This window comes from Mobula birostris, chromosome 23 (genome assembly GCF_030028105.1).
Source record: "Mobula birostris isolate sMobBir1 chromosome 23, sMobBir1.hap1, whole genome shotgun sequence".
In the NCBI taxonomy this organism is placed as follows: domain Eukaryota; kingdom Metazoa; phylum Chordata; class Chondrichthyes; order Myliobatiformes; family Myliobatidae; genus Mobula; species Mobula birostris.
Window position 1 is genome coordinate 45,363,556 of NC_092392.1, and position 288,358 is coordinate 45,651,913.

A 288,358-nucleotide genomic window follows, 5' to 3' on the forward strand; every position below is an offset into this window, starting at 1 on the left:
GACGAGGGTCATCGAGCTGCATCTCCAGTTCCCCAACACAGTCCCTAAGGAGCTGCAGCTCAACGCACTTGGTGCAGATGTGGCCATCTGGGAGGCTGGGAGTCTCTAGGTCCTCCCAGACCTGACACTGAGCACAGTAAACCGGCCTCACACACATACTTTCTGTCTGTATTCTGAACCATCTCGCCTCGACCCCTTAGCGCCCAAGCCACATTGAGCCAAAGCCTTCCTACTCTGTCTCCTCCACTCCGGCACCCACTCTGCAAAGCTGTCTTCTTTTTAAACTCCTCCCTCTGTTCTCACTGGCTGACCTCCATGCACTTGTGCAGTCGTGCCCTATTCAACCTGCTGAAGAAATTCCCTTTTTTTTTGATTAATATTTGTTCTTTAAGAGTTGTCTCAAACAAGCAGCTGGCCTAATTAACCGGAATCCCTGTGGTCCACAGTGCAAGTCATTAGAGTGAAAGATCTAAACAGTTTAACAGACCTTTTCTTCTGTCTCTAGCAATAACTTTATTTCAGACAAACAATAATGTATCTGTTTCATTCAAATACTTCACATTAATTAACAAGATGAAATCTTTCCTCCTAAAGTGTGGTGATGGGGTCACCTCCCTACACTGCAGTGATGAGCAAACCGCAAGGTGTTACCGAGAATGCCAGAAACACAGTATGATACTGATGTTAGCATGGCAAGAATGATTGTGATCCTGACTGAAAGTATGCATGTTAGAATATTTGTGGTCATAAATCTCAATGAGGATAACAAAGTTTGAGTGATGGTTCTTTAAATAAGATGGATTTTAATGTAAGGTGAGGAAAGCATTTTCTTTTAATCTGAGATGTGAAAGTCACATGGGAAATGAATTTTCTGAAATTAAAATACTGAAAAAAAAACAAGTCAGGCAGCATCTGTGGAAAGAGAAACAGAGTTAACATTTCAAACTGAAGACTTCATCAGAATTTGCTTTTTGATTTTATTTGGTTTCCAATGTTTATTTTATTTACAATAACCGATTAACACTTCAGAGTTGCAGTTTGGTTGACATCATTTGGGAAGAGGTTTGCAAATAAAATTCCCACTGCAAATAGTGGTTGAATCTCCTGTTGGATGCAGTACCGATTCCCTGTGCTGCCTCCACCACTTATAACTCATCAGTTTTCTGGTTAGTGGTGTTTTAAATTGTTATCATATAATAAACAACACAAATTGAATCTCTGTTATATTAGAATAATAGTTGAAGGTTGGTGGTATTGTGGATATTGTAAATGGTTGCCATAGGTTATAATGGGACATTAACAGGATGCAGAGCTGGGCCTGAGAAGTGGCAGATAAGAGTTCAATTCAGAAAAGCATGAAATGATACATTTTGTAAAGTCAAACCTGATAGTAGAGTCCAATTAATGCAAGATTCTTAACAGCTTGGAGGAACAGAGGGATCATGCAGTCCATTTCTACAGATCCTTCAAAATTGTCACACAAGTTGATAGGCTAGTTAAGGAGGAGTTCAGTGTGTTGGCCTTCATTAGTAGGGATATTGAGTTCAAAAGCCTCCAAGCATTGTCTCAGCTCAATAAAACTCTTATTAGATCTCACTTGGAGTAATGTGTTCAGTTCTGGATGCCTCATTATAGGAAGGATGTGGAAGGTTTAGAGACAGCGCAGAAGCTTACCGGGATGCTGCCTGGATTAGAGAACACGTCTTAGAGAATAGGTTGAACAAGTTAGGGATTTTCTCTTTGGAGCAAAGGAGGATGAGAAACTTGACAGAAATGTGTAAGAGGATAAGCTGAAAAACTGCTATTACTAGAGGGCATATAGTACTGTGCAACCCTTACGCGAACAGAGATATCTAGGGTGCCTAGGACTTTTGCACAATATTGTATTTGTCAATGTGGAGCGGAGAGCCAGTTCGTAAATTTGGCTGTAACAAAAGGTGGTGGGAACAGCGGGAGGGGCGTGGGACAGGTGGCAAAGAACTGCTAGGAGCCTCATCTGATTCCAAACAATTGGTTAATTGATCACTACAGGATGTCTCTTTGGTGCTTCCTGCTCCCCCTCCTCTTCACAATCATGATTCTTCTTTCCCTCCCCCTTCGCACTCTCAGTTTACAACAGAGACCCATATCAGAATCAGGTTCATCATCACTCAGTATGTGTTGAAATGCTTTTTTTTGTGGCAGCAGTACATAAAATTACTACAGTACTGTGCAAGTTTTAGACATTGCAGCTACATACATGTGCCTAAGACTGTACAGTGCTGTGCTTTTAAAGTGTTTGGAGGGAAGTATAGGAGGGTATTGAAGGTAGTTTTTTTTCCCCTTACACATAAAGTGGTGGGTGAATGGAACACACTGTCAGGAGTGATGGTGGTAAAGGCAGATAAGTCAGGGTCAGTGAAGAGACTCTTAGAGAGGCGCATGGATGAAAGAAAAATGGAGGGCTATGTGGGAGGAAAAGGTTAGATTGATCTTGGAGTAGGTTAAGAGGTCAGCACAGTATCTTACACTGGAGGGCCTGTGCTGTGCTCTATTGTTCTCTGTTGTACCGTAAAGAAAAACTTCAATATAAAATATCAGTTCATAAAACCTGAGGATAATACCCTCAACAGTTCTAAAAATATAATTAAAATAGCCATTTGTCCTAGGAGCCTAAATATTACTTGTATTCCAAATGACTGTGAAGTAACTCAATGCATTTTGCTTTTTCTAGTAACGATCTGCCATCTCCTGGTCAGAGCAGGATGTGTCTCAACTATGCTACTTCTCAGAAATAAGCCTCATTTATTTTTAAGTTACACTAGACAACGGGGTGACCCGATGAGGCACCCTTTGAGAGAAGGGTAGTGCAGTCTGATGTGACCAGAGTGAACCATTAAATTTTCCTGAATGCTATTGGTATCGCTTTGCTTTGGAAACTGAAGTAGAAAACCTCAGTTTATTAAAGAAGAACGACACATAGCAAAGCAAATATAGCTCCTCCCCATTTAATGAAGGACACTTTTAATGGCGTCATTTCTGGTTTATCTGTCACCCTTGTGCCTCTCGTTGTCATTCTGGAGACGTACAGTCCTTTCATCCTGGGTCTCTTCATCTCTTCTGCTGTTTGTTCTTTGTCTTTGATCCTGGAGATGTGAATTTCTCAGCTCCTTTGTCTCTTCCTCACTCCTCCTTCTGTGCCTGTTTTTGTCATTCTGGAGATGAGCAGCCCTTTCATCCCGTCTCTTCATCTCTTATGCTGTTTGTTGTTTGTCTCTGATCCTGGAGATGTGCATGCCTCTCCTCCTCTGTCTCTTCTTCTCTCACCTTTATTTTCTCCTGACTCTTTGATCCTGGAGTCGTGCGGCCCCGGCCTCATCCGATTCTTGTTCTCTCCCTCTCCTTGCTGCTTGCCGATGATGTTTGGCGTCATCACAACCATAATGTCCCCCTTCCCTTTCCAGGTGGCATAATTAGGCTGACCATTTTTTAAAACCCTAACGCTGGATAGAAGATGCGAAGCACTAACACCAAAGGAAGCTGATTATTCTTGATGATGTGGATGGCGCTCTCCTAAATGGATGAATATAGTCACTGCTGTCCTTTGACTGCAGCAAAGGATTTTTTTGGGTTACGTCATTACAATAAGATTTAATTATCTCTTATTGATGGGTCTCAGTTTGATCTGTCCCATTCCTGCACATGCTGATGGTGATTAGTAGAATGTGACCCCTCGATATAGAGCTGCCCTGCCCTTTTGCTCTGGTAGGTGCCGCTGCTGAGGCTGGCCATGCGCATGCATCGGGCTGTCGTGTCCCAATTTCCATGACGGCTGATCGGGTTTCGGGTGAAAGCCAGCCTGTTGACCTTTGGCGAATGAGCAATTTTACACGAATATATAACCCTGAACTTTGCCGGCATTCTGTAAATTAGCGCATTTTAATTCAATTTAGCCAAAAAAAGTGCCGCTGTAATGCACCGTTTGTGCTAACTGGAGGTCACAAACAGACAGACAGAACATGAGAGTTTTAGTAGTACATAGATAGATATCTTGTACTTGTATTTCCATTTAAAATTGTCTTTCAAAATAGTATTTTACTTTAAACTGCTTTGGATTTTGTTTCGAATATTTTTCTTTACAGGTACTATCACTTAGTAAATTTTGTAATGCAGAACTGTCACATCATGGATTTTTTTTAAAACTAGCATCAGCATCCTTCTCCTCTGTACTCCAGAACATTTTGCCTAGATAGCATATAGCAATCAGAAAGTATTCAAAGACAACAATGTAAGATGCAGAAATCAGTTTCTTAATAAAGTTAAACATTAATATATTTTGGACTCCAGTATGTCTTACCCCTGTATGTAATTTAAAAACTACTTTTCCAAAAAAATTTGAAAACTGCAGAACTCTCCAGTATGGTACCCCAAAAATTCCTCATTCCATTGGAAATCATCCAGTTGTAATTATCCTGTGAAAAATTTGGGCTCTATAGAGATATGTACAATTCAATTTATGCTAAGTTTTGTGAAAGCTTCAAAATTATTGGATGTGAAAGTAATTATCCATATTCAATAATGCAAAATCTTCTTAAAACACATATTACCGTGGCAATGTAGTGACTTCTACTTGGAGGCAATTTGTACAATTGAATGGGCACATATGTGGCAGGTGAAATATAATTTGATTATATGTTACAATGTGCACTTTTGTAGGACAAACATCAGCAGAATATTTAAGTGATGACAGACTGATAAATCTTGATATGTAAAAAGGTCTGGGCAGCCTTGTATGTTTAAAGCAAACATGCAGTTAAAAAAGCAAATATGTATTGGGCTTTGTTGCAAGAGCAAGATGTCTCACTACAAGTATACAGCACTGTGGTGATACTGCATCTGGAGGGTATGTGAAAGATTGGGTTTCCACACTTGGAAATACATGCAGGGAGCGCAACTAAGGTTCACCAGGCTAATCTCTGGAAAGGCAGATCTCTGGAAAGGCAGATCTCTGGAAAGGCAGATCTCTGGAAAGGCAGATCTCTGGAAAGGCAGATCTCTGGAAAGGCAGATCTCTGGAAAGGCAGATCTCTGGAAAGGCAGATACAAAGTGAGATCTAATTGAAACATACAACATTCTGAAAAGGTTTGACAGGAAGGTTGTTTCACATGGCTGGCAATCTGAAACTAGGATCAAGGTCTCAGGAGCGCAACTAAGGGAGCGCAACTAAGGTTCACCAGGCTAATCTCTGGAAAGGCAGATCTCTGGAAAGGCAGATCTCTGGAAAGGCAGATACAAAGTGAGATCTAATTGAAACATACAACATTCTGAAAGGGTTTGACAGGAAGGTTGTTTCACATGGCTGGCAATCTGAAACTAGGATCAAGGTCTCAGGACAGAGGGCGAGATAATTTGGGAGTGGAAATGAAATGGTTTTATTCCTGGCACCTGGACAATTCTCCATCACAAAGGGCTGCAAAGTTCATGTGGTTGAATATACTTAAGAAGGAAATAGATACACATCCAGATTAAAAAGGCATTAAGATGTGTGGAGAGAGAGTGGGAATGTGGCATTAGAAGGAATCATTGAATTGCTGAACCATCTTGAATGGTCAAACAGTCTTTTTCCATTCCTATCTTACTATGTTTGTCATAAACAAGGAAAAGTAGACATACGGTATATAAAAAGAAAGGCATATGAAAAATCACCAAAAAGATATGGCTACCAGTGGGAAAAATGGAAATTGGTTAGTTTGATCCAAGTATAATTCAAAAATTTGTCGGTCCTCTACCTGAACTCTTGTTAGCCAAGTAATGTCAGAAATGATGTTTATGGAAAAAAAACACAAAGAGAAGGCTGACATAAAATTGCATACTTATATTATCTTTACAAGTAAAATACATTGAAGTCTGTATCAAAAATTGATTTAATTGTAATTACAGGATTTTACCATCATCTGAAAAGGCGTAACAAAATAGTGCACCATGTCTCATATGTCTACTGTTTAAAGAAATGAAAGAGGTCATCCTCCACCAAGTATGGCACAACCTATTTTTAAAATTACTCTTCCTGCTCAGGAAACAAACAGTACTTGCAAAGAAGTCAGAAAATCAAATGTGGGGCTTGGAAGGCAACAGTGAAAATTGACTTCTCATTTGCTACATACACAACAGGACGAGGAATTAACATTCACAGTGACTGAATCTGTACTGCCCTTTCCCTGTTCCTGCATCAAATGCATTCACTTACTTATAAAACTGTGGTAACACTCCTTGTTTGGTATAGATTTCCTCCTGTAGATGAAAGTCTATGGGTTCAAATCCTATATGTACAATCTTCAACGCTATTTTAAGGGTATGCTTGCATTAATGGCGATGCTGAATTTCAGAAGTGAGGTTAAAATACCTGCCCTTTGACGGACTACCTGATCAACGATGGAACCATTCCATGTCATAGGCAATTCTCAAGCCATAACTAGCTGCTTGGGATAGTGTAAGAGACAGTATCTCACAGACTGAAGCATTTTGTTTGGACAAGGGAGCTTGCTGTCTACAGAAAAAAAAATGGTAATTATATTACTGTGGAGAAAAGAAATAGTAGGATTGGTACCATAAAAACACAAGTATTTTCATCAGTTTGTACTTCAGTTCCTGCAGCAGATCAATTAAGCAAACTTCCTCTAAGAACCAAAACGAAAATCAACTTTACTACTCCTGGTACATTCCAAATTCTCAATGTGATAATGTTATCCTCAGCATCCCACACACAGTAACCTATAATTCAGTGAGTGATGCCACAGAGGATCTACTGGGTGCTAATTATTGAAAATAGGTTGAAATTATAGTCTTTGTAGTTCAATGCTGAGGACTTGTATCACAGCAAAAACAATAATACACTTGTGGAAATAAAAATAATAATAATACATAATAATCTCTCACATTGGTCAGATTTTCAACAAATCTTCAAATTCTTTTGGTTTAGTATGATTTTAAGACAACCAGATCTTTTTGGAACTCTGCTGCTGGAATAAAAAAAACTATTGAAAGAAAGCACCATAATTTTAATTTCATCAATAATTTTACATTAAGATTTTGAATATTATTTTTGTACTTCAAAAGGAGTATGAAATATTGTAGCATTAAATATCTCAATAATTCAGAAAAATTGCTAACTTGGCTTACTTTGCAAATACAATTAAAATTATTAGTGTACACATGACTAAAACAAATTCACCACATCAAGCAAATGAAACTACCAAAACGAATAGTTCGGCAAAAAGCAGTAACGATTGGATCACAGCAAATATACAAGTACCAAAGTGAACCACAAAAAGATACACAAAACATTATATACAGCATGCGATTCCCAATTTATTAAGATTACAGAGGTTTAAAATATGTTCAAGGCCCGCTCCCTCTCTACAAAGAAGAAACAAAATTTTACCACATGAATCTTTGAATTTCTTTCTTATCTGGCCACTGGAAGGTTTTATAAAGAAACAAATAAAGAGTTAACACATTTACTAAAGAATACAGAGCCAGCTCTGCAATAACTTTGAAGCTTGAGGGCATTGGGATGTTGAGTCTGTAGATCAAGTAGGGTACTATGAAATAACGAAACTCCAGTAACTTTTGTGGAACTGTGGCAATGACTAAACAGGAAAAATATGCCAAGATCCAGAATATTGATTTGGACTTCAATGCTTCAACAAATGTCCAAGCAGCAAAGATGTACCCTGGGACCAACAGATATTTGATCACTTCATGTCTCTGAAATATATTTTTCCAAATGTAAAATGTGTAGTGTCTGTTGTCCGCAATCAAGAACTTATGGACATAGGTAAATTTCCAAATCAACAACAGGGAGACAATTCCAAAACCAATATAAAATAACGTGTGTTTCTTTACTGAATCCAAGAAAGAAACGATCTTTAGAAAGGAAACTAGATGAAAAAGAGAGAAAACAAGCGTGAAGGAAAAGAAGTAATATAACTGAGGGAAATTCAGAGTGATCTCATGACTGGTTCTGTCACCAACAACTATGCCTCCATTCAGAAATAAAAATAGAAGAAAACCAATAACCAAGGTAATGTATGGCCAGGTCAAAACGGTCAATGCTTTCAGATTCTTCAGTGACAGAACATACCCGAAAAGAAACTGCACAACCTTCTTGATTTCATCAGTTAGATCCACAATACATGCTGTCTTTGCATCCTTTTTCTTGGCCAAATCAGTCTTCCATGCTTCTGTCAACTTCTGTGCAATAATATTTCCCGCACAGAATATAATCCATATGATATTAGTCTGACGGAACATAAAAGCGCAGAAACCAAGGCAGGCAGCAACTTTGTGACTCCCATACAGGCACATTAAGTAAGTAAACAGGATAAAGAATGTTGAGCCTGCATCTGTGTAATACAAGAATGAGAAAAAGTAAAGCAAAGGGAATGAGGCAAGTGCTAATGCAGACGCTATTCTTTGGAATGCAGAGGTAGCCTGGGAAGAAAAAAAAAATAATTACAATATAATATTCATTGGCAAGATAGTTCAATTAAAACAATGAAAAAAAAACTGCATTTATATTTTTACAAAAATGTACAAAGTGCTTTATTCACATGCAAACATTGTTGTGTCAAAAACCTTCATGTTTATTAAATACTCATTTCATGTATACTTACACATGACTTTGTCATCGCCTCAAAGACAGAAAATAGGAAATGGAAGAGGAATATGCTAAATTTCAAGACTATTCCACAAATGAGACCACAGTTAAAAATTTTCCTCAACTTCCACTATTCAATTATCAATATCCCAGAAATATTGATAATATCTGGGATATAGGCAATTTCATATTATTATTAACTCAATATTATCAACTCAATTAAATTGAATCAATGTCCTGAATAAATTCAGATTACAAACCCACTGCCTAATGAAGTCAAGATTTCAATCGCTCACAATACCCTTGAATATATAAAAATCTCATCTCAATCTAAACTGCTTGATATCTTGTCCAGACTCTGAACTTGAGTTCTACTCTATCAAGCCTACTAAGAATTAATATGAATTGAAGAGACTATCTCTTATTCTTCTAAACTTAATGGCCACCATTTTTTTGTTTTCAATAAGTTCTTCATTTTATACTCAAAAATGATATGGATGTTTTGTATGTCATACCATAACATAAAAAGTTTCAACTCCAGTTATATAGATGCAAGTTGGGTTTTCTCACTCCAGTATACTGAGCTCTTACTATAGTTTCCTTCTTTCCTTGCGCCCTTAACTCCTGGTGGAGTCGTCGGGGCGCCATCATGACAAGCTTTGCACCAGTCTGTTCCATCTGTCGCGGTTGTGTGCCAGAGCCTGGGTCACCACAAATGTTTTCCCTGTCCATTCTTTAATGTTGTCCATCCATCTTTGTTGTCTACCTCTCCTTTTTTTCCCCCTCCACTGTTCCTTGTAGAACGGTCTTTGCAAGGCCACTGGATCTTGTTATGTGGCTGCACCATCTCAGCTTTCTTTCCTTTATCGTTGTGAGAAGGTCTTCATGGGGGCCAATGTGGTGCTGGATGGTCTTGCAGACTTGCTCATTTGTGATGTGGTCCAAATATGAGATGCCTAAGATGTTGCGATAGCATCTCATTTCGAATGCCTGTATCTTCCTCTGTAGCTCTGCTGTGAGGGTCCATGTCTCACATGTGTACAGGAAGATGGAGAATACCAATGCATACAGGAGTCTGATCATGCAAGATCAGACTCCAGAGTATATTTTGCAATTACCTAAATAATTAATTTATCTATTCACTGCTTTTCTAAATGCAGGAGTAACAAAAAAGTAACAAAATTGCAGTCAGAGAATAATGCATTAGAGTTTATATTTAGGTTCTGAATTCATACCAAGAATGCAGGTATATTGTGTTTAATGTTAAACAGTAGCAATATTGGGGATTTAACATAATTAGTGCCCTGTATTCGTACCTGTTTCTTTAAGACCATAAGACATAGGAGCAGAATTAGGCCACTTGGCCTATCAAGTCTGCTCCACCATTCCATCATGGCTGATTTATTATCCCTCTCAGGCCTATTCCCCTGCCTTCTCCCTGTTACCTTTGACACCCTAAGAACCTCTGCTTTAAATGTACTCAGTGGCTTAGCCTCTATCGCCGTCCGTGGCAATGAATTCCACAGATTCACTATCCTCTAACTAAAGAAATTACTTCTCATCTCTGTTCTGTCCTTCTATCCTGAGGATGTGCCCTCAGTCCTCGACTCATCCACTATCGGAAACCTCCACACCACATCCACTCTGTTGAAGCCCTTCAACATTCAATAGGTTTCAATGAGATCCTCCCTTATTTTTCTAAACTCCAGCAAGTATAGGCCCAGAGACATCAAATGCTCTTCATATGAAAACACACACAAAATTATGGAGGAACTCAACAGGCCTGACTGATTTCCATTATTCAAATAGTTGACCTATAATGTGAAAAGCAGCAGTCCCAATAACAACCCTGTGCAACACATGTCTGGCAGCCAAGCAGAATAGGCCCCCTTTATTCTGACTCTTTGCCTCCTGCTAGTCAGCCAATCTTCTATCCATGTTCGAATACTGTAATACCATGGGCTACTAACAAGCTTAGCAGCTTCATGCGCGGCACCTTGTCAAAGGCCTTCTATAAACCAAGTAAATAACATCTACTGGCTCTCCTTTGTCTATCCTGCCTGTTATTTCTTCAAATAATTACAACAGATTTGCCAGACAAGATTTTCTCTTCAGGAAACCGTGCTGACTTCGGTCTACTTTATCATGCACCTCGGGTACTCTGAAACCTCATCCTTAATAATGGACTACCAACATCTTCCCAACCACTGAAGTCAGACTGACTGGCCCATAATTTCTATTTTTCTTGCTTCCTCCTTTCTTAAAGAGTGAAATGACATTTGCAAGTTTCTAGTCCTCTGGAACCATTCCAAAATCTAGAGATTCTTGAAAGGTCATTACAAATGCCCCCACAGTCTCCTCAGCTACCTCTTTCAGAAACTTGGGGTGTACATCATCTGGTCCAGGTGACTTACTTACATTCAGACCCTTCAGCTTCTCAAGCACCTTCTCCTTAGATAATTAAAAGCAACTGCACTCACTTCTGTCCCCTGACACTCTCGAATATCTGGTATACTGGCAGAGTCTTCAATGGTGAATACTCATGCAAAATGCTTATTAAATTCATCTGCCATTTCTTTGTCCCATATTACTACTTCTCCATCATTATTTTCCAATGGTCCAATATCCACTCTCGCCTCTCTTTTACTCTTTATATATCTGAAGAAATGTTTGGTATCCTCTTTGGTATTATTGGCTAGCTTACCTTCATATTTCATCTTGACTCTCCTTATAGTCTTTTTGAATGCCATTTGTTGGTTTTTAAAAGCTTCCCAATCCTCTAACTTCCAAATAATTTTTGATTCATTATATGCCCTCTCTTTTGCTTTTATGCTGTCTTTGACTTCCCTTGTCACCAACAGATGCCTCATCCTCCCTTTAGAATACTTTTTCAACTTTGGGATGTATCTAAACTGTGGCTTCTGAATTGTCCCCAGAAACTCCAGCCATTGCTGTTTTCCTGTCATCCCTGCTAGAGTCCCCTTTCAATGAACTTTGGCCTGCTCCTCTCTTATGACTCTATAACTCCCTTTACTCCATTTGTATTCCTGATAGCTCTGATTTTATTGTCTCCCTCTCAAACTGCAGGGTGAATTCTATCACTGCCTCCCAAGGGTTCCTTTACCTTAAGCTCTGTAATCAAATCTGGTTCATTACACAACAGCCAATCCTGAATTTCCTTTCCCCTAGTGGGCTCACCCACAAGCTGCTCTAAAAAGCATCTCTTAGGTATTCCACAAATTCCCTCTACTGGGATCCAGCACTAATCTAATTTCACCAATCAACTTGCATACTGAAATCCCTCATGACTATTGTAACATTGCCCTTTTTACATGCCTTTCCTACTTACCATTAAAATTTATATCCCACAATCTGGTTACTGTTTGGAGAACTTCGTATAACTTCCAATAAGGTCTTTTTATCCTTGCAGTTTCTTAACTCTACCGACAAGTATTCTATATCTTTCATTCCTAGGTCATCTCTTTCTAAGAATTTAATTTAATTTCTTACCAACAAAGCCACCCCAGCCCCTCTGCCTACCCTTTTGATACAAGGTGTATCCTTGGATATTAAGCTCCCAACTATGATCTTGTTTCAGCCACATCTCAGTGATGCCCACATTATACCTGCCTATCTCTTAACTGTACTACAAGATCATCTACCTTACACTGTACATTGCATGCATTCCAATAGAACACTTCCAGTCCTATCTTCATCACCCTGTTCGATTTTGCCCCCATGTTACACTTCATCTCATTCCACAGTCTGCAATTTTGCCCTATCATCTGCCTGTCCTTCCTTACAGTCTCACTAAACAGTGCATCAAATTGTATACCAACTGCCCCAGCCTCAGCCCTATCACTCTGGCTCCCATCCCCCTGCCAACTTAGTTTAAGCCTTTCCCAAATGTGCCCGCAAGAATATTGGTCCCCCTCAGTTCAGGTGTAACCAATCCTTTTCGTACAGGTCATACCTTCCCTAGAAGAGCTCCCAATGATCCAGAAATCTGAAACTGTGCCCTCTGCATCACTTCATCAACCACTCTTTAACTGAAGAGTTTGTACAAATAAACCCCTGAAATAACGGTGAGAACACCTGCACCTGGACCACCAAGTGAGCAAAAGTCAGTTTTCTGCAGTTATTTTTATACATTTCTAAAATTTATCATTGCTGGTGTAGAAGGCTATCTAACAAATGTATGAAAATATAACAACATGAAGCTCTCGAGCCTGGTATGACACTGATCAGATGTCACAAGTAAATTGCAAATTTCTTATAAGCCCCTTTATTAATGCGAGTATATTTTAATATATTAATTTTATTGAAATGAAAATCAATTTCACTTTCTTACTGTTGGAGAGCAACAGTCATAGAGCAGAGCTATAAGATCTTCCACCCAATGAGGCTATCCTGACCACCCATCTAGTCCCAGTTTCCCAAGTTTGGCCCATATCCCTCTAAGCTCTGTTGCACTAAGTACCTCTACAAGTGCTTCTTAAATGAAGCTATTGCTTCAACCACCTCCCCTGACAGTTCTTTCCATATACTCTGCACCCTGTGTGTGAAGAAATTGCCCCTGAGGTCCCTTATGAGTCTTTCTCCTCTCACCCTAAATCTATGTCCCCTAGTTTTGGACTCCCCCCTCCACCCTGGGGAAAAGACTGCGACCATTTACCTTATTATATGCCCCCATGATTTTATAAACCACTTTAAGGTCACCCTTTATTGCCCTACACTCCAAGGAGCAAAGACCCAGTTTGGCCAAGCTCCCCCGGTAACTTAGACACTCTAGTCCTGGCAACGTGCTTGTAAACTGCATTCATTAAAACTTAAACACATCTTTCCTGTAACAGGGTGACCAAAACTGTACACAGTACTCTAAGTGTGGCCTCACTAACTACTTACACAACTCGGACATAATGTCCCAGCTCCTGTGCTCCATGCTCAATCATCAACACCACCTCATTTTGTGTCATCCACAAACTTACTGATCTAACCTTGTGTGTCTGTATCCGAATAATTTCTATAAATAATGAATAACAAGACTGATCTCACTGAATAATCCCCCAAGTATGCCATCTCTTTAGTACTGCAGTTAGGTTCTCCCTATCAAAAAGGCAATATGCAGGCCTGTACCTCTGCCATGCTTGTAGCTTCGGTATCCTGGAATACTGAGCTGCCAGTTCTGCTCTACTTAGTCATGTTTCTGTAATGGCTATAACATCCTAGTCCTCAGAGCCAATTCATACTCCAAATTCATCCGTCTTACCCCTTACACCTTGTGCATTGAAATAAATGCAGTTTAACTAGGTATCCCTTTCCCTGCCTTTACCGTGTCCCTGACTATCCTGATTACTAAACTTGCTCTCACTATTATCCCAAGGTTTGCTCCTACTCATGGTCCGACCCTGCCAAATTAGTTGAAACCCACCCATGTAGCACTAACAAATTTTCCTGCAGGGGTATTAGCGGCATTGAGACTGGGCAAGCTGAAAGGATATGGAAATTCACACACATTGTCCCCACACATGTTCGTAGTCAGTGAAGCCTAAAACAGGTGTACACCACTGGAAATTTACCTGCACATCAAATGGGGACACTTTATTATAGGGAAAGATGTGACTATAAGACCAAGGAACAGAATTAGGATGAACTATTTCATCATAGCTGATCCATTTCTCTCAGTGGTGTGCTAAAACACCATCATTTAGTAAAATTATACAGCAGTATAATGAATGTACGTATTCTGTCAACAAGGGTCATGCTGCTTTAATACAGAACTTCCTATTTTAACCGTACTTCATTATTTTGGCAGTAAAATGAACTAATCAAGCTGGTACCTTGTCCTTCTGATGTATCCTGCACAACAGCAAATAAAGTAAGTAGAGGTTCCCAGTATTGAACAGCAGATTAATGAATCGTAGCATTCCTGTGGAGCACACAACAGTTCCTGTCCAGCTCAGCAGCCATGACACTGGCTTGATTATTCCAGTGGACACCAAGTAGAGACCGGGTAGGGTAGTGATCATCGGATCCCACTGCATAATATCGGGAAGAGAACAGTTTATAACAATTAAAATACTGAAACTGGCAACAACTGTATATTTACAATGTACTTTAACTTTTATATAAAGAAAACAATGAACAAAAGGTAAAAGGTAATCAACCTATATTTGATTAAGTCTACGTGTTTCAAACATGAAAGAAAGCCAAGATCTTAAAATCCAAAATGGGTAGTAGTCCTTGATGTGCTAGTGGTACTTCAGAGAAATACTGCATATATCATTATTTTCCATATTGTTTCCAAAATGTTAACAATGGAAACCTACCTTTAAAATGACTCCCCTCAAAATGTGAAATCACTTCTTTTGTTTAGGGGTAACTCTGAGATCAAGCACATTTTTAATAGATTGCAGTATTGTTTTTCTCATTTTACAAATTCTCTTAATCCCATGTTTAAGATGTTACACACCACTCAATCAGTTAATAATGGCAGTGATTTTTGAGGTTCATAGTAACAATGTCTGATGGCCTATAAAATGAACAAGCTAGGTCATTTATTTCAATTCTGTACAGTATATGGAAATTTTAAAAATAAATCAACAAAGAAATAAAATTTGGAACTAAATTCATCAGAGAAATTTATGACAAAGGAGGCAAATACAATCCATCCATAATTTGGCTATTTCTTGTCCCCTCAGTTCACAACCATGCAGGTTATAGCTCTTTCAGAACTGCTTCAAGCACATTTAGAATGTGATCAATATTTCAGGCTCAACCACCTTGCAGGTTATGATTTCCAGAGCTTCTCAGCTATTTACACAGGAAAAATTCTTGAAAGTCAGTTTAATCTTTAAATCTTCATTCATAATTATTGATTTATTTGCTAAAGAAAATAGTGTAATGCCTGGAATATGTTCACTTCCTATATATTTTTTTTCTAGAAGAGATTAAAGGGGAATGTGGGGGTAATACACACTGGTGTAGCTTATATAATGCAACATTTAGCTATTAAAGACTAAGCTTGGTGAAATTTAACTTGTGTTTTCAGAACACTTTCTTGTCTGTATTTCACTGCTGGAAATAATTAAGCTATAAAACTGTTACTGAAATAATAAGGTTTCAAAGCTTAGAAGGTTTTGCTTTAGCTGACCCAAATGCAGAAAAATGAAATATACTCTGGTTCCAAGAAAAATGATTCATACAAATTAAATCCTGAAAAGAACTGAGTAATTTCTATGCCAGATTTCTTCTCTGTTTACTGCACCTTGAGTTGTCATGTTTTTGTACAGCTCAATGAAATCTTTCCTTAGTCTCTTTTGTTCCAACTCCTGACCTGATTCACCTCATATCTATAAAACTCCAACTTTGCAATCACACTTGAACACCTTTCTTATACCCATTTCATGCTATCATATTAGTTTACATAATATTGCATCTATGGTTTGATGTTTGTTCTTTGGAGTTCTAGTACAGCCAGCCTGCTCTTGTACTCTATACCTTGACTGACAACGTCATGTATCCCAAGTCTTCATAACCACCTCATATATTATCCTCAGGAATCAGAACACAAGGAATAAGGGGAAGCTATTTGACCCCTCTTGCCTACTCCACCAGCCAAAAGACAATCGTTGATCTTTTAACTCAGTATCACGCTCCTGGTAACCTTAAAGCCCTTGTGTTTGAATAAACTTAGTTCTGAGTCTCCACAGTGCTCTTGGTTAAGCCACTACTCAGTGATTGAAGAATATTTCTTCTTAGTTCTGGATGGGCAATCCTTTATTGTGAAACTGTAATGCCTGATTCTGGATGTCACAGCTAGGAGAAACAACATCCCAACAGCTATCACCCTTTTATACTTCTAGTGATCATATTTCAGTAAGATCTCCTCTTAAGGGCAATAAAATAAGAACATTGACCCAATCTGCTTAATCTCTCTTCATAAGACAATTCTTACCACCTTCCCTTGTCCTCACCAATCCCAGGATCCATTTGGTAAACCTCCATTACTCTCCCTCCATGAAGTACATTCAGTATGTAAGAACAGTATAGAATATCCCAGCAAGATCTCACCAGGGCTTTTATGCAACTTGTTTAGGATGTCTTTATTTGGAAATGCATCTATGAATATGCATTTAATCATTCCTTTTCCTCTACCTTTCTACCCTGATTGAATTTCATTTCCCATGTCTCCATTCACCTAATTAGTCCCGTTACCATCATTACCACTAGGGTATCATCAAATTTGGTATAATTTATAAACTTCTCAATTATAGCCCAAACTTCTATGCTCGCTTTGACTATTGGGGGTAAACTTCACAAACTTCCACAGCTCCCAATGACCCTGTGATTCCAGTCTCTGAGGTTGAAGTGAGAGCATCCTTCAGAAGGGTGAACCCATGAAAAGCACCCAGCCCAGATGGGATACCTGGCTGAGTACTAAAGACCTGTGCTGATCAACTGGCTGGAACGTTCACATTGTTAATCTCTCACTTCAGCAGACTGAGGCATCCACCTGCTTCAAACAGGCCTCGATCATACCAGTGCCTAAGAAGAGTGTGGCAACCTGCCTCAATGATGATCGTCCAGCAGCACTTACATCTACGGAGATGAAGTGTTTTGAAACACATCAACTCCTGCCCAAGATGCGACTTGGATCTGCTCCAATTTGCCTACTGGCAGAACAGGTCCATAGCAGATGCCATTTCATTGGCTCTTCACTCAACCCTGGAACATCTGGACAGCAAAGATACATACTTCAGGTTCTCCTATCGTCCACAGCTCAGCATTCAATACTATTATCCCCTCAAAACCAATCAATAAGCTTCAAGACCTTTCCCACAATAACTCCTTGTGCAACTGGATCCTTAATAACCTCACTTGGTCAATTTGGATTGGCAACAACACCTCCTCCATGATCTCCATCAGCACAGGAGCACCACAAGGCTCAGAGCTTAGCCCCCTGCCCTGCGTGCTTTACACTTGTGACTGTGACTAAGCACAGCTCCAGAGCTAAATTTAAGTTTGTTGACAACACCACTGTTGTTGGCTGAATCAAAGGTGGTGACGAATCAGCATATAGGAGGGAGATTGAAAATCTAATTGAGTGGTGCCACAACAGCAACTCCTCACTCAATGTCAGCAAGAACAAGGAGCTGCTCATTGACTTCAGGAGGAGGAAACCGGACTTTAAATTCCACGGTGTTATTACTTCAGAGAATCTGTCCTGGGCCCAGCATGTAAAAGCAATTAGGAAAAAAGCACTGCAGCATCTCTACTTCCTTAGAAGTTTGCAAAGATTCGACATGACATTTAATACTTTGACAAACTTCTATAGATGTGTGGTAGAGAGTATATTGACTGGTTGCATCACAGCCTGGTATGGGAACACCAATATCCTTGAGTGGAAAACCCTACAAAACGTAGTGGAAGCGGCCCAGTCCGTCAGGGGTAAAGCATTCCTCACCTTGAGTACATCTACATGAACTGCTGTTGCAGGAAAGCAGCATCCATCATCAGGCATCCCATCATCCAGTTCATGCTCTTTTGTCACTGCTACCATCAGGAAGAAGGTACAAGAGCCTTGACTCACACCATCAGGTTCAGGAACATTTATTACTCCTCAACCATCAGGCTCTTGAACCAGCAGGGATAATTTAATTTCACTCCCCCCCCCCCATCAGTGAACTGTTCCAACAACCTATGGGCTCACTTTCAAGGACTATTCATCTCATGTTTCAGGATAGACTAACCAAAGAAAAAAAGTAGCATAGACTATAATCTCATTTCTCAATAAAAGATTATTAAAATTTAAACAGGTCACTCATCTATTTAAGTAATGGAAGTATTTAAGAGACTTTTAAAGCACATTGCACGTTAACCTTCCAGAAAAGGTCTGGTCTTTGGACTTGTCCAAATAGACTTAAAGCAAACAAATATATTAATGCTATTCTTAAAGGGAGAAGGTAGGGAACTGCATGCCAATTAGTCTTGATTCAGTCAGAAAAAAAATGCTGGAATTTATTATTCAGGAAGTGGGTCAAGCCCTTTGTCAAATTATCACAATCAGCTTATGGAAAAAAATAAATCTCAGGGGATTAACAATTCAGTGACCACAATGGATGCAAAATAGATTAAAAGACAAAATGCAGAAGGTAGTGATGGACAGCTGTATTTCAGACTGGGGACAGGCGGGGGGGGGGTTGATTTTCAGTATTGATCGTTAACTTGGAAGAACACTGTAGGGTGCAGAATATAAAATAAACAAGGAGGGGCTTGAACTATCATGGCATGAGTTTATCAAGCTGACAGAGAAGATTCAAACACGTTGTCCGTTTCTTTCAAAAAGTCCACGTGCATAGGAATCCCTGCATCACGGCGATAGCAGCAGTACTTGGGATGGGATTGAAAACATCCAGTCCATACATAAGGAATATACAGAAGCCCTGCTTAATAGGTAGCTCCCTGCCCTGTCAAACACTTTCTCCCCACCAGTGGCAGTCTGCAGTTCTGCTACCAGCCACCCCAGAGCTGGAGTGGAAGCTCCTCATCCTTCACCATAGGAAAACCTTGCAGAGATTAGCATCAAAGCTCTGGAGGCCCATAATCTGGTGAAATGGACATGTGGCAGATTAAATTTGACAACTACAGAGTGATGTATTTTGGCTGGAAGAATAACGAAATGTAATGTTACTTAATGGCAGAATCTGAAAGAAGGGTAAAGGTAGAAGGAAAATACACATCAATCTTAGATGGCCTCTCACGTTCGAACAGTGAATGATAAAACAACCGTGATCCTTTGGTACAAAAGCAATATATTGCCATTTCCTTTGTCACATGGTGTGAGCAGAATTATCTGCAGCTTAATGTGAAAAAGACTAAGGAGCTGGTGGTAGACCTGAGGAGAGCTAAGGTACCGGTGACCCCTGTTTCCACCCAGGAGGTCAGTGTGGACATGGTGGAGGATTACAAATACCTGGGGATACGAATTGACAATAAACTGGACTGGTCAAAGAACACTGAGGCTGTCTACAAGAAGGGTCAGAGCCGTCTCTATTTCCTGAGGAGACTGAGGTCCTTTAACATCTGCCGGATGATGCTGAGGATATTCTACGAGTCTGTGGTGGCCAGTGCGATCATGTTTGCTGTTGTGCGCTGGGGCAGCAGGCTGAGGGTAGCAGACACCAACAGAATCAACAAACTCATTCGTAAGGCCAGTGATGTTGTGGGGATGGAACTGGACTCTCTGATGGTGGTGTCTGAAAAGAGGATGTGTCCAAGTTGCATGCCATCTTGGACAATGTCTCCCATCCACTACATAATGTACTGGCTAGGCAGACGAGTACATCCAGCCAGAGACTCATTCCACCGAGATGCAACACAGAGCGTCATAGGAAGTCATTCCTGCCTGTGGCTATCAAACTTTACAACTCCTCCCTTGGAGCGTCAGACATCCTGAGCCAATAGGTTGGTCCTGGACTTATTTCCTGGCATAATTTACATATTACTATTTAACTATTTATGGTTTTATTACTATTTAATTATTTATGGTGCAACTGTAACGAAAACCAATTTCCCCCGGGATCAATAAAGTATGACTATGACTAAAATGCTCGGCCTCAGTTGCTGAATATTTAATTACTGAAATCACCGTTCTAGGAAGAATGCAATGTGATACGGACATGTCAAAGATTTACCTGAACGGTAGAGGAAGAGGTCACGGTTATGTCGAAAGACTGAAGCAAGCCACAGTTCAACCCAAAATTGATCTTAAAGATGTTTAAGCTACAAGATTAAGCTGTTTACAGTGACAATAGAGGTGCCAGCCACAGCAAACGGATGTAAGCCGACTGAGGAAGACGGCATGTTTTTACAAACTTGCTCCTCGCTAGAATGCGCCACCTGAGTGGTTCATGGTAGCAAATTCAGAATGGAAAGGGGAAAAGATGGTGACAAAAACTGCGATTGGGGCTAAATGATTAGTTTATTTTAAAAGTTACCTCCTGCACGGGAATCATTACATGAAATCCAGCATCATAAGGACGAGTTGTGAAACTTTCTCTAAATTAAATATGAAATCAACACTTTAAACATCAGTAAATACAGAAACCTGCAGCTCTAAACTTTGCACGGTTTGTGGTGTGAAGCAGAGGTGATTAGCGAGGCTGCACCTAACTCCGGGTTTTGCAACGACCACAAATCATTCGTACCTCCAGGAATCTCCCCTCGCAGTATTTCTGCGCTTGCGGCACGTGAAAAATCTCGTCCATGTAGGGAGTCCTCTGGGCCCGACTAATCATGGCAAAGAAGACCGAGGCGATGAGGAAGTTGCTGCTCACGACGGCCGAGAACAAGAATTTCTCCACTTTCTCCATGATGGTGCTCCGGCTCCGGCCGGGGCAGCGCCTGAGCTCCGGGACACGACAGCGCGGGGCGAGAGCTCCGGGTCAGCGGACGGCGGGCGCGCCCCTGCGCAACAACACACGCACGCACGCAGGCGGCGCGCGCACTACGGAAGCTTGAGCTCGAGCACGACCAATGGATTTTTTTCAAAAACCTCTGAGCATCAATAGCGGAACCTTCGGTAATCGCTGATGTGCTGGGGGGACGAGTTTTCCCGCTGGATTATGCGGCTTCCGGTTTGTGGCAGTGGAATCGGCTGTTTTCTTTCCTGAGCGAGGACCTGTGAAATGTGGTTAACCTCGCTGTTGAAGGTGGTGGAACATATTCAAAGATTCCTTTAAAGGTAGATGGTCGAGACGTAGTTACAAATCCATTTAGTTTGTGTGTCTCTCCGTCCCTCTGGGACTTCACTCATTGGGGTGAACGTCGATTCTGTTCTCGATTCAAATGTACAACACTCCTAGTGGTTTGTTTTTCCCTCAGTCAATTTGTTCCCTGGCTATTGTCCGCGGTTGAGAGCTTTCAATTGGTACGTGCACCATTTCATGAATTATTTCCTCAATTAGTGCTAAGCCGTTTATTTTGACAAACTTACCGCAAGATGCTGTACTGTGGAGTTGTTTTAAGATGCATATACTAACCTAAAATGCAAAAAAAAAATTAAACCATGATAATCAAAACCAAATCCAAGGAAGCTCTGCTCTCTAATTCCCTCCTCGCCCCCATCCTGCTCCTACTAAAATAATTCGCCTGTGTATTAATTTTGAGAAACATCTTTCTTAATTAATTCTTGAGGTTTATGGTGATTCAGAACTGCTGTGATTCAAATGAGTAATCTTTTGTTTAGCTCTTTTTGCTAACTGGAGGGAGGGGTGGGCTTTGATGTTTCTATTCTATGGGGTTTCTTTGTTCCGTGGATGTCTGTGAAGAGGATGGATTTCAGGTTGTATTCTGTATACATAGACTGATATTAGATGTGCCTTTGAAACACTAGGTTCAGTATCCTGTTGACAGGGCCAGTTCTGTCTTAAATAACAGGGATGTTAGCTATACAATTTCATCCTTAGAAAAATTTTTAAATCTTATTTACAGGTTTCTTTTTTTTACTGGATTAAAGTAAGATTGATAGATCAGTCTTTTGATGAATTAATGAAATTCTAAGTTTCCATCTACGCTTTACCTTGCTTTACAAGTCCACCATGCGCATCAATGACATGAAGCCCTTCCTGATTGGCTTAATGCATTCTAAGCGTGATATTATGCATGGAGCAATGTGTCATTGAGGAAAGTACCCCTCTCTCCCTGAGGAACAGGCACCCTCTCTGGACACAGCCAAGGTGAGGAGGATCCTAGCCAGGGTAAACCAGAACAAAGCTGTGGGGCTGGACAACATAACTGGTCAGGTGCTGAGGGACTGTGTGGATAAGCTAACAGAACTGACATGTCTAACATCTCTTTGAAACAGTCTGCAGGCTTCAAGGCAGCCACCATCATTCTGGTGTCCAAGAGAACAATGGTAACTGGCCCAAGTGATTACTGCCTGGTAGCACTGACTTCAACAATCATGAAGTGTTTTGAGTGGCTGGTAATGGATCATATAAAATGCCACCTTCCAGCTACATTGTCTTACCCCACTTAGAAAACGATGGATCACATGCCAGAATGCTGTTAGTCGACATCAGCTCAGTGTTTAACGCGATCATCCCTCAGAGGCTGGTGGGTAAACTGCCCTTGCTGGGACCCAACACCCTCTCTGTAACTGGATCTTGAACTTCTAAACAGAACAACCATAATCAGTCCGAGTTGGTAGCAACATGTCAAGTTCCAACGTGCTGAGCACTGGTGCCCCCCGCCCCCCCGGTCCATGTGCTCGGCCTGCTGCTGCTCACACTGCTGACTCACGACTGCACTGCCAGATTCGATTCAGATTGCATCATCAAGTTCTCTGATGACACGACAGTGGTTGGCTTCATCAGCAACAATGATGAGTCGACATACAGAGAGGAGGTAGAGAGGCTTGTCAAATGGCGTGAGAACAACAACCTGAGTCTCAACGTAGACAGGACAAAAGAGATGGTTGTGGACTTCAGGAAGGCACAGATGGATGATTTTCTATTCTCCATTACACATCAATGGCTCTGCTGTAAAGAGAGTGAAGAGTGCAAAGTTCCTTTGTGTGCGCATAATGGATAATCTAACCTGGACCCACAACACTTTCTCACTAGTCAAGAAAGCACAGCTGTGTCTACACTTTTGGAGGAGAGTGTGGTGTGCAAGGCTCCCCACCACCATTCTAACAACTGTCTACAGGAGCACCATTGGCAGTGTCCTGTCTGGCTGCATCCTTGTGTGGTATGGAGTCTGCAAGGCATCGTACAGCAAGACCCTACAGAGGATAGTAAAAACTGCTAAGAAGATCACCAGGGCCTCCCTTCCCCATATTTGTGACAGTTACCAGAGCGTTGCAGGTAAAGGACCCAAAGCATTGTTCAGGATCCTCACCCCACACTCACTTTGACCCACTGTCATGAGGAAGGAGATACAGAAGCATCAGGACAAGAATTGCCAGACTGGGTAACAGCTTCTTCCCTCAGGCTGTAAGACTAATGAATACCCTGCCGCCACCAAGATCTTACCTACGCTGCAGGCATTTGACTTGTATTACATTTACTTATTTATGATAGTATTTGGGTTTATGTGTTGTGTGTGTTTTGTTAGTGCATCGTGGTCTGGAGGAACTTTGTTTAGTGACATATGTACAGTCAGAGGACAATAAACTTGAACTAATTGTGTAACTAAGTAATTAACCTTCTGCATCTAATTTACAGTGCACAGACAAATCAATATTAACAGTGATTTTCAGAATGATTAAGCAGGGAATGGCTTAATGCTGGTTCCAAGATGGAATTGGGACAGATTGATTGACCTACTGTCATGATAGACACGAAAAGAATAGGATTGTATAAATTGACATCTTTATTCAAGATTGTTTAATGCAACTTCCAGTACACAACTGTAAAAGAGAACAAACTAATTGTAACTCCTATTCTGATGCAGCACAAAAAAGATAAAGAACTCAATAATAATAAGAAACTATATATGAATACATAGAGGAGGCGGGGCGGGGGGACATCAACTCAGACCATGAGAGGCCTGCGTCGTGCATTTTCATTCCTTACAAGGTGCAGATTGGAAGATAGCTTATATACATAAATTGATGCTAGGCACAGGAGTGTCTATACATAGTGTGACTGACAGGAAATAATAAAGTAATGGTAATTGGGAGTGTGGAGGGGTGGGTTAGTGGGTGGAGGTGTTGATCAGCCTTACTGCTTGGGAAAGTAGCTGTTTTTGAGTTACAAAAACAGGTGATCCTGGCGTGCATGCTATGTAGCCTCCTGCCTGGTGGGAATGGGACAAACAGTCCATGAGCAAGGTGGGTGGGATCCTTCATGATGTTACTGACCCCTTTCCAGCACCTTTCTGTATATGTGTCCTTGATGGTGCTAGTGTTGTGTTAGACTGCCCATTGGCTTTTCTGTCCACTGCAGTGCATTTTCCATATCATGCAGTTATGCAGCTTGTTAGGATATTCTCTTCCACTGTGCATCTGTAGAATGTCATGAGTATTGATGTACATAGTCCAGCTATCTGCAGACTCCTAAGGAAGCAGAGTTATTGGTGAGCTTTCCTGACTGTGTAGAATGTGTTATGGGACTATGAGAGCTTGTGTGAGACGTGCACTCCCAGGAGGTTGAAACTTCCATTGCTGTGCCACTGGCGTAAAGAGGAGTGTGAGAGGTGCAAGTTCTCCTGAAGTTAATAACCATCTGCTTTGTCTTGTTGACATTGGGGAAGAGATTATTTGCCTGGCACCAGGCCTCGAGCTGTTCCACCTCCTGTCTGTAGGTTGTCTTGCTGTTGGTGATGAACCCTGTTAGGGCATTTTTGGGGTTAGCACACATAGCAAATAACTTCAGCAGCTAACTTCAGCCACCTATCATTAAATCTGAATAAAGACTGTATTAAATTTAAAATGCAGCTCTGAACAATGGGTTCCTAAGAGCCATGAATCACAGTTAATGGGAAGACCCGACAATGGTGATTAAAAATTCATGTAGAATTTCCTTGGAGGCAAAGCAGGAGCTGTGTAATTCAAAGGAAGCATTGTGGATGCATTGAAACTATTGAATTGTCCTTTGATCTTTAGCACATGACATTTTATGAAGCATGGGGTTGAGCAGACCTCTTCCCCTGAAGGGGTCTCCATATGATTCCTGCTGTCGCGTAAAGACACTACTTCATATCCACCCGCTAAGTCTCTCCAGTGACTTTTGTTCGGGCAACAATCAACCCCACCACTGTCATGTCACTACCATTGTGTTACCTCTTGTTGATTTCAATTGTTATTGTTGCAGCATATTTATTTTAATTAGATTAGATTAGATTATGAGAACACTCAGTCCTTGTTTATTGTCATTTAGAAATGCATACATGCATTAAGAAATGATACAATGTTCCTCCAGAGTGATATCACAGAAAAACAGGACAAACCAAAGACTAACACTGACAGAACCACATAATTATAACATATAGTTACAGCAGTGCAAAGCAATACCATAATTTGATAAAGAACAGACCATGGGCACAGTAAAAAAAAAAGTCTCAAGTCCCAATCGACTCCCGAGTCCCCGATAGCAGGCAGCAAAAGGGAGAAACTCCCTGCCGATGCATTGGAAGCACCTGACCACAGTCGACACTGAGTCCGTCCATCTGAAAACTTTGAGCCTCTGACCAGCCCCTCTGATACCGCCTCCAGAGCGCCATCCTCTGCCGAGTGCCTTCGACCTCACCCCAGCCACCAAAACAAGCAAAGCCGAGGATTCGGGGCCTTCTGCTCCGGAGATTCCGGTTACCACACAGTAGCAGCGGCAGCAAAGCGGGCATTTCAGAAGTTTCTCCAGATGTTCCTCCGTACTCTCACGTCTGTCTCCATCAAATCAGAATTGTGCACGGTACCCTACTTGACAGATTACAGATATTATTCACCGGAGAGGCCGTGCGCGCTGCGTCGTGCCACCATCTCCTCCTCCTCCTCGCTGCAATTGATTCAAAATTTACAAAAATTTTAAAATCCCAAATGAAGAAATTAAAAAGAAAATTTGAAATGCACAGATGTCTATATTTACACGTTTATGAAAAAATAACTGAACATTAATGACATGTTATTTTGGCCAGCTTGAAAGGAGCTTCCTTACATGCATAGTCATAGTCATACTTTATTAATCCTGGGGGAAATTGGTTTTCGTTACAGTTGCTGCATAAATAATAAATAGTAATAGAACCATAAATAGTTAAATAGTAATATGTAAATTATGCCAGTAAATTATGAAATAAATCCAGGACCAGCCTATTGACTCAGGATGTCTGACCCTCCAAGGGAGGAGTTGTAAAGTTTGATGGCCACAAGCAGGAATGACTTCCTATGACGCTCTGTGTTGCATCTCGGTGGAATGAGTCTCTGGCTGGATGTACTCCTCTGCCCAACCAGTACATTATGTAGTGGATGGGAGACATTGACCAAGATGGCATGCAACTTAGACAGCATCCTCTTTTCAGACACCACCGTGAGAGAGTCCAGTTCCATCCCCATAACATCACTGGCCTTATGAATGAGTTTGTTGATTCTGTTGGTGTCTGCCACCCTCAGCCTGCTGCCCCAGCACACAACAGCAAACATGATAGCACTGGTCACCACAGACTGGTAGAACATCCTCAGCATCGTCTGGCAGATGTTAAAGGACCTCAGTCTCCTCAGGAAATAGAGACGGCTCTGACCCTTCTTGTAGACAGCTTCAGTGTTCCTTGACCAGTCCAGTTTATTGTTAATTCGTATCCCCAGGTATTTGTAATCCTCCACCATGTCCACACTGACCCCCTGGATGGAAACAAGGGTCACCGCAGTACTCATGCTTGGGTGTAATCGATAGGAAATTTTGATATCTGGTAAAACGATGCCATTTTGAGCATAATTTCAAAGTTCATTAGTGTGTGCAGAGTGATTATACTCCATTACCATTTAGCTCAAAAAGTCATTCAAATAAAATAAACTTCTGCTCAGCCACATTACTATCAATCTCAAGCAGAAAAGAATATTTTCCCACTATTTCTTGGTAAGTGTGAAGTCCTAATATAGATCTCTTGGGGAAGAATTATTTTACTGTGTAATTGAAGAACTTTGCATTGCAACATTGAGTCTTCCTGCATTAACACGTTCATATAATTTTTTTTCTTTAGGTATGATTTTATTTTGTGAGTAATCATCAGCCACTTGTTGCTTTTGAAGAAGATGATTATGACACATGAGCTGGAACTCTTTCCAGGATGTACCGTGACACTTCTGTTGTTTAAAGATGTTAAAAATGCAGCAGAACTTCGACAAAAAGCTGTGGAAGGAGCTATCGATGGGGCTTTAATAAATGCCGCAATGGTGAGAAACAATAGCTAATTCTGACTGATTTTATGCAAAGATAAGACATTATGTGAAATCTTTGTTCTTTTGCTATTATCTACTGGAAAGCAGCAGTTATTAAGGAGCTCTGCTGGTACTAGAAGTTTAGATTTTGATGTAATTAGAATCACAAATTTATTTCATATATTAATGTGCAAGACTTTGTCCCTGGAAATTCATATTTTTAGTTATTACATCATCCAAATATCTTCAGCTGATTTAGCCTTGTGTCATGGTCTACTGTTGCTATAATTGCAGTAACTTTTTGGAAACAGAACTTTTTAATTGAATAACGTTGCATCCTGTCTTTGGGTATCCCACGTAATATGGCCCTGAAATGCTTTTAATAATCCCATTTCTCAAAATCTGTACTGTAAATTTATAGCTGATGAGTTCTATGATTATATTGTAGTGTTCTATGACTATATTTAACATAAATTTGGATAGATACATGGACTGGATGGGTATGAGGAGGATGGGTGCAGGTAGATGGGACTGCGCAGATTAATAATTCAGCATGGACTAGATGGGCTGAAGGTCCTGTGTCTGTGCCGTAGTGTTTTATGATTCTAAGAGTTTAATCACTCTCAGTGTCACCGTGGCAGAGAGAGTTACAAAAAGAACTGATGTTATGAAGAGAGTAAGCACTCTAAGGAGACTTAAATGCTTACTTAGCAATCTTAGTGCTGCAGAGTAAGTATAAAAACACAGTTTATGATCAATTACTGGTACTGGAATATGCAAACAGTTTTTACTTCTTTGGGAAAAGTCACAGATCTAAGCATTTTGGTTATTCCGTATTCAACTCCTACAGTAAGTTTTATCTATTCATTTATATTTGGTCGCCCTGTCATATTGTGGTTCAGGAACCTAGTGGTACACGCTCTGTGATTTCTCTATCATTTAATTCATGTATTTTTCACTTAACTTTGCATGTGAACATTTTTTTTCAAATAACAACTGTTAAAAGATTAGCTCCATAGAATGAAATCACTGAGTCGTAATGTTGTCAAATCCAAAACTGAGCGTGAATGTATTTAATGTAGAGTATTTGAAGGACCTTATTTTCTAACAGTAAGCTGAGTGAATCATCAACAAATATCTGCAACCTATGATTTGCATTGTTAGAAAATTTGTCTGAAGATAGGTGCTAGGTTTTATCAGTAGGAAAACATGTATTAATAAATACACGCATCAATGTGATACCTCCTCTCAGGTCAAATGTGGACATAATTCTCTTTATTTTGCAGGTAGTTGACCCATTCCAGATACTCGTGGCAGCCAACAAAGCAGTTCACTTGCACAAACTGGCTAAAATGAAGACACGTAGCCTTTATTCTGAAATCATATTTAATCTCTCGCCAACAAGTAATGTAAGATTTGAATTTGAGTGTTGAATTTTGGAGTTTATTTGTGTTCTAATGCTTTGCAGTTTTTGTCAATGCATTTGTGCTGTTTCTTGTCTTGATGGATCTGAATAGTGCAGTTTCACAGCTTATAGCATTAAACCTCACAATATGGTTTCTGGGTGTAAAATTCACAAGCCACTAACCTGTATCTCAGTGTAATTACATTTTAAAAAATAATGTTTAGTTCTTAGCTCAAGAATACAGGACACAACCTATGAAATTTCTGATTCCTGTTCTCCTTAAGTTTTGTTTGTAGTTCAGCTAATTAAACTTCCACCACCTTTCACAGTGTCCACCCTGTCGATGGCTATGCTGGAGACATGGAATTAGTGATAGGATAATCCCCACCAAAGTAGATCTGGTTGTTAGGTAATTGGGAATGGATAGTGAAGATGGCCTGCTCATTAGACTATCAGAACTTCTATTTCATTGTTCCTTTTATATTTTGTCTTGTTTTAAAGAACAAATCTTAAACATGATTAGTTTATTAATAATTAATATGAATAAATACTCTCAAGATTTCAGATGCTTTCAGAAAATTTGGGATTTCAGATCGTGACTCTGCTCTCCTCATTGTTCTGGTGTATGATGGAGAAAAAAACTCTAAGTTAGAAGACATCATAAGCCAAGTAGATGGACGTCAGATCCCTGTACAGGATTTCTCAACAATCACTGATGTGGCCCAAGTTAAAAAGGTTTGTTCAAAAAAACAAAAAGAGTTGGAGGAAGTTTGAATAAGATATTGGGCCAATATAATACCATCATGGAAAAAGTTTTACTTTTTCAGAGAAACCGTGTCCAAACAAAACATAACTTACCTTGAATTGAAAATTGGATGACAGTTATATTAAAAGGTTATAACTTGTATATATCAGAGGAATTTATTTCATGGTGTTCATATCACAAGTAAATGAAATCATTGCCTCAAAAAGCATTAATATGTTAAGTTGATGATCCAAATTTTATAGAGTTGCAGTCTTGTAGACATAACATTTGAAGGTAACTACTGCTGGTCTGAACATCCTGCAAACAGATTATTTGTCTTTTGTTATATTACTACCCTCCTGTACGTGGTAGGTCATATTGAACCTAGTTATAGAGTTTTTTGAGGAAGTTACCAGGAAAGTGGATGAAGGCAAAGCAGCAGATGTTGTCTACATGGACTTTAGCAAGGTTCCACGTGGGAGGCTGGTCTAGAAGGTTCAGTCACTTGGCATTTGGGATGAGGTAATAAATTGGATTGGACATTGGCTTTGTGAGAGAAGCCAGAGAATGGTAGTACAGGGTTGCCTCTTTGACTGGAGGCCTGTGACTAGTCGTGTGCTGAAAGGATTGGTGCTGGAGCCTTTGTTTGTCATCTAAATCAATGATCTGGATGATAACGTGGTTAACTGGATCAGCAAACTTACAGATGACACCCAGATTGGGGGCACAGTGGACAATGAGGAAGGCTAACATGGCTTGCAGAGTGATCTGCAGCAGCTGGAAAAATGGGCTGACAAATGACAGATGGAAATTAATGCAGACAAGTGCGAGGATTTGCACTTCGGTCGGATCAGCTAACTCAGTGAATGGTAGGGCACTGAGGAGCGTAGTAGAACATGGGGATCTGGACATACAGGTACATAATTCATTGAAATTTGTCATAGTTTGTAAAGAAAGGTTTTGTCACATTGGCCTTCATAAATCAATGTATTGAGTAGAGGATTGGATGTTATGTTGAAATTGTATAAGACACTGGTGAGGCCTTATTTGGAGTGTTATGTGCAGTTTTGGTCTCTTACCAACAGGAAAGGTGTAAATAAGGTTGAAAGAGTGCAGAGTAAATTTACAAGGATGTTGCTGGGTCTGGAGGACCTGAGTTATAATGAACGATTGAATAGATTAGGACTGTATTGTTTAGAACAAAGAAGACAGAGAGGATATTTGATAGAGGTATACAAAATTATGAGGGGTGTAGATAGGGTAAATGCAAAAAGGCTTTTTCCACTAAGGTTGGGTGGAACTACAACCAGCGGTCACGGATTAAGGGTGAAAGGTGAGGTTTAAGGGGAACATTAGGGAGAACTTCTTCACTCAGACGGTCACAAGTGTGTGGAATGGGCTGCCAGCACAAGTGGTGCACGTGTGCTCGATGTCAGCTTTTAAGAGAAGTTTGGATAGGTACATGGATGGTAGGGGTATGGAGGGCTAAGTTGCCGCCACTGCAGGTTGATGGGAGTACGCAGTTTAAATGGTTTCGGCATGGACTAGATGGGCCAAAGGGCCTGTTTCTATGCTGTACTTTATGTCTCTATGACTCCCTTTCCTTGCACCATCATTTGTTCATTCATTATGTGCCATGTTGTATGACATTGGTGATCATGGTCTTTTCATGACCATAATTATTCCTGTACCATCATCTCTTGTGTTATTTAATCCCTTATTTGCTACAATCCAGATAATTTTTAATTCTCTCCTCTCCTATTGTTTTTCACTATGTTAAAACTCTTGGGGATAGTGTTTTGTAGCAATTTGGGTAGATCAAAAGTATTTCCCCACAAATGCCAACAAATTCTGGATTTCCACTAATGCATGTGAATCTTGACATCTGCTGGCAGACAATTTCACAACTGTGTGCTGCCACTAGGCTTTTAGTTGGGTGCAGCTCTGTGGAATTGATCAATTTGCCATCACTAATGCTGGAGAATCCTTTAGCAAGTTCCCAAACTGGTGTCCAGAGACCTCCCGGATAATGGTGGGGGTCATAGCATGAAAAAGGTTGGGAACCCCTGCTTTAAAGCTATTTATGATAGGTTAGTTCAGGTGCTTGGAATTTACCTCATTTCCTTTGTGATAGCTTAGGAAGGAGCAGATTATTGTTTTTGTAATTGCATGTGTTGAAGTGTTTTTTTTCCTAATAATTTCTATTTATTTTGCTGGTTTGGCTGAATCCAGCGTCTCACAGCAATTTATTTCTGGGGCATCCACATAGGTCAGTGGTGAACTAGATTTTCCGACCCTTGTCTCCTAATTCCAGTTCATTTAAGAGGTCATTTTCCTGAAAACAATGCCATGAATTTCTGAGGAAACATGAAGAGTTATCTGTGCTACTGTAATTGTGCAACAGACTTTAGCCCAGAGGTTTCAACAGGAATGTAAAGTCTTGAAGTTGTGTTGTTAGTTTCTGCTGTCTTCTCTGACGTTGGATTCCTGATGATCTAGAGTGCTGAGCTGCTCCAGAGAGTCACTGGCGCTTAGTGCATTGACAGGGTTCCCATTAATTGGCTGGAGGGTATCCTTATAAGTAATTTACATTTTTTTGAAATATTTTAGTTTTCATTTTTTTAATAATTTAGAGTTTAAATAGGTTTGAAATGAACGCAGATGGTATTAAAAACTTTGTTGTTTGATTGTTAATCATGACACGGTGAATGGAGCTTAGCTAGTAGTAATTTATTGTTGTTGATGGGGCTTCCGATCACTCGACATCACAACTTTACAGTGCAGAAATCCTTGCTGCCACATGAGGCTTCATTTTGAGCATTACGAAGCCTTGGGAATACAAATTGCACCTGTTTGAGTCGTACAAGCAATTGGTGCTACAGTTGAGGATTTTCTGTTTTTTTTGGTTTGCAGCGTCTGTAACTTTTTTCTTTTATCAGTGCTTGCCTCATATTAAAGTTTGACGTACCAGCAATTCTGATCAGAAGTGCCAGTTAATTGCCTCATATCAGTGCATTTGGGAACTACTCCAATACTAACTTACATAAATTGAAAGTGATTTAAAAATTGATTTTTCATTGTTTGTAAACGAGTGATTGTTGGAATTCAAAAACAGTGGAAAAGCCATTTTAACAACAAGCTGTCAGAAGGGCACCATGTCGACTTAAGGCGAAACCTTAATTCTTGCTGCCTATGGCTCATCACGGTACTTGGCCCACGTGCCCTCTACAGATGCAGCAACAAGGTTGGCAGGTCGCTCGAAGTTGTGTGGCTGCAAAAGAGAACTGATTGCAGAGGATGTAAGTTCTGGACCTGTAGACATGAATTTTTGATATGCTTGTTGTATCAAAACATCTATTTAAAAAAAACTTAATTATTGATGCCAGACTGTTGCAACATATGTGAGAGATGTGGGTTCAATCTTAGTTCGCCTGCTTTGCCACATTAATTCAACGTGCAATCCTCCACAGACTGGAGGATCTCACTGTACTGCTGTGAGAACTCTGCAGAGGCCAGTTTGTTTCTTCGCTGAAAAGGTGGCTGATTCACTTCGGACCATCTGTGCCTGGTAGGTCTTACACACCATAGGGTATGGCTTTGAAGCATTGTTTCTTCCTCAACTAAAAATTGCTTAAGACAAAAAATAGAAGAAAGACTGAAATTTTTAACAACCTTGCCTGCTCTCAAATTACAATTTGTCTCCTCCACAGTTATACAAAATAACTCCTGCTGAAGAAAAGGTTGGGAATTTATTGGATGCAGTCATTTGTCGGATGAGTGCGAAAGATGTTCTTTGATGGCCAAAATTATGTTGAATTAAGGAGATTCTTTACAAATATCGTATTTTTCTGAAACAGAGAATATTGGCAGTATGTAATTTATATTTTTGTATATTTATGTACTGTATCACTTGTTTTGAGTTTAAATCCAAATGTAGAAATAAATTTGCAGTGGGAAGTTTATTCCAGTAAATCCTGTAACAACATTCATGAACAATATTGCAATAAAGACTTCAGGGTAATGCAGCCTTACTCTAAACAAGTGCATTGCTGCTCTTCATTGTGGCTATTCCCCCATCAGGCAGAAGGGAAAAGAATGGCATTGGAATACCATCACCTTTGCCCCTCTCGCCCTTGGATTTGGATCACGGTTCAATGTTCTGGATCTTCTCACATAACAATACTGCAGGGATAATTATAGATTCAAGCTTCAAGTGTATTTTTTATCACAATGTGTAAATTGTACAACCTTGAACTTGCTTGCTCACAGGTAGCCACAAAGCAAGAAATCCGTAAGAACCCAATTAAAGAAAAAATAGAATAAAACTAAAAATAAACGAACAATACTCTGTGTACAGATGACCTGATTCTTGTTAGTAATTTCCTGAGAATGAATGAAAGGACTTTGCAGATGCCTGTATTTATCATGCCATTTTTCTACATTTGCCAATAAAGCTTGGTTATCATTCTTCATAAAGTACAAGCTACTACTTGTAATGTTGGCCTTCTACAAAAGTAAAGCTTCTGCAATGGTATGTCCCATTCCATCTTTTCTGTCCACAGATTCTGATGTCGATATGACTTTGCTTATCAGACGTTCAAAATCCTGCCATTTGGCTGCATTTATGTGCTTTACACTTTAGTGATGCAGATAGGTTCTTTTAGTTAGCCTTAGGTTTAGCTATCAGTGGTGCCAACCTTTCCAAAAGATAAGTATTTCTGGCATCTCTTCAACCATCCTAGAACCAGCTATATGAAGTCAATTTTCCAGTTATTTACTGTTAATCCGAGGAGAATGGAAAATGGAGGAGTTGGATAGAAATAAAGGGTCTGAAAGGAAACAGATGGGCAGAGGAAAGAGGCTAAGATTGTGGAGGTGGGGATGAAGTCACAGGGAGGGACCACTCTACAAGGATCAATTATGACTGTTGAGAGAATAAAGTTATGCAGAGAGATGGGGGCAATTAAATAATAATCTTGAAGGAAAGTTTCTGAAGAGGAATGAGGGGAAGGAAAGAGTTGCAGATGACTATGGAGCACAATTCAGAATAAGGAGTAGGTCATTTAGAATTAAGATGAAAGAAAGATCTCTGATTCCTTGGGTTACTTTTTCACTGACAGAGTCATTATGTTTATTCCAAATAAGGGACTTGGCAATTTTGGTGATAGTGTTGGTAAATGCTTCTGAGGTGGATGATCAATCATTGAATAGTGGAGCAGCCTAGAAGGACCCTATAGCTTCCTCCTCTGCCAATTTATTACATTCATATGTTCTTCCAAGAAAGGAATGTCTTTCAGAGTGTATTTAATTGAAGTTACTTTCCCCTTTATACCAAAAAGGCGGGAGGAGAGAGAGCAGTGCGCCATGTGCGCGCCGCCTTCCAGTGAAAATGATGTCGTATCCATTAAATAGGGGCCATGGACAATTCTGATTTGACGGAGACAGACGTGAAAGCACAGAAGAACATCTGGAGAAATTTCTGAAATGCCAGTTCGCTGCTGTTGTTGGCTGCGCGATCGTGAATCTTCCAGAGGGAAGGCCTCAAAATCCCCGGCTTTGCCTGCTGCTGGCGATCGAGAATGAGGTCGAATCATTCGGATAGAGATGGCGCTTGGTACTCGGTGTCGGAGGGCTGATCGGAGGCTCAAAGTTTTCGGACGACTCAGAGTCGGACTGTGGTCGGGCATGGCAGGGAGAGTTTTCTTCCTTCTCCCATCTGCGTGAGATGTGGGACATTTGAGAGACTTTGAACTTTTTACTGTGCTCATGGACTGTTCTTCATCAAGTTGTGGTATTGTTGCACTGTTGTAACTATATGTTATAATTATGTGGTTTTGTTAGTTTTTTCAGTCTTGGTCTGTCCTGTGTTTTGTGATATCACACCGGAAGAATATTGTATCATTTCTTAATGCATGCATTACTAAATGACAATAAAAGAGGACTGCGTGTCTTCATAATCTAAAATGAGTAGCACTGAAATGTACATTAATTAAAATATACATTTCAGTGCTGCATTCATTAAAAAAGGCTGCATTAATTAAAAAATAAATAAGTGTGCCTTGGAAACCAAAGTAAATTTTAGAATAAATGTATTTTTAAAATAGAGCATTATAAATTATGCAAAGATTTCAGAACAATTTAAGAATAAACTTTCTAGAGCCACTGTTATGCCATATCTGACAATTTGGTGTTACAAGTTAACTTGCTGTCTGCAGTGTCAGTATTAATATTAAGCTTTTTGTCTTTGTTCATGATATCATAAATGGATGACAACATATTGGATTGTTTAGTGAAGTATTGTATCTTACACTTTGTGAAGTCAGGTGTTGGCTGTTGACTCTTGGGTGCCAGTAGTTTTCAAACCAGTTAGAATGGAAGCTTCTCAGATAGAAATGCATGTATTAAGTTCAACTAGCCTTAGTCCAATGCAGTTCTGTGGGATAAAAATGGGAAGCCAGATTGCCATATAGTAATGCCCTTTGTGGTAGAATTAATTATCAGGTTAAGGATATCACTTGCACAAGAAGAATGCAGCTCAAGCTGTGTCTGGTCCATTGTGCAGAAACGTTCGATGTGTGATAGAGCATTATCATCAAATCAGTCAGATCAATAACAATGTTGGTAAACATTTTCATTAAACATTTTGAAGCTTTCATATACATTACTGCTTAAACTAGCTTTCAATTTCAGATAATTCTCTTCAAAATAAGCTGCATTAGCTCCAGAGTTATGGAGTCAATTGCAGCATCAGTAATAAGAATATGTACAGTTAAAGATTATATCAATAGTTATTCGGCTGCTCCACAGTCTGTGTAATTACAGTTGCTCTACAATTGAAATACGTGCAACAGTCTCCTGGGCCACTTGTCAGCTACTAAATACACCATCAAAATTTACATGTAACCCACTAATTACTAACTATCCTTTCCATGTTTATCGATGTGCAGTATCTTTCCTTCAGAATTCAATGTCTTAGATTTTTTTCCCAATTGTTATTCAAGTAATTTTAAAATTCACCTTGTTCTTTACAATATACTGTAACTGTCCTCTGCCATCTGCTTCACAGCAATAAAATCTTCTAAAAATTAATTTCTCCTATGAAATTTAGTTTCAGTGCTCCAGACACTAACCACCCTGCAAACTGCCTTTTCCAAAAGCTCTCTTCAGGAAAGCACTTAATGGATGTTAAAACAAAGCTTCATGCCATCTTTAAAGTTTCTTTTTCCAGGCAGTTAATCTGATCAACCATTCTAGTTAGTGACCCACCACCCTCATCTATTACCCCAGTCACTGCACTGCTCTGTAATCACTTTAAACCACTTTTCATAATGCTGTTTACATTGTACATACATGCTGGTATTTATGTATTTATGCATTTATGCACGCTTTATTCCATATCTTAACCTCTAACTTTATTCTGTATTCTTTATAATTGTTGAATGTTCTGCCAACACACATCATATTCCTAATACATGTAAATATACACTCAGTGGCTACTTTATTAGGTACACCTGTACACACACCTCATTAATGCAAATATCTAATAAGCCGATCATGTAACAGCAACTCAATGCATAAAAGTATGCAGGCATGGTCAAGAGGTTCAGTTGTTTAGACCAAACATCAGAATAGGGAAGAAATGTGATCTAAGTAACTTTGACCAAGGAATGAACTTTGGTGGCAGACCTGGGATCTTCACGCACAACAGAGTCTAGAGTTTACAGAGAATGATGCAAAAAACAAAAAAAAAATTCAGTGAGCGGCAGTTCTGTGGGTGAAAATGCCTTGCTAAGGAGAGAGGTCAGAGGATAATGGCAGACTGGTTCACGCTGACAGAGAGCTGGCAGTAACTCAAATAACCACGTGTTAGAACAGTGGTGTGCAGAAGAGCATCTCTGAACACGACACTTTGAACCTTGAATTGGAGGGGTTACAGCAACAGAAGACCACAAATATGCACTCAGTGTCTACTTTATTAGGTGCAGGAGGTATGTAATAAATTAGCCACTGAGTGTATATAGGAATGAAGTTAATCCTTGAGCCTTGATGATAGTAAGCCATTATATCAGGATGCAATGTGAACTAAAAGACATAAAATTTGACACAGGAATTAGAAATGGTGCTAATTTCTCAGAATAAGCAAATAAATATTTCTAAATTGTCTTGTTAACAGATACTTTGTGCAAATATGGACAATTTTAACCAAATTTGCTATTCAGCACCTCACTGTCCCCAGCCCAGGAGCCAGAGACTCTGGGGAAATGACAGAGTCTCAGCTAGATACATACCACCAATCCATTTGCCAGTAGTGTTGGAAAATCATGGCTGAGTTGAATGATGGGGGCTGCCTTCCATATGATGCCACCTTATGTGGCAAGAGAGCAGCACTCTAGCAAATGGGTGGTTGGAAAGTGGTTAACTCAAAAACTTGTAAGTCATTCTGTCAATTGTTTCCAATTAGAAATTGTGAGGCACTCTTGTAAATGCTGATGGGTAGGCTGGATAAAAGGCCAGTGATCTTTTTTCTCTCATTTAGTCTGACATTGTTCAATATGGCATTACAAACAAGAGAAAATCTGCAGATGCTGGAAATCAAAGTTAAATGCTGGAGGAACTCTACAGGCCAGGCAGCAGCTATGGAAAAGAGTAAACAGCTGACATTTCAGGCTGAGATGTTCTGATGAATGTCGACTGTTTACTCTTTTCCATAAATGCTGCTGGCCTGCTGAGTTCCTCCAGCATTTTGTGTGTGTCAATATGGCATTACTTGTTTCTGCAGTAGGTGGTGCTACAATCCACATTTCAGAATAGCCTCATCTGCATCCAGTCCTGCTGATCTGGTTGTAACCAACCATAGGCTCAACAAGATCAAAAACCTTTACAAAATGCTAGGAAACTCTATTATCAAAACTTTACATCTTTCTTATCAACTGCTCTCTGCCTATTTCTAACTACCTACAATCCTTGCTACCTCGGGACTAAATCAATCCCCACATTCCCTACCACTAGAATTACAGGATTTTCACCCAAAAGAGTACTGCTTTTGTAAACTCCCACAGTTCTCCTGTTTTTGCACTTGACTGTTCAGGCAAGGGATAGAATCGTTAGGCAGTGATGAGGGATGATCCAGGATGTGAAGGTGGAGTGTTGACTGGAATTAGGCACTGAGATGGAATTGGGCACCTTATTCATCCTGCTTTATACAGACAAGACATGAAATATTAAACAGCCTGCTCTATTCAATCAGCAACACACCCACTTCACTGAAGTCTTGTAAAATTGGAGATTATTGGTTATATGATGAAAATGAATGTTCTAATGTGAGTTTTCCAGGCAGAAGGTATAATAGTATACAGACTTCCTGCTATCACTTTAGCAATTTTACTGTGGAATTAACTTGAGGGAGGCAAGAGGTGGGTTGGTGATCTCTTATGTCACGGTTAGCAGATGTTAATCCATGGTCAATAAAGAATTGTTCTGAGTTACTGGAAACATTTCACCAGGAAATGTAGGAATCAGTGCCCAGATCAGCAAGGCATCTGTGAGCTAAAGAATTTCAGATTGTTAGATTTGGCAGAGTTCTGATATATTTTCTCCTTGGCTTAGTCAGATACATATCTTCTTCTACATTACGAAGGTTCAAACTCCGCTCCAGGAATTCCTAGCAATATTAAATGGCAGCAAGCAAATAGTGCTTTTTTCAGTTCCTTGAAGGGTTGATTAATTCTTACTTCTCTGCTTTTTTCCTGTAGCACTGAGAATGTTTTCTTTTCTCAAGTAAAATTGAAAATTATTACCTGTTGTTTCAGAGCTTAAAAACCTTTTAATATCTTGTTATTGAATTTGATTACTAATTTATCAGTCGGTGGAAACAATGTTTTAGTTTACTCTATTAAACCCCATAACAATTTCAGACTTCTCTTCAAACTAATGTTATTGGCAGAAATAATCCAGCTTCTTTGATTCTTTTGCCCAATTTAAGTCCTTTGTCCCTCATGCCCGTTCTGGTAAGTCTCTGCAATTTTTACTCAGTGTTTAATTAGAATATTGAACTTGTTATAACACCTAATAGTTGAGGCAAATGGAATGGATGTATTAAGCTAGATAGGGATCAGGAGGGGGTATAAAGGAAGTGGGGGGGGGAGATGAAATAGGTGGGAAGAGTACCCAGAGGAACATTAGCACCAGCTTTTTAGACCCACTGCCATATTGCTGGGCTGTAATTACAAATATTACGCAATCTCTCCAAGGACAAAATATCTTTCCCAAAATCTGCTGCCCTGAACTGGATGCAGTACTCCCGCTGTGACCAAAACTGTGATAAAGGTTCTGATGATTTCCTTGCTTTGTCATTTAATTTAAGAGGGAGAAAATCAAGGCCTGGGAATTGTAATTTTCCAGATGTTCTCCAACAATATAAACTTAAGGAACATAATGAACTCCCTCGGTGGCAGTTTAAAAAGGCAGTAATTTAGTGAGTGGAGCACCAGTGAATTGACTAACATTTCACCAACTATTGTAAAGTGAGGCTGGAAGTTGTAGTGTGCATTATGTCAATATGATAGTGCACATCTTTCAGCTGACATTGCATTCCCATACGAGTTTTCCAAATGCTCCTGCTTTTCCTTGTGATTGAACAATGACAATTATCACTCCCCCCACCCCACCAAAGCTTCATTATAGATACTTTGTGATATACACATTGCCAGCTGCAATAAAACAAGGAACGCTGAAAATACTGAGCCAGTCAGGAACTATTTACGGACAGAGAAACAGTTAATAGCTCGAGTTGATGACCTTTCATCTGAACTGGGAAAAAAAAGAAATAAAACAAGTTACAGAGATTTGGGGTTTGTAGGTCTTGTTGAGCAGTGTAAAAATTCCACAGAGATGTCTAACATGAATGAGTTTATCCGAGAGGTTTCCCTGGCTCCCTGTAGAAATTCCAGAAGGCAGTGTGGGAATGTTCGGTGGTGCTTCTGTCAAATTTATCTTCGGAACTGTGTGATGATGTCAGCACAACACAGTATTATAATGTATAGTAAGAAGGATCATCTAACTACAAACCATTAGCACACAATTTTTCTTCGAAGTTATGAAATACTAGATTATGGAAGCTGACAGAAGAAGCATTGACTGTGAAAATAGCTGTTGAAATGCAGGCTTAGTCACTGTTCATATTATATCATTGCTTTCACTTAGAGTTCCAAGTAATTACATTACGAACACAAGTTGCTGGAGATCAACCAAGTTTTACTGGAAGAAGCAATAGAGAGCTCCAGGACAAACAGTGTAATAAGAAATATTACACATATGGACATGTTATTTTCAGTACAAATTTTTGTTCTTGTAGTTGTAAGAAGTCAATGATGTGACCCTCCATTGGTTTTGATGTGTTGAAATTGGCACCATCAAAGTTCACAGCAATCCACATAGCTAGTTCAATCATCCACTTTTCATTACTGGTGCCCCAGGGCTGATGTTGACAGCATACTAAAGGACAAATCTTTATTGCCTGCATCGCTCAAACTCATGACACTGACCACCAAGATTTGCTAAAAGAACCAGAGCTTATCATCACCAGCTCAAGGACACCTGGTGATGGACAACGGATGCCAATCATGGCAGTGATGACTGCTCCCCAACAATGACATCTTAAAAATTATATAAGCCTAGTGCTAGGCTCATAAGATATGCTAGGATAAGGTGAGTGAAGCATCTTTGCACTAGGATACACAAACCCCAAAGAACACCTAATATTAGGACTTAGGTATTATTTACATGAAGCCAAAGATCAGTAGAAAAATTGAAGAGGGTTTCAGTGGTGAGGATTAGTAATGGTTTAGCCAACTGCATGGGGCTGGGGAGGGCTGCTTACATTTTTATGAACACGTCCATCCAGCAGCATCCAGAACAGCCCATTTGTGCAAAATTGTTATTTAAATTTGAAAAAATATATATACAAAGGAAGAAACAGTGTAAAAAACATTTACATTCATGCTTAGTACATTCAGTAGAGTAAACTTTAAGGAGAATTCTGCAAAAACAGAATTGGTTTAAACTGCTTACAGCTCATCTTATTGTACTTCAGAGAATGGCCCGAGTCCTACCTTTTCTACTGGTGTAGCTTTTCTCTATGCATAAGTAAGATAATTCATTCCATTCCAGAATGGTTGCTTTATGGAAGTTTTAAGTTTTCCAAGTAGATTTGTTTGATATGCAAATACATTTCCTTGACTCTCTCTGACTGGATCTTCCAAGTTTTGTTTTTGTGGCAGATATCACTATTGCATATTTATCAAATACAGAGCCTTTACATCTGTATCTTTAGTCTAGGTAGTGCTACAATGGGGCAAAACAATTTTTACACACCAGAGGCCTGTTTTATTTATATTTTGAAATGAATTTGATTAACACGTTTAGGATTTAGTAACGAGCTGCAGACAATAAACTTGGATGTGTTGTCAACCACAAGCTGACGAAGCTCATCAAAAACAAAGTTTGGCCTTGCCCAGTGTTTCTAGCCCAATGGAAAGCTGCATTTCATAGCAGGATTGATCCACTGTGGCCAAGCCTTGGGTGGCAACAGGAACTTGAGGAATGCGACAATGGGGAAAGGATGGGGGGGAGAGGGGGTTGGGCAGGAACCAGTGCTCACTATCCCTATTATTACATTAGTCAAGATGAGTATTATGTGTGCTGGGTATGGGAATCTGGACCTAATTGGACTGTGGTCTTCTTTTAATTTAGGCAAGATTTTCATTATTCTTTAATTCCCTGTGCCTGGAAGGAACAAACATAGAAGGCTTCATTATAAGACCTTATATTTGAGAATGATCCTGGCTAGCTGACTGAAATTTCAGTGGGGGAGCTTTTTGGGAAATGGTGAGCATACGAGGGGTGATTGATAAGTTCGTGGTCCAAGGTACAAGGAGATGAGTTATACTGCTCTCGTTACATGCACGTGCAGTTCAACTCTTTGAGTGATTATGCAGAAAGTTTGAAGTTAATACAGTAACTCATCTCCTTCTACCTTAGGCCACAAACTTGTCAATTACCCCTGCTGTGGACCACTTACTGGAGAAAATGGAAAGTAAGGTAGTGCAAAAAAAAACCAAGAGGCAGGTCCGGATATTTGGAGGGTACGGCCCAGATCCGGGTCAGGATCTGTTCAGCAGTCTTATCACAGTTGGAAAGAAGCTGTTCCCAAATCTGGCCGTACGAGTCTTTGAGCTCCTGAGCCTTCTCCTGGAGGCGAGGGGGATGAAAAGTGTGTTGGCTGGGTAGGTCGTGCCCTTGATTATCCAGGCAGCACTGCTCCGACAGTGTGTGGTGTAAAGTGAGTCCATGGACGGAAGATTGGTTTGTGTGATGTGCTGCACCGTGTTCACGATCTTCTGCAGCTTCTTCCGGTCTTGGACAGGACAACTTAGTTTTCTCAGGAAGTAAAGGCGCTGGTGGGCCTTCCTTGCAGTGGACTTTGCTTGGTTGGTCCAAGTCAGGTCATTCGTGATATTGACCCCGAGGAACTTAAAGCTTTTGACCTGTTCCACTTGCGCACCAGCAATGTTAATTGGGTCGTGTGGTCTGCTACTCCTTCTGAAGTCAACAACCATTCCTTCGTCTTGCTGACGTTGAGGGATAGGTTATTGTCTTCGCACCATGCCACCAGGTTCTTAATTTCCTCTCTGTACTCAAACTCACCATTACCCGAGATACGGCCTACAATTGTTGTGTCATCAGCAAACTTATATATTGAGTTTGATGGAAACTTGGCTACACAATCATGGGTGCACAGTGAGTACAGCAGGGGGCTGAGTACTCAGCCTTGTGGTGCACCGGTGCTCAAAGTGATTGTAGAAGAGAGCTTGTCCCTTATTTTTAACAGCCTGGGTCCTGTCTGTGAGGAAGTTGAAGATCCAGCTGCAGATCTGAGTGTTAAGGCCCAGGTTCTGGAGCTTAGGAATCAGTTTATGTGGCATGATGGTATTAAAGGCAGAGCTGTAGTCAATGAAAAGGAGCCTTACGTATGTGTCTTTATTCTCCAGGTGTACTAAGGAGGAATGTAGGGCCAGAAAGATGGCATCTGCCGTTGACCTGTTGCTCCGGTAGGTGAATTGCAAAGCATCGAGGTTGACCGGTAGGCTGTGGTTGATGTGTGCCATAACCAATCTCTCGAAGCACTTCATAGCAATTGATGTCAGAGCCACAGGTCAATAGTCATTCAGGCATGCCACCTTGCTCTTCTTCGGCACCGGGATTATAGTTGCCTTCTTAAAATACAAGGGGATCTTAGACTGAAGCAAGGAGCAGTTGAAGATGTCAGCAAACACTCCAGCTAGCTCGCTTCCGCAGGCCCGGAGAACCCTTCCTGGGACGCCATCTAGGCCCGTCGTCTTCCTTGGATTTATCTTCAGGAAGGCCCTTCTAACGTCCTCCTCGGTGACAATGAATCTCGATGCCACCAGGTCCGGTTCATCCAGAGGGAGCCGAATGCTCCTCTCCTTTTCGAATCTTGCATAGAATATGTTAAGTTCGCCAGGAAGAGAAGTGCCACAGTTATTGATATTCCCAGCCTTTTCTTTGCGCCCAATGATCTCATTTAGTCCCTGCCATAGTCTACCAGCATCCCTCTAGTTAGCCTGGGCTTCCAACTTGGCTCGATATTGCCTCTTGGTGCCCTTAATGGCTTTCCGGAGTTCACACCTGGATTCCGTGTAGCGACTGGTATCCCCGGACCTAAAACCCACAGCTCTAGCTTTCAAAAGGGGCTTGATCTCATAATTCATCCAAGGTTTCCGGTTAGGGAATACCCAGATCGATTAGAGAGACATAGGTGGGGTAGATAGAGTTTTTAATCCCAGAATGGAAGCATTAAGTACTAGAGGGCAGAGTTTTAAGCTGAGAGGAGGCAAGTTTAAGAGATTTGTGAGGCACGTTTTTTTCCACAGAGCAGTAGGTGCTTGGAATGCATTGCAAGGGTAGGTGGTGGAAACTGGTTTGATAACAATGTTTAAGAGACATTTAGGCAAATACATGTACAGGCAGGGGATGGAGGGATTAGGCAGAAGGGTTTTACTTAAATTAGATTCACAACCATTTTATTGATACGTCAATCCAAAAGGCTGGCATAGCAGGCTTCTCAGGATGCTTTGAACATACCAGCATCATATGGCATCAACCCCAGATGGCCAAGAAAGGATCTGCATGTCTTGTTCCTCGACCTGGCCAGCACCTATGGATCAGTTCCTCATTCCCTACTGTGGACTGCTCTTGAATTCTTTCAGGTGCCTGCAACAATAACAAATCTGGTAAAACACGACTTCCAGACTCTGCAAGTTTGTCTCACAACATCAGACTTCACCACAGCGTGGCAACCACTGGAAGTAGGCATCATGGCGGGGTGCACCATCCCGCCATTGGCCTTTACTATGGCAATGGAGCTCATTATCAGAGCGTCAAAATGGGTTGCAGGAGGAAAAGGGCTACAGTTTGGTCAACGGTTACCTCTGATGCGAGCCTATATGGACAATATAATGATACTGACGACAACTGTCCCCTGCACCAAGAGACTTCTGGAAAAGCTTCATCAAAACATCACATGGGAGAGGATGAAGATCAAGCCCAGCAAGTGCAGAAGCATTTCCATTGTCAAAGGTCAAGTCACGGATCAAAGATTTCATATTGATGGAACACCTGTCCCAACTGTTTCAGAAATGCCAGTGAAGAGCTTGGGCCAATGGTATGATGCTAAGCTCAAGGACACTGAGCAGTTTAAACAACTCAAAAAGGATACCATCATGTACGTAGCTCAAATTAACAAGACCTTGCTGCCAGGAAAACTCAAGCTGTGGTGCTTCCAGTTCGGCATACTCCCAAGACTCATGTGGCCTTTAACAGTCTATGAAATCCCCATCAACAAGGTTGAAAAGCTCGAAAGAGTGATCAGCACACATGTAAAACAGTGGCTTGGAATTCCACGATGCTCAAGTTCTATTGGACTGCACAGGAACGGCAAATTGGAATTACCAATTGCAAGTCTTGTGGAAGAATTCAAATGCACCAAAGCAAGGTTGGTCATGACCCTCACTGAATACGAAGATACTGTTATTCGAACAGTGGCCCCCCGTGTGGCAATGGGGAGGAAGTGGGCCCCATCTGAAGCTGTTCAGAGTGCTAAGTCTGTCTTCGCTTCAGGGATGTGGTTGGCCAAGTCAAACATGGGAAAGCCAGGCTCGGGCCCGTCCCAAAGCCTCCTCAATGGCACAAGGCAACATCAGTGCAGAAGAGATGGCTCATGATGGAGGAGTTAAGAAGACAGGAGGAGGCAAAGCGACACACCAGGGTCGTCTCAGTGGCCAAGCAGTGCCAATGGACTAATTGGGAGAGCCTGGAAAAGAGGAAACTTAGCTGGCGTGACATCTGGGAGATGGAGGGATCTTGGTTAAGTTTTGTCATCAGCGCCACTTATGACCACCTACCCACACCCCAGAACCTGAACCAGTGGTGGAGAGAAGACCCCGCTTGCTCTGTTTGTCAAGCACCTGGATCACTAAGGCACTTTTTAACAGGATGCACCATGAGCCTCACCCAGGGGCGGTACACTTGGCATAACCAAGTTCTCAGACAGCTGGCATCAGTCTTGGAACAGAGGCGAATCACCACAAATGCTCTCCCACAAACATCGGCCGGAAGTATCGACATCACATGATTTGTACCAGCAGGCCAACCTCCAGAGCACCATATAACATCAAAAGGTGTAAGCATTCTGCAGGTTGCTCTGGATTGGAAAATGGACGTGGACTTGGAAAAAAAGCTTGTGTTTCCCCCAGACATTGCGGCTACAACACTCCGGCCAGACATGGTCCTGTGGTCCACAACAGCCAAGCTGGCATATGTTGTGGAATTGACAGAACCGTGGGAAGATTGTGTCGAAGAAGCTTAAGAGAGAAAAAAGACCAAGTACTCTGAACTGGCAATTGAAGCTGCCCAGAATGGCTGGAAGACCAAGATTTTCCCTGTAGAAGTGGGATGCAGGGGATTTGTTGCTACATCTACGACCAGTCTATTGAAGAAGCTGAGGGTGAGGGATCACTCCCTCCAACAAGCAATCAAGTCCTTTTCAAATGCAGAAGAAAGCAGCAACTGGATTTGGATTAAAAGGAAAGACAACAACTGGGCTGCAAGATGAAGACAGGAGGGTATGGAACTGAAGAGGGGGGTGTATCTGGGACGCCAGGTAGCACCGTTGAGCCATCTGGAGATGTCGTGGGCTTATCAACGAAATGTCAAAGAAGGAGGGTGCCCAGCTGATGACCCCGATGACGTACCTACCCTCCCTCCTTGTCACCACTCCAAGCCCACTGCCAACATCGAGAGTGCCGACTTACCATAGGGATTGAAACATCAAGTCCCAGTAGCTCTACAGTCAGCATTGTGGTGGTGAGCGAAGGGTTTTTCCTGTGTTGTACTGTTGTATGTTCTAGGTTCATGAATCCATTGCACCTCCTGATACCCTCGTGTCGCTTCTTTCCTGTGCTTACTGACTACTCCTCCTACTGCAAAATGTGTCAGCACACATCTCACAGAACCGGTCTACTTGGCCCTTCCTCCTCATGTGCACCTGCCTGGTCATGGAGAAAAATCTGGCAAGTTCAAGGCAGTGGAGAGTGTGAAGAGCAATGGTGGTGAGCTTTGTGTGTTCAGTACTTGCATGACTTCTAAGCAAAGAACTACCGCTCTTGGTAACTTGATGGAGATCACTTGGCCTGCCAGATATGCTATAAGTATTCAGCAGTTCAAGCAGCATCTGTGGAGAGAGAAAAACAGAGAGAGAACACTCAAAAACTTCTATAGTTGTACCATGGAGAACATTCTGACAGGCTGCATCACTGTCTGGTATGGTGGGGGGGGTGGGGGTGGCTGCTGCACAGGACTGAAAGAAGCTGCAGAGGGTTGTAAATCTAGTCAGCTCCATCTTGGGTGCTAGCCTACAAAGTACCCAGGACATTTTCAGGGAGCGATGACCCAGAAAGGCAGAGTCCATTATTAAGGACCTCCAGCACCCAGGGCATGCCCTTTTCTCACTGTTACCATCAGGTAGGAGGTACAGAAGCCTGAAGGCACACACTCAGCGATTCAGGAACAGCTTCTTCCCCTCTGCCATTGGATTCCTAAATGGACATTGAACCCTTGGACACTACCTCACTTTTTTAATATGCAGTACTTCTGATGAGAGAGGACCCAAACTGTAAGCTCTGTGGTCAAAAGGGGACACTGGCTCAGATACTGTCTGGGTGTAAGACAGCTCTAACTCAAGGACGGTATAGGTGGCGCCATGATAAGGTGCTTCTGGCTTTTGCTGACACACTAGAGCGGGAGAGATGCAAGAAAAGGAAACGGCTGGCACAGATTTGAGGAAGGTCATCACCTTCATCAAAGAGGAAGCCAGGCCTTTCGTAACCAAACAACCAAAGCCCAATCTGTTGCTAATGGCCAGGTCCTGGGAGATAAGGGTCGATGTGGGACGGAGGTTGCAGTTCCCGGAAGTGGTGCACACAACCCTACACCCGGACATTGTACTGTGGTCAACCGAAGACAAGAAAAAATTCTGGCTGAGCTGACTGTGCCGTGGGAGGAAGGATGGGAAGAGGCCCACGAGAGAAAGGCCTTGAAGTACCAGCCCTTAGTGCAGGAGTGTAAAGACAAGGGATAGCAGGCATGGTTGTTCACTGTGGAGATCGGCTGCAGAGGTTTCCCAGCCAAATCAGCATGGTGGTTATTGTCAGATCTGGGCCTGGACGAAAGGAGCAAAAAACAAGCAGTTCGTAGGATGGAGGAAGAGACAGAACGAGCCTCTTGTTGGATTTGGAGTAGGCAAGAGGAGGGAAGCTGGAAGTCAGGAGCAGATGGGCAGTGATTTGGTCACCACTGCCAACCCACCAACTGGAGAGTGTCGTGGTGAAGGGTCGAAACACTGTGTGAAGGTTGGGAACTACCTGATGACATCTGCTCCTGGCTGAAGGCTACTGTTACCTTATAAGGTAACTGGAGAATGCACCCTGACAGGGGTATGTAACAAGTGATTTTTGCACATTTTAAAAAATCTATTCAATATACGTATACTGTAATTGATTAACTTAATTATTTATTATTATAATTTTTATTTTACTTATTATTTTTCTTCTCTTCTATATTATGTATTACATTGAACTGCTGCTAACTAAGCTAACAAATTTCACTTCACATGCCGGTGATAATAAACCTGATTCTGATTATTAAGATTTAAGGCCGATGATCTTTCACTGGTTCTTACCAAAGGTCATCAACCTGAAATGTTAATTCTGCTTCTTACTACACAGATGCTGCTTTCAGTTTTTATTTCAGATTTCCAGTATCTCATTTTTTATTTGGTTTGAGTGTTTGGGCAAATTGGAATCTAGTTGGATGTAGATTGGAATCTGACACTACAGAAAATGCTGGAAGGGGGATAAGGGTAAAGATTCGTCGGTGTGGTAACGGTGTGAAAAGGAAAGGGAGTAAGTCTGATGACTCTCTAGGTGAGAATGGATCTGGGAGTGTGAGCAAGTGAGATCTTCTAGATCTACAGCTTGAACTTAGCTAAAACTTGACTGCAGATTTGGCATTGCCACATGAATTTGGTTTCGGTCAAGACCTGCACTTATTATCCAAATAAAATTGCCCCAAAGAATGGGAGGTGAACTCGGTGGGTCTGGTTTCAGTACTCTCATAGGCTCATAGACACAGAGAATCATACCAAACAGAATCAGGCCCTTTTGACCAAGCAGGTCCGTACAGGCCATTGTACTTATTCTACACTAATCCTATTTACCTGCCTGTGGTCCACAGCCTTCTATGCCTTGTGAGATTACCTTTCTCCATCTCCTCCTAAACACTGCTCTCAAAGAGTCTGATAATTAATACTTCGCAACACTAAAGGAATGGCAATGTTATTACAAGTCAGGAAAGTTCTGTGACATGCCGAGGATCCTGCAGATGGCAGTATTCATAAGTTCCTGGTTTCCAGATGGTAGGAGGCATGGATCTCCAGAGTGCTGGTGAACAAACCTGGGTACGGAGTGAAATTACACCTTGAAATGATACTAAAGAGTCCTGACCATTGAGTCCAGACACCATGCCTTCTCAAGGTTGCTGATGACGTCCCCATCTGCTCATTCAACATCTGTATGTTGAACTTAATATAAAGGAACCAACGGAAGAACCTGACAATGTAAGATAACTCCTCATTTCTGTCTTTGTATCTTCTCAAAATATTCAGGTCCAAACCTAGTCCCATCCTGCTTCCTTTCTTCTTTTTATCTGCCTTTTTTCTGCCCTCAAACATCTAAACTAATTTAGTGCTCATTGCTATTCACCCCATGAGCAAATCTTTGTGGCTTCTTATTTCCACTTCTGCCATTTACTCATCTAACCTGTGAATTCTACTGGTCTCTTGTCTTCCTTGTTACTGAATCTTTATTCTAGTTCCTAGTTCTTCAGAGCTGAAAATAAGAGATAACAAAGAACAAAGGAGACAGTTGGAAATAATTCATAGACCCACTAAGCAACTGGAGCATTCAGCAGAGTATAAATCTGTAAGTTATAGGTGCACCTAATGAGGAAAATACATTAATCATGGAGAGCTTTTGCCTTTATAGTGTCTAGGGAGATATTCTGCTGTATGGAGATGAGTTCATGGAATTCATTCAGGACAGATTCTTGATTACTATGTCAAGGGAACAAGCAGATATCAGCCTACTTTAGCATTGTGCAATGAAACAGGATTAATTAATGACCTTCTAGCGAAGGATCCTTGGGGGACAGATGTCTATTATATGATAAATTTTTGTATTGAGTTTGAGAGCAATTTAGTTAAGTCTGAAATTCAGGCTCTTAATCCAAATACAACAAAACACACAGGGAGTGAGGTGTATCAGCTAAGGTGCAGTGAGAAACTAGATTGAAACTAGACGGGCAATAACAAGTGGAAAGAGAAACAGGGTTAAGGCTTCAGAGTTTTCTGGGTTTTCTCTCTTTTGTATGAACTACATACAATTTTGTAAGAAGGTGAATCTGAGGACTAACTAATATCAAGGAACAAAAAAGTCAGAAGGAGTGGTGAAAATACTGAAGAATTGTGGAGAAACTGTGTCAAATCCTCTTGCTGTGTCAGAGAAAAGTGGAAAGGGAGGAAATGGAATTCAAGAACTGTTGCATTTAGCAATCTTTGACATCTCAATGCCGCAGCATCAAATGGGGCGAAGGATAAAGTGAAACCGTGTACTACAACATGTGTGAGATGGAGTGAGCCAATCACGTTGCAGACAGAGGTCAAGTGCATACATGTGTTGATGTATGTCATAATGCATGTGTTTTGGGATGTGATGAGATCAGTGCCTCTTAAAAACTCAAGATGCTTTGAATATACCTTTGTTCCTAGGCGGAATTTTGAAGGACAGAATTTCAGTGGGATAATTTGGAGTGGATTTGCTACAGAAAGCAATGTGGCTGCGAAATCAAGTTTTGATCAACACTTTATCAAAGAAAAGAAAGGACCCCAGAAACCACTCAGGACAAATAAAGTGAATACAGAGAAAATCCTTCTGGAAAACAGGGGAGAACTACTTCAGGGCTGGCATTTCTGAGAGTGAGAGTGAATTCAACAGAAAACAGAAATCAAAAGAAAATGCAGATGTTTGAAATCTGAAATAAAAACAGGTCAGGCAGTAGCTATAGAAAATGAAAAAGAGTTAAAGTTTCAGGTTGGGAGACAAAGGCAAGTCAGATATGATTTTCAGAGAAGATAGCAAAGTTAAGATGCAATTTATAGTTTACAAGAAAAATACTTTTCATAAAGAATAAAATCATAAAGGTAAAGATGATAACTGTGGCTGCCAAGGGAATTTATCTGTGTACATAGATCTACTGATGCTTCTGGACACATCTTCAGTGATGTTCCCGGAATTATTGGGTGTTTCGGGTCTTTCAAAATCATACAACCTCCTCCAGGTGACCCAGCCGGGGCTGATCTGACCCCAGCTTGTGTCCAGATGGCTAGCTACTTATGACTCCATGGCTCCCCTCTTTTGAGCCACAGCCATCTTGAGGCCCTCTCTGCCGCATCGGTGGTACTGTGGATGGCTCTCTTCTTCCTCTCTCCCTCGATGCCCAAAATGCTGAAGGCTCTAGCTAAGGAACGGGCTGCGAATCCCCTACAACAAACCTCCACTGGGAGACACCTCGCTCTCCATCCAGCCTGCTGACAGTTGCTGACCAGTTCTGCGTACTTGGAGAGCTTCCTTTCAAAGGCCTCTTCCAAGTGATCTTCCCATGGGACTGTCAGCTCCAGCAGCACCACTTGCTTAGTAGACTCAGACACTAGGACAATGTCTGGTCGCAGGGTGGTGGCTGCGATATGGTTGGGGAGCTTCAGCTGCCGTTTGAGGTCCATCAACAGCTGCCAGTCCCTTGCAGCGGTCAGGATGCCTGCAGATATTCTTTTGGCAGGTATTGGCTGCTCCCCAGCTCTGACAAAGGCAATGGTCTGCTTGGAGGGTCAGGACCGCTTCACCCACTCAACTCCTGCGCTGATGGCTTCAGCGATGGTCTTCAGGACCTGATCATGCCTCCACCTGTACCGTCCCTCACCAAGTTAAGTAGTATTAAATTAGGGAGAAACTTATCTGTCAAATTGCAAAGAAAATCTTCATGAAAAGATAAGCAACAAATAAAATAAAGTAACAATAGAATATGAGAATAATATTGTGATTAATTGTATAGCATCAGGCCTTGCAGTCTGATGACTCAGACTAATGATTTATAGACATGACCTTTGGCAGCTGCAGAATTTAAATTCATTTAATTAAACAAATCTGAATTTAAAATTGTGTCTCAGTCATGGGATGTTATAACTACCCATTTAGTTCATAGTATACATATCCATTCAAGAAGGAATTCTCCCATTCTTACCCTGCTTTGTGTGACAGCAAACTCAAAACAAAGTAACTCTTTTTTAATTGTGCTTTGAAATGACCCAGCAAAGCACATACTTGTATCAAACCACCATGGCAACACACCAGGAAAACCTAATGTGTTGACCAACCTTAATCAAGACATTGGATTTGAAAACAGTGAAGGAAAACCCAGCCAAACCAACCCTATAAAGCTCTCATTAAGAACACCTTGGGATTCTGCCTAAATTGACAAAGCTGTTAATCAAACTGATCATTGAGCATCTTGACACAAAATCATTGCTTTCAGCTGATATCCACAATGGATTCTAGCACAGTCACATTCACATATCAAACAGATCCAATGGAGGTAGCAGAACAATAGAAAGGAGATCCTGAGGGCGTTCAACGCTGACTCCAGACCCTGAAAAATCTTAGAGCAAGGTGTTTCTTCCAGACTACCACTTTTTCCCAGCTGCTGAAAAACTTCCTTTTCAACTTTCATGACTTACTTGTGGCAGCAATGCCTGATAATTCATCATCATCAGTATCCTTTGGGTCAGTGTTGGCCCAGAAACTTAACTGGACGTGCTACGTTACTGCTTTAGTTACAAGAATAGGATCCTGCATTCACCTCTTGGCTCTCAAAACCTTTCAGCTGACTACCAGGCACTTGTCAACTGTGTAACAGAATAATTTCCACTTGTATGGATGAGCTAAGGTGCAACCCATTTGGTTGGCACCCAAGCCACTGTAATGTCCACTCATCCTACTACCAGTGCACAATGCAGTAAGAACCACTTAAATCATGTATTATTGGATGATACCTCCAACAGTGGTGTAAGGAGAAGATTAGTTATTGAAATGTTTGAAATGTTGTAATTTCAAGTGCTATCATTACCAACAACAACACCCCCAATCTCTTCTCGCTCCAAACCCTCCAAGTGACAATTCCTCATCCTCACTCTGAAATGTATTGTGGTTGTTTTATTGTTGTTAAGTCAAAACCCTACAAAATTCCCCACTCAACAGTGCTGTGTGACTGCCTTCACTAAAAAGAATGAACCACTGACAAAGATAAATAAAGATGTGCTTTTAATGCTGACCCTTCCTGCAAATAACTAAAAGCCATAAATAATAATATATGCCAAAAAAAGACTGATATGTCAAAAATGATAGAAGTAACCAAATTAGGGATACCAAATCCTTTCTAACTTCATAATAAAAATTGCCAAAATATTTTGCAAATGATAGGGAGCTGAGGGTCTATTGAGGGAAAAAAACTTAAAGAAATTTGTATTTGCAAGCAAATAGCATTGGGAATAAATAAAATAGGACAAATCCCAACAAATTTGCCATCCTCTTGTTCTTCATGTTTGTTTTTTTTATTTTAAAGATGAGTCTTTGTCATCTATGTTAACAATCTAGATGATAATGTGGTAAAAATGGATCAGCAAATTTGTGAATGACACCAAGACTGGGGGTGTAGTGAACAGCCAGGAAGGGTATCAAAGCTTGGAGCAGGACTTGGCCCAGCTGGAAAAATGCTCTAAAAAGTGACAGATGGAATTTAGTCAGACAAGTGTGAGGTATTGCATTTTCGGAGGACAAACCAAGGTACAGCTTACGTGTTGAGCAGTAGGGCACCAGAACAGAGTTTTGTGAATAAGTGTATAGCACCAGGCCTTGTTGTCTGATGGCTCAGACTAATGATTTACAGACATTAGTCAACAGACCCTACAGAATTAGTTGACAGCTTTTACAGAATACACATCTATGATTCTTTGAAAGTGGTATCACAGTTAGATAGGGCATAAAGAGAGCTTTCCTAAAGAACCCTAGTAAGTACAGGAGTTGGGATGTTATGTTGAAATTGTTTAAGACGTTGGTAAGGCCTATTTGAAGTATCATGTGGTTCTGGTTACCTGCCCACAAGAAAATTATCAATAAGATTGAAAGAGTGCAGATAAAATTTACAAGCATGTTGCCAGGACTTGAGGACCTGCATTATAGGGAAAGATTGATTAGGTTAGGACTTTATTCTCTAGGGCATAGGAGTGTGAGGGGAGCTTTGATAGAAGTATACAAAATTTTGAGGGGTATAGAAAGGGTAAATGCAAGCAGGTTTTTTCCACTGAAATTGGGTGAGACTAGAACTGGAGCTCATGGGTGAAGAGTGAAAGGTGAAATATTTAAGGGGAACATGAGGGGGATCTTTTTCACTCAGAAGGTGTTGAGAAAGTGGAACAAGCTGCCAGCCCAAGTGGTGGATGAAGGTTTGATTTCAATATTTAAAAGAATTTGAATCGGTACATGAATGGGATGGGTATGGAGGGCTATGGTCTCGGTGCAGGTTGATGGGAGTAGGCAAATTAATAGTTTGGCACAGACTAGATGAGCCAAAGGGCCTATTTCTGTGCTGTACTGTTCTATGATTCTACGGAGATAGTAAATAGGTAGGCTTATCCCACTATTTTAAGTTGTTCACAAATAGTAGAAGATATTTGGTCATTCAAGAAGTTAATGAAGAAAGAAAACAGTAAATTATATGCTAGTCAATGGATAGGAAATGTTAGGTTTCTTTAATAGGGGATGAGGTAAAATGGAATCAAATGTAGTGAAATGTTGATGCTAGTGATTATTTCCGCCTGTAGCTGTCATCAGTGTAGGGATTTTCAGCATGCATCTGAGCTTTGATGTTGTGATTAACTGCCTGTGGTTTATTTTCTGTGTTGGAGCTGGCTAAAGTTGTGCTTCAACATTAGATTAACTGGAGCGGTACAGCTGCAAAAATATTCAGGAAGTAGAATTTTGAAATTGCTTGTGTGTTCATAGATGGTTCTCCTTTTGTGTTGTACGTTTTAAAACTTTTTGCTTCTAACTTATTTTTAAAGATATAAAATGCAGTACTTCAATGATCCTGCAAGTTTTTGAATATACAAAACATTCAGCAATATGTGTTATGTTTTATTTCTTTGACAAATTTGCCAGTTCCATTTATAGAGGGATGTAACCTATTGTAAGGACCATGGTGGAACTGTGACTGTGTAATATACAGTATACCAAGGACTTATATGTAGGAACTTTACACAGTTTATCTATATTTGCTGAGGATACAAAACTAGGTGGAAAATCAAGTTGTGAAGAAATACGAAAAGCAATGTAAACAGGTCAGGAGGCCAAAGAGAGGTGATGGGGCAGCTCCTATTATTGTTCAGGGTAGAGAAATAAATGTAGAAAATACCAGCAGTTGGGTAGCATCTGTGGCTGTGAGCTGAGAAGCTGTGATGGTCAGCTGACCCTCAGTGAGGACTAGAGGTCATTAGTCAGAGGGTGGGGTTCTTGAGACAGGGCTGTGCGATTGTAAGTTGAGGGTAGGGTCAGTAACTGGGAGGTGAGGGGTTTTGATTGATGGTTACTGGAGAATGTTAGGCCAATTCTGGAAATAGGAAGGAGACTGGGTTGGAGGATTGGTGAGCAGAGAGGATGAGAGGACATGAGTTTAGTGTGTGAGAGATTAAGAGGAGAGTCACAAGCTCATTCGTGGTGTTCAGTTGCTACCACGTGGGTGTGTAACAGGAAGAATGACCACTGGTCAGGCTGGGTTTCTGACATGTCTTGGGACTGGCGCAGGGAATTTCCCCTAAAGTCCTACAGAAAGAGTTGCACAGGCATGTTGGAAGCCAGCTTTCAAGAAATAGCCTATACATCTCTCCTGCCATTCCAGTGCAATTTAAAACCACAAGGCCACTCCACTTTGTATACGACAGTGCAAATCTGGGGTCTGCTGTGCATTGCAATCATTCAAAACGGAGAACCTTTGTCTGACACCGATGATGTCTCCAATTTGGGTTAATGATTTTTTCCTTGTTACCACGATCCATTTTCTGGGCATCGGTGACCATAATATCCCACGTGTTAAAGCTGTTCAGGTAAGGAAAGACTGAAGTTAAAAGAAATCACAAATGTTGGCATGCAGCTTTAACAGAGGCTGAAAAGGAGAATCAGAAAGGAAAGTAGGCATGAGTGTAAGCAGAAAAAATGATAGATTTACATCATAAAGTAGGACCTGAGGGAATGCTGCAGAATAGAGGAACCTTGGCGTACAACCCCATGGATTCCTAAAGGTGGTGAAGGGATACGGGATTCTGGCCTTCTTTAGCAGAGCCGTAGAGTATAAGAGCATGGAGGTATGGTTGAATTTTATAAAACTTTGTTTGAGCCATAGCTGTTCGCATTTATAGTCGCCACACTGAAGGAAAAATATTTCATTTAAATGCTGTGATGGGAGTCCTCCAAGAATATCTCATGAATATCCTTAAAATTCAAGTCTGCACATTCCAATATCTTCATCTCTAATTATTCTATGAGTTTGACCTTGAGTTTACTGTCATTTGCCATTTTTAATTTCTGTTTCATTATAACCTCTTTGTCTTCAGTTTCCTTTACCATAGTAATGAGGCTCAAAAGCTCAAAGGTCACAATTGATTAGCGTTACACTCACCTTCTGGACTCAGCCAAAATTCTGCAATTTTAGATTGTTGCCACTGCACCCTCCCCTAAAGGTAGCAGATGCAGATAATGATTCTTACAGCTCCCTTTGTTTCTTTTCTCATCTCATTACCACACCCTTTTGCACCATCATTTCCGCTATCATTTACTATTGCAGCTTCCAGTCAGTACAAACAATTCATCATGTTTTTTTTATCTTTGCCCTCCTTACTTTCCCGGTTTCCGAACTTGATTTAAAATATGTATGTAATGCCCTGGGAAAGGTTCCACTGCTAATGTAATGGTTGTTCTGTAGCAGCAGTGTTTGGGTTATGGCTAGAGATAACGGGGGCTTTGGAATGTGCACCATCCAATGAAGGGAGTGTTTTTTTCTTGTTCTGTGCCTGAGTACAAGGCGATCTGGGTCTTTTGTTTGGCGGAAGATGAAGAGAGAAGACGCTAGAAAGGAGAGGTTGTAGACACCAGAAAGGAGTGGACTTGGAGTGGGGTTGGGAGTCAATGAAGCCCAGGGAAATCGATGGAGGACCACCGGAAGGGAAGCCGTGAGCTCCAACTTGTGCACATTAGACTGTTTCATTAAAGTGGGCCCTTTTCTTTTTGTTTAACTTTACTAACCCTTTAGTCAAATTAAGAATTATGAAGCTAAATCATTTAATTGCCTATGGTGACTGTCTGTTATTTCATGGTACTGATTTGTAACAGGGCGACACATCACACAGCATCCACCCAAACAGGAGGTTTTGCACCTCAATCCCACACGTTTGCTGGGGCCAGAGATTGTCTTCCCTAGACTTACACAGCTGGCTGAACTGGAGGGTTACAGTTATATTTTTAACTTGGTGCCTATCTGACAAAATCAATGATCTGATATGTCTCCTCCGCACATATATTGCCCAAACTTTTAAGTATATCTTACATTTTCTGGTTCTGTGAAGCCAAAATGAGCCATGTCTTTGGCATTCCCTTTGACCTGCAGATAAGACCTTTGCTGCACTTTTTACTCCACCAATTTAAACAGAATATGTGGTATCAAAATGGCCATGAGCTGGATTGACTTGTGTTTCAGAGTTGAAGGGCTGGTGCCTCCTCGTGTTTACTTATTATTGGACCCCCAAGGTTACACGTTCATCTTGCAGGCCACAACAGGTGATGCACTTTAGGAAGTATAACCAGGATAGAATTTACACCATAAAGTAGGACCTTAGAGAATACCGAGGAACCGAGGGACCTTGGTGTCCTAGTCTCTAAAGGCAGTGAAGAAGGGATACTGGATTCTGACCTTAATTAGCAGAGGCATAGAATATAAGAGCATGGAGGCTATGGTTCAACCTTATAAAACTTTGTTTAGGCCACAGCTGTTTGCATTTGTGGTCACTACACTGAAGGAAGGGTGTGGGTGCAGTGGAGAGGGTACAGAGGAGATTAACCAGGCTGATGTCTGGAATGGAGTGTTCCAGCTATGAGGAGCAACAGAATAAGATGGGCTTGTTTTCCTTGGAGCAGGGAAAGCTGAAAGGGAACTTGGCAGAAGCACACAAGATTATGAGGTGACACGATACTGTGGATAGTGAAAATCCTTTTTTACCATATCAGAGAATTCCAAACTTAGAGGATACAAGATTTACAAGAGGAGTAAGAGTTAGAAGTGATCTGAGGAATTAATTTTTTTACCAGAAGGTGGTTGTAATCTGGAATGCACTACTTGAGAAGGAGATAGAGACTCCTTTTAAACAAATGTATCTGGATGACCAGTTGAATTGCTAAGGCATAGAGTGCTATGAATGCGATTAGAATAAATGGGTCATTGACAGCATGAAAATAATGGGCCAAAAGGCTTGCTGCTGTGCTATATGATGCAATGGTACAGCTTACAACCTCCTCGAGGTCTTGATGCCATGATTGTTTGGTGAGGAGCCGTGAGTAGGTGCCAGGCAGTGGCAAAAAAGTATGCCACAGGCGGAGTGCAGTGAAGATTCACAAGGTTCTTTCCAGTGATGCTGGCTTTGCCTTTTGAAGAGAGACTGAGTATAAGGAAACTATATTGCTCTGAAGTTTGGAAAAATGAGAGAAAATTTCATTAAAGCCTATGAAATTGTTAAAGAGCCTACCAGTAGACGCAGGGAGGATGTTTGGACACTTCTGGGGTACGCTTTCAGAATAAGGAGTGGGCCATTTACAACTGAAATGAGGAAAAGTTCTCCACTCAGATGTGGACTTGGGGAATCGTCTATCCTGGATGGCTGAAGAGGCTCAGTCACTCAAAGTGAGGTGGATACTAAGGGATGTTTTTATATTGGTCTTTACATTTTTTCTTCTGCATTATCTCTGTATACCTTGTGTTCACTCTGAATATCTGCTCTCATAGTTGAGCTTGCAGCATATCTAGTCTGATCCATAAGCAGGGTTTTATTCTCTCTGTGAAACAGAGCAGGTATAAATATCTGCTACATGGCCCCCTTAAGTCTGTTGTTGTCTTACTATTTAATTCCTTTTCCCTTTCACAGATTGATTTGGGGTTTGGTTGGTTGAGTATTCAGCATTTCCATATGCCTACTTGTGGCCTCCTTTGCTCTGGCTGCACCTATATCCTGTGCTAAGTGAGCTCTTCTTTCCAGTCAAAGCTTTATTCATGTCCCAGGTATGTTGAGTGCCAAAAGAGACGTTCTAATAGACTTCCATCCATTCCCTGAAAATTGCAATTATTGGCAATATATCTGAGCCATGCAAGTAAATCATCAGCAGATTCACTTTTTTCTTGCCTCAGGCCTTAAAATTCAAACTCATTGTTCCAATATTCATATCACAGCTTGATGTTTCTGCTGAATATTTCAAAGGCATCATCAGGATTTTTACTTTCTGCCTCATTTAGTTCCCAACTGCTGAACAGGTCTAATCTTTACTCTCTGCTCTCCTTTTCATCCCTCATGCTGCACTGAATGTTGGTTCAAATTTTATTTAGATTTTCTGAATCTCTTAATGACATCATTCTTGAATAATGACAGTCTATCTTGGGTTGGAATTGTAGAGACATCATAACCACTTTCTAGTCATACAATCACAATAATTTAGAGGTTATGCTTTCTAAATTAGGTGGTCAAAGCCAATACAGACGGTTTACCTTAACACATTTAAACACAGCCGTTGTTTTCTTTCTTCCAAGAGTATTGCTGGCTAGTTAAATTTGAGCCCATTTCCAAGACGCACAATGTGTTTATTCTTCTGGACACCAAAGGATATAATGAATACTTAGTAGATTGAATGTTGTGTACCAATGTATGATTCAATACAACAAGCAAAAATAGTACACATAATCTTACTGAATTTAATATTTCAGTAATATTTGAGTAATGTTGTAAATATATTGTTTGACTAAGCATCCTTTGTTGTTTGCATAATGCCTTGTGGGGTATTTGTAAAAGTACATGAATGGCATATGTCATCACACCACCAAATCATATGTGCACGTCTCACTAAAGTAATTAACTGAAACTGAGACACACATCAACCAGCTTTCAATTAGTTTTATGTTTTGGAGTTAAAAACATAACAATGGTGTCAAGGAAGATTTAAACAAACCTGAGATGACCACCTATCTCCTGAAGCGTTGTGAGACATTTGAGTTTAAAAAAAATGTGCAGCATACTTTCTTCACAAGAGGAGAAGATGGTCAAGTTAAAAAGGGCAGAAAGCAGACTAAATTCACAGGTTCATAAACAGAGCATACTAGGTGATAATACGTTTGTAATTATAAATTTAAGAAAAGCAAAAATGGCTGGTTACATCGGAAGGATAGAAGCATTTGAGTGCCCAAGAGATAACTGGATATTGTATACTGAGCAAATTGAGTAGTATTTTGAAGCAAATGACATTGTCAATGCAAAGCAAGTGCCAATTTTGCTGAGTGCTTTGGGTTTAAAGGGAAACAGTTTGCTTCAACCAAATCAGCCAAAATGAGTTTTGCTGATATCATGAATGTAACGCAGGAACATTTGGAACCAAAACCATTGTTGATTGCTGAGCACTTTGGGTTTCATAAGTGGAATCAGAAGGAAGAGGAGTCCAGTTCACAGTATTTAGCTGAATTGAAGAAGTGGTCTGATCATTGTCAGTTCAATGACGGGCCTAACAATGCACTGAGAGATCATTTAGTTTGAGGAATCATACAAGAAAGCCTTCAAAAATGGCTCCTAACTGAAGCACAACTTACATTTAGACGAGCAGTTGAAATTACCATATCAATGGAAACTGCAGACAGAGACACAACTGAGTTGCAATCAGGAATGAAAGAGAGTGAACAAAATTGCAGCCATGTAGATAGAGGCCTAACCAGCTAACAAATTGTGTTACTATTGTTGCAGGAGATCACATACTCCAGGTTTAAAGGTGAAGCTTGCAGAAAATGCAACAAAACAGGACACATACAAAGCACTTACCAGGCAGACATACAGTGCCTATAAAAAGTATTCACCGCGCCCCCCCCCCACCGCCTAGAAGTTTTCATGTTTTACCATTTTACAACATTGAAACAGTGGATTTAATTTGGCGTTTTTGACACTGATCAACAGAAAAAATAACTCTTTGTGAAAACCAATCTCTACAAAGTGATTTAAGTTAAGTACAGATATAAAACACAAAATAACTGATTGCATAATTATTCACCCCCTTTAATAAGACACACCAAATCATCACCGGTGCAGCCAATTGGTCTTAGAATTCACATATTTCGCTAAATGGAGATCAACTGGTGTGCAGTCAAGGTGCTTCAATTGATCCTGGAAGGTTCAACTGTTGGTGAGTCAGCATCCTGGCAAAAGCTACATCAGGGTGACAAAAGAACACTCCAATCAACTCTGCAGAAAGGTTATTGAAAAGCACAAGTCAGGAGATGGATACAAGAACATTTCCAAGTCGCTGAATATCCCTTGGAATACAGTTAAGTCAATTATCAAGACAAGGAAAGAATATGGCACAGCTGTAAATCTACCTCGAGCAGATCATCCTTGAAAACTAAGTGACCGTCCAAGAAGGGGACTTGATTCACAGTGGACTTAAACACGAGGAATTCTGCAGATGCTGGAAATTCAAGCAACACACATCTGTCATAAGGCGATGGCTGGGAACGGACCCAAGTGCAAGACACAGACACTAAAATACTAGGGACAGGACTAGGATACAGGGCGATGGCAAGGACATGGACAGGAAAACCAGGAACCTGGAACAGGACTGGACAAGAGAGCTAGGAGCCCAGGCTTGGACTCCGAGCCAGAGACTGGACAAGGACCCAGTACCTGGGTCTTGCCTCTGGCTCGGACTCCAGAACTAGGCAAGGATGAGACTTGGCTGGCAGGCAGGACGAGGCAGGAGTCTTCAGGCTTGAGGCTAAAGATAAGGCTTGGCAGGAGGCAGGACGCTGGAATCTTCAGGCTTGAGGCTAGAGACTTGAGGCAAGGCTTGGCAGGAGGCAGGAGGCTGGAATCTTCAGGCTAGAGGCTAGAGGCTAGAGACGAGGCTTGGCAGGAGGCAGGAGACTTCAGGCTTGAGGCTAGAGACAAGGCGAGGCTTGGCAGATGGCAGGAGGCTGGAGTCTTCAGGCTAGAGGCTAGAGACTTGAGGCGAGGCTTGGCAGGAGGCAGGAGGCTCCTCCTGGGCAGGGTGCAGATCACCACCCAACGGAGGCAAGGGACAGGAGGGGACAGAACCAACTGCAGGTAACGGCAAGATGGCCTGGCTTACCCGACGGAGGCAAGGGACAGGAAGGGACAGAACCAACCGCAGGTAACGGCAAGATGGCCTGGCTTACCTGACAGAGGCAAGGGACAGGAAGGGACAGAACCAGCCACAGGTAACGGCAAGACGGCCTGGCTTACCCGACGGAGGCAAGGGACAGGAAGGGAGCTAGGTACGGGGTGGCTCCAGGACAAGACGGCAAGGCAAGGCAAGGCTTCAGGCAATGAAAGGCAAGACAGACCTTCAGGTGAGGCGAGAGTTACCGGCAAGACAACTCAGGGCTTTAGGCATTGCAAGGCGAAACAAGAACTTCAGGTGAGGCGAAAGTTACTGGCAAGGCTTCAGGCGAGGAAACAGAAGGCAGAGGAAAGGATACAAGGAGTAAGAACAAGAACAATCCAGCAGCCACGCCCTGGTCTCTGAAGGTATTTATGCAGCCAGCCCCAATGAGCATCAGCTGCCTCAATTAGAGCTCAACAAGAACAGAAACAGGGTAGACAGGAAAACCTGGAGCAAGGGTCGATGGACCGGACCGTGAACCGGAATACGGACTTTACGGACCGGACCATGACAGTACCCCTCCCCCTGTACTGGAGCCTCCTGGCAACCAAACAGGGAATCCAGACTATGGACGACCCGGGTGGGTGGGAGGGTATTTAACAGAAAGGAAACCCGGATGACAAGAGGAAAACGACAGTGTCTGTGTCACTGGGTCCATGGTTGGCTGGATCGTTCTGTCATAAGGCGGTGGCTGGGAACGGACCCAAGTGCAAGACACAGGCACTGAAGTACTAGGGACAGGACTAGGATACAGGGTGATGGCAAGGACATGGACAGGAAAACCAGGAACCTGGAACAGAACTGGACAAGAGAGCTAGGAGCCCGGACTTGTCCAGAGACTGGATAAGTACTTGGGTCTTGCCTCTGGCTCGGACCCCAGAACTAGGCAAGGATGAGGCTTGGCTGCCAGGCAGGATGAGGCTGGAGTCTTCAGGCTTGAGGCTAGAGACTAGAGGTGAGGCTTGGCAGGAGCCAGGAGGCTGGAGTCTTCAGGCTTGAGGCTAGAGGCTAGAGACTTGGCAGGAGGCAGGAGGCTGGAGTCTTCAGGCTAGAGACTACAGACTTGAAGCGAGGCTTGGCAGGAGGCTGGAGGCTCCTCCTGGGCACGGTGCGGTTCCCCTGGGCAGGGCGCAGTTTCCCCTGGGCAGGGCACAGATCACCACCCGTCGGAGGCAAGGGACAGGAAGGGACAGAACCAACCGCAGGTAACGGCAAGACGGCCCGGCTTACCTGACGGAGGCAAGGGACAGGAAGGGACAGAACCAACCACTGGTAATGGCAAGACGGCCTGGCTTACCGGATGGAGGGAAGGGACAGGAAGGGAGCTAGGTATGGGGTGGCTCCAGGACAAGACAGCAAGACAAGGCAAGGCTTTAGGCAATGCAAGGCAAGACAGAACTTCAGGCGAGGCGAGAGTTACCGGCAAGACAAGGCAGGGCTTCAGGCATTGCAAGGAGAAACGAGAACTTCAGGCAAGGCGAGAGTTACCGGCAAGACAAGGCAGGGCTTCAGGCCAGGAAACAGAAGGCAGTGGAAGGGATACAAGGAGTAAGGACAAGAACAATCCAGCAGCCACGCCCTGGTCTCTGAATGTATTTATGCAGCCAACCCCAACGAGCATCAGCTGTCTCAAATAGAGCTCAACAAGAACAGAAACAGGGTAGACAGGAAACCCTGAAGCAAGGGTCGATGGACCGGACTGTGAACGGAATACGGACTTCATGGACCGGACCATGACAACATCAAAGTTGCTGGTGAACGCAGCAGGCCAGGCAGCATCTCTGGGAAGAGGTACAGTCCATGTTTCAGGCAGAGACCCTTCGTCAGGACCCTGACGAAGGGTCTCGGCCCAAAACGTTGACTGTACCTCTTCCTAGAGATGCTGCCTGGCCCACAGTGGACTTAATTTGGCTTTTTTTGACACTGATCAACAGAAAAAGACTGTTTTGTGTCAAAGTGAAAACAGATCTCTACAAAGTGATCTAAATTAATTACAAATATAAAACGTAAAAAAAAATTAATTACATAAGTATTCACCCCTTCAAATCAGAATTTATTAGATGCATCTTTGGCAGCAATTACAGCCTTAAGTTTATGTGGATAGGTCTCTATCTGCTTTGCACATCTGGACACTGCAAGTTTTCTTCTTTACAAAACTGCTCAATCTCTGTCAGATTGCATGGGGATTGTGAGTGAATGACCTTTTTCAAGTCCGGCCCCAAATTCTCAATTAGGTTGAGGCCTGGACTCTGACTTGGCCACTCCAGGACATTAACTTCAGTGTTTTTAAGCCATTCCCGTGTAGCTTTGGCTTTATGCTTGGGGTGGTTGGGGTCATTGTTTTGCTGGAAAACAAATCTTCTCCCAAGTTGCAGTTCTCTTGCAGTCTTCATTTTACCCTATAGCTTCACAAGCCTTCCAGAGCCTGCTGCAGTGAAGCATCCCCACAGCATGATGTAGACACCACCATGCTTCATGGTAGGGATGGTGTGTTTTTGATGATGTGTGGTGTTTGGCTTACGCCAAATCTAGCATTTAGCCTGATGTCCAAAAAGCTCAATTTTGGTTTCATCAGCTCATAGAACCTTCTTCCAGCTGACTCCTTATTCTATATTACCATAACACAACAATTATAGTAATATAATAGGAAATGTTGTTGGTGTAATCTTGACAACTGGGTAATTATGATTATAATTATGATTATGATTATATAATGGTAAATCTGCAGTCATGGCGAGACTGAATACTTAGGGATGTACCAGGATGTCAACCAAGTGAGCTACTTTGTTCTGGATGGAATAGAGTTTCTGGCAGCTGCACGCATCAAGGCAAACAGAGAACATTCTAGCTAGCTGCTGAATTGTGCCTTACAGTTAATGCACAGGATTTGGCAGTTAGCGACGAGTTTCTTACCACACAGTATCCAACTTCCTCAATTATATATCTGATCCAGTTAAGTTTCCGACTTTTGTTGACTGTCAGGGACTTAGTAATGATAATGCTTTTCAGGGTCTCATGTAATTGAAGTTGATATTGCCCAGCAAATGTTCAGGGTCACATGTCTTTGAAGTTGATATTGCCCAGCAAATGTTACCTGTCATTTGTTAGCCTGCCTGAATGTTGTCTAGGTCTTGCTGCATGCAAGGGCTAATTTATCTTCTGAGCACTTGCAAATAAAGCTGTACATTTTTAAGTAAATATTCTCACTTCTGACACTTTGATGGAAGGAAGGTCATTGATGAAGGATCTGAAAATGCTTATAACTGGAACAGTATCCTGAGAAACATCTGTGGCAATGAGCTGGTTGAGATGATTGACCTTCAACAACCCCAGCCGCTGTAGTGAGCAGGACTCATTGATGCCACTCGAACAAAAGCTTCAGTAGCAAGGGCAGTCACTGATAGAAACATAGAAACATGGAAAATAGGTGCAGGAGTAGGCCATTTGGCCCTTTGAGCCTGTACCGCCATTCAGTATGATCATGGCTGACCATCCAACTCAGAACCCTGTACCAGCCTTCCCTCCATTCCCCTGATCCCTTTAGCCACAAGGGCCATATCTAACTCCCTCTTAAATATAGCCAATGAACTGGCCTCAACTGTTTCCTGTGGCACAGAATTCCACAGATTCACCACGCTCTGTGTGAAGAAGTATTTCCTAATCTCGGTCCTAAAAGGCTTCCCCTTTATCCTCAAACTGTGACCCCTCGTTCTGGACTTCCCCAACATTGGGAACAATCTTCCTGCATCTAGCCTGTCCAATCTCTTTAGGATTTTATACGTTTCAATAAGATCCCCCTCAATCTTCTAAATTCCAATGAGTATAAGCCTAGTCGATCCAGTCTTTCATCATATGAAAGTCCTGCCATCCCAGGAATCAATCTGGTGAACCTTCCTTGTACTCCCTCTATGGCAAGAATGTCTTTCCTCAGATTATTATGTCATTTCTCATTTCTATTTGGTCCAAGACTATAATAAGGTAATTAGTGAGCAAGTGACAGCACTAATGAAAGAAAACTCCATAGCTTTGCTGATGTTAGAACAATCTGGTAATTCTATCATTTTTAAGAACAACTTTATATTAATTCGTGGCAATTCTGACATTTACTGTCCATCCTTATTTGCCCCTAAATTAAGGAGCGATTAAGAGTTAAGCACTTTGGTTGGTCTGGAGACACCTATAACCTACACTGGTGAGGAATGGCAGATTTTCCTCCCTGAAGGTCATTAATAAACCAAATGGATCTTTATGACATTCTGGTTGTTTCATGGTTACTTTAACTGAGATTAACTTTTTTTCTCTAAATCACAAATTTATTTAATTGAATTTATAATTCACAATACCACAGTAGGTCTGGAACTCATGTCTCTAAATTAATGGTGCAAAACTCTGTCTTCTGATCCATTGACTTAATTCCTTGCTGTTATGGGCCCAGCGCGAAGTGCAATTATGAATAAAGAATGGCAACACCTCTACTTTTTTAGAGGTTTACAAAGATTCGGCATGACATCTAAACCTTTGACAAACTTCCGTAGATGTGCGGTGGAGTGTATATTGACTGGCTGCATCACAGCCCGTTATGGAAACACCAATGCCCTTGAATGGAAAATCCTGCAAAAAGTAGTGGATACAGCCCAGTCCATCACTGGTAAAGCCCCCCCACACCACTGAGCACATCCACACAGAGCATTGTCACTAGAAAGCAGCATCCAATATCAGGGACTTCCACCACACAGGTCATGATCTCTTTTTGCTGCTGCCACCAGGAAGAATGTACAGGAGCTGCAGGATTCACACCACCAGGTTCAGGAACAGTTATTACATCTCAACCATCGGGCTCTTGAACCAGAGAGGATAACTTCCCTCAACTTCACTTGCCCCATCACTGAACTGTTCCCACAATATACGGACTCACTTTCAAGAACTCTTCATCTCATCTTCTTTATACTTATTGCTTATTGATTTATTATTACAGTATTTTTTTTTTCATTTGTATTGCACAGTTTGTTGTATTTTGCACACTGGTGGTCAACTGGTAAGGTCTTTCATTGATTCTATTGTAGTTCTTGGATTTACAGAGTATGTCCACAAGTAAATGAATCCCAGGGCTGTATATGGTGATATATATGAACTTTGATCATAACGTTCAATGGCTAAATGGATCTATTTAATATCAGAGAATGTATAGTATACAACCTGAAATTCTTACACTTCGCAGACTTCCACGAAACAAAAGGAAAACTCAAATAATGCATGTCAGACAAAAGTTAGAACTCCAAACCCCCTCTCCCCTCCCATGCACAAGCAGCAGCAAAGTATCAACCCTCCCCCTCACTTGTTCCAGCAGAAAGCATCAGCAACCCCCTCCCCCCCACCCCGGACACTACCCTCCATGCAAGCAATAGGAAAGCTCCCAAAGAGACCATAATCTAGAGCGGCCAATCTCACTGGGGGCCATATGGCCCCCTTGGGTGCCTTGGCACATTTGAAGGGGGCCACTGACTGAAAACTGTGAGAAGGAGAGCCCCAAGGGTTTATGGGGGCCCTGGTAACTGAACCGATGAAATACCCAAGCAGCAACCTTCATTGGAGTCAATAGTTGCCCTCCTATTTATAATATCTTTCCAACACACCGTTTGAATTTCGTGCACCTGGTAAATTCATTGCTTAAGCTCCTCCCTCATAGTCTCACTTCAGTTTCCAAACTTACGCTTTTACAATTTCCAATCTTGAAGACGATCGCAGAGGCACTGAAGGACGATAACGTTTATGTGAAACGTCATGTGAAACATCTCAAGCAGATACACAAGGATATGCAAGAAAGATTTAATGACCTGTTAAACCTCGATATCCCGGCTTGGATTTTGAATCCACTTGAAGTACAACCCTCCCAACTTGAGGCAGAAATCCAAGAGAGTTTGATTGATCTTCAGAGTGATATAACTGCACGTCGTCAGTTCAGTCAGTTTCAAAAAATTTTTTGGATCAGGAGTGATCTGCCGAATAAATTTACAGCACTGTGGGAAGAAGCCCAAAGATTTTTTATTGCATTTCCCTCAACATATTTGGTTGAGAGCGGATTCTGCAAGGTAGTTTCCTTGACAAAATCCAGGAACAGAATTCGTATCGCAACAAGCTGCGACCTCCGACTGTCATTGTCTAATTTGGAGCCCAATATCATGAAACTTGCAGAAAAGCACCAAGCTCAAGGATCGCATTAGGCCTGATAGATGTTTAATTTCATACAGTCTTTTTTTAAGTTTTGTCCAGTATGTCATGTTTTCTTGGTGTTCAATAATAAATGATTTTCTGTCTATCTGTTCGTGTTGTATCCCTGTTTAAAAGGGGCGCCCTGGAACCTGAGAAGAGCTCCTAAAGGGGCCGTGGCTAAAATACGGTTGAGAATCATTGATCCGGAGTCAATCAAAAAGCACTGTTTGCCCCGACAGTTCAGCATCCCACAGGCTCTCTCTCTTACTATTGAGGGAGAGAGAGATATCACTCCTTCCACAGCGAGAGGGGAGGCCACACTGTTTCAATGTTACTGTCAGCACCATCACTTTATATTGAGTTCCCCTGACTTGAGAATCGGCAGCAAACTCTCTCTCACCATTGAAAAAGAGATAGAAAGCATTCGCTGGACCGTAAAGGTTTCTGACAGCCGCACCTGCTGTCTCGATGTTCTGATCTCCTGCGACACTTCAGTTGGTGATACCTATGAGGAATTGGGTTGTCTTCCTCATCCTTTGAGCTTTGAACTTTGAACATTGCCGTGCCTGTGAATAATATATTTTTTTTATAATTATCCTTCTTTTTTTCAAAAGAAAAATAACTATACCCTCTATCTCTATCCTATGGTTTTCATATGTAGGCCATACATTCCTTTCTAGATATGTACGAGGATACCAATTTTTGACAAGATAAAATGCATGCATTTCCTGTCAAAGAAATTAAAAAGTGTAATTTTAACTTGATCACCTTGCAGTTGGCTTGGATACCCATCATAATCCAGCCTGATTTTACTTCCCTTTCATTTCAGAAATCTATGGAAGTTTGGACAATTGGTGGCCGAAGTCCATGGTTAATTTTAGTTTCGGTTTGCAACTCAGCAAACCAATCGGGCAATCAAGTTTAAGATACAGTTCTAACTGAAAGACAAAATGGGATTTGAGGAGGTGAATGCTGTCCCTTTCCCACTCTACCCCCATCCGTTCTACCTTGTACAATGGAACCAAATTAGTCTGATACTGAGTCATTGTTCCATGAGAGTCAGAAATCTGATAAGTAAAATGGGCATAGTTGAAGTTCTGTCAGTTACTGTTGATGATTAAACAGTAACCTTCATTCAGTCATATTGCTTGTCACGGAAATCTCCCAACCCCAGAGATCAGGGTGGAGTTAGGTAATCAGGCAATGATAAGTTTATATGGTTTCAGTTGATAAAACTTCAGACACACAAGGCTTTCAAACAGACTTGAATCTCTTACATCAAGGCAGCAGTTTACAGATGCTTAAAATATATTAGATTTCCATGGCATTTTACCCTACCATCAGAAACAACCTGTCTGATGACAATCTGACCTGCTGAGTTCCTCCAGTATTTTGTGTGTGTTGCCCTAAATTTCTTTTGACTTCAACTGAATGATTTTTTTTCATCAAAAGGTAATTTTGTGAGCTCTGAATTGATTGGAAAATGGTTGTTAGTTTTTATTGAAACAGTACAGTTCATCCAGGGCCTCACAAAAGAGGTTTCCTTCTAAGAACTTAATAATATGAATGTAATTGTCAAGGATTAGTGGTAATCAATCTAGGGATCAGTCTGACCCAATTCAAAATATGCATCTTTTATTTTAGGTCTTTTTAATCAAGTACTGTATGTGGGATTTGCCTGCAGTGCAAACATTTATTGTCCATGAGAAGGTGGTTTTGAGCTGCCTTGTTGAAGTGTGATGAAGGTATTCTCATGGGGCAGCTGTAAAGACAGATCTGGGACCAGCAACTATGAAAGAGCAGCAATGTGTATTCAAGACAGGTTACTGGGCTGGGTTGTGTTCATAGTTAGCTGCAGTTTTGCAGTGAATTGCCAAACAGCTGCAGCACATGTCTCAGTGCACTGTTTGCATCTATACATCTGTGCATGCTAGCATTGAACGCCTTGGAGATTAGGTGTGCTTGTATGTGACTTCCGGACATGCTGGAGGTCAACATGCTTGTACCTGACTTCTCACCCATTTTGGACTCATCATTGAACGCAGGTCAATTTGTGACCCACTAAGGCAAAGGGAGGTGGGGCTGGTGGGTGGAGAAATACAATTCATATCTGACCTACCAGCTTTGTGCATATCTATTGTGGTCCTGTTCATTTGAATAGTGTTGTGACTTGCATTAATATAGGAAGCGAAGACAAGTACTTTTAAAAAAAAATCAGATAACACTAGTGGCGGCATGGTAGCAACTCCTCTCCTGGGCAATTAGGGACAAATAATAAAGAGTTGCACTGTGAACAATTCCCATGGTTTGCTTTTGATTAAAAAGACTTAAAATAAGAGAAGCATATTTTAACTACACTACCAATGACCTGGGTTGACTTCTGCTGCTGTCTGTAGGAGTTTGTACATTCTCTCTGTGACTGTGTAGGTTTTCCCCAGGCGCTCCACTTTCCTCCCAAATACCAAAGGTGTGTGGGTTAGATGGTTAATTGGGTGACACAGGCTCAATGGCCCAGAAGGGCCTTTTTCCGTGCTGTGTCTCTAACAATAACAATAATTAAAGTTTTACTTAATTTAAATCCGTTTGAATGTTTTATTAATGGACTTTATTTTTTCTAATTCAACCATTCTCAACTGTTTTAGCTGACAAAAGGCCATTAGTCAAGCTGTGAGTGGATCTTACTTCCCACTGCCTTCCGTCTTGATTTCTGGCTTCCCTCACCTCATGGAAGGAGCTACAAGTCTACAAAAAGCTAATGAGTTTACCATTAGCATTGAGAGAACGAGTCTATAGTTCTCTGCTTCTTTTCTGTCTCCTGTCTTAAATAATCTGTTATACTTGCTCCCTGACAATCTGAGGAGACTACTCCAAACTCAGTGGAATTTCAGATGATATCCAGAGCATCTGTTATCTCCTTCAGCCTCTCTTTTAAAATCCTAGGTAGTCAGTCAACCAATCCCATGTAATTATCAGCTTCCAGTAATTTCCCCAACATTATCTATTCTTTTAAGTGCTTAATTTCCTCAGGAGTCATTTACTATTTCTGGGAGGTTTTGTTTCCGTTTCTGAGAAGGCATGTGCAAGGTACTTGCTTAGTTTCACTATAATTTTCTTGTTCCTCACACACTTCCTTTTTCACAATCTGTAAAAGACTCAGCAATGACCTTGACTAATCTTTTCCATTTTGTTCTCTTTTCTAATTCTCAGACTTAGAGTTTTATAGGCAATGCTTAATTTTTATTTTATTTATTTATTTAGAGATACAACATCTAGACTATTTTGAATTTCTCTTTTTAGCCATAACTTATCATGATATTTATTGCTGTCAAGTTATATTATTTCAGAACTATGTGTTGAATTCGGTAAGATCTAGCCTTCCTCCAAGCAGACCACAAACCTGTCATAGGGTTTGGAAGCTTGCATGCCGCAATGACCCGGAGAGCTATGCTCGCTGAAGTCAGGGCTTTATGCTTTGGCTCTTAGTAGGGTCACCCATGCCAAACAGGTCAAAGCATAGAGGCCAGACAAAGAGAGGTCCAGCAGTTCTCCAGTTTCAGGGATTCAACTGAGGACTAACAACCCTGACTGGTCAAACAAAATTGTTACAGAAACAGCAATGAAAAATCCTTCTATATCTTTGCGTGGCTGTATGGACAGACAGGGGTGGAGGGCTTTCATTGCTACCCTAAATGCCAGCAGTGTTACAGGCAGGAAGAAGAAGAAGATTCCTGGTTTACTGTCCAATCTTTAATTTAGTCTTCAAGTCCATGGAGCCAACTTACAGCTCATGTCTTCTAACCTTATTTTATTCAGAATTAAATTCTGGTTTCAAATTGAACTAAATTATATTCAACTTTAAAGTGATATTCTGTCATACTATAATCATTGTTCCCTAAAGGGTTTTCAACTGTCATATCATTAATTAGCCATTTAATCCAACAGTATAATTTTGATTTTAAAACAGCATATTTGCTTCCTCTCCATTCCTCCTTCTCTGCTACATTTGTTCACAGGATGAGATTTTCAATTCTAGAACACTTGGGGTGTCTTCTTTTTTCAAAAATCTGTTTCTCCCTTCCACCACTATTGATGTTGCCCTCACCTACATCGCCTTCACTTCCTGCACGTCGGCCCTCACCCCATCCCCTCCTGTCTTAACAGGGATAGGTTTCCACTTGTGCTTCTCTACCATCCCAGGAGCCTCTGTATCCAACACATTCTCCACAACTTCCACCATGGGATCCTATTGTGAGGCACATCTTTCCCCCTCCCTCTTCCATTATGTACAGGGATCACTCGCTACTTAACTCCCTTGTCCACTCGTCCTTCCTCACTGATCTCACACATGACACTTTTTCCTGGGACCATGACAAGTCCTACACCTCTTGCTTCATTGCCGTTTAGGGCCCCAAACAGTTTTCCAGGTGAAGCAGTGGTATCTGGTGCTTCTGGTGTAGCCTCCTCTACATTAATGAGACTTAGCACAGACTGGGCAGCTGCTAGGATCTCCTGGGAGGTTACCCATTTCAATTTGACTTCCGGTAATCACTTCCGTCTGCTTCTACCCCTCCTCTTCTCCTTTTCCACTCCCTTTCTGGTTACCTTGTCCTTTCTTCTCCTCTCCTATCCTCATGACCTTTCCATCATCTCACTCTGGTTGTCCACCTCCTTCCCCTTATTTCATGTTCCGCAGTGCGCTCCTATGAGGTTCCTTCTTTTTCATTCCTTCATCTCTTCCACCGATCACCTCCAGCTTGTACTCCTCCCCCCCAACCCCCACCCTCCCTCCCCTTCCTTTCCAGTCCTGATGAAGGATCTCGGCTCAAAACGTTAACTGTTTATTCCCCTCCATAGATGCTGCCTGACTTGCTGAGTTCCTCCAGCATTTTGTGTATGTTGTAGCATATTCCCTTGTTTGTTCTCTACATGCTGATCAAGAAAAGCTCATCTACACACTCCAGGAATTCACTTTCCAAACTATTATTGCTCCTTTGGTTTGCCTAATCTATATGCACGTTAGTGTTCCATATGACTATTGTATTACCCTTGCTGCGTGCATCTTTAATTTCCTGTTTTTTTAGTGTTTTACTTTACTGTTTGGAGCCAATGTTCAACTCCCATCAATAATTTTATCCCCTGTTGTTTCTTAGCTCCATCCATATTGATTTCACTTCCTGATGATTTGAGTGGGATTATTCCCTCTCCTGTATTGTCTTTATCCCATTCTTTAAAATCAGGACTGTATCACCTCCTTTTACATGTTGCCTATCTCTCTAAAAAGTTAGATATCTTGGAATATATAATCCCAACCTTGGTCATTTTGCAACGACGTCTTTGTAATAATATATTTGATCATATCCATTTATTTCTATTTGTGCTGTTGAGTCATCATCCTTATTAGGAATACAGCATGCTTGAAGATGAAGAACCGTCAATTTATTCCTGGTATTTTGTACCCTTGTGTGAATGTACTTTCTCTCCATGGCAAGCTCTGGTTATTATTGAAATCACTTCGCTCTTTCTTGCTGATTTTCTCAATTTTGCCTCACCAAGGCACAACCTTCCTCTATAGTTTAGAGCCTTATCCACAATCAATAGTTAATTGAATAATCACATCCATAGTGAATTGAATTGCCAGGAGATCTAATGATACAGCTTCCTCATTCCACCAGTGACATTTAACCAAGAAAGATTACCCAAGTTTTCAGTTACACAATAGCATTCCTGATCTACTGACTGGATGCAAGATTTGCACATGGTTGGGTTAATAATATAGAATGTGTTACTGTTGTTGTCCTGCTATTTTACTTGGACCTTAGCTGCTCATATTTCATCAGCATAGCCTCTTTCATTGTCCTGTCTATGTCATTGGCACATGGACCATATATCACTAAAATTTGACATGTTGGGCTTCAAGCCAATTAAATAAAACAAATGGTATATTGGCCTTCACTGTAAGAGGGCTTGAATACAAGTGTAGGGATAGTTTGCCCCAATTGCACATATTTCTAATGAGTCTATATCTGCAATATTACCAACAGGTCTCATCTCCTATCTAAAGAAGGATATTGCAATAGAGGAAGTGTAGCAGAAGTTGACAAATTGATTGTTGGGATGGGAAGTGTACTGTACAAGGAGAAATTTAGCAGACTGAGCCAGTACTCTCTGAAGATTAAAAAAAATGAGAGGTGATATCATTAAAATGTACAACATTGTCACGGAGCTTGACAGGGCACAGCTGACGGTTCTCCCTGGTTGTTGTGTCTAGCAACAGGCATCACTATCTCTTCATGTGGGATTTGGCAATTCAGGGCCGAGATGAAAAGAAGTTTCTTCACTGAGAGAGTAGTGATTCTCTGGAATTTTCCATCCAAGAGGGCCCTGGAAACTCAATTGCCAAGAACATCCTGGGGGAAAAGAAAAATATAGGTTTTTGGATATTAAGGGAATCAAGGAACATGGGGAGGTGCAGGGAAGTAGCCCAGAGGTAAGAGATCAGCATGATCTTATTGAATGGCACGGCAGATGTGATGAGCTCAATGGCTGACTCCTGGTTCTTTGTCCAACATGTATGTTCAGCAGATTTCCTTCACTGAAGTACATCAGTAAACAGGTAATAGAAAGCAACACACATAAAAATTGCTGGTGAATGCAGCAGGCCAGGCAGCATCAGTGATTGAAATTCCACCACCTGCAGATTTCCTCGTGTTTGAGGTAATAGGAAGTGTAGATTTTGAGCTATCTCATGATTTCAGGGTAACCACTATTGGTACTAATATTTTCATAGACAGAACAGCACAGGAAAGACCCTTCGGCCCACAATGTTGTGCTGATCTTCTGAACCTACTCCAAGATCAAACTAACCTTTCCCTCCCACATAGCCCTCCATTTTTCTTTCATCTGTGTGCCTCTTTTAAATGTCCCTAATGTATCTGCCTCTACCACCACCCCTGGAAGTGTATTCCATGTACCTATCACTCTCTGGGTAACAAAAACTTACCTCTGACATCCCCCTATACTTTCTTACAATCACCTTAAAATTATGCTCTCTCATATTAACCATTGGCATCCTGGGAAAAGGTGGTGGCTGTCTATACCTCTTAGCATCTTATGCACTTCCATCAAGTCACCTATCATCCTCCTTCACCCCAAAGAGATTATAGACTTATTTAATTCATTACCACAGATGGCTGTGGAGGCCAAGTACTGGGTAAATTGAAAGTGGAGGTTAATAAATTCTTGATTAATAAGGCCATGGAAGGTTATAGAGAGAAGGCTTGAGAGTGGGGTTGAGAGCAATAATAAATCAGCTAAGGTGGACAGGCAGAGCAGACTCGATGGGCTGAATGGCCTACTTCTGCTCCTATGTCTTATGGTCTTAATTAATAGAATTAATAGAATTGAAATTCCTCATGGTGGAATAAATATTAATTTCCTTGTACCATTAATTTCGACTTCTGAATTAATGGTCTAGTAATCAACTATTGTGGTACCGCTTTGAAGGCAAGGCTAGATTCTCTGAACATTTGATAGTATCTGAAATAAAACAAAATGTTGAAAATATTCAGCAGGTCATGCGGTCAATGTTGAGTGGGAAACAATTAATGTTTCAGGTCCTAAGATCCTTTCTCAGAACTGTTTCTTTCTCAATAATGAGAAAGGGTTTCAGATCCTGACAGAGTTTTCCTAGACGCTCTCTGACCTGTTGAGCATTTCTAGCATTTTCTGTTTCAGATTTGCTGCATTTGATTTTTGTTGATTTTTAACATAAATGTCCAAGCTGCTTCAACATGACATTGGTAGTCACAACCATTCCTTGGGCCAAAGGGCCAAATGTTGTTGTTTTTCCTCTTTACGCCTTGTGGCGCATCAGACAGCAACCTTGCCATTTCTTTAGCATTTGTCTGTTTTTCATGAGGCCGAGTTGCCTGCTTGACACTCAACCCAGCATGGATGGAAATTGTGCAAAGGGCCAGCTGGGTTTGAATTCCGGACCACTTGCCTCGAGGTCTGGTGCGACTGCCACTACACCACCAGCCAGCTAAAAAGCCCAACTAGGCATGTACTAATTGGATGAGAGAATATAAATTATGAATATCTGATGTTGTTTAAAGCAAGAAATTTCATTTATACCCAATTGCAAAGTTGTAATATGGTTTCAAGAATAACTTTGACTGACAGATAAGTGGATTCTTATCTGTTGAAAGCTTCACAAATACAGTCATGTTTAAGCAACAGAAAAAAATGGTGATCTTAATGTTGTTTTTAATTAGTGAAACCTACTTTTTCACTAGAAACAGGTTTAATTTATTTATTAGAGATAAAAATAGACTTAATCCTTGCACCAGATGGTTCTATATTGTGGCCAAGGACATATTTCCAGGAAAGAGTCAACTAAGGATGAATACTGAAGGTGCAGAATAAAATTTTACTGGAATTTTTGATGGATGTTGATGATATCCGAAATAAGCTGATGAAATTCAACACAGGTATGCCTTACAAAATGCTGGGGATGACCTAAAACTAGTTGACTCTTCAGGAAGAGCCAATAAACAGAAAACTAGTTCTGAAATGTAAGCCTGCCATCGTTTGTAAAAAGATAAGAATAAGATGCTTCCATTCATAACTTAAAATAATCGATATTTAGGATAACATATTTTCCCTCGATGCATCTTCCTTTCCAAGCTGAAAGAAATTGGTTTGAATGGTTTAATGATGATAAGTTACAGTGTACTGTTAAAATTCATCAAAATTTTCTTATAACTCTTATCCCAATGAGCTGCTTTCTTGTGATTGGTGGTTGTCCATCATGTCCAACAATGACAGGAAAGCTGTGCGAGGAAGTTTTTAAAATGGACAAACCATTGCACTGGGGCAGTTCCACTCTCTTGACCTTGGAATTCCAGGTTCAGTGGTATGAGTAGTCGTCAAAACTCTGGTCTCCCTTGGTTACAGTGGATGTCCATGACATCTTATATGTCTTGCCATGGCCATTGCTCTGCACAAAGCATTTCAGAACTCCCTTCATGACTGCTGGATCTCATTGTTGATCTCATCCAGCCTGTCCACTGGAGCTGACTTTGAATGTTAGGACAGCATGTCCCTAAGTCACCAGGGAATGAGGTCCACCACTAGGACAGCATGTCCCTAAGTCTCCAGGGTATGAGATCCATCACTAGGACAGCATGTCCCTAAGTCACCAGGGTATGAGGTCCATCACTAGGACAGCATGTCCCTAAGTCACCTGGGTATGAGGTCCATCACTAGGACAGCATGTCCCTACATCACCAGGGAATGAGGTCCATCACTAGGACAGCATGTCCCTAAGTCACCAGGATATGAGGTCCATCACTACAGCATATCCCTAAGTCTCCAGGGTATGTGGTCCATCACTAGGACAGCATGTCCCTCAGTCACCAGGGTATGAGGTCCATCACTAGGACAACATGTCCCTAAGTCTCCAGGGTATGAGGTCTATCACTAGGACAGCATGTCCCTAATTCACCAGTGTATGAAGTCCACCGACTACCCTCACCAGGCTTAGCTTGCCTGTCGAAGCTGTGTACCAATGTGTGGCCACTTTCGCATGCAAACGGATATTAGGAGCTACAGGTGAGAACCGAGTGTGGGGTGGAAACCAAAGGTGAGCGAGCTGCCCCAGAATGGACATGACAAGGCCTTCACCAGAGGTGCTACTACAACCTGGACGCCACATACACCTCCCCTGTTTTGAGTACTTGCTATTATACCAGCAAACACAGCAGTGATAATATACACATTCAGATCTCATAGACCATGAAATCATTAGTTTAATCTACTGCTGGTCCAGATCAACAAAACAGCTCAAGGGTCACATTTAAAGGGTGCACATCTGGCAATATGATACCGTCTTATACTTTACTGCTCGATCTGACCAACCTACAGTATAAAATTGAAGAGTAAACTTTGAACCCGCTACACCTTGTCAACAACCAGGGCAAGTTATTGCTCCTGTAACTCCATCCAAATACACTCAATGACCACTTTATTAGGTACACCTGTACACCTGCTGATTAATGCAAATACTTAATCAGTCGATCATTAAGGCAACTCAATGTATTAAAGCATGCAGACATGGTTGAGCAGTTAAGTTGTTGTTCAGACAAAACATCAGCATGGGGAAGAAATGTGATCTGTGACTTTGACCATGGAATGATCGTTGTTGCCTGACAGGGTGTCCTGAGTAACTCAGAAACTGCTGATCTCCTGGGATTTTCACACACAACAGTCCTGGGAGTTTACAGAGAACGCTGTAAAAAATAAAAGAGAAAAGAGACATCCAGTGGGCCGCAGCTCTGTGGGTGAAAATGCTTTGTTAATGAGAGAGGTCAGAAGAGAATGGCCAGACTGGTTCAAGCTCACAGTACTCAAATAACCGGTGGTGTACAGAAGAGCATCTCTGAACACACAACATGTTGATCCTTGAAGTGGATGGGCCACTGCAGCAGCAGACCATGAACATACACCCAGTGGCCACTTCAATAGTACAGTACGTGAGGTACCTAATAAAGTGGCCACTGAGTATATATTCGGCCTTTGGGATTACATATGTAGCCTCCCGGTAAGCCTCAGTCTCGCTCAACTCGCTTTCGTTTGGGAGAAGCAGCCTTCGGCCCCGCCAAACTGGGTAATCAAGTTTGTGTGGATGCTGTGTGATGTACCCCACCCCACCAAATAACAGACAATACGCCATATGCGATTAAATGATTACACTTTATAGATCTTACTGGAACTATGTAATTAATAGAGATAAAATATAGAAGGAAAGTAAAAGTCGCCAAACTTATCAAAGTTCAACCACTTCATGCGCAACAGTTGGAGCTCAAGTAACGGGGTCCTCTTTCCACCATTCGATCCCCTCTGACCACCTCAACCCGCCGCCTGGGACCAACCACTGTGGTCGACCAGACACTGCACGAGTCTGTCTTCATCTCCTCTCCTCACTGAAAACGCTGGGCCTGGGACTCCTGCATGGGAGTCGGCCAGTTTACAGTATCGCATCCACCCTCTCTGTCCTCATCGCGCCTTCTGCCCCAAAGCCCGCACATCACAATAGCTTACAGACACACAAGAAAGAATAACATCTAACCCAATTGGTTAGCAAATGAATACAATTCTGTTTATAACCCAAACAAGCTGCTAGAGAGAGAACTTTCTCAGCAGTTAACATAACAAAGAAGCCATTTTGATTAGCCTACACAGTAACATAAAAGAAGAAACCCCTTACACATAGAAATTATCCCGTCGTCAACACCACAGGAAGAGCAATTCATTAGTGCAATGGAATAAGTTGCTACCTGCTAATAAAAAAGGATGCTGACATAATTTGTATGCTTAATGTTTAACAGCTAATGTAAGCCATGACCAGTGATGCTATTGTCCAGCACTGGTAGCTCTGTCTTAGTCTCCCTCTCAACCACAGGCTAAATCCAAGAACACTTAGCAGGGAAAGGGCAGATCTTGCAGAAAGAGCAATTACCAATTTCATGATGTACTGATTTCTTTCCAGATGAATGGTTCTGACAAGCTCATACAGTACATCATTGCCACTAAATGACAGCTAACATTAAAGAATCCTTGGCAATTTGGCCATCTCTCTCTGGTTGCATTAACAATGCTGTTGGATTGAGTCACGGGGGATATAAATAACGCACAATCTATACAACTCATCCTTTCTTTCCTTTTCTTAAGGCTTTCCTTTTCTTAACTTCAACAATAATGAGATGTTGCATTAAGGTTGATAGTTTTCATTGTTTTCAGGGAAATATTTTAATTACAGTAACGGAACAACTCATATGCCCTTAATTTATTGAATTTATTTTCTTTGAGTGTTTATTTTTATTTTAAATAAAATAACAATGGGAATTTGCACAGTATTTATCCACTGTAGTATAGTCAGTAAAGCTAAATACTGTCTAAAACAGTGACACTTCTCAAAGTTATGATGACAGATCAAGAAATTGCCTGTACATTTTCTCTCCCTAGCTCTCAAGATCTTTTTGATTTTAGTCATAGAGTATGACAGCATAGAATCAGGCCCCTTGGATCAACTGATCTATGCTGACCACAGTGCCTTCCTGAGTTTGTCCCATTTGCTTGCATATGGCTCACATCCCTCCAGACATTTCTTATCCATGAACCTTTCCGACACATAGAGAATGCCTGAGAAACTCAGCAGGACAGGCAGCATCTATGGGGGAAAATGAACAGTCAATATTTTGGGCCAAGATGCTTTGTCAGGACTGAAAATGAAAAGGTCAAAAGCCAGAATAAAAAGGTAGGAGGAAGGGAGAGATGCTCAGTTTATCAGGTGATAGGTGAGTCCAGCTGAGAAGTGAAATATAAGTGGGTGAGTTCTACTGTTCTCTCATATCAGATTTCTTCTTTTTCAACCCTTTGCATCATCCACATCACCCTCCAACTTCTCACATTGTAACCCCTCCCCACACATCAACCTTTCCCCCTCACCTGGACTCACCTGTCACCTGCTAGCACATGTCCTTCCCCCCTCCCTTCCCTTTTATTCTAGCTTCTGCCCATTTCCTTTCCGATCCCGATGGAGGAATGAAATGTTGACTCTTCACTACCCTCCATGCATGCAGCCTGACCTGCTATATTTTGTCTGTGTGTTGCTCAGGATTTCCAGTATCCTCAGAATCTCTTGTGTCTCCATGAACCAGAAGTATTTTGAGTCACTGTGCTGTCACCACTCACTGAAGTTTTATTATGCTCAGAATTCATTTTGTAATATTTATGGAGGATGCATAAATGTACTTACTGCTATTTTAATGAATGTTGCAGCCCAGAACTCTCCTGCAATGCACAGTAGTCTGGACCAGGGAATCTTGGCTTCAAGTTGGATACTGTTTGACCCACTGCACACATCTTTCCAGTACATGTCACTTGAGATATTTTTGAGTGACATAGAGATTGACTTGGATGATGTGAATATACAGATTTACTAAAGGAAGGAATGGGAGAAGAGGCCATCATAATTTCAAAACTTTACTGACGAACTATACTGATGATAACTGCGCTAGAGTTGTTGGGAAAGGATATTAGGAAAGTTAACTAGAAATACCAGTCTTACGACATTGTGTTCGGGACAACAAAGGCAACAAATATACTTCTATAAATTAGTCAGTGAGAGAACTAAAACAGGAGTTGCAGCAATGTTGAGAGATTTCAGTTCCACTGTTACAAGTGTGGTTCCTGTCCAAAAAGTGAAGTATAAGTTTTACTTAAGTTTGGCAAGGGTGCAATAACCTTTAGGCACTCTCATTTGCTATACTGCATGTGCTGTACTTCAGGCAATTACTTAATTGGCAGGAATAATAAACTGACATATTTGCCTGATCTCTGAGTCAAAGTGAACTATGTAATGGTCCACAGTACGAGAAAAATCCAATACTCAACAATGAGACTGAATGCCCACGATGAGATTTGATATTCTCTGAGCGAGACCAGTGGGTCTGTTTTATAATGGCAAAAGGGAAGGGTGAATATTCAGGCTGAAATTAGAAGTAACACGTGTAATGGGGGCTAGAGGTGAGATGGCAGAAATAGCACAAATGGGATACATAGGGAAATCAGATATGACAGGATGCAAAAGGTGAATAGCATTTACCTCATGCAATTAGATATGTTCTTCAAAGTCAGTGACATTGGTATACAACTTCAAATTGTTGAAGCTATACTAAACAAACTTGTTGCACTGATAGTCTGAGTCTAAGTAAGTTATTTAATACTGTACTCCACCATACAAGTACAGGATGAACCTGACACTACATTCAAGGGAAGGAACGAAGGAGGGACAGCTCCCAATCAGTACTTATTGATCCAATTAGTAAATACTTCCTAATTCAGTGTGTGAGAATTAGCACCAGAGATTATAATAATGCACATATAGAGCTTAGCATAGATCCTCAGATCATTAATAATTTAAGGTAGGACAGCAAAATGCCACATGCAGATTCAGGTTGGAGTCATAGAACACTATGGTACAGAAACAGGCCCGAGGCCCATCTAGTCTGTGCCGAACTGTTAATCTGCTCAGTTCCACTGACCTGCACCCAGATTATAGCTCTCCAAACCCCTGCCATCTGACCCCGCATCCAGCACTTGCACTGGCAGCTCATTCCATGCTCTCATCATCCTCTGAGTGAAGAAGCTCATGTTCCCGTTAAACTTTCACCTTTCACCCTTTACCCTTTACCCATGACCTCCCATTTTAGTCTCACCCAATCTCAGTGGAAAATATCTGCTTGCATTTATCCTATCTATACCCCTCATAATTTTGTATACCTCTATCAAATCTCTTCAATCCACTAAGTTCTGGGGAATAATGTCCGAATTTATTCAACCTTTCCCTATAACTCAGGTCCTCAAGTTCTGGCAACATCCTTGGAAATTTTCTCAGCATTCTTTCAATCGTATTTACGTCTTTTCTGTAGGTAGGCAACCAAAACTGCACTTGATACTCCAAATAAAACTTCAACATCTTATGCAACTTCAACATAACATCCTAACATCTGTACTCAATACATTGGTCTATGAAAGCCAATGAGCCAAAAGCTTTCTTTATGACCCTATCTACCTGTGACACCACTTTTAAGGAATTATGGACCTGCATTCCCAGATCCCTCTGTTCTACAGCACTCCTCAGTGCCTTACCCCTCACTGTGTAAGACCTACCTTGGTTAGTTCTCCCAAAGTGCAACACCTCACATTTGTCTGTATTAAATTCCATTTGCCATTTTCCAGCCCATTTTTCTGGTAGGTTCTGATGGCACTGGAAGCTTTGATAGTCTTCCTTGCTATCCAATGCACCCTCAGTTTTGATGTCATCTGCAAATTTGCTGATCTATTTCACCACATTATCATCCAGATCTTTGATATAGATGATAAAGAACAATGTACCCAGCCCAGGTCCCTGCGGGATCCCCACTACTCACAGGTCTCCAATCAGAGAGGCAACCATCTACAACCACTCTCTGGCTTCTTCCACAAAGACAATGTCTAATCCAATTAACTATCTCATCTTGACTGCTGAGCATCTAAACCTTCTTGAGCAACCTCCCATGTGGAACCTTGTAAAAGGTCTCGCTAAAGTCCATGTAGATAACATCCACTGCCTTGCTTTCATGAACTTTCCTGGTAACTTCCTCAGCACAACTTACCATGCACAAAGCCATGTTGACTATCCCTAATTCTAAAGATTTTAAATGCTCAGAATTACTTCAGCGGTGGTTAAGTGGCAGATGGATTAAGGTGCAAAGGCTTACAAAAGAACTTCCAACCATTGAGTCAATTTACAGGGGAGGAATATTCTAAACTGATTTGTGAATGTATTATCAAAGAAATCATCAGTCAAAGTAGGAATGAAGAGTAACTTATAAGAAGGGTTTAGAAGCAAAATAATGAGATGGAGGGAAATATTGAATTCCAGATTCCTTGCTAGCCAAAGGCTGTGTTGTGCAAAGTGGGATTGGGTGGGAGGAGGAAGCATATTCAAGAGACCAGAGTCAGAATATTTGGGAGCAAGGTACGTAGAGGGATAGTTATATGGGGAGAGGGTTTTTGCCAAGGCTGTCAGTATCAAGTACCAACATGTTTAGCACTGAAAGGACTCTTAAGACCACATCAGAGTCGGTACAGTATGGTAGCGTAGTGGTTAGCACAATGCTTTACAATGCTGGTGATCCAAGTTCAATACCCACCACTGCCTATAAGGAGTTTGTACATTGTCCCTGTGACAACATGTGTTTCCTCCAGGTGCTCCGGTTTCCTCCCACAATCCAAAGGCATACTGGTTGGTAGGTCAGTTGGTCTCTGTAAATTATCCTGTGATTAGGACAGGGTTAAACTGGGGAATTGCTGAGTGGTGTGGCTTGAAGGGTCAGAAAGGCCTATTCTGCACTGTATCTCAATAGATAAATAAATAAAGATTTTGACGGGCCCAGCAGGAAACTTGATGCAGGATGTCCTTCAAATCTCTGTGATGCTCACTTAGTTAATACCAATTGTCATTTGTTAACAAACACCTCCCTTTTAATGAGCACCAGCAATAAATTAGTAGAAAACTTTAAAGAAAATATTGTGTTCCTGGACATCATTTGGCATCCACCAGCACCCACCCACCACTGAAGTTCTCATGTGTGGAGTTTGCTCCCTTTCCAAAGAGACCAATTATTGACATAATAGTTGTAGTGAACCAGACAGTCAGTCTCCTGAACTGAAGTCCCTCTGACCAGATAGGAATTGTTGCAGGAGACAATTCTTCTGGTTCTTCTCATTGCTAAATCATCAAGAACATGAGATTGACCAACAGTTTAAAACTGCAGAGCAGTTCCCTCAAGTAGCAACAGGGAACCAAAAGCTATCTGCTTACAATTGTGAGTGACAACTTCAAGTCGTGGAAGCTACAAACAGCCTGTGAGACCATGAATATATTTAGTAATACATTTTACAGGATAAAGATAAAGAATTTGAACGCGACTGTAATGTAACAGTTAGCGTGACATGATTACAGCTCAGGGTGTTCTGGAGTTCGAAGTTCAATTCCAGCACCGTTCTGTAAGGAGTCTATACGCCCTCCCGGTGGAATGCTTGAGTTTTCCTCTGGTGCTCTGGTTTCCCCCACCGTCCAAAAAATGTACTGGGTAGGTTAATTGGTTATTGTAAGTTGTCCTGTGATTTGGTTAGGGTTAAATGGGTTTGTTTGGGGTCGCGTAACGGGCTCAAAGGGCTGGAAGGGACCGCATTGTATCGTTAAATAAAGTAAATCATGATAAAGATTAGCTTTATTTGTAGCATGTGCATTGAAACATGTTAAACATAGAAACATAGAAAATAGGTGCAGGAGTAGGCCATTCAGCCCTTCGAGCCTGCACCGCCATTCAGTACGATCATAGCTGATCATCCAACTCAGAACCCTGTACCTGCCTTCTCTTCATACCCCCTGATTCCTTTAGCCACAAGGGCAATATCTAACTCCCTCTTAAATATAGCCAATGAACTGGCCTCAACTGTTTCCTGTGGCAGAGAATTCCACAGATTCACCACTCTCTGTGTGAAGAAGTTTTTCCTCATCTCGGTCCGAAAAGGCTTCCCCTTTATCCTCAAACTGTGACCCCCCATTCTGGACTTCCCCAACATTGGGCACAATCTTCCTACATCTAGCCTGTCCAATCCCGTTAGAATTTTATACGTTTCAATAAGATCCCCCCTCAATCTTCTAAACTCCAGAGAGTATAAGCCTAGCCGATCCAGTCTTTCATCATATGAAAGTCCTGCCAACCCAGGAATCAATCTGGTGAACCTTCTTTGTACTCCCTTTATGGCAAGAATGTCTTTCCTCAGATTAGGGGACCAAAACTGCACACAATACTCTAGGTGTGGTCTCACCAAGGCCTTGTACAACTGCAGTAGTACCTCCCTGCTCCTGTACTCGAATCCTCTTGCTATGAATGCCAGCATACCATTCACCTTTTTCACCGCCTGCTGTACCTGCATGTCCACTTTCAATGACTGGTGTACAATGACACCCAGGTCTCGTTGCACCTCCCCTTTTCCTAATCGGCCACCATTCAGATAATAATCTGTTTTCCTGTTCTTGCCACCGAAGTGGATAACCTCACATTTATCCACATTAAATTGCATCTGCCATGAATTTGCCCACTCACCTAACCTATCAAAGTCACCCGGCATCCTCTTAGCACCCTCCTCACAGCTAACACTGCCACCCAGCTTCGTGTCATCCGCAAACTTGGAGATGCTGCATTTAATTCCCTTGTCCAAGTCATTAATATATATGGTAAACAACTGGGGTCCCAGCACTGAGCCTTGCGGTACCCCACTTGTCATTGCCTGACATTCTGAAAAGGTCCCGTTTATTCCCACTCTTTGCTTCCTGTCTGCCAACCAATTCTCTATCCACATCAATACCATACCCCCAATACCATGTGCTTTAAGTTTGCTCACTGATCTCCTGTGTGGGACCTTGTCAAAAGCCTTTTGAAAATCCAAATATACCACATCCACTGGTTCTCCCCATCCACACTACTAGTTACATCCTCAAAAAATTCTATGAGATTCGTCAGACATGATTTTCCTTTCACAAATCCATGCTAGCTTCATCTGATGATTTCACCGCTTTCCAAATGTGCTGTTATCACGTCTTTGATAGCTGACTCTAGCATTTTCCCCACCACCGATGTCAGGCTTACCAGTCTATAATTCCCCGGTTTCTCTCTCCCTCCTTTTTTAAAAAGCGGGGTTACATTAGCCACCCTCCAATCCTCAGGAACTAATCCAGAATCTAAAGAGTTTTGAAAAATTATCACTAATGCATCCACTATTTCTTGTGCTACTTCCTTAAGCACCCTGGGATGCAGACCATCTGGCCCAGGAAATTTATCTGCCTTCAATCCCTTCAATTTACCTAACACCACTTCCCTACTAACATATATTTCCCTCAGTTCCTCCATCTCACTGGACCCTCGGTCCCCTACTATTTCCAGAAGATTATTTATGTCCTCCTTAGTGAAGACAGAAGCAAAGTAGTTATTCAATTGTTCTGCCATGTCCTTGTTCCCCATGATCAATTCACCTGTTTCTGACTGTAAGTGACCTACATTTGTCTTAACTAATCTTTTTCTTTTCACATATCTATGAAAGCTTTTACAGTCAGTTTTTATGTTCCCTGCCAGCTTTCTCTCAAAATCTTTTTTCCCTTTCCTAATTAAGCCCTTTGTCCTCCTCTGCTGGACTCTGAATTTCTCCCAGTCCTCAGGTGTGCTGCTTTTTCTGGCTAATTTGTATGTTTCTTCTTTGGAATTGATACTACCCCTAATTTCCCTTGTTAGCCACGGGTGCACTACCTTCCCTGGTTTATTCTTTTGCCAAACTGGGATGAACAATTGTTGCAGTTCATCCATGCGATCTTTAAATGCTTGCCATTGCATATCCACCGTCAACCCTTTAAGTATCATTTGCCAGTCTATCTTAGCTAATTCACGTCTCATACCTTCAAAGTTACCCTTCTTTAAGTTCAGAACCTTTGTTACTGAATTAACTATGTTGTTTGCATCAAATCAGATCAGTGAGGATTGTGCGAGAGGGCAACCCACAAGCGTTGCCACACTCCTGGTGCCAACATATCATACTCACAGCTCGCTAAGCCTAAACCTAACCATACTTTTTTGGAATGTAGGAGGAAACCAGAGCACCTGGAGGAAACCCACGTGGTCATGAGGAAAACATACAGACAGCAGTGGGAATCGAACTATCGTTGGTGCTATAAAGTGATTGCACTAACTGCTGTGCTACTCTGCCACCATTGGTGTGGTTAGTGTGCGTCAAAACATGATTGAAAAATGAGAGGATCGTAAGAAGGAAAACAGTCTACCAGGAAATCTATCTCCATGGATGACATGCAAGCCGACATCCGAGATGCACTTCAGGGTGATATGTGTAAAGATCTGAAGAGCTGCATACAGGTACAGAAAGGCGGGAGGAGAAGATGGCGGCGCGACGCGGCGCGACGCAGCGCGCGCAGCTCTCCGGTGAAATGATATCGTATTTGTAAGTAGGATGCCGTGTACAATTCTGATTTGATGGAGACAGCTGTGAGAGCATGGAGGAACATCTGGAGAAACTTCTGAAATGCTTGGTTTGCTGCCGCTGCTACTGTGCGATCGAGAATCTCCGGAGGGAAGGCCCCAAAATCCCCGGCTTTGCCTGCTGCTGGCGACGGAGGCTGGGGTCGAAGCGTTCGGCAGAGATGGTGCTCGGTACTCGGTGTCGGAGGGCTGGTCGGAGGCTCGAAGTTTTCGGACGACTTAGAGTCAGACTGTGGTCGGGCATGGCAGGGAGAGTTTTCTTCCTTCTCCTGTCTGCGTGAGATGTGGGACTTTTGAGAGACTTTGAACTTTTTTACTGTGCCCATGGCCTGTTCTTCATCAAGTTATGGTATTGTTGCACCGTTGTAACTATATGTTACAATTAGGTGGTTTTGTTAGTTTTTTCAGCCTTGGTCTGTCCTGTGTTTCTGTGATATCACACTGGAGGAATATTGTATCATTTCTTAATGCATGCATTACTAAATGACAATAAAAGAGGACTGCGTGTCCTCATAATCTAATCTAATCTAATCTAATCCTGCAGAGGGGCATGGAAGACATTTCTGAGTGATAAATTTAAGTATCAAGCAACAACAGATATTTAGATGACAGAAAAACCCTTCAATCTGCAGGGCTCAGCTACAACCACAATAACAGCAGTTTATCTTTCCTATCTACCTTGAACAACTCAGGGGAATATTCAGAAAGTGACCAGATGCAGCAGTAATTTTTGAAATGAAATTACTCCAGTCTGCTTCCTTGTGGATTTGATAAGTTGATTAAAGAAAATTTATCTGAACATGGGCTCTTTCTTAGATTATTAAGGTATAAATTGCATTAGCTGCTGAGTTGGACATACTAATCTCTGTTAACGTATGTCCAAAAACAGCTTAGAATTTGCTACAATAAATATTTAATTAGCGACAACAGTTGCAAAACCTGTCCTATTGTGAGCAACACCTTACGTGCAGAAACCAACACTGGAAATGTGTTTGTCACATCTGTAACTGTGATTTCTGCATTCCCTAAGTTTTCATAGTCATAGTCATACTTTATTGATCCCGGGGGAAATTGGTTTTCGTTACAGTTGCACCGTAAATAATAAATAGTAATAGAACCTAAATAGTTAAATAGTAATATGTAAATTATGCCAGTAAATTATGAAATAAGTCCAAGACCAGCCTATTGGCTCAGGGTGTCTGACCCTCCAAGGGAGGAGTTGTAAAGTTTGATGGCCACAGGCAGGAATGACTTCCTATGACGCTCTGTGTTGCATCTCGGTGGAATGAGTCTCTGGCTGAAGGTACTCCTGTGCCCACCCAGTACATTATGTAGTGGATGGGAGACATTGACCAAGATGGCATGCAACTTAGACAGCATCCTCTTTTCAGACACCACCGTGAGAGAGTCCAGTTCCATCCCCACAACATCACTGGCCTTACAAATGAGTTTGTTGATTCTGTTGGTGTCTGCTATTCTCAGCCTGCTGCCCCAGCACACAACAGCAAACATGATAGCACTGGCCACCACAGACTCGTAGAGCATCCTCAGCATCGTCCGGCAGATGTTAAAGGACCTCAGTCTCCTCAGGAAATAGAGACGGCTCTGACCCTTCTTGTAGACAGCCTCAGTGTTCTTAGACTAGTCCAGTTTATTGTCAATTCGTAACCCCAGGTATTTGTAGTCCTCCACCATGTCCACACTGACCCCCTGGATGGAAACAGAGGTCACCGGTACCTTAGCTCTCCTCAGGTCTACCAGCAGCTCCTTAGTCTTTTTCACATTAAGCTGCAAATAATTCTGCTCACACCATGTAACAAAGTTCCCTACTGTAGCCCTGTACTCAGCCTCATCTCCTGTTGATGCATCCAACTATGGCAGAGTCATCAGAAAACTTCCGAAGATGACAAGACTCTGTGCAGTAGTTGAAGTCCGAGATGTAAATTTTGAAGAGAAAGGGAGACAAGACAGTCCCCTGTGGAGCCCCAGTGCTGCTGTGTATTAATATCTGGGAGAAGTTTGTCTTTGATGACCAGCACCAAACGCATGGGAGAAGTTCTACAGGTCAATTGTAATTAACATGGATAGAACTATATTCTTAGCACTGTGCACAATGTTCTGCCCTGGCAATGAAAGATGACGTATCCCCTACTCTCAATTCCTAAGTAAGCTGGTTAAGACCTAGGTTGGAAACATTCCTTTTCTCTGCTCTATTATAAGCAATATTCTGCCAATTTTTGTGTCTCCACTGAAAAATTCTTAAAGAAAAATTATTATAGAAAAATTCTTTAATACATTTCATCAATATATGAATTGCCCAAATTATTTTGTAGAAATACTTAAGCACCACCTATTTTTCACTCATTCAGTTATGGACAAACATGTGGGATAATCCTTCCCTCCTGAATCCTTTGAGTTTGGATTCCTCTGTGAATTGTGTTTGCTCCATTTCCTATTAGAAAGTATTGGTGAGGAGAGATGAGTGGCATCTGGGATTTGGTTAATGAAGTTCTCAGGCAATAATTAGTCTTTTAAGCAACTGTTCGCTGTGGACAATTCTGCCTGTGATGGAGATAGAGAAAGAATAGACAAGAGGACTCCAGACCCAGAACCTATGTGGAACTTCCCAAATTCTTAGCTATTTTTATAAATTCCTGTGTACCAAAGGTGAAATAAGGAGATTTTCCAGCTATGCCAACTTCCAAGGATGACTTGCATACTCCATGTCAAGAGGAAATTCCATTTGAGAGTCGGATCAGACAGGATCTTTCCACACATTCAAACCCCAAGAGGCACATGGATACATGATGTGAAACACTGTCAGGTCCCTTTACAGCTTCGTCCTCCTTTTCATCTTTCTGAGTAGCACCCAGTCTTAACTATATCCCAGCTTCTGCCAGGCATATTGTCTTACATTCCTCTGGAATGATGCTCTAGGATACAAACAGGGCCACGGTACTTTTCCTACTTCATGCACTTCACCCATTATTGTACAGAATGTTCAAGGAAGGCATTGCCCCATCACTGTACTGTGGATTTCATTTATTATTCCCTCCAATTCAATGTCAATTTCTGCCACAAGAAGCCTTTCTATATTCTCTTCTCTTTGGGTACTTTGTAAGACTATTTATTTTAACACAATCAGCTATATTCAAAGGATTGGATGTCCAATCCTTATATACCTCCATTCTCAATCAAGAAGGCCTCAAAGCCCTCCACTACTTTCTGGACAATAGACTTCACCAGTTCCCCACCACCACTACCCTCCTCCGGTTGGCGGAACTGGTAATCACACTTAATAACTTCTATTTTGGCTCTTTCCACTTTCTTCAGACCAAGGGTGTAGCTATGGGAACTCTCATGGGCCCTAGCTATGCCTGCCACTTCGTTGGTTATGTGGAACAGTCTGTGCTCCAAACCCATTCTGGTACTGCTCCCCAACTTTTCCTTCAGTACATTGACGACTACATTGGTGCTGCTTCCTGCGCCCATGCTGAGCTCGTCAATTTCATCGACTTTACTTCAAACTTCCACCCAACCCTCAAATTCACTTGGTCTATCTCGGACACTTCTCTCCCCTTTCTCGATCTCTTGGTCTCCATCTCTGGAGACAGACTGTCCACTGACATCTTCTACAAGCCCACTGACTCTCATAACTACCTCAACTATACCTCTTCCCACCCCACCACATGCAAAAATGCCATTCTCTATTCCCAGTTCCTCCGTCTCTGCCACATCTGCTCCGAGGATGAGGCTTTCCGTTCCAGGACATCTCAAATGTCCTCTTTCTTTAAGGATCATGGTTTCCCTTCTGCTGTCATCAATGATGCTCTCACCTGCATCTCCTCCATTTCCCGCAGTTTGGCTCTCACCCCATCCTCCCGCCACCACAACAGGAACAGTGTTCCCCTTGTCCTCACCTACCACCCCACTAGCCTCCGGATCCAACACATTATCCTCCGCAGCTTCTGCCACCTTCAACAGGACCCCACCACTAAGCACATCTTTCCCTCTCCACCCCTCTCCGCCTTCCGCAGGATCAGTCCCTTCGCGACTCTCTGGTCCACACGTCCCTCCCCACGGATCTCCCACCTGGCATTTATCCCTGTAAGCGCAAGTGCTACACCTGTCCCCACACCTCCTCTCTTGCCACCATTCAGGGCCCCAAACAGTACTTCCAAGTGAGGCAACACTTCACTTGTGAGTCTGTTGGGGTCATCTATTGCATCCGGTGCTCCCGGTGCGGCTTCCTCTACATCGGTGAAACCTGACGCAGATTGGGGGACTGCTTTGTCGAGCACCTCCGCTCCGTCTGCCAAAACAGACAGGATCTCCCAGTAGCCACCCACTTCAACTCTGCTTCCCACTCCCATTCAGATATGTCCATACATGGCCTCCTCTACTGCCATAATGAGTCTAAACTCAGGTTGGAGGAGCAACACCTCATATACCGTCTAGGTAGTCTCCAGCCCCTTGGTATCAACATAGAATTCTCCAACTTCCGGTAATTCCCTTCCCCTCCCTTCCCCTATCCCTATGTCTCTCTGCCCCTTCCTCCAGCTGCCTACCTCCTCCCTCTTGGTTCCACCTCCTTCTACTACCCTTTGTGTTTTCCCCTATTCCTTCTTCACCTTTCCTGCCTATCACCTCCCTGCCTCCCTTCCCTCACCCCTTTATCTTTCCCCTTACTGGTTCTTCACCTGGAACCTACCAGCCTTCTCCTTCCCACCCTCCCCCCACCTTCTTTATAGGGCCTCTGCCCCTTCCCCCTACAGTCCTGACGAAGGGTTCCGGCCCGAAACGTCGACCGATCTTTTCCATGGGTGCTGCCCGACCTGCTGAGTTCCTCCAGCGTGTTGTGAGTGGGGCTAGGATGCAGAAGTCAGCTGGTGCATTTTGTGCATAGATTTTCTTTTTCACTCTTGCTGACTGCTGTAAGAACATCTGATATCACTTGGGCATGGCAATAGATGACACATGGCCAGTTTTGACCTCTGACCTGAAAACCAAGATAAGACCACAATTTCTACATATCACACACTGAACACTTGTTCCTCAAGGATGTTCTACATACAAAAGGTATTGGCAGCCTTCAAGTTGACAACAGTGCACTTTCCAGGAACACTCTGTCCTGAAATAGGTGGCACAATGCTAATACTATCTCCATCAGAAGAGTGCAACAATTCTCCATTGTGAGAAATAATGTATTCCAGCCTTTCCATGCAGAAAGCTGGGTTTGCTAGAGTAAGAATGTAAGGATGTAAATTTCAGCACTTTTGTCAATATGTTGACGCTCTGCCCATTTTCATTCAGAATGTTAATAAGTTTGAGATTTCACTGGAAAACCTTACATGTGACAGATTGCATTCAGTTAGAAAGTACACTATTGGAGGGAGCAGATGCTTTGGTTAGACGAGGCATAGATTCCAAAGAGTTAGAAAGTGATTTATAAGAAACTGGGAAGTGCCTTTGATTCACACTAAAGTGTGTTTTGTCGATGTCCTTTTAGGTCTTGAAAACTTCGAAAGGATCTCTTCACAGTGATTCAGGAACAGCTTCTTCCCCTTTGCCATCTTGTTCAGCTGCTGTGACATTGCTTCCCAGAATAGCCTAGTTAGTAATCCTCCATTGTAACCTCCGCACTGGGATTCTTTATCATCATATAATAACAATAAATTAATAGCCCTATAAAACAGGACTTTATCATCAGAATAACATCCTGAATTGGACTGCTGTCTATATATCCACCCTAGAACATATTTACTTTGTTGTTTCTTCAAACTATTTGCCCATATCGCTCACCTGTTTTTTTTCTTGCACAATGATCTCTCTTATGTATTTATTATCCTCAACAATCTTAGTGCTTCGTGTTTCTTCACATAAAATATTATGTGCTACATGTCTGTCCAGCTTGCTGTCTATTCTCATCCTGTATTTCATCAATGCTTTTTATTTCCTGATTTTTCAAAGCCAACCCCAGCTTAGGATCATATGCAACCATATTTAAAACAAATCAGGAATGTGGTATGTTTCTTCAATGAAAGGAAGTTGAAATTAAGAGTGTCATTAAGTGATAAAGTTAAGACAGAATGTTTGTGGAAGAAGTTACCCAAAAGAAGGGAAGTTAAAAATGGTGCTGCCATTTTTTATGTATGACCAGTGAAGAAGAAGGAACGTTCAAGTTAAGTGACAGGGACCTTCAAAGTATTTATGAGAAGAACTTTAAAGAAAAAAATTAGAGAGGCTCTGGGTCATTTAGGAAGAAAAAGGTTAGGGGATAACCAATAAATGGAACATTTACATTAAGCAACAGATCAGCAAGAGGTCTTGCTGAGTGGCCGGTGATCAGTCAGGAGCAATTGGAATTTTGATGGTGAGTGATGATGGAAGGGAAGTGGGCAGAAGAAGGGGTGAAGTAAAATATAAGTGAAAATATATCTGAGGAAATTGTGAATGGAGATTTTGTGTGTGTATATTTTTCAGATCGTGTAGGAATTTTAGAGAAATTGAGACAAGTAAGGCATATGTTTCAGCATGCAAGGATCTGGCCTTTGGAGGTCAAGGGACAGAGAACAGGATATATCTGGAATAGATTACTGGGTAATGGTCACAAATGAGAGGACTGAGCTGGAATAGGGAACGGAGATGATTTGTGTGTAGGATCTGAATAAGGACCTTACTATGGTTCTTAAGAGTAACAGTACTGCAATATTGGAGCTTTATGAGAGAGAAAATAACTGCCAAAACAGACAGGATCTCCCAGTAGCCACCCACTTCAACTCTGCTTCACATTCCCATTCGGATATGTCCATACATGGCCTCCTCTACTGCCATGATGAGGCTAAACTCAGGTTGGAGGAGCAACACCTCATATACTGTCTAGGTAGTCTCCAGCTCCTTGGTATGAACATAGAGATCTCCAACTTCTGGTAATTCCCTTCCCCTCCCTTCCCCATCCCTATTTCACTCTGCCCCCTTCCCCAGCTGCCTATCACCTCGCTCATGGTTTCGCCTCCTTCTACTGCCCTTTGTGTTTTCCCCTATTCCTTCTACACCTTTCTTGCCTATCACCTCCCTGCTTCCCTTCCCCCACCCCTTTATTTTTCCCCTTTACTGGTTTTTCACCTGGAACCTACCAGCCTTCTCCTTCCCACCCTCCCCCACCTTCTTTATAGGGCCTCTGCCCCTTCTCCCTTCAGTCCTGACGAAGGATTCCGGCCCGAAACGTTGATTGATCATTTCCACGGATGCTGCCCGACCTGCTGAATTCCTCCAGCGTGTTGTGAGTGTTGCTTTGACCCCAGCATCTGGAGAATATTTTGTTTTTACGTTCGAAAGGTAGCAGTAAATAAAAAGATTGACTTCAGTATGGGCTATTTTAACTCAATCATAACAGAAATGAAACCCAACATCATTCAAGGAAATCTGAGTGAATTCCGACTAAGAGGATTCTGCTGTTTGGACATGTTTGTCTAGAAGCTACTTGCACTTAGCAGGGCTCTAAAGCCACAACTTCCATGTGCTCCTCGGTGTCCCTCACACCCCTCCACCCCCCAACACATATCACTACTTGTAGTGGGTTAGCCAAACATTAAATTGGAATAAAAGGCGATCAAGAAAGCTGAAAATCTCATGCCAATGTCAAAAGAATGGAATCTCTCATTTCCATTCCACACTTTTGGCCACTGCCTTCACTGTCTCCACATAATTCAAGTTCCACACCCCAATCCAGTATTAGTATTTCTCTAAGTCTTTGATAATCGGTTATATTGGTGTGCTGACCAGGATTTGATATAAAACTCCTCCTAGGGAACAACCAGTGGTTAACCAAGTTAGGATGTGACTTCCTTGTTTTGTATTCTTGGCCCCTATTTGCAAAGCCAAGAATTGACCATGTTTTTTTTTTGTAATAGTGCTCTCAACCAGTTTTAATTCCTTCAAACATTTGTGTTCATACTTCCTTGTTCTACCTGTTATTTCACCCCCTCAAATGAAAATTTTCGATAGATTGAGAAATAAAGACGTGTTCAGCTTTGGGGTATAATGTAACTCTACTTTCAACTTCACGTACTGTAAGTCTAGTTACATTTGTTAAGAATTAGTCTCCAGCAGTTACTGAATAAGCCCAGATGCTGTATGGTTCTTTGTGAGTATAAATGATATCGCTCAGTATTTTAGGAAATTTACCTTTAGTCACATGGACTCTATGTACCACCTTAAATTGTATGAGGGAATGACAAGCACATAGCGATGAAGTATTAACCAGTTTAAAATTTTCATTCTAAGTTTCCTCAGATACTGATGTCTGTAAATCTTGTTCCCAGAGATTCTTAATTTTGTCTAAAGGAACATTCCCCATCTCCAGTAACATACCATAAATATTAGATATTGAACCATTATGAAAAGGTGTCAAATTAAAAATTATGTCTAGTAAATTCTCATCTGAGCTTATAGGAAATGTGCAGAATTGAGATCTTAGAAAGTCTCTGATCTGTAGGTTATCTAAAAAAGTGAGTTTTGGATAAGCTATATTTAGCTGACGTTTGCTCAAATGAGAAAAAATTTCCTCCAGCAAACAGATCCCAAAAACATTTAATACCCAACCTGTCTCATTCTTTAAAAATTAAATCAGTCATGGAAGGTTTAAAAAAATTAGAATAAATGGGACTAGAAAGGGAAAATCTCAATAAACCAAAATGTTTTCTAAATTGTATCCAGATCCTCAGAGTATGTTTAACTATTAAATTATCAGCTAGTTTACTTACAAATAAAGGAAGTGAGGATCCAAGAAGAGAAATGGTAGAAAATTTATTAACAGAGTCAGCTTCTAAAGAAACCCATACCAGACAGTCTACACGATTAATATAATATAGCCCAAATGTAAGACATCCGATATTAACTGCCCAGTAATAAAACCTAAAATTAGGTAAGGCTAAACCTCCAGACTTATTAGGTTTTTGAAGATGAACTTTCTTTAAGCAAGGACGCTTATTTTTCCATATATAGGGGGATAAAATAGATTCAAAAGAGTCAAAAAAGAATTTAAGAACAAAAACAGGTAAAGCCTGAAAAAGATATATAAATTTAGGTAGAGTATTCATTTTAATAGAATTTTTTGGCTAATCAATGATATTGAAAGAGGTGACCAATTTAATGATATTTTTTTTACATGGTTCAATAAAGTAAGAAAGTTTTCTTTAAACAGGTGTTTGTAATTCTTAGTGACTGTTACACCCAAATAAGTAAATTGATTCCTTACAATTTTAAAAGGGAGATTAGTATTAATTGTTACCAAATTATTTAAAGGAAATAATTCACTCTAGTGTAGGTTCAAATTATAACCTGAAAACCGGCTAAAACAGGTTTACCAAAAAAATTACCAAATTTACCAAATGAATAATGAAGCCATATACACCAGGATCACATGTTTGTACATAAACAGTGCTCAGTTATTCTATGTCAGCTTGAAGTTCAATAGGAATGTGAAACTTACTTCAGCAAATGTTGGCTTAAGGCATAAAAGGTTATCTCATGTTCTTGTTTCTGTCATTATCTCAGAACTTTTTGTTGGAATGCCGACATTCACTGTTAAGACAAACACTTACATATTGGCCTTTTGCAACTAAAAATCCACTGTATTCTGGAAAGAGGAAAAGGTTAAAAAAAAAGACAAAAAAACCCCTAAAATTTTAAATATAACAAAATACTCAGACATTAGTCAACATCCAAGAACATAGAGTCAAGTCATAGTGGGCCTTGAATAGTGGGAGGAAATCCAGTGGTTATTCATCTCCAATACCTCATTTCCCAACCCTAAACCATGCGTTTCTCGAGGTTGTATTTGGATCCCTCCTTTTCTCATCTACATGCCACTGCTCAGCAACACAAACCAGCACAGTTTTCACATGAGTTTTGATGTCACTGTCTCCACAGAACCACCACCTCCTCTGACCTCTAAATTACCAGATTACTTGCAGGAAATTTTGTACAAATACTGCTGAGATTTTCTCTGTTTTCCTCAATAGTGCCCAAGACTACCACTTTAAGTTCACTTCCTAAAGCTCCTCTCTTTTGGTACTTTGCACCCCAAATTCATTTCCACAGTTCCTTTCAAAACGTAACTATTCAGAGGTAATGATGAGTTTGAGTACAGAGAGGAAATTAAGAACCTGGTGGCATGGTGCGAAGACAATAACCTATCCCTCAATGTCAACAAGACGAAGGAATAGTACTCTTCAATAAAGTTTTAGCTGCTGTGTTTTATACATAGATATCAAAATCGAACCACACACATTGGGTTGGACTGTGCTCGCCAGAGACAGATGCTTCCTCAGAGAATTGTTGTGTATCTGCCTCACGCACTCCGGACTCCACCTCCCAGCTCAAGACAGGACTCCAGCAGTGAAGCAATGACCTTCTGAGCTAGGAGTCAGGATGAATTTTGTACATTTCCTGTCAGCTTTGTGCCAAACATAAAGCAACATGGACCCATTCATTTGCATTGTGTCCTTGACCTTGAGCAAAAGGATAAGTGCAGTTAAGTAATTTATTTATATTTATTTACTTAACTTTACTCATTGATTTTCCAGGGTGTTTGATGACCATGTAGCCTCCTTCGTAACTCTCCATCTTCTTCTTTGGCAATCTCTTGAGTTTGAGGATGATTTGCTTCTATTCCGGTTTTGAGGAATGCAAGGCATCCTTGTGCTTAAACATGAGGAGGCTATTTGCAAGCTAGCTATCACATGGCTGGGCGAAGCAAGTTCTTCGTCCAGTTTGAGAAAGTTCAAAATGAACACAAGCAATGCTCTGCTGCACAGATCTAGTGCATGAACACACATGACCACATCCACTTGCACTCTAACCCCGTCTACACACACATGTGCATGCACAAACATATGTGCATACACATATATATACATACACTTACAAATTTGTCCAAAACCAGCTGCCTTCCTTGCATACTGTTATCCTGAGACCCTTCCTGCTCCATTGCCCATTCCCTCAATCTCCCCACTGCAATCTCCTCTTTCTCAGCCTCCCACTTCCCTCTTCCTCTCTCTCTCAGCTCTCCCCTTCTGATTTCTGAGCGTAGATGAGGAAATGAGACAGAATACAAAAGAAAATACAGAGAATGTATTTATAGTCTGGGAGGAGTGAGAATTAGCCTTTGACTATGGAGCAAATGGAGCTAATATCACCAGTTTAGCTGCAATCTTAGCACTTACAAATTACAGCAGGGAAATGGATTTTTTAACCCAACGACCTCTCCACACAAGTATTTTAGTCAAAATGAGTGATCTTTTGAGGACAAGCTTAAGATTGCTTATTTATTTCAATGTGATTCCCTACAGTCTTCTGACACAGGCTGGACAGATTTAAGACACGGTCATCATTCCCTAATTTCCTTTCCATCCTTAGTTCAAAAATGACCCCCAATCAACAGGCTTATTACGAGATCACAGAAATGATCACCTTTAGTTAAAGCAAGCTTGTTGAAGGTTTTTGTAAAGATGGAATAATGAAAAAAAAACAATTATAAAATCACAAATAAATTATTAAAGATTAAGCATATAAGTAAGTTGCTATTCTAAAAGTTCAGAGGTAATTATGGAATTGAGCAGAACTGCATGCTAATCTATTGCATTACAATGTCCTCAAACCCTTCTCCACTTTTTTAGCAAGCAAAAGACTCTAAGTGCAATTCAGTTCTGATGAAGGAAACACAAACTCTTTTTCTGCTTCCACAGATGCTGCTTGTACTTTCAGCATTTTAGGTTTAGCTTTTTTTAATTACATTTATTTCAGTTAAGGGGCACATTTACCTTATAAGAATAAACACAATGTAACATTGAACATATATCAAGATTAGGGGAGTTATAAACATTGCTGTACTTTCCAGCTTATAATCAAATTCTATCTCAGAATAAACAGTTAGGTAATTAATTCCTGTGCACCAATGCTGAGCCCTGTTCAAAAGTTTCTTTGCTGTGTTTCCTTTCTAGATCATTGTTCAAGGTCACTTTCACATTGATATGACACCAAACAAATGAGCAGCTTCTCATAACCAGTTCGATTCGGCCACTATCTACAAACACGGGCACATTAAAAATTTTTAGTTAAATAGTGAATATGTTGCAATTAACCTTGGATAATATGACCATTTTCTGATAATAGATTCCACAGGTAATTTGAATTTCTTGCTTCAGTTCTAGATTTATCTTCCAAATCCATTTTGGAAATCTTGTTTTCTTTACTGGTATGTTAATTTTACATTTTGTAGTCTGGTGACAGTATTTGTGATAGCAAGAAATTGTCTATAAATTTGAAGGCAGAACAGATACACAAAGATGAAATTCTGACAACAGACAATTGGGTCTACTTCATTGCTTTTCAAGAGTAGAATGCCAGAATACAACCAATGCCGAGCATGTCTTCTCAGACAATAGAGGTGTTTAGATCTTATTAATGAGTTCATTTGTGGCTTTCTTTTTCAATCTTTTTATTAATTTCAACATCATACACATTACAAAAATTAAGTACAGAGTGATTGGGATTGTATTAATTAATAATATATCCTAAGGATAAAGAATCTTCTTTCTTTTCACATGTACATCATACTTATTCTAGGATTGACTTTTTTTCATAGATTCTCATTTAATTCCATCTGTATTTGAATGTAACTATGACATCATTGCCATCTCTGATCATGCACCATTGAATCTCTCTATCAAATTACAGGATATACCTTCTAATACTAGACAATGGCATTTTAATTCCAATTTACTTCAAGACTCAAATACTGTAAAATTTATTAAGGATCAGATTGACTTTTTTTTTAACTAATGCTATGGACAAAATTCCCAGTGGGGTTATATGGGACACTTTTAAAGCCTATATCCGTGGTCAGATCATTTCCTACTCGTACTCGCTGGATTGAAAAAACGCACTAAGAATGAAATACTTGTGTTGATTGATAAGATTAAAGACATTGATAAACAATATGCCACTGCTCCTAATGAGGAGCTTTACAAGCAGAGAGTTGAACTTCAAATGGAGCATAGTTTGCTCTTAACATCGTCAATAGAAAACCAACTAATGAAAACAAGAAGTGAGTTTTATATACATTTGTGGCTTTGATGAAACTGAACCAAAAGTTACATTTTCAATTTTTACCTTATTTGTCAATGTAAAATTAAGGCTAGGCTGACACACACATCAATATTTGGATTTCTGCCATGGAAACATCTCACTTATTTAATGGAGAAGACCAAGGACTTAAATTTTGAAATTCTCTCTCTTAATTGAAGAACAGGGGGAAGTTTGGTATACAAGGCTAGGTAAGGTGTTAAAAGCAAAATAAGCCCTTCATCTGTATTGCAACCAACCAAAAAATTATGTTTTTTGAAGAAATAGATTTATTTTGTCATGTTTCAATGCATTGGGAACTACCTGTCCTAATCTGGTCCTGTAAAGGTTAACCCTTTTACTCGGGAGAGTTGCCACAGTTTTTTGGAAGAATCTGTCTGATTGTTAAAACATAGATTTGTGTTGTGTACTCTGCCCAATAGCTTCAAACTATTTTTTTTTTAACCACCACTTAAGGGTTCCATTCTCATGATGGTAAAAGAACCCATTCTTCTACAAATAGGTAGATGAACAGAATATTCAGTCTGTATAAACCCAAGTTAGTGAGAGCTGTCTGCTATCTCCCTGAACTCAGACTTGGAAAGGAAAGTGAGGATAGCCTAATCCTTTGCTTTGGTCACAATTGCTCAAATATTTATTGAGTCATGAGTGATGAGATTTCCACCAGGAAACAGGATTGTCAAACTATCACATTCTGCTTCTCAGTCCAAGAAGAGACTCCTCATAAGTAAATTCTTCTTCTTCACATGTCCATCCATCAAAGTCACAAATCTTTCCATGGCTGGGTACAATCCCATGGAGTTGGCCTCAGCAAGATCCTAAACTGTGCATGAGCCATCCTCAAGTAGTGGGAGGACCTAGGTTTTCCACTCACCAGAATGGCAGCTACCTCCATAACCTGGATCAACACGTTGACGTCGCATGGAGTCTTGCATGCTTCAAGGACTCAACAGGTGATGCCATCTCAGGACAACCCATGTTGGAATGCTGTGGATGAGATGTCAGATGAAGATTGATCCAACCGCAGCTCCTGAGTGGATAGGTTTGCGTCTGCCCCTCCTGGTCCATGCCATACAAAACAACAGTGGCAGATAGGTGGTACTATCCTAACAAAGATGCAAATGCTGTTAAGATTCTTTGGGTTGAGACAGCCTGTGATTAATCTGCAGCTATTGTTCCACGCTAGGTCTCTATATACAGACGGAATGTTCAAACTCCACACAAGCATAATTAGCACTGTAATAACTTCATGCAAGTGCACAGCAACTCATTGTATGGCTGTCCTTCATTTTGCATATGGAACCTCCCAGACAACGTTATTTTAGACACTGACTTTACTTCTCATTTTCCCAATAAGGTGCATGTAAGGAAATATGCAATCCGGGCTTCCCTGAGATAAACCGGTGAGTTCCATTTGAGGTTTTGAATCTTATTTGTATTGAAATTGTGCAGGTGGTACAAATGAGCGTTGATGTACAAAGGTATTTGCATTTCTTTTGAGTTGATGAAAAGCAATCAGTCTTATTGCAGCTGTCATAATGTGCTCACTTTGGACAAAGTACTGCTGTCATCAGGCCTTGGCACTGATCATTCTATGTGAGTTAGGATAGATTAGTTGGTCATTTATGCAAAGGTCGAAGAATAGGGGTAACAATACATTTCCTTGGGGAAGACAATACTGGGCTACTGTAACATACCAAATAGTCTAACATAGCAGTTGCTATATTAATCAGGGATGACTTGAAATTTTCACTGTCTTCCTGCTGTAATCAGCACTGAGGGAGCCAAGTGTGCAGATATTATCAGGTGTGTAAAGTTCATTAATCTTCCAGATGTCCAACAAACTTTAGCAAGGTCAGGTGTGTACACAATGTTCTTCTGGGTGTGATACAGAGATGTCAGGAAGCCAGGTGCTGCTGTTTGTTTTGTCCCCTGCTTGCTCTCTTCAATTCAGATTCACTGGTGTAATGTGGCACCGTAATGGAGGGAGTCTTATTCACAGAAAGAAGGCGAAACCTTGACCACCACATCCAAACTTCCTTGGCTTTATAAAGAAGCAACAAACTTTGATGAGTTTTGCTTTCAACATCAGGCTGTTGATATTGTTGAAGACTTTTTGGCGCCAGGCCTCAAAGAATCCTCTTGCATCATCATAGTTCAAGTTTAGTTGTCATTCACCCATACAAATGTATACAGCTAAATGAAATATCGTTCCTCTAGGGTCAAGGTGTAAAACACAGTGCATACAGTCTCACACAACACATATAATTATGATACAGTGCATACGGTCTCAAAATAGTATTTGCACAAGTCAGAAAATAGAGAGGCATGGGATCCAAGGAGACCTTGCTTTGTGGATCCAGAATTGGCTTGCCCACAGAAAGCAAAGGGAGGTTGTAGATAGTTCCTATTCTGCATGGAGGTTGGTGACCAGTGGTGTTCCGCAGGGATCTGTTCTTGGACCCCTCCTCGTTGCGATTTTCTGTCTGTCTGTCTGTATCTTGTTTTACGGCGGTTGGCATCCAGCTTAATGGTGCATTACCGCCACCCTCTGCTCCAGAATGTGCACTAGACATACATTCTAAATCCCACGTTGTGATTTTTTTTAGATGATCTGGATGAAGAAGTCGAAGGGTGGGTTGGTAAGATTGCCGATGACACAAAGGTTGGGGGTGTCATGGATAGTCTGGAGGGCTGTCTGAGGTTCAGCAGGACATCAATAAAATGCTGAACTGTGCTGAAAAGTTGCAGATGGAGTTCAATCCAGATAAGTGTGAAGTGGTTCATTTTGGAAGGTCAAGTTTGAAGGTAGAGTATAATATAAATGGTAAGACTCTTGGCAGTGTGGAGGATCAAAGAGATCTGGGGGTCCCTGTCTATCGGACACTCAAAGCTGCTGTGCAGGTTGACAGTGTTGTTAAGAAGGTGTATGGTGTGTTGGCCTTCATCAACTATGGGATTGAGTTCAAGAGCCGTGAGGTGATGTTAGAGTTATACAAGACCTTAGTTAGGCCCCATTTGGAATACTGTGTTCAGTTCTAGTCACCTCATTACATGAGGGTTGTGGATACTATAGAAAGAGTTCAGAGGAGATTTACAGGGGTGTTCCCTGGATTGGAGAGAGTGCCTTATGAAAATAGATTGAGTGAACTTGGTCTTTTCTCCATGGAGCGATGGAGATGAGAGGTGACCTGATAGGGATGTATAAGATGATGAGAGGCATTGATTGCGTGGATAGTCAGAGGCTTTTTCCCAGGGCTGAAATGGCTAACATGAGGGGGAAAAGTTTTAAGGTGTTTGGAAGAAGGAACAGAGGGGATGTTAGAGATAAGTTCTTCCACACAGAGAGTGGTAAATGCGTGGAATGCACTGCTAGCGACGGTGGTAGAGGTGGATACAGTCTTTTAAGAGATTTTTAAATAGGTACATGGAGCTCAGAAAAATAGAGGGCAATGCAGTAGGGAAATTCTAGGCAGTCTCTAGAATAGGTTACATGGTCGGCACGACATTGTGGGCTGAGGAGCCTGTAATGTGCTGTAGATGTCTATGTTCTATGTTACTAAGTTCCTGAGTGGCATGGCTTGAAAATTGGTGGTGCACCGGATGTTGTCTTGGAGCCACTTTTCTGCAAGAACAAGCTGCAGCAGTTCCCCATCTCGCACTGGGTCAGCCACAGATGAAGGCAACACACACAAGATGCTGGAGGAACTCAGCAGGCCAGGCGGCATCTATGGAAAAGAGTATAGTCGACGTTTCGGCCCAAAACGTCAGCTGTACTCTTTTCCATAGATGCTGCCAGGCCTGCTGAGTTCCTCCAGCATTTTGTGTGTGTGGCTCGGATTTCCAGCATCTGTAGATCTTCTCTTGTTTGTCATAGGTGAAGGCAATCCAATTTGTCTTCCAGGGAGCAAACACTGGAGAGCAGCACCAACGTGAGAGCCAGCCTGCAGTGGCCGTCCCCTAACCCCGCACAGATTCCAGTGCACCCGCCATGGCTCTGTTCTCTCCCACACCATCTCCAGTGACTGCAACCGGCAATGCCATGTCATGAAGGCCTGGTCTCCGCAGCAACCTGAGGCCACAGCTCTTCTACCATCAACCTCACCAAATAACTAATGGACCAAACTTACAGGATTTTGTATTGCCAATATCCAACAGGGTCTTGCGATCAGAAGAAGAAGGTTTAAGACAAACATTTGCACCGTTTGTAGACCCGGAGAGGCTGCTGTGATTAAGCACACCAGCATCTTACCAGAAGTCATGGTGCATAACCAGAACCAGGTGGTGTTAAGATGGGCCCTAATTGTCCTATTTATTACTCCCTGACTGGGCTTGGAGCTAGTGGAGCTGGGTCTTGAAGAAAATCAATGTACTCTGATAGGCAAGCCAAAGAAGCCTGACCATCTCACCATTTGCGAACATTTGCCTTATTTGCCTGTCCTCAACCTGTTCCTTCTGTTTTAGACCAAGTTCGTCATGAAAAACCTAGGTTGTGGAGCAAGGAGCAGATGACACATCCCCTCAGGAGTACCGTGGAGCACTACAGACACCAAGTTCTCATCTTGGACTCTGCACCACACTCCCTGTGGCCACCATTATACCGGCGCTTTGCGGCATCAGCCAGAGCATGAACAGAGATGATGAGGGAGTGAGGCTTCCTGTTCCCCACGAGACAGCCATCTGTAGAATGTAGCAGCTGAAATGTGCCAGGCAATGCAGATTGCCTGAGGATTAATGAGTCATTGCAAATTCCCTGGAACTTGACTTCCCTGCGAGTGTCTGTGATGTTTCTGGATCAAAAAATCCCTGACCCAATTTCACTTGGGAATGCTGCAAACAAGTGATAATTGATTTCATCAATGCCCTGCATATGCTAACACATACACATATGGAAACAACAGTTGCATTTCTACAGATTGTAGTACAAACGTAATTGTATAGCTCGACTAGGTTTAGGTGATTTATGCCCACATAAAAATGTTGTATGATTCGATGGATTTACTAATTCCCTGTTTCTTAAGATGTGGAAGAGTCAGTGCCAGGAGGGAGAGGAGGAGGAGAATTTATAGCAAGTTGAGGAGAGTTAGGTGGCGTATTTCAGCCAATTCATCTGACGGATGATAGAGTGTACTAATAGTTACAAGTTCCGAGAGTCCTGGTCTAGTGAACATTCTTGCAATTCCACTATCTTTTATCAAGATGGAAACTCTTCACTTTAATCCTTTTTTTGAAATAAAATACATCAGATTAGTATGCATCGCTCAAAGTCAGTTTCTGGTCTTTCCAGGTGATAACTGAAGGAATATTTCTCCAGGCCAGAACTTGTGGGTCAAGAAGTATTTTTATACAGCTGCAAACAATAGAAACCTAACACTCTGACATTGTGTAAACACTTATGTGCATACCCTTTGGTAATTCCCAATATGTTCTCTTCCTTCTTAAAATCCTACATAGTGAAATCTCAGTGGCTTCGGCAAAGGCAAGGGCAGATGACTGCTCAAACAGCCGAGATGCTCTTGACCTACATCTTAAGCCTTTTGAAGCCCATGAGACTGTGCCAGAGTAATCCATGCAATATACAGGATGTCAGGATTTAACTGAATGAAGGGTAGTGGGTGAGTAGGACACTGGTGACATCATTCCTGCTGTCAATATGCTGCTCAGCAGTTTGCTGCTAGTTAGCTAGATGCTGGAGTTGGATATTTGTCTTCCTGTATTATGACCATAAGACCATAAGATACAGGAGCAGAATTAGGCTATTTGGCCCATCAAGTCTGCTCCACCATTTCATCATGGATGAATCCATTTTTCCTCTCAGCCCCAAACTCCTACCTTCCCCATTCCTGCCCCCACCCCCCATTGTATCCTTTCATGCTGTGACCAATCAAGAATCTTTGAACAGCTGCCTTATATATACATACAGACTTGGCCTCCACAGCTGCCTGTGGTGATGAATTCCACAGATTCACCACTCTCTGGCTGAAGAAATTCCTCCTCATCTCCAGTCGAAAAGGACACCATTCTATTCCAAGTCTGTGTTCTCTGGTCTTAGACTCTGCCTCCGTAGGGAACATCCTCTCCATTTCCGCTCCATCAAGGCCTTTTACTGTTCAATAGGTTTCAATGAGGAAACCCTTCATTCTTCTGAATTCCAGTGAATACAGGCCCACAGCCATCAGGTGCTCCTTATATGACAAGCCATTCAAATCTGGAATCATTTTTGTGAACTTCCTTTGAACTCTCTTCAGTTTCAGCATATCCTTTCTAAGATAAGTGGCCCAAAGCTGTTCACAATTCTCCAAGTGAGGCCGCACCAGTGTTTTATAAAGTCTGAGCATTACAGCCTTGCCTTTATTTTCGAATCCTCTGAAAATGAATACTAACATTTCCTTTACCTTCCTCAACATGGACTCACCTGCAAATTAATCTTTAGGGAGTTCTGCACATGGACTCCCAAGTCCCTTTATGCTTCAGGTTTTTGTATTTTCTCTCCATTTAGAAAATAGTCAACTCTATTATTTCTTCTACCAAAGTGCATGACCATACACTTCCTGACACTGTATTCAATCAGCCACTTCTTTGCCCATTCCCTTAGTCTGTCTAAGTCCTTCTGTAGCCTCTCTATTTCCTCAAAAATACCTGCCCCTTAAAACCATACTGTCTATGGCCTACTTTATTATGTGGCTCCAAGTACCCAAAACCACATCCTTAACAATCGACTCCAACACCTTCCCAGCCATTGAGGTCAGACTAACTGTCCTATAGTTTCGTTTCTTCTGCCTCTCTCCCTTCTTGAAGAGTGGAGTGACATTTGCAATTTTCCAGCTCTTAGGAACTATTCCAGGATCTAGCGCTCCTTGAAAGATCATTACTACTGTCTTCATAATCTCTTCAGCCACCACTTTCAGAACCCTAGGGTGTACACCATCTGGTCCAAGTGACTTATCTGTTTTCAGACCTTTCAGTTTCCCAAGAACCTTCTCTCTAGTAATGGTAACTTCACACGCGTCAGAACTCCTGACACCTGGAACTTCCACCATACTGCTAGAGTCTTCCTCAGTGAAGACTGATACAAAATACTTTCTCAGTCCATCCACCATTTCCTTGTCCCCCATTGCTACCTCTCCAGCATCATATTCTAACAGTCCATTATCCACTCTCACATCTCTTTTACATTTTATATGTCTGAAGAAACTTTTAATATCCTTTTTAATATTATTGGCTAGCTTACTTTCATATTGCATCTTTACCTTCTTAATAACTTTTCTTAGTTACCTACTGTTTGTATTTAAAAGGTTGCCAATTCTCTAACTTCCCACTAATTTTTTTCTCTATTATATGCCCTCTCTTTGGTTTTTATGTTGGCTTTGACTTCTCTTGTTAGCCATGGTTGTGTCATCTTGGCTTTAGAATACTTCTTCCTCTTTAGGATGTATGTACCCTGTGCCTTCCGAATGGCTTCCAGAAATTCCAGCATTGCTGTTCTGTCATCATCCCGGCCAGTGTTCTTTTCCAATCAATTCCAGCCAACTCCTCTCTCATGCCTCTGTGATTCACTTTACTCCACTGTAATACTGATACATCGGGCTTTGGCTTCTCCTTCTCAAATTTCAGGGTGAATCCGATCATATTATGATCACTTTTCCCTCAGGGTGTTTTTACTTTAAACTCGCTAATCAATTGAGGTTCATTGCACTATTCCCAATCCGGAGTAGCTGACCCCCTAGTCGGCTCAAACATGAGCTGCTCTAAAAAGCCATCTCGTAGGCATTCTAGAAATTCCCCTTCCTGGTATCTAGCACCAACCTGATTTTACCAATTTACCCGCATAAATGACATGCATTTGTATTTTCTGTCCATTTAGAAAATAGTCAGCCTTCTCATTGCTTCTGCCAAAATGCATGACTATACACTTCTCGACACTGCATTCCATCTTATTGTTCTGTTGCTGTCCCTTATTGATAGCCTCTGTTTCTATGGATGAAGAATTAATTACAAAGGACTGTGACACCCTGCCAGGCTCTGATGTCTGACAGCAGCTTGCAAATTCCTTGCTTCTCATGACAAACAGCCCAGGAGTGGGACAGGGTGTGACACTTGCCTCCAGCCAAGCATACGGTGGTAGGGTCTGTGGATGAGTCAGTGTCACTATCCCTCTGCATGTTTTGTGCAATGGTAAATGCCCTGGAGTTGAATTAGGATCAATGGGTGGCAGGAGTCTTATCACATTCCTGTTATTCCGTGTTCCCAATACCGTGGTTGGGGAATTAAGATCAGATGAAACAACTGTAAAAAAAAGTCATCTGTGATCCATTTCAGTCAGAAGTATATACAGTGGATCCCAATTAATTGGGACACATCGGTGCCAGTACATTTTGGCTCAATTATGTAGCTGCCCCAATTTGCTGAAATTTCATGGAAACAGTTAAAAAGGTATAAAAAAGACAAATTAACATTGAACAGAGTAACAAAATTTGTATTTTAATGAAGTATGTAATAAATTGGAAAACTACCAAAACTAATACAGTTCTATAAAACAGTGTATTAGTTCCTAATAGCTATTGACAGAAATCTTCATTCAGTGTATTTCAATCTGTTCTTTCGATTTACCGTAAATTAACAAAATCAGCGCAGACACCTAGTGGACTGCCTTCAAACAGTGCTTTCAATAACTGCAACCTCCAAATTTTCGTTTTAATTGTGACATTCAAGATTACGTGTCCCTTTAAGTTTGTCATAGTTCCTATCTTGTTGAAGTAGTGAAATCGATTCATTTTCTCTCCTGGCCGTTTCTATTATCTCCAAGTCTGAATGCTTGAAACCGCATTGAGCAAAGCAGTTCGGAATTGTCTTACTGTTTATTTCTTGCCAGTTATCAGTGACAAAAATCATTGCTTTTTAAACAAAAGCACATGCAACAAGCACTATTTAAAAACAGTTCGATCTAAGCACGCTGTAGCTTCTAACGGCCACACAAGTGCACGTGACTGACACTACTTGGAACAGGTTCAGCAGCAGTCTCCTACCCCAATTAAATGGCATGATGTCCCCAACAAACTAAGGGAATCCCAGCAATTTTATCGACTACTTTTTAGTTCTTTAAGAGTTGACTCAAATAAGCAGCTGCACTGATTAACCAATGGCCCAATTAACTGGAATCCATTGTATTTTTAAAATTACATTTGATCCCATTGCCCACAACTTCTCCCATCATAGGAAAGTTATTTTTTTTTAGAGCTGAGTTATTTGTGCAGTGGCAATCATAGTTCTACATTCTCTTGGCTAAAGCAGAAAATGGAAGAGCAATCATTCCAACGCTTCAACAGATCATACATTACATTGCACTCAAATATGCCAGAAACTGTTATTACTATACTTTAGGATTTTATATAGCTGCATGTTACAAATTCTACAATGTTCTTCCAGTACCTCTGTGTGTGTGGGCTACTTTTTCATTGCAATGACCAGGGATTCAAACTGCGGATCATTATGCCTGCAAGTTTCAGTCATATTTTAAAAGTTCTGCATTTTTATGTTAACTGAGTGCAGATTGAGTTTATGAATAAGAATGAACATCTCTATTGGATTGATGTTCACCTGAGGGAATTGAGAAACTAATTCATTAAAATAAAAATAAACTGCTGGAAGAATTCAGGAGGTCAAGCAGCATCTGTGGGGACAAAAAAGATGTGTTGACATTTCGGGTCAAGTCAACTCTAGCATCAGCAATCTCTTGTATCTCCTTAAAACATAACTGTGAAACACATTAAACACAGGAATCCAGTACAGTCGACGTTTCGGGCTGAGACATTGTCAGGACTAACTGAAAGAAGAGCTAGTAAGAGATTTGAAAGTGGGAGGGGGAGGGGGGGATCCAAAATGATAGGAGAAGACAGGAGGGGGAGGGATGGAGCCAAGAGCTGGACAGTTGATAGTCTTCTGACAGTTGATGCTGCCTGGCCTGCTGCGTTCACCAGCAACTTTTATGTGTGTCGCTTGAAATTCCAGCATCTGCAGATTTCCTCGTGTTTGCGTTTTTAAACACAGGAATCATTCTTCTCTGGAGGATGCATTACATGCATTGACAATATCAGAATTTTCCATGTTCTTATCCAATGTGTAATAAAATTAGATTTTGTTGTTCTAATGGCATGTATTCCAGAATATATACCACAGCAAAATATTGCAGATTATCTCAGTCTTTTCCATGTGCCTCACTTGAGTTCCAGAGAACTACTCCATTGTTGTGAAGTTTAAAGGTATATTTATTTCACTTGCTTTATAATTATAAATTATAATCTTTGTAATAAAGTATAAGTAAATTGTAATTACTTCATAACTGAATATTACTGAATTTAATGGGCTTCTGTAGTCACATCTACTAAACAATCTTGATGCTAATGAAAAATCTGGATTATTAATTCATTATAGTGTTGATCAGCATAAATAGTGTTGTCAGATATTCATCACTACACAAGGCACTTTCCATGCTTATTGATCGAAAGAAGATGGCAACAGCAAACAATGTGACCAAAGGCGATGTTCTTCAGGCAGTTCACAAAGCTACTTCTTTTACTTCTTCTTCTTTCAAAGATGATTCTGCTACTATTGAAAGCTGTGATTTACATTTTGCCGGTGTGCTTTTGGGTTGATTGAGTGATCTGTCTCTTTGATGTCTCCGAGGGAGATCGACGAGGTTTTGAGCGGCCTGTGCGGCCTGGAGGCCAGGAAGCCTGGAGGTGGGGTGCGAGGGCATGATCAACTCCATTTCTTGTCAATCACTCTGATTAAAACATTCAGCAAGTTTGAAACCAATAAGGATGAGAGTGGAAGGCAAGCGAGCAGGTGTTCAGCACTGTCTCCCTCCATTTGGCAAGGCTCGATTGCTGCTGCTGGAGGAAGGTGCCTGTGTTTAATAGGCCTCTCTCCCTCTCGTTTCATGCCGCCAGGGGATGGTACCGGAGTCTCGGGTCTTGGGCAAGGTTCAATCGACACTGTTTGTGCACTGGACTCTGTGGTTTATGTTATGGTGTCTTTCTAGTTTCTGGTTACTGCTTTTTTAGTGCTATTTTGTGCAAATTTGATTGGGGTGGACTGGTTCTGTAGACTACAGTCAATGAATGACACAATACTAAATTGAACTAAACTGTATATTCCTAGACCGAATGCCTCTGTAGTCTGATGTTTTATATTCTGTATTTTTCACTTATTTTTTGCTGTTTGCGCAATTTGTTCTTCTTTTGTGCATTGGATGTTTGATGTTTTCTTTGAACAGGTTCTATGGTTTTTTTCTTTTGTGGCTGTCTGTGAGAAGGCAAATCTCAGAGCTCTATACTGCATACATACTTTGATAATAAATATACTTTGAGCTTTGAACCTTGAACTAATTGTGGATTCGTCATATAACATTGGTAATGGAAGAGTATACTGCATGATAAAGGGAGATATGTATATAAATATTTCAGAAAACATTAGTGGAAATTTAAGGATTCTTTGCTATTTAGGCTTAGGTCCACGTTTAAATGAAATTGTTCGATTCAGAGTGAGCAATGCTATAACCTATCTTTAACAAGTGTTGGAAGATAGGGATAGTAAAGATAGATGAACACATGTTCTTCCAGAAGATTGTGTGTAGCTCCAGATTCCACCATTTCCAGTCCCTTGTGTCTCTGGTACAGATGGCCACTATTGACTCAGTTAGTCAGAGAGCCTTTTCCATGCTGTGCGACTCCAATATTTGTAAAAACAGAACATCTGGACTGTGTTTGCAACTCCTCAGATGTTTTACCAATACACTGTGACATTCTTAACCTAGCATCACATTGCGAATATTTCTGAAGACTCAAGATACAAGTAAACAAAGGAATTTACCAGGAACACAAAATAGTAGCGCACCAACAAGTTCCTCATTGATATTAAACTGAAAAATTGTCCGTGCCATTTTCTCTTGCAAATATCATTTCAGGCTTTACTAAAATTTTTGAGTAAGTTTTAAAAAACGTTGTATATTGCTTAAGTAACAGTGTTGTCAGGACCGCTCCTGGTATTTTAGAAATAGATGGCATCACCGAAATTCTCCAGTTGAATTTCCCACAGTTGCTGGCATGTAGTGACGTAGCTGTCAGCTAATCCATCAGTTACTAAAGGCATGTATGCACAACACCAGGTCCCACCTCCCAAACACTTCTATTTCTTATATCATGGCTTCAGCTGTGGACAGGAAATGCTATCCCAGGTTTACTGACAGGGATGCCCTGAGGCTTATGCATTATATCCTCTGCAGGAGGGAAATTTTGTGCACAGATGCCATGCAGACCCACCAGGGCCATGCAGACCCACCAGGGCAAGTGATAATAGCAGAAGTTGCTAAGCAGCAGTGCACACTATACCGTTGACCAAGTATGACAAAAATAGTCCTCACAGTTTAAGACTTCTTCATTCCATTTTCAGCTCTCGTCCTTATGGCTATTTAGGCACAGTCGACAACTTCCCTTACTATACAATCAGTTTTTAAAAAGAACTTGCTTTTACCTCCTTTCTCACCTCCCTTATCCTTTCCTGTACCTCTTCTACCTCTCTCCCTTGATGTGTCCATGCTGCACAGTCTGTACCTATCTACTCTTCTCCCTAACCCTACTGCTCTGCTTGTGCCTGTTCTCCTTTCTCACTTTGCCTACTGTGCTGTCTCTCTCTCCTCCTTTCTCTATCTCTCTGCCTCTCTCCCCTTATGCCCTCTTGCATTCTTCGCTATTCCGACTCTCTCTCCTGCAACAGCACACTCACTCCTGCATTCTTCAGTAGCTGTCACTTCAGTCGTTCCTCTACTTCCACACTCCCTTGACTAAGACACAAAATGATCCAAGGAAGCTGCAATGTTGAGATTAACCAGCCAACTTCCACAATTGTTATCTATTCCAGGTTACTAAGAGGCCTAGATCGAGTGGATAACCAGAGATTTTTTTCCCAGCGTGGAAATTACTAATATGAGGGAGCATAATTTAAGGCAAATGGAGAAAAATAAAGGGGGAATGTCAGGGGTAAGCTTTTTTTTCCACAGAGGATGGTGAGTGCATGGGCACACTGCTGAGATGGTGGTAGAGGCAGATACATTAGGGGCATTTAAAAACTCAGACAGGCACATGAATGAAAGAAAAATGGAGGGCTTTGGGAAGGGTTAGATTGGTGGTTTCCAACCTTTTTATACCACGGACCCCTACCATTAACTAAGGGGTCTATGGACCCCAGGTTGGGAACCCCTGAGTTAAGTGTAGGTTAAAAGGTCAGCCCAAGTTGTAGGCCAAAGGGTTTGTACTGTGCTGTAATGGTCTATGTTCTATGGCACTCCAAACTGGAGGTAGATCACTTCATCTCTACAGAGGAGAAAATCTGGACCTAATGAAAGTTGAACAAGTAAACACTAGGTACATTAAGCACAGTTTACCCAAGATTATCAGGGTATGATTTCATTTTACCTAAGCATAACTTCACTAATTGTTGTTGGGGCTTTCACTTAAGACCATAAGATATAGGAGCAGAAGCAGGCCATTAAGCCCATGGAGTCTACTCTGCCATTCAATCATGGGCTGATCTAATTTGTCCAGTCATCCCCACCCCCCTGCTTTCTCCCCGTACCCTTTGATGCCCTGGCTAATCAAGAACCTATCTATTTCTGCCTTAAGTCCACCCGATGACTTGGCCTCCACAGCCACTCGTGGCAACAAATTCCACAGATTTACCACCCTCTGACTAAAGTAATGTCTCCACATCTCTGTTCTAAATGGACTTCCTTCAATCCTGAAGTCGTGCCCTCTTGTCCTAGAATCCCCTAGCATGGGAAATAACTTTGCCATTTCTAATCTGTTTAGGCCTTTTAACATTCGGAATGTCTCTATGAGATCCCCCACCATTCTCCTAAACTCCAGGGAATACAGCCCAAGAGCTGCTTGACGGTCCTCATATGGTAACCCTTTCATTCCTGGGATCATTCTCATGAATCTTCTCTGAGCCCTCTCCAATGCCGGTATATCCTTTCTAAAGTAAGGAGCCCAAAACTGCACGCAATTCTCCAAGTGTGCTCTCACAAGTGCCTTATCGAACCTCAACATCATATCCCTGCTCTTATATTCTATACCTCTAAAAATGAATGCCAACATTGCATTCGCCTTCTTCACCACTGATTCAACCTGGAGGTTAACCTTTAGGGTATCCTGCACAAGGAGTCCCAAGTCCCTTTGCATCTCTGCATTTTGAATTCTCTCCCCATCTAAATAATAGTCTGCCCATTTATTTCTTCCACTAAAGTGCATGACCATACACTTTCCAACATTGTATTTCATTTGCCACTTCTTTGCCCATTCCCCTAAACTATCTAAGTCTCTCTGCAGGCTCTCTGTTTCTTCAACACTACCCGCTCCTCCACCAACCTTTGTATCATTGGTAAATTTAGCCACAAATCCATTAATCCCATAGTCCAAATCATTGACGTACATTGTAAAAAGCAGTGGTCCCAACACCGACACCTGTGGAACTCCACTGGTAACCGGCAGCCAGCCAGAGTACTATCCCTTTGTTCCCACTCTCTGTTTTCTGCCAATCAGCCAATTCTCCACCCATACTAGAAACTCCCCTGTAATTCCATGGGCTCTCATCTTGCTAAGCAGCCTCATGTGCGGCACCTTGTCAAAGGCCTTCTGTAAATCCAAGTACACCACATCTACTACATCTCCTTTGCCTACCCTGCTTGTAATTTCCTCAAAAAATTGCAGTAGATTAGTCAGGCAGGATTTTCCTTTCAGGAAACTATGCTGGCTTTGGCCTATCTTGTCATGTGTCTCTAGGTATTCTGTATTCTGTGATCTCATCCCTAATAATCAATTCCAACAATTTCCCAACCACTGATATCAGGCTAACAGGTCTATAGTTTTCTCTCTGCTGCCTCCCACCCTTCTTAAATAGCGGGGTAACATCTGCAATTTTCCAGTCATCCGGTACAATGCCTCCACAATCTCTCTAGCTACTTCCTTCAGAACCCGAGAATGCATTTCATCGGGTCCAGGAGATTTATCCACCCTCAGACCATTAAGCTTCCTGAGCACCTTCTCAGTCATAATTTTCACTGCACATACTTCACTTCCCTGACACTCTTGAATGTCCAGTATACTGCAGATGTCTTCCACTGTGAAAACTGATGCAAAATACGCATTCAGTTCCTCTGCCATCTCTGGGTCTCTCATTACAATATCTCCAGCATGATTTTCTATTGGTCCTATATATACCCTCAACTCTCTTTTACCCTTTATATACAGAAAAAAAATTTTTAGTATCTTCTTTGATATCAGTTGCCAGCTTCCTTTCATAATTCATCTTTTCCTTCCTAATGATCTTCTTAGTTTCCTTCTGCAAGTTTTTAAACGCTTCCCAATCCTCTATCTTCCCACTAGCTTTGGCTTCCTAGTATGCCCCCTCTTTTGCTTTTACTTTGTCTGTGAGTTCACTTGTCAGCCACAGTAGTGTCCTTCTTCTATTTGAAAATTTCTTCTTATTTGGAATATATCTGCTTTCACTTGCTTCATTTTTCACAGAAACTCCAGCCATTGGTGCTCTGCTGTCCTTCCTGCTAGTGTCCCTTTCCAGTCAACCTCGGCCAGTTCCCCTCTCATACCATTGTAATTTCCTTTATTCCACTGAAGTACCAACACATTGGAATTTAGTTTCTCCTCAATTTTCAAAGTGAACGCGAACATATTGTGATCACTGTTTCCTAAGGGTTCCTTAACCTTAAGCTCTCTTATCACCTCCGGATCATTGCACAACACCCAAACGAGCACAGCTGATCCCCTAAACACGAGGAATTCTGCAGATGCTGGAAATTCAAGCAACACACATCAAAGTTGCTGGTGAACGCAGCAGGCCAGGCAGCATCTCTAGGAAGAGGTACAGTCGATGTTTCGGACCGAAACCCTTCCTCCTCCCCCTCCCATTTTCTAATCTCTTACTAGCTCTTCCTTCAGTTAGTCCTGACTAAGGGTCTCGGCCCAAAACGTCGACTGTACCTCTTCCTAGAGATGCTGCCTGGCCTGCTCCGTTCACCAGCAACTGTGATGTGTGTCAGCTGATCCCCTAGTGGGCTCAGCAACAAGCTGTTCTAAAAAGGCATCCTTTAGACATTCTACAAATTTGCTCTCTTGAGGACCAGTACTGGCCTGGTTTTCCCAATCCACTTTCATGTTAAAATCCCCAACGATTATCATGACATTGCTCTTCTGACACGCCTTTTCTATCTCCTGCTGTAATTTGTAATCCACAACCCGGCTGCTGTTTGGAGGCCTGTATGCAACAGCTATTAGGGTCCTTTTACCCTTGTCATTTCTTAACTCAACCCATAGAAACTCTACACCTTCCGATCCTATGTCATTCCTTTCTAATGATTTAATATTATTTCTTATACGCAGGGCCACACCACCCCCTCTGCCTACTAACCTATCTTTCTGATACACCGTACATCCTTCCAAGGACTGCACCTCCAGTAAAAAGGAGTAACTTCTAATCATTCTCAATTAATGATGACTTGTTGCATCCACTTTCAGTTATGTCAGCCAATTCTGCAAAACTACCCTCAGCATGGGAACACCAATAAAATTAACAAATGGCTTCAAATTTTGCCTAAAAGATAGGTCACGTAAACTTACACTTGCTGAAATTTAGCTTCAGAATGGAGTTTACAAATTTGTGTGTGTTGGTGGTGGGTAAGTGGAAAGTGAAGAATTAGGGAATTGAAGAGGGAATGTCAAAAAGGAAGGAGAAGATAGAATGGAATGGAGCATGTGGTTAGGGGTTGTCTGAGCAGGATGGAAAGGGCAGCACAAAGCGGCGAAAGGGAATTAATTTAAGGAGGCACAAGTAAGTAGGAGGGTCCAAAGTGTAGAAGAAGTAATGAGTTAGGCAGATTGAGATGAAACATGATAGCCTCCAACCTTCTCCATGACCATCTTCTAAGTAATCAACAACTCAATAATATCCCCAGCCACCTCAGCTCTTACTCCCATTTCCTTATCTTCCAACCCTGCTTTCCAGGCCTGGTTCTGAAAATGTCTTCTGTTTATCCGACTATGGAAGACCTGGGAGATCAGAAAGATCTAGGAGGAACAGGTTATGCGTGGAGATTGAATGGAACCTTGGAACTCAAAATGACTCGCGTGGAGTACAAGGGATCTCCATAAGGTAAGATTGAATGGAGTCTGGTAATTCTGGGCAACATCCCTTCATGCAGTCATTCCAAAATTCCCATGACACTCTCATCTGAGATCCTTTCCATGTGCTGTGATCCCCAAATCTTTCAAGATGGCAGGGCCAGGCTCTTGCGTACTAAGGAGAGCATCATTCATGGCCACATTCAGCAAGTAGGAAATGCAGTTTGGCTTCCATCTGACATCCCAAAAATCACAGAAAAGCCAGTCTCCTGCCAATCCGATTCGCTCAATGTTATGTCAACAACCGACTGCAGGCATGGATTGAACCAAGGCTCTGTGACCAGGCAACATCCCAGCTATCTTACTGAAGACCTATGTTCCAGAACGAGCTAGGCCTCACGCCAAGCTCTGCAGTTCAGTTGCAACACTGGCATCAACACGGCAATGTGGAAGCTTGCCCCAAGTATGTTCTATTTACAAGAGCAGGACAAATCCAATGTGGATAATCACCATCTAATCAGGCTACTCTCAGTCATCATAATGTGATGGAATGTGTTGTTGACTGTGCTTACTGGCAGCACTTAGCTCACCAAGAACTTGCTCAATGATGACTGCCCTTCGCACCTCAGCAATATTTGACTAAGTGTGGCATCTGAAATTAACTGGAGTGAATAGCCATCAAATATAAAACTCCCCAGCACTTGGAATAAGTCTTTTCACAAAGAAAAAGACTTGTAGTTGTCAGAGGTCAATTATCTCAACCCTGGGACATCACTGCAGGAGTTCTTTGGGACAGAGTCATAAGTGGGACCATCTTTAGCTACTGTGACCACCTGGTAAGATGTGGGATGTTCATTATTCCACTCCACATGCAATTCTTCAGTAAATGAGGCAATGCATGCCTGCATCCAATATGACCTAGACAATATTCAAGCATGGGCTAGTAAGTGGCAAAAGTGTCAGGCAATCACCATCTCCTAAAAGAGAGAATATACCACCTGTTGAAAATCAGTGGTATTACCAATGCCAATTTCCTCAGAGGTCACCAGTGAACAGGTACCCGACCAGACCAGCATATAAATCCTCCGGCTGTAAGTTAGAAGCCAGGTGTCCAGTGATTCAACATCTGATATCCTACGGCCCTCTCACCATTTGCAAGGTACTAGTCAGGAGTATGGCGGAATATTCTCCATTTACCTGGAAGCGTGGAGTGGCAACAACTTTTAAATTGCCCAATGCCATCCAAAATATTGCTTGGCATCCCCTCAACCACCCTAAATATTCATTCCCTTCACCGTGACCGCACAGTATCTGCTGTAATGAACTCTTCTGGCCTATGCGGAGGGCCAGAGGGCGTTTGGCACCAAGATATTTAGAACAGTTGAACTGGTTAATTGTTGTTTAACGAGAATTGTTAATTGTTAGGGTACCTTTTGACCTTTTGTTTTTCTCAAGCCACTCGCTCTTTATAATGTGGTCTCTAGGTGCTTTTTGTTTAAACTTGTTAAGTTTATTTTAATAGGCTTGGAGACTCCATGTTACTTGTATTATTTAAGCGGATGCCCAATTAGTGCTAGTCGCAGGGTCCTAGTCTGAGAGTGTTATGTCCCGCAGTGTTGTTCGTTCTGTTGGAAAGTACAGCTCATAGTCAAGCAGCATGGGTCACCTGACCTGTATATTATGCAGTTATTTTCTCTCTCATAAAGCTCCAATATTGCAGTACTGTTACTCTTAAGAACCATAGTAAGGTCCTTATTCAGATCCTACACACAAATCATCTCCGTTCCCTATTCCAGCTCAGTCCTCTCATTTGTGACCATTACCCAGTAATCTATTCCAGATATATCCTGTTCTCTGTCCCTTGACCTCCAAAGGCCAGATCCTTGCATGCTGAAACATATGCCTTACTTGTCTCAATTTCTCTAAAATTCCTACATGATCTGAAAAATGTACACACACAAAATCTCCACTCACAATTTCCTCAGATATATTTTCACTTATATTTTACTTCACCCCTTCTTCTGCCCACTTCCCTTCCATCATCACTCACCATCAAAATTCCAATTGCTCCTGACTGATCACCGGCCACTCAGCAAGACCTCTTGCTGATCTGTTGCTTAATGTAAATGCTCCATTTATTGGTTATCCCCTAACCCTTTTCTTCCTAAATGACCCAGACCCTCTCTAATTTTTTTCTTTAAAGTTCTTCTCATAAATACTTTGAAGGTCCCTGTCACTTAACTTGAACGTTCCTTCTTCTTCACTGGTCATACATAAAAACTGGCAGCACCATTTTTAACTTCCCTTCTTTTGGGTAACTTCTTCCACAAACATTCTGTCTTAACTTTATCACTTAATGACACTCTTAATTTCAACTTCCTTTCATTGAAGAAACATACCACATTCCTGATTTGTTTTAAATACAGTTGCATATGATCCTAAGCTGGGGTGGACTTTGAAAAATCAGGAAATAAAAAGCATTGATGAAATACAGGATGAGAATAGACAGCAAGCTGGACAGACATGTAGCACATAATATTTTATGTGAAGAAACACGAAGCACTAAGATTGTTGAGGATAATAAATACATAAGAGAGATCATTGTGCAAGAAAAAAAACAGGTGAGCAATATGGGCAAATAGTTTGAAGAAACAACAAAGTAAATATGTTCTAGGGTGGATATATAGACAGCAGTCCAATTCAGGATGTTATTCTGATGATAAAGTCCTGTTTTATAGGGCTATTAATTTATTGTTATTATATGATGATAAAGAATCCCAGTGCGGAGGTTACAATGGAGGATTACTAACTAGGCTATTCTGGGAAGCAATGTCACAGCAGCTGAACAAGATGGCAAAGGGGAAGAAGCTGTTCCTGAATCACTGTGAAGAGATCCTTTCGAAGTTTTCAAGACCTAAAAGGACATCGACAAAACACACTTTAGTGTGAATCAAAGGCACTTCCCAGTTTCTTATAAATCACTTTCTAACTCTTTGGAACCTATGCCTCGTCTAACCAAAGCATCTGCTCCCTCCAATAGTGTACTTTCTAACTGAATGCAATCTGTCACATGTAAGGTTTTCCAGTGAAATCTCAAACTTATTAACATTCTGAATGAAAATGGGCAGAGCGTCAACATATTGACAAAAGTGCTGAAATTTACATCCTTACATTCTTACTCTAGCAAACCCAGCTTTCTGCATGGAAAGGCTGGATTACATAATTTCTCATAATGGAGAATTGTTGCACTCTTCTGATGGAGATAGTATTAGCATTGTGCCACCTATTTCAGGACAGAGTGTTCCCGGAAAGTGCACTGTTGTCAACTTGAAGGCTGCCAATACCTTTTGTATGTAGAACATCCTTGAGGAACAAGTGTTCAGTGTGTGATATGTAGAAATTGTGGTCTTATCTTGGTTTTCAGGTCAGAGGTCAAAACTGGCCATGTGTCATCTATTGCCATGCCCAAGTGATATCAGATGTTCTTACAGCAGTCAGCAAGAGTGAAAAAGAAAATCTATGCACAAAATGCACCAGCTGACTTCTGCATCCTAGCCCCACTCACAACACGCTGGAGGAACTCAGCAGGTCGGGCAGCATCCATGGAAAAGATCGGTCAACGTTTCGGGCCGGAACCCTTCGTCAGGACTGTAGGGGGAAGGGGCAGAGGCCCTATAAAGAAGGTGGGGGGAGGGTGGGAAGGAGAAGGCTGGTAGGTTCCAGGTGAAGAACCAGTAAGGGGAAAGATAAAGGGGTGAGGGAAGGGAGGCAGGGAGGTGATAGGCAGGAAAGGTGAAGAAGGAATAGGGGAAAACACAAAGGGTAGTAGAAGGAGGTGGAACCAAGAGGGAGGAGGTAGGCAGCTGGGGGAAGGGGCAGCGAGACATAGGGATAGGGGAAGGGAGGGGAAGGGAATTACCGGAAGTTGGAGAATTCTATGTTGATACCAAGGGGCTGGAGACTACCTAGACGGTATATGAGGTGTTGCTCCTCCAACCTGAGTTTAGCCTCATCATGGCAGTAGAGGAGGCCATGTATGGACATATCTGAATGGGAGTGGGAAGCAGAGTTGAAGTGGGTGGCTACTGGGAGATCCTGTCTGTTTGGCAGACGGAGCGAAGGTGCTCGACGAAGCGGTCCCCCAATCTGCGTCAGGTTTCACCGATGTAGAGGAGGCCGCACTGGGAGCACCGGATGCAATAGATGACCCCAACAGACTCACAAGTGAAGTGTTGCCTCACTTGGAAGTACTGTTTGGGGCCCTGAATGGTGGCAAGAGAGGAGGTGTGGGGACAGGTGTAGCACTTGCGCTTACAGGGATAAGTGCCAGGTGGGAGATCCGTGGGGAGGGACGTGTGGACCAGGGAGTCCGAAGGGACCGATCCTGCGGAAGGCGGAGAGGGGTGGAGAGGGAAAGATGTGCTTAGTGGTGGGGTCCTGTTGAAGGTGGCGGAAGTTGCGGAGGATAATGTGTTGGATCCGGAGGCTAGTGGGGTGGTAGGTGAGGACAAGGGGAACACTGTCCCTGTTGTGGTGGCGGTAGGATGGGGTGAAAGCCAAACTGCGGGAAATGGAGGAGATGCGGGTGAGAGCATCATTGATGACAGCAGAAGGGAAACCATGATCCTTAAAGAAAGAGGACATTTGAGACGTCCTGGAACGGAAAGTCTCATCCTCGGAGCAGATGTGGCAGAGACAGAGGAACTGGGAATAGAGAATGGCATTTTTGCATGTGGTGGGGTGGGAAGAGGTATAGTTGAGGTAGTTATAAGAGTCAGTGGGCTTGTAGAAGATGTCAGTGGACAGTCTGTCTCCAGAGATGGAGACCGAGAGATCGAGAAAGGGGAGAGAAGTGTCCGAGATAGACCAAGTGAATTTGAGGGCTGGGTGGAAGTTAGAAGTAAAGTCGATTAAATTGACGAGCTCAGCATGGGTGCAGGAAGCAGCACCAATGTAGTCGTCAATGTACTGAAGGAAAAGTTGGGGAGCAGTACCAGAATAGGTTTGGAGCACAGACTGTTCCACATAACCAACGAAGAGGCAGGCATAGCTAGGGCCCATGCGAGTTCCCATAGCTACACCCTTGGTCTGAAGAAAGTGGGAAGAGCCAAAAGAGAAGTTATTGAGTGTGAGAACTGGTTGGCGGAACACCTGTCCCTACACCTCCTCTCTTGCCACCATTCAGGGCCCCTAACAGTACTTCCAAGTGAGGCAACACTTCACTTTTGAGTCTGTTGGGGTCACCTATTGCATCCGGTGCTCCCGGTGCGGCCTCCTCTACATCGGTGAAACCCGACGCAGATTGGGGGACCGCTTCGTCGAGCACCTCCGCTCCGTCCGTCAAAACAGACAGGATCTCCCTGTAGCCATCCACTTCAACTCTGCTTCCCACTCCCATTCAGATATGTCCATGCATGGCCTCCTCTACTGTCATGATGAGGCTAAACTCAGGTTGGAGGAGCAACACCTCATATACTGTCTAGGTAGTCTCCAGCCTCTTGGTATGAACATAGAATTCTCCAACTTCCGGTAATTCCCTCCCCTTCCCTTCCCCTATCCCTATGTCCCTCTGCCCCCTCCCCCAGCTGCCTACCTCCTCCCTCTTGGTTCCACCTCCTTCTACTACCCATTGTGTTTTCCCCTATTCTTTCTTCACCTTTCCTGCCTATCACCTCCCTGCCTCCCTTCCCCCACCCCTTTATCTTTCCCCTTACTGGTTCTTCAACTGGAACCTACCAGCCTTCTCCTTCCCACCCTCCCCCCACCTTCTTTATAGGGCCTCTGCCCCTTCCTCCTACAGTCCTGACGAAGGGTTCTGGCCCGAAACGTCGACCGATCTTTTCCACGGATGCTGCCCGACTTGTTGAGTTCCTCCAGCGTGTTGTGAGTGTTGCTTTGACCCCAGCATCTGCAGATTATTTTGTGTTAATGCATCCTAGCCCTTTGCCTAAACCATACCATGTCTCTTATGTCCCTCCACCGTGGATCCATTAGTGGGAATCCTCAAAGTGCACAATAATACTCAACTGCAGCTCAGTCAGTTTTTACCTTCTGAATTCAGGAACAATGTTGTTAAATTGGAAAACTGTGCTTTTTACTCTGCTCTTCACCTGAGAAAAGTGAACAGAATTATATACTGTTTCGCCTTGCATGTGCTTTTGAGAAATTACTAGAGTGTGTAACTAAACAGTGTGGCTGAACACCTTGATATCTTTCAAGGGTAGCTCATGTCTGACAAATCTGAATTATTTGGAAAGGTGATTAAACTATGAGAGTGCATGAATGTCTATGGATGTTATTTACAAGGACTTTCAGAACCTTGAGATAATATCTCTGGAAAAAAAAACTATCAGCTAAGGTTTGAGTTCATGAAATTGAAGACAAAATATTGACCTGGCTAGCAAATTTGCTCGCAGCTTGAGACAATGGGCAAGAGCTCAAATTGGCAGGAGGTGACTGGTGCTGTTCTACAAGGAACAATACTGGGACCACGTGCATTCATCATATTTACGAATAACTTAGATGACGAGATAGCTATGCATTCAATTGTGCCACTGATATAAAGATAGGTGGCATTGTAAGCAGGGTAAATTACATTACAAAAGATTATTAATAGAATAAATAAATAGAGGTTTTAATCCCTGGAATTTAGAAGATTAAAGAGAACAGACTCAGAAACTAAACGTCTTTCTATTTTCCTCTGAATTAAATCTGTTTGTGGGCTCTTTATGTTTTTTCTGCTGAAATGTTTCTTTTTTAAATATTAATTCTTGTTCATTTTAAAGCATTTATAGGTCCCTCCTTCTGATTATTGTAATAAACTGCTGTGTACAAACAATGATTCTATTGTTCCACATAAATAATCTGATTAAATCTTCAAGTTAGTGATATGAGAGAAATATTTTTCAATAGGTTTCAACAGGTACACTTAATGTCAGAGAAATGTATGCAATATACATCTTGAAATTCTTTTTCTTCACAAACATCCACGAAAACAGATGAGTGCCCCAAGAATGAATGACAGTTAAACGTTAGCACCCCAAAGCCCCCCCCCAGCTCCCCCTCCCGTGCACAAGCAGCAGCTAGGCAACAGCACCCTCCACCGAGCACTCAAGCATGCAGCAAGCATCAATAAAGACACAGACTTGTACCCTAATGACTACTCGATCACCCGATAATTCGACATACCACAAGCTCTCTCTCTCTCCCTAATAAAGGAAAAAGAGGTGTCCCTGTTTCACAGCAAGAGGGGAGACATAACAAACAACTCACTGGTTTCCGATGTTAAAAGTCTGTTGCCTTGCTTTTTCCGAGCTCTGCGCCCAGAGAGTCGGTCCCCCCGGGAACGCTCAGATCTCTGGACACACAACCCATGGCAACTAACCTGCTGCTCCCAATGTTCCGTGTTCTCAGTTAGTGGCACCAGCCTGGGATCAGCACGTCCTCAGAGCTATGTAAATCCGGCACTCTGAAGGCACGCTAGCCTTCCAGGCCGCGTCCTTGGGATATCAAAAAGTGGTCGGTTGTGAGGCCCTGAGAGCAGGTCCCATTCCCACAAAGAACTGAAGTCAGAGTGTAACTCCAGGTCAGGGTCTTCAAAAGAACCTTGAAAAGGAAAAAAGAGATATCAAAGATAGAAATAGAACTGTCTGTGAAGATGCAAGCAAAGAAGTCGCCATTTAGTTATCTATTTCCATAGTTCATTTAATCAAAATTATTTTGAGCAATATTTTCAGAAATTATTTCAACATATTATTGTGAAAAGACCTCAGTTCTAGGAGCATTTATTGCAAAAGAAATTTAGTGAAATATTTAAATCCAAAATTTAGCTGAACACGAGCCCGCAATAGATTTATGTAAGAAACTCCTACCTCATAATAAATCAGCCATGATGGAATAGTAGAGCAGACTTGATGGGCCAAATAGCCTCGTTCTACTCTTATGTGTTATGGTCTTATGCTCTCCTGCCAGCAGTGTTGCTCCATTGGGTATGGCAGGGGATGGAATGGCCCTTCTGTGTGAAAGCACACACACCAAGGTGCTGACTCCATTTCCTCCACTGCTGCAGAGCTAGCGCAGGAATTCAGGCTGCATCAGTTATCAGGGGAACCGAGTGGCTCGGTGGTGGAACTAGTACAGCTGCTGCTTCACAGCTGGAGTGACCCAGGTTCCATTCTGACTTGCAATGCTTTTGGTGCGGAGTTTGCATGTTCTCTTTCTGACCATTTGAATTATCTCTGGATGCTCAAGTTTCCTCCACATCCAAAGAGATGTGTGTAGGTAATTTAATTGGCTACTTACCAAGTGTATAGGTAAGCACTAGAATCTGGAGGAAGACAATTGAAATATAGGGAGAATAGGTTACAGTGACATTAGTGGGGGGAGGGGTGCACGTGGGACTGCTCTGTGACCTTTATGGGCTTGGTGCCTGAAACAGCCTCCATTTAAGCAACAAGAAAATGTGGAAGTTCATTGAGGGAATTCTTTGGGTGGACTGGGCCTACCAAAAGAAGATGAGACGGGGAGGCAGCATCAGAGTAAGGTGTGATCAGGGAAGGGAAGAAGAAAGCAAAAACATTTGGTGAAGCTACTTTGAGATGAGACCATGAAGCTACTCGGCCCATCAAGTGTGTTCCGCCATTCCATCGTGGTGATTTATTATACCTCTCAACCCCTTTCTTCTGCTTTCTTCCTCATTACCTTTGATGCCCCTATACTTATACTTTATTGTCGCCAAACAATTGGTACTAGAACGTACAATCATCACAGTGATATTTGATTCTGCGCTTCCCACTCCCTGGATTACAAATATTAAATATTAAAAATAACAAAAATTAGTAAATATTAAAAATTTAAATAATAAATCATAAATAGAAAATAGAAAAATGGAAAGTAAGGTAGTGCAAAAAAACTGAGAGGCAGGTCCGGATATTTGGAGGGTACAGCCCAGAGCCGGGTCAGGATCCGTTCAGCAGTCTTATCACAGTTGGAAAGAAGTTGTTCCCAAATCTGGCCGTATGAGTCTTCAAGCTCCTGAGCCTTCTCCCAGAGGGAAGAGGGACGAAAAGTGTGTTGGCTAGGTGGGTTGTATCCTTGATTATCCTGGCAGCACTGCTCCGACAGCGTGTGATGTAAAGTGAGTCCAAGGACGGAAGATTGGTTTGTGTGATGTGCTGCGCCGTGTTCACGATCTTCTGCAGCTTCTTTCGGTCTTGGACAGGACAACTTCCATACCAGGTTGTGATGCACCCTAGAAGAATGCTTTCTACGGTGCATCTATAAAAATTAGTGAGGGTTTTAGGGGACAGGCCAAATTTCTTCAGTTTTCTCAGGAAGTAAAGGTGCTGTTGAGCCTTCTTGGCAGTGAACTCTGCTTGGTTGGACCAAGTCAGGTCATTTGTGATATTGATCCCGAGGAACTTAAAGCTTTTGACCTGTTCCACTTGCGCACCACCGATGTAAATTGGGTTGTGCGGTCCGCTACTCCTTCTGAAGTCAACAACCAATTCCTTTGCCTTGGTGACGTTGAGGGATAGGTTATTGTCTTTGCACCATACCACCAGGTTCTTAATTTTATCTCCGTACTCAAACTCATCATTACCTGAGATACGGCCTACAATTGTTGTGTCATCAGCAAACTTATATATTGAGTTTGATGGAAACTTGGCTACACAGTCATGGGTGTACAGTGAGTATAGCAGGGGGCTGAGTACACAGCTTTGTGGGGCACTGGTGCTCAGAGTGATTGTAGAGGAGAGCTTGTCCCCTATTTTTACAGCCTGGGTCCTGTCTGTGAGGAAGTTGAAGATCTAGGTGCAGATCTGAGTGGTCAAGAATCTATCAACCTCTTCTTTAATTATACCCAGCTGTCTGCGGCAATGAATTCAAAGTTCAAAGTACATTTATTATTGAAGTATACAACCTTGAGATTTATCTCCTTACAGCAGACATCCCACCCTGCAAAAACTCATTTCAGGGAGGTAGCACCAGCACCGCTGCACCCCCCTCCCGCCCCCCGTGCGACCTCCAAGGGTGTATGTATACAGGACAATTGATTATGAAAGAACACAACAATTTATTTGATCACGTATTGAAACTAGTTACACACACATATTTTGTTGGCAGTCTCAATGTTAATAGCTAAATGCTAATGCAAATAGCTTTTCTATTTCTTTTGCAAAACTTCCTTGTACTGTGGTGTGGCTTGCTTGGCAAATTTGAGCATTTTGCCGGAAGTCTCAACCTCATAGCAGTCTGTGTCAATGAGTTTGTTAGTTTTTACAGGACATGAGATTCACAAGTGTTTTGTGAGACTACTGACTTCTGAATTCTGTCTTAATATGACGCACCACGCTGAATGCCCTTTCTACATCACAATTAGAATTTAGCAACACCAAAAGCAGCTTCATCAACCGGCAGAGCTCTTTGAATCTCAACTGCCCTGTGCTCACAGATTTTACTTCGGACAGCTTCCCCCAGAACACATTAACTGGGAAACTTTTGTAGTTTGGCACCAGTCCTTCAAGATTTGTTGAATCATAATCCAAGACTTCCAAGTGGAGCTGTTCTCTTGCATCTGCCTTGATCACATTTGGAAATCTCTCTGCCAAAGTCAAAATCTGCTCTGGAGTCACCTCATCCTGGCATTCTGCATTGACCACTGACAGATTTTTCAAGATTTGGTCTCTCATTGGGAACTTCTCCAAGACTTTTTGAAATCACCTGACATAGAATGCTCTGGCATCTTTGAAGAAGTGCTTTGTCTTGTAAGGAGGGATCTCTTGTGCTTCCTCGCTTATATTACATTATATTATCATGGAGTCATTTTTTTACATAGAACATAGAACATAGAATAGTACAGCACATTACAGGCCCTTCAGCCCACAATGTTGCGCTGACCCTCAAACCCTGCCTCCCATATAACCCCCCACATTAAATTCCTCCATATGCCTGTCTAGTAGTCTCTTAAGCTTCACTAGTGTATCTGCCTCCACCACTGACTTAGGCAGTGCATTCCACGCACCAACCACTCTCTGAGTAAAAAACCTTCCTCTAATATCCCCCTTGAACTTCCCACCCCTTACCTTAAAGCCATGTCCTCTTGTATTGAGCAGTGGTGCCCTGGGGAAGAGGCGCTGGCTATCCACTCTATCTATTCCTCTTAATATCTTGTACACCTCTATCATGTCTCCTCTCATCCTCCTTCTCTCCAAAGAGTAAAGTCCTAGCTTCCTTAATCTCTGATCATAATGCATACTTTCTAAACCAGGCAGCATCCTGGTAAGTCTCCTCTGTACCCTTTCCAATGCTTCCACATCCTTCCTATAGTGAGACGACCAGAACTGGACACAGTACTCCAAGTGTGGCCGAACCAGAGTTTTATAGAGCTGCATCATTACATCACGACTCTTAAACTCTATCCCTCGACTTATGAAAGCTAACACCCCATAAGCTTTCTTAACTACCCTATCTACCTGTGAGGCAACTTTCAGGGATCTGTGAACATGTACCCCCAGATCCCTCTGCTCCTCCACACTACCAAGTATCCTGCTATTTACTTTGTACTCTGCCTTGGAGTCTGAACTTCCAAAGTGTACCACCTCACACTTCTCCGGGTTGAACTCCATCTGCCACTTCTCAGCCCACTTCTGCATCCTATCAATGTCTCTCTGCAATCTTTGACAATCTTCTACACTATCTACAACACCACCACCCTTTGTGTCGTCTGCAACCTTGCCAACCCACCCTTCTACCCCCACATCCAGGTCGGTAATAAAAATCACGAAAAGTAGAGGTCCTAGAACAGATCCTTATGGGACACCACTAGTCACAATCCTCCAATCTGAATGTACTCCCTCCACCATGACCCTCTGCCTTCTGCAGACAAGCCAATTCTGAATCCAGCTGGCTAAACTTCCCTCGATTCCATGCCTTCTGACTTTCTGAATAAGCCTACCGTGTGGAACCTTGTCAAATGCCTTACTAAAATCCATGTAGATCACATCCACTGCACTACCCTCATCTATATGCCTGGTCACCTCCTCAAAGAGCTCTATCAGCTTGTTGGACACAATCTGCCCTTCATAAAGCCATGCTGACTGTCCCTGATCAACCATGATTCTCTAAATGCCCAGAGATCCTATCTCTAAGAATCTTTTCCAACAGCTTTCCCACCACAGACGTAAGGCTCACTGGTCTGTAATTACCCGGACTATCCCTGCTACCTTTTTTGAACAAGGGGACAACATTTGCCTCCCTCCAATCCTCTGGTACCATTCCCGTGGACAACGAGGACATAAAGATCCTAGCCAGAGGCTCAGCAATCTCTTCCCTCACCTCATGGAGCAGCCTGAGGAATATTCCGTCAGGACCCGGGGACTTATCCGTCCTAATGTATTTTAACAACTCCAACACCTCCTCTCCCTTAATATCAACATGCTCCAGAACATCAATCTCACTTGTATTGTCCTCACCATTATCAAGTTCCCTCTGATTGGTGAATACCGAAGAGAAGTATTCATTGAGGACCTCGTTCACTTCCACAGCCTCCAGGCACATCTTTCCACCTTTATCTCTAATCGGTCCTACCTTCACTCCTGTCATCCTTTTTTTCTTCACTTAATTGAAGAATGCCTTGGGGTTTTCCTTTACCCTACTCGCCAAGGCCTTCTCATGCCCCCTTCTTGCTCTTCTAAGCCCCTTCTTAAGCTCCTTTCTTGCTTCCCTATATTCCTCAATAGACCCATCTGATCCTTGCTTCCTAAACCTCATGTATGCTGCCTTCTTCCACTTGACTAGATTTTCCTCCTCACTTGTCACCCATGGTTCCCTCACCCTACCATTCTTTATCTTCCTCACTGGGATGAATTTATCCCTAACATCCCGCAAGAGATCTCTAAACATCGACCACATGTCCATGGTACATTTCCCAGCAAAAACATCAATCCAATTCACACCCGCAAGTTCTAGCCTTATAGCCTCTTAGTTTGCCCATCCCCAATTAAAAAATTTCCTGTCCTCTCTGATTCTATCCTTTTCCATGATAATGCTAAAGGCCAGGGAGCAGTGGTCACTGTCTCCCGGATGCTCACCCACTGAGAGATCTGTGACCTGACCCGATTCATTACCTAGTACTAGATCTAGTATGGCATTCCCACTGGTCGGCTTGTCCACATACTGTGACAAGAATCCGTCCTGGACACACTTAACAAAGTCTGCCCCATCTAAACCCTTGGAACTAATCAGGTGCCAATCAATATTAGGGAAGTTAAAGTCACCCATGATAACAACCCTGTTATTTTTGCACCTTTCCAAAATCTGCCTCCCAATCTGCTCCTCTGTATCTCAGCTGCTACCAGAGGGCCTGTAGAATACCCCCAATAGAGCAACTGCTCCCTTCCTGTTCCTGACTTCCACCCATACTGACTCAAAAGAGGATCCTGCTACGTTACCCACCCTTTCTGTAGCTTTTTAGAAGTTTATTACAACTATAAGTAAGTCTACAGAGAGTTTGGCCTCATCACGTAGGACATCAATAGAGTAGCTTCTTAGCAGCCAGCCAGCTATTTTAAATAATGTTAGCTGTGCTAATGAACAAATGTCACCTGTTAAACTCACCTCAATGTGTCTTTTACAGTTATATAACCCACCACGGGCAATAGAAAAGTCACTGCCTCAAAGAGTGCAGCGAGCAACACTGTCATTATTTTTGACCCCTGTTAGACAGGGGTACACTTTAGTGTAGCCTGGGGTGAAGTATGTTTTATATTTTCTTTTTTCGGAACACTCTGCCATGGTGCTGCAGGACACTAAACTGAACTGATGGACAATGAAAGAGAGATAGAGGTCAAATGTAAAGCCCACCCACAAAGAAAACTGATAGGTCTACTTAGCAGAAAGAGGGAATAATCAGGATGCTCTCTCAGTCACTCTCTCGCTACGTCTGTCATTCGCTCTCTCTGTCTCTGTTCCTCTCTCCCCCCCACCCCTCGCTCGCTTGCTCTCAAAAAAATCGATTTCTGGGCTATCATATATAACTTGCGGGCGTCAGGGAGCCGCTATCAGTATGCAGGAGCTTCCCGGAACTTCCGGGAGAGGTGGGATGTCTGTTACAGGCAGCCACAAAACAAAGAAACCGAACTGAACTCATAAAAGAAAGAAGACTATCAAATACCTAACGTGCAGAGAGAGAAAAAGAAACAAATTGTGGAAACAATAAAATTAAGAACAAAAGTGTGTCGATAGACATGAAGCCCTGAGCAGGCCACAGCCTCAGTTCAGAGCAGAGCCAAGCAAGCACCGCAGAGCAGCCCAACCCTCACCTCTTGTCCTGACACTTTGCCTTTCAATCCATCTGGCCCGAGTTTAAATCGTCCAAACATCAGGTCGTTCCTTTCACTAGGACTAGGATCCAGGCCCTGTTGCATCATTATGCTCTGAGCCTGGACCCTGCTGTCACGTTTTGGCCTGTACCCAACCTTTCCAAATAGGCCTGGTGCTTAGATTGGTCTAAGCTTGCTCTGAGTTCAGGTGGACGGGCCTCGAGTCTGCCTCTCCACCGCTAGAACCTTGCTCCGTTCCACTCGCCCTGACTTTGTCTCCAACATGCCTCAATTTCACCTCAACTTTGCCTCACACCCACACAATTTGTCCCTCGACTCAGCCTTGCCTTCATTTACCTCTCCATTGTTTGTGGTGATCTTTTACCACAATTTACAAGAAAAACTGTTATTATTAAAATATTTAGTTGTATTCTTTACTTTGTTTGCCACCAGTAAACAGTCACTGAGAATTCCACTTCTTCACCATGCTCTGGCGAAACTTTCTCCAATGTAAGCACATGCTTTCTTAGATGCAGGACCCAAAACTGCTCACGATACTCTCAATGCCATCTGACCAATGCCCTATAAAACCTCAAATTTACATCCTTGCTTTTATATTCTAGGCCTTTTGAAAGGTTCAAAGTAAATATATTATCAAAGTACATCTATGTCACTATATACAACCCTGAGATTCATCTTCTTGCGGGAGTGCTCAGTAAATCCAAGAACCATAACAGAATCAATAATGCTAACATTGCATTTGCCTTCCTTACTACTGCCTCAACCTGCAAGTTAACCTTTAGGGAATCCTGGATGAGGATTCCCAGGTCTCTTTGCACCTCCAATTTCTGAATTTTCTCCCTGTTTAGAAAATAATCTATGCTTTTATTCCTTCTACCAAAGTGTATGACTGTACACTTCCCTATACTGTTTTCTATCTGCCACATCTTTGTCCATTCTCCAAATCTGCTGAAGTCCTTCTCAACACTGCCTGCCCCTCCACCTATCTTTGTATTGCCTGCAGACTTGGCCACAAAGCCATCCGATCAATCATCCAGATCATATAATGCGAAAAGAAGCATTCCCACTGTGGAACAGCACTAGTCACCAGAAAAAAAACAAAGGATTGGTTGATAGCTGAAGGGATATTGGATGGCTGGGATAAATAAGATTGCTTCAAATCATAACTGAGGATCCGAATTACCTTTGCACAGCAGAGAGATGCAAGAAAATGGGAATCTTAAAAGGGGATATTATTGCTGGAAAATTAATGCTGCAAATTCTTCTGCAGCAGACTGGGTAAGACTTTCTCCTTTTTGTCTCAATTCTACATCCAGCCTTAGACACATAAATGCATGTTGGCAAGTCATGTTGATGTTACTTTGCATGCCCAATGGCCTCTGTGCAATATACTCATGAAGAACCCAAAACAAATTTTAAAGAATCAACAACAGTGCACAAAAGACCAAATTTCATTTGGTACTATTTTATTTATAACCGTATAACCATATAACAATTACAACATGGAAACAGGCCATCTCGGCCCTTCTAGTCCGTGCCGAACGCTTACCCTCATCTAGTCCATCTACCTGCACTCAGCCCATAACCCTCCATTCCTTTCCTGTCCATATACCTATCCAATTTTTTTTAAATGAAAAAATCGAACCTGCCTCTACCACTTCTGTTGGAAGCTCGTTCCACACAGCTACCACTCTCTGAGTAAAGAAGTTCCCCCTCGTGTTACCCCTAAACTTTTGCCCCTTAACTCTCAACTCATGTCATTAGATTCTATTGCTCACATAACCCAGAAACTACCTTCATTACACAGAACAGTCTGTCAACCTTGTCACTCTTACTAAGGTGAATTGTGTAATTGAAAGTGCAAGAACCAGGATCTTTCTTTAATGTTAACACCGTGGCAAATCTGCTTTTCTTTATTGCGCAGCAACACGATCAAGAGTACTGGAGCAAACAGTTATCTGGAGATTACAATTCAAACTTGCTTACAGGTCCACAGGCTACTCTCTGCCAGAAACCCACTGATGGAATTGATCTTGACTGAGTGATGTCAGGACACCGAGCCTACAGTTAACACTAAATATTCCAGTGTAGTTGAGGCCCAGTATATTAAAGAGCAAATGTGCCTTAAAGTGACAATTAATGTAAAACAATCATTCTAACCTTCAAACTTAACACATTTACAAACTGTGGAATCTAAGCCCAACCAGGAGCCTGGGCTGAATGCTGAGGAGCACTCCCTACTAAAAGCTTGGAACGCTGCCTTCATGTCCATGAAAGAACAGCTCTCAGAGCAACCAGGAGAAATCTCATCTGGGGCACCAAGAGGGCAAAGACCACCTATGCACAAAAAATTCAGGAACACTTGTCTGATAATGATCCCCGGCATATGTGGCCGGGCCAGACAACATCCCATGGCATGTGCACACCAGCTCACTGACATCTTCACGAGCATCTTCAACACTTCACTCATCCAGGCTGACGTCCCCACATGTTTCAAATCAGTCACCATCATTCCTGTACCAAAGAACTCTACACCTTCAGAACTAAATGACTATTGCCCAGTGGCAACGACACCGATCATCATGAAGTGCTTTGAACAGCTGATAATGGCACAGATCAAAATCTCCATTCCTTTCACATTGGACACTCACTAATATGCTTACTGAAAGAACTGCTCTACGACAGGTGCCACAGCATCTGTCATGTACCTGGCCCTGACACACCTACAAAACAAGGACACTTATGTCAGAATGCTGTTTCTGGATTTCATTTCGGCATTCAACACTATTGTCTCACAGACCTTGGTCCTACTTCTTGGTTTAAATACATCACTGTGCAATTGGCTGTTGGACTTCCTAACCAACAGACCTCAGATAGTCAGGATGCACAGCAGCTCCCCCCTACCCACCATCCTCGACACTGGTGCCCCCGAGGGTTGTGTGCTGAGCTCATTGCTGTTCACTCTGCTCACACATAACTGCAGAGTTAGATTCCTGAGCAATCACAGCATCAAGCTCGCAAATGACATGACGCTGGTGAGGCTCGTCACCAACAAAAATGAGATGGCTAACAGAAAGGAGGTGGAAAAGCTCGAGGGCTGGTGCCAGGCAGACAACCTCTTCCTTAAGGTTGACAAGACAAAGGAGGTGTTTTTTCACTGTAGGAGAACTCACACCCCTCACATCCCCTCCCTTTACATCGGCAGCACAGAAGTGGAAACTGGAAGCAGTTTCAAACTCCTGGAAGTGCATATCACCCACAACCTCTCATGGTCCCAGAACAAATCTTAAACAGTCAAGACAGCTCACTAGCACCTCTACTTTCCGAAACAGCTGAAGAGAGCTGGACTTTTCACATGCATATTCATGTCATTCTGAAAATGTGCCGTAGAGAGCATCCTAATAAGCTGTATCACTGCTTAGAATGACAACTCCACTGCAGCAGGCATCAAGGCTCTACAGGAAGGCTCAGAACTGGTCACCATATCACTGGCAAGGGCATATATACAGAAAGGTGCCGGAGAAGGGCCAGAAATATCATGAAGGATCCCACCCACCCTACTTGTGGACAGCCTACCCCACTCTCATCAGGAAGGAGGCTATGTAGCATCTACGCCAGGACCACCAGACTCAAAAACTTTCGCCAAGCAGTGAGGCTGATCAGCACTAACTCCACCCCTACTTTATTATTTCCTGTCAGTCACCTAGCGTCACTTTATGGACATACAATCAATCCATGTATACAAGTTATATATTTATATTTATTGTGTATTTTATTATTATTATTTGTTCTCTATTGTTGGTGTCTTTTTGGTGCTACATCAGATCTTGAGCAGCAATTATTTTGTTCTCCGTGCACTTGTGTACAGGAAATGACATTAAACAATTTTGAATCTTGAATCTTGAATGTATTTCTTCAAACAGTAAATTGCCTTGGATATCTCCACTTTGACACAGGTTTGGTAGTTTAGTGACTGCTTAGGAGCAAGGGGTATTTCTGTAGAGCACAGCATGGCCTGTGGGACAACCAACGCTACTTCACAATCAGATATGTCTTTCAACACTTTAGGTGTCCTTAAGAGATCTGAAGGTACGGTTTAATAACCAGCATCTAGAAAGATAGGATCATATTCAGGGGAGACCCGATCTGGAGCATTCAGGAGCTTTTCAGGCAGATGAATATGGGGAGAGGGAAGAGACTGACCCAGACAAATGAGCAGAAACAGCAGACCCTTTCTGACATGTATACCTGTGATGCCCTCATCACTGCATACTTCACCTAGACTTCATTTGTCCACATATCTGAAATATAACTACCAAATCTGCTTGTCCCTGTGGCATTCTTGTCAGCAAATCAAGAAAGTTGTCTGGAAACAGCATGCCTTGCAATCAGTTTTCTGTGTCCTTCCATGTATCTCGATTACACAAAGTTAAAGGACCTTGACAGACATTAACTACAAGTCTACAAGAAAGTGTTGCCAGCAAATAATATTTGACCCTAATTACAATTAGTGTAACTTAACACTCTAACATTGCGATTCCTTGCACCAACACAAATCTGCTCTCTCTCTCTCTCTCTCTTTCTTCCTTAAACTCCCATAACTTCAGCAAAGTCAGAGCTTTTTGCTCAGATATGAGTTCTGACACTGAGGTGACTTTGGTATCATGAAAGCCCCCTCAGACTTCTCTTGCTGAGTGGAGGCTCATTAACAGATTGCTACCCAGCAGAATTTTATGATCTAATTCAGACCAGCCTTTGTTTCATGAACATAATGCACACTAATCAGAACGGAGTTGCCATTCTTCTATTTGGAATAGATCACTCATTCTATTTTTTGCCACAAACATAATTATCTCAACCTGGATAGGCAGCTCTTTGTTAATTAATATAGTCGAACTGAGGTATTTTGGGAAGCATATTTCTCCTTAAATAAGCAAGCAAGAAATCTAAAGTAAAAACAACTTTTGTACCGTTGGCAAATCTTTTATATTGATTATTTTTGGACTAACATAACATTCCATCAGCACCACTAACTTTTACCCCTAATGGTAAACCAAGACTGAGCAATACCCTTTGACCACGACTGAGGATGAGGAAACCTAATCTCTCGTTAGCTGATGTCAGTGCACGTTTTCCAAGTGGAACTGCAGCGCAGCGGTCTGGAATAAAATTTAGTTCCCCCTGTCCACCCCACACAGGGTCAGGCCTGCGCGGTCTTTGTGCCATACACTAGGTGGTGCAGTTACCAGGAGAGCACTCAGGGAACTTAATTCCTGGCATTTTCCCCTGTGGTTCATTACAAAAATATATAGGATGTTTTGTTTTAAAAAGGATAGAAACTATAACTGAAGTAGATTGCCGTAGTGAAGTGACAAGGTTAACTTTCTTTCACAAAAAGTGACAATTCATAGTTAAGTATACCCGTTCAGGACAGCAACTAAAGCGAAAGAGCAATGACACTGCATCGGAATCCCAAAGCGTAGGTACTTGTCTCATGTTGAAAGAACGCAATATCCCTCAACGTCTACTTTCTTTAAGCAAAGAAATGTATCAGTTACGTGTTAATATTTTATAGGTGTAGTTAGTAGTTAGGAATTAGTAACTTATTAATAAATGCTTCAGTAACGGCATGGTGTTGATGTTGGGACGGTGCAAGAGTTGTTACAGATAACGTTAACCGATAGCGTAAACGTCTGTGAAAAGCTGCAGTAAAAACCAGGTATAATTTGGGAGAGTCCAGGTATTGAGATAAAGGGATTTTTTTTTATTCTACCAGTTTTCATATGCATACACAATTTTATTGATGAAGGTGAGATTGAAAGAAAACTTCCCGGGAGCAAATAACTGAATTCTCACATTCCCTCAAAAAACTGAAGAGACGTTTTAAACCCACGTCTCCGAACTGGCGATAAGCACCAGAGACAATTGTGGTAAATTGCCTCTTGGCACAGTCCCCTAGATTGTACACGCTGACCACGTTCCCACGGAGCGAGGTCTCGCTTTCTCTGCTCTGCTGAGGTAATGGGGGCCGATGAAATCTTCGCTGTGAGCCTCCACCCCCCCCCGCACACTTTATCGTGATCTGGCGCGCTACTGTAATTCGTGCAGTAATCTAAACAGTTAAATTGGAAATCCAATCAAGGCAACCTATCGAGATGGGGAGATTTTGATTTATAGGAGAGGCAGCCATGGAAAGGGACACAAGTCAGTCTGGAGTTTGGCAGAATAAACAAAGTGGAAGGGATGTGGAGCTGAGTCTTCGTCGGCAGTGCCACTCATTAATCCGGAAGGCGGGTATAAATTGGGTGGACGAGTGTGGCCAGTGAGGATGAGGGTGTGCTCTGGTGAATTGGGGACGGGGAAAGGTTTCTCTCACGCCGGGAGTCCGACGTGATTCTTCCTCGTTGTTGAGGAACGTCAACTTCACGTCATCGCAGGGGATGGTGAGGGGCTGAACTATTTTAAATGCTGTGATTGTAGAGTCCCTGCCCATCTGTCTGTGTCTATGTGGGAGAGAGAGAGGGAGCGGAGGTGCGGAGCCGGGCTGCGAGATTTAACAGGCGGGGGCTGACCAGGGAAATGCGAGGTGGTCCGCTGACTGATCAGAAAAAGACTCGACTTGGCCCTAGTCGCTCCTGAGGAGGGAGGAGATCGCCCCCGACCCAAGATGACTCTCGTGCCGGAGGAAAACATCGACGAGTCGGTGGCGTTGGCCGCGCTTTCTCAGGGTAACTGCGACCCCGAGCTGTTGGGGCAAGAATGCTGCGAGAGGGCGCTCATCAACATCTCAGGGCTGAGGTTCGAGACGCAGCTTCGGACCCTCGCCCAGTTCCCCGACACCTTGCTGGGCGACCCGCGAAAGAGGATGCGCTACTTCGACCCTCTTCGAAACGAGTATTTCTTCGACAGAAATCGCCCCAGCTTCGACGCCATCCTCTACTTCTACCAGTCGGGAGGGAGGCTGAGGAGACCCGCTAACGTGCCTGTCGACATTTTCATGGAGGAGATTAAATTCTACGAGATGGGTGAGGAAGCCATCGAAAATTTCCGAGAGGAGGAAGGTTTTATCAAAGAAGAAGAGCGCATTTTGCCCACCAACGAGTACCAACGTCAAGTTTGGCTTCTGTTCGAATACCCGGAGAGTTCAGGGTCCGCCAAGGGGATTGCCATAGTCTCCGTCCTTGTCATTCTCATCTCCATCATTATTTTCTGCCTGGAGACCCTGCCTGAATTCAGAGAAGATACCCGCCTGGAACCGAGGAGAATCGTTGTCAATGGCACTGACACCTTGGGGGTGAACATGTTTACCGACCCTTTCTTCATCATCGAGACTCTCTGCATTGTTTGGTTTTCTTTCGAACTGTTGGTGAGATTTTTCTCTTGCCCCAGTAAATCTAGCTTCTCCAAGAATATCATGAACATCATTGACATTGTAGCCATCATTCCGTACTTCATCACCCTGTTTACCGAGTTAGTGTATCATCAAAGCAACGGGCAACAGACGATGTCCTTGGCAATCCTCAGGGTCATCCGCCTGGTTCGAGTGTTCCGAATCTTCAAGCTGTCCAGGCACTCCAAGGGGCTTCAGATTTTGGGGAAAACCCTGCAAGCCAGTCTGAGGGAGCTGGGGTTGCTCATGTTCTTCCTCTTCATCGGGGTCATCCTGTTTTCCAGCGCCGTCTACTTCGCCGAGACGGACGACCCGGACTCCAGCTTCTCCAGCATCCCGGACGCTTTCTGGTGGGCAGTAGTTACCATGACGACAGTGGGTTATGGAGACAAGTATCCCGTCACCATCGGAGGCAAGATTGTGGGATCCCTGTGCGCCATCGCCGGCGTCCTGACCATCGCGCTGCCCGTGCCCGTCATTGTGTCCAACTTCAACTACTTCTACCACCGGGAGAACGAGCACGAAGACCAGGCTGAGTACATGCACATCAGCAGCGGGCAGCAGGCACATTCCCTCGGCCAACTCAAAGTCAGCAACCAGTCCCTCAACAAAAGCGAGGCAGAGGATAACGTGGACGCACTGATCAAGGATCATCAGTACCCGGACTACACCCCTATCAAACAGAGACCGTTAGACAACCAAACCAGGAAAATATTCACTGATGTATGATCAAAGGCAGGAGACAGCGGGGGGAACGGGGGCTAAATACTTACTGAGAAACTCTCCATCCAGTGCTTTAAGTCACGTTAAAAAGAAACATTTTCTGACGTTCAGTCTCAACAACACACGGAAGGCTGAAAAAATGTACAAATGCATTTGTGGCAGAATTAGATCAAGGAGGAGGGATGCATCAGATTGCTCAACAGATTTTTTTTTAGCTTTGCAATCAAAATGTTAAATTTTCGACATTTTCTGCAGTTTAGCCAACGAGACCACCATTTGTTTTGCTTTCGTTTTGGTAATTCCGTCATTCTAGTTTACAGTTTTGTCTTCAAAGCACACTAGCTAAATTAAAGAAAACAAACAAATACGTGTGTATATATGTGTGTGTGTATATATATACATACAATATATGTGTATATATACATTTTTAATCAGTCCAGCATTTCGTGGGTTTGGGGATCTAGACAGGGACTATGTATTTCCATGGAGATGGGAATTCAGCTCCCACGCCCTCCCTCCCCCACCTCAGCGGGAAAATGTCTGACCTGAATGGGGAGAAAACAAAGCTTCAGGATTTTCAAATCAGTAAGAAAATGTTTGCACAGAAAGCGGAGTGGGCGGAAGGGCGGAATTAACCAGCAATCAAACATTGAGAGAGAGAGAGAGTGAGAGAAAGGGAGAGAACGAGAGATAGAGAGAGGGGGGAACAAAATGATGCGAAGATTACAAATCGAAGGAGAACAGCTGTTGCTGTAATGCCAGAAATGAATATCTAAACAGCATCGACTCCACCGTAGAACTCACTGATTATTCTGCAGTTAGGTCAAAGCAATTTCCGATATGATACACTGGATACATTTGATGTGCCATTGTCCTGCCTCTCTGGAGGTGGGGGAGGATTAAGCAAAAACACCTTTCTCAATCATCGACGTTGTGTATTTTTTTAATATTTTTGAAGAGAGGGCGGTCGATACCTTGAAACAATTATGGCTGTTGATTGCATTCGTGCCATTATTTTGTTCCACTTTATGATTCCAGTTGCTACCCAGCCCTACCCCTCCTAACGTGAACGTCTTGAAGTGCCTGCTTGAGAAAGAGACAAAACAAGGGACACGTGTGAGATCCAGGCTGAGGCGGTCTGCCTGCAGCAACACGCCGCTGAGGGCGGCGATGCGCCGACTAACCAGCACCTCCCCGTGGGACAATCTCGTCAGCGTCGTCGGTTGTCACGGCAACCTTCTGGCCCGCTCTCTCGCCCGACGGCCGGAGGTGACGCGCCTCACTCAAAAAGTAAATCATCATTCGAAAATGACTCAATTACTGCTTTATTTGCATTGACATTCTACAAAGCCCCCAAACTCGCTGCCTTGTGGAGATATTGTTTCAATGCAAACATTCGATCTAATTCTCTGTACCACTGGCCGGCTCAGCCGTGTTACAATTTACCCCAACTCAATGGAATTTGTTTCTACCAGCAGAAATGTGGTTTGAAGTGTCCAAAGCAAACGTGAGTGACCAGCCACCATTTTCAGCTGTAAATTGTACAGTCAATAGAGATGATTTCCAATTTTGACTTTAAACCCAGATCAGGATCCTTGTACGCAAATTCTCCCCCACGACAGCGAATAACCACACTACCTGGAACTGTGGCCAGCGGATTTCAGTCAAACTCCTGATCGAAGGATTAATGTGAAATTGAGTGAAGTCAGCCTGGTGCTGGGAGTTAGGTCGCTCCCTGGTCTCTAAGATGCCGCCCTCATTGCATGGAAATCCCAAATCTAAGAGTGCAAATTCTCACTGGAGTTAGTAACTCAAATCCCTCGGGTAAAGGGCGAATGACTTTTCTTTGATTATTTCAAGACTTTCAATCGGCGCACACACACAATGGGGAACTTGAAGCAATTGCCGAAATTCCTTTGCGGGACTCTCACTGATCACCGGACATGACCCAGTGGGACACTTGACCTGCTTGGAATTGCCAAGACCGTTACGCAAGCCTCGCGGGTCTGAAGGAGAGGACTAATGTAGCCAAATCTCCTTGCAGGCCACTCAGAGAACACGCAAGCTTTACCACTAATCGCGAAAACCAAGATTCACAAAGTAGACAGGAATGTTTACATCAAAATTGCCAGTTTGTGACGGCACGGTGTGAAAGGTGAGTGTTATCGTTAATGGTTATAATTACAATGGAAGTATCACTTGTTTCTTTACACATCGAGATTTATATAATTATAGATCATCAACCTCACTCAGTGTGCAATTTCGCCACAAGGAAATATATTTGGCATTTCTGCGTGCTGTTGCATTTACGAGATTTTGTTGGCACAGCGTAGTATTTGCTTAAATTTTGCTTATATATTTTTTTACATTTTTTTTTCGAAAGGTAGCGTTTCTAGACGTTCCAATCCCTTTAAATGTGACCAAACCGAGATTTCTCTCTTACCAATTCGAGATGGAATCAGGGCAACGAGCAGCACCCGACTGTGATTGTAAATTTTGGAGTGCTTTTATAGGGGATGATGGATAACCTTTTGTCCTTTTGAGGGATGTAAATGTCAAGCATTCCCCGCCTGCAGTTATTCCCGCTGACGACATTGCTAACAATACCCGATCTATGTATATATGTGACTGCTCAAATAGATGGAAAAGATTCCATTGCACGATGGGAAGAAAAACCGGGAGTCCTCCTATCCTTCGCATCATTCCTCAACCAACCCATGCACGCACAAAAATGATCAGTATCCTGCTCTACATAATTGCCATGAGGAATTCAGCAAGCCAGGCAGCATCTGTGGAGAGGAATTAAGTTTACTCCCCTCCATAGATGCTGCCTGACATACTGAGTTCCTAGCATTTTTCTGTGTCACTGGAGATTCCAGCATCTGTGGAATCTCGTGTGTCTACATAATTGCCAGCCAATTTGCCCATGTAAAGGGCGGATAGATTTTTGCAAGAAACCCATTGATTTTGAAACATAGGGGATTCTGAGGATGTGAGTATGTGCTATACCGTATATATGCAATTTATTTTCTTATCGTAATTTTTGGTAACTTCAGTATATTGGCATTTCAGTTAAAGTTGCTCAGATATCACTACCCTGACATGTGGTGCATATTTTAATATTTAGATGAAGGGTTTACAGAATCATTTCAGTATTGAAGGGGATCATTCAACCCATCACTTCTGTTTTTTACTTGCCCAGTGAACCTTATTTTTTTTCCCTGTACCTTATCCAATTTATTTTTAAAAATAGCAATCAAATATGGTGCCACAACCTTTCTGTAATTCTGAATGCTAATGTTAATACATACAGACAGCTCAAGGAGGCTATTATATAAGCAGGTTAACTATTCTGGTAACTTGGAACTTCTGAGAGATGAGTGGAGCCTTTTAGAACTTCTGACACAGAGTCTATCATTTAAGTCCAAGAAAATGAGTTGAATGTGTAGCATTCGTTTTTTTACCTGGTTTATGTTTTGAAAGTGCTGGAATTAGTTAATCAAATGATAGACTAAGCATGTTCTCAAGGTCTAAGCTCTTGTTACATCCTGTGCAATGGAGCAATTGTTTAGGTTAAAATGTCACCCTTGCAGACATTTTATAAGTACAGGAGAATGGGAGAATTAGGGCATTATGTTGTATTATTGCTGGTTCACCTAGAGGAGTCAGTATAACCAAGGAATTTGATGTTGCTGCTGTTTTACAGGTAAAATGGCATCTCTGTGGCTGAATAAGTTGCGGTAACATATCATTGCATTGTTATTGCACTTAAATAAGAAAAAAGGAATGATTTCTCTTAGAATGGTGAAAGGATTCAATATAAGTATAAAAGCATAAAGCAAAATTGTTAAATTTATCTTTCATCTTTAGAACAGCATTTGCAGATTACAAGAATGCTGTTTTGAAAAATAAATTCATATTATAAGAACTATCATTCTCAGAATATGTATTCAGGGCAGCAAGATGCCATTGGTACGGTGAGGGCAGGAGTACTTAATATTGACAGTGACAGAGAGTTCTTATGTGTATTATGTGTTAGGAATTCATAAGTACTAAAAATATAATCAATTTTACTAGGCATAGTCTACACATAGCCTATTAGCAAACTGCTTCACTATGCATGTCATAATATGGCCTTCTTTATGGCTGGTGTAAAAGTATCAAGTGAAAAATAGCTTTGGTTTCTAGTCAGTCAAATTTTCCCTCATCCTGGCTCTTAAGAACAGGTGCACTTTGAGCACCTTGGCATGAAACATTGTGGATCAGCCAGTAAAACATGCATTCGTAGGCATTAGTTTGAAGGAGAAAGTTCCAGATTTCCACCAAATTTTATGTAATGAAAGATTTCCTCACATTACTTCAAATTATTGCCCTTTGTTCAGCTATCTTCCCACCAGTGGAGATAGTTGTCTCCATCTCCCTCGTGAACTCCATTAATCATCTTAAATACTTTAATTCATTTTTCAAAAATCAAGGGAATATAGTGAAAAATGTAATAATAGTTCAACAGAGTAAAATTAATTTAATGTCTCCTGCCTGAAGGATTTCTTTTCAGAGTTTACTTTCAATGATTTTGGTAATTATTTAAGATGCTGGGCAGCACAAATATTTCAAGTGCTGTCAGACTCAAGGTGTTTAGTGTGATGCAACATTTCATCTCTTCTTTGATTTCTTATGATTTGGAAAGTATTTTCTGATAAAGTAACTCATTCACAAAAGCCTCACAAAATTTCAGGCAAAGGCTTCTGAAATCAGTCATTGATGTCCTTCAATATTGATTCATAAATCACAAATGAATATATTAATGTAGTATACAAAAATTAACCATAGAAATGAGTTTCGAGCTTGTATATTGAAATTATAAGTTGTTAAAATGCAATTAGCATGCAATTAGAATAAATGTTTCTCATTCATTATATCTTAGAATGATACAGAGTAGAAAGAGTCTCTTAATTCACTCATGCACTGGCTTGCTCTTTTGGTAAAGGCCTTGATTAATCCAACTTTTCTTGGGCAAGCTATTAGGTAAATTCATCATTAGGTAATGCCTCTATTCCCTTTCGAAAGGACTGTTGAACCGGCTTCTACCTCCCATTCAAGCAACACATTTCATATTGCGAATAAATGTTTCGTAATGCAACCTTTGGATCTTTTACCAGTCATTTTAAATCTATATCTTCTGATCACTAACATTTCCACCATTAGGATAGTTTCTTCTAATTTCATCCACTAAAATCATACAATGTTTTGAATGCCACAGTGCAATTTCCTTTTGACCTACCAGGCTGATGAGCAACCCAGGTTCTCTCATCAATTTACCAAAATGAAGGTCTCCATCCTTGATGTCATTTTCACATGCCCTGCTGCCTCTCCAAAGTCTGACAGCATTAAACCCTTCCATAGTTTCCTTGCTTTTTTGTGTAGTACTTCCATTCATCAAGGCTCTCTCAAACGCACTTCTAGCTTTAGAGTCTTGTATGTATTCAATCTCAGGACTATTTCTTTTCCAACAACTTTTAAAACTGTCTTTCAGTCTTTTAGATAGAACACACCGTAGCCACAATGCACCAATAGCGAGGAAACTAATTATGCAGATTATCATCCAAAATATTGTACAGAGGCAATTCAGTAATTATTGCAGAGTTGTATAATGGTATTTTCTTGGGTCATCCAGTATTGCAATGGAGGACTGACTGAGATAATATGTGCACCATGAAGACAGGCTCTTCAAGATCTTTGCTGACATTATGGTAACTGACTAGAAGTACCATAAGTAGTTTATGATAAATAAAGAACCTGTTAAGTTTCAGTACAGTCAGAGGAAATCCAAAAATAACAACAGGAAGTGATTAATGATCAAAGCAGATCAAGTAGCTAATGTTGAACAAGAAACAAGAGTTAATGTTTCAGGTCAAGGACTTTTCTCTCTCCAGAGAATTAGATCTTTAGATCTCTCTCCTCTAATCCCATTTTTCTGTCCTGTAATTTTTCCTTAGAAATGATATTATTTTAGTAGTCTATCTGGTAAAATATACCAGTTACAAAATTCTTTTGCTGTGCCTATTATTTGAATGCTTGGGCTGCTGTGCTGATGGGGGGGAAACAGTTCCAATGTGGTGAACTTAACATGCATGTGGATATTTACAAATTGCACCAACTGTGATATTGATAAGTTTGTCAAAATGCAGACGGCTCATTGTGGCTGCAAACGTGCAGGGAAGAATGATCATGATTCCAAGCAGTTGAGAATGTTCATTTGAAATCAGCAGTGCCAAATTCAACCTCAATGGTTTGGTCAAAACCCTCTTTAACATTGCGCAGGTGGAACACACATTTAATACTCAAATTCCATTCCTGGCGGTACTTAACAGGATCATGATTGACATCCAATTTAATTGCAGATTGAGTTCATTTGGCTAGTTCTATGTTCTACTTGAGTTTGAAGTTTTCTAAGGATCTTTAAAGTTTCCAAATCTATGGAGAAAAATGTGCTGTAGATTTGGAATATTTCTTAGAATAAAGTCTACAGCAAAGCGTACAACATGTTGTTTTCTGTAGATGTTGTTCCAGGAAATGAATGCTTCTGGAAGCATTCTCCGCAAAGCACACCATAACTGGCAGAATGGACAGTAGACATGAAGAATAGAACAAATTGCAAGAAGAGGAGAGAAAAAGGATGGAAAAATACAGATTAAGAAAGTATAGCCATGCAGCAAAGTGTGTAACACCTTTGCAATTCATTAGGGGCGTATACCCTTGTTTCAGGCACAACTAAATTCAGATCGAGGTGAGGATCTGATTCCCAATGGCCACCAAGCTTAATCTGTTCATGACATTTTATGGATTTGGATTCTTTCAAGTTGAACCTTGAGATATTGCAGCATCTCATAATTTGCCGTCTATTGTTAAAAAATGGAAGTCACTGATCCTCTCTGTTGAAGGAAAGTGAAGTACACTATCTTTAATTTCTTCTTGCCTGAAAGTATTGGGCAGAAGGAGCATGTGACTCTGTGAGGATTGCAGACTTCTTCATTGTGTGGGATGCTCTTAGCTGCATGCATAGAGTTTTGTGGGTCTTGTATTTAAACCCTAAGATGTACTTAAACTGGAGGGGGTTACATTCCAGAATCTACCTCTGATGTTTGGCCATCAATCCACATTGTGCCCAGTATTCTGGCTCCAGCCATGAAATGCCTTCATTCTGGGTCAGTCCACTGACCCATCTTCAGTAAGGGCTAGGAGGAGGATGCAGAGATACTTGAAGGGATGTCTACTGTTTATCTGAATGGCATATGGAATTTAATGGAGACAAGTATGAAATTGTCCACTTTGGTATAAAGAAAGACAATAGTAATTTTTAAATGGAGAATGATTGAAAGGTTCAGAGAGACTTGTATGTCCTTAAATACATAGCACTGAAAGTTGCCATGCAAGGACAGCAAACAATTTGAAAAATAAATCATAAGTTGGCCTTTATTGTAAGACGATTTGAATACAAGAATAAAGATGTCTTACTGCAACTATGCAGAGCCCTGGTGAGATCACATCTGGAACATTGTGTATATATCTGGTCTCTGTACCTAAAGATGGAGATATTTGCAATAGCTAGAGTGCAATGAAGCTTCATCAGATTAATTCCTGCGAAAATGAGCTTGTCATTTGAAGACATGGTAAGTAGATATATTTTCTGGATCTTAGAAAAGTGAAGGATGATCTTACTAAAATGTACAGTATGCTTCCAGGGTTTGACAGGGTGGACCTAGAGATAATGTTTCCCTTTGAAAGGGTTTCTGGAGCCAAGGGATTAATCTCAAAACTATGGGTCACCCACTCAGAATTGCAGGAGAAGAGGTTTCTCTTCAAAGAGTAAGCAAATTTTTGGAATTCTCCACTTAAGATTGCTTTGGAGGCTGAGTTACTGAGCTTAATGAAGGCAGAGATTAATAGATATTTGACAGATGGGCAAACAAAGGATATAGAGGTGGTGCAAAAGAGTGATTCCGAGGTAAAAGTTCAGCCATAATCTTACCGAACAGCAGAGCTGGTATCAGGGGCTGAAAGCCCCTCTTCTTATGAGCTACTACTACAAACTATATGTAGCTTGCTGTGTGCTGATAAGGACAGTTTTATGATAATGTAGTTCCTCATTGTATTAAGAATGGTGTAGACAGATTAACCCACTGCTTATCTGCTGGACAGCATGGGCTCTAAGACTTGTAGGGGACCTGCAACATGCTGAGTTTCTGGCAGGCTTGTCAATGCATTAACAATTACATTATCTGCACTGATCTGTTAGCTTTTGAAGGATGCCACATTGAATCTTCATGAGTGCTTTGCAGCAGGAATATTCTGAGACCTTTTCTTCTGGGGAGCTGGCACCCCACTGCTCGCAATGGCTGTGTGTTCCTCAGGCCCAATAACTCTTCATGTGCAGGACCCATATCTAAGAAATAAATAAGGTGTTGGTAGGGCCTAGTTTTGTATAAGACATCGGTGAGGCCTGATTTGGAGTATTATGTGCATTTCTGGTCACCTACCTACAAGAAAGGTATCGGTAAGATTGGAAGAGGACCAATAAAACTTAACAAGAATGTTGCCAGGACTTGAAGACCTGAGTTATAGGGAAAGCTTGAATACGTTACGACTTTATTCCCTAGACCGTAGGAGAATGAGGGGAGATTTGATAGAGGTATACATAGGGTATACATAAGGGTATAGACAGAGTTGTGTTGGCGCGTGGCCAAGTGGTTAAGGCATTCGTCTAGTGATCTGAAGGTCGCTAGTTCGAGCCTTGGCTGAGGCAGCGTGTTGTGTCCTTGAGAAAGGCTGTGTCCTTGAGAAAGGCACTTAACCACACATTGCTCTGCGACGACACCAGTGCCAAGCTGTATGGGTCCTAATGCCCTTTCCTTGAACAACATTGGTGGTGTGGAGAGGGGGACTTGCAGCATGGACAACTGCCGGTTTTCCATACGACCTTGCCCAGGCCTGCGCCCTGGAAACCCTCCAAGGCGCAAATCCATGGTCTCACGAGACTAACGGATGCCTATATATATAGATAGAGTAAATACAAGCAGCCTTTTTCCACTGAGTTTAGGTGAGACTAGAACTAGAGGTCATTGGCTAAGGGAGAAGCTTGAAATGTTGAAGGGCAACATGAGAGGGAGTCTATTCTCTCAGAGGATGGTGAAAGTTTGAAATGAGCTACCAGTGGAAATGGGGGATGTGGGTTTGATTTCAACATTTAAGGGAACCTTTGATAAGTACATTGAAGGGAGGGGGTATAGAGGGCAATGGTCCAGGTGCAGGTCAATGGGACAAGGCAGAATGAACTAGATGGGCCAAAGGCCCTGTTTTTGTGCTGTAGTGCTCTATGACTATGAATCTATGGCATTACGCAGTACTCATGGTCTCAGGTTCTGGGCTGGGGAGGTGGGAGCGTAAAACTGAATGATTTTAGGTCTTCTTCACTCTCCTCTAGCTCTTGTTCCACTGCCCAATCAGCTGTAGTTCCAAGGTATAAGAATTAGGACAGCAGCATTGGAAGTGTGGCAATATGTAGCCTCCAGATGATAAGAGACTGTGGAATGAAAGGAGGAGAGGGATGCGAGAAAATAATATTAATCACAGTTTCTCTGGTTTCAGCCCCAGTCTTGACAATAACGTCTGTACATTTTCGGTCATTACTTGTTTTTTCTACAGCACCATGCAAATGTCTTAGGCACACACACACACACACACACATATATATTATATATATAGCTAGGGTGTCTCAGACTTTTATCCAGTGCTTTTTTGTATTGCACTGTTCTGCTGCCCCAAAAATACAAATTTCATGACATTTGTGAGGGATGATAAACCGCATTCTGATATGGGTCTCTACTTTGGACTATAGGGAGGGGGGAATCATGGTTGGGAAAAGGGGAAACCGGGGGGGGGGGTGATGTGGGAAGCACCAGAGAGACATTCTGTTGTGATCAATAAACCAATTGTTTGGAATCAACTGACCTTGCCTGGTGTCTCAAGGTTGGGCGTGTCTGCACCGTGCCACCTCCCACTCCTGGCACTCTTTCTCTGCCACCTGTCCCACACTCCTCCCATGGTGATCTGCCCTTACCATTCCCAACATTCGTTGCTCCCGCCAGATTTATAAATTTGCTTTCCGCTCCACATTGACAAATACAGTACTGTGCAAAAGTCTTAGGCACCCTATCTATCTATCTATCCATATATACACCCAAGACTTCAGCACAGTACTGTATAGGTATAAGCCGATGTATTCTTCCCTGTCCTCCGTTGGCTAGCTACTGCTGCCTGTGATAGTACACCACCTGTCATGCAAGAGGGAGGTGAGAGTGTGATTAAGAGCTGTGTGTGTATGCAGGTAATTTGCCCATCATGGTTAATAGTTGGTGTTATGTATCCTGTAAATTTTAGTATAAGCTAAGGGTAGATATCCAGCGGCACTGTCAAGTTCACTGAAGGTCTGGTGAAGTAGCTGTATGATATGTTTGAACCCTGGTAAATAATGGTTGTCAGTAGGTGAGTGAGCAGAGAGCAGTGTTTGGGACTAATGATGTTGGAGGGATACCACTGTTGAGAATACATACTCACTGACCTTGGCCACATGTATAATGTTGCAGAACCTTTTGAGGTCCTGTATCTAGGCCCTTGTAGTTTAGATGCTACAGCTATCTGTATATACTTTTCTATTTAATGCTTAAACGTAGAAAGCAGAGCAGTACAGCACAGGAAAAGGCTCTTCAGCCCATTTTGTCTGCACTGACCATGATGCCAATTTACCTGATCCCACCTGCCTGCACATGGCTCCTCTACTACTTACGCACTCATGTGTCTACTGAATTATCTCCTAAACGTTGCTATCATACCTGCTTCTACCGACCACCACCCCCAGCCCTGGCAGTGCATTCCAGGCACCTATCACTCTCCGTGTAAATCAAAAACTTGCCTCATACATTTCCTTTAAACTTCCCTCTTAAATTAAACCTACCTTCCCTAGTACGTGACATTTCCATCCTGAGATAAAATTCTTAATTATTGAAATTATATATGCCTCTCACTAGTTTGGTAAACCCGTGTCATGTTACCACCCTGCCTCCAATGCTCCAGAGAAAGCGGAACAAGTTAGTTCTACCTCGTTTTATAAGTAATTCACTCCGGCGCAGCCTGCATCCTGGTGGACTTCTTCTACAAGGAAGCCTTCACATCCTTCCTATTGTGTGGAAATCAGAGCTGCCCACAGCACTCCAAATCAATGTTCAATACAGAAGTCAGCATTACATCTGGCATTATATATTCAATACCCCAAGTGATGAAGGAACGTACACTTTCTTCACCTCTCTATCCACTTGGCTTGAAACTTGCAGGAAGTTCTGGGCTTTCACCCCAAGATCGTTCTGTATATCAGTGCACCTGTAGGTCCTGCCATTTACTGTATGCTTGCCTCTTGCAATTCACCTCCCCAAAAGCATCATCTCACACTTTCTGGAATTATACTCCATCTGCTATTTCTTCACCCAAATTTCCAAATGGTATACATCCTGCTGTGACCTTTAACAAGTTTCCACACTATCCGCAACTCCAGCAGTTTTTATATCGTCTGCAAACTTGCTAGTAAGAACACCTACATTTTTATGTTTGGAGGATCCTTCTGGAGAAACAGAATTGGCCTCCTGTACCAAACCTTCAGCCTACTTGCTTGCTATTTTTAGCCATTCCTGAAAGTCTCCCAGGTCAGAATGATTTCAAGAATGCCTTTCTCATCCAGTGAAGTTACATTGCACATCCTTTTTTAAACTGCAGGCTGAAAATGATGTAGTGCAAGCCTCTCTTGAAATTGGGCCCACTCCCTGGCGAGAATTGAATGAACACCATGGTTAGTGTTGACAGAAGGCAGCAATCATATATACAAGCAGACAGCACAGAGCAAGTGTGCTACCAGCATCAGAAAGAAGGGGCATAGATTATTCACTCATAATGATCTCTCTGGCTGTTTTGATGCCACACTTCTTAGCCCCCACGACACTGTGATGACCATCTGGATGATAGAATCATACTTTAGTTTTTCTTGTCATCACGAAGCTCTTTGTAATCTGTAATTAGAAAGTATGGTTGAATAAAGCAGAGGGAGATTATTGAGTGATGGGACACTACCATTTTACAACATATGTTACATTAAGTTTCAAATATGACAAAAATACTGATGCAACAGTTTGAAATATGGATGTACTATGCTCAAAAACAGACAACTGTTACTTCCATCACTAACATCAATTCCCGCCATTGCCTGTAAGGAGGTTGTACGTTCTCTCCGTGACAGTGAGGGTTTCCTCTGGGTGCTCCAGTTTCCTCCCACAGTCCAAAAACGTACCGCTTGGTAGGTTAATTGGTGATTGCAACATGTCCTGTGATTAGGCTAGGGTTAAATTGGAGAGATGCTGGGCAGTGTGGCTTGAAGGGCTGGTAGGGCCTATATTGTGCTGTATTTCAATAAATTAATAAATCTGCCAAACACCTCTAAAGCATTCCCTTCATAAACTTCAACCTATAGGCTTATACCAACCTAGATCTTTGATCAAGTACCAGCTAGCAAGTAACGCAGGCTGTGCTCCAATACCAGCTGACAGCAATGACAGGCCTTACTCTAATTCCACATGTCATCTATCTTACACCATTTTCTACTGCCAGTCACCGCCAATACCAATTAAAATCCATCTCACACTACCATTACAAAAAATGTATTCTGCATTGAATGGTGAAATGAAAGACAGTTTTTGCATTTTGTTATTTGTTCCTAGTTAGATAATGAAGAAAAGACAATAGCTGCACGTATATAAATATTGTACCTTAAAATTTGTATGAACTATTTCGTAATTTGTTAACAATAATGTGTATTCTTAAATGTTAGAGTTTAACTTATATTGTTGGGTATAATTAAATAATAAAGTTAGTAATTTGAGCAAAAGATTGTATTTATGGTAGTAAGACAGAATTAGATCACTGCAAATGGAAGACTGCTTAGTTGTTCTTTCTTAGCTAAGATACCCAGTCTATCCATAATTAATCTATGCAGGTATAATGCATTTAAATACTGTTTCTATAGAGTGCTTTATTCCTGTGATACCTGCACTGAATGCCGAGTGAAAGCAAATCTTCATGAAAGCTCAATGTAGCCATTCTACTTGAAGAGGGCAACACTGGTCCAGGGACATGTCCTTAGATGCTTCTCGCTGAGGCTTCTTTATATAATGAACCCATTCAGTCTCCTGTGTCTGTATTGATTCCAGGATAACAGTGATGTGTACCAAACCTCTTACTGCTCAGCCTATGTAAACACTTTCCACACAAGCTTGAATTGTAGGTGCTCAAGCTGTGAGATAGTTAGGCCTGATTAAGGTGAAGACGGTGCAGACATTTTCACATCACTATGAGATGTGACTTTGCATTAATTTGAGCATTCTTAAAGCACTAAATGAACTCCTGTGGAATTAAGCCAATTTCATAAACATGTAAGCCTTAGTAACAATAAATATTAACAAATGATAATATTACTTTTGTAGACAAGACACAGATACTTATAATAAAGAAAGTAGATTATAAGATGACTGAACATTACTGCTACAATAATAGATTTATGAAGTGGACTGTGAACGGAGAAGGTACAGGAATGTGGGGAGTGTGGTGTGCAAATGAGATGGCTGAAAGATCTCCCAGGACAAATGCAATATTGGATGGAAGGGTGGATATGCATACTGGTCCACATTTGATAGATCAGAAGGCAGGACTGTGACAAAGAACTGGAATTTGTTAAGAAGCCAAGGGAGAATTTGCCAATTCAATGAAAATTTTGAATTCATTGTGCAAGGATAGTGGGGAAGGTATGATGTTGATCAACTCTGCCATGGAAGGACCCAAGCCTAGTTACAAAAAGAGGAGGCTTGGGTACAGGGATAGCAACCTCATCCCGTAAAATCCTAGAACTACAGAAACACCAACAGAAGTTCCAAAGACCTCATGCATGGGAGAGGATGGATCTTCGAAGATGGACTACACCTGGGGACGACTTGAAACACTGGCCCAGAACAGAGGACTCTGGCAAGCTGCTGTCAGTGGCCAGTGTCCCAGTAGGGGTAATCAGCTTAAGAGGAAGAATGATGTTGAACAGTGAAGTCAAGGGTGATGGATAAGGAACAAGCAGTTGGGGAAGAGATGCATATAGCAGCACCTGGAAGAGATTTTCAAGATCAGAGCCAAAGTAGATTTATCATCGAAGTATGTATATGTTGCCTTATGTCATACTACCTTGAGATTCATTTTCATGCAGATATTTACAGCAAAATAAAGAAAAACAATACAATTTATAAACAAAGACTGACAATATGCAAAAGATGACAAATGCTGAAAATAGAAATCATAAATAATGCTGAGAACATGAGTTGTAGAATCCTTGAAAGTGAGCCTTAATGTTGTGGAATCAGTTCAGAGTAGAGGTGAGTGAAGCAGTCCACGCCAGTTCAGGATCCAGATGACTATAGGGTAATAACTGTTCCTGAACATGATCGTATGCGACCTAAAGCTCTTATACCCCCTACTCAATGCTTGTGGTGAAAAGAGAGCATGGCCTGGATGGTGGAGGTCTTTGATGTTGATACTGCTTTCTTGTGGTAGTGCTCCTTGTAAATGTGCTCAATGGTAGAGATTTGCCTGTGATAGACTGGCCTGTATTTACCACATTCTGTAGACTTATTTCATTCTGGCCAATGGTACTTCCAATGTTTATGTATGGGTAGAGAAGTTTGGAAAACTGAGTCTGAAATTGATGGTTAAAGAATTAGTCTTAGAGGAATGAGGTAAAACAGAAATGTTTTACATTAAATTATGCAGGATTTCCTGTAATTAAATCACCTGGGACAGTGCATGCACAAAAAATTAGAGGATGTGCAATCTCTATTTGTAATTTTGTTTGCATTTCTTTCTAAGCCTTAAATTATTATATAGCTAGTTAATAATAGTAAAGTCTTCCTATAAAGCAAAATGTAGTTTGTAGTAATTAGCTTAAATAATATTACTCTTAAGTTCTATTTTTTAGAATTTGTGCCCACTGGCCCTAGACTCCCCCATGATAGGAAGCATCCTCTCCATGTCCACTCTATCATGCCTTTTAATATTCAATAGGTTTCAATGAAATTCCACCCCCGCCCCCTATTCTTCTAAACCCCAGTGAGTACAGATCTAGAGATCAATTGCTTTTCATATGTTAAACCTTTCATTCTTGGTATCATTCTTGTGAACTTCTTCTGGATCTTCTCCAATGCCAGTACATTCTTTCTTAGATAAAGAGCCCAAAACTGCTCACAATATTCCAATACAGCCTCAGCATTATATCCTTGCTTTTGTATTCTTGTCCTTTTGAATAGAGTGCTAACATGCATTTGCTTTCCTCAACACCGAGTCAACCTGAAAGGTAATCTTTAGAGAATCCTGCATGAGGACTCCCAAGTCTCTTTTCATCTCTGATTTCTGAATTTTCTCACCTTTCAGAAAATAGTCCTTCAAACAAAGTGCATAACCATACACTTCCCTACACTATATTGCACTGCCGCTTTGTTGCCCTTTCTCCTCATCTAAGTCTTTCTACAAACTTCCTGCTCCCTCAAAACTACCTGCCTGTACAACTGTCTTTCTATCATCTGCAAACTTGGTGTACTAGGTATGATCTCTGCATTACTGAAGGTATTAGAAAGGACAAGGTTGTCAAGGGTTGGAGAAAGAAACTGAAAATAGCTGTGAATCTACAAATAAGGAACTCGTGTTATAAGGACATTAGAAACAGGAACAGGAATAGACCTATTGATCCCTTGAGTCTGTTCTGTCATTCAGTAAGATCATGGTTGCTTTAATTTTGGCCTTAACAACACTTCCCTACTGCCCTTTCATACTCCTCAATGTCCTTGTAATTCAAGTGTCTGTCAATCTCCATTGGATATGTTGAATAACTCCACAACCACTACCCTCAGGAATGGAGTATACTAAACGCTCAAAGGGAAGAAATTCCCTCTCGGTTCCCCCTAATTCTAGGTTTTCACTCAGTAAGAAAATTGTTTCAGCTTCCATGATGTCAATCTCCCTCAGAATCTCAAATGTTCTAATGATCATTTCTCCTCCTTCTAAACTTCATTCAGTATAGAACCAACCTGTACAATATCATTTGTCAAGCTAACTCTTTCATCCATGGAATTAACCTTGTGGATTTCTCTGTGCAGCTTCCAATAAGAGATGTCCTTCATTTTCTATGAAATAATGAAATTTGTCAGGATGTTGGAGCAGGGATCCAATCGCAGACCCAGTACTGTGCACACAGTGATATTAATTGAGTAACAAATCCCGAGGTACAAACAACATCAAAGTTCAGGCAGATATCAAAGCATCCAGAGAAATCCATAAACCAGAATCGAGAAACAGGTATAGTCGATATTCAGACAGACAGAGTACAGATACAAATGCTGGAAAGGCTCAAGAAAATTCACTAGGGCAATGTGGCAACAAACAGGTGAAAACACAGGACTGAACTACATTAAGCAATAGGCAGATGATAGGTGGAGCACAAAAAGATGTAGGTGGCAGCATTATAGGTAATAATAAGAAACAGATGAGAGACGGAGTACTGTACTCAGTAATACAGGGGCCGGAGTAGAGCAGGAGCAGAGACAGGAGCTCAAGGCAATGCAAAACCATAGACTGATGACTTGGGGGAAAACACACAAAAAGACAAAGTTCAACTGGAGGTACTGACAGAAATTGTAACTGTATTGAATATGTGTTTCACCAGTACCCTGTAGAACTACATCAAGATGTACCCTTTTTCATCCTCCATACCTCTTGCAATAATGTCTCATATTCCATTAGCCTTCCTCGTTACTTGCTGTACCAGGATATTAACTTCTTGTATTTCATGCTAGGATCACTACAACCCTTTGCACTGCAACGTTTTGTTTCTCATTCTGTCTTCCAAGGTGGATAATAATCTAATTTCCCCACATTACACTCTATTTGTCAAGTTCTGCCACATTCCATTTACCATTACTCTCTTGCATCTCATTATGCCACCCTCACAGCTCGCTAACCTGTCTATCTCTGAATCATCAGTAAATTTATTTGTAGAACTGTTGGTGCTTTCATCATTTATACATAGTTATTGATCACTATACATAGTGACTTATATAGGTATCCAGATTCTCTGTTTTATTTTGGTCAGTTTAACCTTCATCCATGTAAATACAGTCAGTGGCCACTTTACCAGGTACAGGAGGAATTAATAAAGTGGCCACTGAGTGTATTTCTGTACATTCGTGATCCTCAGCTGCTGTAGCCCATCCACTTCAAGAGTTGGCATGTTGTGCATTCAGAGGTGCTCTTCTGCACCCCACTGTCGTAGCACGTGATTCTTTGAGTTACTGTCACCTTCTTGTCAGCTTGAACCATTTTCCTCTGACCTCTCTCATTAACAATGCAATTTCACCCACAGAACTGCAGCTCACTGGATGCTTTCTGTTTTTTGCACCATTCTCTGTAAACACTAGAGACTGTTTTGTGTGAAAATCCCAGGAGATCAGCCTTTTTCTGAGATACTCAAACCACCCCATCTGGCACCAACAATCATCCCATGGTCAAAGTCACTTAGATCACAATTCTTCCCCATTCTGAAGCTTGGTCTGAACAACAACTGAACCTCCTGACCATGTCTGCATGCTTTGAGTTGCTGCCACATTATTGGCTGATTAGATATTTGCATTAACAAGCGGGTGTACAGATGTATCTAATAAAATGGCCACTAAGTGTATTTTATGACCTAATCACCTCTGCTCATACCTTTCACAGACTAATTAACTTTGTGCATCCTGTTTGTTGCATTCACAAAGAATGCTAACAAATATGTCAAATACAATTTCCCTTTCATAGAACCATGTTGACTCGACTTGAATGTCTTGTGATTTTCTAAATGTCCTGCTGTTACCTCCTTAATAATGGATTTCAGTATTTTCCCTATGATCGATGTTAGGCTAACTTCCCTACAATTTCCTTGAATAGTGATGTTACATTTGTGATTTTCCAGTGCTTCAGGGACCTCTTCAGAATCCAGGGAATTCTGGTAGATTACATTCAAAGCTTCCTCTATCTTGTCAGCCATTTCCTTTCTGACGTTAGGATACAGACTATTAGTTTCCTGGATCGTTAACCTTTAACATCATTACTTTGCCTACTGTTGTGTCTAGTGAAGGAGAATGATCCAAAATTCAACTTTGTATAACCATTGGATTATCTATTAATTATGACATGATCTTAGTGTCTTCTACCACAAAGACCAATTCAAAGTCATCACTTAAGCTTTATGTCATTTCACTATTTTCCTTTACTCATTTCTCAGTCTCCAAGAGGCCAGTGTTTACCGTAGCTACTTTTATTCTTTTGATATACATGTAGAAGATCTAAGTAACTGTTTTATCTGCTAGTATGCTGTATTCTCAGAGTCTGTCTTCTCTATAGGTCTTCTAGGTGTCCTTTGCTGCTCCTAAGAGTTTCTTAGTTCTCTGCCAACCACAAAGTGTCAGAACATTGTATATCTTTCAATTTCATTGCTGTCCTAACTTTCTTAGCCAGCAAAAGTTTGTGCATCCTTCCTGTAAAGCCTTTTGTTCACACTGGAAGGTTCCTCTGCTAAGATTGATGAAATACATAAATATCTGCCAATGTTTATCTGCCAATGTTGATCTGCCATATTACCCTTTACTTCATTTTCCCAGCCCATGTTTGCCAATACCATCTTTGTACCACTGTAATTCCCTTTAATTAATTTTATGATACCTAAGGTTTTTGCTCTCTACTCAATTTGAAGTTCTGCCAAGCTGTGATTACTCTTTCCTTGGAAATCCTTTACTGTAAGATCATTAATTCTTGCTGTCTCATGACACAATACTGTGTCTAAACTAGTCAGTTCACATTGTTTCCTCAAAGTATTGCTCCGAGGAATCATCTGGAGTCATTACCATCATCATTATGCGCTGTGTTGTATGACATGGGTGATCATGGTCTACCATCTGTCCCTAATCTGCAAGGATGGCTGCCTGTGGGGAAGACCCTTCTCACGCTGCTTGTCCCGTTCCTTTCTCTATCCCTGACCATGTTTATTCTTGGCATCTAGAATACCTTCTGCAAACACATCCTCAAAGCAACACTTGGTAATTTACTTTGTTCAATCTACGATAATCATTTTTACTGCCGTGTCTTCTTATAAGCTCTCATTGTTGCTTGAGTCTTATAGAATCAGAAAGTTGAATTCTTGATCTCCTAATATGCCCGATTGTAGCCTTTGCATTTTATTGTTTACTTTCATTGCATTTTCCCTGTAGCTGCTACTAAATTATGCTCTTTACATTCTGTTTTCTTTCTACTACCTCAGTGTACTTATGTATGGTGTAATCTGCTGAGATAGCACACACACTGAAGTTTTTCAAAGTATTTTGGTAATAAACTAATGTTAGCAATGTCACCACAGGATAACAGCATTAGACAGCATGGAAACAAGCCCTTCAGACCACCATGTCCATGCCAAAGTACCTATAGCATGCCAAAAACCTATAGTACCTATAGGCTTAGGCACATATATACAGCTAGGGAGCGGAGAATGAGTTTGTAAATCTAGTGGGAGCAAATCTGTTGGGAATGGCGAGGGTAGGGTGCAACAGGAGGGTGTAGGACAGGTGGTAGAGATGGAGTGCCAGGAGTGGGTGGAGTGGGTGCAGACACACCCAGTTCAGAGACACCAGGCAAGGTCATTTGATTCCAAACAATTGGTTTATTGATCATCATAGAATGTCTTTCTGCTCCTTCCCCTATTCTCAACCATGATTCCGCACTCCGTCCCGTTCCCATTCTCTGTCCACAATAGAGACCAATAGCAGAGTCAGGTTTATCAAGGTGTATGTCTTGAAATTTGTTTTTTTTTTTTGCGGCAGCAGTACAATGCAATTCCTAAAATTGCCGCAGTACTGTGCAAAGGTGTTAGGCACCCCAGCTATATAAATGTGCCTAAGACTTTTACACAGCACTGTATGTAAAGTTTGGAGGAGGGGAGAGGATGGTGGCATGACGCAGTGCGCGCGGCCGCTCCGAAATGATATCGTATTTGTTAAATAGGTACCATACACAATCCTGATTTGATGGAGACAGACGTGAGAAGCACGGAGGAACATCTGGAGAAACTTCTGAAATGCCTGCTTTGCTGCCGTTGCTACTGCGCGATCGAGAATCTCCAGAGGGGAAGGCCCCAAATCCTCTGCTTTGCCTATTGCCTGTTGCCGGGGCCGGGGTCGAAGCGCTCGGCAGAGATGGTGCTCGGTGCTCGGTGTCGGAGGGCTGGTCGGAGGCTCGAAGTTTTCGGATGGGCTCAAGAGTCGGCAGTGGTTGGATGCTTCCAAGATGCTGCATTGACAAGTTTGCGGCGCTGGAGGTTCATGGCAGGAAGGGAGTTTCTCTTCCTTCTACCGTCTGCGTGAGATGATGGGACTTTCGAGAGACTTTGAGACCTTTTTTGACCATGCCCATGATCTGTTCTTTATCAAATTACGGTATTGCTTTGCACTATTGTAACTATATGTTATAATTATGTGTTTTTTGTGGTTTTTTTAGTCTTGGTTTGTCTTGTGTTTCTGTGATATAATTCTGGAGGAACATTGTATCATTTCTTAATGCATGCATTACTAAATGACAATAAAAGAGGACTGCGTGTCCTCATAATCTAATCTAATCTATACTAATTTCATTTCCCAGGGACTTAATCTGCAGCCCAATATGCCTCAGCAATTCTAGTGTTCATTCAGATGTTTCTTAAATTTTTAGAGTTACCTGCCTCTATCACCTTCTCAGTCAGGGCATTCTCGATTGCAGTAATTTTTTATGGGTGAAAAAAAATCCATTTAATCCCCTCTAATCCTTCTGTCTTTCGCAGCCATGGAGAGAAGTTTCTTACCATCTGTCCTTTCTGTACCTCCCATCATCCCCTTTGTGGCTCCTCTGTTCCAGGGAAAGCAAACCTAGCCTATCTATTCCTTCCTCATAACTGAAACCAGAATCTAGAATCACTTCTGCTCCTTCTCCAGTGCCGTCATGTCCCTCCTGTGATGTGGTGACCATTGCTGCACACAACATTTCAGTTGTACTAACACTTCCTTGACCTTACAAGTGAAGGCAAGTATGCTGTACTGTATACTTTCTTCACCATGCAATTTGTTCGGTTAATTTAAGCAATATTTAGGGCATTGTACCGCGGTGCTAAAAAAAAACAAGTTGCTGGAAGAACTTTACAGGTCAGGCAGCAACTATGGAGATCTTGGTAGCGAGAGCTTGATGGACAGATGGAAGCAGCTGGCGGGGGCGGAGGGGGGGAGCGCTGGAGATAGTGATAGAGGATAGAGAGTAATCAGTCCAGACAACAAAGGGCTAAAGATCATGGAATCTGAGCAGGAAGGAATGTCATGAGTGGTGGGCAAATAGGAACAGATGGGAATGGAATAGAAGACTAAATGAGTTGAGCATGTGAGTCAAAGACCAATGAAACTTGTTTGAGAAAGGGAAAGAAATTGGCTACCTGGGGACATGTTACCAGGGGTGAATTCCAATCTCCCATATAACGAAGTCAAGCGATAGCCATCTCAGCAGAACCTCCAAGTAACTTGTCACTGATTAACTGGACTCTGAAAACACAACTCACACTTTATCTACATGTGCACAAAGAGAACATCATGGACCCTGTCTCCAAACTATTCTGAAGTTTGAACAAAGAATCTCCATTTTATACAGAATTGTCTAAGAGTTATGGGTGTTGACCAATTAGGAATCCTGTGAATGTTCAAATTATTTATTCGCATGATCAATCATTATTCATAATACAGGTGTTAAAAGTCACTGGAAACTCCAAGTTAACAACTGATAATACCTTGAAGTTAGTAAAATAATTGTTCCCAATTGGTGTGTGCTTTGCATCCTTCGATTACATCTTAATTTTGTCTCAGTAAGCCAAATGGCGCCAGTCCCCTGTTGGACAAAAGGGAATCTGCATTCAGACCTTTCTTGTATGGTTGACTGTACACTATTTGTAAACTAAATGGACATTTACTTAACCATTGGCTTGCTGCAACTTCCTCACCAGGATCCACCTTTTGATTCCCAACTCCTGGATCACCCCTCCCCTTCACCTCATTATACTCCCCCTTATACATGATCCGGAAGCGGGGTTTGATTCAAAGTGTCAGCTGTCCCCTTGCCTTCACAGGTGCCGCCTGGCCTGCTGAGATCCTCCAGCAGCTTGTATTTTAGCTCCAGATCCTAGTATTTGCAATCTCTTGTCTCTGTGTGTAATGCACATTCTGTAATAGGGCAATCTATTATTCCCACTGGTGACTTTTCACCTTGATGATTTCTTATCCCTACCTAATTCCCCATCCCTGTTGTAATCAAAGCCTTTATTAATCGGGCCACCCACCTCCTTTCTGCCTAAACACAAGAGATTCTGTGGATGCTGGAAATCCAGAGTAACCCACACAAAATGCTGAAGAAACTCAGCAGGTCAGGTTGTGTGTCACTCCTTTCTGCCAATCTTTCTGAAATATCATATACTCCTAAACATTCAGTTTGAGGCTTGGCCACCTAACAACTACATAGTAGTTGTGAGATAGTATCTATTTATTTTTATTAGTGTCATCGGCTCACATACCTTGTTATAAATACTGGGTGCATTCAGATATAGAGCTTTAATTTTATCTTACCATTTCTGCTTCTTCTGAATCTACCTTCTTGTGCACTCTTCCACTTGTCACTCTGTCCCATCCTTGGGCACTGTTACTGTTGATATAGTGACTTTCACTGTTGCCTTTTCCTTTCCTTTTCCCTTCACCTGCATTCCTAACTTGTATTTCCAGATCAGCATTTCTCCTTTCTGATTCTACCTTCGGTTTCTATGCCCCTGAAGAGATGGTTTACAAAAGAAAACTGTCCAAGTATTGGTGAACATTCCCACTGAGATGCAACTTTTCTGACTTGCAGGGGCCCTGACTCCCCCAGAAACGCACACTCTTTGGAAACGCATGTCAGTTATTAGACAGTGAATTCATGGGATAGAGTACACTAGAATACACATAATATAGAAAGTTTTAATCAAAAATTAGTTCATTGTGAAGGAATAGTGGATAGATTGATTATGGACATTAATGTAGAGAAGGTAAACTGTGAGAATGTTTTGCTGTTGTGTATTACTGTAAGAGTCGCAAATTTCTACCGATGTACAGTGGAGAGCATTCTAACTAGCTGCTTCACCGTCTGGTAAGGGGGAGGGTGCTACTGCACAGGACTGAAGTAAGCTGTGGAATGTTGTAAAATTAGTCAGCTCCATCATGGACACAAGCCTCTGTAGTATGCAAGACATCCAAGTCATCTTCAAATGTGGTGCCTCAAAAAGTGGTGGACTCACACCACCTAAGATATGTCCTCTTCTTGTTACCCTCAGGAAGGAGGTACAGAAGCCTGAAAGTGCACACTCAACGATTCAGGAACAGCTTCTTCCCTTCTGTCATCCCATTCCTAAATGGACATTGAACCCATGAACACTACCTCACTACTTCTTTATTTCTGTTTCTGCAATACATTTAATTTAACTATTTAATATATATATTTGCTATAATTCATTTTGTTCTATATTATCATATATTGCATTGTACCGCTGCTGCAAAGTTAACACATTTCATGATATATGCTGGTGATATTAAACCTGATTCTGAACGCACACAAAATGCTGGAGGAACTCTGCAGCTCAGGCAGTATCTCTAGAGAGCAATAGGCCTCGGAAGAGCCACTGGGTTCTGATGCTGTCAGAGATGTTATCGAAATTCTGAGACTTATGGATAGGACTGCAGTTCAAACTAACTGTAGTTCATAATGACCTCTTCCAGTTTGTTTTTCGTGTTGTCATCCATTTTTTCTTGTTGCCCATTGGCAGGCTGGGGGCTTGGGGGATCTGTTAGTTTTTGTGCAAAAGAGGGGTGTTTGTGAGTTTTTCTTTCTTTTTCTTTTAGTTTTCATGTGGGGGGAGATTGACGTCTTTCTTTCAACTACTTATATAGTTTTCTGTATTCTATGACTATCTGGAGAAAACAAATCTCAGAGTTGTATTCTGCCTACACACTTTGATAATAAAATTAACCTTTGAACCTTAATAAACCGTTAATGTTTTAGTCCAGGTCCCTTCATCATCATCTGCAGAATCTTGCGTTTTTTGTAATTAATTTAAAAGATATAAATGGAATTGGCAAAGCCAACTTTTATTGACCATTCCTAATTGGTCTTGAGAATTGTTGAAAAGCTGCCTACTTGGAACAATACAGTCCTTTAGAAGTAATTCCACACTGCAGTTGGGCAGGGAACTTCAGGATTCATGCTGTGCAACAGTGAAGCAATGGTGAAAATAGTTTGTGATCTGTTTGACAAACCGCAAGTACCGTACAAGTGTTGGTGCTACCAAGTGATTGCTCCATTTGTATGTACTTCTTACTGGTGCTGTCAGAATATCTTGGCGTGTAACATTATTTTATGGACTGTTCACATTGCAGCTTTAGTATAGCTGTGGCAAATAGTGTAAGTACTTAGGAAAAGCAACACACATCAAAGTTGCTGGTGAGCGCAGCAGGCCAGGCAGCATCTCTAGGAAGAGGTACAGTCGACGTTTTGGGCCGAGACCCTTCGTCAGAGCTAACTGAAAGAAGAGCTAGTAAGAAATTTGAAAGTGGGAGTGGGAGGAGGAGATCCGAAATGATAGAAGACAGGAGGGGGAGGGATGGAGTTAAAAGCTGGAAAGTTGACTGGCAAAAGGGATATGAGAGGATCATGGGACAGGAGGCCTAGGGAGAAAGAAAAGGGGGAGGGGGTGAAACTCAGAGGATGGGCAAGGGGTATAGTCAGAGGGACAGAGGGAGAAAAAGGAGAGAGAGAAAAAGAATGTGTGTATATAAATAAATAACGGATGGGGTATGAGGGGGAGATGGGGCATTAGCGTAAGTTTCCTACTTCTTCGGCAAGGACTCTCCCACCCCCACCGATGACCCCTTCTCCCGTCTTCAACCCTCCTCCTCTTCATGGACACCCCGCTCTGGTCTTCTGCCTGCTCTGGATCTCTTTATTGCTAACTGCCGACAGGACATCAACCGTCTCGACTTCACTGCACTTTGTTCCCATTCCAACCTCACTCCTTCCGAACGCTCTGCTCTCCACTCCCTCCGCACTAATCCTAACCGCACTATAAAACCCACCGATAAGGGGGGCACTGTTCTAGTCTGGCGCACTGACCTCTACCTTGCCGAGGCACAGCGACAACTCGCGGATACCTCCTCTTATTTACCCCTCAATCGTGACCCGCTAAGGTGCACCAGGCCATTGTCTCCCGCACCATCACCGACTTTATCCGCTCAGGGGATCTCCCATCCACTGCTACTAGCCTTATATTTCCCACACCCTGCACTTTCCGTTTCTACCTCCTACCTAAGATCCACAAACCTGCCTCTCCTGGTAGACCTATTGTCTCAGCTTGCTCCTGCCCCAGCGAACTAATTTCTGCATACCTTGACATTGTTTTATCCCCACTTGTTCAATCATTTCCTATCTATGTTCGTGACACCTCTCACGCTCTGAAACTTTTCGATGATTTTAAGTTCCCTGACCCCCCCAACTTTATTTTCACCATGGATGTCCAGTCCCTATATACTTCCATCCCCCATCAGGAAGGTCTTAAAGCTCTCCGCTTCTTTTTAGATTCCAGACCTAACCAGTTCCCCTCTACCACCACTCTGCTCCATCTAGCGGAATTAGTCCTTACTCTTAATAATTTCTCTTTAGGCTCCTCCCACTTCCTCCAAACTAAAGGTGTAGCCATGGGCACCTGTATGGGTCCTAGATATGCCTGCCTTTTTGTTGGCTTTGTGGAACAATCTATATTCCAAACTTATTCTGGTATCTGTCCCCCACTTTTCCTTCACTACATCGACGACTGCATTGGCGCTGCTTCCTGCACGCATGCTGAGCTCGTTGACTTCATTAACTTTGCCTCCAACTTTCACCCTGCTCTCAAGTTTACCTGGTCCATTTCCGGCACCTCCCTCCCCTTTCTAGATCTTTCTGTCTCTATCTCTGGAGACAGCTTATCTATTGATGTCTACTATAAGCCTACTGACTCTTACAGCTATCTGGACTATTCCTCTTCTCATCCTGTCTCTTGCAAAAATGCCATCCCCTTCTTGCAATTCCTCCATCTCCGCCGCATCTGCTCTCAGGATGAGACTTTTCATTCCAGGACGAAGGAGATGCTCTCCTTTTTTAAAGAAAGGGGCTTCCCTTCCTCCACCATCAACTCTGCTCTCAAACGCATCTCCCCCATTTCATGTACACCTGCTCTCACTCCAACCTCCCGCCACCCTATTAGGAATAGGGTTCCCCTTGTCCTCACCTACCACCCCACCAGCCTCCGGGTCCAACATATAATTTTCCGTAACTTTCACCACCCCCAACGGGATCCCACCACTAAGCACATCTTTCCCTTCCACCCCCCCGCTTTCCGCAGGGATCGCTCCCTACACGACTTCCTTGTCCATTTGACTTCCCCCCATCCCTCCCCACCGATCTCCCTCCTGGCACTTATCCTTGTAAGCGGAACAAGTGCTACACATGCCCTTACACTTCCTCCCTCACTACCATTCAGGGGCCCACACAGTCCTTCCAGGTAAGGCAACAGTTCACCTGTGAGTCGGCTGGGGTGATATACTGCGTCCGGTGCTCCCAATGTGGCCTTCTATATATTGGCGAGACCCGACGCAGACTGGGAGATCATTTCACTGAACACCTACACTCTGTCCGCCAGAGAAAGCAGGATCTCCCAGTGGCCACACATTTTAATTCCACAACCCATTCCCATTCTGATATGTCTATCCACGGCCTCCTCTACTGTCAAGATGAAGCCACACTCAGGTTGGAGGAACAACACCTTATATTCCAACCTGATGGCATGAACATTGACTTCTCAAACTTCTGCTAATGCCCCACCTCCCTGTCGTACCCCATCTGTTATTTATTTATATACAAAAATTCTTTCTCTCTCTCTCCTTTTTCTCCCTCTGCCCCCCTCACTATACCCCTTGCCCATCCTCTGGGCTTCCCCCCCCACCTTTTCTTTCTCCGTAGGCCTCCTGTCCCATGATCCTCTCATATCCCTTTTGCCAATCAACTGTCCAGCTCTTGGCTCCATCCCTCCCCCTCCTGTCTTCTCCTATCATTTCGGATCTCCCCCTCCCTCTCCCACTTTCAAATCTCTTACTAGCTCTTCTTTCAGTTAGTCCTGACGAAGGGTTTCGGCCTGAAACGTCGACTGTACCTCTTCCTAGAGATGCTGCCTGGCCTGCTGCGTTCACCAGCAACATTTATGTGTGTTGCTAGAAATTCCAGCATCTGCAGATTTCCTCGTGTGTAAGTACTTAGGATGATGGATTTCAAGAGGTTTTGAACTTTTGATTCATCCAGTTTAGTCATGAGGAACCAAACTTATCTTGAGAGTAAGCTAGTTAGCAGATAGTGATAAATTGTGAATTGGTTAATTATTATCAGATATACCAAGATACAGTGAAAAACTTTCTTCTGCATTCTATCTATACAGATCATTTCAATGCAACAGTACATTGGGTTAGTATGAGGGAAAACAATAACAGAATGTAGAATACAGTGTTACATATACAGAGGAAATGCAATGCAGGCAGACAGTATGGTGCAAGTCCAAAATGAGGTACATTGTAGGGTCAAGAGTCCAAATCATTGTATTAGAGGATCATTCAAATGTCTTGTAACTGTGAGAAAGCAGCTGTCATTGAGTCTGGTGGAACATGCGTTCAGTATGCCTCACAATATGATGAGGCCTTAATGTGAAGAGGATAATTTGTTCTTTAAGTACAATGTAATTCCTACCTTTACTGCTGTGCACAGATAGGAAACAGGAGAAGGTGAGGTTAAACAGATATAGAGCTTGCTTTTGTTTCCTCGCCATCTCTTCCAACCCTTGGCAACCATGCCCATCGGGACACGGCTAGCTGGTTGGTGATGTTACTGTGCAATTCTTGGCTGATAGACTTTAAAGTTCCCCTCCAGGCAGACTACTAATTCATAAATTGAAATGGTATAAGTGAAGTTACAGGAAGCATCCGAACTCATGTTTGACTCAATGCCCTGAGATGCCATGGTGCCTGAAGTCAATATTAAGGACTTTGAGGACCATTCATTCCTGCCTAAATACCACTGTCTGCAATCTTTAGTGCAGCTGTTCTGTCAGAGAGGACATATGGTATGAGAGTTTGGACAACTAACTGGAAGATATAATGTTTATGAATGTAACTCTTGTTGGGCTTTAGCTTGACTAGTCAGCCTTCCCAATTTAGCCGTAAGATCAAGAGGGTTATAAGCGTCATTGCTATGCCCAAATCTGGTGCGTAGACTGATGACAGATGGTCTAGTTTTATACTTACTGAGTACTGAATGCAACTGCATGGTTTGCTAGGCCACCTCAAGGCAGTTCAGGGTTAACAACATTACTGTGAGTTTAAGTTACATATTGACTTGATTCCTTTCCCTAAAGAACATTAATGAATCAAGTAAATTATTTTGCAGCAATTTCATGCTTTTATGCTGATTTATAGTTTTAATTTCATCTTATTTAATTAACCAGATTTAAATTTCTTAGCTGCTGTGGTTTGAGTTGAATCAGACCTCTGGGTTATGAATCCAGCAGTTTAACCACTATGTTGCCACTCCCACAAAATTGAAGTGACCATTAAAAGAAAATTGGCTTTATATGAATACACACCATTCAGGTCACAAACAGTTGTAAGTTTATGAAAATAAAGTGCTGCCCACATGCTTAAAAAAGTTTGTTCTTAACTATCTGTTTATATAGAAATTGAAAATATAAAAACAGACTTCTGTCCATTCAGTTCATGCCATCACTGATCCTCTGCAAGAAAAAATTGTTAGAATCAAATTTATTGGGTCTATCCAAAATAATTCTTGAACTTTCATCAAACTTCTTGTGAGATCATTGTCCTTTGGCAATTCCTACTGATAGATTTACTCTTAACTGTTGACACTGAAATTAAATTTTACAACCTCTTATCTTTCAAATAAAGAACTTTTTCTTGTTTTCTCCTGTAGATCTCTTGCATTTTATAAGTGCTCTTCTATTCTTGACTCCCTGATTCTGCTTTTGTACCCTATTAGAGGATGTTGTGTCATTTTCATTCAGCAAAACAAAGTTTTATTTTCCTATTTATATTTTTCATAAAAATAGAATTCCTAATTTGTGTTACATACTGTTTAGAGCTTCAATAGTATTCCCGTGACGTGGAGATCAATCATGCATTTGGTGATCTAACTGAGGGTTCAGTTAGAATTTCACATAAAATCATGTACAACCACTTTCCCTTTCTCCGCAAGTCTTTAACTCTGTTTCCTTATCCATAGCTTTCTCAAACTTAGAAGGTGCATGTGAAATCCTACCAATTTATACCTTATTTTCTGTGGATCACATCCATTTCAGAGCATAAGTACTGCAGTTATGCTTTATGAAAATACATCACAACATTTTGTTCCCTCACCTTATCAACCTGTCACTGACCAGAAATGTTAACTATTTATCTGTTCAAAGAAGCTGCCAGTAGCTTGCTTATTTATTTATTTATTTGTAGAATACAGCGCAGAATAGGTCCTTCCGGCACTTTAAACCATGCCGCCCAGCAATAACACAATTTAATCCTAGCCTGATCATGGGACAATTTTACAAAGACCAATTAATCTCCTAACCGGTACGTATTTGCACTGTGGGAGGAAATCGGAGCTGCTGGAGGAAACGCACGCAGTCACAGAGAGAATGTATAAACTCCTTACAGGCAGTGGTGGGAATTGAACCCGGGTCTCCTGAACTTGCCTTTGCTGAGTTGCAAAACAAATGTATCAATTGCAAGTTTCAGCACCAACTTCTCCATATCACCTGATCAATAAAAATCGACACAATGCACAGAACTGAATGTGAAAGATGATCACTGCCCAATTCCAACCGCAGCAAGGATATTAACCCCTGCTGTTTTACTCTGATGTAAATTTTAATGTATTGTCAATTTTATTCTAGTTTGTTGTTTCTCTCAACATCATATCACTAAAGCTTTATTAATGATGCTCTCTGTTGTATGTGATCAAATGCTTCTTCAAGAGTCTTTTACACTACATTTCCTCTTCAAAGAATTTGATGAAGTTATTTGCAAATTCTGGGTGGTGGGGTGGAGATACATCTCCACCAAAAGAGGTGTAAGGCACCTCTTCTCTCTGCTATCCTGTAGGTCATTCTTGGGCAAAGTGGATCACCTGCTTAGACCCCCGATCAGGATCACGTGAAGCCATGGAAGCAGGTGGTGGTTGGTCATATGAGCAGCTGGTGCATATCACAAGTCCTGGTTATGGGACCACCGGCGCCAGCCAGACAATCTCTGAAGAGCATTAATAATGGTTGGGATCACCTGTCTTGTAAAGACACTGCCCAGAAGAAGGCAATGGCAAATCAGATCAGGATAAAAAATTGCCAAGGACAATCATGGTCATAGAAAGACCATGATCACTCACATCATACGAGACTGCACATAATGAAGATGATTAGCAGATTCTTAACAACAATATTATAGCTTCTGAGCAAATACATTTATTAACAAAATTAAGTAAATACTTTATAATTTGATAGACCAGAAGATGGAAAATCAATAATACATTGGATTAGGTCTGTGCACTAAATTGAATGGGAAATCTCAAAATTAATTAATAACCTATTGGCATAATTTAAATGCCATACACATGCATAACAAAGCTCTTGTACTAGCTATATGAATAAAAGTATTTAGTATTTGGAGAATGGAGAGTGTGGACAATGAAAGGGGTCAGGCTGAAATTATTTTTTAAAGGAACTTTTGGCTCTGGGACAAGACTGAATGAATGAAGGAAAACCAGCTCATATTTGTTAAAAGCTGATTGGATTTAATTAATTCAAATTAATCTTTTTCTGAAGTTAATAGAAAAAGTTGATGAATTTTTCATAAGGCATCTGACAATGTTCTACATAAATGCAAAGTTAATACAATTGAGGCCCATGGAATAATAGGTCAGTGGCAGCTTGAATATAAAATATGGAAGGAGATAAGTGGAGATTTATGGTAAATGGTTGTTTCTCAGACTGGAGGATTGTAGACAGCAATGTTTCCAGCATGTCATGACACAAAACTCAGAAGAGTAGTGTACAATGCGATGGATAGAGATCAACTATGAATTTATATCAGCAGGCTGACAGATTGTCAGACAAATGGCAAGTGGAATTTAATATAGAGGCATATGAACTGACATATGTACTTCTGCAGGAAAAGCAAGCAGAGACAATACAGATTATGGAGTAGAGATCTTAGGAGGTATGCAGGAACAGAGAATATGTATACTTTGAAAATGAAAGGGTGTGTATTGCTGGGATGCACACTACTTGGATTGAATTACAATTTCTTTGCTGTGGTAATTTTAAATTACAGGATTTTTTAGTAAAGCAAATGGGATCCTTGCTTTTACATATAGAGGGATGCAGTACAGTGAAATTATTTTGAATATTTATAAAGGACTGGGTAGTTCATAATTGGAGTATACTACTCAATTCTAGTCACTACATTTTAGATGGGAGGAGAGGACACAGGGAAAAAATACTGGCCTGCTTCCAGGATGAAGAATTTCAACTAAACATTAGACTGCAGACTTGGGATTGATCCTCATGTAACAAAGAAGCTGAAAGAAAAAATATCAGAGGTGCAAAACCTTCTCTTGCTTAGATGAGTCCTACTCCAAACAACCTGAAAAGTACAATGCTATCTGAGTGACCTTCCATTTACCACCATAAATATATACTCCCTCAATATTTATAGTGGTAGATGAGATGCCAATCAGAATAGCATGCTATTCTGATTGAAACTCTCAGCAGATCAGGTAGCATCTGTGGAAAGAGAATCAGAGTAAAAGACTGCAGGAAGGAGAGCAAACATGTCAATTTTAAGTTACTGAGGGGTGAAAGAGGGATAGATAGAACAAAGGGAATAGTTCTCTTTTGGCAAGGTCAAGAGTTGCCATTGCAATAAAGGTATTGATAACCTACCTATCTGGGTGATAGTTTAATGAGGACTAACAAATAAAATAAATAAATAGAGAAACTTGAAAGGCTTAAGAGGAGAACATTCAGAGAGATGACACAAAGCAAAGTAAAAGGAGTAACATGCCTGACTACTGAGTGTAGATCCAGTAATTGACTCCCTTGACTACTGGCATATTGCAGAAGCTCGTGTTTAATTGACAGCTTCTCCCAAGCCAGTGAACTCTATTACCTAGAAGGACAAAGGGAACAGGCTCAAGGGAGCACCACCATCTGTGCTTGCTTCTTTGAATCAGAATCTCAGAATTTCCTTCCTAATAAATCTGTGGAGGTACTTTAACCTCATCGGTTTAAAATGACAGTTAATGCACCAGTTCCTCAAGAGCAATAAGCAATGGCAATAAATGTTGTTCTTGCTAGAACAGCCAACATTTTACTTATCAAACAACATCGGTATCTATAGGTAGTGAAAGAGATCCCAAATTACCTCACAAAGAAAGCTTTCCAATTACAGGCAACTCCCATAATGCAAGGAGTGGGGGTCTGGAATTGCATTCCCTGAAAACGATCCATATTGCAATTTTTGTGTAACATGAAACTTCATCGTCTGCACATGCGTCAAGAATCTTGAGTTCAATTTGTGCCTATTTACTTTAACTATGTGAGTTCTGTGAAAGCATATTTTATTCTGCATCTAAAAATTTTGGGGTGGTTATTTACAAATTCAGTTAAGGCAAATTTCTATTCTACAAGCAGCCATAAAGTGACGAGGGTGGGGGTTGCCTGTACATCAGTTTGGAGAAAAATATTGATTATATTTTAATTATTTAAAAAATATTTTCATTAGTAATGATGAATTACTTCTGATCATCATTTATTAAGGGATCAAAATACCCAGGAAATATTTCTCATTGTTAATTTGACATGAGGATTTATCCATTCATGCAGTTTTGAATTTTAGTGGAAGTAGAGGACATTGCCTTTAACCAAGTTCTGAATCAGTTTTTGCCCTGTTAAATGTGACAGCTGTCAGCCTCTAAGTAAATATAAAAGTATTAAGATCAAATCATCTGTGATTTCTCCTGCACAGCCATATTTGGAGAAACTGTCCTATGTACAACTTAAACATGATGGAGTGTGGCACCAAGGTATCAGGCACAATAGCAATCATTCTGTGTGGTATAGCAGTTTATCTCACATGCATGTGCCACACTGAAGAGAGTGCTGGTACGTACACATTGAACAGCCACAGAGTGGAAAAAATGACAAGGTGTCCTCTTTCGGCATTTATTTGCTTTTGTTCATTCTGTAACAGGTCTTCCTGTGATTTCTAGCTTGGTCTTCATCAGACAGCACAGTTCTATTCACTCTTGTCCATTTCCCCCATTTCTCACAATCCTAGCTATTTATGTCAATATAGAACACAGAACATAGATGTTACAGCACAGTACGGGCACTTCAGCCCACAATATTTGTTGACCATTTAAGTTGCACTAAGATCAATCTTACCCTTCCCTCCCACATAGCCCACCATTTTTCTGTCATCCATGTGCCTATCTAAGAGTTTTTTAAATGTCTCTAATGTATCTGCCTCTACTCCCAGCAGGGTATTCTCCACATCCCCCAATGTCTGTGTAAAATACTTACCTCTGATTTCAATATACTGGGGACCATTCTCATTTTGACATCATTGATTTGTTGAAAGAAGTGAACATGATGTACAAATTTAAAATTAGAATTGATGTTCCTAAAATACGATACCCACTGCATGCACGCACACTACTAATAATAATAACTTTATTTATATAGCACCTTTCATACATTAATATGCAAGCTCAAAGAGCTTTACGTAGATTGTAAGGATTAATGGATAGAGTCACAAAAATGAGACAAAATTAAAAATCATAGGTAAAGATAAATATTATATTAAAAATTTCAAAGTAATTTATTATCAAAGTACAAATATGTCTCCATATACAACCCCGAGCTTCATTTTCTTGTGGGCATACTCAATAAATTCATAGAATAATAACCATAAAGAATCGATGAAAGATTGCACCAACTCAGGGGTCAACCAGTATGCAAATGACAACAAACTATGCAAATACAAAAAGAAAGAAATGATAATAATAATAATAAGCAAATAAGCAACAAATATCAGGAATATGAGATGACGAGTCCTTGAAGGTGAGTACATAGGTTGTGGGAACATTTTAACCATGTGACAAGTGAAGTTATCCCCTTTGGTTCAAGAGCCTTATGGATGAAGGGTAATAACTGTTCTTGAACCTGGTGATGTAAGTCTTGAGGCTCCTTTACCTTCTTCCTGATGGCAGCCGTGAGAAGAGAGCATGGCCTGGGTGATGGGGGTCTCTGATGATGGATGCTACTTTCCTGCAACAGCGTTTTGTAATAGATGTGCTCAATGATGGGGAGGGTTTTTCCTGTGGTGGACTGGGCTATATCCACTACTTTTTGAAGTAAATAAAATGTAATTGAATGTACTAAGTTATATTAATATAATCAACATCAACAGGCATTAAGTGATCCTATAAGTAGGCCAAATTAAAAAAGTAGGTTTTTAGAAGAAAAGACTATGCAATGTTTGTTGGTGGGTACCTTAGCAAATCTGACAGATGTATGCAGGTTGAAGCAATGTTGTCAATCAGAGTACAACATAGATCTGACGCCAATACTGTCCAATTGGAACTCAGCATCCGGGGTACTGCCCTCTCTTAAACTTGCATGGCTGAATGTTCATTTAGGAACAGGAATGAACTTACTCCTAATCAATGCACTTCAAAGGAATCACCACCTTACAATTTAGTTCCTGACTGATTTAACCTGGCTGCTAATAAAATTATTTAAGTGTTGACAGTTTCTCAAGTTGTTTCAAGTGTAATATATAGAGGGAGTGTTGTGCCAGCTCTGAATGATTTTTTTCAGTGACTTCAGTGTTTCTGCACTAAACAGCTGCAGCCGGACATGGTTACATTAGGAAGAATTTGATTTGGAGTGTAGAATGACTGGCAGACAGAGTAGAGGCCACACAGAACATAGCTAGCCATGTGAAGTAGGAGATATGGTGGGCAGGCGAGGGGTTTAGGGAGGTGGTAGGGCTCAGCTAGGAAAATGCTCCTGAAATGTTTGCCTACCGTGTTTGGGAGGCAATTCTTCCCGAAGTTCAGTGAGAAACAATGTGGAACATGTCTTCTCTTCAATACAGTCACACTGACTGATATCTCCCAGCTGCTGCAGTTACAGCTGCAAACTTGGAAATGCATAAGGACAAATTTGCCATTGACTGTCATGGTGAGCAGATATTTGCATGAGGAGGAAATGAGACGAAGCAACCTAGATAGTAATTTTTTGTCCGTGTTCTTCAGGAATAGCTTGACTGAGTCTGAGAACGATAATTGTAATATCAATTCCCCATTCACCAATATTCCCATGCCTTACCTGACCTTTCTCATTAATAATTGCAAGATCTACACCGCTATAGTAGAAATCAAGTCATTGGAAAGTAATTATTTTGATATAAATTTATGAAGGAAATGCTGCAATATCATAATTTCTTTTTCTAGTCAACATTGTGCATTCTCATAGTATTTGTCTTCTGCCTTTACCTCAAACTTTTTGCATAGTGACTTCAGTATGACTGTGAGAGAGGTCCTGATCTACAGTGGAAATAGCAAAAGTCCTTATGAGGGAAGGAACTACATGGGAATACCACTTCTCCACTCACGGTCTTTTACATGATCTTTTTCTCCAGTCATAATCCTAACGTTAAAATTTATATTTGTTTTTTATTGCTTGCTGCTCTGTCAAATTACAGAAACGCCTGTTCCCTATCCAAAACAACATACGCATGCAAAATGCTGGAGGAACTCAGCATCTCAAGCAGTTTCTATGGAAATGAATAAACAGTTGACATTGCAGGCTAAGATCCTTCTTCGGGACTGGAAAGGAAAGGGAAAGACACCAGAATAAAATAGTGGGGGGAGAGGAAAGAGGATAGCTAGAAGGGGATAGGTGAAGCTAGATGGTTAAGAAAGATAAAGGGCTGGAGAGAAAGGGATCTGATATGAAAGGAGAGTGGACCATAGGAGAAAAGGAAGGAGGAGTGACCCAAGGAGAGGTGATAGGCAGGGGAGGAGAGGTAAGGTGCCAGAGTGGGGAATAGAAGAAGAGCAGAGAGGAGAGATTTTTTTTACTGGAAGGAGAAATTGGTATTCATGTAATCAGGTTGGCGGCTACCCAAGTGAAATATACCCTCCTCCACCCTGAGGGTAGCCTCATCGTGGCATGAGAGGAGACCATGAACTGACATTTTGGAATGGGAATGGTAATTGGAATTAACATGTTTGGCTCCGGGAATTTCCACTTTTGGTGGTTGGAGTGGAGGTGCTTGATGAAGTGCTTCCCCCATCTTATCCAGTCGCGTTTTGCTAATACCTTGGCCAATTGACTGATTGGATTCAGGACAAAATTCACAATGACATTTGGGGCTGGGTGATAAATTCTGGTCAATGCACAGAAATACTTACTTTCCATGAATAAATATAATTAATTTCTTCATGTATGATAGAATTCATTCTGGGGAAATTAAATAATGGCAAGAAAAGATGGAGTAACATGAGTAATCCAGGATTTTAATTTCTGAACATCCCATTAAGCAGCTAGATGTTCAATATCAGCCATGAAGGCCAACTATTTGATATCATTTCAAAATTCTCAAGGTTAAATTTGAGTTGAGATAAAATATAACATTTTTCCCATGTAGAGTTTAACAGGTCATTAATTTCTCCAAGGGCCTTTAAACATAGTCTGCTTTATTATGGGCTTCAGTTACGTATTTAAACTCTGCTTAAATATCACTTAGACAAAGGCAAGAGGAAGAAATGACCCTTGCAAATGTTTAGTATTCTATTTTAAAATTAGTGACCAAAATTACTGCTTTGAATTTTTTTTTTCTCTGTTGAAACCCACTGAAGTAAATTTGTCAAGAATTTGACTTTAGTGATATGTAGAAGGATCCAGAATACTGCATTCCCAGAAGGAAGGACAGATCTCTTAGCCATGTTCTTATGAAAACAGAATTTGGTTAGCGGCAGTCTGAGGTCACAAATTAGCTCCAAAATCAACATTTATTAATGAAAAGGGAACTTAGGTACTAAAGGTAAAAAGCTGTGTATTTTAAAAAATAGACCGCATTTTTCCAAAATTTAAAGTAAGTCTGTGAGAGGGACCCTGTGCTTCCAGCTTCCTATTGCTTTAATTCTCCCTCCCACTCCCACATTCAGTGTTCTGACTTTGGCTTCCTACACTGTTTCCAGTGAAATCAATTGTCAGATCAAGAACAACAGCATATCTTACAACTTCACTTTACTTTACTTTATACTTTATTATTGCCAAACAATTGATACTAGAATGTACAATCATCACAGCGATATTTGATTCTGCGCTTCCCGCTCCCTGGATTACAAATCGATAGTAAATATTAAAAATTTAAATCATAAATAGAAAATAGAAAAATGGAATGTAAGGTAGTGCAAAAAAAAAATGAGAGGCAGGTCCGGATATTTGGAGGGTATGGCCCAGATCCGGGTCAGGATCCGTTCAGCAGTTCTAACACAGTTGGAAAGAAGCTGTTAAAACTTGGCATCTTATAGAACATAGGCTTTAACATTAATTTCAACAATTTTATCTAACTGACTAGTTCTGATAAAAGCTCATCAGCCTGTAATTTTAACTCCATTTTTCTCTCGAAGCAGATGGTATCTGACTCATTGAATAGTTCCAACATTCCCAGTATTTATCCCAGACTTCCAGTGTCTGTACCCCACCTTCTTGTTCTGGCTTCTGCCCCCTTCCTTTCCAGTCCTGATAAAAGGTCTCAGCGAGGAAAAGTCGACTGCTTATTCCCTTCCATAGATGCTGCCTGAATTGCTGATTCCTCGCGCATTTTGTATGTGTAACGTTCCGTTATATTGGCTTGTGTATGTCTAGGGGAAATCCCGCCCAGCACCTGCTTCAACACTCCCCTCAGGGTCGGTTGCCGCCCGAATCAATCACAAACATCAATCATCAGCCAGCACACCCAGTACATTTTAACAAATACACTTTATAGATATTACTAATTCTATGACATTAATATGCATTTGAAACAGAGAGGAATGTAATGGAAAAAAAAAGGCGCCAACACTTATCAAAGTCCAAGTTCTTCGCGCGCTACCGTTGGAGCTCAATTCAACGTGAGACGACCGCCCGAATTCCGTCGACTCACGGCTCGGGACCAGCCTGAGTGATTGACCGGAGCCTCTCCGCACATCCGCCGTCCTCCTTGTCTCTCCTCCGACTCCCCGCCAAAACCCAGTCCACAGTCATATCATACAGCATGGCATCCGAAAACAAAACGATACATAACCACCCATTGGCTAATAGAACCTTGTTATCATCATTTTAAAGTAAAACAAACTGTTAGCGCAAACTCTCTGCAGCGTTAAAACACAACAAAGTCGCATTCCCCAGATTAACATAACAAAATCGCCATTTTAAATGTAACAAAAGAAAGACCCCGTACATATGTGTTGCTCACAGTTCTTGCATTGCTTTTTGTTCTCTTCTGTGAAAATAAACCCATCTAAAACTTGGACCAACTTCTATAGATGTGTGGTGGAGAGTATATTGACTGGTTGCATCACAAACTGGTATGGAAACACCAATACTCTTGAATGGAAAACCCTGTAAAAAGTGTCGGATGCGGCCCAGTCCATAACATGTAGAACTTTTCCCACATCTACTGTCGCAGGAAAGCAGCGTCCATCATCCAGGCCATGCTCTGTACTCGTTGCTGCCATAAGGAAGGAGGTATGGGAGCCTTATGTTCCACACCACCAGGTTCAGAAACAGTTATTATCCCTCACCAATCATGCTCTTGAATCAAAATGGATAAGTTCACTCACCCCATCACTGAAACTGATTCTGCAGGCTATGGATTTACTTTCAAGGACTCTATAATTTATTTTCTCAATATTATCTATCTATCTATCTTTTGTTTTCTTTATTTGCACAATTTGTTGTCTTTTGCACATGGCTGTTTGTTCATCTGCTTGTGTGTAGTTTTTCATCAATTCTATCGTCTTTCTTTGTATTTACTATGTACGTCCACAAGAAAGTGAATCTCAGAGCAGTATATGGTGCCATATACAGTTCTGTACAAACGTGTTAGGCATATATATATATATCTATATATCAAGATCTATCTATATAGATAAACTTGATTCAGATATGGGTCTCTATTGTGGACTGAGAGTGGGAAGAGAACAGAGAGAGGGGAATCATGATTAGGATTAACCATGATTAGGAAAAGGGGAAGGGAGAAGTGAGGAAATGGGAAGCACCAGCAAGACATTCTGTAATGATCAATAAAGCAGTTGTTTAAAATCAAATAACCTTGCCTGGTATGTCAGGGCTGGGTGTGCCTGCACCTGCACCAACCCCCACACCCCACCCATGGCATTCCTTCTCTGTCACCTGTCCCACACCCCTCCTGAGGCACCCACTCTCGTTATACCCGACATCCTTTGCTTCTGCTGGATTTACAAAACTCATCCTCCACTCCAAGTTGACAAATACAGTACTGTGCAAAAGTCTTAGGCAACCTAGCTATAGATATGTGCCTAAGACTTTTGCACAGTGCTATATGTACTTCGATAATAAATTTACTTTGAACTTTGATTCAGATTCTATTTTCATTACCGTAGACCAGGGGCTCCCAACCTGGGTCCTCGGACTCCTTGCTTAATGGTATTGTTTCTTGACATGAGAAAGGTTGGGAATCCCTGCCCTACACAGACCAGTGATTAACAAACATTCCACAGCTTTTCTTACACCAAACACCAATGGCATCACTCAGATTCTTTTGGTCCTTACAGATGATGCTTCTATCTCAGCCTTCTCTACAACTTAAAATAACTGACTTTTTTAGTTCTGATGAAATGTCATCGACTTGATATGTTACCTTTTCTTTCTCCACAGTTGCTGTCTGATCTGTTCAGTATTTTCAGCATTTCCTGTTTTTACTTCACTAAATAAGCTCCAGAATGTGGTTAACCTTACAACTCAATAATAGACTAAACTGTGTAAAACAAATCATTGTAAAAATTTTGTCTTTAAATATTACACATTGCACCTTAACTTTGTTGAGGTAAAAAAGAATTGGTGGATAAAGTATTATTTATTAACTGGGCTAAGATCATCTCCAAAATTTAAAATAAAATAGATTATCACTAAAACTGATAAAACAGTGTTGAGAGCAAACTTGTGTTATTTTTACTGGAGGTAATAATGCTTCTTCATATTCCTTTACAATATAGAGTTAAATATACTGACGAGTGACTCAGGAGTAAAGTGCACACTGAGAAAGGCTGAAGGCAGGCAAAGTGGTTTTGTTTGTTTTTTTTGTAATTTATTTTTTATTGAATTTCATCATCAAACAAACATTTCCATAAGATGTATTTCAGATACTGTACATATATATCATATAATCATATTTGTCACAGATCTCCACATAACATTAATCTGAGGTATACACTTATAGAAAGGAGAGGAAAGAAAGAACAATCGAAAGAAGAAAACTGTACAAAGTAGGGAGTGATTTTTTTTTACAACATATTCATTGATTTGTGAGAATAAAATCAGGCCTATGAGGTGTTATGTAGTTAAACCATTTTTTCCAGTATGAATAAAATTGTTCCAACTTATGATTAACAGATGCTGTTATCTTCTCCATTTTGTAAATGTCCATTGTAATTTCCATCCATACATTTAAAGTTGGGCTCTCCTGTGATAACCATTTCCTGGTAAGGGTCTTTTTATGAGCCACCAGCACTACATTCATTAAATATTTATCTCTTTTCAACCATTCTTGAGGTATATACCCAAAATATATGGTCTTACTCTCTAAGGGTATTTCACATTTAAAGATGTCTTGTAGGGCATTATGTATCCCACTCCAATAGTCTTTGATACCGGGGCATTCCCAGAAAATATGATAATGGTTTGCATTTTGATTTCCACAATTTCTCCAGCAAACGGGGTGGGGGGGGTGGTTACTATCATAATGAGATTTCTGAGAGGATGTAATAAAATATCTTATCAAATTTTTCCACCTGAACTCCCTTCATTTCTGTGAACTGGTACACTTCCATTGATACCTCCATATTATTGTCCAGTCTTCCTCATATATTATTATCCCAACTTTCTTCTCCCATTTTGTTTTAATGTATAAAGTCGAATATGTTTTAAGATTTGACAAACCCTTATACACGCTTGAAATTATTCTACTACCTTTGTCTGAATTATAAGCTTTTCTAAATAGCTCTATCAGACATGTACTTGCCTTGGTTACATTTTTAACGGTCCTATTAACATACTGCTGCATCTGTAAATACTGGTAAAAGTCTTGTTTTTCTAATAAGTGTTTCTCTTTGAGCATTTCAAAACTGAACAGTGTTTCGTCTTTCATTATATTGCAAATAACTGTTATTCCTTTAGCTGTCCAGTCCTTAAATCTGGCATCCAGTTTATTCGGTGTAAAATCCGAGTCATATGCACACCATTTAAGAATTGCAATGTCTCTGTCTAGTTTATATTCTTTTATAATAGTTTTCCATATTTTAAGAGTCTATTTCACCCACGGGTTGTCAATATTATTTATGTAACTTTGTAGGTTGTTATCAGCCAATATTTCCCGTATGGGGATGGAAAGTATCCTCTCCTCAATGTTTTTCCATTGAGCGTCATATGATGGGTTGCCCTAGGCCTTTTACCTTGCAATTTATATCTTGATAGCATCTTGTTCCATTCATTGAATTGATTTTGGTTAATCTCTATTGGTAGGGTCTGAAAGAGGTATAGTAGTCTGGGCAGTATATTCATTTTAATAGATTCAATCCTTGAACTGAGACCAAGAAAAGAAATTAGGTCCCATCTCGTTACATCTTCCTTAATTTTTTTATATATAGACTGATAATTGCATTCTGATAATTTTGCCAAACCTTTTGGCATAATGATACTCAAATATTTGACGGACTCTGTTTGCCATGCCCAAGGATATCTACTTTCAATTTCTCTTGGTGGGCTATAGTTATATGAAAGTAGTTGGGTTTTATCTATGTTGATCTTGTGTCCTGGTAATTGACCATAATGTTCAAAGAATTGCATCAATTTAGGTAAAGAGTATGTTGGTTGCTCTAGATAGATCAAAATGTCATCTGCGTAACAGACCAATTTATGCTCTGTCCCTTTAATAGTAATTCCCCTGATATCTTCATTTTGTCTGATGTATTGAGCTAATGGTTCCAGATATAATGCGAAGAGTAGCAGTGACCATGTACAACCCTGTCTCGTGCCCCTTCCTAGGGTAAAACTATTAGATAAGTATCCATTGATTTTAATCCTGGCAGTAGGATTGTCGTATAGTGCCTGTATAGTTTTAATAATTGTGTCATGTAGACCACATCTATGTAAAACTCTGTAAAGAAAATTCCAATTAACCGAATCAAATGCCTTTTCAGTGTCCACGTTTATCACTATTGCTTCAATTTCATTTTTTTTATATGATCCATAATGTGAAGTGTCCTTTGTATATCGTCTTGTGTTTGGCGTTGTTGTATAAAACCTATCTGATCATTATGTATCAGTGTGGGTAGAAACTCTTCTAATCGTTTGGCCATGATGGAGGTAAATATTCTATAATCCACATTAAGAACAGATATGGTTCTAAATGACCTACTTTCCATTTTATCCTTGCCTTCTTTCAGTATAGCTGAGATTATCGCCTCCTTCCAGCTGGGTGGCATTTACGCCTTTCTTAGGGCCCGGTTCAGTGTGGGGAGTAAAACAGGAATTGACTCACTTCTAAACTCTTTATACCACTCTGTCGTATATCCATCTGATCCTGGTGACTTGCTTAATTTTAGCCTACTAATTGCAGTTTTAGTTCAGCTTCAGTTATGTCAGCAGTCATCGTTCTATTTTGTTCTTTGCTTAAAGTGGGTAACTCTAAAGAATTCAGGAAGGTGTCAATTTGGGTTATGCTTCCCCCTGGAACTTTGGAATATAGAGTTTTGTAAAACATTTCAAAAGCTTCTTGAATTTCACTTAGCTTATTTTTTGTCACTTTTGTTCTTGGATCCCTAACTCTATGAATTGTATTTTCTGCTATCTTTTTTTTAGTTTCCACGCCAGTATTTTCATAGATTTAGATCCACTTTCATAGTGTCTCTATTTCACAAACATAAATTTTTTCCTAATTTCTTGCGTAGCCAAACTATTTCATTCCTATTTTTAAAAATTTCCTCTAGTGTACCCAGTGCCAAACTCAATTTGTGTTTTTTTTTCTGGTTCCTTCAGCTTACTTTGTAATTCCTCTAATGTTTTATTCCTTATTTTTTTCTTATATGAAGATATCACTATAATTTTCCCTCTTAAGACAGCCTTCAGAGTATCCCATAGAATGGGAGGTGAGACCTCTCCATTATCATTGAATTCTAAGTAAAGATCAATTTCTTTTTTAATTTGTTCCTTAAAATAGGGATCATTGAGTAGACTTGAATTTAGTTTCCAAATAGTATTCTTTGGTTGCAGGTCAAAATCAACAGATAGATATATAGGTGCATGGTCACTTTCATCTATTGTCCCAATTCCACAGTCTATTCTTGTATATATGGAATGGGGAGCAGAATAATGAGTATAATCCCTTCTGTCGGGGAAAAGGTCCCTCCATATATCAATTAGACCAACATCCTCAAAAAGAGTGTTAACTTTCTTATGTAAGGACTTTGTTTCATAAGTTTTTCTACTGGTAGAGTCTAACTTTGGTTGTAATTGTAAATTTAAGTCTCCCCCACATATCAAGAGACCTTCTGTTTCCATTACCATAATATTAGTAATTTTCTGGAAGAAACTAATATCACTTCCTGGGGGTGCATATATATTCAATAAAGTAAGTGGATTTCCATCTATATTCCCCCTTACCAGAATATATCTGCCCTCCTTATCTCTCATTTCGAATACTTTTTCAAAATTTAGCTTGCTTGAGATGAGAATAGCAACTCCTCTTCTATCTCCTGATTTATATGAGGAGAAAAACAAATTAGTGAAGCCCATTCTCTTTAATTTTCCATGCTCATTATCACTTAAGTGAGTTTCCTGTAAATGTACTACATGGGCTTGTTCTTTTTTCCATTTTTGATAGAATTTTTCTGTGCTTGACTGGATTCAACAGCCCATTGACATTAAAAGAAATGAATTTTACTTTGTCCTTAGCCATGTGTATTTATCTGTTAGTATATCATTGAAATTTGCAGAATATAACTTAATCGATTTACTCCCTGAACAAATAAGAGCAAAGAAACGCGAATAATAAAAACAAAGGTAACAAACGTGTGATTCCAAGGCTGGGTTGAGCTAGTAGATATGTCTAGCCATGGGGGATAGACCCTTCTACCTCTGCGTTGAGGGCCCCCACTGCAGTACGTATAAAATCAGTAAAAAAATCTATGTCCATTACACAGAAATGATCTCCCTGTGTATTCCTCCCATGTATATATTCTCATTTAGGTGGGGAAAAAGGAATGAATGAATGAATTTTTAAAAATTGAGTAATATAAAAACCACATTTTAATACTTATTTCTCGAGATAGGTATATCACCATCTATTAAAGTAGTTTTATTTGATATAAATGTATAAACTCCATTGGAAACCAGAGAAGGAATTAAAAGTGTTTTGCTCTTAAAAACTACAACATAGTTATGAAGAACTGACAGACAGGGAAAAAGTTGTTGGGTCAACAATTCCTGGGATGGGAAGTCGGTTTATATCCATGCACACAAATTCCAAAAAAGTCACACTAGATACCGCATTAGTAAGAATTAATGAGTGGGTTGGTAAGCCTTGCTGGACATATGAGAGGAGATATCTGCAGAATGCAAGCTAATTTGATGCCAGTGCTGCCTATTTGGAACACATCATTCCAGTTATAACTTAATGATGCACAGCTGAGCATGGATTCAGTGGTGGGAAAGCATTTCTCACTCCCCTCTCCCCCTTCCCACATTTCCTGTGAATTTTAAAGAGATTATTAATTACTTGTGCACTTGTTGGTGACTCGTTGCTACAACAGTTTTGTGAAGGATTGGTGCTTTCTAAATTATGCTGGAGTTGCTGAAATCAGCATGGAGCATTTTAGCAACAGGGCTCCACAGTAATGACTTTCTACCAGGCATTGGTGGACAAGTCCGTTATTAGAGTGAGAAAATAAACAAGAGGGAATTCAGAACAGAACATGTTGCTTGCTGTAAGAGGGCAGGGAGAATGGGAAGCAGGGGGGTTTAAGTGGAGATAATATCCACCCAGTGCAGTTCCTTTACCTGAAATATCATAAAGTAACTGTGTACAAAACATACCTTTATGTATATAGTGAAACGCCCCAGTTTCCTTGGCTGCAAGTCCAGGGAAGACCACTTCCCACCCCACCAAACTCATGAGACTGAGGCATGCTTGATCCCAAACCAAACCCCGGTTTGCGTGGATGCTGTGTCATTTGCTACCTTGTTATAAATTAACGCCATGAAGTAACAGACGTAAAACACTGCATATGATTAAAGGAATTATATTTATGAATCTTAACTAAAAGATTAATAAAGAGTAATAAAAAGAAAAGAGCCCATTCTAATTTTACAGTCAAATGTGCACTAGTTGGAGTTCATCTGGAATTTCTCTGTCACTCATGCGCTGGGCCCTTGTCAGCACGAACGCCCACACCACCTTCCAAATGTTGCTTGCAATCCATCTCGAGCAAACGGGTCTCCCACCGGATTGTATGCTACAACCGGTTCTCCTCAGCAGCTTCTCTCTTCATCTCCTCTCGAACAAAAGCCCCAAGCCCAACCTCAGTGTCCCTCACCAGAGAAACCACCCCTTCAAATCGACTGTCCTAATTGAATGGCAGACGTTTCTCCTCATCTCTTATCTTCAACAATAACCCAAACATAAGCTGAAAACAAGCAGCTCTCACAAAGCAGCACAAAATGAAATACATACAACATAACAGTAAAAATATGAACCAGAGCATTACAATAGTAAATGAAATCTATCCCCACATACACTCATGTCTCCAGTCCCAGAGCTGGGTGAAGTCAGGTTGAACAATACATAATTAAAACCATGGTCTTTGGTATATCATGATTCTTAGGCTGGAATTTGTAATACTGACCATATTTAACAGTGGGCTCTCCACTGCTGAACACAGGAGGTCACAGATACCATAAGACCATAAGATATAGGAGCGGAATTAGGCTATTTTGCCCAATGAGTCTGCTCCACCATTTCATTATGGCTGATCCAATTTTCCTCTCAGCCCCATTTTCCTGCCTTCCTCTCTGTATTTCTTCATGTCCTGACCAATCAAGATTCTATTAACCTCTGCCTTAAATTTACAGAAAGATTTGGCCTCCACAGCTGCATGTGGCATAGAATTCCACGGATTCACCATTTTCTGGCGGAAGAAATTTATCCTCATCTTCGTTCTAAAAGGACGCCCCACTATTATAAAGTTATGTCCTCTGGTCTTAGACTGTCCCACCTTGGGGAACATACTCTCCACATCCACTCTATCAAGGCCTTTCACATTCACTAAGTTTCAATTCTTCCGAATTCTAGCGAATACAGGCCCAGAGCCATCAAAAGCTCTTCCTATGATAAGCCATTCAATCCTGGAATCTTTTTCGTGAACTTCCTTTGAACCCTCTTCAATTTCACCACATCCTTTCTAAGATAAGGGGCTCAAAACTGCTCACAACCCCCGAAGTGAAGCCTCACCAGTGCTTTATAACGTCTCAAGATTACATCCTTGCTTTTATGTTCTAGTCCTCTTGAAATAAATGCTAACATTGCATTTGCCTTCCTCACCATAGACTCAACCTGCAAATTAAACTTTTGGGAATCCTGCACCAGGATTCCCAAGTCTCTTTGTGCCTCAATTTTTTTGTATTTTCTCTCCATGTAGAAAATTGTCTACTCTTTCATTACTTCTACCAAGGTCCATCACCATACACTTCCCGACACTGCATTCTATCTGCCAATCCTTTGCCCACTCTCCTAATCATTCTAAGTTTTTCTGTAGCCCTTCTACTTCCTTAAAACTACTTGCCCCTCCACCTGTCTTCATATCGTCTGCAAACTTTGCAACAAAGCCATCAATTCCATCGTCCAAATCATTGACATATAATATAAAAAGAAAAATTCCCAAAACAAACCCCCATGGAACACCACAAGTTTCCGGCAGCCAACCAGAAAAGGCTCCCTTTCTTTCCAATCTTTGCCTCCTGCCAATCAGCCTCTGCTTTATCCATGTTAGAATCTTTCCTACACTTTTTCAAAGGCCTTCTAAAAATTCAAGTACATAATGTCAACTGGTTCTTCTTTGTCTATCCTGCTTGTTAATTCTTTAAAGAATTCCAACAGATTTGTCAGGCAAGATTTTCCCTTCAGGAAACCATACTGGCTTTGGCCTATTTTATCACGTGCCTCCAAGTACCCTGAAACCTCATACTTAATAATCGACTTCAGCACCTTCCCAGCCACTGTGGTCAGACTAACTGGCCTACAGTTTCCTTTCCTCTGCCTCTATCTCTTCTTGAAGAGTGGAGTGACATTTGCAATTTTCTATTCTTCCAGAACCATTCCAGAATCTAATGATCCTTGAAAGATCATTACTAATGCCTCCACGATCTCTCAGCCACCTCTTTCAGAACTCTGAGGTGAGTTATCTACATTCATAACCTTTAGTTTCCCAAGAACCTTCTCTCTAGTTATGGTAACTTCATGATCCCTGACACCTGGAATTTCCACCACATTGTTAGTGTCTTCCACAGTGAAGACTGATGCAAAATACTTATACAGTTTGTCCCCCATTACTACCTCTCCAGCATTATTTTCCAGTGGAGTATCCACTCTCGCCTCTCTTTTACACTTAATGTATCTGAAGAAATGTTTGGTTGGTATCTTCTTTAATATTATTGGCTAGCATACTTTCATATTCCATCTTTACCTTCGTAATGACATTTTTAGTTGCCTTCTGTTGGTTTTTAAAAGCTTCCCAATCCTCCAATTTTTGCTCTATTATGTGCCCTCTGTTTGGCTTTTATGTTGGCTTTGAGTTCTCTTGTCAGACACGTACTTCTTCCTCTTTGAGATGTACCTTGCCTTTAGAATACTTCTTCTTCTTTAGCTGTTTCTTGTTTTAGAGTACCTCTTCCTCTTTGGGTTGTACCTTGCCTTTAGAATACTTCTTCTTCTTTAGATGTTTCTTGCTTTAGAGTACTTCTTCCTCTTTGGGATGTATCTTGCCTTCAGAATACTTCGTCCTTTTTTGGATGTACCTCCTGTTTCAAAGATACTTTCTGTTCAATGACAGCCCATGTATTTTCTACTATCAGGAAGTGATCGATGAGCTTTGTGTGTGGATTACAGGCCTTCATGTTGTACGGGGTCATATTGACTCTCTGTATATAATTTGTAGGAAAAGTATGCCCAATTTGAGGTACACTGCAAATGAAGGATATTCAGGTCTGTCAGTGCCAGCTGGTGAGTGATAGTATACAGCCCGTTATTCAAATTAATGCCCAGAATCTCAACAACAATCATGATACATTCGGTATGGACATGGGGGAGTTCTGTGGTACCCACACTGTGGTTTTCGAGGATCATGGTGGAGGATGAAGGAAAGTAGACTATAGCCAAGGATGAGAAATGGGGAGGAGGAAGAAGTTAACACATCCTTGAAATATAGTGTTCAGTTCTGGTTACCTCATTATTGGAAGGATGAGGAAACTTCACAGAGGATGCAGTGGAGATTTACCAGGATACTGCCTGGATTAGAGAACGTGTCTTTGGAGCGAAGGAGGATGAGAGGTGACTTGTTACAGGTGTACAAGATGATAAGAGGCCTAGATCAAGTGGCTAGCCAGAGAGTTTTTCCCAGAGTGGAAATAGCTGATACGAGGATGCATAAATTTAAGATGATTGGAGGAATTTATGGGGTAAGTTTTTTATACACACAGAATAGCAGGTGTGTGGAATGCCCTGCCGGCAGTGGTAGTAGAGGCAGATACATTCGGGACCTTTAAGAAGCTTATAGATAATTATGGATGATAGAAAAGTGGAGGGCTATGTAGGATGGAAGGGTTTTATTGACCAGGGTACATTATAAGGTTGGCATAATGACATCGGCCAAAGGGCCTGTACTGTGCTATAGTTTTCTATATTCTTAACCTATTCCACCTCTTCCAATAAACTGTCCAAAGAGGGTTCAGGCTTCAGAGGAAGAGACTACAGGAGGACAATCTTGGGTAGATGTGGAACCTAGAACTCTGGCTTTGGATTGCAGTTTGTGAGCATGAGTAAAGCAGTCAGGGTTGGTTGCATTTTAGGACATCATGCGACAGCTGTGCAAGTCATTCATGTGAGCATACCTGGAGAACTGTGTGAAGTTCCTTGTGCTATTCTCCAGGAAGAAAGTGATTAAGCTAGAGAGGGTGCAGCAAAGATATATAAGGATGCTTCCAGGACTGCAATGTTGAGTTATAGGAAGGGACTGCATAGGTTGGGACTGTTCTTCCCTGGAGACTCAGGTGAACTTAAAGAGCAGGGCTTCCCATGGACCAATAACATTAAGCAAGGGGTCTGTGAACCCCAGGTTGAGAACCCTGTTACAGAGGTTTATAAAATCATCTGGGCCACAGATGAAAATGGATATCACACTCTTTTCCCCAGAAACTAAAAGTAGTGGGGATGATTTTAAGGTGAAAGGAGAAAGGTTTAATGAGGACTGGGGGTCGGGGAACATTTTTCATACAGAGGGTTGTGAGCACGTTGAGTAAGCTAAGAGAAGAAGTGGTAGAGGTAGGTACAATTACAATTCTTAAATAGTATTACAACAAATTCATAGAAAGGAAAGTTTTAGCATGAGGTCCCAATCCTTGTGTAATGGTATTGATCCATGGCATAAAAAAGTTGGAAACCCTTGGTTTAGAGGGATATGGGCCAAATGCAGGCAAATGAGATTAGCTCAGAAGAATCTTGGACAGCAGGAACAAATTTGGTCAACGGGCTTGTTTCTGTACTGTATAACTATGACTCTACAACAACAAGGACAGTGGTGACATAATAAATGCAATCTCCCTGAAGAGGATCATAAATCGCTGCTGTTGGAACCATTACCTTAGGAGGATATACGTATTGTTGGATTGCTGTATCAAACTGCTTGCTCTTTTGAACACTGATATCCACAGTCATGATGGTGGCAGCTGAAGAGTGAATTGTAGAAATTGTTAAAAAACCTTTGGTTCTGTCGGTTTGTGCTAAGGTATTGGCCATGAGGTGTCATATGATTGTGCTGGTACTCCTCCTATGTTGAAAAAGAAGTTCTCCCTAAAGCTTAGTGTATGGTTGCTGCTGGTGTGTTGATGATCCTGGACATGTATCCACCAAGCATTTAAAAGTGTGTCTGTGAGCTCAGCTGCCTCTGCAGGCTGCTACATCAGAAAAAAGTGTTCTGTAGTCAAAAGTGATCTCATTCTTTGAGGAGCTTGCTTTGTATTCTACTTTTGACCAGGCTGCAGGACTAGTAACTCACAATGCGCATAACCCAGCCCTAAAGTAAATAAATAACGCATAAGGTCAGCTTCTTCGTGTGTGCGCCGGGCGAGTGATGGTGTGTCTTCATCTTCTTTCTTTTCTTGCTCTTCTGTAGCGACCTGGTTAGTTGCTGTGACTGGTTGTTTGATAGGGGAAAGATGTGAAAATACGATAGTGGTGACGAAAGAAGGAAGTGCAAGGTGTGTCTTTATTCCTCTGTAAGACAAAGGAAGGTGGGATCTTAGCAAAGCGATGGGTATGAGTGTAGTTTCATCTTCTGTGATTTTGGTCCTGCGTCAAGCCATGGACTCAATATCGCCCTCTCCATTTACATTAGCACTTTCTACTCCATTGGGATAAGGTGAAACTGTGGTATTTGTCCTTTTCTATTTACCCACTGTTTATTTTGATTTGTGCACCACTTTATTTTGCTAAGAGAAGAAAGGGGGTGGGGGTTGAAGAGTACCATGCAAATATTTAATCCTTGTGCTTGTAATGGCTGAAGAGCTGGCATTGTATGCAAGTTGTCAACTGTGAATGGCAGGCTCACACTAGTCCTACAAGAGACATTTTGATAATAGATGAGTTCTGAAAGATATAATCAGTGATAGCATTTTGCTGTATTGTGCAGTTTAAGGCCAGTGATGTAGTTTCCGACATTCTCTAAACGAATTTTCTGACCTTGATCATGTGTGTAAACCATTAAATATCTTGAAGCTTGACTGCCGCTGTTGATTATGACAGGTACCTCCTCTACCACTGGTGGAATCAGTGGAGTTTAACAATACTTTGTCACCTGGATTGGCGAAGTTGTGCTGGAGCCAGTTGCTCATTGCTAGATGGTGCTGCCTATGTCACATGCCTCCTTTGCAAATGCACCTCAGATTGATTGGGGCATTGGAAGTCTGGTCTTCAAGATCCATGTGCAACCCCTAGTTAAAATGAACAAAGTGAATTGCAGTAATCTGTACTGTAATTGTGGAAATCAGCAGATCAAATAAAGCCTGTGTGTTACCAGGATAAAAGAAATATGCAAGTTTATTGCACATCTTAATTCCTTCATCTGTTCAGACATTGTGAGTTTAGCCACTGGAGTGCTTTACCCTAAAGATGTTTATAATATTACAACATTGCTGACTCTTCTCCCAATCTACCCAATACAAGTAACTACAGGTGGGGAGCTTTCTCTATCAGGCTATGTCATTATATTGTGAGGGATTGCAATTCAAACTTTTAATATGTTTTTTCCCTCCCACTTCTACTTTAGCGGAAGTAGTAATTCATTTGAAACAAGTGCTTTGACAGACATTCTAAATGATATCACTGTTAACATGATGGATTCATTTCATGGATTTAACTGTTCTTGTGTTAAATTGAACTTCCGCACACTACTTCAGGGAGACTTATGTGCTTGTATGTTCCAAATGTAATTGTCAGTGAGGCTGCTTATAAATTATTACTGTTGCATTTTTTGTGTTGGTAGTTTTTCTGGTGTGTTATGTACTGTTGAAGCAATTTCAGTACCGTTGAGTCTATTCCTGAAGAATAAAAATAAATTGAATTTCGAAGGATTTGTTTAACTTGAATCAGTTGGGATCCTGTGGATGTAGAAATCAAATCCATAGCACATTTTTCTACACCTGGAAATTGGATCATGTTGTGCTGAAAGATACCATTTTAATTTTACCTGGAGTAAACTAAGTTTATGGTAATTGCCAGGTGAAATGGTGCGACTCATGCCCACACCGACACACATTTCTGTCCACACCGACACCCATTTCTGCCCACACTGACACTCATTTCTGCCCACACCGACACCTATCTCTGCCCACACTGATACCCATCTCTGCCCACACCGGCACCCATCTCTACCCACATCGACACCCATCTCTGCCCACACCGACACCCATCTCTGCCCACACTGACACCCATCTCTGCCCACACCGATACCCATTTCTGCCCACACCGACACCCATTTCTGCCCACACCGACACCCACCTCTGCTCATACTAACACTCATTTCTGCCCACACCGACACCCATCTCTGCTCATGCTAACACTCATTTCTGCCCACACCGACACCCATTTCTGCCCACACTGACACCCATTTCTGTCCACACCAACACTCATTTCTGCCCACACTGATACCCATTTCTGCCCACACTGACACACATCTCTGCCCACACCGATGCCCACACTGACACCCATCTCTTCCCCAACTGATACCCATTTCTGCCCACACCGATACACACCTCTGTCCGCACTGACACCTATCTATGCCCACACTGATACGCATTTCTGCCCACACTGATACCCATCTGTGCCCATACCCACACCCATTTCTGTTCACATCAATACCCACTACTGCCCACACAGACGCCCATTTCTGCTCACACCCGCACCCATTTCTGCCGACTCCAACATAAACCAGACTACAAATCAATAGACAACCACCGCAGAACAGTGTCAGTACAACTATGAGCACATCATAGCATTTAATGCTTCAATAACTAAAGGAACTCTTTAGTGACGAGAAGAGATTTGAATCGATAGCTGACTGCAGACTGCTCAGAGCTGTTAAGGATAGCTTGTTGCAAAACTTAGCTACTGAGATGGTTCAATGGATGTTTCTATGGTGTCATTTTCTGAGACAATCTGGTTGCCAGATGCATCAGTGTAAGCATGGCAAGTAAACCGGGGGTGGGGGTTTGGGGGTCCTGAGGCAGACATGGATATTTGTCCATTTTCAAGGAACCTATTCCCAGAGTCGTCAGAGACACCACATTGTAGGTGGAACTACCTAAGCAGCAAGACCATCACCAGCTCAGATCTTCAAAGTCCAGAATCAGTTTCATCTGCTATCTGAGAAGACAATAGGGAATTCCCTCTGGAAAACAGCTTCTCTTAAGGATCTGCAAAATCATAGCTCTGATTACAAACCAGGTGAATCACCACTTTAATCATTACCACCAACCGTTGTACATTACAAGTCAAGTAGGAAAGCCCAGGAAATCTAATTTATTTGATCCCATGTGATGCAGAGCACACATATTGCTTTACAAATCTACCTGCACTATTTTTAACACATCAACAAAGAAGTCCCTGTTCCAACTACCTAAGTGGGTTTCCAGCAACATGTACTCCCTGGTCAGTGGGACTTCCGCACAAAGTATACTATTCTTTGAAGATGTCCACTCTGCTGTAGAGCTTAAACCGATAGGGCTTAACCACACAATAACAGATGGGGTGAAGTTCTGCTCCTCTAATCATGAGGAGGTACATGATCTCTTGCAACCTGGTGAGAAGATGCACTTGATAGTGACTTCTCCCATCCAGGTGGCCTCCCTTACATTTGTTGCTGTTCTAGGCTGAAATGGAGGAGGTGAGGATAATCTTTGCATTACCTTCTGTATGGAGGTGACTCTGGGTGTGTGGAGGAGTAAAATTTCAGTGGTGGACGTTGGAAGCTTTTGGATGTTATAGTTGATGTGTATACACTGTGAATTAAGTGTGCATTTGTATCTATCTGCTTTCACCATATGGCAGCAGTATTTCTAGTGGTCCAAAGCCCACTTTGTGAGGACTTGATGACACTTGTGGTGTTGTTCCGTTAAGTTCCATTCTTACTTCTGGAGGGGACAATTTAAGTCGCCTGTCTTTTCTTAACCTGACCCTTGCAGATTTCCCAGACCATGCTCGTATCTCAGTTATGAGCAATTCCATGTCCCTTTGTGTGAATTATGGAGGCTCTCTCCCCATTTCATGCAGTCCCTCTCTCTGTCTTCATGGAACCTACAGTGTCTGTTGCTGATGTCTGACAGTCACAGGGATTGGTATCGTTCTCTGAACGCAGTGCAGCAAAGCGTCACTAACTGTTTTGAATGTGCATCATTCTGGGTGTAAGAAACACTCCAGTGTTGCTGCGTACTTGATTTTGACAACATTTGCAATTTAGGCTCTGACCTGGTGTTACTGTAGCATGCCCAAAAAAAAGTGCCCCATCCTAACCCTGGGCAAAAATTTTTTCCTGTTTGTGATTGTTTCCAAACTTATAATTAAATGTCAGAATACCATTTCTCTTATTTGAGCTATAAACATCAATGAGCCACTGGTATTAACAAGGTTCCAAGGTCTATGAAGTAGACATAACGTGAGTAGGTTTGTTAATCTCTTGGTTCATGGTGGGTCAACAAACATTTTGTCTGAAGGCCAATTGCCAGGAAATTCAGTACAGTACCATAAAAAGGCCGAGACATTCTGCATTAACCATCCATCTGTCTTTCACAGGGTCTTTGTTTTGGGTGCTCCACTTATACTGAGTGGCTGAAGGAATGTGGGTTGTTCTGGGGTGAAGTCTGGTCTGAAGCTATGGAGAGAAACGGCATGGGAGTTAGGTCCATAAATGGAGGGGTCAGAATAAAAGTTAGCAGCCGGTCAGCTTTAGGTAAAATGATGTGAGCTTTGTCTGACAGGATCACTGGAAAGGAGAGATCTTTCTGAAGTAGTTATAGGGGGAAGTGGATGAATTAATGATCATTGTTGACAGTTTGGGATGGGGTTGATAGTCAGGGATGTACAAGCATTGGATACATTGGATAGTCTCATTATCTTGGGGTAGTGGAAGAGGGCAACAAGCTTGCCTTGATAGCGAAGGGAACAGCTATGGTTGGAAGTTGTAGGGAATGACCAAGTGAGAGCTGGATAAATACTTCACTTGAAGACTTCCTACCAGAGTCAGGACTCCAATAGCAGCCTAGGTTCTAACCAGAAATGATACATTTTGGAAAGTGCCTTGTTAAATTTCCAGGGTGATGGGAGATTTCCTGCAATAAGTTCATTTTCAATTGTATAATACTCAAATTGCATCACAATTGAAATTCTTGGCCTCAGTGTGCAGATCAGAAACACAAGGTTTTAGTCTATAATGTATAGGAACAATCTGTGAATTCCTGTTCATATTTTAGGTGTATCAAGACAATAAAACTCTACTTATCAATGAAGGAGGAGAATGAAAGAGAAGATGTTATTTTTGTAATGTTGTGAATTCTGACTACTCCTTGAAAGGTGTATTTAGCTAATTAGCCATTCAGTTATGCTAGTGCAGCCATGGGGTGAGGATATAGGTGAATAATTACGTAGGTCAAAACCGAATGTGTGTGTGTGTTTGTTTATTAGGGGGGCAGGGGATGTATGCAGAGGTTGGTGATATTTGTGGTATAAACTAGGCTGGAGAAAAATTACTAAAGATAAATATGGTGTGGTGGTCAGAGGTTAAAAATGTGCCATCGCTAGCTAGTAGTCAGATTAGTTTGTTGTATTGATGATGTCAACATTCAGCACAAGAGGTGGCCAGGTTTCGTTGCAAGTAGATCTGAAGGGAGGAGAGTGCTGGCAGCAAATAAATGAATGAGTCTGAAGTGCGAAGTGGGAGGGTTACAAAGAGCCAAGTTTTACTCAAATGGGGAAGGGCATTGGGGATGTTCAGTCAGGTGGAGGCTCAGGATTCTTGGTGGTTTTTGGTTATAAATTTCCAATATTAGGTATTAGTTGATTACAGACAAAGAAAGTACTGTAACTCTGAGAATGAGTTCTGGGAGGGGTTGAGTGGATGACTATCAAGGTAATTTTTGGGCATCTGGACTACATTTAGAACTTCGATTTAAGTTCCTTTACTACTAAAAGTTTAATTTTTTAAGAATAAAAAATACATTTTTGAATGTAATGTTTTTAATATTTCTGGTCTAGTTTGCATCTCCTAGAAATGTATCACTATTTTGCTAATGGGGTGTGCTCAGTGTTCGGAATTAGTATGTGCAGATTCACCTTGGAAGGATTGTCATACTTTTGATGGCATTATGTGCACTTTCAATTATAACAGAGGATGAAGTTACAACGTTAGAATAAATCTTAAGATTCAATTTTGAAAGCATCAGCATAATGTTTTAGCAACACACACAAAATGCTGGAGGAACTCAGCAGGCCAGGCAGCATCTATGGAAAAGAGTACAGTCGAGATTTCAGTCCTGCTGAAGGGTCTCAGCCCGAAATGTTGACTGTACTCTTTTCCATAGATGCTGCCTGGCCTACTGAGTTCCGCCAGCATTTTGTGTGTTGCTTGGATTTCCAGCATTTGCAGATTTTCTCTTGTTTGTGATAGCACAATGTTTTAACTTTGAAAGCAACCTACGTAATGTCAAATCCAGAAACAGTATGTAGAAAAATTGCTTTGGATGTAATCAGTGTGTATTTAACTAGAAAGGCAATTCATGTTTGGAAAGTGTACAGTTTCATTGCCTGAAGGAAAAATACAGTTTAACTTTGGAGAGAATGGGTTCATGTTAATCTTGGAAGGAGTGATTAGATAATTAACTTTGGACAAAGTGTATTCTGTTTCAGCCACGAGAAAGCTAATAATTGCAGCAGTAAGAATGTTCAGGGGCATTCAGTTCATAAAAAGAGGCCATAAAACTGATTTTTAACTTAATTCTCTGATTGGAACATATGCACACTGGGAGGGTAGCATCGATGAATTTAACCTAAAAACAAAGTAATTAATTTCCAGCAATAAACTCCTGCTGAGTTCCTCCAGCAGATTATTTGTTGCTCCAGATTCCAGCATCTGTAGTACCTTGTGTCTCTATAATTAACCAGTTGGAAAATTGATGAAAAATAATGTCACTATTCCATGTTCCAATATTGTTTGAAACATACTGAAAAATGCATCAGAAATTTACAAAAATCTAAATGTTCAAAGTTCAAAATAAATTAATTATCGAAGTGCATATGCCATATACAATCATAAGATTCAATTTTGTGTGTGTATGTGTGTTTGTGTGTGGGGGTGGGGGTGGGAGCTGTGAGCAGTTGTACACGTTGTGATCATGTAATCCAAACATCAGTGTGAAAGCTCAGTAAAACACAAAATGCTGGAGGAGCTCAGCAGGCCAGACAGCATCCATGGAAAAGAGTACAGTCGATGTTTCAGGCTGAGACCCTTCATCAGGACTGGAGAAAAGGGATGAGAAGTCAGAGTAAAAAGGTGGGGGGAGAGGAGGAAGAAGTACAAGGTAGTAAATGATAAGAGAAACCAGGAGATTGTTGAAAGAGATAAAGGAATCTGATAGAAGACCATGGCAGAAAGGGAAGGGGAAGGAGCAGCTGAGGGAGGTGATGGACAGGTAAGGAGATAAGATGAGAGAGGAAAATGGGAATGGGGAATGGTAAAGGAGAAGGGGAGTGGGCAATTACTGCAAGTTGGGGAAATCGATGTGCATGCCATCAGGTGTTGCTCCTCTAATCTGAGTGTGGCCTTATTGCAGCAGTAGAGGAGGCCATGGACCGATGTGAAAGCTAAAGGGCTGGGGACACACTATTGCCAAAGTCCTGAGAATTCACCCAGACACTGAAGAAAAACATTTACGAGCTGTAAATGCTTTACAACTCACTAAATAAAATTCATGAATGAGAGAATGAACAAATAAAATGTACTCCATCTAGATCTGACTGAATTTCTACAAGTGAGGGGTTACAGGCTGTAATTTACCTGACCTTGCTGAAGACACTGAGCGAGAAAACCCATGTTCACAAGTTATACAGAGATCAGTCCAAGTGACTGTACATTGACCTCATCATGAAGAGCCTAATTTACCCTTATAATTTGTACCATGTGAAGCATGATTATGAATGTGCTCTACATCACAAATTAAACAAGTAATTAGGAGAATAAATTGAACATTTATATCTAATTATTTTATTATTTTAGTTCTGAAGTACTTTGCTGATATGAAACATTCTGTGGCTGAATCTTGAATTGACTCATTTTTTTTAAAGTGTCTAATGACATTTCTCCATGAAATTCTGTTGGAAAATCTCCAGGGAGTATGTCATATGGCATGGCACAAATAAAAATACATCTATAAATGACTGGCACTGCACTTTTAATCTTGTTCCATATATAAAGTCTCTTCCTGTGCAGATTTGTTTTGGTAAGGAAGAGATCTTTGCCAAAAATAATTGTTTATATTCAGTACAATTGCGTAGGACTGGTACACATTGTTAGTATGGTGCATTTTAGTAATGAATCTAAAAGGCACAGTATAACTGGCAGTAAGTGAAGGTTAAATTATCCTGTTCTACATTTCTGTGCGTGTATTCTAATGCATATGTTAATGTCCATGTTAGAAAACTACATCTTTATAATGAAATGTTGATATTTTGCAATAATTTTTACTATTAATGCCTGCACAGTGTTTCAGCACTTCGCTCGGCATTAATGTTTCATCGGAAGAGCAGCCTTGGAGGCACTTCCCCATTCTAGATGATCTCAAGGCCAACATTTAAAGAAACAAACTTAAGCAAGGTTTAGCAGATGCTGCAAATCTGAAATAAAAGGGAAATACTGGAGACATCAGCAGTTCGGGCAGAATTTGAGGAGAGAGAAAGTGGGACAAAATAAGTTTCTTGAATCACTGTCATTGTTCTAGGGAAGGCACACTCACAGACCAAAAAAAGAAATCAGTCAGTTTAGAGAGGAAAAGGTAATCAGAACTCTAGGGGCTGATTTCCTGCAACTGAACGCAATAAAAGCAGGAGGATTAAAGAGTGAGGAGCCCCTCCTACTTGGTTTTCTAATCATTTAAATGTTTTCTGCTCATTATATTTTGCATAATATAGTATAATTTTGTTCATCATATGAACTTTATCTCCTTACCACAGTCATAATTTCCTCCTCCTTTCTTCATGCACTTCTATTTTTTCCTTCAAATATATAGATATAGTCACTTAACTTTAAAATACTGAATCTGTGTTTCTGCTCGATGGGATGATTCTATTCCGTGTGGACAGGAACTCCTTGTCGGATTGCGTATGACAATAAACAATCTTGAATCTTGAAATGATGACTGATTCAGCCTGCTTTATTGTTTCTGATCAGTCATTTATTTCCTTATTGTTACATGCTCAAGGAAATCTGTTTTTTTCTGAGAATGATGTAATGGTCTTTTGGAGGTCACCTGATGTGATTTTCCCGCCGATGTAAGGTCACGTGATGACATGTGCACCATGACTATATAAGGGTCGACTCAGGTGACGCAGTAAGGTTTTTAGTTTGTAGATTTCCAGGTAGAACGTTTCCGTTTCCGTTGCGTGTTTGTTTTTGTGACGCAGTTTCATTTTTAAAATGGTTTTGCGTTCTATTGCAAGATGCCATATTATTGGACCGGAAATTTTTGGCTAGATGTGTTGATTTACTCAATTCCAACAGTAGAAGGGAGAGTGAAGAATTTATCGAAGCGCAGGATCGAGGGATCGAGAGGAGTTGGCATCGTTTGGCAGTTTAACAAAGGATCAACCATATTCAGTCTTCGTTGGCGGAGTAGCAACCTGCATCGAGAATAACTCTTGCCAAAAAGAGCAAGGAGTTCATGTAACGGTTTGCTCTCTCTCTTTAAAAGAATTTAAGGTCAGTTGTTTTAAACTGTTTATTTACCTCCACGTGGATTCTGTGGACAGAACCAGCTGGAAAGTTGTGTCTGTGAAGAAATCCTTCTTCAGAGAAGTCTCTCCCCAATTGAACATATAGATCTGTTGGACTTCGAATTTATTGCTTTAAGAACTATATCTGACTTTATCACTTTAAGAACTGTTTTCGCATTTAACGCTTTAAGAGCCAGTGCTGAGTGTTGATTTGTTCAACGGCTGCATGTCGGTTAACTTCCAGTTAAAGTTTTCGTTTGTTTTTTTTTTACCTTATCGTTTATCTGTGTTTAATAAATGTTCGGTTTTTTTATATAACCTGTCTCAATTGATATTCATTGTTGCCGTTTACATAACATAATAAACTTCTGCTGGTCAAATTTAGACTATTTCCTTTATCATCATCATCATCATCAGGTGCCATGCCCAGTTTGAGCTTTGACTGCCATGGCCCACACACTCCTGTTTCAGGTCAAGTGGATCAATTCATTGGTATTCACTTCCAGTTCTCTGGCTGCTGTCTCCATCATCATTTGTCTTTGCCTTCCTCTTGCTTTCTTCCCTTCAATCTTTCCCTTAATTACCCTGCATTCTAACTCCTCTTTCCTAATCACATGTCCGATGAAGTTACGTTGCCTTTTATACTTTATACTATTTCATGATCTTTTCATGATCTCATACATTATTTCTCTTTTGTGTTTGCTCTGTTCATGATATCCTTGTTAGATATTCGTTTCGTCCATGATATTCTTTGCATCCTCCTCAAAAACCACATCTCTGCTGCTTCAATTCATTTCCTCATGTTACTAGATATTATCCAACATTCTGAGCCCTATAACATAACTGGATAAAAGTAACATTTCAGTACTCTGAGGTGGGTTGTCATGCCTAGTTTAGTATTGGTCAGTGTACTCTTAATTCTTGTAAAGGTGTCCTTTGCCATCCCTATTCTTCTTTTGATGTCCATGTCGCACCTGCCATCTGATGTCACCCAGCTTCCTAAGTAGTAAAAGTTCTGTACTTGTTTTATGTCTTCCCCATTTATTTTCAGCCTGCAGACAGGATTCTCCTTCCTTTTCGATATCACCATACATTCTGTATTTTTGCAATTGATAGATAGACCCAGTTTTGCACTTATCAAAGTTGGCGGTGAAAACATCAATAATTTCAGATATGCGGATGACACTGTGTTAATTGCAAGTACGGAGGAAGAAATACAAAACTTAATTGATATAGTTGTTGAAGAAAGTGCAAAAATGGGTCTATCTATCAATTGCAAAAAGACAGAATGTATGGTGACTTCCTATTAATACAATGGATTCTGGTTAATTGGGACACATTGGAACCAGTATATTTTGGCCCAATTAGTCAAAGTTTCATGGAAATAGTAAATAGGTATAAAAAAAGAAAAACTACTGTTTAACTGAGTAGCAAATTATGTATTTAAATACAATACAATACAGAACAAATTAGAACCACTAATGCCACTACAGCACACTAAAACTGTGTATTAGTTCCTCATAGTTATCGACAGAAGAATTCATCCATGTTCTTTTGATTCACTGTAAATGAACAAAATCCATGCTGACACCTGGTACAGATAATGGACTGTCACCATCCTTTCAATGATTGCATCTTCCAAGTCTTTATTTTCATTGTAACATTCAAAATGATCGCTGATACCTTCAAATTCTTCATAGTTTCTAACTTGTTGAAACAGTGAAATTGTTTCATTTTTACTCCTGTCATTTCTGGCATCTCCATGCCTGAATGCTTGAAACCACAGTAAGCAAAACAGTTCTGAGTTTTCTTACTGCTTATTTCTCGCCAACTATCAGTGACCAAAAAATTCACGGCTTTTTGAACATAAACACACGAAACTGGCGCTATTTGAAAACTGTTAACTTTAAGCACAGTCCAAAGCCACACAAGTGCACATGACTGATGGTAGTTAGAAACTGTTTGGCAACAGTCTCCTGTCCCAATTAAGTGGCATAGAGTCCCAAGTAAACAAAGGAAATCAAAGCTATTTTCTTTCATTCTTGTTATTAAATGTTGTCCCAAAGAAGCATCTGCCCTGATTAACTAATAGGTCAATTAACCAGAATCCACTGTATTCCCATATTCCTGGTTACTAACTCGCTGAACAGTGATCATTTTTTCTGAATTACCTTATGAAACCCTCTCATAATTTTGGATATTTTTATCAAGTGACTTGATTTCATTTCTTCTAACTGTAAGTGTCCCATGTTCTCCAAATTGCCTCTAACTAAAGACTAATGTCTTTAGAATCATTTGGTTTCCCTCTGATTCCAGTTTAGCCAGGGCTTCTTGATGCCGTACTGAATCAAACGCTGCCTTGTTTATTCTCATTTCACCTCTGGCATTCACCTCTTTTGTCCATGTTTGGACCAAGGCTGGAATGAAGTCAAGAGCTGAGTGACTTTGGTGAAACCAAAGTTGAACATTTGCAAGTTGGTTGTTGGTAAGGAAGTTTGTTTGATTGCACTATTGAGTATCCCGTCTTTCACTTTGCTGCTGACCAAGACTAATGAGGTGGCGATTGGCTAGGCTGAGCTTGTCCTGCTTTTTGTGGAAGGGATAGATGTGGGCAATTTAACACATTACTGCACAGAAGCCAGTGATGGATCTGTACTGCAACAGTTCACCCAAGTGTAACTCTCGCTTCGCCTAGCGGCTTAATATAGGGAGTGATAGCCCCTGGCCTGGCCAAATTTAAGAAATCTCATTTGGGTGGATGCTGCAAGATGTGTCCCCTGTTACAAATCAGTACTCTGAAATAACGAACAGTACACAATATGCGATTAAACAATTAAGCTTTATAACTCTTACTTTGACTTTATGGTTAGTAGAGAAATGAAATAAAAGGAAAAAAAGGCCCAATCTTATTAAACAGCCTGTGCGCAAAGTTGGAGCTCACTCATAGGCCCATTGTTCACCATTAACCTCCTCCGATCATCGCAGCTCTTCGGACCCTCACTCCGAATCCACCCTGTCCGGTGGTCTACCAAATCTCTCCATTCTCATCTTCTCTCTTCATCTCTCTCCCCCTATGGCAAAAGCTCACGAAATCAACTGCTTCCAGATTCACAAGACAGGGCAACAAAATCCTGATTGGCTAACATGCATAACCACGGTCCTGTTATCTGCAACCATAACCCAAACATCGCTACTACAGAGAAACCATTACTTCAGCAGTGAATATTACAGAGAAGCCATTTCATTAGTCTTAGCAGTAAAACATTACAGAGAAGCCATTACAGTGCGTTACACAAGAGTATGGCAAATTGAGGAGCACATCTTCAATACTATTACTAGAATGAGATCGGAGTATTGTGAGCAGCTTTGGGCCCTATATCTAAGAAAGGATGTGCTGGCATTGGAGAGGGCCCAAAGGAGGCTTACAAGAATAATCCTTGGAATTAAAGGGTTAATGTATATGGCTGTGGAGGTCCAGTCATTGGGAATATTTAAAGCAGAATTTGATATTTCTTGATTAGTTAGGGCATCAATGGTTCTAGGGAGAAGGCAAGAAAATGGGGTTAAGAGGGAAAATATATCCCTCATTATTCAATAGTGGAGCAGACTTGATGGGATAAATGGTATAATTCTTCTCTTGTGCCTGATTGTCTTACTAGCCAGAAGGGGGGAGAGTGAGGGCAGTAAATAGTAATCATTAGAAGGTTTCTTTAGCCAGGTCGAACTGAATTCCACGAGATTTTGGAGTCAATGTTGAAGACTCCCAGGACAGTTCCCTCTTGACTGTACACCACTGTGCTACTGGTTTTGCTGTAAGGAAAGGATTTACCAGAGATGTCCTAGAACATTGCTATTATCTGCAGCTCCTTGGTTTATCTTTGCAGATTTTACTATCTAGGAACTGCGAGACTAATTATCCAAGCTGTTAATTAGGCATAAATTACATAGCAACTCAAACTAGAAATATGCATGGTTAAACACAAAATGTGCCAATTGTTCAATATGCTGTACCATGCCAATAACTTCTCCATTTAAACTCCCTAACTCACCACTGCAATAGTATATCAATTATGTGAAATTTCTATATTTGTATAATACATATAAATTAAACTTACCAAAATTAAGGCTTGTTCACTTTAGTCTGAGAAATTTTCTTTCACATGAGTCAAACAGTAACGCTGCCAAACAAGCACCCTGGAAATAAAAATAAACTATAGTTAAAAAAAAACTTTTTCTCTTTCTTTCCTGTTTTTCTCTCTTGACTTTGACATTCAGTGGCATGATCAACACTGGTTCGCTGTCATCAACACCCAAGGCTCCACTGTACCAGCCAAATAAACATTATGGCTATAAAAGAGGATGTGAGGTTGGGTATTCTGTGGTAAATGACTCACCTCCTTACATTGCCAAGCATTTCCACCACCTGCAAGGCACAACTTAGGAATGTCAAGGAATATTTATTTTATTTTTATTTAGTGATACTGTGCGGAGTAGGGCCTTCTGTCCCTTTGAGCCACACCGTTACCCTACCCAGTACATCTTTGGACTGTGAGAGGAAACAGGAGCACCCAGGGAAAACCAATCCATTCCCTGGGGAGGGCCTACAGAGCCTCCTTACAGAATGGCGCCAGAATTGAACTCTGAACTCTGGCATGCACTGAGCTGTGAAAGTCTCATGCTAATTGCCATGCTACTGTTGGGCCTCCATTTGCCTAAATATATGCCACTCTATTTTCCATTTGCCTAAATATGTTTCATTCTAGCAATTCTCAAGGAACATATACATCCAGAACAAAGCGACCCACCTGACTGGCACCCCATCATCTTTTTCCATAAAGATACATGGTGGCCTTAGTGGGTGCCGCAAACAAGATGTACATCAGTAACTTGCTTAGGAAAACGCTTCCTAAATTTGTAAACCCCACCACCAAGCAGGACGGAATTTTAGGTACGGGGAAAACTCCCACTGGCAGATTTCTCTCCAAGCTGCAAATGTATTGATTTCAAAGCTCAAAATTCAAAGTGAGTCCATTGTCAAAGTACACCATATATAACCCTGAGATTCATTTTGAAATTTTGAAATATATTGCCATTACTTCATTATCAATGGGTGTAGGCCCTGGAACTCCATACCGACAACATTGTGGGAGTTCTTTTACCAGAAGGGGTTGATAAAACAATTCGCTATTCCTTTCTCAAGGACAACTAGAAATGGTCAATAAATGCTGAACTTGCCACCAGTGTACAGTTTCCTAGAAAATGAACGATTTAAAAAAAAATCTTGTTATTTTTCCATCCTCAATTCTTTCTGTAATGGATGTGACAATGAACTTGCTCTACTCAAGGGTTATTTAGATTACGAGAGGAAAATAGTCACTGAATGAGTACTGTGATAATAAGATGTGTAATTTAAAGACTAGTTTAAATTCTCAAATTTGCATAATTTGACTTTTACACAGAAAATGCTGGAGGAATGCTGAAAGTCAGGCAGTGTGTACGGAAGGGAATAAACAGTCAGTGTTTTGGGTCAAAACCTTTCATCACGACTCATGTACCCCTCTACAGATGCTGCCTGACTTGCTGAGTTCCTCCAGCATTTTGTATGCATAGCTCAAGATTTCCAGCATCTTCAGAATCTCATTTTGTTTGGAGGTGCTAAAACAGCACTGAGGGTTAACAAACTCTGAATCAAAAGTAATTTTTGCGGAGCGGTCTATGTAGTGTCCACTCATGTGGTTGTGGCAGGTGCCGTCTGAAATGATAGGTCCATCAGGATAGCTCAGAGATTGAAGGAGAAGCAGATATTTCATGCACATGACATTGGAAAACCTTTTCGGAGGAGGTGCACAAGATGAGGGATGTCCTCTACCTAGAGTATGTAATGTGTTCCTGTGGTCTTCCCATCTCATCTTCTTCTGGTTTTGCCTGTCTTATCATGTACTCATTCCTTCTGCAGACTAAACAAACCTATAGATCACATAGAGGCAACAGCTCCGAAACAGGCCATTTGGTCCATCCAATCCATGATGACCATGAGCCACCATTTACACTAATCCTATTATATTATCCCCAATTTCCATCATCTCTCCCACCTACCCCCAGTTTCAACCACTAGGGGCAATTTATGGTGGCCAATAAACCTCCTAACCAACACCTAATTTGCTAATTGATGTTAGGAACAGGTGTTAGCACACATGTCCTCCATCAAAGTGGTTTATTTAGTGAAGGCACTAAACTCATCTAGTTTACGTAGTCGATTTCGCTCACCCTCCGCGATGTCCACTCCTCTCTCCAGGGTGCCGGAGCCTTTCGCTGTTCTGTTGTTGTTCAATTTAAACATTGGCCCAGAGAGACTGAAAAGACAGAGTGTTGGTGTCCGAGGTGAGGGCCAATTTTGCTTGTTCTCTGCAATGGTCACTCCTCTCTCCATGGCGCTAAGGGTATGAAGACTTCCCTGGCTGCTGTGCTCTGTGCCCGCTAATATGATGAACTGATAAGCAAGGCTTTGGGCCTCCTCTGGGGTTCAGATCTGAGGAGTCAGTTTGGTTCAGAACGTTGGGGTTTGCTTCAATTGTTTGCATGATTTGTATTTTTTCCCCTTTCAGTTGCACATCGGGTGTTGGTTTTTTATTTTTTTCTTTAATTGGGTTCTTTCAGGCTTCTTGCTTTGTGGCTACCTGTTGGCAAGCAAACCTTAAGGTTGTATAATTTATACATTCTTTGATAATAAATGTACTTTGAATCTTTGAATGTTAGTGGGTAATTTAAGTGGGTAACAGCCCTTTAAAATCTGCTGAGCTGCCATTCCTAGCACATGTATCCCTTGGTGATAAGTGCAGGTTAAACCAATGCTTCAAGTGAATGTTATGTCTCGGACAGTGGAGTACAATGGCGTGACCATCCTTGAGACAGTATGCCATTTGATTTCACTCACTGTTTCAGGCGTTGATGCAAGACTCACACAGAATGATCCCAGCACTGTCACTGCTCTCATCCCTCTGCTGGGAGGAAGTTGGTAAAGAAAACACTGCAGACACTGGAAATCTCAAACAAAAAGCCCGAAATGCTGCACCTAAATAGCTTGTCATGTAGTATCCCAAAAGTTCAAGTTTATTTTCATTCAACCGTACACGGGTATACAGCTAAACAAAACAATGTTCCTCAAGCTCCAAAGTGCAAAACACAGTATACGTATCACATTCAGCACACAAAATAATATTAACACATTTAAAAAAGCATTCGGAAGCTGTACAAGTTGACATAAAGATGATATAGAGTTAAATATACAGAGGTATTGCTGCTACTGCTGCTGCCATCAATAATGTGTACTGGGTGGTAACAGGGAGTTCAGAAATCTTGCATGCTGGGGTAAGAGGCTGTTACCTGTCTTGTTCTCATACCTTCTGCCTGATAGTAGGAAGTCAGAGACGGTGGGACGGAAGGGAAGGGTCTCTGACAATTTTGAGGGCTCTGGGAATTCAGCAATTATGGTATATGTTCTAGATTGTGGGGGAAAGATTCTGATGATTCTCTCAGTAATCCTCACAATCTGTTCTGGGGTCTTGTGGTCAGATGCCTTGCAATTCCCACACCAGACAATGATATGGCTGGTCAGGACACTCTCAATAGTCTCTGGTAGAATGTGGTTCGAATGGGTGTGTGGAGTCTCATCATCTCAATCTCCTCAGGGAATGAAGGCGCTGCTGTGCTTTCTTGACTAAAGAGATGGTGTTGGAGTATAGGGGAAGCACCATTGCTTAGTGTGATGGAGTTAGAAGTGTTGCTGCCAACATGGACTGTCTGAGGTCCCTCTGTCAAGAAGTTTGAGATCCAGTTGTAGCCGGAGGTGTTGGGAACAGACAAGGACAGTTTACCCACATCCTCTGAGGGATGAGTTATTGAACACTGAACTGAAGTCAATGAACACCATTCTGATATAGAAGACACCATACTCAAGATGGGACAGGACTGAGTAGAGTGCAGATGCTACTGTTATCATCAGTGGACTGATTCCAGCAATATACAAACTGATAGGGCTTCAATGTAGTGTGAAGTTCAAAGTAAAAGTTTTTTTTATCAGGTACATACATGTCACCACATACAACCCTGAGATTGTTTTTCTGCATGCATGCTTAGCAAATCTATAGAGCAGTAACTGTAAACAGGATCAATAGACAACAAACTGAGCAAATGCAAATATAAATTAATAGCGGTAAATAACAAGCATGAAACAACAAGATAACGTGTCCTTAAAGTGAGACCATTGGTTGTGGGAGCACCAGAAATAAAATGAATGTATTTATCCCCTTTTGTTCAAGAGGCTGATGGTTGAGGGGTAGTAACTGTTCTTGAACCTGGTGGTGCGAGTCCTGAGGCACCTGTACCTTCTTCTACCTCATGGCAGTAGCGAGAAGAGAACATGCCTGGGTGGTGAGGATCTTTGATGATGGATGCTGTTTTCTACGGCAACATTTCATGTAAATGTGCTCAATGGTTGGGAGGGTTTTGCCTGTGACGTACTGGGCCTGATCCACTACCTCTTGTAGGATTTTCTATTCAAAGGCATTGGTGTTCCCATGCCAGGCTGTAATGCAGCCAGTCAGCACACTTTCTACCACACATCTATAGAAGTTTCCCAAGGTTTTTGATGACATGATGAACCTCTGCAGACTCCTGAGGATGTAGACGCACTGTTGTGTTTTCTTTGCAATTCCTTGCAGTTTTTACCACTTGGGGTAAAAGAGAGGCAAGACTGCGCATGTGCGTGACGTCAGCCAGTATAGCATGAAAGGTTTAAAACGGCAAGGGACCTACAACGGATTTTGATTCGGAGCAAGAAGGCTGTAAGTGAACGGCTGATTTTTGGAGCCAGGGCAGTTTTTACCACTCGGGTTAAAAGAGAGGCAAGACTGCGCAGGTGCGCGTGATGTCAGCCAGTACAGCATGAAAAGTTTAAAAAGAAGACCGCCATATCCAGCAGGCAGCGTTCAGAGAGGCAGCAGAGTGATAGGGCTTTGGCTCAATGGGCTTAGGCGGTAACAGGACGAGGAAAGGTAGGTTTACCTGTATTAATTGTGGAAAGGAGGCAGTATGTATGTGAGGCCAGTTTTCTGTGCTCGGTGTCAGATGTGGGAGGTCCTGGAGTCTCCCAGCCTCCCGGACGGCCATATCTGCACCAGGTGTGCCGAGCTGCAGCTCCGAAGGACCAAGTTAGGGAACTGGAGATGCAGCTCGATGACCTTCGTCTTGTCAGGGAGAGCGAGGAGGTGATAGAGAGGAGTTATAGGCAGGTGGTCACACCAGGGCCACAGGAGACAGACAAGTGGGTCACAGTCAGGAGGGGGAAAGGGTAGAGTCAGGTACTAGACAGTACCCCTGTGGCTGTACTCCTTGACAATAAGTACTGCTGTTTAAGTACTGTTGGCGGGGGGACAGCCCACCTGGGGGAAGTGACAGTGGCCGTACCTTTGGCACAGAGTCTGGCCTTGTGGCTCAGAAGTATAGGGAAAGGAAGAGGAAGGCAGTAGTGATAGGGGACTGTATAGTTAGGGGGTCAGACAGGCGATTCTGTGGATGCAGGAAAGAAACTCGGATGGTAGTTTGTCTCCCACGTGCCAGGGTCTGGGATGTTTCAGATCGCATCCAAGATATCCTGCAGTGAGAGGTCGTGGTACATATTGGTACCAATGACATAGGTAGGAAAAGGGAAGAGGTCCTGATAAAAAGACTACAGAGAGTTAGGAAGGAAGTTGAGAAGCAGGACCGCAAAGGTAGTAATCTTGGGATTACTGCCTGTGCCACGCGACAGTGAGAATAGGAATAGAATGAGGTGGAGGGTAAATGCGTGGCTGAGGGATTGGAGCAGGGGGCAGGGATTCAGATTTCTGGATAATTGGGATCTCTTTTGGGGCAGTTGTGACCTGTACAAAAAGGACAGGTTGCACTTGAATCCCAGGGGGACCAATATCCTGACGGGGAGCTTTGCTAAGGCTACTGGGGAGAGTTTAAACTAAAATTGTTGGGGAGTGGGAAGCGAACTGAAGAGAGTGGGGAAGAGGAGGTTGGCTCACAAATATAGAAAGCTTATAGAAAGTGCGAGAGGGAGGATAGGCAAGTGATAGGGAAGGGGTGTGCTCAGACGGAAGGTTTGAGATGAGTCTATTTTAACACAAGGAGTGTTGTGAACAAAGCAGATGAGCTTAGAGTGTGGATCTGTACTTGGAGATATGATGTGGTGGCCATTACAGAGACTTGGATGGCTCAGGGACAGGAATGGTTACTTCAAGTGCCGGGTTTTAGATGTTTCAGAAATGGCAGGCAGGGAGGCAAAAGAGGTGGGGGCATGGCACTGTTGATCAGAGATAATGTCACAGCTGCAGAAAAGGTGGACGCCATGGAGAGATTGTCTATGGATTCTCTGTGGGTGGAGGTTAGGAACAGGAAGGGGTCAATAACTTTACTGTGTTCTTTTTATAGGCCGCCCAATAGTAAAGGGGATTTCGAGGAGCAGATAGGGAAACAGATCCTGGAAAGGTGTAATAATAGCAGAGTTGCAGTGATGGGAGGTTTTAATTTCCCAAATATCGATTGGCATCTCCCTAGAGCAAGGGGTTTAGATGGGGTGGAGTTTGTTAGGTGTGTTCAGGAAGGTTTCTTCACACAATATGTAGATAAGCCTGCAAGAGGAGAGGCTGTACTTGATTTGGTATTGGGAAATGAACCTGGTCAGGTGTCAGATCTTTCAGTGGGAGTGCATTTTGGAGATAGTGATCATAATTCTATCTCCTTTACAATAGCATTGGAGAGAGATAGGAACAGATAAGTTAGAAAAGCATTTAATTGAAGTAAGGGAAATTATGAAGCTATCAGGCAGGAAATTGGAAGCTTAAATTGGAAACAGATGTTCTCAGGGAAGAGTATGGAAGAAATGTGGCAAATGTTCAGGGGATATTTGTGTGGAGTTCTGCATAGGTACGTTCCAATGAGACAGGGAAGTTATGGTAGGGTACAAGAACCGTGGTGTACAAAGACTGTAATAAATCTAGTCAAGAAGAAAAGAAAAGCTTACAAAAGTTTGAGAGAGCTAGGTAATGTTTGAGATCTAGAAGATTATAAGGATAATAGGAAGGAGCTTAAAAAGGAAATTAGGAGAGCCAGAACGGGCCATGAGAAGGCCTTGGCGGGCAGGATTAAGGAAAACCCCAAGGCATTCTACAAGTATGTGAAGAGCAAGAGGATAAGATGTGAAAGAATAGGACCTATCAAGTGTGATAGTGGGGAAGTATGTATGGAACCGAAGGAAATAGCAGAGGTACTTAATGAATACTTTACTTCAGTATTCACTATGGAAAAGGATCTTGGTGATTGTAATGATGACTTGCAGCAGACTGAAAAGCTTGAGCATGTAGATATTAAGAAAGAGGATGTGTTGGAGATTTTGGAATGCATCAAGTTGGATAGGTCACCGGGACCAGATGAGATGTACCCCAGGCTACTGTGGGAGGCAAGGGAGGAGATTGTTGAGCCTCCGGAGATGATCTTTCCATCATCAATGGGGATGGGAGAGATTCCGAAGGATTGGAGGGTTGCGGATGTTGTTCCTTTATTCAAGAAAGGGAGTAGAGATAGCCCAAGAAATTATAGACCAGTGAGCCTTACCTCAGTGGTTGGTAAGTTGATAGAGAAGATCCTGAGAGGCAGGATTTATGAACATTTGGAAAGGTATAATATGATTAGGAATAGTCAGCATGGCTTTGTCAAGGGCAGATTGTGCCTTATGAGCCTGATTAAAGTTTTTGAGGATGTGACTAAACACATGGATAAAGGTAGAGCAGTAGATGTAATGTATATGGATTTCAGCAAAGCACTTGATAAAGTACCCCATGCAAGGCTTATTGAGAAAGTAAGGAGGCATGCAATCCAGGGGGACATTGCTTTGTGAATCCAGAACTGGCCTGCCTACAGAAGGCAAAGAGTGGTTATAGACGGGTCATATTCTGCACGGAGGTTGGTGACCAGTGGTGTGCCTCAGGGATCTGTTCTGGGACCCTTACTCTTCGTGATTTTTATAAATGACCTGGATGAGGAAGTGGAGGGATGGGTTAGTAAGTTTTCTGATGATACAAAGGTTGGAGGTGTTGTGGATAGTGTGGAGGGCTGTCAGAGGTTACAGCGGGACATTGATAGGATGCAAAACTGGGCTGAGAAGTGGCAGATGGAGTTCAACCCAGATAAATGTGAAGTGGTTCATTTTGGTAGGTCAAATATGATGGCAGAATATAGTATTAATGGTAGTGTGGAAAATCAGAGGGATGTTGGGGTCCAAGTCCATAGGATGCTTGAAGCAGCTGCGCAGGTTGACTCTGTGGTTAGGAAAGCGTACGGTGTATTGGTATTCATCAATCGTGGAATTGAATTTAGGAACCAAGAGGTAATGTTGCAGCTATATAGGACCCTGGTCAGACCCCGCTTGGAGAACTGTGCTCAGTTCTGGTCACCTCACTACAGGAAGGATGTGGAAGCCATAGAAAGGGTGCAGAGGAGATTTACAAGGATGTTGCCTGGATTGGGGAGCATGCCTTATGAGAATAGATTGAGTGAACTCGGCCTTTTGTCCTTGGAGCGACGGAGGATGAGAGGTGACCTGATAGAGATGTATAAGATGATGAGAGGCATTGATTGTGTGGATAGTCAGGGGCTTTTTCCCAGGGCTGAAATGGTTACCGCAAGAGGACACAGGTTTAAGATGCTGGTGAGTAGATACAGAGGAGATGTCAGGGGTAAGTTTTTTACTCAGAGTGGTGAGTGTGTGGAATGGGCTGCTGGCAACTGTGGTGGAGGTGAATATGATAGTGTCTTTTTAGAGACTTTTGGATAGGTACATGGAGCTTAGAAAAATAGAGGGCTATGGGGAAGTCTGGTAATTTATAAGGTAGGGACATGTTCGGCACAACTTTGTGCACTGAAGGTCCTGTATTGTGCTGTAGTTTTTCTATGTTTTTATGTTTCTATATTTAATATGATGGGTCCAGAACAGGTCCTCTGAGATAGTGACACCCAGAAATTTAAAGTTACTGACCCTCTCTACCTCTGATCCTCCGATGATTACTGGCTCTTGGACCTCTGGTTTCCCACTCCTGAAGTCTACAATCAGTTCCTCGGTCTTATGACATTGACTAAAAGGTTGCTGTTATTATACCACTCAGTCAAATTTTCAATTTCCCTCCTGTATGCTGATTTATCACCACCTTTGATACAGCCCACAGCAGTGTTGTCATCAGCAAACTTGTATATGGTGTTCAAGCTGGACAAAGCAGGATTTAATGCACCTCATGACCAGCATTCAAAGCAATTCATTATTATTTAGGTCAGTGCCACTGAGGTCGTCGTTAAAGCAGGTTTCGTTGGCCTCTTGGGCACTAGGATGATGGTGGCAGCCTGCAGGGACGGTGGACTATTTCAGAGAAATGTTAAAGATGTCCGTGAGAATGTCTGCTAGCTGGGCTTTCTAAAGAGAAAGACATTCAATGTTTCAGGTCAATGAGCTTCCATCAGAACAAGAAGAAGTGAGAAATCCATCGTGTTTAACATCACAGCAAAGGGGCAGGAGTGAAGAGAGCAAAGGGAATGTCCATCACAGCATGAGGGAAGCACTGGTAGAGGTGGGCTGGTTGCAATGCCAGACGTGAAGCATATGAAATTCAATACAGAGTGGACATTGACAACAAAGATATAAAACTTAAGAGTTCAAGGTTAAAGATTGTTTAATGTCATTTCCAGTACACGAGTGTGAAGGAGAACAAAATATTGTTACCCTGGATCTGATACAGCACAAAAAAAAATCTGCACACAGTAAGATAAAGAACACAATACTAAAGAAAATACAATACATATAAAGACACAAGATTGCCTATATACATAGATTACAATAGAGTGACACTAGGCACTGGAGAGTCTGTACATAAGGAGACTGCCGGAAAATGATAATGTAGTGGTGGGGTTCGGGTGGAGGGATGGGTTAGTGGGTGGAGGTGCTGATCAGCCTTACTCTTGGGAAAAGTAACTGTATCAGAGCAAGAGGCAGCAGTAATACAGACACCTGTCCCTTTTGATCTTAATACGTTTATTCGACCTAATCTTTAAGAATACTTTAATGAACTAAGAGGTTCAGAAAGTATAGGCAGTTGAAGATCCTCTGATCCTTTATGTATTAGATGCAGAGTTTGCAATATGAAGCAGCAATTATCACAAGAAAAGGGAAGATTAATAAATTTTGTGGGAAGGAGAAAATACCACAACTTTACGTGTATAAGAAACAGTATTCCAAGTGTTGATAACATTGGATACCACTAATTTGTAATTCCCATAATAAAATGAAAATTGTTCATTTTCATTAGAGCGTGTGGCCTTAGGCTTCAGCCTGATACCGAAGTTCCCAATAACTGGTGCAGTGATTGTAACAATGCAGCTTTAAGCACACTGCTGATCTGTTTCTTTCAATTTTTGAAGTCTTTTTTTCAATTATATTGCGATTTTATTTCCATTGCCATTGTATTTTCAGCAAAGGAGTTGTCCTGTAATGGCCTAACAGATCCTTGCATTGGAAAATTTTCATCAGTTAAGTTGATCCAATGTGATTTGTGCTACTCCAACCTTTTCCTTCGCACATGCTTATTTTCCTTGTGTTATGTCTTGGAAAGCCAATTGAATGATAGGATTGGTGTATTTTGGCCAGAGTGCTCTAGCTGTACTGTTGTATTGCGGTACAATATGAAATTGATGTATTCTTTTCTGGTTTATAGGAAGAAAATGATTTGATACATTATCCCTTCTGTACACCTGCTGCTAGACCCAGGATGAACTAACTAATTCTGAGTCATTGTGTCCGAACATGTTGAGTAGAGCCTGAACCACAAGAGTAGAATTGGAAGAAAACGAAACAGGTACATAAACACATCGGAAAAAATGGATCCCACACACTCTGTATCTGCTACTGTGTTAAGAGAGAACCCCAATTCTGTTCTGTAACTAACGTTCATGCACCATTTTGAAATGTACATGTTCAGATTTTGACAATATTGTATTTTTCTTCTCACCTTTTAAATACTGTTTCTTTTGGTTTTAACTTAATCTTACACAAAATGTGGAGAACTTGTACATTACAAGGAAATGAATTCAAATTTATATAGATATTGTTACTATCCCAATCACACAATATACCTTTTACATATGATTTCAACCATTAAAAATCTGAGAGCTTTTATTTGGGCTGCAGTTATCCAAATTAAAATTTAACTTGTGGGGTCTATTATCCATTGTGGACAGTAAATACTGTTCTGATACTGTGGGTTTAATCTTGTGGGTGAATTGTTCAAATATCTATTTTTGTATATATTATATATGTTTTATATCAAATGATTGAGTTTACTAGTGATATATTAATTATAAAAATATAGGGTTTAGTTAATTAGATTTCAATTTCCTTGGAAGACCTGTTCAGTGTAGTAAATGTTTCAGTGAAAAATTCAGTCGCATTTTTACATGCTATGATTTGTTAGTAAAGGACTAATGCATCCTGTTTGCAAATTATTAATGCACTTTTGTCAGATCATTGTATCACTGTAATTAAAGACATCTACCTCAGTTTGATGTATTCACTCATTTTTCTTTTATTTATGTGCCAATACATTTTTGACATTATTATAGTTTCTGTTTGGTGAAGGACTTTGGAAACCTCTACAAATACCTCAACATCTTTGCCTCAGGAGCCAGAGGTGACTGTGAAATGACCAACAACGCCTTGGTTATAAAATACAAATCAAAGAGGAGAGGTTATGATCCCAATATAGGTACTGGGCATATAAAACAAAATGAGGGATTAGGAGAAACCTTACAACATTACCAGAATATTGAGTGTCTTGCACATGTGATGGCCAATGCTTATTTGATTATATTATTCAAAGTCATGCAGGATTAATTACCTCAAGATTTTAAAAGACTTTGCAGAGAAACTATTGTCCAAAATTAGCAAGAAAAAGGGGACCTAAATTGGCACTTAAAAGAAGGGCCTTTCTCTCAAAGTTTCTGTTTTTATATTATGGAATAATAACACTATTTTCCCCATTGCATTCACTGATTTTCTTGAAAAACATACAATGCAAAGAGCTAATCTGAATCGTCTTCGAAGTGCATATATTCAGTACACTACTTTAAATTCTTATACCTGCAATACTAATATCCATATATCACTATTGTATTTGTGATTGTAATCCGTTAGCTGTTGTGTCTTCAAGTGAACAACCTATGTTTTAAGTAGGCTATTTGGAAACTGGTAAAAGCTAAATAAGATCCCAGGTTGTCGATATTCTCTTTAACCTGAGTAGATTTTACATGGCTGTCATGTTGGCAGGCCTCACCCATTCAAATAATTGGGCTTCATTAGCATTGAGCTAGAGGGTTGTAGGCAAAAACTGAAATCGCAGTCTCTGTCACTTGTAGATCTATTGTGGGTAAACCCGAGATGAGAAACAACCTACTCCTTCCAGCCTCACCGCATTACAGAAAAATGTATCCTTTGGCCCTGCTGATTTGGTTTGGAGTTTGCATGTTGTACATTCCATTCTATTTATCCCTAAAATGGGTTTAAGGTTAGAATGACATCAATAGAATCTTGGTATAAATGGAGAAAACAGAATGCCAGTGAGTATGGAATGGTAAGTATTTTAACCCATTTTAGGGGGACACAGGTCTACTTAAAAAAATGATATGAGGTCTCCAAATTCAGTCCACAAAGTTTTTTCTTACAGATAAAAACAATATGCGTGTTAGCCAATTCTCATCCCTCTATATCAGGTGTTTCCAACATTATTTATGCCATGGATTACCATGGTTTGTGGCGTCCATGGACCCATAAATTGGGTACCTCTGATCTATATCAATATGGGGTAATAATTAAAGCTGGTAATTGTGTTTTGGGACAGACCTTTGACTGGGTTTGTTGACTTGTGTTGAGTAACAGGCAATGAATAATTATTGAATACCTCTCTATTTTTGTGCTTTGAATATGGGTCTCAATTTCCCAGTTGCCACTCACCTTATCTTACCCTAGTGGTCATTATTCTTCCTTTCGGTGAGTCAGTGATAGGGTACCATGCTAGTTAATATCCATCTCTGTCCTCAGGCTGTTTACATAAAGTTCACTTAAAGCACTGCTGGACAAGATTCAGACCACAAAGCTAATGTCCTCTATGTCAAACCCGGCATGCGTATGGTGAATCTTTGTACTATATATACTACATACAGGATATTCAAAATTAATTTTAACCAGCAATTAACCTTTTGGTTTGAGGATATTATAGGTAGTATCTTAAAAGGAAAATAGGTCTTGGTTAGATTTCGATTTTTAGAGGATTCGACTTTCCTGGTCTTTTTAATTTAGTTCCAATCTTGGCTAACCCAGCAATAGAGAGAGGTCTAATTTGATTTGTGTTACAATTTAAGTGTGAACATCATGCATCTCATTTAACCATTCATTAAATTCCTACTGAGAGTTAAAATAGAATCCTAACCCTCAAAAAGGGAGAAGCACAGCAATCTTTTAAAAATACTGAAGCAAGTTTGCTAAGTATTGCACGAATAATTTATCTACCTTTGGTTCATAATCCTTTTGAAATGTAGGGTTATCTAGTCTCTGCTTCTCAATAGTAATAACAGTAAATAAAAATACTACTTAAATTAGTTGTTAATAAATGACATTTTTGAAAGAAATGAGAATATTTAATTATATGAATATATTTTTGCAAGATTTAATTGTGTAAATCTGTTCTCTATTTAATTAAAATAGAATAATATTCCAATTATTGTTTGTTTTGTCACAACTTTTAAAAATCTGTTATTTTTTAATATCTTATTTCTTCATTTACATGGCTATTCCCTAAGCCTAGGTTCGGTAGACAATGAACATCTTTGAGATCATACAAAAGCAGCAGAGCGAGCAGATGAACAAGATCCGTCTAATTTTCCTTAAGATTTCCTTTTTCCCCTGGTGCAAGTGCCTCACCTCCCAGAAACCCCTTGACCCCAACAGTTCATTCTGTTTGAATCTGAGATTTTTAACTGTGTGTTACCCATTTTGTTTTTACAATATTCTTTTTATTTTCATTTGAGGAATTTTTGAAAGAATGAATGCAACAAATTCAGATTTTAAATGGAATGCTGCAACAATGCAAGATCAAATTTCTAGCTATATATGAAAAACGTGTTTGCTCTTTAGATGCAGTTTTCCTGTCAATGGACAAGGGATGTTTCTGAGGGAATACTGTAATTCTGTTGATCAGGATTTCTTTTGTAATCTGGATTAGTTTAATACATGTCATTATCAGAGAATAACTATGAATTATGTTATGACTTTTGTATTGAAGTGGTTAATTGAACATATTCTATTGACCACTCTTCAAAATTATAATATGAGCTCTCTACTATGGAGAGCACAGTAATCTGTGATCAGATCCCTGCCATCTCATCCCTCATCATTATTTGGTATGTTACTAGTATACTATCCCTCATCAGTAGTTGGTATACTATAGTAGTTGGGAGCGCCACGGTAGTGTAGTGACTAGCGCGGCACCAATGCAGCTCAGGACGTCAGAGTTCAGAGTTCAAATCTGATGCTGCCTGGAAGGAGTTAGTACATCCTTCCTGTGAACGTTAGGTTTTCTCCAGTTGCTCCTGTTTCCTCCCACATTTCAAAGACTTACCGGTTAGCAGGTTAACTGGTCGTTTCAAATTGTCCTGTGATTAGGCTAGGGTTAAATAGGTAGGTTGCTCTACAGTATGGCAAGTTGGGCTGAAAGGGCCTGTTTTGTGCGGTATTTCTAAATAAATAAATAAGCAAATAAATAAATAAAATTATTAAGTTGTTAATGAAGCAAATATAATTAAAAGGTAATAGTTGAAAGTAAATACTTAAAAGAGAATTAAAAGGTGGTCGGTAAATATTTCTAAAAGTTAGGTCATGCTTAGCCAGCTGCACAGTTTACAAATTAATGGTTTAGGTAAATAAAAAAAAAAGCAGTGTATAACAAAAAATTGACTTGCACCAGCTTGATCAGTATCCAGCCTAATACTTAATTTTAACCCGGTTGGTAAATTGTAAGCATTTGCTAGGTGTTCTCCGGCAAGGAATTATGGGTTGGTGTGATGCCAGCAGCATTTAAAGGGAAATAAGATCAGGAGTGGACTCCACAGAAAGAGTGGGTGATCAGTAGTTGTGTTGAAATTGTACAAGACTGAAGGAACTGTAGGATCTGGGTATATAATGGTAGGAATTATAAAAGGAATAAATAAAACTGATTCACCAGAAAATTGCAAAGAATATGTTGTTGCAGTTGAAAAAAGTGAAGAATAGGTCTGAAAAAATGTCTGATTAATAGAAGAGATGTCCTAATTTATCTGTGTTAATGACAAGCTTATATCTGTTAATCAGCCTCAGCAATGGGAAAATACGCGCTTATATGAATAAGGATAATTCAAGGGGAGTGTCATAGTGAGAAATTCTCGAGCAGTTGAACTTTGTGAGCTAAATTTGATAATCCTGAAAAAACAGCCACAGATGTTGTGATAAAAAAGATAAGAAATTGGAGCAGGAGTAGGCCATTCAGGATCTAGGCCTGATTTTCCAACTCTGTATCTAAATTCCTCTAATATCTAAAAAAAAATCAACTATTGAGCCTCTGGGGTGGTGAATTCCAGCGAGTCATCACCATCCAAGTGGAAACATTTCCTCTCCTTTCAATCTTAAATGGCCAGAACCTTATTTGGAGACCATGACCCCTAGTCCTAGATTCAGTAACTATGGGAAAGGTCCTTACTGTATTTATCCCATCAAACCTTGAAGAACTTTGTACGTTTCACTGTCATCTCTCATTCTTCCAGAATCCAGAGAATGAAGACCTCGACTAGACTACTCCAACTTTCACCATGTGACAGGGCGTTGAGTTTAGTAGTTGGGATATTATGTTGCAGTTGTATAAGTTGCTGGTGAGGCAGCCCTTGGAGTACTCTGTATTGTTTTGGTTACCCTGTTATAGGAAAGATATGGTTAAACTAGAAAGAATGCAGAAAGGATTTTCAAGAATGTTGAGAGGTTTAGAGGCCCAGAGTTGTGGGAAGAAGTTGGCTGCACTAGATTTTATTCCTTGGAAAATAGGAGAATGAGGAGCAACCTTATAGAAATGTTTAAAAAGACAAGAGACACAGATAAGATGAATAGCAATGGTCTTTTCCACAGGGTAGGGGAGTTAAGAACCAGAGGGCATAGATTTAGGATGTCAGAGGAAAATTTAAAAGGAACCTGAGTGAAATATTTACATGCAGAGGGAGGTGAGAACATGGAATGAGCTGCAAGAAGAAGCAGTTGAGAGAGTTACAACAGGGTCATTTAAGAAGCAATTGGGTAGGTACATGGAGAGGTGGGGCTTAGTGGGAAATTGGGGCAAGCACAATGGTTGGCATGGACTCGTTGGGCAGAAGGGCCTGTATCCATGCTGTTATTGCTGTATGACTCTGACACACTCACCAAACCAGGTACCAATCGGCTGAGTGACCACTGCACTCCTTCACAGCAAATATGTACTTTCTTAGGTAAAACCACTATACAACACGCCAGAATAAATTGCACCAAGACTTCATATATTTTGAATAAGAGATCTTTACTGTTGTAGTCAAGCCTTGTGATAAAGATTTATCTTCTTAATTATCTGCTGCACTTACATGTGGGGTTTCAGCGGCTTATCTAAAAACACTCAGGCTCCTTTGAACACCCTTTGGAGGGATATGGATGATATACAGGATGAGGGCGTTTGATACAAATTGGCATTGAGATTGGCACAACATTGTAGGCTGAATGGCCTGCTTAGTGCTGTATTGTTCTATGTTCTATGTATCCACATCTCCCAATATTTCATCAATTGAAAAATACTCCAAATCCCTGCTCTTACCACCAAAATGGGTGACCTTGCATTTTTCTGCGTTATACTCCATCTGCCCTTTTGCCACCTGCTTGCCTGAATCCACTTTTAGGTTTGTTTGTCTTCACTACTTGCATTTCCAATCAAAATATGGAAATGTTACATTTAGTTCCTTCAACGAAACTACTGTGAGTAGTTGGGTCCCCAAATACTGTTACCTGTAGTAATCTACTAGCCCAGATTATCAATCTGATTAGGACTATTCTTTCTTTTCCATCTGTTAATTGACTCCCAGTCCATTCAAGTATATTGTCCCCACGTTCATGTGATCTAACTTTGATTGGAAACCTGGGTGTGATCTATTGTCAGGCTAACTGGTCAGTAGTTCCCTGTTTTCCAGCTCCCCTTTCTTAAATAGTGATGTCACATTTGCTCCCATCCAATCTAAAACATCCATTTTATAGATTATGGAATTTAGGAAGATGATGATGAGAGCATCCACTATGTCCATAACTATCAGTTTCCAGACAGAGATGTAGATCATTATGTCTGTGGAATTATCAGCTTTCAGATTCATTAAGATGACAAAGACACAAGAGACTGCAGATGCTGGAACCAGGAGCAAAAAGATAAACAGGTGGAGGAACTCAGAAGGTCACAAAACACCGTGGAGGAAACAGACAGTCAATGTTTCAAGTCCAGACGAAAGGTCTTAATATAAAACTTCAACTGCCCGCTTCCTCCACTGTAGCCAGACCCGCTGAGTTCCGCTGGCACCTTTATTTTTTCCCTTTTTTCCCTTTGGATTCATTACCATCTCCAGTAGATTTTTTTTCTCTCTATTAATACTAATTACTTTTTTATTTGTGTTTGCACCAGACCTTAGGCCTATTTTTGGGAGGTTTTCTTCCATCTCAGATAGACAAAGTTTTTGTTTAATCTACAGCCAATTCCTAATTCCTTTTGGATTTCCTCCATCTCTCAACCCACGTTTACAATTGCCAGTCTTTCCCTTTCTACATTCTTGTAGGAAGTTTACAGACTGCTTTTCTGTTTCTCACTCCTTCTCACTCATATTCTGTTTCTCTTTTTAATTTCTTGATGATCCTTTGCTGAATTCTAAACAGTGCAATTTATTGGGCTTGTTACTTTTTCTTTAGATTTAGTACTATCCTTAATTTCTCCAGCAATTCATGTTATGAGAGCAAATGCATATTTGTTGCAAATTATTTATTTAAATACCAGCCATTTCCTGTCCACTGCCATGCCCTTTATTATAATTTCACATTCTACTATAGCCAATGTTTTCTCGTTTTGATTGTAATCTCTGATTTCAGATTGAGCTACATGCCATCAATACAAGAGATTCTGCAGATGCTGGAAATCCAGAGCAGCACACACAAATGCAGAAGGAACTTAGCAGGTCTGACAGCATCTATGGAGGGGATAGTCCTGATAGGCAAGACTTTTCAGTCCTGATAAAGGGTCTCGGCCTGAAATGTTGAGTGCTTTTTCCCCTCTGCAGATGTAGCCTGATCTGCTGAGTTCCTTCAATATTCTGTCTGCATTAAGCTACATACCTTTCAGACTTATAAAGTTTAATCACATTATGTAAATCTTTTTGAAAGGCCTCTACAACATGATTATTAATTAACCCTTCCTTGTTGCAGTGTTTAGACCTAAAATAGCCTGTTAACTAATCAGTTTGTCATTACATTAATGTAGAAATACATCCCTTGTAGATTAGCCTACACAGAGTTCATCCTCAAAAATGTTAGCACTAATTTGATTTAAGCAGTTGATCTGTAAAATCAAATCACCCATGATTACTGTTTTATTACAGTTACACACACTTGTAAATTCCTTATTTCTTCCATGCTGAGCATCACTAACATCTTCAGAAAGTATAAAATCCCACCAATGTTGCCTGCTCCCTGCTGCTTCCTGGATTCTAATTCTATACCAAGACTTGCTGAGCCAGGTTCCCTTCTAACTATTGTAGTGATGCCATTTCCATTCTAACACTACCACCCATTTCCTTTATACATGCCTTTTCTAAATGTTGAATACTCAAATGTGTTCTGCTCCTGGCTTTGGTCACCCTGTAGCTACAACTCTGCAATGGGAATTTAATTGCGTCATGAATTCACCCACCTTCTTTGTGCTGCGGCATGCATTTGTGTATCGGGCCTCCGGGAGTGTAATCAAGCTCTGTGCATTATTCCAATGTAGGCTGCACATCAGAGGGAAGCCCATCCTCTTTGAAAAGGAAGCAATGAACAGCTCCATTGGCAAACTTAATGGATTCAACCATAATTTAGTATCTAATGGCTGATTCCATTGAACCTTAAGCAGAAGCTACCCAAAGTCTGTAGTGCATTAGCAAACCTTGGCATACAATGCAAGCTCGAATTGCAGCATTATATAGGCCGTGTTCAAAGGAGCTTAAATGGCTACCACAGCAGAACCCAAGGATTTCTAAGGCATTGCTGCAGGGAGTGCCCATTATGCCATGGCATATAAACCTGCTGTCTTCCCTCTGGATGGATTTGTGATCCAATCTTTGTCACACTCAGGCTGCACTGCAGTGGCCTGCCGGCCAGTCATCCTAGAACTCTGGTGTTCATACGGAGAAAGACCAGTCTGAACCTAAGCTTGCCGGATCTGATGTTGAAATTGTTCTCCAAGGCTATTTGCGTTCTCCTTTGCTTGGAGGTGGTCACCTTCCACTTGCCATGTTGCAGCTACTAGGGTTTCTGATAGCGTCAGGCCAAGTAAAGGCACTCAGAAGAAAGGCATCAAAGAAAGACCCAGGTATGTATCTGATGTTTCTCTGCAACATATTGTCTTTCAATAGTTGAATTGTTTGAATCGTTTGCACTGATTTCGCTCTCATTTTGGTTTCATGCTGTGGTCTGTGATGGTGGACAATAGAGGGAAGGTAAGTCAGGGGACCATTAGTGACAGGAATTTGAGGTTGCAGTTACCAGAATCAGCAGAAAAATTATTTGAGGACATTATGGTCTGAACAGGTTCCCTACGTTGTCTTCTCTCATATACTCATGGAATATAGAACAAGACTGCACAGGACCAGGCCTTTTGGCTTAAAATGCCCTGCCAAATGAATTAAACTAGTAATTAAATGCCTAACAAAACTAACTCCTTCAGCTTGCGCAGAGTCCATATCCCTCCATTCTCTGCACATTCATATACCTACTTTAAGAGCCTTTTAAACTACTTAGTTGTATCTGCTTCCTCCACTGCCCTTGGTGGCGCGTTCCAGGCACCCACGGCTCTCAGTGTAAAAACTTATCCCACACATCTCCTCTGAGCTTACCACTCTCAGTTTAAATGCATGCCCTCTGGTATTAGACATTCTGACCCTGGGAAAAAGGGTTCTCATGCTCTTCACATTCTCCTCCTGCTTCTCTACAGCTGCTTGGTTTACGGCTGGTTGTTGACAATGAACCATCATTCTGGCCATGTGGGAAACATGAAATAGACCATCTCACATTCTGCTTCTCACAGGGTTTCAGGTAATAGAACAGCTCCTGAACTCCCTTGGCAGCTAAGATCTGAGAGCTCGTACTTCTTCATTCAAGTTGTATTCTCAGCTCTTTCACTCCAGTAATTCTCCAAATAGTGTGGGTAAATGTATTAGTCACGTACTACTGATCAGCAAAGAGCTTATAGCCACCCCATGATTCAAATGGAACAAATGCAATCGCAGAATAAAACCATTATGAGTGCTGCCATAGTAGTAGATACCAGCATACATGTTGCACTGTAATGATCAAATACCAACAGGACATTAACTAAATGGGATCCCTTCCTTTTGTGGTAAAGTTGACATGCAGCACCTGTAGAGTAACACTGGTCATCAAGGGCAGTTTGACTATAAGCAGACCATCAGACCTTGTAAAGTTATTTCTGTGCTTTGTCTGCAAGAGTGAATGAAGTACACTGGGCTGCCTTTGAAAGGGGAGTCTGATTAATTTCCTACATGCAACACTAAATGGGATAATTCACTAAGTGTCTTATTGTGTTTCAAGAAGATCTATGGAATGTTAACATCTGGTCAGATGTGACCTTCTTCATTTCTCTCATTTATTCTTCTAATAGATTGTCCTTTCCATTGTCCCTTCCAAATTTGCTTCTTGCCACTTCGTATTTAAGGATACACCTACTAATTCACCAATGTCAAGAAACAACTGGATAGTTTCAGCAACTAAAGCTTCTGTATATTTCAGTCAACTTTGAAGTAGTTTAGGTAGAACCAAACATTTGTAGAATCATATCTTCAGTCAACAGCATTCAGTCACCTACTACCCTAGAAGCAGTTGACATTTTTACATGGAATTGTAGGGGGTCTTTTATGCTACTGAATAAAAACTGAAGAGTGTACGGCTTTGGGAGGGTGCTGGCTGGAGATGTGAGGTACAGTGTGGCAATGCTGGCATCAATTCAACATTCCAGGCTAATTGTCAATGCCCCCCCCCATCTACTTCATATCACATCTCAGACTAGAAGTGACTTGGTGTCCACAGCACTAACAAAACAAACTACAGAGTTAATCATTCTGTGCTTCAAAGATAATTCAATCACTATCGGACAAAGAGGAGAAGTATATGTTGGAAAATAATTGGGAAAGTTCTCAACACAAGAGGAGAAAAATATACCTTTTGATGGTTTGAATAGTCCATTTTGATTCCAGTATACCATGTTGCAAATCTAATGTTGATTTAAAGAAAAGTCATTCAGAGGATTTTACTGGCAAGACTAAAATTTATTAACCTTTCTTATTTTTTCTTGAGAAGTTGAGGTGAGCCATTTTGAACCTTTGTGTTCAGTGTGATGAACTTTTTGCCTTCTCTATGGTTCCATATGCAGTTTCATATTTGTGATCTGTGCAAGGAAAATGGGACAAGTTGACAATGAGTGTAATCTTGTCAGAATGACTGGAATAATGAGAAACTAATGATTGCTAGGACACCATGAGCAACTTAAAGGTCATGAAATTATATTGGGGGGGGGAATACTCTGCAATTGAGTTTAGTAAGTGAAGAGTGTTGAGCAAAAAGCTGAGATACACAAGAGATTCTGCAGATGCTGGAAATCTGGAGCAATACATACAAAATACTGGAGAAACTCAGCAGATCAGGCAACTATGGAGAGAAATAAAGTTGATGTTTCAGGCTGTGACCCTTCATCACCATAGATGCTGCTTAACTTGCTGAGTTCCTCCAGCATTTTGTGTCCATTGACATGAAACCTGTTGGATTATTATTAAAAAAACATCATCCTTTCCAAGCCTGACCTATACAAAACTCCAGTCCCATGTTACGCAGTTGAAAAGGACATGCAAGTCATTTAGTTCCAAACAGGGTAATTATTGTTGAATCATGTAAACTTCCCACACCTTGAAAATAAATGAAGCATAAAAATTAATGTAAAATATCGAACTAACAATAAACCAAATTAACATGGAACTAAAAATTGTGTAATATGATTTTGCAGAGAAATTGGAAGCTTAATTTATCAATTTCAATTTTCATAATTCAGTATATATGACAATGCTCTACATGAAAATAATTAATAATGGTAAATGTATGCATTTATGTAGTCATTCAGCAATTATCTTGGGTATTTATACTTCGACTATTTTCAAATTAAAATGAAAAATGCACACATTTCTTTGAAACAAAGTGATGAACTACTGTGATATCACATTCATATATTGCACCTTGGTTATGGCTCATATCATCAAAAGCATCACAGCGTTTACAAGGAAACCATTTTGGTACTGCTAGCTCTTCAGCTCAAGCTCCAGTTCCCACGTCGGTGCTTGCTGTTCTGTTGTTTTCTTCTCATTTAAAATAATGAAAAGATGATAAAAATATGGCAAACGCTCAACCACCGATTCTAATGCAAACATTGTTTTTCATACTTTATATTCAAATATAAAATGCTTAAATAACACAATATCTGTCTCAATTATCATTGAACATTGAGTGTTTTGCTCACCACTGATATCTCGTGTAACTCCGTGTGAAAATAAATTCTAGTCTTCTAACCAGTGGCATGTTACCAATTCACCTATCTGCAAATGCAGTTTTTCATGTTCACTAATTCAAAGTTTTTCAGAGTTTTGAAAATGTATTGGTCTCTGCCTTAACATTCTTCCTTTAGTGAAGACAAAGCTGTTTTTCATGCATTCTTCAGTTATATGCTCTCATTTTTGTCTTCATTCTGTGAATTTTGACTTCATCATTTCATGATTATTTTACCCTTCTTATAACAGGTTTCCAGATCCATGTGCAATGTTCCTGTACTCCAAGCTATATTCATCAGGGTGCAGGGGCTTTGCAAGATAATAATTTAATATTGCATGTAATTAATAGTTCAGTGAAGTGCAAACTTATGTAATCGAAGTAAAGCATTTAATGGAGACCCACCAGTGGACAGTGAAATGAAAGTCCTGTAAGCTTTCTTAAACTGGAGCATCAACCATTGATCCCTGAAAAAATTGTAATAGAATAGAGGACTCAAAAGAAAAATGGAAGTAAATTTTTAAAAAATTCATTCCAAATGAATGATCAAAAAGAAAGTACATTTAACTGATTGAGCATAACTTTGCAACACATACTTCCAGCATCCCATTCTATTAGCTTTGTTAATAGGCTCAATGAATTTTAATTAAGAGTTGCCACTTTGGGAACATGGGCCTGAACTGTAACAAGTGGTGTCTTTTAATGCCTTTGCAACTGAGTGGAATGCCCCAAGCTGTTAAGGAAGGATGCAAAAGGAAAGTATTTGTATAATGCCCCTTACTTCTTCAAGATGTCCAGAAATACTTTTGAAATTCAGTTATTGTTGAGTTTTTGGAAATGTGACAGCTATTTGGTGCAGAGGAAAATCCCAAAGCAGCAGCAAGATAACATCCAGATAATCATTTTTTTAAGAGAATACATTTCAGTCAAGACACTGGTATAATTCGTTAGGTATGCAATCTGCTGTTTTCACTTGAGAGGGGAAATAGACCCTCGATCAGATGCCTCAGCAAAAGGACAATGGAAGTGCTGATGACTCTATGTAATGAGATATCAGACTAGTTCCCAAAAGTAATTTTGCCATTAAAAAGGGAGTTGTAAAATCTATTGATAGAACTCTACATTTAGGAAGATCAACTAGAGCCACAAAAGATCAATCCCATATCCCACTGTCCTGTTAATGAATTTATAATATCAAAGGGTATATGTAGCTGAGATGCCACACCTTGGAGTTAATTTTTTTCATAAAGGAAATAAACTTGTTGTAAGAAACAAACTGTAGCACGGGGTAGTGCTGATCGATGATGTATCAGCCTGAATCAGTTGTTACTGTAAACAGTATCAAAATATACAGGAATTGACTTTTGTATCTGTGATGCTTAATAACTAAAGTACCTAGTAATCAAATAGCTGTTTGAAAGGTGGACAGCAACTCTAACCTGTTCCAATATATAGTAACAGATTGTAGTAAACCATATTATCTATGGTATACAATAAAGGATTGTGATTTTCAGTGACAAATCATGATACACCATAACACACCCATATACAATGGCAGTTATGGATATATGACCACAGACTGAAATATGGTTAGACAGTGATGTATAATAACAGACTATTCATATTGAGACATTATAATGTTCAGTAAAATATTGTGATTTTCATAATAGTCTACAATAAGAAACTGTTGTTTACAACAACATAATATTATATAGAGCTACAGGCTGCAATATATACTAACATGCAGTGGCATACTGTAATAGATTGCAATATACCGTCATTAACTGTGGTATACAGTAAGAGCTGCTATATTGTGTACAGTCTTTCTTTAAAGTAATGAAAGGAGGTCAGGTTTAATTATTGCAACATAATATTATGTCCACTCTTCCAAGATAAAATTTCTACTGAATCCTTTCTCTTTAATTTGATTATGAATGTAAATGTGTTATTACACATGTTTCAGTGCAATCTGTATCAGATCAGTGTTTGACTGGGCCCAAGTGAACCTTTGTCTTACATCCATAAATACATGCAGATAATTAAACTGATGGAAAATCCTTGTTTGTAAGTTGTGTGTTAATTTGTAAGCCATTCTGTGCTGTACCTAAATATGCAAATATTCTATATTACAATGTATGTAATACATGGATAAATATCAATACTATGACAAATATTATTGTACAACATCTTTTTCAAACTGCAATGCATTATGCAAAATCAATCTAAGTGATAAAGGCTGAGATACTCAAATATGATCAAAGGTAAAACAACTACTGATTCAATGGCAATGTATAAAATTTGTGTCTTGCAGATTAGGAGTAGAACATGTAAGCTCATCTCTGTATGTGCTGTGCCGTACGTTGGCTTTCTGGTACCACCAATAAATTCTTGTACACTGATAGAAAATATATTATTTCAGTCGTAATCAGTATTACTAGTTAATAAAAAAAGTTAACTGAAATACAGCGAGCGTTAGAGTGTTTTTTTATTCAGTAGTTTGTATCATAGCTGCATTAGTTTATTTCTAGTTTGCTTATTCATTCCTAGGATTTAGGTTGATAGATAAAATACAGCAGTGGCTTTTACAGTGAGTGTCAGCATTGAAGTGTGGGTGTGGGTGGGAGAAGAAATTCCCCAGCTAAGCCTGCCAACTAGACACAAGCAAATTCGAGCAAAGGACAGAAATCAGATGAGTGTGCAGCTTTGTTTTCCAACGAGCTTATGAGTAATTACCATTAACAAAGAGGTCCCCCCCCCGCTCATTAATTTTTATTTATTCATTTTTCAGGAACAGGAAATAGCTGGGAAGACGGACATTTATTGTCCATTCCTTATTGCCCTTGCACAGAATGGCTTGATTGGCTAGTTCAGAGTCAAGCACATTGATAGGTGTGGAGCTTCACCTAGACCAAGATGGGTAAGAATTTTCTTCCCCAAAAGCATTAGTGAACCAGATAAGTTTTTTTTAGCAAATAACCCAGTAGTTTTATGGTTTTCATTAAAAATAGCTAGCTGTTTAAAAAAATCCAGATTTTATCAGTTATGTGGGATTTGAAATCAGATCTCTAGTTAACTGGATGGAGCCTCTGGTCTGGTGCTGTGCTACCATTATCATTTACCATGCAAGCTAATTTTGATGTGGAACGTTGTCACCAGGGAAACCAAACAAATCTCATAAATAATTGATTTAAAATGTTCAAATAAACATTCTTTTGAAGTAGAGTCATAACAATTCTTAGCTAATCTTAATGTTTGCTGTTCCATAATGATATTCGTCTGCATTCTTAAAGCCAATAATATGTAGAAAGAGTGTATTGGCTGAAGATGATTGATAGGTTGGTCTAAAAGATTTTCTCGGTCATATATTTAAAAGAGACATTGAAATTATTTTGGCAAATGTGTGTTTAATTGAGAATAAGACTCCAAGAAAAAAAAATCGTGAACATCCTAATTTAGAATGTTAATGATGGTGTAATGAGGGCCAAGATTTCTGGCTATGAAGTTTGTCTGAACTGCACTCCAGAAGTTTCCAGATCCATGTATTCATACTGATTATGCAAAGCTTATAACTGCATCTGCTGACAACAGTGACATTTACAGCATTCAAAACTTGGCTCATCAATATCAGATTCTCAAAGCAATAGATCTGCATTTCATAATCACAATTAAAAATTAACTCATTAAGTTTAAAACAGACGCCAAGGATTGCCCCCGGAAACAAGTGACATCTATTCACCTGTGCTTGATCACCTCACTCGAAAAATCGAGAAAAGAAACTCTTTGTCCAATTTCTTCATGGTCTTGTCCATGGCCCTGGATAAAATTCCAGCTGGGTCCATTCAATAAAGAAAGCACATGTATTCTGACTATATTTCTTTCCATTGACCATATACTAAGAAGATTCTTTTTGTTTCCCTGGATCTCTTCAGCTACCAGTTGTATTTTGAGCCAAGAATCACTAATCCATCACATAAACATTAAAGTATAATTGCATGCCAGCTTAACTTCCTGCAATTTTAACATACAAGGTAAGAAGGAGATTACAAATTAATAACTTGATATCTATGAATAGTTAGTTCCAATATTAGTCTTTCTGGCATTGATTTGTTCTGATAAAATTAGCCCAGTGGATGAGATTGTGTATTTTGGCTCCAGATAGATGCACTTCGTCATGATAATAAGCATGATAATGATAATAAGCATAATAACTGGACTCTCAAACCAGTTAATTAATAATAGGCATCCGTTAGTCTCATGAGACTATGGATTTGCGCCTTGGAAGGTTTCCAGGGCGCAGCCCTGGGCAAGATTGTATGGAAGACCAGCAGTTGTCCATGCTGCAAGTCTCCCCTCTCCACGACACTGATGTTGTCCAAGGGAAGGGCATTAGGACCCGTACAGCTTGGCACCAGTGTCGTCGCAGAGCAATGTGTGGTTAAAGTGCCTTGCTCAAGGACACACACACTGCCTCAGCCAAGGCTCGAACTAGCAGCCTTCAAATCACTAGATGAACACCTTAACCACTTGACCACGTGCCAACACACCAGTTACTCAATCAACTTACAAACATCAATATTGCAGTGCTGTTAGAATGGTATGTTCTCAGTTTTTGTGCACTGCAGTTTCAGTCATTGTCTGAATGATTTGAATCCTCCATCTTGCATTTTCTCAGTACTTTTAAGTTGTTCTGACGTTAAGAACATGTCCTAGCAGCATGTTCCTGCTCACTAGATAGATAACAAGAAATAATCTTTTCTATTCTTCACCTCAGCTACTGACATCTCTGCTATCTCTGTCACAGTTAGATCCAATCTCACCTCTTACAACAGGCTTTTATCACTTCCTGTTCTGCCTGTCCCTGGTGCAGGATATGGGTTTAGATTTAGTACTGAGGGATTCATCGAGTGCTATAAGACACATTTTGCAAATAGTGGCATCACACATATGGAGTTATTTCTCAGGAATTCCTCTGATTTCCAGCTGTTACTCAAGGGGAGCAGTGTTATTCATTACTCAAATGCTGATTCTTGAGATGAGCACTGATGTCTAGGCTGACCATCCGATGATCTACTATTACCCTGAAGCAGCTCTCTATTCAGTGTCGTTCTGATGAACAGTGGGTATACCTCTACTCAACATTTCTAAAATACATTCTCTAGTTATTATCACTATTGCTGTTTGTGGACACTTGCTGGATATAAATTGGCTGTTCTATGTTTTACGTTACAGGAATGAGAATCAGAATCAGGGTTAACATCACTGGAATATGTCATGAAATTTGTTGTTTTGCAGCAGCAGCACAGTGCAATACATGACAATAAAAACTATAAATTATTATAAGTATATACAAAAAATAAATTAAATAAGTCATGCATTAAGAAAGGAAAAATACTGAGGTAGCTTTCATAGGTTTGTTCTCCATTGAGAAACCTGATGATGGAGAGGGAGAAGTTGTTCTGGAATGTTAAGTGTATCTTCAGTGGCTGCACTTCAAAAACATTGAAGTGGTTGCACAATGCTTGAAGAAGTCATGATACATAAAATACGTTATATAGGTAATAGACCTCTTTCTTTCCTTAACTGCTGCTATAACTCTATAGGAAGACTGGTTTCTGCCAAAGTTAAAGTGGTTAATTGGAAGAAGCTCCAATTTCCACTGAAGTTACTTGAGATGTAGGCAAAATTGGTAGCCAATTCTTTTTTGGTATTAGTAACCCACAAGCAGCAATAAGAGGAATGGCTAACCAATCCGTTTTTGTTGGTGTTAATTGTATAATTGTGCGCATTTCATGAGGTTTTGATGATGTAATGGCAGAACAGCCAACAGCTGCTCACTCAGCCCCAGAAAATCACCTCAGTGACACAACCCTAGGGGAGGGCTTGAATTCAGAGTTATCTGGCCCATGGTGTGGAAGGCGGACACCACCAACAGAACAAAAATATTTCTGAGTTTACAAACTTATCTCAGTTTGCAATTTAGCTTTTCTTCTTCTGTTTTCATGTCAAATGAACCCAATAAAAAAAACCTATGCTATGCTATCCAGGGTAATTTTACTGAACAATCATCACAGAGTATAATCTGTTACCCGTGGGTAAAGAAGCAATTCAGTAATTACCATCACTGCACAATGTCCAAGTAATATTTGCAGATTTTTAATTGAATAGCAAAGGCTGATTTAACTATTAATTATGGCAAGCATAGGGGCATGAGTATCTCTTTGACTTAAACAAACTGATCTCTTGTCATTAAATATGATGTGTTTTTTTAAAGTTGTACTGGTAACATGATTTATTAATTCTATTCATTTACACCATTCCTTATATAATTGGTCTTGAAATTCCTCATAGTTCCTTTTTAATACAAATATTACATATTTTATTAATTGATGGTTTAGAGCAGTCGTTCATTTAATAAGCCTTTCATTTACATATTTGATAAAGTAAGTAACATGGTAAAACGTGCGAAAAACATCAGAATAGGCAAAGATTAACATGCATCTTTAGAAAGCTAGTGAGTCTCAAGACCATTGAAAGCAGAGCTTGTCTTAGGGACTGAACTGCCAGATATCCAGTGAGATTGACGTCAGTTTTAATCTTTGAGGAGACCAGAGATTATCATCCTGTGCTTGTGACAGACCTATGGCTGGAGCAGTTGGAATAGTTATGAGCAGAGAACCTGATTGAGGCATACTCGGTGCTAAGGTTCAGGTAGCAGAACTGATCCCCGAGGAATGCTAAACCCCAATAAAAACTCTCCTCCATCCCACCCTGGTTTGACTGAGTGCTGGTGATCATCCTTACAGTTTCCTGTCATCTGAAGTCATACTCCCATCCACCAACCTCTCTGTAAAAGAGGTACAGCTGTTCAGATTCAATAGGAATCTGATACCTGCTCATTCTAGGTATTCACTTACCTTGAGGCCCTGATGACTTCAAGCCGACAACAGTGTCTGAACTATCTGCATTTGAGACACTAGTCAGTGTCTCAAGGGCTATTCAGTGATGCAACAGTTCTTGAATCTGGCACACAACCCAAGCTCACAGCAGCAACATTTAGACTATGAAAAGGATGAAGAAGATTAATGGTATGTGCAACAATGTTTCATTTAGCTGGACCATTCTGCAAAAGTCGTGCAGGTCTCGCCACTTCAGCACTCAAGATTTGTGATGTTGTGTTTGCTGTACCTCCTTGCCAAATTTCACAAAACTTTTCCAGCTGCCTCCCCATTCCTGGGTCTCAGTGAGCTGGTGTCTTGGGTGTTGGAGTTACAGTTGGCTTTCACAGTGCTGAAGAACCCAAGCAAGCCATAGCTATTCATGAGTTGCTGAGCCTCCTGCACCTTCTCCATCCTTCATCTTCCCTTTAGATCCTGGGTTTCCTGCTGGATCTCTGCCTTTTTCTCCATTGAGAGCAGCTGGATCCCAATCCAAGAATGCTTTATGTTTGTGGCTAATTAGCTCCTTAATGTCCTGGTAATTCTTATCAAACCTGACCCAGGTTCTTCTTGAAAGAGAATCTAAAATCTATTTATAGATGCCAAATATAGGTGACATTAGGACAGCTCAGAAACTGTGGATGCTTTGCAGTTCCTGTAGACTGGAAGTTGACCAGTTGTTTACACATCTCTAAGAAAATTCATCATTGTGTACTCCTTGAGATCTTTGATATTGATCTCCTTGGGCCGGTGTTTCTGTTGGCACTGGTGTTTTAAGATCAGGTTGATGAAGATAATAGAGTGGACTAGGTCACACCAGCTGCCATTCTGAATGTGATTAGGACATTTTTGGGTCCCTTGCTCGGGCAACAACCTAATCTTACAGGTGTCATTTGTACCGGTGATGGGATCATCAAGTCTTGCGATTATCATTCTGATGAAAGTGGGTGTTTGTTATGGTGAGGCGATGTTCCAAGGAGTTAGTAATCAGAAGGTCCTCTTTGCATTTGCCTTCCCTATTCCTTCCTTGCTGATCACACCACTTGGGCATCTCCCTTTCTGCCCCAGAATTGAATTTATACAGTAGGATCAATCTGTCTCCATTTTATGTCCAATGTTGGAGTAAAAGCTCTTAACCTCATTTAAAGCTTCCATGATTGGGGTGAATGAACTGACACGGTCAATTCCATGTTGAGCTGAGCCAAAATGTCATAAGGTATTTGCTAATACACACAGTGAATCACGGAGACATCAGACTAGCTCATTCTTGACTCATCTCAGTGAAGACGTTGTTCTTCTCAGATTTGCCTGGTCTACCTTGGGTAAAGATTTTACCCCATACTGGAGCTTGGTGTTAGAAAACAACCTCTTATTAAGTGCCAGATCCATTGAACTCAATGCATCGATCTTGATGCATAGGCTAAGTGTATTTCTCATCATCCACTCCTCTCTTAATGGTCATTTTGTAATCTGCACAGAACTGAATAGTTATTAGCCTTAGGAACTCCCATTGCCCTTTTCCTATCTCCTTAATTTGAAGGTGGTAAAACTTAATCATTCTTAATATGCCTATAAAAGCTATGTATCTGTTCTCTATCTGCATGAATTCTGTTTTGCATGTTTATTGTGGTAGCTAGTCACGTGGATGGGGCGTGGTACAGCGAAAGGTTAGTTACGTATTCATGCTTTCTTCTGGGCAGTTTAGAGCTGGAGGCCATCAAGTTTCTGATCTGCTGAATGCTTAATTACATTTGAAATCACTTACGTCTACTTAGGTATGTTTAATATCGCTAGTTTTCATTTCATAAGTTGCATTGCTTCAAGATTTATGTTTTGCTAGTTGCTAATAAAGGATCAAATACATTTCATCAACTTTTTGAACATTACTATTGGGTTGATCAGTCATACAGGATAATTCCCCGTGCTTGGTTCTAACAGCGACATTGGTTTGTTTGAGTTGCCGCTACAATACCCTCCTTGGATAAAGAATGAATCTGGTTTCACAAATGGCTTATTCCCTGCACAAGGGCAAAGCAATAGTGGCAGCTACACAGTTATTCAAATAAACTAGAGGGTTAATTTGAAACAGCCCATCTGTGTTTCAGTTTTCTGCTGCAGTTTCAGCCTGTCTGATAGCTCAGAACATGATGAATCAAATAACAGCCTTTCTCCTGGAATGTCTCACTAATTTTAGTTTTCCTCTTATCTCCTGTTGCTTTTTTCCAAAAGAGAGAAAAAGTCTTTGCTAAAGCAATGAGAAACATTTTTCAGATGACCAAATAAAAAAGGCCTTTGTCCAGCTGCAAGATAAGAGAAAAGTTTGACTTGGACATATTTGCTGTTTATTATGAAAGTTTATTTATGTTAATGGCCAGAATTTTGAAACTGGAAAACAGAGAAACTGTCAGTATTAACTGTTGTTATGACCATTACACAGTGAAGCTGAAAGAAACTTAGGCATTTTCCCATATATATATTGAATATAGAAATCCCAATGTTGTCATTCATAAATTAGTTCTCCTCCACAAGCGGAGAAAACCAGACAGACCTTTAAAAACTATTTTTACCATGCAACTCTATAAAGTAGTAGTGTTTTAATGCATGAGGTATAATAAAATTTTAATTGCACATAAAATCATAAAAATTGCTCAGCAAACTCACTGCCCCCTCAGAAAATACTGGATGTGAATTTGTAATTCTGCAAAATACAGTGGATTCTAATGTTTGCTTAGGATAGTTCACCTGCCACCATAATCTTATAAGCATTGCCGGATCTCTACTTCAATTTCCATATTCTTTGAAAATTATGTACCCAGAAAGTCATCCTTCTTCAATAAAACTAAACGCATGATATTGTCAAGTCAATTAATCGTACTTTTGTCTCTGAAATTCATTCTATCAACCCCATGGAATTAATTTCAGACACACCAACAACCAGTAATGAATTTTGAGGCAGTGCTTCTCCTTTCTTATTTTTGATAAGTCTTCAAAGTGATTGGTTGCTTGATCTGCTTGATAACATCTTAACTACTGGAATGACAGAAGAATGAGGGGTGACCTAATTGGATGGTAAAAGGTCCTGATACAGTGAATGTGGAGAAGGTGTTTTCTGTGGTGGGAGAGTCTAAGACCAGAGGACATAGCCTCAGAATAGAGGGGCATCCTTTTAGAATGGAGAAGAGGAGGAATTTCTTTAGCGAGACGGTGGTGAATCTGTGGAATTCATTGCTACAGGCAGCTGTGGAGGCCGAGTCTTTATGTATATTTAAGGCAGAGGTTGATAGATTGTTGATTAGTCCGGACATGCAAGGCAGGAGACTGGGGCTGAGAGAAAAAATGGATCAGCCGTGATGAAATGGTGGAGCAGACTCGATGCACCAAATAGCCTACATCTGTTCCCAAATCTTAGGGTCTAATACCATGAATCTCTGAGAACATCTGCTGTTGGAAAAGTAGAAATCTGTGCCAAAGACCTTGGTGAATAACTTTCTTCAAGGTCAGCAGTATATATAATTGACTTGCTGCTGTCTGAGAAACTCCGATTAGTTGATACTTGACTCAAATTAATTGCTCCAACAGTTATAAATTAATAAATTGTTTACAAGATTCATGGTGCATCAGCAACAGTGGCTAATTATCCATTTTAAAATCTTAACTTACAGTGTCTTCATAAAGCTAACCATGCCATAGATGAACTGAACAATTATTCTCCTTTAAACTGCCTTTACATTTAGAATATCAGTTCACACTGACATGTGCTAATTCCATCTGACTTGACTGATTTAAAGTGATCTGCAGACACTGCAGTGTCATGACATTTGTAAGATGACATCATCGTGCTTGAATGCATTTACTAAGTTCAGATCCATGGTGATACTGAAGAGATTGGCCAGACGCCAGAAAGGCAGCGGCTCCTGGGAACTTGTGTGTACTCTGAATAAAGCATCTGTTAGGAGCAAATGGTAGGGACTGGAGCAAAAAAGATTTGATCTCATCAAGTCACGGTTTAATCAATCACTGCCACTTACTCCTTCATGTTTGCTTTTAGACATTCCGAGTGCAGAAATCATGACAGCTCTGGGATCTACTCTCTGGCTGTCTCACCAGCAGGTTCATGCTTGGAAGTCCACGTTTTGAGAGTGGTGATGTCACAGGAACTAGCTTCTTTTCAACACCAACAACAGTACGGTTGTGAAGAAGGTGGAACTATCCCATAATACTTGATTGGGAAAAGACATGGGAGAAGCTCTATGGAAGTGCAGTGGCCCCTGAAGGGGAGTAATGACCCAAAAATTTCCTTATTCATTGCAGATGGCCCACTGAAGATTCACCCATGGCAGCAGCAACAGTATTGAGTTTTACTACTGCTTTCGCTGCTCTCAGTTACTTATTGTCCCATTAAATTGTGTGATTTGCCACACTCAGGTTAAGTATATTCCCCTCATCTGCTGCTATAACCACTTGGTGAGTGTTCAAAATGTACCAACCGCCCACTGGCAGGAGACCAGGCACAAGCCTAAGATGTAAACAACAGTTGTCAGCTTTGCTATAGTGGTCAAACCTACTCATAAAGCAACAATATGCCACTTCATGTTGTATGTTTGGGCATCCAGAATGTCACGTGTTAACAATGTATTGTTACTCTTCAGTGCAGAACAGGGAGGATTTCTGGGATCATGACCAACATTCTGTTTTGGTCTAGATGCACCACAAAGCTGTACTTGATCATGCAACATTTGTGAGCCTTTTTGTATGATTTTACAGGGTAAATAACTGGAAGATTTACCCACGTGACATTCACAGCAATTATAAAACTGAAACACAGGGAAACAGTGAGTAGAGCTCGCAGCTCGAATGATACAGGTTCAGGCCTGACCCATTGCAACGTCTCTGTGGAGCTCACCCATTCTCCCTGTGATCACAGGCACTTCCTTTGGGTGTTCGGGTTTTTTTCTCCCAGATCCCAAAGATGTTGAGGTTGACTCATTAATTTACTGCTGTAAAGTGTCCGTAGTGTGCAGATGAGAGTTAGATTCTGAGAGAGTTGATGGGAATATAGAAAGAATAAATGGGGATTAGTATCAGTATGTGTAAATATGTTCTAGACGTAACAGATTCAATGGGCCAAAGGGCCTTTCTCCATGCTGTAGAAAGCCATGACTCAGATTATACAAAAGGTCTTTCTTTCTAGATCCTGCTCTTTCTACAGCCATTCTTGATTGTTTCTTGAGAGAATTTACGTTTCAGGGCACTAAAGAGGACAGTCCATGCTCCTGAGTGGAAAGCCAAGCTTCCTGTAGTTTAGGCAGGCACAGGTGACAGATAACTCTACTAAATTTTTCATTCAAGCACATTAAAATATTGTTAAGGTTTAAGGCCATAAATGAATACAAGATTGGCTCAGGGAAAATTCTAGTCCCTGTGGAAATATGTGAAAACAACTGAGATTGGCACCAGAAGACAAATAATTGGAGAAGGTCGCTTGAGAGAGCCTTATATAAGGAGTTCCAAAGGGCAGTTACTGAAAGCTGCCAAAATAGCTCTTAAAGGGATAGGTTGATTCCCTTTTTGAAGGAGAAAATACATTTTAAAGGTATAAAATGAATAATACAAAATATCTTGACTCCCCTTATTATTTTGCCTTCACTTTTTTGAGTGACCTTGCTGAAGGCTTTATGGATTATTTCTCAACCTGCAGATTTCTGATGACCTGACTAACTTTCAATCAATTTTTCTCCTGATGAACCACTCTTCCTATCTTCTGTCAGTGGAAAATAATCATGTAAAAATTAAATTGTGTACAACACATTCTCATAACCCATGCCATTAAATAGTGAAGTACAGTCTTTTGACTGTGTACTTCTAACAGTGCAGCGGGTGCCACTGGTATGAGAACTTCCAGAGAACACAATAATGAAAATCAATTAACCATTAACCATCCTACTAAATTCCTTCCTCCACAACCCTCTGGGTGTCCTCCACACATCTAAATCACTCAGTATCTCCCCTGCCTGCCTTCTCCTACAACAAACTCAGCTTTCTGCATTTTAGTCCAGGAGCAAAAAATCCAAATGTGAAACCATCTGATTATTCACCAGCTGATGCAAAGACTTGCTCTTGTTGATCAATTCCTTCTAATTTTCCAAACTCAGCCAAGAATGCAATCACAAAGTTCTTTTTGTCCACAAAAGCAATCCCGTAAAACCTTTATTCCTTATCTCCCCACTGACTACAGCATTTTACGAGCTCATGCGCCTTTTATGTTTCTGATACCATGTCCATCCAAGGAGTGCCTCTCCTCCTTCAGAACCTACACTGGCAATATCGGATCCCAATTGTGCAGGAAAGGTAGACTCCAATGTAGAGACGATGACAAGAGTTTATTCATAATAATTCCAAAAGAACGTCGGTGGCTTGGCCGAATGACACTGCGAGATGTAACGTTCTCAAACCTAGGACCCTGTGATTAGCGCTAATCGGGCAACTGCTTGAATAATAAAAGTCACATGGAATCCCCAAGCCTATCAAAATAAGCTTAACAGGTTTAAACACAAAGCTCCAGGAGACTGCATTAGAAAGAATGAGTCGCTTGAGAAAAACACAAGGAACTGTAATGTCTCTCATTAAACAACAATTAACCAATTCAGGTACTTTAAGAACCTTGGCGCTCAACTCTGTCTGATGCCTCAAACAGGCTGGAAGAGTTCATTACACACTTCTATCTTACTTCCCAGATTCTGTCCAGTCTCAATTCCATTCCTGGTCCCTGTACTCAATCATTTTGCTTGCATCTTCCCCTCTCTTTTTGTCAGCACATCTCTGACTCTTTCTTCTGTTCCTTCTCCACTAAAATCATGTACTTTTCAATTCTCCTTAAGATTGCTAAAAAAAACAGAAAATGCTGGAAACACTCAGCAGGTCAGGCAGCATCTTGGAGAAAGAGAAAGAGTGTGGTTCAGGTCAAAAAACCTTTATTAGAACTAAGAAGGTGAGAAAATATGTTGGTTTTGAGTTGTAGAGAGTGTGGGAAATGGATGGATAGGACATTGTGAATACACTTAACGATATGTGGCTAGCTTGTCATGATGATAAGCTGTTCACAAAGTTATCTGGTTATTAGTTTAATTAGGAAGGTTAGCAAAAGGGAAGTGAAACAAAGGGATAACAAAAAAAGCTATGAAATTCAGAGAGGGAAGGAAATGGCCTGCAGATCAGGCCATGTTAGTGGAAAACAAAGTGAGTTTTATCTTCATTGGGTCTTCTCTGCTCTTCTGCTAATGCTCTCCCTTTCACAGGCTCCTTTCCACAAAGCCTTCTATATTAAAAAAATGCCCTTGTCCCGACAATTGTTTTCAGGTATCTCTCCATTTCATTACTAAGACATTGAAAAGTTGAGCATTCCGAACATTCTAAAGAGCCAAAAAAGGACTTAAACAATTTAAAGTAGCACCACTGTGGGCACAGCCAAGTTGAGTATATCACCCAAAAAGTCCTTTGTAAGCAAAAGTCCTCTATAAATTACTGAATTTGGTGCAGCAATGCTCAAGATAAACATGGAAAGAATAAGTAGATAAATAAATAATGTGCTCAATTGCAATGAATAGATAATAAAGAAATAAATGTCCTTCGTATACTGCAGTTGTGTAAATAATTAATTAGAATTACTGCTTACATATTTTGCATTATATCCACTTCTGGCACATTTTGCATTTTGGGAAATTCAATCAATCAGCTCAAGAAATATATGCACTGTTCTATCTAAAATATGCAGTATCAGAAAATTAAGATCATATCGAAAATGTACAGCAAAGATGGAGGTATTCAGTCTTTTGTGCACCTCAAGGATGGCTTTTCATTTGGTTACTCAAAAAAATTCACAATATATATAGGTGACACTAAACCTGATTCTGACTTTGATCTCTTTTTGTGCATGTTTTTGTTTCTGAAATATTTATCTAAATCAATTTTCAAAAGATATTGTGCATTCTACTCTACAAAACAGATTAAATATAAGGCCTCAGGATGTACAATTGCATTAAATAATTGCTTAAAGGTGGAAGAAGATGCAATGCCAAATGGGTTGCAGTCAAAGTATACATGCCAGGGTCTCGACCTGGTGCATCAACCATGCCTATGCCTTCATTGATACTTCTTGATTCACTGAGTTCCTTGAGTAGTTCTTCTTCACTCCTGATCCCAGAATATACAGTCTCTTGCTGGGATCAAGAGCCCGAAACAAAATCTGACTGCGTTTGTCAATAGTGGGGCAGATTATGTGAAAATCAAGATAGTTAAAGTTAACAACAGTTTGTAATGCGATGCAGGAAAGACAGATTATCTAACAAATCAAGAAAAGTAAAATGGTAACGCCCGGCAAGAGAAGACTCAGGTTTATGTGGAACATAAAGCACAGGAAATGACCATTGGGCCCAACTAATCTGTGATGAAGTTTATGTTCTCAGTTTAGCTTTTCAGTGCATCCTTTATCCCTTATTCCCTTGAGGATTAATATTAATTTCCTCTTGGAAGCATCTACACTCTTTGCTTCAACAGCTTCCATATTCTAAACACACTCTCAGAAAAGGAAATTAAAAACAGAAATTGCTGGAAATAGTCAGCAGGTCAGGGAGCATCAGTGAGAAGGAAACCAGAGATGTCAGGTCAATAACCTTTCACCAGGGTTGCTGTAGAATTGAGTTTTGACCAACATTTTATCAAATGCAGGTAGAGCAATAGAAATTAATAAACACAAACTAGATGAAAGAGGCAGAAAAAGGGACTTCCTCACAGAGAGGAGCAAGGGTGGCTCTTCCTGAAAGTGAAGCAGTGAAGTTAATAATAATCCCAAAACAAAATCTGAAATAAAACCAGAAGATGCTGGACATACTCAGCTGGTTGAGAGGGTAAGTTTGACTTAATATTTCACAATGATAACCTTTCATCAGAAGACCAGGTAAATGCTGGGGCTGGAGCTAGGAAATGGGAACAGAAGCTGAGATAACTGCAAAGATTGGGTGGGAAGCAAGTTTTGTGAAAAGAAAATACACTTTAGGTTAGAGCAGATTTAGGCAAGTTTGGGATTAGGATTTAAGACAGTTACTACAGTCAGTACAGAGTACTGTAAGGGCAAAATTAAATATTTGTAATGTAAAATAATTTAAGTAATGTGTAGAGTTGATTATCAGTATGGCTGAAACTTGAAAATGTTGCTTCAAGCATTTCTCAAGCATTAACTTTTGGAATCTGATTTGTAAATACATAAATAGAAATCAATGAGCAATACTACAATACAAAATCACTATATTACAATAATGTCGCTGCCTGTAAAGCAGAAAAATCTCAAGGTGTATGATTTATACATTTGTTGATAATACAAAGGTAAATATACTTTGAAAATTCATATTGTAATAAATTTTGGTGCATCTTTTTCAGATGGATATCAATAAATCTTCAGACAGGGTTGAATACTGAATGGCAGACGTGTCTGATACTTACAATTAATTAACTCCTGGGGTCACTGAATTAAAAAAATTACCAAGTGTAGCTCAAATCCTTAAGATTTTTATTTAAATTCTCTCCAAACTGTGGTCAAAAGATAGAAATTGCTGTGTTTTTTAACTGTACAAACACACACACTCACTCACAAATGAACTTTGGGGCAGAAATTTGTCTTAGCCTTCGACAAGTGAGGCTATCAGCTAGTTGGTCCGCGTCCCTGACATTCAGTTCTGATGATCAATGGATCTCAATGTTTAGGGGTTTGGTGCTGTACTTCCTGTGGTATGTACACTTGCAAGCACTTAGCACACTGGAAGATTAATTTCTTTTCCTTTCATATTTTAACCTCAGCAGACAATTGAGAAAGAAATATATTTTGTGATTTTTAAAAATGCTTTGAGACTTCATTTTGTTTACCACTCTGGTGATGAGAGTACTAATACTTCAGGACACATCTATTTATATAAATATTGATATTAGAAAAATATGCATTTTTCGATGTTTAACGCAATGGTATACAATGGAAATGTGGTGATATTTCAAACATAAATTACTTTCTCTGACAAATAAACAAGCTATAATACTGTGCACCAGCTTGTCAAGAGCACTGCAGATTCTTTATCTTGGTAAGAGTTCTGATTCTTCTCTTTCAGTGAAGGTACAAGCCAGAAAAAGGGAGGATAACCAGGTACTTAAACAAGGAAATACATTCCAAAATAACATTTGTTTAAGGATGTACGACTGTGAAGATTTATTTCTAAACTTAATGACAGTAAGTATCTGCAGGCAAACTGATGAAGGTGGTAGAATTTTCTTACTTACTTACTGCCTCTAAGCTGCTGGTGTTTAGGGCAACAACGAAGGTCATCCATTTCTGGCGGTGTTCACGGCTTCCTTCATCATGTCAGTAGTTTCCTCTCAGTTTACACTACTGTCAGTCATACAAGTCCCAGCTGGAGATTCAGGAAACCATTTCACTCAGAAGTAGAAGGATTTTTCACTGCTATTTCCAAAACAGTATGTTTGACCAGTTGGGGTTGTTAGCCCTGAGCTGAACCCCTGAACCTGGAGGAGCAGTGAACCACTCTTAGTCTGACCTCTACCCTTTGACCTGATTAGTATGGGTGACCCTACCAAGAGCCAAAGCATAAAGCTCTGACTAGAATGCATCGAACATATTCTGAATTTGTAAATGACAAAAGACCATGGATGTGAGGAATATTCATTATTTGATTTGCAACACAAAGACAAATTATCATTATCTGAAGGTGATTCCAATCATTAAATATTTCTTGTAATTTTAAGTGGAGTAAACCAGCAAGGCTATTCATGCGAAATTCTGATTCACCAAATAATTGGTTGCTTTGCCTTTGAAAAAACTGAAATGAATGAAAGACACAAAAATCTATCTCAGCTCACAAGGGGATGCTATTGTTACATACACAGAAGTAGATATGCTCCATCTATATCTAAACCCTGAGAAATAAAATATTCTGACAAATTATAGAACTGATGTGTACCACTGAACCGAGATGATCTCTAATCCATCCCTGAATTTGAAACAAAACCATTAATTTAGACATTCATATTTCATAAATGCAGACTGCTTCTGATAGTGAGTGCTGAGGGATGAAATAACACACACATTCACCTATCAAGCTACTATGATGCATCTGTGCATACACAACTGTGGAGAGTCAATGCTGGGATTGGAAGGAAGGCTGGACAATATCAAGCACAAGCTTTCACTAGGTCTCATTAGCACAGTACATGGTCAGATGGGTCAGAATGACAGGTAACTGGTAGCTCAGGATCACCCATGCAAAATGAGCACTGGTGCTTGAGAAAATGGTCACCCAATCTCCAATTGATTTCCCCAATGTTAAAGGAGACCACATTGTAAACAACAAATGCAGTGCACGAGATTGGAAGAAGTGCAAGTAAATCATAGCTTCATTGGGAAGAACAGTCTGGTTCCTGGCTGGTGGAAAGAGGTAAGTTAAAAGCCTGCAGCTGCACAGTAAGGTGCTGTGGGAAGGGGAGTGGTTGGAATAGCGGACTGGAGAGCCACGGAGGAAAGCTCCCTTTGCAACGCTGAAGATGGAGGAGCAGGGATGGTATGTTTGGTAAAGGAATCTCAAAATTCAAAGTAAATTTTATTATCTAAGTAAATATATGTCACAATATCCAACTCTGAGATTCATTTTCCTGTGGGCGTACTTAGCAAATCTATAGAATAGTAACTAAAACGGGACCAATGCATAAGACAACAAACCATGCAAATGCAAATATAAATAAATAGCAAAAGATAATGAGATAAGGAGTCCTCAAAGTGAGATCATTGGTTGTGGGAACATCTCAATGGGTGGACAAATGAGTGTAGCTATCCCCTTTTATTCAAGAGGCTGATGGTTGAGGGGTAGTAACTGCTCTTGAACTAGGTGGTGTAGATCCTGAGGGTCTTGCACCGTCTGCCTGATGGCAGCAGCGAGAGCGAGCATGGCCTAGGTGGTGGGGGTCTCTGATGATGGATCCTGCTTTCCTACAACAGTGTTTCATGTAGATGTGCTCAATGGTTGGGAGGGTTTTATCCGTGATAGACATCCTTTTGTAGGATGTAGCCAGCCAATACACATTCCACTACACGTCGATAGTAGTTCGTCAAAGGTTCTAGACGTCATGCTGAATCTCTGCAGACTCCGTAGGAAGTAGAGGTGCTGCCGTGCTTCCTTTGTAATTGCACTTACATGTCATGTCCAGGACAGATCCTTTGAAATAGTAACACACAGGAGTACTCTCCACTTCTGATCCTCCGATGAAGACTGGCTCATGGATCTCCGGTTTCTCTCTCCTGAAGTCTACAATCTGCTCTCTGCTGGCATTGAGTGAGAAGTTGTTGTTATTACACCACTCAGCTGAATTTTCAATCTCCTTCCTTATATGCTGATTCATCACCATATGGTTTTGGCCCGCATCAGCAAGCATGAATATGGCATTGGAGCTCTGCTTAGCCACACTGTCATAGATGTAAAGCAAGTAAAGCAGGGGGCTAAGCACACATCCCTGTGGTGCATCTGTGCTGATGGAGATTATGGAGGAGATGCTGTTGCCAATCCGAACTGACTGGGTCTACAAGTGAGGAAATCCAGGATCCAATTGCACAAGGAGGTGTTGAGGCCAAAGTCTCAGAGCTTTTTGATTAGTTTTGAGGGGATGATGGTATTGAATGCTGAGCTGTAGTTGATCGATGTATGCATCTTTTATGTCCAGATGTTCTAGGATTGAGTGAAGAGCCAGTCGGATGGCATCTGCTGTGGACATGTTGCTCCGGCAGGGAAATTGGAGCAGATCCAAGTCGCCTCTCCAGTAGGAGCTAATAGGCTTCATCAACAGCCTCTCAAAACATTTCACCACCGTGGATATAGGTGCAACTGGGCGATGGTCATTGAGGCTGGTCACCATGCTCTTCTAATGGAAGCCTGCTCCACTCTGCCAAAGTGAGAGGTTAAAGATCTCTCAGGTCAGCACAGTTCTTTGGTACGTGGCCAGGTACCCCATCTGGTCCAGATGTTTTCTGTGAATTCACCCTCCTGAAGGCAGTCCACACATCAGCTTCAGACACTGAGATCTAAGGATCATTGGGAGATGTGGGGGTTTGTGATGGTTATTCCATGTTCTTATGGTCAAAGTGAACATAGAAGGCATTGAGCTCATCTGGAAATGAAACCCTGCTGCCTCCCATGTCACTTGATTTAACTGAACTTGATCGAATCTCATTGAGGGTGGAGGAAATAATGAAGGATGATCAGTTAAATGTGGATCCTGGAGGGATGGAAAGTGTGGACCAAGGGAACTATATTTTTGAAGGGTGAGTAAGAACACAGTTGTGACAAATAGAGGAGACAATGGCGCCTAACAGCGACTCCTTTGATTGCATCTTCGGAAACAGCTCTATTTCTATTTTTAATATCTCTATTTTCCCTTCTCAGGGTTCTTTTGAAGACCCTGACCTAGAATTACACACTGACTTCGGTTCTTTGCGGGAATGGGACCTGCTCTTGGGGTCTCACGACTGGCCACTATTCCATATACCAAGGATACGGCCTAGAAGATTAGCTCGCCTTTGGAGTTTTGGGATTTTGTGGCTCAGGAGGTGGGTGGACTCGAGGTCGGTGCCTCTGCAGGAGATCGGTGTGTCGTGGGAGATAGGAGATCTCTGGCTGTGTGCCCAGAGGCCCAAGTGCTTTGGGCACTGAGCTTGGAAAATACAACGCAACGGACTTTTAACATCGAGTTGTTTGTTATGTCTCCCCTCGCGCTGTGAATTGGAGACATCTCTTTCTCCCTTATTAGAGAAAGAGGGAGCATGTGCTTTGTCGAATTATTGGGTGAACGAGTAGTCTTTGGGGTACTGCGTCTTTATTGATGCTTTGCTGCATGCTTGAGTGCTCGGTGGGGGGAGGTGCCGATGCTTTTTTTTGCTGGTGGGGGAAGGGTGATAGTTGCTTTGCTGCTGCTTACGTGTGGGAGGGGGAGCTGGGGGGTGCTTTAGGGTTCTAACATTTAAAGGATGCCATTCATCCTTTGTGCCAGCTGGTGGCGTAGTGGCATCAGCGCCGGACTTCAGAGTAAAGGCTCCCGAGTTCGAATCCAGCCGGCTCCCTTGCATGCTTTCCATCCATGCTGGGTTGAGTATCGAGCTAGCAACTCGGCCTTGTAAAAATAAGAAAGCCTGCTAAAAAAAAAATGCTGTCATGAAGGCGTCCAGATGACTCCACTCAGAGTTAAGGGCTTTCTTCTTTTCTTCATTCATCCTTTGGGTTTGGGGAACTCCTCTGTTGTCATGGATGGTTGCGAAGAAAAAGAATTTCAGGATGTATATTGTATACAGTTCTCTGACATTAAATGTACCTTTGAAACCTTTGAAATCTGGTCAAGGATTTTGTTAACTATGTGAGAAAGGAAGCTATATTTAAGAATGAAGCAAGAGATCTCAGAGGCATAGCGTCACGGTGAGCACTGACAAATGACTGGACCCAGGTGCGGAGGAATGACACAGATTCATATATTGAGACAGAATCAGAAATTTATTCATAGGAATTTGAACTGAACGTTGGTGGCTTGACCGAGTGACACCACAAGATGAATCATTCTCGAAACACATAAGGACCCTGCGATAAGTGCTAATTTGGAGTTCACTTTAAATAAGCACAGCACGCTGAAAACCCATGTCAGTCAAAATAAACTTGACAAGATTAAACAGAAAGCACAGGATTAATGACTCTAGATAAGACAACAGTTGACAAATACAGGTGCCCAGGCCTGCTGGGCTCAATTTGCATCAGTGTGGAGAGTTTCCTCACCTGCGTAGGTACAATAGAGACTGAAGAGCTGAGAGAATGGAATGGAGATCTTTTAAGTGGGAGGACATGTGGTCACTTAGCTATGCATGTGGATTGTAATGGATCTTTACTGCTAACTATCCTCTGAGGAGACAGAAAGATTCAAAAGGGGAACGAAGGTGTCAGAGGTGGAAGTGAGAACAAGGTGGAAATTGGCAACAAAAATGATGGAATTCTCAAGTTCTATATGAGTGCAAAAAGCAGCACCAATGGAGACACAATTGCATCAGAGAAAAGGCTGAGGGACTAAGCCTAATTTGGACTGAAATAAGGATTCTTCAGTACTTCCTAACCCTTTGCCTCCACAGATTCTGTCTGACACACTGAGCCCCTCCAGCAGCTTGTTTATAGCTCCAGATCCCAGCATTTATATCTTCAAAGACAGGCACTGTTCAGGACTGTGTCAATTCCCTTAGTTGAACATCTGACATGGAGAAAGTGAGAGGTATTGAAAAAGATGTTCAATGTGACTATTAGTCAGGCCAGGTGAACATGTGGGATGGTAGATGAGGACTGGTTTGGCTTCCTTAGGTGTGAAAATGCAGAGTGTCCTCAGACCATGCTGATGTGGAGAGAGGGAGTTGGAAATTATTGAAGTGACAGAAGGCAGTGGAGGTGCGTTGGATGTAAGTGGGAAAGAACTGGACAGGAGTGAAGAAATGGAGCCAATGATGAAAGAAATCTGCTTGGTGGGACAATAGGCAGCTGGAAACAATGGATCTATCCCTACTGAACACAAAAGGTTTTGCAGATGCTGGAAATCCAGAGCAACACTCACAAAATGATTTGTCCTAATGAAGGATCTCAGCCTGAAACATTGACTATTTATTCCCCTCCATAGATACTGCCTGACCTGCTGAGATCTACCCCTACAGTCCTGCTTGTGGATCTTGGTCAGAAGGTAGAAGTGGGCTGGATAGGGTTCGAGGGGTTTATAAGACTGAAGACTGAGGAGGGAAGATTTCTCAAGATAATGAGATCTGTGACTCCAGGTAACATTAGCTTGATATTTGCTGGTGGGATCATGTACCAGTGGGAGGTACGAGAAGGTGTATGGGAGCTCATGCTTGGATTTTGCAATAGTCAGTTCACCAAACCACAACACTGTCATCCTTGTTGGCAGGTTTTTTGCGGTTGGCCGTAGGTGAGTGGGTTACCACAGGTTCAGAAGGGGGCAGGCTCGAGTGAGGAAGGGGGAATAGAATGACTGAGAGAGTCAGTGATATGTTGGCAATAGGTCAATGGAAGTCTAAAGGCCAGTAGAAGGTTTCCATTTGGATGGGGAAATCTGGAGATGGGAGAAAGAAGCCACAGTCTGGGATGAAGTCTGAACTAAAAAGAGTGACAGAAGAGTTCAAGGTCATATCAGGCTCAGGATTCATTAAGATGAGAGATTAACTCCTGGTTCTACTGCACCAGCACAAGGGCCAGACAATAGCGTAGCCATTAGCACAATGCTATTACAGCTTGGAGTTTTGGGGTTCAGATTTCAATTCTGGCCCTGTCTGTAAAGAGTTGACTGTGTGGGTTTCCCCCAGCTGTTTTTGTTCCCTCCTACAGTCTGAAGATGTATTGGTTAGTAAATTAAATCATCATTGTGAATTGTCCTGTGATTAGGCTAGTGTTAAATTGGTGGGTTGCTGGCAGCATGGCTCACTGTGCCAAAAGGGCCAGTTCATCACTGTATCTCTAAATAAATAATAAAAACCTGAATCATCATTAGTTAAAACTCCTGTGATTTATTTCCTTGTCTCTCACTCCTTCTGTCTTCTCTGTATCAGTTGAGTAAGTGACTTCCAGACTTTTGTGTCAATTTATCCTGTGGGTTAAAACCCAGTGGCTACTGAATTCAAACAATCATTTCACGCAAGTGTTTAATTGTCAACAAAATGTGTTCTTTCTGAATCAAGTGCAAATTTAGAAATGCAGAGGCACATTGAGTCACGTCATTTCAAAGATTTCTTCCTGTAAATATTTGCAGGCCTTTGTTACTTGCATGAAATGAACATAATTTTCAAGCAGTTTTTATTCTGATCTGCAGGATAAACTGCTTTACTATTGTTTAAACGTGCTAATTCTGTAATGTCCCTGGAGGAAATGTTTTTTTACATTTAGTTCAAAATATATTCTGTAGTGTATATAAACATGCCTGAAGTTAAACTCCTTTCCTGCAGCACGAAAAAACATCTCCTATGTTCACCTTTCTATGCAGCCCTGCTATTTTTAGATCTCTGCCCTGCTAATGGGAAAACTGCAGTCTATTTTTTGAATGCCCATAGAGAAAGGAATACCACTGTTTGAAGGGAGGGGTATATGGTGACTTGAGACGAATGTATCATCTGAAGAAAATAAATTAAAATAAAACAGATGAATTTATCCATTTTTATTATGATGATAAAAATTATTTAATTCATATACTGTATCGATGCTTGATCGAATCAATTTGGCAAAATAAAGGAGAAGATTACAGCATCAGTTTTCCCTCATTGGTTACAAGCACTGGTAGAATCCAGAGGTACTCATCACTGACTTCTACAGCATATGCCAAGTTGCTGTATTTTCTAGAAAGTAAAGTAGCTTTTTATTTCTATGTGCCCCAAAAGAAAGACTTGATTAAACTGTTGTGTTGACTTACAATGAGCTAGAAGGTATTGCTAAAAGAGAAATTGAAATCTATTTTGCAGTGGTTGGAGTCTTTTCATTTGTCGACACAAGCAAACAAAGACAATGACACAGAAATGCTTCAACCTGCAGCTTGAGGGATCACGGTAGAGCGTCCCTGCAAAGCTCTCATTTCCTGGAATACATGGCCCAAGAAGAGAAAGGGCTAAGTTGCAGAACGGTCGTAGACAACCCTGAAGGTTGTGTGATGAGGATGCTGGTGGGATGCAAGAATGATGGGGGATGGGGGGGGTGGAATCTGTGAGGTCTTTTACTGAGGTTAAAACCAGGATAGGCCAGGGAGATACTAAGGGAACCTTGGGGTTGGGATTTAATCAGTGTGCCTCCAGAAGAGGTTAGTTGAGGTGACAGATACGGTAGCTTGGCAGTTCATCTGATTGCTTTACAATATCAGCGATCACCGATTAGGGTTCAGTTCCTGCTGTTCGTATGTTCTCCCTGTGACCACATAGATTTTTGGGTGCTCTGGTTACCTCCCACATTCCAAAGATGAACAGTTAGGGTTAGGATTAATGAGTTGTGGGCATGCTATGTTGGTGCCAGAAGCGTGGTGGTATTTATGGGCTGCTCTAAGCACAACCATCTGTTGGTGTCAGAGGACTAAAGAGGAGGCTGGAGGTTCGGAGAAAGGAACTGGAACACCTGAGAGAAGATTGTGGAGAGAGGTGAGAAGTGGGGATGGATATGAGGGAGTATTGAGAAAACTGGAAGCCATTAGAGACTAGTGACAAGTATGGATTAGAGCATGGTGACAATTGCTCAGGATGTAATAATAAAATAGGTGAGATCAATGTACCCATAAATTTGCTTCACAGCACCATTCCTTAGCTGTGACAAATAGAGGGATGAATACTGGTTAAAACCAGCTACAGTTCAAACTCATGCATTCATCAGCTCTGTGTGTGTGTGTGTGTGTGTGTGTGTGTGTGTGTGTGTGTGTGTGAGAGAGAGAGAGAGCGAGAGAGAGAGAGAGAAGCAAAGAATTGTGTAAATATTGTTGAATGTAAATTTGTATACTGATTGGCTTCGCCACACTGGTAATTTTGGAGAAAGAGTCTAACAATGGATGTCAGTTAACACTTTATATCAGTGACTAACAAACTGTTTTGGATTACCACCCGCTTGGCTCCCAGACCACATTCCGAACACCCCACCTCCCGCCCTTTCTCTTTCCGGACGTAGCAACGATAAAGAATTTCGATTTGCGATGCATAATGAAACAAAATCAGAACTGCAAATTCAAAGCAGTAACAAATTATTGCAAACATTATTCAAGTCGATTTAAAGTTAAAAATAAAACTATTTCCTTCATCCAGTTACAGTAAAAATAATTGTCATCAGCAAATTTAGAGCTTTCATTAGTGGTCCAACTATTCACTACTTCATTGCTTTTCACTTTCAATGAGATGGATGGTCTTGATGCAGTGATATTAGCTTCTCAACATCAAGTTGAATGTCACTCAGGAGTCTCAGAGCCCCATGTTCAGTAATTTGTTTTGTTTCATTGCTTTGAAAGAAGTTGAGCGACTGGACTGAAACTGCACTCCACTAAATATGATGCTGGAAAAGCAAGAAAGAACGTTTGGACTTTTTCCACAGCTCAGGATGATGTTAGATTAAATTAGATTAGATTATGAGGACACTCAGTCCTCTTTTATTGTCATTTAGAAATGCATGCGTTCAAAAATGATACAATGTTCCTCCGGTATGCTATCACAGAAACACAAGACAGACCAAGACTAAAACTGACAAAAAACACGTAATTATAACATATAGTTACAAGAGTGCAAAGCAATACCGGAATTTGATAAGAGCAGACCATGGGCACGGTTAAAAAAAAGTCTCAGAGTCCCGATAGCCCAACATTTCACGGAGACGGTAGAAGGGAGAAACTCTCCCTGCCATGAGCTTCCAGCACCGCAAACCTGCCGATGCAGCATCCTGGAAGCACCTGACCACAGTTCGACTCTGAGTCCATCCGAAAACTTCGAGCCTCCGATCAGCTCTCTGACACCGAGCACTGAGCACCATCTCTGCCGAGCGCTTCGACCCCGGCCCCGGCCACCAAGCAACAGGCAAAGCCAAGGATTCGGAGCCTTCCCCTCCGGAGATTTCGGATCACACAGTAGCAGCAGCAGTGAAAAGGGCAATTCAGAAGTTTCTCCAGATGTTCCTCCGCGCTCTCATGTCTGCCTCCATCAAATCAGAATTGTGCACGGCATCCTACTTAACAGATTACAGATATTCATCACCGGAGAGGCTGTGCGTGTTGCGTCGCATCGCCATCTTCTCCTCCCGCCATCAGATTTCTTGCTGCAACTAAATGTCTTGATATGATTCCTTGAATGTTGGCTTAAGCTCCAGCTCATTTTGTAGTGAGATCAGTTCTTCCTCCGTCCTTCCTGTTAGCTCCTGATTACAAGTGCTCAGGAATGGATTTACTACCCAATCGGGAATTTAGATGAAGGGAAGATCCAGAAATCTCTCTGACATGCCTTTATGAAACTCACCTAGTTGGGCGCAGCGTACTTGAAGATCATCATCTCATACTCCTCCTCTCACTTCCAAATCGGAGAAGCTCGGAAATTGGAAGAGGTCATGACAGCCAATGTTGCACTTAAATCGGGCTAACTTGGACAGGAATGTGGAGTTGTCTGACTACACGTCAATAAGATTCACATCATTTCCTTGGAACTGAAGATTGATTTCATTAAACTTTGTGACTAATTCTGAAAAATTAGCATTGTCATGACTAATATTCTTGAGTTGATTACTGAATGAGGTATTAGAGTCATCAAATAATTTTATCACAATTTCAAAAAGTGCATGAAAGTGTCTCAGGCAGATTTCTTTTGAGAGCTATCTGACTTCTGTGTGCAAAAACAAGCATTCAAACTGTTCATCATTCTCAATACAAAGCACTCGAAATAGTTGAGAACTGAGAGCATAAGACTTGATTTTATTTACCGCAGTGATAACAGTATGTGACCATCGAATCCTATTCATTATTGTTAATATTGTATTTAGGCATCCATCCGGGCAATGGTAGAATAGTTGTCTGTGCCTTTAAGTGGAGACGGTGATGTCATCACCGATGCGCGGGATAGTGGGGAGACTGTTTTTGTTTTCAGCAGAAGCTGGTGGGGCTTTGAGATTAAATTCCTCCCAGAGATACTGGGCATGGTGAGGAACGGTGAGTATTAATTGATGATATCCACGTCAATTTTTTTTATGCTTTTTGGCGAATCGAGAATATCGGTAACTTGACATGCTTTACATGTGGATGCTTTAGATTTTCATGAGTGAAGGCATCGGTGCTGGATAGTATGGCTTGTGGAAAGTTCCTTACTGGCCAAGTAGGTCAGTCTTCCTGTAATTTAACTACCAGACAATACCTTGTAAAAGTTGTGCCAAAGTGTACCTTTAGTCTAACTTTATTGTAACATGACTGATTGTGAATGTAACAGCGTAACGTGAACGTTTAGTCTCTGTTTGGAAGCTTAGCATGTGTGTACTAAAAGGGAGTAGACGTCTTATGTGAGATGTATTTGCTTACATTTTTGCTGCTCTGTATAAGGTATAAGGTTGGTGGGATTCTAATGTTGTTTGTATTGTGTTCCTTCAGAATTGCCACTACCGTATTAGTTTTCTATTAGTTTTGTGCATTTGCTTTATGTATTTTTAAACTGCATACGCAATTTGTCGATACACAAGGGTGTGGATCAAAAGTTAAACTGAGATTGTAATGGCAGCAACTGGTTGTAAATTCGTTTGTTTTGTTTTGAGACCTTCTTCTGGCACTAAAACATCTAAAACAGATAAAGGAATTAAAACCCAAGCAAGTATTTGTTGTCCTGAGTGTGTACTTTTCCTCAGGCTACAAAATTTGGTACTAGGAGTGGGTTTAATTCCAAGCCAGTTTAGAGGGTCTCTGATTGTTGTATGCAGTATAATATACAGTACCTAATACGGTAGTTGTGAAGACAGGACTGCTGGTTCCCGTCGGGTGGAAGGAGGGGAGCGCCTGTTGCCACGTGGAGAGCGCGGTAGAGCCTCGGGAATGGGCCCGGACGTCAGCGACTGACGTCAGGACGCAGAACAGAGTCGTGGATCCAGGGAACTGCAGGCCATGAAGCCATCGCGTTTGCAGCAAAGGAAGCAGCAACTCCTTTTACAGGCTTGCTGTGTGAACTTGAAAGACTTGAGCTTTTACTATGTTACACTCAGAGGACACACCAGTTGAACTTGATTTGATTGAACAAATTAGGGAATTGCATGGTAGATATGATGAAGCCATGGCAACCATAGATAAATTAAGCAAAAGTCCCTATGTATATGTCCCAGGGGAAAGAAACATTGTTCCATTTATGGGGGATGTTGAGAAAGATGGGAGGTCTGTTGATGACTTTATTGAAGAAGTACAACGTGCGCTTCATGGTAGAAATCAGTGTGACCAGGATCAGTATGACTTTGTTATGTCCCTGCTCAGGGGTGAAGCCTTAGAGGAAGCACGTATGTGCAGTGATGCTGGGGAAGACCGGGCTGATGACTTGTTCACCTATCTCAGGGAAGCTTTTAGAGACAAGCGTAGGGTACCCCGGCGGTGGCATAGCTTTTACAGTCGCAAACAGCGTGAGGGTGAAGATGTAAGAGAGTTTTCACATGCCCGAACCCAAGCTCTTAACTTGCTACTGAAACACTCCCCTGATGCTGTGACCAATGAGAGGGTGATGCTAAGAGATCAATTTATAGAGGGGATCAGGGATCCTTCCCTCAGAAGGGAGTCCACTGATTCGTGCGGGACCACCCTGAGTCCTCAATGATAGAAGTGAGGGAGGAGGCTCATCTGTGGCTTGTAGAAGAGCCCCTGGGAAATACAAAGTCTGGAAAGTCAAAGTATAGCAGTAGCCAGGCACAGTGCTCGATTCTTAAAGCTCAGGAATCTGAGTCTGTCACACTAGATGACGTCCTTAAAGTGGTCTCAGAGCAGGGCAAAGCCCTTAGTGAATTGACTCAAGCAGTGAAAGATCTCACTGTGCAGAGGGATTTTACATGCACTACTAGCAGCAGACATAATTTATAGCCTTGGTTCACAGAAGATGGGCAACCAATATGATGTTTCAAGTGTCAGGTGGGAAGGCATTTGGTCAAGAATTGCCCACAGAAGCGGAGTGCAAGGGAAGTGGAGTCTGCATCCTCCCGCCCTCAAGATATTGGGAGTAGGGCAATTCGGCGGAACCTCATAGGTACAGATAATGTACAGCTATCCCGTGACCAGTTGCTGCAACGCACCATAGGAACATGTCCAGTTGTTGAGCTTGAAATACCAGGTGTCACTGTCTGTTGTCTGTTGGACACAGGTAGTCAGGTAAGCACCCTGACAGAACAGCTCTTTCAAGAACACTTGAATGGAGAGGATGAGGATATGTTGTCCATTGCTGACTGGCTTAGGCTAGCAGCTGCAAACGGTCTGGATATTCTTTACCTTGGGTATCTAGAGCTAGAAGTTCAAGCAATGGGCATGAAGATACCAAATTGTAGCTTTCTAGTAGTCAGGGATCCTGTTAGCACCGAACCACCTGTCCGATGTATTGTAGACATGAACATTATCAGCCAGCGTAGGCAACTTGTCTATGCAGAGTTTGACACAACCCTAGAAGGGGAGCTGGATTCTGATTGGAGAGATGTTTTCCAGAAAGTGCAGATGCACACTACTGAAAAGAAAGCAGTAGTCCGAGTATTGGGAAAAGATACTGAGCACATACCTGCTGGATCTGTAGTCACCATTGCAGCAAGTAAGGCCACTGGCGATGCAGGTAGTGATCATAAAATGTTACTGGAGCCACTTAGCACCCCTTTACCAGGAGGTATCATAGTCATTCCTACACTCATTGACTTTGGTAATCCTATAGTGCCAGTACAGATTTTAAACCTCTCTCGGGAGGATGTATGGCTAACACCTAGGACCAGGCTGGGTATCTTGTCAAAGGTGGAGTGGGTAGATAGTGATCCACAATGTGCAGTAGAATTTCAGCCGATCTCAGCTGGCGTTGATCATGTGACAGTGGGTTAAAGGAGGAGTGTAGTAAGCACGAGTTAAAGTCAATTCTAGACAAGTTCGACCGTGGGGGTAGTGAAGGACAACAAGCTCAGCTAAGAGCTTTACTGGTTAAGTACCTGGATATCTTTGCAGTTGAAGAGGAAGACCTTGGGTACACGGACAAGGTCAAGCACGAAATTCAGTTAATTGATGACGAGCCTGTTTCACAGCCATACCGTTGTGTTCCGCCGAATCAGTACAATGAAGTGAAAGAGCATATGTCAAAGTTACTGAGGAAGGGTGTGATTCAGGAGAGCAATAGGTCATATGCCTCACCTGTGCTGTTGGTCCGGAAGGCGGATGGTAGCATAAGACTGTGTGTAGATTATTGGAGACTGAATCTTAAGATCTGAAAGGATGCATTCCCACTCCCACGTATAGATGAGAGTTTTGATGCCCTGCAGGGCACGCAATTTTTTTCGACAATAGACCTCGCGAGTGGTTACCATCAAGTGGCGGTAGAGGAGTGTGATAGGCATAAGACTGCTGTATGAATATCTTTGGTCTGTATGAATATCTTCGCATGCCGTTTGGGGTCTGCAATGGACCGGCGACTTTTCAAAGGCTCATGCAGGCAACCATGAATGGTTTAGTCTTCCAATTCATGCTTGTGTACTTGGATGATATTGTGGTGTATTCACAGACTTTCCAGGAACACTTGGGGAGGCTCGACACTGTGCTTAAGCACCTCAAGGAGACTGGTCTGAAGGTAAAATTGGAAAAGTGTTATTTTCTGCAGTCAGCGGTCAAGTTCTTAGGTCACCAGATATCAGCCAAGGGGATAGGTATAGATTCTGAGAAGGTCTCAGCTGTTCAGCAGTGGCCAGTACCATCGACTGTTAAGGACTTAAGATCGTTTCTTGGCTTTTGCAGTTATTACTGATGATTCATTCAGGGATTCTCCAAGATCGCAGGTCCACTGCATGATGTAGTGAATTTGTGTACTAATGTAGGGAGTCCAAGTGAAACAAACCGGCTGTTAGAACAGTCTTAGACGGAAGAATGTCAAACTGCCTTTGACTTGCTGAAAGAGAAACTGACCAGTTCCCCCATCCTTGACTTTGCCGATTCCTCCCAGCCCTTTATAGTGGAGACCGATGCCAGCAATCATGGGCTAGGAGCTGTGTTATACCAACAGCAGGGAGTGGGAAAGAGGGTTATTGCATATGCAAGCCGGCAATTAAGGAATGCCAAAAAGAATGACAGGAATTATAGCAGCATGAAATTGGAGCTGCTTGCACTTAAGTGGGCTGTAGTAGAGAAGTTTCATAGATACTTGTTGGGTTCCAAATTCACTGTAATCACTGACAATAACCCCCTATCCCACTTGAAAACTGCCAAGTTGGGAGCAGTGGAGCAGAGATGGATCTCACAGCTGTCAGTGTTTGACTTCGATGTCCAGTATCGTCCGGGTCGGAGCAATACCGTGGCTGATGCACTCTCTGGGCAGCCATTTGCAGGGGAGCCTGAGCCTGCCTCAGAGGACGTGGAGTTTGATGGGGCTGTGGTGATCTGTAGTTTGATCAATCGCGGCACAGCCCTTGACCCGGCACTGGTTACCGCTGGTTTTAGCAGCTGTAGGGTTAAGCAAATCCAAGCCTGGGAAGCTGGTACTAGTGATGTAAGTGGTCTGATGCAAAGGAACACTCCAACCCTCCCAGGTTATTCTAATGGGGGCTTGCATACTTTTCAGCAGGAAGACCCTGTGTTAGGTGTCCTAAGAGACTTATGGAATCAGAAAAGAAAGCTGAGTGGCCAGGAGCGTAAAACTCTGCCTAAACCTCTTTTGTCTCTGTTAAAGCACTGGGACAGTATCAGGGAGTGTAAAGGGTTACTGTATAGGGTATTTGAGGATGGGAAGCTTGGGGAGTGTTACCAGCCTCTGGTACCTAACAGCTTGAGGAGCAATGTGTTAGAGTACGTATATGACTCTATGGGCCATCAAAGTATAGAACGTACTCTGCAATTGTTGAGAAGCCGATGTTTTTGGCTGGGCATACACGAGGATGTGGCATGGTGGGTCAAAAATTGTCCACGTTGTGTGCTAACTAAGTTGCTGCAGCCGAGGATCCATCTCCCCATGAAGTCATTTCTGGCTTCTAGGCCGCTTGAAGTTGTAGCTGTAGATTTCACTGTGTTGGAGCCGGCAACTGATGGGAGTGAAAATGTCTTAGTGGTCACGGACGTTTTCACTAAATTCACCCAAGCATTTCCAACTCGGGGTCAAAAGGCGGATACCACAGCAAGGGTGCTCTTGAGGGAATGGTTCATGAAGTACGGTGTCCCTGAGAGATTGCATTCTGACCAGGGCTGTAACTTCGAAAGTGAGGTCATAGCGGAGCTTTGCAAACTATACGTGGTAAAGAAGAGCCGTAGTACACCTCATCATCCTACTGGAAATGCACAGTGCGAGCGTTTCAACAGGACGATGCATGATTTGTTGCGTACGTTGCCTCCAGAAAAGAAGCACAGGTGGCCATAACATCTACCTGAGTTGGTGTATGCATATAATACGACACCTCACGCAACCACCTGGTATTCACCTTACTGTCTGTTGTTTGGGGTGGATCCCTACTTACCCGTGGATGCTTTGCTGGGGCAAGAACAGACTGCAGACCGGAAACAGTTTTGTATTAGTTTTGTGTGTTTGCTTTATGTATTTTTATACTGCATACGCAATTTGTCGATACACAAGGGTATGGATCAAAAGTTAAACTGAGATTGTAATGGCAGCAACTGGTTGTAAATTCGTTCGTTTTGTTTTGAGACCCTCTTCCGGCACTATAACAGCTAAAACAGATAAAGGAATTAAAACCCGAAAAAATATTTGTTGTCCTGAGTGTGTACTTTTCCCCAGGCTACAAAATTAAATTTTATACACCCTTGTGTATCGACGAATTGAGTATGCAGTATAAAAATACATAAAGCAAACCGCACAAAACTAATACAAAACTAATATGGTAGTGGCAATTCTGAAGGAACATAATATAAACAACATAGGAATTCCACCAACCCTGTACCTTGCAGCAAAAATGTAAGCAAATACATCTGATCTAACACATCTACTCCCTTTTAGTACACACGTGCTAAGCTTCCAAACAGAGACTAAACATTCACGTCACGCTGTTACTTTCACAATCAGTCATGATACAATAAAGTTAGACTAAGGGTACACTTTGGCACAACTTTTACAAGATATTGCCTGGTGCTGTAGTTAAATTACAGGAAGACTGACCTACTTGGCTGGTAAGGAACTTTGCACAAGCCACATTGTTCAGCGCTGATGCCTTCACTTGTGAAAATCTAAAGCACCCACATGTAAAACATGTCAAATTACTGATATTCTCAATTCGTCAACGAGCAGAAACGAATTCACATGGATATCATCAATTAATACTCACTGTTCCTCACCATGCCCAGTATCCAGTATCTCTGGGAGGAACTTAATCCCAAATCCCCACCAGCTTCCTTTGCTGAAAACAAAAAGTCTCCCCACTATCCCACGCGTGCATAATGACATCACCGTCTCCACTTAAAGGCACAGACAACTATTCTACCATTACCCGGATGGATGCCTAAGTACACTTTTAACGATAATGAATAAGATTCGACAGTCTCCCGGTTACAAGTATTTGCTAATTTGTCCACCCAATTACTCAGATCTTTTGTGAAAAGATCTTGTCTGTGAATTACACAGTGAATGGTAAATATGTTAGATACAGCTTTTTTCAAGAAAGTAATATCCCCACGGTGGTGTCCATCTGTTGCACAAGCAAGAATGTTGGTAAGCAGAATGTTCTTCTCTTTGAAAAATTGCTCAGAAACCTGCAATAATGATGCCCCCTTTGTATCTGTTTCTATTCTCCTTTCAAGTAACAACTCTGGAACCATGCTGTCATTTTTTATGAAATGAACATAACCAAGAAGCAAAGATTTGTTGCCTGGAAAAGATAATTCAACCAACTGCAGAGTAAATTCTGCTGTCCCAAGCATGTTGCACAACGTGACTTCCATATTCTCAGCCATTTCATCAACAGAGTTGAACAGAGTTGTCGTTGAGCAGAATTGCTTTAATTATTTGGTGTGGTGACTTTTGCAAAACCGTACTCAGAATCCCCCTTACTGCCGGCAGAATTGGTTCTTCTCCAACTGTACACAGCTTTCTAGATTTATCAATGAGCATTTAAATGTTGTTTAAGTCCAACTTCAAGTGCTAGATCAATAAAGGGGAAAGTTTTGATGTCATTATAGCTCAGGTAAAACCTGTCTCTCTGCCTTAAGGTAGAGAAAAGGGGCAGTGATATCTCAGTTGAGTGTAGTCTAGAGAATTGCATTCAAGACCATTCGAAAAGCCGGTTTCTGAACTTTACCCCATTGAACACTACACCATAAATTGCACGAATTATGTCTCTGCATGATTAGCATATGTGAATCATACTAGCTAACCCTATACTACAGTAGTGAATGGCATAATTCGCGGGCCGGTTCTGGAAATAAAACGATTTCTTCAGTCCAGATTTCCTATGATATTCCAAATACAAAAATGTCATATGACTTTTCAACAACTGGAATGCACTTCGAGCATAGTATAAGAGAATGGTGAGTTAGCACAAGGTGAGATGATTACATGATCATTGTAATTGATTATGAGGCACTGAGGATCAAATGTTTATAAGTCATTCATTTCTTAAATTAAGTCTGTAATCCGTCAGCTGCTCTCCTTACTACCAAGCAAGCCCACTGCTCCCTTTATCTTTATAGCCCCTTAAAAACTCCCACTGCCAAGGGATGGGAGGGGGCAATATTGCCCACCTTGGGAACCACTGCTTTAGTTTTTCAGTGCAACCTGAAGTTTATATCCTGGGTAAGTTTTAATTGGCAAGTTGAAGAGCAGATAATCACTATATGCGTTTCCAGAATGCTTACTGTGGTGATTTATCTGAAGTTGGATTACGTCAATGGAACATACCCTACAAAGAACCTGTAGTCTAGAAAGTTATCTCCAATTGGTAGTGTTATATAGTCACATTGGTGTGTGCAACCTGCATTCTAAAGCTATTCCATTAATGTCAAGTATAGAAAACAGGTTGTGATACAAATGTCTGCAGGATACACCTTGTACATTTCATTTACTGAAATTATTTCTCCTTTTGATTGCCATTGTCCTAGTGTAACTAGTAGAGTTCTGCCTCTCAGCTCTGGTGAACTTAGTTCAATTCTAACCCCTTGTGCTTTCTGTTTGGAATGTCCATGAGCTCCCTGTGAACGCTTAGGCTTGCTTCAGGTTCTATGGGATTCTCCCATATCCTAAGGATGTGCAGAATGATAGTTAATTGACCATTGCAAGATGGCCCTAGTATATCGGTGAATGGTAGAATCTGGGTTGGGCAGGGGGAAATTGTAGGAAATGTAGGCAGAATAGATAAGATTAAACCAGGATTAGTGTAAATATGTATTTGTAATGATCAATGCACACTTGAGAGACTGAAGGGCTTGTTTCTATGATATATCTCCTCATGCCAATTACAAGAGGGATTGTGATCAGTAATTCGACCTTCCCATTAGCTGTAACTTTCACTAACAGCCTCTTAAGAGAATCTATGTCAAATGCCTTCAGGAATCAGGCGTAGATAATATTATTGATGTTCATCTCTCCACTATTTCTGTCATCTCTTTACAGAACTCAAAAAGATTTGTCAAGCATGACTTATCCTTTACAAATTCAACCAGGGAGACTCACTGATCAGCATGAAATTTTCAAATGGATTGAGTCCTTAATTTCCTTATTTCCTGATAACAGACATAAAGATAACTGGTCTATTTAATGAATTTATTTATTTATAAGGTCTACATGCCCTTCGAGTCACACCGCTCAGGAATCCTCCTATTTAATCCAAGCCTAATCACGGAGCAATTTACAATGACCAATTAACGTACCAACCGGTACATCTTTGGACTGTGGGAGGAAACCCTTGTGGTCACAGCGAGAACATACAAGTTACTTACAGGCAGCAGTGGGAATTGAACCTAGGTCACCTGCACTGTAAAGTGTGCTAACCACTACATTATTATGCTGTCAACCTGTGGTTTTCCCTCCTCACTTTTCTTAAATTAAAGCTCTCTGCACATCATAGCTTTCAGCTGATAAAAGGAATGGAGGCATTCAGGTAAGGAGGAATGTTAATTTTAAGTTAGAAATCCAAAAGGTAAAGAAACATACAGTGCCAAATGGGCAGACTGTCAGGGAAGAGCAGAGAGCTTAATGGTGATGGTGTATCATCAAAAAAAATCTAAGAAGCAAAAGGCCAATATTAAATACACTTCATCTCACTGCAATTCTGTCTAGAAAGTAGCATTACAGGTAAGCCCAGCTACCTTGATGATGTAGGATATTGCAAAGGCAGTGAGTAGGAAAGAACTAGTTTTAATAAGTAGAATTAGAATGAGCAGAGTTAAAAATAACATGGGTAGATAACTCCAGTGGAAATTATTTACTAGTAGCGACACCAGATCCTTGGTCAAAGAGTATCAGACCTTGGAATAAAGAAAATGCAATAACTTTTGGGGACTTTTTCTTTTCATAGGAAGTGAACAATTGTTGCCAATAGCAACCTAGCAGATGAGGTCATAGAATGCATTTGAGTTAATATGTGAATATGATGTCACAAACTGATTGAATCTTGCTCTTTGTGATAGAACAGGGCTTATTGGTAATTTTATGTTAAAGAGTCCTCTGGGGAAGAGTGATCACAATATAATAGAATTTTATACTGAAATGGTGGCATCTGAAGTCTAAAACTAGAGTTTTAAACACAAATAAATGAAGACAAATACATTAGCATAACAGTTGAGCTGTCAAATGTTGACAGTTTAAAAAGTAACATATTAAATGAGCAATGACATATTTATGAACAAAGTTTTGAAATCTCAAACAATATTTTGTTCCAATGAAAAATCAAAACTCTCCTGGAAAATTTTTCCATGGGTGCCAATTAAAGAATTTAGCATTTATTTAAAGGCTTTAATTGTGTGAATATCCTGGAGATGGGAAATAATTTGAAAAGGAGCAACAAATGACTAAAAAAAAGAAAAAGCAGAAAACAAATTGATAACATATTGAAAGAGTATCCGCCATCTTGTGCTCTTGAATGCTCAACTTCTTCCTCACTGACACGAGCACGAGCTATATTTATGTCACCCAGATTTCATGGCTTTTAGGCTTGAATGTGGCTTCATTAAGACTAAATGAATTTAAGTGTCCTCCAATTTTAACTTGGTAGTAGTTTTAGAATCTGGAAACATAAATACACTTATTTTTTGGTAATCATGTAAGTGTTCTTTTAGCTTTTGTCTAAAGTTAAAATAAACCTTTGTCTCGGGGGAATGTCAATTGGCTTCATGTGCAACACATTTTGTTCCAATCTTACTCACGTTCCCTTCCTGACCACTTCCTCTGTTCTATTGTTGAGTGTGTCAATGTTGCTCCTGGCTCTTGATCTGATCTAGAGAATGCCATTACCTCTTCTTTCAGTTCCCTTCTCATAACCTCTGACTCATTTCTACCCTTCCCTGAACTAGTTTGTCTCCATTTCTGGCACAGACATTCATAAGTATTCCTCAACAGATCTCAACCACATGTTTTATTTCTTCTTATATCTCCTGAGGATTTGACGTCTATTTTTCCAATTTCTAATATGTGCAATTTTTTTTTAATTATTTAACTTTCTACGCCCAGAGTTTCTGACATTGTCTCCAGCCTGAAATAGATCTTAGCAAGATCAATAGTTGTGACCGATTGTTTCCAAGACTCAAATATTACATCCTCCAATCAAGTTCAGTCAGTAATGGAACAGCTTTCTTTATCCTCTCATTACTCTTTCTAGCAGCTTTACCATGCAATCCACCACCAACAAGGTAAAGCTCCAACTCAACACGAGACATTAATAATAGACTCACGTCTTACGGTTCTGACAATGGTTTTAGATTTTCATTTGCTTCGATGGAATGGCTTTATCTTATCAACATTACTTTATTGCCATTCTTGATGACAGAAGGGTGAAGTTATTGTATTGATAATTTTAGAGGCAACATTGGGCAATTACATGGATGTATCAACTTGTTATCTATTCTTTCCTTGTATGGTAACACTTTAAATGAGTAAAACCCCACTAGCATATTGTTTAAACATAACATAGAGCACAGAACTGTACAACATAGAAATCAGACCTACGGCCCACATTGCCTGTCTAAGCATGATGCCAAATGAAATTAATCCCTCCTGCCTTCATTTCTCCCCATTCCGTCCATATTTGCATGCCTATCTAAAAGCCTCTTGAACTCAATTACCATATTTTTTATGTATTTGGACAATCAGTGTGGATCAGTCTCTTCCGGCCCAAATGAGCCGCTCTACCCAGTGACCCACCTATTTCATCCCAGCCTAATCACAGAATAATTTACAATGACCAACTAACCTATTAACGGGTATGGCTTTGGACTGTGGGAAGAGACTGGAGCACCTGGAGGATACACACACACCCACGGGAGGAACGTACAAACTTTATTACAGAGGATGTCAGAACTGAACTCCAGACTCGCACGCTTCAAGCTGTAACAGAGTTGTGCTTAATGCCACGCTACTGTGGTGCTCTATGGTAGCTTCCACTACTAGTCTGTGCCAGCATGTGATGGCATCATTACTGGAAAGATCACAATGAGTCTAATTTACTAATATAGCTGATGCATTGTTGTGTTCATTATGAACCAATCAACGAGATGAGGATATCATGAGAAGGTAACTATTACTGTTTGAAGGATCTCAAGCACTTCCATTGTCTGTGTGGGTCAGTGTGGGCGTTGGAAGCAGCTTTAAATGCACTGTTCAAAATAGAAACTTTTTGACTTATTTTTAAACATGCATTCAGATCTGCAATTCAGTCTTTCAGGTAAACTTGGTGCTTTGTGTTAACTAGAACACTACCGATGCTACTACAGTACTATAAAACTGGGTATTTGTTCCTAATAGTTATTGTTAAAGTTTCTTGCTTTTATATTATGACACAGAAGAATCTATCAGCTCATCTGATATATATATATATATATTTACAGTGGATTCCAGTTAATTGGGACATTGGTTAATTAGGGAGGCTGCTTATTTGGGACAGCTCTTAAAGAACAAAAACTAATTGAGAAAAGAGAAAAAAGAGAAAAGAGAAAACAGATGGGGTACGAGGGGGAGGTGGGGCATTAGCAGAAGTTGGAGAAGTCGATGTTCATGCCATCAGGTTAATTCCACATCCCATTCCCATTCTGACATGTCTATCCACGGCCTCCTCTACTGTAAAGATGAAGCCACACTCAAGTTGGAGGAACAACACCTTATATTCTGTCTGGGTAGCCTCCAACCTGATGGCATGAACATCGACTTCTCTAACTTCCGCTAATGCCCCACCTCCCCCTCGTACCCCATCTGTTACTTATTTTTATACACACATTCTTTCTCTCACTCTCCTTTTTCTCCCTCTGTCTCTCTGAATATACCCCTTGCCCATCCTCTGGGTCCCCCCCCCCACTTGTCTTTCTTCCCGGACCTCCTGTCCCATGATCCTCTCGTATCCCCTTTTGCCAATCACCTGTCCAGCTCTTGGCTCCATCCCTCCCCCTCCTGTCTTCTCCTATCATTTTAGATCTCCCCCTCCCCCTCCAACTTTCAGATCCCTTACTCACTCTTCCTTCAGTTAGTCCTGACGAAGGGTCTCGGCCTGAAACGTCGACTGTACCTCTTCCTAGAGATGCTGCCTGGCCTGCTGCGTTCACCAGCAACTTTGATGTGTGTTGCTCTAACTAGAGTCATTCATGGAACTTGCATGACCGTTAGACGCTACACAGTGCTTAGAGTGAACAATTTTAAAATAGCATCGATTGCATGTGTTGGTGTTCAAAAACAATGATTTTTGTTACTGATTGCTGACAAATAATAAACAGTAAGACAATTCAGGCAACACACACAAAATGCTGGTGGAACACAGCAGGCCAGGCAGCATCTATAGGAAGGTATAGTGAGAGGGACAGAGGAAGAAAAAAGAGAGAGAATGAAAGGGGGAAAATAAATAAATAAATAGATAGATAAATAAAGGATGAGGTAAGAGGGTGAGGAGGGGCATTAACGGAAGTTAGAGAAGTCAGTGTTCATGCCATCAGGTTGGAGGCTACCCAGACGGAATATAAGGTGTCGTTCCTCCAACCTGAGTGTGGCTTCATCTTTACAGTAGAGGAGGCCGTGGATAGACATGTCAGAATGGGAATGGGACGTAAATTAAAATGTGTGGCCACTGGGAGATCCTGCTTTCTCTGGCAGACAGAGCGTAGGTGTTCAGCGAAACGGTCTCCCAGTCTGCGTCGGGTCTCACCAATATATAGAAGGCTGCACCAGGAGCACCGGATGCAGTATATCACCCCAGCCGACTCACAGGTGAAGTTTTGCCTCATCTGGAAGGACTGTCTGGGGCCCTGAATGGTGGTGGGGGAGGAAGTGTATGGGCATGTATAGCATTTGTTCTGCTTACAAGTGCCGGGAAGAAGATCGGTGGGAAGGGATGGGGGGGACGAATGGACAAGGGAGTTGGGTAGGGAGCGATCCCTGTGGAAAACAGAAAGGGGGGAGAGGGAGAGATGTACTTGTTGGTGGGATCCCATTGGAGGTGGCGGAAGTTATGGAGAATTATATGTTGGACCCAGAGGCTGGTGGGGTGGTAGGTGAGGACAAGGGGAACCCTATTCCTAGTGGGGTGGCGAGAGGATGGGGTGACAGCAGATGTACGTGAAATGGGAGAGGTGTGTTTGAGAACAGAGTTGATGGTGGAGGAAGGGAAGCCCCTTTCTTTAAAAAAGGAAGGTATCTCCTTCGTCCTGGAATGAAAAGCCTCATCCTGAGAGCAAATGCAGCAGAGATGGAGGAATTGCGAGAAGGGGATGGCATTTTTGCCAGAGATAAGGTGGGAAGAGGAATAGTCCAGATAGCTGTGAGAGTCTGTAGGCTTATAGTAGACATCAGTAGATAAGCTCCAGAGATAGAGACAGAAAGATCAAGAAAGGGGAGGGAGGTGTCAGAAATGGACCAGGTAAATTTGAGGGCAGGGTGAAAGTTGGAGGCTAAGTTAATGAAGTCAACAAGCTCAGCATGCGTGCAGGAAGCAGCGCCAATGCAGTCATCTATGTAGCGAAGGAAAAGTGGGGGACGGATACCAGTATATCCTTGCAAGCGGAACAAGAGCTACACATGCCCTTACACTTCCTCCCTCGCTACCATTCAGGGCCCCAGATAGTCCTTCCAGGTGAGGCGACACTTCACCTGTGAGTCGGTTGGGGTGATATACTGCGTCCGGTGGTCCCGATGCGGCCTTCTATATATTGGCGAGACCCGACACAGACTGGGAGATCATTTCACTGAACACCTACGCTCTGTCCACCAGAGAAAGCAGTGTCTCCCAGTGGCCACACATTTTAATTCACATCCCATCCCCATTCTGATATGTCTATCCACGGCCTCCTCTACTGTAAAGATGAAGCCACACTCAGGTTGGAGGAACAACGCCTTATATTCCGTCTGGGTAGCCTCCAACCTGATGGCATGAACATTGACTTCCCTACTGTCCGCTAATGCCCCACCTCCCCCTCGTACCCCATCCATCATTTATTTATTTATATACACACATTCTTTTTCTCTCTCTCCTTTATCTCCATCTGTCCCCCTCACTATACCCCTTGCCCATCCTCTGGGCTTCCCCCCCCCCAACCTTTTCTTTCTTCCTAGGCCTCCTGTCCCATGATTCTCTCATATCCCTTTTGCCAATCAGCTGTCCAGCTCTTGGCTCCATCCCTCCCCCTCCTGTCTTCTCCTATCATTTTGGATCTCCCCCTCCCCCTCCAACTTTCAAATCCCTTACTCACTCTTCCTTCAGTTAGCCCTGACGAAGGGTCTCGGCCCTAAACATCGACTGTACCTCTTCCTAGAGATGCTGCCTGGCCTGCTGCGTTCACCAGCAACTTTTATGTGTGTTGCTTGAAATTCCAGCATCTGCAGGTTTCCTTGTGTTTGCATTCCAAAACTCTAAGTCTTCTTCAATTAACCTGAGATACTTCCATTCATTACTCATAAAAATGTCTCCAATCCACATGAGTAATGATCTCTAAGGGTGCCTAAAACAGACACTATATATCCACTGAGGCATACTACCTGATCATTTGACAGATTTTGAAATGAGGTGATCGGAGGGTACAATGGAAGGAGGGAAAAGAGAGTTACAGTAGATGTTTTATATGACAGTATTTATCCACTGTTTGGTAGGTACAGTCGTCCCTCAGCATCCGCGGGGGATTGGTTCCAGGACTCCCCCGCCCCCATGGATACCAAAATCCACCGATGCTCAGGTTGCTTATATAAAATGGCGTAGTATTTGCATATAACCTTCGCACATCCTCCCGTATACTTTAAATCATCTCTAGATTACTTATAATACCTAATACGATGTAAATGCTATGTAATGGTTGTTATACTGTATTGTTTAGGGAATAATGACGCTTTGGAGGAGGCTCAATAATAGTAATGTCAGGATCTGTGGAGGTTGAGGGCTGAGGATCTTCAAGCGTTGAAGGTCGAGGCTTCACAATTGCAGGTGCTTTAGTTAGAAACATTGTTATAGGAAGCTGTTTCTTCTTTTTCTTTGCATCATCAAACAAATCTTGCAGTGGTTGTAGACATGTTGTTGTCCCTCAGGTGACACGGAGGCTTTGTTCCATCGAAGGATCGTACTCGAGGATCATATCCTTTAACACTTGCACCTGTGGGAAAACTGCTGCAAATTTTTCAAGTGTCCAAATTGATGGCTCTGCCTCCTCTAAATCTTCTGCATTATCATCATCTTTTGTAGAGGATTTCAGCTGATCTTTGAGCTCCTCATAGAGGCTAAATGCTTTTTCATGCATAATTTTGCCATCAACAGGGATATGCTTCTGTGACATGTCCTCTAGCCACACACTTAATGCTTTCTTAGTCTTTGCAAGCACTTTATCACGAACCAGAGAGACCATTTTTGCTGTTGTAGGGGTAGCACTAACACTTTCACGAATTTCAGCTCCTTTCTACTTTATTGCGTGAATGCTCGATTTGTTCTTACCGACCTTACGGCCCACTTCGGCAAGCAACATGCCACTTTTCAAAAGATCTAAGGTTTTCATTTTCTTGGTGAGATATAGCACTTTATGCTCCCTCTTGGCCTTTGAGGAATTGCTTTGACCACTTAATTGCTTTTTAGGAGCTATTTTTTCACAGAAGCAAAGGGTGCACACAACACAAGTAGCGAACGAACGAGACAGGAGGTGAACAATGCTCAAACAACGAATGCTGGAGAGAGACTGAGGACCTGTGAAATGGCGGGAGGCTACAGCAGGGTAGGCCTACACATCACTTCATTCACGTGGATTCAGCGTTGTGCTCAGCGCGTGGCAAATTCAAGTTTTGCTTTTTGGAACTTACTAGAATTTTTTTTCGAATGTTTTCGATCCGCAGTTGGTTGAATCCGCAGATGTGGAACCTGCGGATACGGAGGGCCGACTGTACACTCAGTGATCACTTTAATAGATACCCCTGTACTTAATAAAGTGGCCACTGTGTGTATGTCCGTGGTCATCTGCTGCTGCTCTGGGTTTGGAGATGTTCTTGTGCACACCACTGTTGTAACACATGGTTATTTGAGTACTGTCGTCTTCCTGTCAGCTTGACCCAGTCTAGCCATTCTTCTCTGACCTCTCACATTTTACGATTCATTTTGCCCACAGAAGCGTGTTCACTGAATTTTTTTTTTGTTTCTTGCACCATTCCCTGTAAACTCTAGAGACTGTTCTGCGTGAATTCAGCAGTTTCTGTGATTCTCAAACCACTCCATCTGACACCAACAAACACTCCACAGTCAAAGTCACTTAGATCACATTTCTTCCCCATTCTGATGTTTGGTCTGATCAAGAACTCAACCTCGTGACCATGACTGCATGCAATTATGCATTGAATTGCTGCCACATGATTGGTTGATTAGATATTTGCACTGACAAGCAGTGCAAAGTGTACCTACTAAAGTGGACACTGAGTGTAGTTTAATTTAGCCTTTTCCCCCTGGTTTTCTGTTTCTTTATTTCAAAAGGGCCCCTTGATTTATGAGAGATTTTGAGGGTGGAAAACATGCTCTAAGTTACCGTTAGGAAATGTAGTAATTATTCTAGAACCTGATCGAAGCTTTTAAAATTTGGTCAGCCTTCCTTAAAATATTATGGCATCAAGTCAATAGAAGAACCTCAGATCAATATGCCTAGGATTGTAATAATTGATCTTGGTTACTGGGCTGTTAAATGATTATCCATACAATCTCTTTAGGCAGTGGTTCCTAACTTGGGGTCCCTGGACCCCTTGCTTAATGGTATTGGTCCATGGCATAAAAAAGGCTGGGAACCCCTGGTCTAAATCTTTACTAGTTTAGTATTCATTCAGTTGATAATGTGTCCTCTATAAAAAGAGTAATATGCTGGGAACCCTAAAATCCCAGAACAGGAATAAACATCACTGCAGTTTGGGTTTCCCCAGTATCTTGGGCACACAAAAGCACAAGGTCCATATAGTGACACTGCATCCTTTGACCTGAAACGTGTGTTTCCAGATGATTCAGCAGAAAATGATGGAAGGGACTTGGCCCTGGTGGAGGGGTCAGCAGAGTTAACATTTCAAGTTAATGACTTTACAAGAAAATTGGGAAGAGTTAAGAGATTTTTTTTACTGCAGAGAAAGGAGAAAAGGGGCAGGTCTGTGATGGAGTGACTATTCCCGTCGCTGTCGCTAAGGAGATGTTATGTTCTCCCCGGAACTGCATGGATTTCCTTCAGGTTCTAGGTTTCTCACCACTGTCCAAAGATATACTGGTTGCTAGGCTAATTGGCCATTGTAAATCATCCTGTAATTAGGCTAGGGGGTTGCTGCGTGGTGTGGCTCAAAGGGCCGGAAGGACTTGTTCTATACTCCATCTCAATGAATAAATAATGAAAATAAATGGTGATGGATTCGATTAAAAGAGGGTGCCAACAAAAGGTCAGTGCGGTGGAGAAGATGAGCAAAATCTAAAACCTTAAAACATATATAAAAGGAAAATCTAAAACAGAGGAGAACAAGAGAAATACGAAAGCTGAAGATGTATGCTGAAAAGCTCAATGAAATATTTGAACTGAATATTGAGTTTGGAAGACTGTAACGTGACCAGTGAGAAACTGCTGTTCCTTAAGCTAACATGCGAACTTTGTATGAGCAGTGCAGAAGGCTAAAGATAAAAGTCAAAGTGTTAGTCGAACAGAGGTTTAAAGTGGCTGTTGACTGGAATCTTGATGTCACACTTGAAACTGAACAGAGCAGTTCTATAGTGCACTTACTAAATCAGCACATAGTTTCCACAAAGCAGATAAAATCAAATGCAGAAAGCTAAACTGGAAGAATACAAATAAAGCTCTGCTTCATCCAAAAACACTCTGGAAGAATGGACAGTGGATGTCATGAGAGGATGGTCTGTTGAGGGTTGAGTAGAAGTGTAGTCAGATTGGCTATGGAAATGGCTGGCGGATTGTGATGAATAACCATTACTGCAAATAATCTTGATAGACATGAGCAGAATTATCACTTAAAAAGTAAGAAAGAAACTCTCAGAAATTTGAAGCCTTGGTTTTCTTTTACTATACTTCAATCACATGGGTGACTGGATGAACTTCCTTGAATTTTAGCCTGTGCTCTTGCTCCATACTTTTTAAATTTATTTATCTATCTAGCTAGCTATTTATTTCTTTGTTTGTTTGTTTATTTATTTATAATATCCAAGGGAGTAAAAATCTTTACGTTCTATCTCCATTGTAATGTACAAGCAATAAAGTGGGGATATGTGGGAGGGTATTGGCTATACATTAAGATTGTACACATAATTGTTTTGTATACACGTATGTACAGTCAGATACACAATTAGATCAATGTACAGTCAGATCAATGTGTATTGATCAATATGATGGCCTGGTGATAGAAGCTGTCTGGAGCCTGTTGGCCCTGGCCTTAATGCTATGGTACCATTTGCCAGATGGTAGCAGCTGAAACAGTTTGTAGTTGGGGTGGATGGAGTCCCTGATGATCTTCCAAGCCATTTTTTACTCACCTGCTGCTGTAAGTGTCCTGAATAGAGGAAAGTTCACATCTATGGGTGTGCTGGGTTGTCTGCTCCACTCTCTGCTGTGCCCTGCTATTGAGTGCAATACAGTTCTCGTACCAGGCAATGACACAGCCAGTCAGGAAGTTCTTGGTGGTGGCCCTGTAGAAAGTCCTGAGGAATTGGGGACTCCTGCCGAACTTCTTCAGCTGTCGGAGGTGAAAGAGGTGCTGTTGTGCTCCTTTCACCGCACAGTCCAGGTGAGATCCTCTGTGACGTGTACACTGAGGAACTACTCACCCTCTCAACCACACTCCTACTGATGTCAATAGGGGCGCTTCTATTTTACTTATGTTCCTCTTCAAGAAATATTTGGTCTCTTTTTGCAGGTAATCATATATTTTATTGGTGATGGACTTCCACAATTTTGTGCAACCTTGAATATAGACAACTTTTCCAACCTTCTTTTTAACTCACTGTCATTTTATTAATCATGCATTGACACATTATTTTTTATCACTGATGAGATGGAACAGTCTGTCATTGTTTATGTTATCATAATTATAACTCTGAAGATCTAGAGAGGGAGCGGATGGTAAACTCGTTATAAAATGGAAGGAAAGCAAGCTCTCTGGAATGATATTCACACCAAATGGAGTGAAGGCAAGCACAAAGAAAGTCACAGCATTCATTCGATGAGATTGCCAAGAACCTTGTATTCTTCCCTCACATATGGCAACTTCTGAGAGCATTACTGAAGAAAAATACTGAATAAACAAATGGTCAGAATCCCATGCAACCAGTTTCAAAAGAAGGAGATAATGTACAGAGACAAGCCTGTGAAACCACAACATAATATTTAGCAAATGCCTTTATTAAAGGCCAGGGTTCAGCTCTAATAGTTGGCAAGCCAATATCACGAGCATCCTCTTCACAAAGAAATTCTTAAGCACCTCAGTTTTAAATGAATGTCTCCTTAGCTTGTAACTACATCTGTTGTTTGAGACTTGCTTACAGTCTTGTCCTGAAAACAACAAAAGTATGTGAAGTGCACTGACCTCTCCAATAGCACTCACCAAGAAATTTCTTGTTGAAACATCTGAACAGTAAAAATTTTAAATGTGTGTTGCATATCAGGATTTTTTTTCTATTTTCTCGTATCAATATCTTTCTCAGTGAAGTGATTCCAATACATCTTCTCTTAGCCTATCACATTTTAGTGATGTTATTCGCAATACTAAGCTCTTTGTATTGTACATGTTCATCACAGGCATGATCTTAAATTCCTAAATTGTGCAAATTACATTTTTAATCTTATTCCCTTTCCACAGTCATCCTTCATATCTGCCTCAATTGTAAAACATAGTGCAAAATATGGATTTAATATCTTCACCATACCTTTAGCCTTTACAGTTTCAGTTCCCTTCTGCATCACTGATGAAGGTCTAAAAAAATAAGAAGGGATTACATATATATATCAGATATTGTGACTTCTGGTTTTTCCAAAATGCTTCACAGATGAAAATTCCCTTTTCAAGTGGAGCCATGGCTGTATCCAGGCAACAATTTTGTACAAGTAGTTATGACTAGATGTGACTAGATGTTCAGAGATTTTGACCAGAATACAGAGATAATTCCTGGTCTTTTATTTTGCTCAAAAGATCTTTTACATTCACCTAAAATATCATCATTTTAACATCCCCATCAGAGAAATTGCACTTCCAAATGGGTCTCCATTCTGCAATGAAATGTACATGTCTCTAACTCAGACACAGGCAACTAATGACATTTTTCTTTAATGATGTTGGTACATTAGTTACATATTTCCAGCAATTTTCTGCTTTTATTTTAACTTTACAGTTGACAAGTTCACAGGGCAATGTTCACCTGCATACTTGTTGTTCCACTTGCATACTTGTATGATATTTGTTGCAAAGAGAAAATATTCCAAGCGGTTTTGCAGAAATGCAGTTGAACAATAGGGGCATTGGGACTAAGAAGAATCTATGAGAAAGGGTGACTAAAATCTTGAACAAGGAAATAGGATTTAAGGGGCAAGGAGGTGTGGAGGAAAAAGACTATGGTAGGAGGTTCTGGAAAAGTAGCTGAAGCCATGGCTGGCATAGGAAAAAACCAGAGATGATGGATTGAGATATTGCTGGAAGTTGTCAAGCTTGAGAAAGTAATAGAAGTAAAGGAAACTAGGAATATAAAGGAATTTTAATATGGACTAGAAGTGTAATTTCTTGATTTTTATTTAATGCATCAATTACTTATTGGAACTGAACTATACAAAATGCCTACTGAGCATCTAGTTACCCTATCATTCTTTTGAAATGTGAGCTTCGAATTTAAAAGTCCACTGTCATCTTTTCACTTTTATTGTTTTGTTCCTATTTAAAAATATGAGTACAAAAGTATATATTCTTTGGTGCCAGCCTATACATTGCTAGCTTTCTGACTGTATTTCTGTATTTGTATTCTCCACATACAGCTCACAGTGCTGACTGTTCATTGCTTCTTCTTGTTTTGCTTAGTATTCTGCCTCATAAATCAAAATAGATTTACTGAAGTTCACACGGTTTGCTAATCGGCCATCCAAAGTCAAAACAAGTTTTCCTGGCTAACATCCAGCATTTATTTTTGATTCCAAATGTTATGCTTACATTTTACAAATAAGTTCTAATGCTTGAAGTAAAAATTCTCATAACCATTGTTCTACTATGCATGGGGTTCGAAGATATTTCTGTCTTTTTGTTAAACAAATTATTTGTGAATTATCAGTGAATTGATATTAGAATTCACTAAATTACTATTTCTCACCTTAAGAAAATGTAATTAGTTTTAAAAGAGGAAATTTGATGCCATGTAGAGTTACCCACTGACACTTCCCTTGAGTACAGAAAATCCCTTTCCACATAATTATAATTCCTGTCTCATGAGTTTCAAACCTTGAAAAATGAAATAAAGACAATGGATTTCCAATTTCACATAGCATGAAGGTACATAATGGGACTTGTGTTTTATACATTAGAACACAGAGTAGCTGGCTGGCCTGGGAATATCACATACAGAATTGCTCATTAGATCTGAGCAAGATAAATATTAGCTCTATGCTGTTAATAACTTAGTGACATGGCAAGTCACTAATTTTTGTATCCTTTGTTCCTATTTCCCTAGGCATACAAGAGAAAGAAAAAAACAGTAAATTGATTGCGTTGTCTTTGTTGTCTTGTTGACACTATTCCCACCAGAATGTGACCACCCAAATATTGCATCACTGCTAGCTTACAGAAAACAATCCCAGCTGCCCACTTTATTTCCTATTGACAACTTTGCAGAGTGAGCCATTACACTGGTACTTTCTTCCTTATTCCATTACCAATCGCATGGACCTCCTCCCCTTCCTCATTAACCTTATAATGGTAACTAGTTCTATGCACTCACGGGAAAATCAATGAAAATCTCTGAACAAGTTAGCAGTATCTGGTGTAGCAACGTACTAATGTGTATCGCATGGGATACTCATTTCTTAAGGGTACACATTGAACATTATTCTGGAATGTAAAGTCAAGTTCACTTTAAACAAGTTTCTTCAATCATTCCGTCTTCACCAATAATGTTTAAGGAGCTCATGGAGATAGTTGATATTAAAGCTTAGACTAGTCAAAAGTTGCCTCATACTTTTCTCTCTTCTACTAGCTCCTACCACTCCATTCCCATCCTTGCCCTGAGCTCACATCATCTTCTAGTTTCTCTGTTATCTCTCACCGTGCTCTCTGTGAGCACATCCTGCCCCCGCCCCCCACTGTCTCTTTCATTCACACCAGAATTCCAACCATCCAAGTTTTCCACATGGCTTCCACGTTAGTTCATATTGTTAATGATTGGCACTTCTCCCATCAAGTTTACAGCCACTATCCTGATTCTCAAAAGACAATTTAAACCTCCAGTTCTGTCTCTGTCTCAGTTCACATGCTCCTGGTATAATGGAATAAGAGGCACAAAGTAAGCAATGTGGTGAGATATCCTCATCACAAATCCTCAAACCCTCAAATTCCCCAAATCTTCATTCAACCTGTAGGCTTGGTGTTTCCTTTCCCTAAATTGCCCACTACCTACAATTCATAGAAGGAAAAAGTAATAATAGGAGAGAAAAAAAGGACAGAATTCTGAAACACACAGCAACACGTTGACAGTAGTCAATAATAGTTCTTTTCCAACATGCTACATGGAGCTTTACAGGAGCTCAGGTCAAACATCTGACCTTACCCTTTTAACAGAACCAAAGGGACAGCATCTCATCCTCCACTGAGGTATATTATAGCTCTCAAGACTTAACACCTTCAGATAACCAACCTTCCATCTGTGTCAGTTCTGACCATGTCCAATAAAGGTCAATAAAGCTTGATCAGTTTTTCCCTTTTCAGAGACGTTGTTTTTGTTTATATAATTTTGGATTTCTAACAGGTGTTTTGCACAATTCTATCATTGTGTTTCTTGTCCTTTTCCTTTGTCCTCCAGGTCAGATCAGCTGTGTTTATAAGCTTTCACCACCTTCTCGCACTTGGTGCTACCACGATTTGTGTCATTCAGTGTCTCAGCTCTATACCTCTCTCCGTTTTCCACAATTTAAGGCAAGATTGCTTTCTAAATTTACCTAGTTGTGTTGGCAGGTTGTTGGTGAAACTTCACTTTTCTCTCCACGTTTCCTGATCTCGTATTTATTTCCACAATCTTTTGTTTTCATATTTCAGCTCAAACTACACAGTACTATTTTGGAGACCTACCAATTTGACACCTGATAGTATGTGAATATTATACCTCAGCTGTAACAATAGTTTCTGCTTCTACTATTTTAACAGTAGCAGTGTAATATCATCGATTTAATCCTCTCCTCTGTAATAGTTCAATAGGATGAAATGTCTGTGCCTTTCTTGCATTTCATTTATAAGCCACCTGCCTGGGTTTTCACCAACCCATATGCCTGCCAACAAGCGCCTTACATTAAGTTCACTCCGAAACTTCCCTTTACATTTCCTTCATATTCTTCATTTGCTCAACTCTGCTGGAGCCATCCTCACTATATGCTTTACCGTTACCTATAACCGACTCTGTAATTTAAGGCTTGCCTCATTACCCCTAACTGTTCTCTATGTGGTATATAACTAACTTTCTGATCCTCTTTGCCCTAAACCACTCCAGAAATTCCCTTTCACTGCAGGAGGGAGTGTTCCATTAAGTACTGTATTACCATTCATGAAATATATAAATTGAATATATTTCACTATGCTGTGTACCAAATAGTGTATATACCTATTGGTATGACTTTTTTATATTCCTCATTTTTTAATAACTCTATTTTTATATAATTCTCATATAATTATTTATTCTTATATTTGTTGAATGTCGTTTTTTTGTTGCATGTCACACCAATATACCATAGCAAATTCCTAATACGTGCAAATGTATATGGGGAATCCTTCATTCCTGCTCCTGCTTCTGTCAATCTCTTTACCTTTTCCCAGTTCTCCTGAAATTAATATGGCTTCTTTTCTTGGCCCTTGAATGCTGTTGCTGCAGATTTCTGAAGGACGATCTCTAGCTCGTGTTGAGTTTCCTTTTTTCTTTCCTTTTTAAAGAAGTAATGGAGACTCACCGATAGAGAGAGGAAGAAGGACATTTGGACATCAGGCCCTGCTTAGAATGTTCCAGATCATTCCCATCAGGATACAAAGGTTTGCATTCGGCAGCAAATATTTTGAATGGAGCACTAATGGACCGGTCCTGCCAAAGTATGATGAACGTCTGCAAATTGTGCATCAGGCCATGTGAAGGAATTGGCTCAGGCATTCTGAATAACAGCTTTCTGTGTTTTTAGGATTCATCAGAATCTATTTCAGGACTACCTGGCCTCATTATGCTTGCCTCCAGTTTTGTTCAGTTGCTGTACAGTCACATACACAAAAAATAACATGAAATGTGGCACTTAAGGCAAAGATCATTATTTTACAGCGGACTGGGATTATGTTCAATTTGTCTTCCATTAGTTCCTAATTACTATTAGAGTAGAATTTGAAGGAATTGTCCAATATTTTAGCAACCTGGTATTTATTGATTCATTTCCAGCTCTTTCCTGTCACAGTACTTTGTGTTCACGCTTCTGCTTTTTAAAGCTAAACTGGGTAATTACTTTATTTTAATGACATACCTGCAGTCGGTGTAGATGCCCACACACACCTTGATATTCCAGTAGGGGTCTCCACTGAAGTACAATCAGAAACATGAACGATATCTGATTTCTCTCTGCTGTCACTTGCTTTTAATGAGGTCAATTAAAACATTCTCATTGCTATCTCAGAACAGGCTAGAGATTAAATCTGGCATCTTTCAGTTTGGTGTGTCACAGAGCACAGTATAACTTATACAAAAACAAACCCCAGTATTTGGGATTTTACAGACCACTTTTACTAAGGCACAAAGACACATCTACTGGAAGATCACTGTGGGTCAAGCAGCATCAGCACGCACCCAAAATATCAAAAATAAACATTGCCTCCACTGTTGTTATGTCAGGAAGGAATGGACCTAGAAGCCCTCAACATTGCATTCTGTATCCCACACAATGAACCATAATACCATAAGACATAGGAGCAGAATTAGGCCAATTAGCCCATCGAGTCTGTTCCAGTATTCCATCTTGGCTGATTTATTATCCTTCTCTGCTCCATTCTCCTGTCTTCTTTCCGTAAGCTTTGACAACCTTTACTAATCAAGAACCGATCATTTTCTGCTTTAAGTATACCCAATGACTGGGCCTCCACAGCTGCATGTGACAATGAATTCCACAGATTCACCACCCCCGGCTCAAGAAGTTACTCTTCATCTCCATTTTAAACGATTGTCCTTGTATCCTGAGGTTCTGCTCTCAGGTCCTAGACTCCTCTCCACGCCCACTCTATCTGGGCCGTTCAATATTTATTTATTTTTTCAATTTATTCATTTATGGGATGTGAGCGTCACCAGATGAGCTATCATTTATTGCCCATCCCTAGTTGCCCTTGATAAGGTTTTCACTATTCGATAGGTTTTAATGAAATCCCCCCTCATTCTTCTAAACTCCAGCACCTACAGACCCAGTGACAACAAATGCTCCTCATAAGTAACGCTTTCATTCCCGGGACATTATCGTGTACAGATCTGGACTCCCTTCAATGCCACCACATCATTTCTTCGATAAAGAGCCCAAAACTGCTCAGAATAATCCAAGGGTGTTCTGACCAATGCCTTGTAAAGCCTCAGCATTATATCCTTGCTTTTATATTCTAGTCCTCTCGAAATGAATGCTAACATTGCATTTGCCTTCTTTACCAAGAACTCAATCTGCAAGTTAACCTTCAGAGAACCTTGCATGAGGACTCCCAGGTCCTTTTGCATCTCTGATTTCTGAATTTATTCATTGTTTAGCAAATAATTTATGCCTTTATTCCTTCTACTAAAATGCATGACCTTGCATTTCCCTACACTGCATTCCCACACTTCTGCAAATTTCCTGCTTTCTCAATGCTACTTGGCTCTCTGCCTATTGTTGTATCAAATGCAAACTTGCCACAAGCTAATAATTCCATCATCCAAATCATTGACATATAACATGAAAAAAGTTGCCCCAACATCGATCGCTGTGGAACACCACCAGTCACGGGCAGCCAATCAGAAAAGGCCTCATTTATTCCTGCTCTTTGCTGCCTGCCAATCTTCTGTCCATTGTAGCATCTTTCCTGTAATTCTCTAGGCTCCTATCTTGTTTAGCAGCCTCGTGAGACTGGAGACAAACATGACCAAGGAAATTTGTTGCTGATATCTTCCTATCCTCCTGCTGCTGATGACTCAGGATTGTTATGTGAGAAAAGCATAGGCAGCAGCAATGCCTAACAGCAAGTATAGCTTAAACACGAGGAATTCTGCAGATGCTGGAAATTCAAGCAACACACATCAAAGTTGCTGGTGAACGCAGAAGGCCAGGCAGCATCTCTAGGAAGAGGTACAGGCGACGTTTCGGGCCGAGACCCTTCGTCAGGACTAACTGAAGGAAGAGTGAGTAAGAGATTTGAAAGTGGGAGGGGGAGGGGGAGATCCAAAATGATAGGAGAAGACAGGAGGGGGAGGGATGGAGCCAAGAGCTGGACAGGTGATTGGCAAAAGGGATATGAGAGGATCATGGGACAGGAGGCCCAGGGAGAAGGAAAAGGGGGAGGGGGGGGGAAACCCAGAGGATGGACAAGGGGTATAGTCAGAGGGACAAATGGAGAAAAAGGAGAGAGAGAGAGAGAAAGAATGTGTGTATATAAATAAATAACGGATGGGGTACAAGGGGGAGGTGGGGCATTAGCGGAAGTTAGAGAAGTCAATGTTCATGCCATCAGGTTGGAGGCTACCCAGACGGAATATAAGGTATTATATCCAATATATTATTCTCTGTAACTTCCACCATCTCCAACGGGATCCCACCACTAAGCACATCTTTCCCCCCCCCCCCCCTGTTTTCCACAGGGATCGCTCCCTACGCAACTCCCTTGTCCATTCATCCGCCCCATCCCTCCCCACTGATCTCCCTCCTGGCACTTAACCTTGTAAGCAGAACAAGTGCTACACATGCCCTTACACTTCTTCCCTTACCACCATTCAGGGCCCCAGACAGTCTTTCCAGGTGAGGCGACACTTCACCTGTGAGTCGGCTGGGGTGATATACTGCGTCCGGTGCTCCCGATGTGGCCTTCTATATATTGGCGAGACCGGATGCAGACCGGGAGATCGTTTTGTTGAACACCTATGCTCTGTCCACCAGAGAAAGCAGGATCTCCCAGTGGCCACACATTTTAATTCCACATCCCATTCCCATTCTGATATGTCTATCCATGGCCTCCTCTACTGTAAAGATGAAGCCACACTCAGGTTGGAGGAACAACACCTTATATTCCGTCTGGGTAGCCTCCAACCTGATGGCATGAACATTGACTTCTCTAACTTCCACTAATGCCCCACCTCCCCCTTGTACCCCATCTGTTATTTATTTATATACACACATTCTTTCTCTCTCTCTCCTTTTTCTCCCTCTGTCCCTCTGACTATACCCCTTGCCCATCCTCTGGGTTTTTCCCCCCTCCCCCTTTTCCTTCTCCCTGGGCCTCCTGTCCCATGATCCTCTCTTATCCCTTTTGCCAATCACCTGTCCAGCTCTTGGCTCTATCCCTCCCCCTCCTGTCTTCTCCTATCGTTTTGGATCTCCCCCTCCCCCTCCCACTTTCAAATCTCTTACTAGATCTTCTTTCAGTTAGTCCTGACGAAGGGTCTCGGCCTGAAACGTCGACTGCACCTCTTCCTAGAGATGCTGCCTGCCCTGCTGCGTTCACCAGCAACTTTGAAGCAAGTATAGCTTGGGGTTTAACATCAGCTTTCGGAGGACCATTACTAAAAGATTTTAATACCTCAGAAAGATGGCACACCACATTATTGGGGGCAATTAAAGTTGGCTAAGACCTGGTGCCCAATGAATGAAACAAGCCAAAGAGTAATGAAAGCAACTCAGAAAAAAAGACACTCAATTAGCATTGGTTCAATGTCTTTCCTTCTATTAGAGGGACATCTGCTTTCTGTTTACAGTATTGAAGTACAGATGAACGTATAAAGACCAGTCAATCTGACCATTCTTAAGATAGCTTGTACCACAAGATAGGACACAAAACTGTCTCATGCAACCATGAAAGATCCATTGATACTAGGGGAAATCATAGAATGGAAATCCCTCATGCAAGAGAAATGAGTGCAGGAAATTACATGCGGAAATCGCCAGACAGAAGTCAAAAATATGATCGCAATATTGTTTTACTGTGTGGGTGGACAAGAAGATCAGGAAACCTGAGCTCCAAGTCTAGAAGGCCACTTGCAATGTATTAATTTTGCTTTCGTCGTGGATGGCATTTCGCCTCCAGATTAAGGAAGCTGCATCTATTCCCAACAGTAAACAAGACCAAATGAATGTGCTGTCATTCTGAAAATCTTAAAATACTCCTAAAAAGATCACTGCATCCCGGACATTCATTGCAACATTTTCATTGTGGGCTGCTTATTTTTCTATTTTGCTGAGCATAATTCAAAAATATAAAGCAAAAACAAGAAAACTTGCATTTTGGCAGTTTAATATATTGATTAAGAATAAAGCTTTCAATGTTTGTTTGGCACATGTACTGTAATTTCAAATCCTTTTCAATATTATGCTTATGCTTAGAAGTAAGCTTGATGGGAGAAAGCAAATGCATCTCATCTAAAGATTTATTTCTGTCATTTCATCGCAGAATCTAGAATTATTTGTCCAGTGCCAAAGTCTAAAGATACGGCATACAATTTTTGCTAGTTGTTTGGAAAGAAAAGGTAAAATGGGTGAGTATCATTGAATTATTCATGTTATCAACTGTCCAAAGATTTTTTTTATCTTAAATTAAATATAGGTATTTACAAGAAGAGAACTCAGTAAAGTTCCAACAAATTCTGAACTCAGGAGGTGACATTGCTTCTCAGTTCCATTTCTTGTCATCACGTCACCAGTGGAAATAGAGTCATGAAATTTTAAACAGGAAATGTGAAAAAAAAACACAGCTAAAACTGTAAGGTGGAAATTAACATTGGAAGGAATGTTGTTATTATTGCTGCGGCACTGAAGAGGTGTTGGACTTGTTTAGCTCATTATTTCTAGCGTATTTAGCATTTGAACTTGAACCTAAGTTCTTTTTCACTTCCCACACACAGTGACTTTTAATCCCCATTTCAATTTATTGTTGTGGCAGAGACTGTACTCTGCATTGATGCACTTACAGCTGTTTATGGATTAAAATTGAGCTGCATTGTACCTCACTCATGCATATTAAATTTTGTGCTCTGTTTTTGCTGCAACTGTCGAAGCAGGCTGTGCAGAAACAACAAGGTTTTGAATCTGTGGTGGCATACAAAGGGTGCAATAGATAATTTCAGTGTCCAGAATGCTTATATGTTCTTGCAATGATACAGCACATAAGGGAAGGATCGGGCTATGCTGTCTGTGTTAGTTTCTTTGTGAAACTGACAAACTAATTCAACTCCCTTGTTATCTCGCCATGAATTGTAAATGTTTTCACTTCAAGGATTTATTTAATTCATTTTGGAATGTGCTTGTATACTTTCCTACCAGCCTCTAAGGCAGTGCATTTCATGCCACATCAGCGTGCACAATGCAAAACCACTTCCTCGTGCCACCTCTGGGTCTTTTGTCAGTCATTTCAAATCTCTACCCTTTTGGTGTTGACAAACTGGCAAGAGTTTCTCTTTATTAAGCTGTCAACAGCATTCATGATTTTGAATACCTCCACTAAATTCCTTCTGTCGAGAAGACAGGCTTCTCCAAACGCTCTGCATATCCAAAGTCCGTAGTCCTTGGTTAGGTGTGTGACTGGACCCAAGATTTGTATTGCCATTATCCAGGCAGCCCAATTGTAGCCAATAGTGGAGGCAAAAAGTGGAAGGGACACTAGCAGGTTTAGGGAAAGGAAGATTGGGGAGTTAGCTATGTACTTCATCGAGAGCAGTTGGGGTAGTGAAGCAAGCCTTGAATTACAGAGCTGGAAGGAAAGTAACAGCTCCTGTGCTGGAGCCCATATGTGTATGTATGGGTGGGTGACGGGGAGCACATCTGATAGGCAGTACCCACACATGCATCCACTAACATGTAAGCAACATAGTCTGGTCTCCTGACAACTAAAGCTTACTTTTACTGCTTGCATGATTGTGTGTTTTTCTTCCTCTGCACAGTGGCTTTGGTCTTTTTTTTATTGGGTTCTTCTAGTTTCTTGCTTTGTGGCTACCCGTAAGCAGACAAATCACAAGTTAAATAATTAATACATTCTTTGACAATAAATGCACTTTGAATCTTTGAAACTTAAAAAAAAAATCTTTTTACAACACCATTGGATTAAGGACTTCAAATTCTGATTTCCACTTCAACTATTTCTCCCACTCCTAGTAATTACTACCCCTCCCCCTTCTATCCTTTTTCATTCCCCATTCTGGCTTCCCTCTTACCCCTTCTCTTCTTTGCAACTGCCCATCACCCCCTTTGGTGCCCTTCTCCTTCCCTTTCTCCTATGGTCCATTGTCCTCTCCTATCAAACTGCTTCTTCTTCAGCTGTTTACCTTTTTCACCTATCATCTCCCATCTTCTCAATTCATCTTCCCTCCCCCATCCACTAACTTCCCCCTCACCTATCACCTTCCACCTTGTACTCCTTCCGATTTCCCACCTTCTTATTCTGGCTTCTTCTCCATTTCTTTCAAGTCCTGATGAAAGATCTTGGCCTGAAGGAGGCTTTATTCCTTTCCATAGACC

At 41.1% G+C, this 288,358-nt stretch overlaps 3 protein-coding genes and 1 long non-coding RNA gene across 11 annotated transcripts; 2 read left to right on the forward strand and 2 right to left on the reverse strand.

Annotated features, from left to right (window-relative positions):
- Positions 1-5,886: 5,886 nt before the first annotated feature.
- Positions 5,887-21,176, reverse strand: alg10 (ALG10 alpha-1,2-mannosyltransferase). Its single transcript, XM_072241304.1, has 3 exons — positions 20,849-21,176; positions 14,480-14,677; positions 5,887-8,473 (listed from the first exon to the last, which is right to left on the reverse strand). The coding sequence occupies exons 1-3, from the start codon at positions 21,011-21,013 to the stop codon at positions 7,418-7,420; spliced, it is 1,419 nt and encodes a 472-aa protein (XP_072097405.1). The 5' UTR covers positions 21,014-21,176; the 3' UTR covers positions 5,887-7,417.
- Positions 21,177-21,198: 22 nt separating this feature from the next.
- Positions 21,199-36,298, forward strand: tprkb (Tp53rk binding protein). Of its 5 annotated transcripts, none has more exons than XM_072241307.1 (6): positions 21,199-21,352; positions 27,339-27,531; positions 28,803-28,925; positions 29,480-29,656; positions 33,137-33,234; positions 33,377-34,018. In XM_072241307.1, the coding sequence occupies exons 2-6, from the start codon at positions 27,391-27,393 to the stop codon at positions 33,387-33,389; spliced, it is 552 nt and encodes a 183-aa protein (XP_072097408.1). In that variant the 5' UTR covers positions 21,199-21,352; positions 27,339-27,390; the 3' UTR covers positions 33,390-34,018. The 5 variants fall into 5 exon arrangements, 4 of the variants coding, with proteins under 4 accessions (XP_072097408.1, XP_072097406.1, XP_072097410.1 ...); XM_072241305.1 differs by having other exon boundaries at positions 21,200-21,384; XR_011882937.1 differs by lacking the exon at positions 33,137-33,234 and adding an exon at positions 35,006-36,298 and having other exon boundaries at positions 21,211-21,384; positions 33,377-33,535.
- Positions 36,299-47,456: 11,158 nt separating this feature from the next.
- Positions 47,457-141,724, reverse strand: LOC140186768 (uncharacterized). Its single transcript, XR_011882938.1, has 3 exons — positions 141,650-141,724; positions 126,529-126,749; positions 47,457-47,475 (listed from the first exon to the last, which is right to left on the reverse strand). It is a non-coding gene; the product is annotated as an uncharacterized lncRNA (long non-coding RNA).
- LOC140186765 (potassium voltage-gated channel subfamily A member 3-like) lies at positions 139,743-217,735 on the forward strand. 4 transcript variants are annotated; one of them, XM_072241300.1, is made up of 2 exons: positions 139,743-143,754; positions 216,895-217,735. In XM_072241300.1, exon 1 carries the CDS (start codon positions 140,154-140,156, stop codon positions 141,603-141,605), a length of 1,452 nt encoding a protein of 483 aa, XP_072097401.1. In that variant the 5' UTR covers positions 139,743-140,153; the 3' UTR covers positions 141,606-143,754; positions 216,895-217,735. The 4 variants fall into 4 exon arrangements, with proteins under 4 accessions (XP_072097401.1, XP_072097403.1, XP_072097404.1 ...); XM_072241302.1 differs by lacking the exon at positions 216,895-217,735 and adding an exon at positions 201,882-202,370; XM_072241303.1 differs by lacking the exon at positions 216,895-217,735 and adding an exon at positions 201,885-202,370.
- The last annotated feature ends 70,623 nt before the right edge of the window (positions 217,736-288,358 follow it).

Bases quoted from the DNA above. Each gene is read 5' to 3' on its own strand.
- alg10 (XM_072241304.1), bottom strand. From the start codon at position 21,013: ATGGAGAAAGTGGAGAAATTCTTGTTCTCGGCCGTCGTGAGCAGCAAC. The intron at 14,678-20,848 runs GTACGAATGATT...GATATTATGCAG, and splicing joins GCGAGGGGAGATTCCTGGAG to TGGGATCCGATGATCACTAC. The intron at 8,474-14,479 runs GTACCAGCTTGA...TTTTCTTCCCAG, and splicing joins GGATACATCAGAAGGACAAG to GCTACCTCTGCATTCCAAAG.
- tprkb (XM_072241307.1), top strand. From the start codon at position 27,391: ATGATTATGACACATGAGCTGGAACTCTTTCCAGGATGTACCGTGACA. The intron at 27,532-28,802 runs GTGAGAAACAAT...TTTATTTTGCAG, and splicing joins CTTTAATAAATGCCGCAATG to GTAGTTGACCCATTCCAGAT. The intron at 28,926-29,479 runs GTAAGATTTGAA...AATACTCTCAAG, and splicing joins ATCTCTCGCCAACAAGTAAT to ATTTCAGATGCTTTCAGAAA.
- LOC140186765 (XM_072241300.1), top strand. From the start codon at position 140,154: ATGACTCTCGTGCCGGAGGAAAACATCGACGAGTCGGTGGCGTTGGCC.